The sequence below is a fragment of the Betta splendens genome, chromosome 3 (assembly GCF_900634795.4).
Source record: "Betta splendens chromosome 3, fBetSpl5.4, whole genome shotgun sequence".
In the NCBI taxonomy this organism is placed as follows: Eukaryota; Metazoa; Chordata; class Actinopteri; order Anabantiformes; family Osphronemidae; genus Betta; species Betta splendens.
This window is the reverse complement of record NC_040883.2, coordinates 5,575,065-5,835,553: the sequence shown is the minus strand read 5'-3', so window position 1 is coordinate 5,835,553 and position 260,489 is coordinate 5,575,065. Positions and strand designations below refer to the sequence as shown.

At 45.4% G+C, this 260,489-nt stretch overlaps 17 protein-coding genes and 2 long non-coding RNA genes across 36 annotated transcripts in view; 12 read left to right on the top strand and 7 right to left on the bottom strand.

Annotated features, from left to right (window-relative positions):
* The window catches only part of LOC114852618 (carbohydrate sulfotransferase 8-like), a 102,762-nt gene extending 90,768 nt beyond the window's left edge, over positions 1–11,994 (top strand). Inside the window, exons 3-4 of the mRNA XM_029145134.3 lie at positions 7,066–7,103; positions 8,207–11,994. Coding sequence (XP_029000967.1) covers positions 7,066–7,103; positions 8,207–9,361 — 1,193 coding nt within the window. The 3' untranslated portion in view covers positions 9,362–11,994. The remainder of the gene's footprint in view (positions 1–7,065; positions 7,104–8,206) is intronic.
* Positions 11,995–17,310: 5,316 nt separating this feature from the next.
* Positions 17,311–20,049, bottom strand: LOC129603862 (uncharacterized). Its single transcript, XR_008694113.1, has 3 exons — positions 19,302–20,049; positions 17,818–17,885; positions 17,311–17,585 (listed from the first exon to the last, which is right to left on the bottom strand). It is a non-coding gene; the product is annotated as an uncharacterized LOC129603862 (long non-coding RNA).
* A 1,414-nt stretch (positions 20,050–21,463) lies between these two features.
* Positions 21,464–44,682, top strand: LOC114852427 (BTB/POZ domain-containing protein kctd15). Of its 5 annotated transcripts, XM_029144801.3 has the most exons (6): positions 21,464–21,602; positions 23,429–23,562; positions 26,040–26,215; positions 31,210–31,354; positions 34,547–34,852; positions 41,349–44,682. In XM_029144801.3, exons 2-6 carry the CDS (start codon positions 23,554–23,556, stop codon positions 41,505–41,507), a joined length of 795 nt encoding a protein of 264 aa, XP_029000634.1. In that variant the 5' UTR covers positions 21,464–21,602; positions 23,429–23,553; the 3' UTR covers positions 41,508–44,682. The 5 variants fall into 5 exon arrangements, with proteins under 5 accessions (XP_029000634.1, XP_029000631.1, XP_029000635.1 ...); XM_029144798.3 differs by lacking the exon at positions 23,429–23,562 and having other exon boundaries at positions 21,475–21,602; XM_029144802.3 differs by lacking the exon at positions 21,464–21,602 and having other exon boundaries at positions 22,694–23,562.
* A 1,076-nt stretch (positions 44,683–45,758) lies between these two features.
* On the bottom strand, positions 45,759–106,530 carry LOC114851871 (transcription initiation factor TFIID subunit 4-like). 7 transcript variants are annotated; one of them, XR_003785262.3, is made up of 16 exons: positions 105,135–106,530; positions 102,635–102,801; positions 99,049–99,189; positions 97,823–97,969; positions 97,264–97,386; positions 96,831–96,920; positions 95,291–95,500; positions 91,901–91,976; positions 90,857–90,971; positions 85,540–85,709; positions 81,791–81,921; positions 79,734–79,859; positions 76,413–76,469; positions 65,579–65,701; positions 49,238–49,606; positions 47,743–47,881 (listed from the first exon to the last, which is right to left on the bottom strand). XR_003785262.3 is itself a non-coding variant. In XM_029143718.3 (15 exons), exons 1-15 carry the CDS (start codon positions 106,489–106,491, stop codon positions 47,708–47,710), a joined length of 3,207 nt encoding a protein of 1,068 aa, XP_028999551.1. In that variant the 5' UTR covers positions 106,492–106,530; the 3' UTR covers positions 45,759–47,707. The 7 variants fall into 7 exon arrangements, 5 of the variants coding, with proteins under 5 accessions (XP_028999551.1, XP_055363258.1, XP_028999552.1 ...); XM_029143718.3 differs by lacking the exon at positions 49,238–49,606 and having other exon boundaries at positions 45,759–47,881; XM_055507283.1 differs by lacking the exon at positions 49,238–49,606 and having other exon boundaries at positions 45,759–47,881; positions 97,823–97,966.
* Positions 106,531–107,135: 605 nt separating this feature from the next.
* On the top strand, positions 107,136–112,697 carry lsm14ab (LSM14A mRNA processing body assembly factor b). Its single transcript, XM_029145030.1, has 10 exons — positions 107,136–107,455; positions 107,996–108,159; positions 108,533–108,680; positions 108,862–109,056; positions 109,163–109,246; positions 109,638–109,814; positions 110,157–110,313; positions 110,513–110,539; positions 110,759–110,987; positions 111,094–112,697. The coding sequence occupies exons 1-10, from the start codon at positions 107,332–107,334 to the stop codon at positions 111,115–111,117; spliced, it is 1,329 nt and encodes a 442-aa protein (XP_029000863.1). The 5' UTR covers positions 107,136–107,331; the 3' UTR covers positions 111,118–112,697.
* A 618-nt stretch (positions 112,698–113,315) lies between these two features.
* Positions 113,316–114,128, top strand: ss18l2 (ss18, like 2). The gene is made up of 4 exons (XM_029144602.2): positions 113,316–113,479; positions 113,625–113,701; positions 113,792–113,876; positions 113,963–114,128. The coding sequence occupies exons 1-4, from the start codon at positions 113,411–113,413 to the stop codon at positions 114,020–114,022; spliced, it is 291 nt and encodes a 96-aa protein (XP_029000435.1). The 5' UTR covers positions 113,316–113,410; the 3' UTR covers positions 114,023–114,128.
* A 159-nt stretch (positions 114,129–114,287) lies between these two features.
* LOC114852202 (granule associated Rac and RHOG effector protein 1-like) lies at positions 114,288–138,691 on the bottom strand. Its single transcript, XM_029144441.1, has 14 exons — positions 138,583–138,691; positions 128,083–129,545; positions 123,187–123,399; positions 122,332–122,472; positions 122,084–122,179; positions 121,800–121,961; positions 121,492–121,650; positions 119,987–120,084; positions 119,590–119,715; positions 118,311–119,407; positions 117,273–117,438; positions 116,668–116,805; positions 116,374–116,449; positions 114,288–116,253 (listed from the first exon to the last, which is right to left on the bottom strand). The coding sequence occupies exons 2-14, from the start codon at positions 128,584–128,586 to the stop codon at positions 115,903–115,905; spliced, it is 3,327 nt and encodes a 1,108-aa protein (XP_029000274.1). The 5' UTR covers positions 128,587–129,545; positions 138,583–138,691; the 3' UTR covers positions 114,288–115,902.
* An 845-nt stretch (positions 138,692–139,536) lies between these two features.
* On the top strand, positions 139,537–144,120 carry gpib (glucose-6-phosphate isomerase b). The gene is made up of 18 exons (XM_029145375.3): positions 139,537–139,721; positions 139,852–139,942; positions 140,126–140,194; positions 140,329–140,448; positions 140,544–140,627; positions 140,710–140,856; positions 140,940–141,011; positions 141,091–141,135; positions 141,218–141,271; positions 141,746–141,806; positions 141,897–141,940; positions 142,060–142,212; positions 142,328–142,457; positions 142,544–142,620; positions 142,738–142,866; positions 143,065–143,140; positions 143,431–143,497; positions 143,660–144,120. The coding sequence occupies exons 1-18, from the start codon at positions 139,549–139,551 to the stop codon at positions 143,781–143,783; spliced, it is 1,716 nt and encodes a 571-aa protein (XP_029001208.1). The 5' UTR covers positions 139,537–139,548; the 3' UTR covers positions 143,784–144,120.
* Positions 144,121–148,399: 4,279 nt separating this feature from the next.
* wtip (WT1 interacting protein) lies at positions 148,400–166,633 on the bottom strand. The gene is made up of 8 exons (XM_029144596.3): positions 164,663–166,633; positions 160,473–160,574; positions 154,434–154,501; positions 153,231–153,293; positions 153,000–153,130; positions 152,778–152,829; positions 152,462–152,530; positions 148,400–151,357 (listed from the first exon to the last, which is right to left on the bottom strand). Exons 1-8 carry the CDS (start codon positions 166,137–166,139, stop codon positions 151,205–151,207), a joined length of 2,115 nt encoding a protein of 704 aa, XP_029000429.1. The 5' UTR covers positions 166,140–166,633; the 3' UTR covers positions 148,400–151,204.
* A 392-nt stretch (positions 166,634–167,025) lies between these two features.
* sdr42e1 (short chain dehydrogenase/reductase family 42E, member 1) lies at positions 167,026–169,232 on the bottom strand. 3 transcript variants are annotated; one of them, XM_029144599.3, is made up of 3 exons: positions 169,195–169,232; positions 168,644–168,720; positions 167,026–168,441 (listed from the first exon to the last, which is right to left on the bottom strand). In XM_029144599.3, exons 2-3 carry the CDS (start codon positions 168,703–168,705, stop codon positions 167,343–167,345), a joined length of 1,161 nt encoding a protein of 386 aa, XP_029000432.1. In that variant the 5' UTR covers positions 168,706–168,720; positions 169,195–169,232; the 3' UTR covers positions 167,026–167,342. The 3 variants fall into 3 exon arrangements, with proteins under 3 accessions (XP_029000432.1, XP_029000430.1, XP_029000431.1); XM_029144597.3 differs by lacking the exon at positions 169,195–169,232 and adding an exon at positions 169,058–169,171; XM_029144598.3 differs by lacking the exon at positions 169,195–169,232 and adding an exon at positions 168,825–169,134.
* Positions 169,233–169,929: 697 nt separating this feature from the next.
* Positions 169,930–171,911, top strand: LOC114852283 (arylamine N-acetyltransferase, pineal gland isozyme NAT-10-like). The gene is made up of 2 exons (XM_029144600.3): positions 169,930–170,402; positions 170,689–171,911. Exon 2 carries the CDS (start codon positions 170,694–170,696, stop codon positions 171,564–171,566), a length of 873 nt encoding a protein of 290 aa, XP_029000433.1. The 5' UTR covers positions 169,930–170,402; positions 170,689–170,693; the 3' UTR covers positions 171,567–171,911.
* An 893-nt stretch (positions 171,912–172,804) lies between these two features.
* LOC114852644 (arylamine N-acetyltransferase, pineal gland isozyme NAT-10-like) lies at positions 172,805–174,753 on the top strand. Its single transcript, XM_029145184.3, has 2 exons — positions 172,805–173,180; positions 173,562–174,753. Exons 1-2 carry the CDS (start codon positions 173,174–173,176, stop codon positions 174,428–174,430), a joined length of 876 nt encoding a protein of 291 aa, XP_029001017.1. The 5' UTR covers positions 172,805–173,173; the 3' UTR covers positions 174,431–174,753.
* Positions 174,754–175,636: 883 nt separating this feature from the next.
* Positions 175,637–177,882, top strand: LOC121201626 (arylamine N-acetyltransferase, pineal gland isozyme NAT-10-like). The gene is made up of 2 exons (XM_029145182.3): positions 175,637–176,049; positions 176,553–177,882. Exons 1-2 carry the CDS (start codon positions 176,043–176,045, stop codon positions 177,434–177,436), a joined length of 891 nt encoding a protein of 296 aa, XP_029001015.1. The 5' UTR covers positions 175,637–176,042; the 3' UTR covers positions 177,437–177,882.
* Positions 177,883–177,908: 26 nt separating this feature from the next.
* Positions 177,909–185,383, bottom strand: LOC129603915 (uncharacterized). The gene is made up of 3 exons (XR_008694271.1): positions 185,255–185,383; positions 184,994–185,167; positions 177,909–178,099 (listed from the first exon to the last, which is right to left on the bottom strand). It is a non-coding gene; the product is annotated as an uncharacterized LOC129603915 (long non-coding RNA).
* cnep1r1 (CTD nuclear envelope phosphatase 1 regulatory subunit 1) lies at positions 178,060–180,436 on the top strand. The gene is made up of 6 exons (XM_029145186.3): positions 178,060–178,142; positions 178,608–178,679; positions 179,466–179,539; positions 179,798–179,907; positions 180,065–180,119; positions 180,213–180,436. Exons 1-6 carry the CDS (start codon positions 178,118–178,120, stop codon positions 180,252–180,254), a joined length of 378 nt encoding a protein of 125 aa, XP_029001019.1. The 5' UTR covers positions 178,060–178,117; the 3' UTR covers positions 180,255–180,436.
* On the top strand, positions 180,575–187,490 carry heatr3 (HEAT repeat containing 3). Its single transcript, XM_029145180.3, has 15 exons — positions 180,575–180,858; positions 181,174–181,346; positions 182,480–182,567; positions 182,822–182,913; positions 183,008–183,117; positions 183,754–183,894; positions 184,106–184,398; positions 185,016–185,106; positions 185,299–185,453; positions 185,636–185,718; positions 185,827–185,963; positions 186,083–186,171; positions 186,587–186,730; positions 186,799–186,975; positions 187,134–187,490. The coding sequence occupies exons 1-15, from the start codon at positions 180,721–180,723 to the stop codon at positions 187,245–187,247; spliced, it is 2,025 nt and encodes a 674-aa protein (XP_029001013.1). The 5' UTR covers positions 180,575–180,720; the 3' UTR covers positions 187,248–187,490.
* Positions 187,491–188,607: 1,117 nt separating this feature from the next.
* Positions 188,608–203,403, top strand: tent4b (terminal nucleotidyltransferase 4B). Its single transcript, XM_029145179.3, has 12 exons — positions 188,608–189,541; positions 197,073–197,196; positions 198,281–198,327; positions 199,004–199,124; positions 199,222–199,329; positions 199,476–199,604; positions 199,780–199,993; positions 200,103–200,229; positions 200,333–200,436; positions 200,674–200,906; positions 201,020–201,166; positions 201,265–203,403. Exons 1-12 carry the CDS (start codon positions 188,982–188,984, stop codon positions 201,421–201,423), a joined length of 2,073 nt encoding a protein of 690 aa, XP_029001012.1. The 5' UTR covers positions 188,608–188,981; the 3' UTR covers positions 201,424–203,403.
* A 142-nt stretch (positions 203,404–203,545) lies between these two features.
* Positions 203,546–236,836, top strand: adcy7 (adenylate cyclase 7). 5 transcript variants are annotated; one of them, XM_029145174.3, is made up of 29 exons: positions 203,580–203,684; positions 219,650–219,705; positions 219,828–219,880; positions 219,997–220,504; positions 222,771–222,971; positions 223,237–223,398; positions 223,558–223,707; positions 225,269–225,429; positions 227,419–227,530; positions 227,750–227,877; positions 228,022–228,180; positions 228,494–228,626; positions 229,087–229,269; positions 229,469–229,509; positions 230,264–230,323; positions 231,044–231,121; positions 231,248–231,317; positions 231,443–231,540; positions 231,724–231,808; positions 232,497–232,634; positions 232,770–232,862; positions 233,005–233,201; positions 233,313–233,424; positions 233,657–233,815; positions 233,934–234,080; positions 234,210–234,317; positions 234,434–234,548; positions 235,572–235,696; positions 235,802–236,836. In XM_029145174.3, exons 4-29 carry the CDS (start codon positions 220,346–220,348, stop codon positions 235,946–235,948), a joined length of 3,321 nt encoding a protein of 1,106 aa, XP_029001007.1. In that variant the 5' UTR covers positions 203,580–203,684; positions 219,650–219,705; positions 219,828–219,880; positions 219,997–220,345; the 3' UTR covers positions 235,949–236,836. The 5 variants fall into 5 exon arrangements, with proteins under 5 accessions (XP_029001006.1, XP_029001009.1, XP_029001007.1 ...); XM_029145173.3 differs by lacking the exon at positions 219,650–219,705 and having other exon boundaries at positions 203,546–203,684; XM_029145175.3 differs by lacking the exons at positions 203,580–203,684; positions 219,650–219,705 and adding an exon at positions 215,394–215,414.
* Positions 236,837–236,874: 38 nt separating this feature from the next.
* On the bottom strand, positions 236,875–243,189 carry brd7 (bromodomain containing 7). Of its 2 annotated transcripts, none has more exons than XM_029145181.3 (17): positions 243,036–243,189; positions 242,474–242,667; positions 242,282–242,375; positions 242,140–242,197; positions 241,863–242,004; positions 241,610–241,720; positions 241,122–241,288; positions 240,447–240,561; positions 240,111–240,186; positions 239,787–239,894; positions 239,568–239,703; positions 239,061–239,172; positions 238,886–238,933; positions 238,112–238,178; positions 237,500–237,643; positions 237,168–237,308; positions 236,875–237,055 (listed from the first exon to the last, which is right to left on the bottom strand). In XM_029145181.3, the coding sequence occupies exons 1-17, from the start codon at positions 243,082–243,084 to the stop codon at positions 236,982–236,984; spliced, it is 1,836 nt and encodes a 611-aa protein (XP_029001014.1). In that variant the 5' UTR covers positions 243,085–243,189; the 3' UTR covers positions 236,875–236,981. The 2 variants fall into 2 exon arrangements, with proteins under 2 accessions (XP_029001014.1, XP_040925995.1); XM_041070061.2 differs by lacking the exon at positions 243,036–243,189 and adding an exon at positions 242,782–242,925.
* Between the last annotated feature and the right edge of the window lie 17,300 nt (positions 243,190–260,489).

Sequence of the window (260,489 nt, the reverse complement as noted above, 5' to 3'; positions counted from 1 at the left end):
GCAGAGGACGCTAATGGCATGTTAGGGGAACTCGGCTCGCCTTAGATCCTCAGACTGACAAAACAAACGGCTGCGCTGCGGTTCTGTCTCACCCGTTGCTTAAATTTAATGATCAGCGCTTCTGTGAAGCGCGTTCAGCCGAACAATGTCAAACATAAAAGCGGAGGAACATAATGCGTGCGTAATGAGTGCAGGGCTGCAGTTAGCTGCAGACGAGTATCGGGGTGTGTTTGCCCCAGCATCGTTGCCTTTTTTTTTTTTTTTTTTTTGTTGCTGCTGTTTGTGTTTTCGCCGTAATAGGCAGAGCAGCGGGCTGGCAGTCGGCTGCATGTAAGCTGCAGCACAAACAAGCTGTGTTCCTTAAATGACACCTCGGCTCCGGGGACCTTGGGGCAACAGCCACCTGATGTGTGTAAAAGTTATTTCAGGCATAAAGGAGTGTCAGTCAGTGTGACAGCCCTTTGCAGCACACACACACACACACACACACACTCCTCTCATTACCACCCAGCCAAAGAAGGCTTGAGTAAGTGCTGCTCTGTTCAGATGTTCGCGCACTCTTCATTGCCTGTCAGAGCTCAACCACACAGAGCACAGTGCGACAAGGAGCTTCTGAATAGGAAGAAAAGTGCTTGAGAAGTAAACTTTTACTCTCCTTTTTTTTTTATTATCGTTGCCGAACAGGACTGAAAACGAGGAGAAACCCACCGTACACTAGACACCGCCGATGTTTTCCGTGCTCAAATTTCCCAGAGAAATTTGTGTTATTATTATTATTACTATTGCTTTACTGTTTATCATAATCGCGGCCACAGACAATAGAGAGGGCACCGACGGGAGCGGGAGGAAATTATGGGTTGGACTCTGAAGGCCAGAGGTAACGTGCGGCAGAGGGGTAGAGGTGGAGGGAGAAGATAAGACACTTGGGAGAGAGGATGAAGTAAAAGACCATCTGGAGGAGGAAGAATGATAATGGGGGGGGGGGGAGAAAAACAGAGGCGAGACCAGAGGCTAGTAAGAAGAAAACAGGAAAGCGCTCCGGGCTAATCAGCACTTACTATGAAGGCCTGCAATGGTCTTATTCGTAGGGTGCTCGGGGCCCAGAGGTGAGCTGGCAGGCATGTTAACAATGCATGCTCCAAGGCCAGCGACGGTGAATAATGTTGTTAGGAGTGAACTTAGGCGCGTGTCCTGTCCTTTTTCTAACTCCTCCAACACGCCTGGTACTGACTGTTAATGTGACACACACGTGTTTCACTGAAACTTAAGCTAATTTCACTTCTTCTCTTGTGTATCTTCTACAGAACTTTGTGTTATGACAGAGCACTGTTCTTAGTGTCGCTCAAACGATGTCTTGTTGGGGATTAGTATTAATATGATAAGGGCACATCCATTGCGGACATTTTGATGGCTGCGACTACATCTTCCTAAATGGCTGTTTTCATTCTGAGAGGTTTTAACAGATGCAAGTTTAAATAAAACCCAACTTGTGTGGCAGAAGCGATGTGATGAATCTATTAAGATTCCTTAGACTCCTTTCAGGCAAAGTAGACTTTTGCTGAGGTTAGCGAAGACGCTAGTCTAAGAACAGCAACGCAGTGGTTGTGTGGATCGCAACGAACATTAGCTTCAGTGCATCATTAAAACTTTGTTAAGTGACTCATTATGAAGGGAAGAGGCTACGACAATGAAGCTGCTGTTATGTGATCGCCAGCACTCCTACTATATTATACAGTATATAAGTAATTATAATGTGTTTTTCTCTTATTGTGCAAAACTGGCCAGAGAGCCCAGTTATTTTATGAGAGGCAGAAACACTAGCTGTATCTCAGAAATTGTATTTACTTCAAAGTCCTTTTATGCAAATGTTGAAGGTGCTGCTCTACAAATGTGTTGAGGCGGTTCCCAAACTGTTCACTTAGTATTCAGCCACAGCGCCTGTGCTTTACTCACATGTCTGGACTCATCAGTCCCTGCTGTAATCAGCAGTGCTCTGACAGAAAAACAAGGGGTGTGCTGGAGAAACGTGGAGCAAACTCAAATGAGAGGCCAGGGTAAACAGTGACAGGGCCAATTCTGGTTCCCAATCTCACTGCAAATAGAGGTGAACAGGGGAGCACAGAGCCTTAACAAAGACATAGTGGCATCTGATCACAGCGTCCCAGCATGCTGCCAGTGTAACAGGAGCCAATGATGAAGGGATTTGGCTCCGACTTTAATCTAAGAAATTAAAAAGTTTGGAAGAAATACTTCATCAAACAAAAGAGGTTATCAAACAGCTATTATTTAATTAGTTTGAAACTCAGTGTGTTTTCAATTGAAGTAATGTTCCAATAAAAGTCATCAGATCCATTCAAGCATAAAATATCATGGATGATATTCAAAACTTAAATAACTCACCTGCCTTTTAACGTAACTTGTTTCTCTGGGTAAATTTAATCCATATTTCAGCACCAGGAGCTATCCGTGGTCCTGACTAGCTCAAAAAGGACACATAAATCTTGACAAGTCTTTTGATCTATGATCTGCTATGATGCACTTTGTAGATGTTTTCATATGGGGTTATGACATATTCACCCCAGGCTCATGGGTGGCATTCGTTCACACATCTCTCCTCAAGCTAGTTGCCAGGCGTGGTGCTGTGTGTGGTGTTAAACCAAGCAACTACGCGCCACTCCCCCACACAGAGCTCTCTGATTCTCTGTTACCATGGATATCTGCCATGGGAAGTTTTTGCAAGGCCTAACCTTGAAAGCGCCCCAAATAGCATCAACTCCAAGTATATTATATTGGAAAAATGAACTGCCATCGCTCTAATTAGTCCCACATTTCATATCCCCTTTCAGCAAATTCCTATCTGTGTAGTTCATTCTCCCCCCCTGCTGTGTTCAGTGCCCAGTATTAACCAGCGTGAGAAAAGAATTTGAAGATTACACAGAAAAAGAGGCCCCAAATTAGAGCAAATTAAAACATGAGACAGATTATTATAGCTACCTACTTTATTGCTTCACAAAGGCAGTTCCTCTTTATCGTCTGAGTTTGAGGTTTTTGGCTCAATATGAAAGACTTCATTCCTGAAGCACTTAAAGGTATGCACATCACAGAAAAAAATCAATTGCCTCAATTTTATCTTTCAATTACTCCTGCCCTAAAGCATAATAAAAGGTAGCCTCAGTCCACCATTTAAGGTTGTTCTGCTAATGGGCAACTTCAAGTTTGAATCCAAGTACCATATCAATAAAAAGATTTTAGAAAATGACCGTATAATGGTCATACCTGAATTATTTTAAATATAAATAACCACTGTTACTCATCAACCCAGCTTCACTCTCGGGGGAGGGGTGATGTTACCCCCTTTCAGCAAAGTGACAATGCGTGAGCCGAGCGGCAAAGTGCCCTGAAAATAGAGCAATGGTGTCAGTGGCGCCGCACAAATAGCCTTTCACAGAAGAACGCCGTGTTGAGTTTAAGGACGGTGCTTGAGAGGTAGATTTGCAAGAAGCTGCTATTGTGTTTTCCTTCGTGACATTACTGACTATTACAAAGCTGCAGTGTGAATAAAGCGCCAGTCGGTGAGTCCAATCGGCCCTCCCAGCTATTTTCCGGCACAAATATCAAAAAAATCCCACTGTTCGCTCCGTGCCCGTCAGCAGACGACCACTGGGGCAAGCTGGCTAATGTAGTGGTGCACATGGCAGCTAAGAGCAAACACTCCCCTCGCATATACATACAGAACAGAGTAACATAAAAATGGCAACTGAACGATTTAAGCGCCTACTATGAGTAGTGGACGTCGGATGTGTTGTATATCTTGACTCTGACTAACACACTGTACTGCAGCTGTAATTGCATTAGAGGAATGACTCCTTTCCTGGCACTTTAGCTGTTTGTGTCACTTGCGGGTCAACATAACTGGCTGGATGAAGGAATTGTAGTGATTTATTCTTAGCCACGCTTGTGCTTTGAAACACTAACACCTGGGATGGTCTTGAAGCTTTCAAGCCCTCTTTCACGAGGCACTCTCCAGATGATAAGACAGACGCATTTCAGATGGTCCATCTCTGGTCTTTAGAGAGCCTCTGCAACCATGGCCTCGGTCCCATCCACTGATCGTCCTCCCATCGCCTCCCTCTCCCCTGCAGCTGCTTTCTCCCCCTCCCTCCCCCCGTCCTGGAGGATTTCAGTACCAAGTGAAACCTTGTTTTATCTCTTAGCACAACACAAGTAAAAACATCAATGGAGCGGAGCTTAAAGCCTAATGCCTCTGTTCTCAAGTGTTTTTCCTCTGATATACCAAAGCAACATGCCACAGCCCTGTATTCCCACACAGAGTCAAGTGGAGGAGGAGTGTGTCTGTGCAGAGTGCAGGTGTGGGTGGTTTGCCGGGGTGGGGGTGGGTGGGGGGGTGCAGCTGGTTGGGGTCACACTAGCTCAGTGTGCTGAATGGCTAATGAAAGGTTTGTGTGTGATGCCTCGTCTGAATAGCAGGCAGGACCGGGACACGCCTCGTCTGGCTTCCAGCACCTTCCTGGTCAAAACCCAGCATTTAACGCGTTCTCCGAGAGCAAGGGGCTAAAATCCTTCTCTTAACAAGCTCATTATTTCACATTGTTTTTGTCCTTTGCTCCTCCTCGACGGTGGCGGCAGGAAAAAAGGGCCGTTTGATGTGTGTCTGTGTTGTACGAGGGTCTTTGAGAGGGAGGGCCGTTAATGGATCCACTAATGATGTGGCTCCTGCTTGCGCGGATCCTCGCGGTATCGCCGGGTCGTCTGCATGAATATTCAGAGGCCGCGCCGCTGGAGGAGAGGTGGACGCTCAAGGTTACCTTCGAGGGCAGCGGAGGACAAAGTTTGGGAGCTTGTTGTGCTTTGAAATCATTTCCGTCAACGGCGAAAGCGCAGTGAATAACCAGAAGACCAGTTAAAATCAATAGGAACAGTGAGTTTTATATTTGTCGCGTAAGAGACTGGAGATAAAAACAGTGATATCTTCATCGTTGGACTGTTCTTTTATGATTCTGAATTGGGCCCATTAAAATCTTTTTGGTGAACAACAAATCTATAAATAAACCTTTAAAGCCGCTCAACTTCTAAATTAGACCTTACATGGACTCCTGCTGTTGCATTTACATCTGTTCTACATCGCCTGAATTACCAGGATGAATTTCCTGCATCTCATAGGATGAAACCCCAGTCAGACCATTCATCACTGTTTTACCGCGCAGCAGCAAAAATCAATATCATGGTTATACTGAGTGGAATTGACTGAGTGTGAAATTGCAATCAAACAGCAACTATTACCCTGAACCAAACAGATACTACGGAGATGAATGTTGTTTACAAATCCCCCTGAAATTCACTTTACATTGTTATAATGCTGGGTTTAGTTGTACGTCGTCGCGGGCGCGCGCGTGCGTCGCTCTCTGAAATGCAATTCTGAAGCGTTGTATTTCCCAGACTTCAAACTCCATTTGTAGCAGATTGTTACGACGGCTTGTGTCAAATCAAATCAAGTCGTGTCAAGTCGTGTCCAGGACCACTTTAACAAGGTACCTTTGCCGCAGAGGGCTGAACGGGAGCGCGCTCAGTTGTGCGCCCTCAGCTTGGATCTCTGTGCTTTTTCTGAAGATTTCTCTTCGCAGAACAAAGGATATAAATAAAAATCTAATATTCAGGAAGCTTAATATGTGTATTACATCAGACAACTGGCGCAGTTAAAGGTTTAGCATTGCTCTCTGCGTGGACGTGTAATGAAAATGTGCAGAAGTGCCAGACGAAACAGCAATTAAACCCTCGGCGGCTTCAATTACCGCCTCCATGGGCTCTTCAAGACCAGTGACCACGCGTGCACCTTGACAGGACGGTCCAGGTGACAGGGAGCCACTGCACCGTCGATGGTCAGGGTCACCAGCTTGGAGGCGTTGCCCTGGCAACGGCGACGATGCGCGTGGGACCAATACGAGCCCAAGTAAAACGATATCACAGACAAATACAACTCAGGGAGTTTGTTGTTGTTAAGATTCGGGGACTTTAATGATTCCTCACGCCCAGATGATAGTAGAGACACCCCCCGACCGCTCTGCTCTGCGCCGCCTCCGTCCGGCGCCGGATGGAGCGCGCCGAGCCAGAAGGCAACGCGGGCTCTCCGGCGCATGCTAATCCGGCGCAGCGTTGCGTCTGGGCGCCGTGTTTGGCTGCCCCTTCACTGAAGCGTGTTTACGAGTGAGACAGGCCTGTGCAGATCTCATCACTTAGTGAAGGTTGTGGCCTGCATCCACAGCCCACCCTCCTCCGCCGCTCGGGCAGGTTCCTATCACTTCCACCCCCAAATTGGAAGTGACAGCTCACTCAGGCAGAGGTGTCTTTGCCCCCCCCCCCCATCAGCAGCCATGCAGCCCCACTCAGAGCTGTCAGCCTGATTACATATGAGTAGGATGGGGGGGGGGGGGGGGGGGGGGGGGGGGGGTCCAAGGAAAGGAGATGTCCAGCTGGAGACAGAGCACTAAACACATCGTCTGTCCTGCTGGCACACATTGGCCGGGGCACAAACCACCTGTCCCCAAGGCTGCCACACAACCGAGCTGGACGCCTCTATCACTCCATCGCTGCCTTCAAGAAATTCAACGATCTTCCACGCTGTTTTGTTTTTCTATCGTCTGGTCTGCAGAGTCCATCCTTCTCAAACCTTCACCGGTTCCCTTCGCCCGTCTTCTGTCTGTCTTTCTTACTTTCTTACAAATTAAAACAAGTACTATCTCATCTTCTCCGCTCTCTTCCTTCCTGTCTAATCCTCAGTACCTATTACTGGGAGCTCAACTCATTTACCAACTTTTCATGCTTGTGGCAGCTCATTACACAGATAGAGCTACCTGCCTTCCCTCTGTAGACTCACGGAGCAGCGGTTTACCGGGGATCAAAAGTAGATATGCTAAATGATAGGAAGCATTAAATTACCGCGGCCTCTGATGTATCAGAGACCCCCAACTCTCTTCCACAGGAGCAGAAATACATGTTTTTTTACCTAAGTGGTGATTTTCCTGTTTCTTTCTGCCTCTCTCTGCTCAGGTGTGAAGCTGGGGAGCACTCCACGGCAGTCAAGAGAGGTACGTCTTTACTTCCTCCCAAAACACAGATACGCAGGTTGCTCCCACCTGTTATCTACCGCAAATAGTAATTGTCAGCCATGTACTCACAGCATGTCTGATAGCATCTGTGTAGAGAGGCTGACCTCACACTGCGCATTCAGCCAGTGAGACTTTACTGAGTAAACAGCCCCAGTCAGAACAGGCTCAGGGTCCACAAAGCATTAGAACACTTTATTGTTATTCCATTTCACATATTCCATTAACTTTTATTGAAGTTATACTGTAGTTTTTTTATTGGCTTATGTTCCCACCTAGATGATTTTTCACATGTGTATAACCTTGCATATATTTTGCAAACTGTTTCATATTTTATTTGCAAATAAATAGTTTTTAAGAGAAAGTCTGATTAAAGCAATATTAAAATGTTCACAGATTTAATCTAAAAAATGTTAGAGGGGCTAATAAAGTATATGTGCTGTCTCCTCTGTTGTGATCAACAGCAAAAATCTGAGCAGCATAAGTTGTGATGTGCAGGTCACTGCCCCCCCCCCCCCCCAGTCGCATTGCTCATTAGACGCCTCCCTCTGTTTTAAGCTCTGCACTCATCCCTGCAGATGAAAGAATGCGGTCATTTAAGTCAGGACGAGGATGAGCCAAGATTCATGATGGTCTCATCACCTTCTCTGTTGTAAAATTAAAATTATACATCCCGTCCATTGGCTTTACGATGTCATTAGAGCATTTAATTGAAATAAAATGTCAGAATGCATGATGGCCGTGGGCATCCGCTGATGGTAATTCGGCAGTAGATGAGTCTAATTTAGATTCCTCATCAAGTGTTTATAAGACATTTATTTGATTTTACAGCTGTGTTTATTGATAGGTTTTCAGTGGCACTGGGCAGTGGATGACATTTGGGCATAACAAGGTTAGACTTTTGTATGAGGTGCAGTGAAACAGCACCACCACGTGGCCTGTCTGTGTACTGCAGACAATATGTGCTCTAAACTGGGTTATAATAAGTCAGAGTCACCAACTATAACCAAGTGTGATATATGTGTTTTGCTTATGTATTCACATTATGAGATGCTAATGTTCTTTGCTTGTGTGTGATTCTTTAGACTCTTTCTACTCAGGAGAGAGAGAGAGGAAAGCCTGAAGCCTATCTGGACCTGCCTGCTGGTCCAGATGGCATCCTGTCCAGCCCCATCCCACCGATGCAGTTCCCCCACTTTGAGAAGAGCAGACTGACAGCCACCCCCGAGTCTCGCGAGCAGGACATCGGCTCTCTACGAGTCTCCAAAAGACACAGGAAACTGCTGAAAACAAGTCCCCCGATCAATCACACCAACAACAACGTTTCCTCTGCCTCCTCTTCCTCCTCCATTCCCTCCTCCTCCTCCTCCGCCTCGGGCTCGGGCTCTTTTTCGCTAGAGAGCTGGAAAAGGCTCTCGGACGTCCTGGAGGCCCGCAGGCAACTCATGAAGGAGATGTGCGCTAAGTACAAAAGCAGCATCTCCAGGACTATCACCCGCCATCACGTGAAGCACCTCTTTGTGGAGGACAAGTACAAGTTGCTGTACTGCCAGGTGCCCAAGGCCGGCTGCTCCAACTGGAAGAGGACCCTGATGGTCCTGGCAGGCTTGGCCCCGAACACTCAGAGCATCAAACACGACACGGTCCACTACGGCCACCACCTGAAGAAGCTCGACAGCTTTGACCGACAGGGGATCATGCACCGCCTGGAAACCTACACCAAAGTCATGTTCGTGCGGGAGCCTTTGGAGAGAATGGTGTCGGCTTACAGGGACAAGTTCGAAAACCCCAACAACTACTACCACTCGCTTTTTGGGAAGCCCATTATCTCCAAGTACAGGGAGAACCCCTCCTGGGCTGCGCTGAAGACGGGCAGCGGGGTCACTTTCAAGGAGTTCGTCCAGTACCTGCTGGACGTCCATCGGCCCGTGGGCATGGACATCCACTGGGAGCAGGCCAACCAGCTCTGCAACCCCTGCCTCATAGACTACGACTTCATCGGGAAGTTTGAGAACATGGAGGAGGAGTCCAACTTCCTCCTCCGATGGACCGGAGCGCCGCCCAACCTCACGCTGCCCAGTTTTAAAGACAGGAACCCAAATGACAAGAGGACCTCTATGCAGATCACGCAGAAATACTTTTCACAGGTGAGCACGCTGGAGAGACAGCGCATCTATGACTTCTACTACATGGACTATCTGATGTTTAACTACTCCAAGCCTTTTAAGGATCTATATTAGCCGACTCCTGTCAAGACTCTTGAATCACGGTCACATTCCACTGCATCACTTCCCTGGCAAGGTCATAGCATATCATCAAGAGGCCCACCCTCGCGCATATGAGAAATCAGAGACACCCGATTTCCCTCTGAAGCAGCACATTTCACCGAGGCTAGCGTGTACGTGTGTTGTCGTATTAAATACTCCGTTCATCCACAAACGTAAGGTGTATATTCACTGCTAGCACATGGTGAGAGGGAGTTTTCAAAACGATAAATGTTCTTTTTAAAGAAGCTATGGGAGCTCCTACAAGCTATTATTGCGCGACAGGCTTTAACTCCTGCCTTACTGTGAGTCAAGTAACATCTGCAAATGCGTCCGGCGGCTTTATTCACTCTACGCGAGCACAGCGTCGCGATGGTTGAACATTTACAGGCTTCGGGTGACTCCGGGTGGAACACGAGCAATGACACCTGTACATGCTGCAAGTTTTTCAGACCCCTTTTTACACAGTACTTTTACGACACAGTCTTTGCACTTACTACTTGACTCGCAGCAAGTTAGGCATCAGTATACCTCTATATAATAAAGATATTTCATTTAAAACACTTTACTAAACATAAAAGAAAACTATAAAAAGTAATAAATCTTTAAAGTATGTCAAGTGTTGCCCACTTGGAAGCTTCGTGCACCTATTGTAGCATTTATGTCTTTTGAGGTTTGTGCTTTAGTCCACCGCCGACACTGCTGTAGGTACTTTCTTGGGCTGCTGAGTGCAGGACATCCAGGTATTAGCAGGGTACCAAGCGTTGCTAACTACCCTTCTTAAAGCCTGTTGGTATTATTGGATAGTTCGTTGCGAGGAGCAGGTTAAAGAACACAAACCTGCGTCTGGATCTGAGGACCAGGATGAGACGAGCCCCCACACAGCACCATCCCCACACTGCGTCCAGAGCAGCTCTCACTTCCAGATGTGACACTGTCAGTAACCCTGTGCCCTCTGTACGTATCACACCTCTTTTACACCAACATAGGCTTTTTGACACAACTGTGTAAAACTGTATAATGGGCATTCAGATGACTATATATTTTTCTATGTATTTCTAAAATCTCTATATATACATAAATATATATTTAGTGGTTCTTGGTGAAGTTCTCTGTTTATTTCCTTTTCGATGTCTCTGATTGTTCTTACGGTAACATTAGTGTTGTGTAACTGAAGAGTTTCTTTCCAAAAGAAAATATCCACCAGCTAAAAACAAGACATCTCGAGAAAGCTGTCAATTGAGAAATTAACGACATCATCATTGAGAATACATTTAACTGTGTCACTGAGTGTGGTGGCAACATCTATGGAAATGGGTGCTTGTAAAATGGATATATAACATTTTGGAAATTAGCTTTCTAAGTACTTCTCCCTGATTTGTTCTGTTTTTCACTGAGATAACAGACCCTGTACAGATGGGCTGCATTTCATCTAGATGTGTGTGTGTGTGTGTGTGTGTGTGTGTGTGTGTGTGTGTGTGTGTGTGTGTGTGTGTGTGTGTGTGTGTGTGTGTGTGTGTGTGTGTGTGTGTGAATACGCTATTTATACTCTTCATCTAAGGTATCAATGCCTGTGTTTGTTGCTACTATGCTGAATCTCCATCTCACTACTCAGCTGATGGTAAAGTAAAAATATTAATAATTCCTAATGCTACCTGACGTAGATCTGATTGTGTATTCATGTGTGCTAATGGCTCAATGGCTCATATGCCTCAAACCTTGTTAAATTATGGATCTAACCCTATTAAATATTTGCTCTAACCTTTAAGAATCCTATTGTATAACATTAAACAGAAACTCTAATAAGATAATAAGGGGCTGGAAGCAACAGACCCATCCTTTAAGACAGCCGTGAACTGGAAGCCTTGATTATATTGACTGAATGGAGATCTCAGCCAGGATGTCTGCAGAAACAGTTTCAGCTTGTCATACTGTGATGAAATATGATGCGCTGATGAAGTGACACCAAAAGAAACGCTGTAGGGACACGGTGCAATGATGACGTTGATCTCCTGGGTGCTGGGATCAACCTGTGGCCGGGCTTTGAGGCTGCGATCACTGTTCAGCTACGCGCTTTGCAACTCGCTGGAAATGAGTGTTTTGTAACACACTGCTTAGGTAAAAATAGATGTGTTCGCCTCGGTGTAAAAGGAAATCCATGTACGCACGTTCTAGCAATTCTTTGGTTGCATTGCCCTTCCACAGTAATGGTGAACGTATGAACCTATGTCAGTATGTCAGTAGGAGGACCTTTTCATTTCCGAGTTTAGGTTATGGTCACGTTTTGTGTAGTTATAGCCAACGGCCAAAACAGCTTTTGCATTATGATGAGTATTACTCCTGCAAACACTCAATCAGCCCCTGTCCCCTGCTAATAAAGTTTTCTTGGTATGTGGGTGTATGAACAGAGTTATCAGAAGCATATATACAGTAACAAGTGAATGTATATCTGTTTATTGTTGGTGCAAACGTGTATAAAACATGATCTTATGCCCTTTGCCTTATTTTACACTGCCAATCAAATGGTGTATTTCAGGAAGACATTCTTCAGGTGGTTATTATTTCTGGCTGATGAGTGTCTACTAATAAATTGTCTTTAGCATTTTCAAGGTGTGCACGTTCGTTTTTTTGGGGGGGGTTTTTTGCTTTGTTTGTCTGGTTTCTGAACTTCGCAGTGTCCCCTAATGAGCTGCAGAACGAGAATCACCAGAGTAAAGATGAATCCCATTCTGGCTCATTGTTCATCAGCTCAGCTCTATTTGTTCTTTTTTAAATTCAGTATGTGTATAAAATCATCAGTTAGTGCTGACTATGTCAGTCTCTTAAATCCATCAGGTAAGTACTGTATATAGATATATACTTAATCCTCCCCTTTATATTCAAAGTAAGCAGTAATTCAAGCCAATCAACGTCACTATGAACACCATCGAACACAGTAATGAGCAAATAGTGGCTAAAAACTACACACAGACTGATGAGATTCTCAATGGGTTCAGGTAAAGGTGGGCCTGTTTTCATTACATTGTTTAAGAGAGTTGAATTTATTTAATTATTAAATCTTCAGCAGACTACAAGCTTGTAATGATTTCACACCCACAGGCATCACTAACTATAATGTAAACATGATATACAACACTTTATTTACAGGTGTGGTTTATATATTATATTTTAAAATAGTTGACATATTCACCACTTTAATCTTTGTCATTGTATTTAGCCAGGAAAACATTGTAATCACTTAAAACAACAAAACTCAATGTTTAATGTTACAGTAATTTCTTTATTTTACTTAGGTAAAGTATCTTTACTGTGCATCACCTCACAAACCCACACATCTGCAACATACAACCTACAACATCTGACAACTTGGAAAAACAGCAAGTTCAGTTCAAAAGCTTGATACTTTTATTTTTTCCTCCACACCCATTATTCTAATTCCTGTTCCGAGGGAGTGGATTAGCTTCATTTCCATTCTGTGATTAGATCAGAGTGAGCGCCAGATGGTACCTGTACTATATGGTGCTTTAGATGGTAACAATTCACCTGAGTGATGAGCAAAATCTGTCACAGCAGCATTTATTTTATCCTGCCTGCATGTTACCTACAGTATAACAGCATTGTGTTAATGAAAACAAATGACTGCCTTACGTCTTTTGTGTGTGTGTGTGTGTGTGTGTGTGTGTGTGTGTGTGTGTGTGTGTGTGTGTGTGTGTGTGTGTGTGTGTGTGTGTGTGTGTGCGCGTGCGTCCGTGCGTGCGTGCGTGCGTGCGGCAGATGAATATCACAGCACAAATTGATCACTCTGTAGAGTCAGAAATTTGATGAAACGCCCGAGGCTGATTCCTGCAACAGCTCTTGTATAAGTCATGAGAGCAGGTTGGGGGGGAGTTAATGTGTGGAAAAAACAAAAGCCATCCATTTACCTCATTAGTGTGCGTGGAAAAGCTTGACAGGCTTTGAAGAGAACGTGGTTGTGTAGCTAAATCAGCTTAAGGGCCCGAAGCAGGCGAAGAGACGCAACCAAACATCTTCCCAAAGTGATAAACAACCTCGCCTTGGTTGGGCAGACTGTAAACTAAGACTTTGCTCCATTTTCTGAAGTATTATTCTGAGTTCCTCTGTTAATCTTCGTGTTTGCCTTTAAGCCAGCATTAACTTAGCTGACGACAGGTTTCCGCTGATTCTCTTACAACGGAGCTCCACGGCCGGCGCACAAAGCACGTCCACGCCCGTGTTTTAGCACAATTCGCACACTCTGCTGCGTCTGCGCTCACAAAGACAGCGACGGCGTCGGGCCTCGACAGAACGTGGCTGATTTATTGGCAGAACAAAAGCAATTTGAGACGTTGACTCCTCGCTTCAGTGGGGCGACTTCTCAGAGGCAGAAAATGTTTCCTTAAATGTCAGAGACCGAACTTGGTTCGGATACGCGCCAACTAAATTCCCCCCCTTCCCGCGTGAAACCCTCGTTTGTGTTGGCAACGCACACTCCAGACACATCTCTCAGCGTTATGATCCCCATTAAAATGATCTGCTCGACTTCTGTTATTAGTCAAACAAGGCAACACGATTTCATTTCATGGAAAAATATCAAAACTCTGCTCCTGTTGAGGATGTGCGCGCTTCAACCAAACGCTGCGTTTGGTTGAAGAACGTAGCTCCTCTCATCCTGGTAACAAGCTTTTATGGTTGATTTGGCAGAATAGAGCAAACGATGATATCACTGTGTGACTTCAGAGAACAGAATATGCCATTTCTTTAGTAGAGGAAGACCCAGTGCCATTAATCTCTTCCATGTGTTCACGAACAGGACACTGAGCTAAAGACAAAAGTCTGTTGTGTATTTTCAGAATCCATCAGATTCAGATTCAGAAATGTTCCAGTCAACCACATGATGGCAGTGCTGCATCTCACATACAGTATTACAAACCCCAACACTCCTTTTGCTTTTCAACAACAATGCCTCCTATGTACTCTCACACACAGGGGTTTGTTCAGTGTAGTAATGTGCACTTTGCTCTCCAATTTGCTTCCACCACCTGTCGCGCTCCTGTTTAACACTAAAAACAACCCCATGAAAGCCTTTGTAAGTCTTGTAATTAAGCCGTACAATGGCGTCGACATGAATTATGCAGCAGCTTTAATGAATCTCATCAGTAAACACAGGGTCTACAATGAAGTCGGCCACACGAGCTCCCGTGGGCACAGCGGTTCTTTAACCTTTAGGCTGTAGCTCTACCGAGATGACACAAGTGCCAGAATGTCCAAAACATCTGGGCTGGTACAATAATTCTCCTTCTCCAGCTCTGTTGACAGCCAATAAAAGCACATCAAGGATTGAGGCAAACATCTGGGAGGTGAAGCAGGTCCATTTCATGAAGGGTGCATATATTTCAGATTAGGAAATGAAAAAGCATGTGATATACAGATAAGACCGTGTGATGGATGTGATCAGTTCATCACACAAAGGCTTTTATGAACAACAGATTCAAAATATATTGAAAAAAATCCAGCACAATTCTCTTAGATACATGAAGTGTCATGCCACTTAAGTACAGGTGGTCATAGTAGAGCAGGTCACTAAAGGGCATGTTATGGTATGTCAAGAAAAATATAGCTTAGTAACGTACAACAATAAAAAACATCTAGATGACTAGTCTATGTCACTTTTTCCACCACATATTATACAAACTGTGAAATTAGATTAATGAATGAAATGAATGAATGAAATTAGCTACTGAACATTTCCTCAGATTTGAACCTGGATCCTGGAAAGTATCAGCTTCTAACGACTGCACTGTCCAGTGAAAAGAAAAGTGATGAAGTGCAGACATAAACAGTTGCTTCTTTTATTGACACTGACAAAAGTGAATTTTCTTGACGATTTCTGAAGAAAGACAGTAGAGAGCAGGTGAGTGAAGCTAGCTGGCTTGAACGAAGTCTGGAAAAATGCGATAGTATTCTATGTTTTGAAAAAATGGCACTGTATAGTGTGTGGTGAAATAGGCCATTAAAAAAGGTCATAGCATAGTATGGTGCAATACATCGTAGTATAGTATTTTCTAAAAAATACCGTAGTATAGTTTGTGGTGAATAAATGTTCATAGTATCAGATGAAATGCTGTAAAAGCGTTATCGCCCTGTATTTATGCAGGACATGAAGCTTGGGAGGATTCTATTAACATTTTGTACATTCAGTATCTTTTGGTTTATTATTCTACACATTATGAGCCAGCGTGTGCTTACTGTACATAAGCAACTATCAAACAAATGCTTCACAAATCCTCCTAATTGTTAGATGTCATTGAACAACAACAGCGTCACACTGCTGCTGTCTCCTTCACCTGCTCTGCAGTGATAAACACGCGAAAGCAGAACCCTCCGTACCCTGAAAGGCGGCTGCGCTCCCCTGCTGCTCTGAAACTGCTGCTTTTTCTTCGTCAATAACGGCGCATCGAGCAATTGAGCGAGCCCAAGGCGCTCGTTTCATTCTGGAGCGACTCGGCGTCACATTTGGCATCGTCCCCGTGTAGCTGGCAGCTCTCGCACACACCCGGAACTCCACCCGGCGGCCGCTGCCTCCCTCCGTTCGCCTCCGAGGCGAGAGCGGCGAGCTTTCGACGAAGCGGCGCCCGCTCCCGCCGCGTTCCTGACTGCGTCTTCCCGCCGTCAAGCAGCGTGAGTGATGGGAGTGACAGGGAAGACACCTGCCCTGAACCGGCGCTGACGGAGGGGCAGCGAGCGAGGGGGGGGGGGGGGGGGGGGGGGGGGGCAGCGAGGCGCACTGCCTGCTGGGAGGAACACACGACCAGGCAACAAACTTGCAGAGACTATCACTTATAGTGACAGGCCAGGAGGCGCCGTGCTATTAGCAGGCCGCGGGCCGGGCCCCGAGCAGGGCCCGTCCTGCCCAGGATGGATGGGCCTCTCTCCTGGGACTAAATTAATACTGGAAGTCTAGTGAATTGCTTTTGGAACAATGTCCTCCTAAGGAGCTAATCAGACAGGAGTTATCTAGCGGTGCCTGTAGGCGGCCGGCGCGGCAGAAGGCAGGTGCGCCTCGTTCCCGAGCAGGACGCGGCGCCGGCGTTGTTCATTAGACTCCGGCGATGATGAATCCGCCGGGAGTTTCCGGCGAGAGTCTGTTTGGAGCTCAAGTCCAACTGCCACATACGCGTATGTTAGTAAAAGTTCCGTCTCAGTCTCCCACGAACAGAAAGGACGGCCTTGGTGAATACATGTTACTGATTTTAAATTATTATTGCACTTTAAGTAGTTCTATAAGAATACTATAATTAAGCATCGCTGGGTTTCGCAGCATTAAAAGCTTAAGGTCAAAGGTTCTCTGCAACCAACAGCTGGAAGAGATCAGTCAATGAAAGCCATTCTGAAAACTCTTAGACGTTAAAACATTAAAAACACACCCAAGGTATCGTCCAAGGACATGAGTCTTCACAGCACACAGACCGTATGGAACAATGTGCTGCAAAAGACGGAGCTGAGCTCCGTCAAGAGTGGAGCGATGCTGTGAGGAACTACCACAAGAGGTCTCCTCGGTCTCCAAAGCATTTACAGAAAGATGATGAATCATTTTCAAAATGTCATTTGATGTGGATTCAGTATCTTTGCTTTTGGAAAAATAAAAACTTTAAATGCTTTAATCGTTGATTTTGTATCATTAAAGAGTAGAACAAAGGTTTGTTTAGAGTCAGACACAAGGTTAATGTTGTAATGTAGAAGGCAGATCACACCTCCAGACAAACAGCACATTATAACAGCTGGCTTTTCTTAGCGACTCTCTACACACTGGCTTCACGGAAACAAAGCGTTCCACGTCAGAGGCATCCAGTGACAGGATGAGGTCAGAGAGGAAGAGGGGACCACACACACACACACACACACACACACACACACACACACACACACACACACACACACACACACACACACACACACACACACACACACACACGCCACTGAACCATAAACTCTCTGCTTACGTGCACAATAGAAGCTCAGTGCTGCTTTTGGCTACGTAGCACAAAGCGCTAGTGAGAGCGAGCGATGTCTGCAGGGCGCCGGCTCCGCGGCGTGAAGTGGGCCGGCCCGGGAGGAAGCGTGCAGCGAGGCCGGGCCGGGAGGAAGCAGAGCCCCGGCATCGGCTCGTTCACGCCCCCTGGGCCAGGCATTTTCAGATTCACTGCACAAAACAGATACATCATGGGTTAACAAGGCACAAAGACATGTCCGACAAAAACAAGCCTGGCTCTAGTAGCTTTGTGGAAAAGGACACAGACAAATGCTGGTTATAGAATATGGAACAAGATTAGAGCATTTGCAGATGCATTAAACAAATATTCAACTTAGACAAAAGTAATTTAATCAATAATGAACTGCTGAGTGATATAAGTCTTGGCCTAATGGGCTTTTACCTGGACAAACACTGAAACCATGTACAGTAGTGGGTCCATCATCATCATCATCATCATCATCCAGGATGCTGCTTTACACCAGGCGTCCAGAAGGGATCAATATAAGTAGTTGAAACAAGCAAACGCAGAAATAAAGGTTTGCAACAGAGCGACAAAAAAGCATGCTGTAACATGTAAACATGTGAACTCCAAGCAGACACTTCACTGTCAAACACTGCACTCAGATCAGCAGAAGTGTCCATCTGATCGTCCATCTGAAGTCCAGTGTCTTTAAGCTCCCGTTGTCGCATCATTCGGCTCCTTCGTGGTTCTTTGAGTTCTTTATGAGCTCTTTTTCTCATATCTCTCACAGGGAAAAGATTTTTCAGATATGACTTTAGCCGCCGCCGCCGTGTTCACTGTGGGGGGAACTGAAACTCAAAGGACATGATGACACACGCGCGACTGTGCCATTCCCCGCGCGGCCGCACAACACAACACAACGCGAGGCGGAGCGGAGCGGCACCGTCGAGCGCGCGCGAAAACTGGCTTCTCCCCGAGTAAAGTTGGTGGGATTGCACGTTGTGACCATAACATGTCATCAGCCAGCAGCCTCAGTCCCTATCAGGCCGTGCGCTGCACAGAGCACTCTGCTCTAGCCCCGGGCGCTGGCCGCACTCGCTGGCACCCTTCCCCCTGTCGCCTCTCTCTCCCCCCCCCCCGCCGCCTCTCTCTCGCTCACCAGGCCGCAGTGACCCCCCCCCCCCCCCCCCCCCCCCCGGCTCCTCCGCGGCGTCGGCGCCGAGGCCTCCGTGTTGACAAAGCAGCGGGCCTTCAGCAGCCACATCAAACGCCGCCGCCGCTGTTAGCGAGACCCGGTGCACGCCCCCCCCCGCCCCCCCCCCCCCCCCCACCCACCGCTCCAGTCCCGGGCCATTACCAGTGCCAACAACGCGGCCGCAAACGGCGAAAGAAAAAGGCCCCCGGAGGATGCGGCGGCGCGCCGCGAGCCCGACGCGCTCAGGACCAGATCCGTGTTTTTTCCGAGCGTTTTTGATGGCAGCATCGTGACGGATGATTGTACAAATATGAGGCGTGAGTCAAGGCCGGGGGTTGATCCCGTCATGACACATGCAGTCTAATGAGGAGCGCGGTTCCTCTGCGGTGGCAGGGACTCCCCCCCAGGCATGCTGAGTGGGGGGGGGGGGGTTATGTGTGACACATACCAGACGTGATTGGCGACATCACACTGTTCACGCTGTTACTGCAAACCAAACAGTTGCAGCAACAAAAGCGAAGAGATCATTTTTTCCTCCCCCCGTTCACGCATTCAAGGCATGATGTTGGATGTGCGTAAGACTAGTTGGAGCCAGAAGCAGAGCAACATATTTCAGAGGCTTTTTTTTTTTTTTTTTTTTAAGAATTTCAGAGAGTATTGCACTTGTAGCCGTCACCAAAGAGAGTCTGGATACAAGAAATGACACAAAACAAAGTCGCAATCTAACCTTTTCCTCCCTGGCAGAACTCAGACGACGCCTCATCGAGCGCTCCTCCATGTCCTCTCAGCAAATTAGTATTATTCTAAACCACAGCCCCCCCTCGGATCCCAACGGCAGACGCCTGCATTGCCTTGAGGTCTTGTTCAGGTGCTTCTCCAGCCTCTGCATGTTCTGTGATTATTGCCTCAGACCACATGATGGCAGCAAAAGAGATTATTTAGCCAAATCTCAAAGAGGAATCCAGATTTTGACGTTGCGTGAATCTTACATTTACAGTGAGTAACAGCGTGAGCCCAACGTGGGAAAGCGGCACATTTGCAGTCAGACCATCTATTCTGCGGTCAATAATTACACTGGGGCTCGTTTAGTTTAACTCCGGCGTACGTGGATCCTCCGGGGGGAATTCTGAACACGCCGAAGACGATGCAGCTGCCTGTTCGGGCTCTAGAACACCTTTGTTCGGGGAGCAGGAGAGGAGCGCCGCCACGCGCCGCCGCCACGCGCCGCCGCCGCACCGCAGCACGAGGGTGCACGTCGGCTGCTCTCGGTTAACATTTACTGAACGTCTCAGCCGATCACGGCAGAGCGCGGGTGACGTGACGGCATCAGGGTCATGGCGGCGTCACCCGTGAGAGTGGGGCCGACTCGGGAGTCCACAGACAGCGCGAGCTCCCTGTGTTCGGCTCTTCCGGAAAACTTAATTGCTGGCATTAAGCACTTGAGGGAATTCCGCGCTGTGCTCGTTATGTGTTTGTGCGCAACTCAACCCCACACGTTCTATTAATAAACCGGCACCCTCTTACCCTCGCTCGCCCCCCCCCCTCTCTCTCTCTCTCTCTCTCTCAGAAATAATGAACAATATGTGTCGCTGCTGCACCTCAGACACACACCAACATCAAGCGGAATGTCAAATGGCTGGAAGAGCGGAGCGATTGACAGCAACCGGGCTCCACAGGGCATGCAGATTACTAAAAGCAAGTTCTGGATGTTCTTTTCAAACTTTCTCCACATGCCAGAGGCGGAAGTGGGAGTGCTGATCTGATGTCGAGACGCTTGAAAGGGATCCTTGCAAATTCGAGCGTTTAGGCGGCTGGCTGTGACTGTATTGTACCTACGGTTTCCACAAGTACAGTGTCTAGGTGACCTCGGATGGTTCGATCAAACGCTACATGTTCGTGAACTAGATGCTAAAAGGCGTCGATAGAAATGACGCGAACTTCGTGGCTGTCGTCCACCGTGTGTACAAAGAGCAGAGCATAGTGCTATAATTCTATAAAAATACGCCTTGGGTTTAGCAAAACATTGTTTTCAGTGAATAATGCGATACTATAATTAATTAAATTTACACTTCGACGCGTCAAAGTTAATGTGGTAACGGCGTGTTTTGATGATTTTGATCAGAAAGACGTGCTGACATATTGTATCTGAGGGGTAATTCATACAGTAGACGCGAGAAAAGCTTCAGAAACACACATAATCCTCTGTTGAAGGGGAGGAGAACAGCACAATATTGTCCTCGTTTGTGTCACTTCAGGCTACACCACTAATAGCACCTGCTTCTGAGCCCACAGGCAGACGTATTATTCCTATAGGGTCATGCATTAATTCAAACACTTTATTAACATATGTCTGAGGGAAACGGAACGTTTGACATATTTTTTTTTCTCCTGCTTCTCCAATTTAATATTCGTTGTCACAGCGTCTGCATCTCAAATCTTAAGAGTTAAGTCAATTTCAGAATTCTAAAGGCAACCGGGTGCGTTTACCGAAAGTAGAACACGGCTGGTGTTTCTGTGCGTGGATCACGGAGATCAATCAGCTCATTACTCGGGTGTGTCATAATTAACCACGCAAGAAGGTGGACGGAGTTTTTGGACCAATCAGAGCTCAGGGAACTTTTTTGATTAAAAACAATAAACTTAATACGCTTAATAAAAAGACTCCTAAAAATAAAAGAGCAACAAACTCAAGGACCAGGAGTAGAAAATAACCGACAAAGCGGGTTACAGACTATGTGGCTATGGCAGAAAAGGTCATGTGACCAAGCACGTGGCAAACAAGGCTAAACTGACAGCTTAACAAGGCCTCATACAACGTGTGACGATCACAAAGAGACACGGAAGGGACAGGTGAGTCCGATTACGCTTGACAGACAGACCCGGAAGTGCGTGCTTAGCAGGGGGCGTGGCTAATGGCAGACTAGTCGCCGGTCTGAGCGTGACCAGATCCTCGTGTGGGCCATTTGTTATGATCAGGTTTGGACTTTTAATAACCCAGGACCGAAACAACCTGCGTGCGTTTATCGTGGTGAGATTTACCGTACAACTCCACAAACACACAAGTCCAGTAACTTATTGAGATGTTTGGATCTGTTGTGAGATCTCAAAGCTGAATGCAAATCTTCGAGATGACCTAGTTCTTCCCTTCCACATAGACACTCCGCTAAAATCCATAAATTAAGGAAATTAACTGATGGGGCCCGGGGCCACTTTGTAAGCTATTTAAATCTTTAAATTTACAACATCCCCGCACACTACATGTAATTGAACTAACTGGAGGCTTGTTTCCTTTAATGAGAAAAAAAATCCAGAATCCCCTCAGGTTTGTACCTCAGGAAACAATAAATCTGCGCCACAGGGAGAGACAGGAGCGCTCAGAGGCGCGTGGAGTCTGTCTAATTATGAGGACTTGGGAAAGATGCATTCTCCCACTCCCACCAGCTCCGCTGTCAAATACTATTGTATTTCTTATTTTAACATTTAAACGTACTTATTTAATTACTCTTAACGTGGACGTAACGTCCACAATGTTCGTAGACACAATGTTTATGGTTTACGCGCGACAAAAAAGTCTGTTAATTCGTAATGTTTCATCGTCTTTTAGTGGTGAATAAAGTGTGCAGTTACAATTAGAAGTATATAAAATAGTTCCCGAACCATGTTTCCTGTGGGCCAATAATAAGGTTCTACGCTGGTTGGCGCCAAATATCAAGAAACGGATGCCCCAGCCCTCTCAGGATGCTGGTACAGAGTAATTACTGGGCTCAATGTTGCATCAATTATTCACAGTTATTTACCCGCAAATAAACAAACACGCAAATAAATAAATAATCGTCTCCTCGGCGTGAGCACCTGCTTGAATCTCTTTGCCTCTTCACTCTTCGCAGAGGTGTCGTCGCACTTTAGCGCCCCATCACCCGCACGCGTCTTTCTGTGCGGGATAAATAACAATAATCATCCAGAATCTTATTTTGCAAAGGTCTGGAGGCTGCCTGCTTTCATTGGAGAGTGAGGTGGCGGTGGTGGGTGTGTGTGTGTGTGTGTGTGGGGGGGGTTGTTCTGGGCAGATATCTCCATCCAAGCCCTGCGCTATAATTGAAATGGCGCATTTGGCTGCAGGCAGGTTGTGAGGGCGCTTTCTGCAGCAGCAGCAGCAGCAGCAGCATGCATGCATGTCCATAGACGTCATTTGATTTTAATGGCCTGCAGGAAATTTGCCGTTACAACTCCAGACATTAAGGCGAGGGAGAGGAAGGGAGAGCGGGCACACGGGGGGAAATCGCCGCGTGAAAGATATTGGTTTAAGGACATCTCTTCGTTTCCAACATATTTTTCTACCGAGACTTTATCAACAAGTTACTGCGATTTTATTCTATGTTGACCGAGTGGAGGACTATGGCAGCCCACTTGGCTTTAAACTTTAAATATAGTCTGGAGATGGAAATGTATGCCTGCTAGCTGGAACTGCCTGGGGAATTATTACATCAGACGAAATGACAATGATTAAAATCTGCTTTTTGCTGCTCTAAATCTATTGAGCGACTGACGGTTGCCTGCGAGGTCTCGTGCCCCCCCTCTAAATCACAACTTCACACCGTTAAGGGGAACGGTCTACTTTTTGCCGAAAAATAACATAAGTTGTTATATCTGTGCAGTCATAATTTGGAGAATAGGGGTTCCACGTTTTCTTCCTTGAGAAAATTGCCTGGGCGAGAGAGTGGAGTTGAGCTAATTGTAGCCTAATCCCTGGCCCAGAGGCGCTCGGGCAGCCCGGAGCAAGAATTTTCTTTTTTAGCTCTGCTCTGTTATTTAGAGACGGATTATTGGCTTTCTTCTTCTCATAACAAACCACAGGGGCAGTTTCGTTTAGGCAAAAAGGCAGCCGAGAAGCTGAAATACGGCGCCGGGTCCCCGCAAGAGCGCACATTTTTACGCGTATCCAAATAAGAGCGGAGAAGGGGAAGGAGATCGTCTCATCTATGTTCAAGGTAAGGACGCTTCCTGTGCGCTTTGGTACAAAGACGCTCGGTGAGGACAGGTCGAGCCGGGCTTGCGGTCGAGCCTTTAGAGCCACGCACGCTCTTCGCGAGCTGTCCATCCCGGCCACAACCTACTGCCTTTCCCCAAAACGCGTGTATTTTGTGTGGGATACGGAGCAGAGACTTGGCTTTTTCCGCGAGGCAGCGTAGGTTCGCGCTGGAGCTGGATGCTGGCGTGGCTGTGCCACAAAGTCGAGGGCGTTTGGAGAAAAAAACAGAGATTTGACCAAATTTGCGCTTTACGCGAACAGCAGCTTGGATCAGACCCGCCGCCGGCACGGATTTCGCCCGGACTCCCTACAATGTTTGAAACGGTATGGTGAAATTTTCATACTACAGAATGCAATGCTTTTTAATCACGGCGCTCACGCGGCTCGGTCCGTGGGCTGCAGTTACGGGATGAGTCGAGGCGAACTGGTGCCGACGAGCACCACGACTGATGCTCGACCCAGAGTGATTTTTCGGTCTTTTCCCACGCGCTGGGCAGTTGTGTCATTTGCGGAGCGGGCTGTGCGTTACACGTGCCGCGGCTGTGCTTTTAATTGCACGGCAGCAATAAGACGCCATGTTGAGCTTTTGGCGGAATTAAGGGCAGCGCGCGGGGCTCGTAGCGTTCGTGTGCAGCGGGATGTCGCGTCACGTCTGTTCCCGTTTCACGGCGACGTCGTCGCCGGGTTTTAAGTTGGGTCGGTGGAGGGAGAAAGTTGATGCCCGGACGGATGCTGTGGATTTGTGGAGGAATTTATCCTGCGTTTCCCTGTGCGCGTGTGTGTGTGGAGGCAGAGTTGGAGCGTGTTAAAATGATTTTAAACCCCTTTTCATTAGCAAAGGGGGATTCATTTGCACATATATGTCCATGTATGTTGTGATTGCTCGGATGATTGGCTGAGAGAGACAATAAGGACTGAACAGAGACCGGCGGAGCGGCTGCTCTCGTGCAGCCCAAACTTCTTAAGTCTTTCCAAGTTTTGTTCCCCCCTCGTTTTTCCTGGGATTTGAAAAATAATGCAGTCCTCCTGTAATCGTGTTAAACGAACATGATACCGGTGGGAGGTGGGCGCTCGCCCTTTGAAAAGAAAAGGGCTGGAAAAAAACACACCACGGTCTCGCTTTCTGCCCGGCGGCGCTCCACTCGGAGCCGCGGGGCTCAAATGGACTTTCACAGCGGCCTCCAGTTTGTCAGTGACGACCAGAAGCAGCCAGCAGAAACGCACAAAGCGAAGGGTTTCTGTATATTGACTTCACTTTATCCAGAATAAACCTGTAACTGACGGAGTTGCACATTTAAGCTCCGCGAGTGTTTTAACATTGCTGTCAGGAAACGTCCGCACCGAAGGCTGTTCTGACGCAAACGATGAACAGGCGTTTCATCACTGACCGTTAGAAAAGGTTCAACAACACCATATATTTTCCTTAAACAGATACTACTGACACTATTTGCTAATTCTATAGCACATGTGCCATATTTCTGAAAAGCCACCGGTTTGAGCTCAGGTGGTTTGCGTGTTGGCAAACAAATTGCGCACGAGTGATTCGGAGATTAACGCCTCCTCTGCGCCTGCGGAACGAGTGCGGAAGCAAACTGCGGCGTTTCGAAGTGGAGCAAAAACCTTTAGGCGGACGCGTTATCAGCCAATCAAACGTGGCTCCGCGGTAAACCGGGATGCGTCGTCCCAGACCTCTCGGTGCGCACTCCACCAACTTTCTCACGGCGGCCCGCGTTGGAAAACCTCCTCCTGTTTCGTACAGGTTGCTCCCCGGGCGAGAGGGTGACGGTGGCTTTGGCCCGTTAACGTGGAGACGGGCGTGATTCGGAACGACGTCGGCTGCGTTTCACGGATGCGTTGCTCAGAAAGTTACTTCGCAACTTTAGTCCAAAGCGTGTAGGTACACAAACAAGCTATTACCTTAATCTTGTTTTTTGTGTAGTCAGTGTATCTGAGTGTGTTAAGGGGACAAGTTACGCCCCCCCCCCTCCCCCCCGCTGTGTTTTTCTTGCTCTCAGATTGGCGCTCGGTGCGTCTGGGTGCATCACGTCTAACACATAAGGCGACCTTTAATTAGAATATTGCAGCAGCAGTTTGTTTTATTCCCCTGGAGGCTGACACCTAGCACCCCCCCCACCCCCACCCCCACCCCCTCCCCTATCGCTCTCCCCCTCCTTCTATCTGTCTATCTCTCTCACACCGGTTCTCTAATAAGCATCCTCCTATCCTCGCCCGCGGTGCTGCATGAAAAGATGCAAACATACTTAATTAGAACGGTGGCAATAATTTCCCGGCTAAATATGCGACCAGACAGACATGGAAGTGATCTGATACCATTCAAAGGATACTATCTGCTTGACTGTGTAGGATCACTGTGGTGACTTTTTTCCCCCCTCTCCGGCGTCTGTTCCAATGGCTTTTCTCTACACTTGCTTTCAGGAGGGTAGAAGTATGTCGCGGCTGTCTCTGACCCGGTCCCCGGTCTCTCCTCTGGCCGCTCAGGGGATCCCTCTGCCGGCTCAGCTGACCAAGGCAAACGCCCCGGTCCACATCGACGTCGGGGGACACATGTACACGAGCAGCCTGGCGACTCTCACCAAGTACCCAGACTCACGGTAAGACGCGGGGCTTTGTCATTTATTGGAGGAATGAGATGTTTTGTAACGTGGGTGTTTTTAATTTTTTGTGTGATGGTGGAATTTTTATTTCTTAAACCTTCCAGTAAATTTAAATCAGTTTATATCTTTCTTCAACGGCTTCAACTCAATTACAACATTTAAATCAGTTATCACATTGTTTTATTGGGCTGCTCCTAATTAATAAGTTGAGTGCACTGCAACTTTTTTAATGACAGTCACCTTCACAGCCACTAGTTTAATATCTCTCCAAACCAGGAGAGAACATTTCTTTTCCCCTTCATTATTTCCAGCCTTGCTTAGCTTTAAAACCATGAACGGGATTGTTTTTGTTTGTTTTACTAGTGATTATTTTAATTGTCTAATAAATACCTCCCAGGCTTTCATTTTTTTATCTCTCTTCACACTGCAGCGTTTCAAAAACTCAGCTGCTGCCAAGCTGACAGCTACAGTGCTTTTCACATGTTGTTGCTGATTTGGATGCTTCAGCTCGTGTGAATTTACACACCAAGCACACACTTTTGCAGCCACCTCATTTTGCAGCCCTCGTTTTTTTTTTTTTTTTGTTTGTTTTTTTTTGTTTGTTTTGTTTTTTTTGTTCCACTCAGTAAATCACAGTGTTGAAGTGTGTGAACCCTCCGAGGAAAAACAGTGACGTACACGTCCGGACCCCTGTCATCAAAGCTGATGTGGGGCAGTTTCAAATCTGATTAATTTCTAGCTCATTGGCGTTTACATATTGATTTTTGGGGGCAATTTTAGAACCAGCATTTCGTTGTAGTCCTTATTTGAGTCCCAGAAGAAGTTATTTTGAAAGTGATTTTCATTTATTATTATAGATTACATTACTTGTTTACAGTTGCATACTGCTTATACTTTCTGTTGCCCGTTTATTTGTGTGGCCAGGAAAGGAAAGGATTTGAGTCCTCTCGGGCATATGAGAGTTACATTCTGTCGCACATAAAGCGAACAGAGCTTTTATTTTAGATGCACTTCCATTGTAACATGGAGCCACGATGATTCAGATCGTGTGAGAGCGGTGGGTAATCCACCCTCCCACTTTATTCGCGTTTTTAGCTCCATCCACAAACGAGGTAAACCACCGGCGGTAGCTCTGAAAGCAAACCAGTGATAAAGTCTCATTCCCTTTCAAAATAATGGCGCCGTATTAAGCCCCTTCCCTTTTTCTACTACAGGGTGCCACTCAAAGCATTACGCAGCCTTCAGTTGTGCGTCAGCTAGCAGAATCCCATGTGGGCCAAGGTAAACATACAGCAGGTTGTTAGAAAATCTGCCAAATTGGCTACAGGAAACAATCCACATAATCCCCTGGTAATAAAGTCTTGATATTCGTAGAGACTGCTGACAGGAAATCCCTGACAACTCTCCCTTTATTCCCGACTGTAACATGTCATGAGAAAAAGAGAGCTCGCCCCAGTCAAAGGGTTCTGATTGTTTTTGCTGTTAAGATGCCTTTTGCGCCCGTGTTTTTGTTGTTTTATTAGATTTTTCCACTGGACACACCCTCCCAGTGATGCTGATGCTTACGTTTTAAATCGCGTGAGAACACGTCGTCGCTTTTTGTCAAATTTAAAGTTTGCTTATTGCAGACGTGCTCGTTTTAATACGCTAATGTAGCTTTATACTTCACGCAGATGTTGTTTATAGGGGAACACAGTGTGTGAGTAGAGCACAGAGTCATGCTAGAGCACCTAAACAGTGTTTTTACAGTGGAGTAAAGGCCGGAGACCAGTGTGAGTGTTAGCTGAAATGATCTTTCCTCTCTCTCTCTCTCTCTCTCTCTCTCACACATGCTCTTTTGCTCTCACTCGCTCTGTTTTTCCCTTTCTCTCCGTGTAGCACACACATGCATACGCTCGGTGTTTCTCCCAGCCTCCTCAGCGTACCGATGGCCCGAGGGCTTCACTTTCCACTGGAGCCAGTGGAAGGAGGGGCCCTTTTGTGTGAATTAGGATAATGGCTGACAGCAGAAAGCAAAACAATTACACTGGCATAGCCGTATACTTCCAGCTCTGGTCCGGTTCGAGGGCTGCACCGAAACCGCTGCGACCAAAAGGAGCCGGGTTAAAGAGTTTAAAGTCGATGATTACTTTTAATAGATCGTCTCCTACATAATGCAGCGTGCCAAGAGAAAGTTAGTCTAGTAACTAATGTGCGGTTATTCATCTTCTTCTGTGTGGGCCATATTAAGGGACAGGGGTTATGAAACATTGATGCACACTCTGTGTAGCTCAAAGAAGACAGTCTCAGCAGTCACTTGAACAGAAGCTGAGGAAATTAGGGGAAATGTTCCAGCGACGAGGAAAACTATTTTGAAAGGACCGCTGGACATTTTTCTTTTTAAAGACGGGTCGTCTGAGTCCAGAGAGACGACGGATCCGTGCTCCTTTAGAGCTCCGTGGTGGTTAACAGTTTACTTTAACTGTCAGTGCAAATGAACGCCATTAACGAGGCTATAACATCTTTCATCTTTTTACATGTCATTGTTAAGCCTCCGCTACAAAGTCTGCACTGGTACATAAAGAAAGCACAAACGATGATGAATATATGGCGATAGAGCGAAGTTATGGAGCCAAAAATAACAAGCACCACGTTTTCATGAAGCGTGATTGTTGGCAACACGTTTTGATGAAACGTATGTGAAATGAAGCTTCCCCATTGGAAGTTTCCCCGTCTCGTCCCGCCGCAGCATTAGTTCTGACGTCGCTACGGCAACCGTTTGGACGCGGAGCCCGTGACGCTCCCTCCGACCCCCCCCCCCCCCCCCGTCTCCCGCTGCACGCTGCTTTTAGCATCCCTGGCGGTGGACGCGAGCCTCCTCCCACCTCTCTGGCAGCGCTCTGCAGCTGACCAGCAGCAGAGCGCTGCCAGGTGTTGCCCACCTACTGCCCCCCTGACGTGGCACCGCCGGGGTGGGAGATCTGAGCCGTGCCTGTCCTTGATAACCTCCTACACCCACCACCTCCCTCATCCTCTGACTCCTTCTGTCCTCGGTGTTTTCATCTGTGCTTTCCATCGCTCCTGCATTTGTTTCTTTCTCTCTCGTTTTCATCCCTTATCTGCATTTCTGCTGCCTTTCTCTTTCACCATCAGTCTCTGTATCCTTCTTCGGCCTCTCTCTCTCTCTGTATCTTCCCTTCTAATTTCTTTACACGTCTCCTACCACACATCCTTTTCCTTCTTACCTGTTAAAAAACAACTCCAATTGAGGGATTCAACAGAAAGAGGAAGAAAAAAGAGAAAACGAGGAGGCCAACAGAGAAAGCAAGAGAGCGAGTGAAGGGAGTGGGAGAGAGGGAAAGAAAAAGAAAAACAGGCAGCATTTTAATTGCTTTTTAAAAAAAGTGGAGATGAAAAACAGAGTTAGCCTGGAGGGGTATGGTGAAATTCTAGCTGGAAGAATTGCAAGACCATATGAGAAAGGAACACCTCGGGCAAAACAGGGAGATGAGTATTGGTTTTTTATAAAGCATTTTGCATCGATTTCCAGAGAGAAAACGAGTAGGGGAGAAGGATGGAGACGGAGAAAGGAAAACAGAGCGAACGCGAGGACGGATGGCAGGAGGGGAGCGAGGGAGGCACGACCGTCTTTGCTCGGCTTCTTCACACAGTCGAGTCAAAAGGGAGCACAAAAGAAGCAGCGGGGCGAATTTGATGCGATAGCTGCGGCGCGTCGGGGCTGACACATCGGGGTCAGGAGGCACCTGATACGCCAGCGCGCGCTTCCACCGAGCAGCAGCCTCTAATTGTACGTGCAGAGCCATGAGTGGCGCTGGTGGAGTCTGTTCAAGGCGAGTCGCAGCCCAATGTGGCACCGCAGAAAAGTTGACCAATATGAAAACGCCTCCTCCAACTCCTCCGCCGGCGTTCTGGAGGTTTAATTATTGAGGAGGGGTGTTTAGCATTTGGGAGTACAGATACGGAGAGGCAGATAGAGTGGAGGTGCCCAGATGAGATGATTGGAGCAGCGAGGGGGGGGGGGGGGGTCTGCAGGTGAACGCCAGGAAGGAGAGAGGAAATGAACATCTGTCCGAGGGCATCTCCAGGCGCGGCGCCAACGCGGCGCGATGAAACTTTAAAGATAGCGGGCGATTTCCATTCTTTACCTTGATGAGCCCCCCGGGGCGCTCTGCGACTGACTAAGCCCCTTAATCGCGCCTCCGCGCCGGAGGGCGGCGTCAACGGCGGCGCGGCGCCCGGCAACAAGTGGCGCCGTTCTGGCCGTCGCAGGCGGTGAAAGCGTTAAAGCAGGCGTCCGGCCGATGCTCGCGTTAATTAGCGCGTTTTCCTATTAATGGGAGCGTGGCATGAGAGATGTTTTCGTTATCTGTGCACAGAAATGACCCCGGTGTGCGGTTGTGTTGAGGAGTCAACGCATTCACGAGGCCTAACTAATAGAGAGCGTGAAGCTGCGTGTGACGGGCGTCATTGCAGGTCGGAGCTGCGTCCGTTTCGTTTGGGAAACAGCATTCCAACTTCCACAACAAAGTGGAACTGTAAAGGCAGAATATCCTTCTCACCCCCCCCCCCCCACCACCACCACCACCACCCCCCCCTCACATTAATATGTGGCCCTGCACCGTTTCCTGCCTCTGTTTCATTTCCACTCCTCTGACAGACGGAATAATAGAGCTGTAATGCTACATTCATACCATTAATTTCTGTAAGTACAAGCAGCGAGCGTGTGTGTGTTGTTGTAATCTCTTTGCAGAAGGGACACTTCAAACAAGTCTGGAATGGAGAAACGGTGCCTTAAGCCCCTTGTTTCAACCTGGGATGCTAATGCATTTCAAGCTTAGTGCTAATAAAATTGAAAAATAAATGGAGGGTAATTGTTTCATGCATTTGAAGGGAGCTGGCTCATTCCATTATGTGTGTGTTTGTGTGTGTGTGTGTGTGTGTGTGCACGGCTGCCTGCACGTTTGTGTGTGTGTGTGTATTTCAATTTTCAGAATCAGTCGTCTGTTCAATGGCACCGAGCCCATCGTGTTGGACAGCTTGAAGCAGCACTACTTCATAGATCGGGACGGCGAGATATTCCGCTACATTCTCAGTTTCCTCAGGACCAGCAAATTGCTCCTTCCAGATGACTTCAAGGTATATAGCCACACCACAACATACTGTATTGTGTGTACTTGTCTGCAACATCGGCTCGGGAGCAGTTTTGAACAATAAAACAAAGAGCTTTCGTATATGAGGCCATCTGCCCAGACATGCAGCGAATTCCTGATTTTGCTGTAGCTACTGTAGGTTTTGCACTGACGAACGTGGACGCGGCGTCTCGGGATGTTTTCAAAACAGAGCCTCTGTCTTCGCCATCCCATTAATTACCTGGAGGATGAGCCTAAGCAGTAATTAAGCAGGGAGGAGGAACGTGGACGACATGGAAGTGGAGTGGAGGTCGGCGCCGAGGCCCAGGGGGTCCGAATGCACCTCCAGCGAACACCGCGCTGGCGCAGGAATTCATATTTCTGATGCTGATGCGGATGCTTGCTTTCTGGGATCCGGCAGCGATAATGGATTCGACGGTGCCAAATGTCCACGTCTTGAGCATCCGACTGTGCTCCGCGTTGGCTCCGTCCGCCCGCAGTTGGACTCTGGAGCGTTCTAGCTAAACAGCGGCCGCATCGCCAGCGAGTGGGTCTCACGCGTGGCTCCGTGGGAAGTGCTTTACATTCTGCCCACAGCTCCGTCCTCTTCAAGGCTCTCTGTTCAGCGACACTGTTTCCAGGGTGTGTTCTACTCCTTTTTTCCTTTTTCGCTCCACCTTAACTCGCGTGACCTTTTCACCAGGCTGGCACTTGTTCATCATTTCCTACAATGGAACAAGGCGAGGCCGAGCTTTGTGGAGCCAGGGGGCGAGCTTTACGGGCCTCTCCGTCGGTGGGCGCCGGAGCCAAACCTCAGACAGCAGAACATGACATGAAAGCCCTGCATATTTTGGCAAATGATGGCCTGACTCACAGCTGATTAGTTTTCGGCCCCTTCGCATTCGCGCCGTTTCCCTCCCGCTCGGTGAGGTTTTGACAGTCCAATCAGGCGCCGCGGCGCAGGAGAATTCACGGGACCGCATTGTTTCTACTCATTACGATCCCCTCCCCCTTTGTTGATCTGCATACCTTTCAATTTGCGTGACGCCGCGGAAGAAGAAGAGGAGGAAAAAAAAAAATGCAAATAGTGCGAGGCGGAATTGAGCATGTCCTTATCTGAACACAATCAGGCTCGCCGTCGCCCGAGGGCCGGGTCTGTTCTGCTGCTGGCAGCCACGGCGCTGTGTGTTTTGTTAAATCAATGTGAAAGTCTGAGCAGAAAAGGAAAAGAGACTGTTTTCAGCCTATATCAGTGGAACAAAATATTCACTATTAATATCCTCCCTCGTCCCATTATTCAAACTGCAATTAATCACAGCAGCGTAAGCAACGCTCCGGCAGCAAACAGAGGCCTTTCTTCTTCTACAGTACGTATCAAATGCTGGTGTTAGACGTTTTGGCCTCCGTGTCATGTTTAATCAGCGACCTGCGAAGCTCTGCTTGTGTCATCGTGTCATATTTGGTGCAAAGCACACACTGGATGTTTATCAGTCCTCCGACTCCCTCGTAGTGACACCTTCCATCATCTCGCTCTCGCGCCTCCTCCTCCGTCTCTCCCTCCCTCCGTCCTTCCCTGAGATGTTGCCTTGCCGGTGGGCGATCAGGTCGGATCATTATTTTGAAGCTCAAACGGGCTGTCTGGACACGGGATTGGGGGATGAATTGTCTGGTAGAGCTGGCAGCAGTAGCGGCCGCTCCGGCAGCCGGGACGGAGCTGTTGGCCCCGTCTCCCTCTCATCCTCACCTCGGCGCTTAGGATTACTCTGTTGTTCTGCGCGCGGCTCAGGATGACTAAAGTGCCTCGCAGACAGACCCCAGTTAAAAACATATCCATCCATGGCTTCAGACCTGTGAAGGATGAGGAGCTACACTTTGATACAGAGAGCCGCCTGGAGGGGAGCGTCTCAGTATGAGTTTTGTCAGCGGCAGCGAGGAGGCCGGGAGAGAAAAAGACGCCGAGACGAGGAGAGGGAGGAAAAAATGACCCACTCCCCCCTCGCTGGCATTCTGAAATCTTAAATATTAGACCGTCAGCTTAAGATGTGTTGCGTCAACACTCGGTGGGGATGGAGTTGTATTTGGGTGTCGCTCGGATGAAGGCGCCGGAGCAGCGAGGAGGCTCTTCAAGGCCGGGGACTCTGACAGCATCAGCGGGGTTAATGAATATGCTGTTTGCCGCCGTGCTGGCGTTCTGTGCCCGGCAGTGGTCCACGGGAGCGGAGGAGAACGCCTCTCTTTAGATCAGAGCACCCACAGCCACCAGTCGGGCCCGCGATGTGAAACAACATCGCCTCGGCATCGTCTGGACCTGTTTGTGCTGAGGAGGGAATTGCACGTGTGACAGAATGAACTGAGCTGTCATTCTCTGTCACTATGAATCACTAATGAGAAGATTTATTAAATACTAATTGTTTGGCATAAAGACTTGCCGCATTTAGGTTAAGCTAATTAAATCTTGTTCTAATAGTAGCTTAACATCGGGCCACAAGTCTCATTAACATAAAACTCGCTCCATATGAGGAATACATTAAAATCCTCCTCGGCTGCTGATTGTCCTCATGTTCGGCTGCACACGTCCTCCCGTCTGCCTCCGATTGGGAATCTCCGCCTCCCCGCGTCTTATGCGGTTTCGGTGAAAGATGGTGCCATCTGGTCTAGTGGGAAATTAGAGGCAGGAGCATAGGGGCAAATGGCCCCCGGCGAGCCCCGCCCGGGAGGGCGAGGCAGGCAATCTGCTGCAGACTCACTGGAATGCACCATCCCACGTCGCTGGAGCCGCCCGGCGCTGCTCCGGAGTCGGTGCACGGAAACACGCCGAGGGCGAGCGCAGCCTCGCCAAGAGCTACCGTGGACGCGAGCAGCCACGCAGCCGCTTCTGCTTTGTTCATCCACAACGCCGTCCTCCTGGTTGGAGGCCATCGCCGATCTTGGTTTATTGTTCTTCTTTCCAAAAGATCCGTTCCACGGAAACATTGCAGTGTTTTGAGGCTATTGGTTAAGTATCCGTTGGCGACATCGAATTATGAACTCCTGGACCTAGAAGGTCTAGACGTCTGCTGATGTTTGACCGCTGTAGGGGGGTCAGGGTGCAGATCTATGTGTTAAATGCCCCTTCAAGGACCCTGTGCTTTACATTTACACTCCCATGTCCTCCACTCCAGCCCACAGCTCTCACCTCCATGTCCTTCCGCCCGCACAGGACTTCCACCTGCTGTACGAGGAGGCGCGCTACTACCAGCTCACGCCCATGATCAAGGAGCTGGAGCGCTGGAAGCAGGAGCGGGAGCAGCGGCGGATGGCGCAGCCGTGCGACTGCCTGGTGGTGCGCGTCACGCCCGACCTGGGCGAGCGCATCGCCCTCAGCGGCGAGAAGGTCCTCATCGAGGAGATCTTCCCCGAGACGGGGGACGTCATGTGCAACTCGGTCAACGCCGGCTGGAACCAGGACCCCACGCACGTCATCCGCTTCCCCCTCAATGGCTACTGCAGGCTCAACTCCGTCCAGGTAACGCCAGCGTGATGAGGAGCGATTAGTACGAGTGTTTTTTTTTATGCTTCTCCTATTGCTGCAAGTTTTGCATTTGTGGAAAGGTTTTATTTTTATTTATTACTCCGCCACAGCCTCATGACATGATGTTCTGTAGGAGCTCTTTGAGGTCCTGGCTTCTCATATAAAATTAATGCTTTTTGCACTCCCCCTGTATTGTTTGCACCGAGGTGCCGTACGGTGTGTATGAAGCACGCACAGCTGTCATGGTCCACATGTGATTATTGATTTCACCGCTACCGAGACATAACTTGATCATCTGATCAGAGCACGCGGTGGGTCGATACAGTCAGGAAGGTAATATACTGTGCAGAGCCTCTGTAGACATTTATGTACAGTGCATTTGTCACGACCTGCCACGCAAGATGGCCGACTGTGTCTGTGAGAGTCTTTACTCTGCGTCTCTGCTTGGTCCAGAGAATATGGAACTTCTTCAATCAAAAACAATGAACTTTGCAAGCAGGCTTTCCTCCAGTGCACAGCAGGAAATGCAGCAGATAGAATGAATGAGATGGGTAGAAATGGCGGCAGAGGGGAGGGAACAGGTGAGTTTGATCAGTTGATGGACAGAAGGAAGTGGGCGTGGCTACAGAGAGAGAGAGAGAGACCACACGAGTGATCCTGACAATACTATGTGGAGAACGGGGGTGAACGCTTCCCGGGGCCAGTACACAGAACATCACCTTTAAGCAGCACTGTCCTTAGATTCTGCAGGTGTAGAGGACACATGTTGTAATGCACATGTTTTTAAGACACAACCTTAAAGTAGCAGTATCTAGATGCAGTCTTTGTGCATCTAGAGAGACTGAGCATGGTTCGGCGGTGTGTTTTATGGGATGGGTCCAGACTGTGAGTCAGTCCATGCGCTCTGTGGCTCTGCATACATGTGTGTGTGATGTCATAATGGCGACTGTTTTGCGCGGATCAGAACCGATCACTTGTGAATTTGTGGCGTAAAAACCCAGGAGGCACTGCAAATCCACTGCTGTTACTGAGCTAAGCTAATGCTAACCCATCCAGATATAACACCGCTCTATCATCAGCTGCCTTAAACACAGTCACATCTTGTTCACTTCTTAAAAGCAGGGAAATCGTCTTTAACACCGAGTCACACTTTAAGGCAGCTGGCACAGTTTTTGCCACAGTAGGTTTCATTGTCAGAGACAGAGATGATGAGTGCTTTAATCTGAGTCACACATGTACACTGTGTGCTTTTCATCTTATCGGAAGTAAGGATTTATTATGTTTTCGGCTTCTGTGGCTGTAAAATCACATCTCGTCCGAGTCCGTCTGGGCTGAAAACTTGACTCCATCCCACTGTAAGTCCGGCGCACTCGCTCTGCAGCGAGTTTCTCTCCAACAACCCCGGCGAAACCGTACGTGCGAGGCAGAAACGCAGCAGCCTCGCACCACAGGCTCCACATAACACGCTGGAAGGGCCCCGGGCCACGAGCGGGCCGACGCGCACAGGAGCCGCGGCCCCCGCGGCCCCCGGCGAGAGAGAGCCTCCCTCTCCCGGGCAGCCCAGCGCTCTGACACCTCCACCTCCCTCCTGCCAGCGCGAGAGACCACCTCCAGGGAGGAGAGCCCGGCGCGGGACAAAGCGCTCGTGGACTGCGGCCATGCTTCCCTGCAAAGAAATGAAGGAGAGGAATGGAAAGGGGGGGAAATGATATGCATAATTTACGCTTTACTCCTTTTTAAGACACAGCTTCTTTTTTAAAAAGACTCCAATATAACACCGCTCAAGGCGATTGAAATACACGTATTGCATTTTTTAATACCATACTTACAATTTCTCAAACAGCCTAAACCGGTTTATACTTCTTTTATAGATTTTTAAATGACTTGCAATATAATTAATTGGCCGCATCAACTAACACAACATTTTCCCACTCTGTTTACCAGTGAGACTGGTTACAGGATGTGAGTGCTTCTGACTAACGTGGTCTGAAGGCGGGTTTTATTGTTGGGGGTTTTATTAGGCCGCTCCTTTGAAGGTGAGGCAGGCTGAAATCCTGGTTTCAGACGAACCGCTGACCGCGAGCGGAGCGGGCTCCTCGCGGTTTCCTGTGAGCGATGCGCCCTTTGTCTGGTGGCGGCTTCTTTAAGACGCGCAAATAGACAACTCTCAGCTGAAAAAAAACACACACGCGCGCGCGCGCGCGCGCGCACAGTCGAGGGCCCGGCTCACTGAGTCGATGTAGGTGAGGACGCGAGGAGCAGATGGAGGTGTTTTTCGGCGTAAGGGGAGATGTCTCTAAACAATCCGCTCGCTTTGTCCTCTCATTGTTGCGTGAAGGTATGAGAAGGTTGGGGAAATAATCCTCGCGTCTCACTCGCCAGACAATGAGGCTCCGATCTGATTTCAGTCCTGGACCCCAACCCAGGGGAACACACAGGCAGCCACACCCTGCCCACAGAGGAAGACCGAGGGGGTGGGTGTGTGTGTGTGGGGGGGGGGGGGGGGTAGCAGACAGTCCTGACAGGGACGCGAAGGCCACGCGACGGCTTTTAAATGTTTTCAATTTATTGTATATCGCTGGCATGGAGAATTAATTTTAGTCTCAGCTGATTTGACTCAGGCTAAGGTACTGTTGCTGTCTGGCCCGAGGCTGCGAACAACTAGACCTTGTGATAGTTTGGTCACAATGAGATGACATTTCTTAATACTTAACTGTGCACCAAACGCAGAACACCTAGTGTTTGCAGTTTATCATTCACTTTTAGTCATTTACAGTTCAAACCTAAGGTCAGTAGCATTGCTTATATTTTAGAGTAAAAACTCTTTAAGAGGATCGGCTGAAGTTCTTGCATCGCCCTTTATTAGATAGAAGCATTTAGCATCAGATGCTGGAGAGAAAAAGTAAAGTTTAGTTCATCGTTACACTGGATACTGTAAACGTGACTCCTTAATTTCATCCCAGTGTGAGAATAAACAAATGTGCTCCATGAAGTCATGACTGGAATTCGGGGAATAATGCAAACCACCTGCACCGTGATGTAGATCCAGCAGGAGGGTGGGGGGGGGTGGTTGTGGGGGGCATTTAGAGAGAAAACATTTAGCCAACGAGCCACCGAGGTGCGCACGCAGGCACGTCCCCGAGCTGCAGCCGCCCCATGCATCACCGTGATGAAGCGCTCGGATCAGACCGGAGCCAATCTGTCCTTCATCAAAGTGACAGCGGAGGCAGTCGCGGAGAAGGGCCCCCTGTCCCCGCGCTGCCCAGACGGGGGCAACGCAACGCGTCGCAACACTCTCCTACATGTCACAGCGCCGCTCCATCAACCCGGCGCCGGGCGGAGCTCCTCGGAGCGGCCGAGGCCACACAAACGCGCCAGCACCTGCAGCTGCAGCCGAGTCCCAGTGTGGCTCTGTGGGCACCATGGGAAACGTGCCATTAACATTAATTAATAATTAATCGGATGATTCCCACTGTTTGATTAGAAATACATGTTTGTAGCAATTAGAATGAGAGGTTTCAGTGGTGTTAGAGAAACTCAGAAAAATCTGTAAAAGTGCAAATAAATGTAGCATCTGTGATTTAAACTTTGTTTTACTTTGATAAATAGATGTGTACGTGAACTCCAGCGCAGACCAGAGATAAATAAGGGAAAAGTTTTGTAATGAATGAGGCGGCGATGCTTTTACTCGGGTCGGTTCGGTTTAGTGTGAACTGCTCGTGGCCTCTCGGAGGAGCGACCCAACGCTGCTCGGTTCCGTCCAGTTCAGTGTCAGTTTGAAGCGATGACTTCTGTCTTTACACCTGCATTCGATGCAGTCGCCTGATGATGTGCTGCAAATATGAGTTGCGCCGTCAAAGTTTGATTTTTTTTTTTTTTTCTCCAGCAGATGCCTTGAAGAATTAGAAAGAGCTGGAGCTTCCAGACGCGATAAGAAGCGAGTGTGATGCAGTTAGCGCTTCTTGTCAAATACAAAAGACTGTGCATAGTTAAACAAAAGCCACCCCCCGTGTGCAGCACCAATCAAATTGTGTGTGCGCGCGCGTGTGTGTGTGTGTGTTGCCCATCAATATTACATTGTGCTCCGAATTCCAGCCCTGAGACTCCCCTTTAATTCCTGTCTCGTCGTCTTTGCTGTGTTGGAAATATTCGATGCTGGGAGGTTGGAGGAGTGAGGGTGATATCACCTCCTCATCCCCAGAGCGATCCCAGACTGAGTGGCAGCTGTGTGTGTGTGTGTGTGTGTGTGTCTGTGTGTGTGTGTGTCTGTGTGTGTGTGTCTGTGTGTGTGGGGGGTCCCAGTGCAGCCAAGTCGACCCTGCAACAGTGAGAATGGTTTATTATGTTTCAAATGTATAGCGATCGCTGGGGATGAGGAGGGCGAGAAGCTTTTATTCGCTTTTCTGCTTCAATGACACAGGCGGGGAAAACACGGGAGGAAGCGCCGGAGTCGAGGGCAGAGCTGGAAACTTTGCTAAAGTGTTCTGCTGGTGGCGACCCGCAGTACTTCAGGCCCGTCGCAGCCGCACCGGACACCGGCAAGGTGGTCTCCCAGTTCAAAGGCAGCGACATGAAAAGGAACAAAACAAACACAACCGGCTCGCAATAATTCCATTTCACGGAAATCGCCATGCTCGGAATTAGGCCCCGGCCAATGGGATCGCTCGCACGCCGCCCGCTGTTGGGATTTTGTTATGGTTTCGCTCAAGTGAGACAGGAAAGTAAGCAGAGAAATCTGCATAAGTACAACATAAGCTGAGATCTGAGAGCCTGCGGTCACAAGTATGTAGTGCTGAACGGAGCCACCAGGACATGTTTTGGCTTTTAAGAGGCTGCATTGCTTTCTGTTGTCAGCTGGGATTGATTTCAGGACATTGTCCCGTGGACATTAGAACCTTTTGCTTGCATACATCTTAATTATTCAGCGTATTGTTTATTCCCCCGTGGCACTAATTTACTGTGTCAAACTGAATGTGAAGTTTTTTTTTTTTCCGTGGTGTTTTATTCTCATTACAGTCTCTTTGACTCGCTTACAACTATCTATAATAATATCCTTAAGTCTTTTGTGTTACCAAGCATTAATGATAAAAGTGTTCCCGACTATCTTTATTGATCAGGCCATTCTCCTCTGTGACCAAATTCATTGCTGAACATGACAGAGTCCCACATGCTTTAAGAGATGATGGGGGGGGAAATGCAATGTGATGCAATGATCAAAGAAGGCTATGTAATATCATTTCCATAATCGTCAGGCTCCTTCGTCGTCTGTCATGGATTTGGGAATGTGTTTGATGCTTGGGCAGGTCTCTTAATTAGCCGTCCTCACCATCAGCTGTCTGCCGCCCCTTCTGTTTCACAAATTACAGAGTTCGTCGTCGCGTGGCCAGAGGACGATGGAGGAGGGGGGGGGGTAACGTCAGCGAGCAGTCCTGTTTACGAGCAGCGTGTTAGCGCGTTAGCTTTAAGTCAGGCAGCGGGCTTGAAGGTGGTCGACGAGCTTTTGCACGGATGCGTGCGTCTGATTTCACTCCGGACCTGATTCATCTGGTGTTTGAGGCTGCGACCCTTCATGACGGAGGCCTAAATGCTCCAATTGGGCAAGTGGGGCCCTCATTTGTGTGATTAGAGGGGTCATCCTTTACCATGAGTCCGTGTGTGTGTGTGTGTGTGGGCATCTAAAGAACCCGATCTGTTTCGTATGAACTTCTTTGGCTCAGTATCTGGCAGGGAGGGTTAGCCCTCGGCGAGACCTTTCATTTCCATGCGTTGCACACTCCATTAAAAGGACGGGGGAATAAGTAAATACACGGCACTTCTCGCGCTGGGATTTAGATACACCCCCTCCAAAAAAAAAAAAAACCAGCATCCCACAAGGATTACAGCAGATGAGGAGAGGAGTGATACTGGAGTCCGCGTGTTTGTGTCGGAGCACATCCACATTGGGGCCACTGCGTGTATCAATGCTCAGACTCCAGGGCTAACATGCATCCCCCACCTCCCCCCTCCCTCCCCCGCAGCCCCAACACTTTGTCCTGACACGGATCACCCATCCACCAATCCTCATTCCCCGCACGTCCGTCCCTCCTTTGCTCGCAGACCTCACTTCTCCTCTCACCCCGGCCTCATTACTCAAATTAGGAGCCCCAGTAATCACTGAGCTCCACTCAGCCCTTTAACACACCTCGCTCGCACTCCGCTTTCCCCATCCCTTTGAGCTCATGCCCTCGGTTCAGGAGCCGATCCAGCACAAGCGGCATGAATATTGCAGAGGTGTTGTGATGTTGGAGTGCCTTCTGGTTTTATTCCATCGCTGCATGTGATTGGAGGCGGAGGTGGAGTTAATGATGCACGGTGATCGGATGGATAGAAACTGGAGCTGCTATCAGACCATCGCCCTGATGGGGAGATATCGGTCATAAGCACCTTTTAAAGTTTAAGCTTCGTTCACATGGCTTCTCTCTCTCTCTCTCTTTCTCTCTCTTCGCTGCAGGTTCTTGAGCGTCTTTTCCAGAAAGGCTTCAGCGTAGCGGCGTCCTGCGGCGGCGGCGTGGACTCGTCCCAGTTCAGCGAGTACGTGTTGTGTCGCGAGGACCGGCGGAGTCTCTCCATCAACACCCCAATCAGGATAAAGCAGGAGCCCCTGGACTAGAGCGTTCTGGGAGAGGGACAGACAACCAACAAAACCAACCCACCCCCCCCACGACACCCTCTCCATCCTCTAACACCCCCCGACCCCGAACAGGAACCCCACCCCCACCCCCAGCTCCAGCCCCGCCAGCTTACCAAGTATTAGCAGAGGCTCGCCGGCCCTGCAGAACTCCAAGGGGAATGTAGTACCACACACAGGAAAAGAGGCATCAGCAACGAAAGCGTTTGATTATGTTAAAAGTGCCCGAAGAATCTGGGGCCGTGATGAAAACGACGACAAACGGACACAACAGCAGCTCGCGTGAAGCATTTTAGCACCATGGCTTTTTTTGATTTCCCCCCATCTTCCTAAAAAAAAAAAAAAAAAAAAAAAAAAAAACACGTTTTAAATCTTTTGGAGAGACTCAACTGCCCCCATCTATTAGACACACACACACACACACACACACACACACACACACACACACACACACACACACACCCTGGCTGCTGTAGAGGCCGGCCTGATGTCGGACGTGGAGGACACATTTAAGGATGACAGGAAGAAGAATAATCCACGACTGCAAATCCTTCAAGAAGCCCCAGACCCCCAGACTCCCCCCCCCCCCCCCCCCCCCCCCCCCCCCCCCCCCCCCGGGCCTGGTTACAGACGCCAGTGCCTTGCCGGAAAACAGCACCATTTGCCAAACTGATTGTTTATTACAATTTTTCATTGTTGTTTCTAAAGTATGTTGTTCTTGCTCCTTTTTGCTGTTCTTATCATGACATGGTGTAAACAATTATTATTAATAGGATTATTTTTATGTCTCTTCTTTCCTTTCTCTAATATGAAGGATGTATAAACGTTGTATTCATTAGGCTTTGAGAGCTTGCGAGGGAGCGTTTCTTGGCAGTAGCTGCAGAAACTCATGTGTCTGCAGGCTATGTGGCTAAAGCGATCTGGCTGGCAATGCATTCGGAGCCGGAAAAAGTCCCATTGTTCAAATGGTGATGGAAGAGAACCTGGGTGTTTGAACATTGTTCCCAGTCAAATGTGCAGCACACATTAACAGGCGCTCCCTGGAATCTTCTGCTCGTCGGCCCCCGGAACGCGCGTCGGGCCTGTGATCGGGTTGGACGTTTGTTCCAAACTCGCAGGATCCCGGGAAGTTTGAAAATCAGCTACAAGTTGCACGAGCTGTGGTGCGTTGCAGCGTCGTTGAGCTGGAATGTTGAAGACTTGTGAAAACAACACGAAAAGCAAACATTTACGGTTTCGTCTCCGGATCGGAAAAAAAAGGAAAAAACCTAAAAGCTTAATGATTCATTGCACTTAATTATTTCCTAGAGCTGTCCTGCCCCCACAGATACTGAACTGAGCTCAGTGTTAATTTTCTAGCCATCCAACACCTTTGAACCACAGGTAAACTAGCCTTTAGGCACCAACATGAGGGACCTGTTCTGTTGATTGTACAAACGCGATGACATCATCTGTTCTCACAGCTCACAGCTAAAGAAGATGCTTCATTCATCACGCACTTGACGGGCTGTGGCAGTTTTGTTGAGAGACCACGTTTTTGGGGACAAAGTTCCAATATTGTCACTTGTAAATCAAGATGATTTCAGCAGCGTTTATCTCACGCAGGACCCAAAGTGAACTGTGCTCACAAAGAGGCGAGTGGGCGGCATTTACCCTGTCCTGCGCTCATTCTTTTGGTCTTATTCTCAGCATTTCTGGATCAAAGACAGCAACAAGAAAGAAAGGCTTGTGTGTGTGTGTGTGTGTGTGTGTGTGTGTGTGTGTGTGTGTGTGTGTGTGTGTGTGTGTGTGTGTGTGTGTGTGTGTGTGTGTGTGTGTGTGTGTGTGTGTGTGTGTGTGTGTGTGTGTGTGTGTGTGTGTGTGTGTGTGTGTGTGTGTGTGTGTGTGTGTGTGTGTGTGTGTGTGTGTGTGTGTGTGTGTGTGTGTGTGTGTGTGTGTGTGTGTGTGTGTGTGTGTGTGTGTGTGTGTGTGTGTGTGTGTGTGTGTGTGAAAAACTTACAGATGCTGTTTCTTCCATTCCAAAAGCCTGAGAAAAAAAGCAGCTCATTCTGATCTTTGTGGGCGCTGGCAGATGTTTGAGTTAAACTGGGGCTGCTTTTCTAAACTAGTTGGTTATTAAAAACGAGCGGCGGCCCTCTTCGTGGACGGCCGCTGGTTAAACTAGGCCAATGAGTGGACAAAGATGAGCTCAGTGAGAGCGTGGCTCCCGGCCCCCGCACAGTCCTCCCTGGGGGTCCCTCGCACAGTCAGGCAATGTTTGTTGTGACCGACCAGTGGCCCGCGCCTTTGCATCCAAGTCGCCTCAAAGGGAATGGTCAACCAGGCCTTTTATGTGCCCCCCCCCCCCCCCCCCCCCCCCCCCCAAAGGCTCCAACTCAGCAGTGCCAGTAGAAACTCGGGTTGCACCCCCTGCTGCTGTGTCATCCCCCCCCATGCCCTGGTTTTCAAAAGCGCCCCCCCCAAGCCGGACCACGCCGCAACCAAGACATGATGAGTCAAGTCTCAGAACGCACTGTACGGAGAAGCCACTCCACTGTGCCGCCGCTCCCAAGACCCTCAATCCGGTTGAAACGAGGCGCGGAGGCTCTAGTTCTAGAGGAAGCGGGCGTGAGAACGTCAATGCCGAAGTCGCACATCTGTAAGAAAGTCGCATTTTGCAGGGGAGGAGGAGAAAAAGGCTCGTTTTCTTACTGATGCGGCGTCTTCAGATGTACAAATGGGCGTTTTACAGCGACTCAAGCAAGGTTTTATTTTGCAATAAACAACCTCGGGACGTCAGTCGTCACGTTCACACACGCCGTGCTTTCCACATGAAGTCATGGTCAGTGCTCAGCCCCGTTGACGTGGCATTCACTCCACCTGTGAGGCAGGTCAGTTGTACAGCTATTGTATATTGAACTATCAGGACTCTGGGTTTTGCAGAACCCTTGTGTTTTTAGGCGACCTTTCAGTCCTCGTCACGAAAAGAATGAAAAGAAATCAAAGCATTACATTGTGTACATATGGATTAAACATTTTGAAAGGTATAAAATGGTGCAAATGTATATTATTTAAAGTTGTAAAACAATTAGACTGTGGTATTAAAGGGCATGTGTTCATTTACAGTGTCTCCATTCTTGCATATTTGCGATAATAAAAGGGCGTACTGTATATCTGATGCATGTCTCGGTGCTGTTGTTGTGCATATGGGAAAAAATGCAGTAGTCAAAGTAGTACAGTAACAAAACCCAGGAGGAAAACACAATCATTTCATGTAAATATAAAAACAGTGATGACTTATCTCCAAGAGCACAACCTGAGTGCAGCACCTCCCTCTGAAGACCTGCATTTTACTCTGGGTCCAGTCAGAGGGCGACCCCCAGATGAGACCCCTGCCTGGGCTACAGTCAGTCATAGACCAGGGAGCCACACTACAGTATTACTACAGAGCATTACTCGGTGTTCACGCGTGCCCGTCTGGAAGGACTGCGACTGCGGCAAGGTTAATGAGCTGCAGCCGTCAGGTCGTCTGCTTGGTCACCCAGGGTTTTGTATTACTGCCATTTATATTAACTAACTACTGGATTAGTATGTATGTTGTTGATTACCTGTTATTTCAATCATATATATATATGCATTACTGGTGAAGAGTAATATGTTGGTGACAGCTCCGATGCCATGCGTAAAAACGTGAGCATGCCTGCGGTTCACATGTGCAGGAGGCTGCTCTGTGTCCTGTAACTGCGCTGATGAAACCTCATAAATCTCGCCAGCTTACTGTACCCGAGCAGACGAGGGGAAGGTCGTCTTCGGGGCTGAATCCAGATCAGCGGGCTAAATCTCCAGAGGGACTGGGGAGTAGGCCAAGATCGTGAAAAAACCAATATGCTCCCAAACCCCAATATTTTGCACTGAGTTAAACGGTTTGGTCTCTTCAAAAATGCTTCTGCTTAATTAGCAGCAGAAACCTAGGGGGACTTTTCATAGTTGAGCAGCAGCGCTTGACTCAGTTTGTACTTAGCATGTGCAATGTTAGAAATGGAAATGAAGCAGGCTGAATTAGTAGACTTTGTTAAAACTGTCTTGCAAAAAACATAGCTGCTTATTTTTACTCCTAAGGAGCAGATGATGTAGTGGGGACGCATACTGCTTAGTTATTAAGTTTTTTCAGAATCGCATTTCCGTGTTTTTATTCCTGCTCACACCTACAGACATTTTATTCCATTAGAATAAAACATACAAGTCAGCATCTGCTCAGTTTAGTAAACAGCTTATTTATTCCTTTACAAAATAGGTACAAATACATAAGTATTGATTTTTTCACACAAACAGGAAATTTTCAATATATATACAAGAGTTTACCAAAAATAACGTGGTTCTAATAAACACATAGTTTTGTAAACAATATTTACAAATCACTCTTACAATTTAAATGTTATTTCCCCAATCTGTTTAGTAGTAGCATCCTAATCTTTTGGCTAAAAAACTGAAATAGCAGTAGAAATGTCCTCCTGTGAAACCATATGACACCATAGAAATCATTATTAAAACCATTTCAAATGACCACAATAGGATTTTGTTGTGCTTGTTTTTAAAACATGGTCTTTTGGAGATAAAATTTATGAAAACGCATCGCGCATAAAAGCCAATCCAAAACAAAGAAATGACAACAAATATATATTAATTGTTAAAAATAAACGTCTTTTGACAGAAATTGGCAACATTGTTTGTCTTTTTTTGCTTAAAAGAGTCTTTACTATGTTACAGCGACAGCTTTCATTTATCAGGTAAAATAGATATTCGAAAAGTGCCCTCCAAATGTACAACGCACAACAGTTGTTTCAAATGTCACCCATATTTAAATAAGTTTCAATATGACAAAAAAAGCTGCATAGAGGCCAAGATATTCAGTTAAATAGAATTAAAAAACAATATGACATTATACAATGAGGATTTTTTTAAAAGAAAGAAATAACAAGGTGACAACGCGGGACGTGTATAGAGCAGGCGATTTATTCCCTTCCTGCCGTCAGGTGGAAACACGAAGACAAAAGCAAAAGGGGATGAGTTCATTTTATTCCTCCACAGCTTTATATTACTTGGTGCCGGATTAGTGGACTTTTCTCGTGGGCTACCTTTGTCATTCACTCATCATTACTAAAGGGGGAGTGGGCCAATGCAGGCTCCAGGGAAACCCTGGAGAATAATTAAAATCACACTTTTTTTTTCCCAACCATCATTAACGTGCAGGTACACAGACGGGGAAAGATGAAGGAATGTCTTTTCTAAATGTGAGCTTTCCCCAGTCACTACCACAGCCACCAGTATCACCCTCTGTGGACTAAAACACACCTTCCTAACTGGTCCTGTTGAAGGGGTCCAGGACCAGCTAACGAACATCTAGTCACGAAAACAGGGTTCACGTTATGCGTTTGTAACAGAAAGCGGCTCCCTCGACCCAAGCAGCCAATCAGAAAGCGGCTCCGACGTCCTGTTCGTGCGGGTTAGAAGGACTCCGTGTTACAACAAATACTCCACAGGTGAACTGAATAAACTGTCTCGATTTGACTCATTCAAAGCACATGGTTTACAAAACATCAGGTTTCATAATATTGACATATGAGTTACTCCTTTTCTTACAAAGCTTACACGTGAGAAAAATATACATGCTGTAAAATAATTCCAAAAAGAACTATTTACACGTACTGTAACGCTGTTATTTGGAATCTTAATGGTTTAAAATTATATCTGGATATAGAAATCTGTAAAGTCTCTTACTGATTGGAACTAAACTACATTCAGTGATCTCTGTTTGTGAATGTCATAGGCTGCATTAAGGTGTGAGCGTCGTTCTCCTCACTCTGAGGTGGTTCATCGAGCGCCGTCGCATAAACGACCTGATGTGCGTGAAATAAAGTTCCGGGCCCGAGTCCTGGGAAATGGGTAACATTATTCCTCCACCAAATCCAACTTCAACGTGAAGAATCTGATATGGCCTTTAAATCTACACACCGCGAAGCTAGACAGAGAAGACACGGAACAACAGGTTTTATTTTTTGTAACAGTTTTTTTCTCCCTCGCACTTCCTGAATAAAAGCTACATCGAACATCACCACAGTACAGATGGAGACACAGCTAAAACGTTAGATTTGATCTGAAGGCACGTGGCTGGGAAGGAGGAGGAGGAGGAGGAGGAGCACAGGCTACTTGAGCAGGGCACGGTAGAGGAGGAGCGAGTGGGTGGTCTCTCTCTCCTGCTCCATGTAGAAAATTAAGTCCCTGAGGTTGACGCGGGTGATGCGCTGTCGCGTGTACTGGCGCGATGATGTGGACGGGGCGGAGGAGCCGGCCGGGGAGCCCGCCGCGCAGCCCGAAACCTGCAGAGAGGTCAAAAGGTCAGACGGAGGGATTGGTGCAGGCGCCCTTAGGACCCGGCAGCTGGAACGGCAGTTATGTCACGTCTCCAGCAGCGGCAGCAGCACAACATACACTTGATTTTTACACTGTCTCAAGCTTGTTTACAACAAGTGGATGTACAAAAAAAAAAACAGATGCACCATCACAAAGCGGGAGACTTTTTTTAGTCAGATATGAAGGAATACAAGTATCATTCATTCAGCTCTAGCGTAAACAGCGTCGAGATCCTAAGCTGATGTACAAATAGCCGTGATCTCTGTCAAACAATAATTTACTCCTGAGTTTGTTTGGATTTCATTTGATTTCACATTGTTCCCTGTGCTCAGAACGTTTACTCCGCCCTTCGTGAAGAAAACGCCAGTTTCCATGGTAAACACAACAATGTTTACAAGTGAGCAACACCACTGTATGTTTCCCATTGACTGAACTCCGACACGTTGACAATATCAGCGGTAAGGAATGCAACGGCCTCTAAGCAAGTACACACCTCCGAATAAAGAAAATAATCCCTCTTGCGGAGCTTGAATGAGATCAAACAGGCACTAATGACGTCCAGAACGTCAGGTGCTTTCTGCCTAAACGAGCTGAACACGAGGCTGAGGAACACGCCGGCGCTGGGCTCCTGGGAGGGAAACCATTCTCTTTATTTAATTCCTCTCCGTGGCCTCTTTACATTGCCGAGAATATGAACCGATTTTCCCTCTAAATAAACAAGGCTGCTGACATAGATCCGAGCTGACGTCCCACTCTGAAATGGAAGCCTTGTTGTTTGTATCTGATCCAGGAAAAATGAGAATGATAAAAAAAAAAGAGGGAGTGTATACAGAGGCTGATACAAATCAAGAGATGCATTTACGTTTGCTAATTCAAAACACTGGGAAGCGAATCCAGCGAGTGCCCACTTGAACCCAGGCAGAGAGACGCAAGACCAACATTTCAGTCGGGAACACCCTCTCACAATTACATTGATTGCACCGCTCTGTAAACACGCGGCACAGACAGGTCCTAACTGCAAACACATGACGGGTACGGCTTCGCAGGAGCCAAACCGCGGTCCCTGCGGCGCGTGCCCCCTCGCATGCCTGTCTCTGTGTGCGCCGTGTGACGATGCCTTTTCTCACATTCCCCCTCCGCGCACTCGGTGACCCCCCGACAGCAGGAATGATGCGTAAGGATCACCGGGCCTCCGCTCCTGCCGGGTCTGGCACACCAGAGCCCTCGCTTTGGGGAGCGACCCGAGCCTAATCAGGTCAATCATGGCTGACCACATGTGAAAGACGCGCCTGACTAGTGCCATGCCAATTACTGCCACTCACCAGTGAGCCGGGCGACAGGGCCACAGATTTTACCAATCAAAGCCATCCATCCACCTGGACGGATGGGCCGCGGTCGCCACGGGCGGGGGGAGCCGGGGCGACGCGCTGGTCCGAGCGGGTGATGGAGGGGAGGAGGGAGACGGCAAGCGCGCTGGACACGAGTGCGGGTTCTCCATGAACTGGGAGCCTCAGCATCCGCATCCAGGAACCAGCCAGCGCAGCTTCTCTTTGTCTTGGAGATTAAAAATGCAAAGAACGCACGCACGTGCGTTACTGGTGGTATCTATGGAGACCAGTCCTTCTCATCGGTACACACAGGAAATCATGTTGTGGAGGAGGGAGCAGGGATGGGAGGGGTGGACGCCGGCACTAAACAAAGCAGATGGCTGAGTGTCAGTTAAAAAGGAAAGCGAGACATCAGCGACCACGCTTCTCCTGTCGCCAGCAATTACACAGTAATTGTGTCTGAAATTCAATGAAAAACAAAATGGCAGGCTTCGTAAGGTCACGGTGGATGAAAGGAAGAAGTGAGAAGAAGAGAGAAAGGGCAGGAGAGCAGAGGCAGAGAGAGGAGGAGGAGGAGGAGGAGGAGGAGGACACAACTGAAAGTCTCAGAATCGGCTTGGCCAAGAAAAATCCATGAGGCAAAAAACAGCATCTGTCATTTTATCTGTGATGGGCCCTCGGAGGCATCATGTCATATGACATATCCATCGTAGAGAACGCACAAGGATACTTCGATACATCTCTTCAGACATTTGACTTGTTTGGAGCAGGGGACAGAGGGAAAAACAGGGTGAGAGAGAGGCAGCAATGAGGAGCAAAACAGGAACGTGAGCTCAGATTCTAATACAGCAATAAGGCAAATGCACACAATGCATTGCACTCTATACTCCAACCACGTGTTGGCATATTATTCATAATATTGAGTATTTCAGAAGTGGGAACATCCTGCCGCAGAGGTGACACTGCATCGTCTGGGGGGCGGGAGCTCGGCTGCCGTCCTCCTCGTTTCCACCTCCTGAACCGACTCCAGGAGGATTCACCTGCCTCTGGTCTCCTTCTGTCTGCAGCCAAGATGCTGCAGCAGCAGAGACGGGGCACGCGGCGGTCCACGGCAGTGCGACGGCGTCATGTGACTGGATGACCGCCTCAATAAAACCACGGTTTATTCAGATGCTGCTGAAGTAATAATGTTTGTGGTTCCTCTCTGCCTCGGAAGCGCCTCTGAGTCCCGTCTCCGTTTCTGCAGCGGCAGCAGTGACGCCCGCCGTTGTCTGGAGGAATCTGGGTCCTCGGGGGCAGGCGGAGGTGCTGGCTGTGCTGCTGATGTGTGGCTCTGAACCCTGAGGGGCACCTGTGCGCCGACGCCGGAGCCAATATTGGACTTGGCCCAGGTCACAGCTCAGGGCGGTGGGTTAATGGCCCACTTTGCCCCCCCCACCGGGCCGTGGTGCTGCCTCAGCACCCGCCCCCCGACAGCGGCGGCGGATGTGAGCGCGTGCAGCTCGTACCGGCGTGTGACGCTGAGGCTGCAGCGTGACTCCGCACCGGAGCCGAAGGAGAACCACTGGCCCCACGTTGGTTGGGAAACAGATAAGCTCTTCATGATGCAACATTACTCTATTGTTGTTATTACTTTGATGCTGAAAAATCCATTTAAACTCTGATGTCGCCGCTGCAGGCGAGGAGGACATATATAGCACAACAGAGACAGACTGTTGACAAGCTAAACAAAGAAGTGAGGCGAAAGCGGAACCAGGTGGCGTTTTTGTTCAAGTTAAAACCAGGGCGCAGACTAACAGTAGACTCTAGTTAACCATTAATTATTTGGTGTGTGAGGCTGGCGGCCGGCCAGCTGGATCTGTGTTGGCAGGAAGGATGAAGGAGCTCGGTGGGAGTCGGACTGTCCCAGGGTGGGGTCTGCTCGGGTACCTGTCTCACCTGTGTGCACGCCGGCCGAGCGAGGACTCGCCGGTGTGAGTCCCGACCGACCGAGGGCCGCGCTGACTCACCGGCTGGATGACTCATTTACTGACTGAAGGACTGACTTGCCTGACTGACTGTGTGCCAGGGAGCAAAGCTTTCCCACATGTTCTCCTCCACGCTGCATTTCAGCCGGGGAACGCTACCTCGTCCCCTCCGCAGTGTTTACAGTGCGGAGCCCAGCCGTGGGAGTGCTGCCCTGCTTCGTCTCCGCACTCGGCCTGAAACGCCTCCTCCACGGCCGCCATTAATCAGCAACAGAGGCATTCTCTCTCTCTCTCTCTCTCTCTCTCTCTCTCTCTCCCTCTCTCCCTCGCTCGCCTCTCCTTTTTCTCGCTTCTCTACGCCCACAGACATGCTGGATGAAGCCATTTTGAAAGAGTTAACAGATGTCTGCTGATTTGCCCCAGGCTCCCTGACATTGCCCGAGTGATGTATTTGATGTGGAGTTTATTCAGCTCTAATAAACGTATAAAGAATTAGAATAATAATTCACAGATGTACATACACAGATTATATGCCAGAGCCTCTCTTTGAAGCAGCCAAGGCGGCCAAGATTAACAGAAACAGGGGGAAGGATGAAAAGGGTTTTGGGTCAGTCCGCCGATAATCAGAGGGGTCAGGATAAATTAATACAGCTGCTTTTACGATTATGCACCAACACAGACCGCCTTTGTTCCTATTACATGTTTCAGTTTGGTGTAAAAGTCTCAACAAGAAGCCGACCTTGTCTCTGGGTTTTCAGGGAGTCAAACACATTCTGTGTGTGTGTGTGTGTGTGTGTGTGTGTGCGTGTGCGTGTGCGTGTGTCTCACGTGCTTTTTTAATTTGTCATTTTGCGAACGACAGAGGGGAAAATCTGAACAAATAAAAGGGGGAAACACAGAGAGATGGGAGTGAGGTTTAGCATTCTCATCAAGGCAAAAAAAAAGCAACCAAAAAAAAAACCGAGGGAATTACTTTCAAAACAAACAACTTCCATTTGCCTCACAACTAAAGAACAACAAATCTCAAAAATGGCCAGTTGCAGAGCATCTTAATACCCACATAAACCATAAAAACAGCTACACAGCTCCATGGCAATGCATAGCAACCGTGCAGAATTTCAGTCAAGGAGAAAGGAGGCAAAAAAACACCTTATTACTTCTAACTCCTGCAAGCCATTTTGGTCTCCAAAGGTTTTAGAGCGCCGCAGGCCATGTGTCTGCAGTGTTTCGGGAAATGACTTGCCTTCGCACGAACACTGCTATGTTCTGCAGCACTGCTGCCCCCAGCATCCCCGCTCAATTTCTGTTTAACCCCTTCCTGCCTTCCCTCACACTGACTCACAGCAACGGAGAGCTCACACCCAGCACAATGCTGTCACATTGTTCAGCCTCCCGCAAACCAAGGCGAATCAGACCAGCTTTTTCACGAGCTAACACATTAACTCCACGTCTAATTTGGCTACTTAAGCATGTGATGGCTTTTCATGCAGGAAAAGGCATAAGGTTATGTGGGGCAGAGAAGCAGCGAGCGCAGAAAAAAAAGAAAGCCCCTTCACCATTCCACTTGATCTACTACAATGTGCGACACAGTTTGCACACTTGAGTGTGTATCAACGGCGGATTAAATCTGCAAACTCGTTGACACAACACATAATTAAAACATCTTGCTCGAGGTCAGGAATTTTCTAATTAGTAGTGTACTGACAAAGCTGCAATTCCATCGCCCTGAGTTTCAAAGTCCACAGGTTACTGCTAAGATGAAAGCTGACCCCGCAGCGCTGTTCTGCGGGGCTGCTCACACAGTTCCTCAGAAGACAGTCACAGGGTCACCCAGCAAAGCAGCGCGCCGCGCCCGGAACGTCTCCAAACAAAGAACTCCAAACTTCGCCGCCTGAAAACACGCTCTTGCTTTCCGCCTCGCTCTCCCTTTCTTCCCAACCTGAGAGGAACAAAAGATTGTGTGAAGGCAACCGTCCCATTGTTTTTAATCTGTTTAATTAAAGCGCTGTAAGCCAGGCTAGCTGAGCAACGTTAACTGCTGAAAAGGGTTAATTAGCTGTGTCTTTATTGCTTAAGTTGGCAGCATCATTTAGTGTTGCGGGGTAATAACTATTTGCCCACATATTGATTTTTGATTATTAAATAAAGAGCGAGTACAATTGCCTTCAATTGGAAAGGTACTTGAGGAGTGTAGCAGCTAATTTCCAAACTCCAGGTGACGGTTTCATTGTTGTCGTTGATTGATAAAACCGCTGTATTTGTCTGAAGATCGTGATCTAATCAATAACACACAACTAATGTGTTCAGTGCCTTTTCCTCCCTACTGTTCTACCAAAAGAGCGAGAGCAGCTGAGAAAGTGCCACGAGCTCGCCTGATAACCTGGACGATTAGCACGGGCCAAGTGTCTTTGGCTGCATAAAGTATCAGAAGTAGAACTTTTTCAGCATTAAATATTCAAGGCGTTTCATATATAAAATGAACCCAATTAGAGTTAAAATAGGAGAAGTGTAATGAGTCTCAAGTCAGAATGCTTGTCTTCAGAACTACTCACTAATGAGCCCTTGTTGGTTTTCCACACTTTACTTTCAATGGTGTGGCACTGTCATTTCTGCAGTTTTTAATTTTTAATTCAAGTTGAATGAGAGGGTGGTGACTGAGTTAATAATCAAGGCACCGGGGTGTTTTGCAGCCGATGGATAGCTGGGAGAAGTTGCCAAATGAGGCTTGTGGTCCGTCCTTTGATGTCTTAGCGAAACATTCCAAATAGGAACAACCCGTTAACAAAAGCGTCTCCGTTCAGCGCGGTATCGAACATAAATGACCACACTAAGGGGAACGCGCCCTGCAAATGGCCTAATTAGAGAGGGGGGTAGCCTAGCTAAATAACACAGAACCCGAGCACCAGCAGACGCCGGCTCCGGAACGAGAGGAGAGCGGGTGGATGCGCTGCGTGCTGAGCTGTCAGTCTTCACAGAAATCCTCATATGAGCAGTGACACATTTCACTTACAAGAAAAGGAACGCACCGAGGGGCCACAGCCGATATGCAGATGGGGGAGATTAGAAAGCACATTTACAGCGCGGGGTCACGCTGCGGATTCTCCCTTGATCTCAAACTGACACCAATGGGGCCACTTTTGACATCATTTAGCCATCACACACTCGGCTCCTGCTCCGGATGCCTCGCCGGTCCCCGCGCACCTGATGCGACGCCTGCGAAGCATGAGCGGCAGGAGAGCGTCTGTCAGAAGAGCGGGCCTGATTAAAATCCAGGCTCTTCGGGGGAAAGTGCAGAGTTTAAAGTTTTATATAGATGGCCCAGAAAGACAAACCAAAACTTTACTGAAGGATTCTTCTGCAGAAGTGAACGCCTGTGACCTCGGGTGTCATTGTTTGCCATTTATCAAGCTGCCAGGGTGGAGCCTTCACAGCTTTTCATTCTGGGCATTTAAATATATTAATTAAATATAGATACGCTGCAGCACGGTATATCTCGTGTTCCGCTGTCAGAACGAGCAACCTCGCTGGGTTGGAGGAGGCGAGATGAGGCCAACGTGACAGAATTTGGAACTGGTTAAGGACTCGTTACAGCTTCCGTGGCACTTTCCTGGAGGCCTCGTTCCTCCCGTCAGACTGCACCTCCACGGGCCCAGAAGGCTTCCTTCCTACCTGCACAGCATTCTGGCAACCTGCTTTGTGAATCCACACACAACAGCATCATTTTGCAGGCAACCGCGCGCGCGTGTGTGTGTATAACACTTATCTACATATTGACTCGGTTTAAATCCACACCCCTGTCTGCCATAATAATTACGCATTGTGTAAAAGGAAGCAGTCAATTCTCCCTGCACCTGAGGCGGGCGGCTGCAGGAGATGCCCACCGGCGCCCAGCAAACACACCTCCGGCGCCGCCTGGTATCCAAACAGCTTCAGCGCACACCCAGAGCCATCGCCTGCTGTGGCGTCGCGCCGGCTTCCTATTAGACTCACACAAGGCGCCAACGCGAGCGCGTTGAGCTGTTCCTCCACGTATCGCTGGAACCGGGTAGCGAGGATTGGTCGGACAGGTAATAAAGACAGCAGGGGCCTGCTTTATAGTTGTCAACGAGCAAGACCGCACACACGCGTGCCCTGACACACACGTACGCAGAAACATACAACAAAGAGGTGGCGTGTTGTGACACAAGCCAGCCCAGGAGGTATGTTTACATTGTGTAGCTCTCTGGACCTTGCTGCGTGTGTGTGTGTATAAAAATCACTGCAAAAGGCCAAACAGGTCTTTTTTCCAGCCAAACCACATCTGACATGGGAAAAAAAAAAGAATTCAGGAAACTGATGTGGGTGATAGAGGCCATTTCCAGCTATTCACAACTCTCCCGAAGTTCTATCAGTGGAGGGCGTTCATTAGTCCAACAAATACATAATTTATGCAATCTAAAAAATACATGTGATAATGAATCAAAATGGGAATGAGAGACACAGAAACACTGATGGTCTCCGGGTCCCTGGCGATGCCGGATCTTTGTTTCAGGGGAAGCGAAAGGAGGTCAAGCGCTGGGCATCTGCCCGGCCAGACACAGCGCTGTTGATCAGCTGCTCAGGGGCCAGCGACGCGCTGCTTGACACTGGCAGCCATCTACACACATTACAGCACAACATCCCCGACATCATTCAGAGCTTTAGTAAATTCAATTTGTCTCAACATTCAAGAAGCGTGCAAATACAGAGCATCGTATTTATAGATCTCACTGGACACAAGGGGAGAAGCAGGTGGCTCTATTCAGACAATTTGGGAGACAGAAACACAGACAACACAGTAGCCTCAGCCTCACCAGTCGGGAAACAGCATGTACAGTAACAGCACCGGAGCCAACAGACTTTATCCTCCCTCCATTTAGGACCGATAGCATTCATGTGCATGGATATGTCTGAATTCTGCTGAGATTATTTGTCAAAAACGCCTGAATTTCACAGTTAATTGGCCTCCCTAATTAGCACAGGATGTCTAATTCCCATTGCAGCCAGTGTGCTAAATGGTAAAGCTTTAGCAAGCACATGCCGTTCCTTTTTCGTCTGAGCCGAGAAAGTCCCCACGCAAGCCGAGCTGCACTGTACATTGCACACTCAATGATCGATTCTAAATCTTAATTAGGGAAACGACAAACAAGCAAGGGGACTTAATGAACTGTGTACCTTGTCAAACAGCTGGCTGATTATATTTATTGAAATATATGTTAAATTTAATGATTTGGGCAATTAACAATCTAATAATCTCTGAGGTACATGAATCGGCCAGGGAGTAGACCTGATACTTTATACTTTTTATTTGTCATCCCCAGAGTGATGAGAGAGGCACCGGTGGCTTAAAAGTCCTTCAAAATAAAGATAAATAATCATGTTTCATTATCTCATACATTATATTGCGATACCAATCATTTCCTGGTTACCACTGGTCTGATGCTGCACTAAGACACATTCAAGGCGCTCTTCACTTCTGAGGGAACTCATCCCATTTAATGATGAGAGATGTTCTGCAAAAACAATACGGAAACATAACAAAAGATATTTAAAAGTGGGGCCGGTCTTTATTATTAGTGCCTTTTTTCATGGCCGTCTATTTCTAACTTTTTTTTTTCTAAATTGGTCAAATGGAAAGCAGCAAAAAGCGAGGAAAAAAAATTAAGCTGAGCCGAAAAGTGCGACTTGGATTTAATATTTTATAATTGCCAAGGGACATTCTAAGATCAATGAATTTTTGCCCGGGACGCACATCAGAAAGAGATGTACTTCAGTCTTTTTAGGGAACATTGGTCTATTTAATTCCAGTGTCTGATGCATGTGAAATATGCCTTCCATGGCCTCCTTCTTCTTCTCCAGGCACTGCTGCAGGCAGACATTACCACTTTTAATGGGCCGCCATGAGAAGAGGCAAGTCAGCCAATAACCCATCCTCACTAATGGATCGCCTTGTTTGTTCGCTTTCACCATTTTCTGAAGCTAATTTTAGCGGTTCTGTTTTTCCATTAAAAGACAAAATAGAGGACACTGTATCACAACAACATTTTAGCACGACGGAATGAATGGTGCTTAGAGTGAAGGACAGATCAGGACAGCATCATCCGAGTAGTCATTTACACGGACGGGCTTTATCGAGGACAGTAGCTGCTGGTTAGTCCAGATTATGAGGGGTGGTTCAAGTGAGACCGGAAGCCAAAACAGGGCTTCTCCCTGTGGGAGAGTAAAAGAAAAGGCACAGCCCAGGCCCATAATAAAAAGCTTTAGGAGGGGAATAATGGGGGTAGTTAAGTTTTAAGGGGAGGGAATCAGCTAACTTTTTGATTTATCATCTTCTGCTCGACCGGTTAACATTATGTTCAGCGGTGAACTTGAACTTGTGGATTTAACCTAAGCAACAGAGAGCAAAAAAGTTCCCTTGGCTTTGCAAAGCAAGCGCACATTTGCAATTCACATCCCAGCCGTGCAAGCTGTCATCTGTTTTCAGGGGATGTGGACTGAGCATAAATACACAAAATACTTCCCCTATTATTTAAAACACTCTTGAAATATTGACTAAATTCGTTGGATGGGTGACACATGCTTTTCATAACTTAAACATAAGTGTGGAATATTTTTTAATTAGGGATCGATACCAAGAACTCACTTCAGTGCCACTTCTACATAGACTGCATTATTGAAAGCATTAAACTTCAGTGGAGAAAAAAAGTCTGCTGCAAAAGTCTGTGTCCATGCAAAAATCACTTTTTTGACAGAAGAATGACAAATGCAAACTGCTACGATACAGTAAACGCACAGGCCGTGCTCCATTATTTAGTTAAAAGCAGAGAGTTGCTGCGTACGAGATGCACGACGTACTCCACCTGCACAATGAAAAGCCCTGAATCAGACCCTGGACGAGTCAAACTCCTCTCTGCGCTGGCATTTCTGCCATCTAGCAGCAGCGTTTTGCCTACGCTGTACATATTAGCCCCACTTCTTCACCCTCATTGGCGTTCTTCTGCCCCTTTTCCTTGTTTTCTCCCCAGGCTCAAAGCTTGACGGCTGACAATGGAGCCGACATGAGACTTACAGTTAAAGGAAAGTAAAACAAACAGTAACAAGAGGAACGCACTGCTGCTATGATGCCGTGCTGCACAAAGCGATCAGACTTCAACCAACAGCGTTGCAGGAGGTCCTACAGTAGAAATAACGCTTTTAAGTCGCATAAAGACTCAGAGGTTTCTTAAGTGAGCCGCAACAGAAACAACTGTGTGGTCTCTCCAGGGCTCCTCCGTGTGAGTTTCAGGGGCTCTGTGTTGACAACTTCATTAGCAGGGCCCGTGCTCTAAGACGCTTAAGTCGTTCAAAAACATTATCACAAGTCAGGCACAAGGATCTGGAGGCCCAGAGTTTCCATCTCCTCCAGGATGGAGGGAACAGAGGAGAGCGGCGGCGGCGGCGGCGGCTGCCAAGGCATTGTCTCTGAGCGGTGCAGGCGTAGGATGACAAGAGTGGGCTTGCACAGTGCGCTGCAGCGCGGCATGGGGCCCAGGGTGCGAGGCTGTCCCCACGTCCCTGGCCAGCAGGCTAGCTAGAGAGCCAGCTATTATCAGGCCGCCTCCATAGCAGCGAGGCGAAGGAGAAGGGGGGGTTAGTAAATTTCATTCTTCAGAAATTTAATTATATCAAGATTAACAAGGGAGGTAATTAATTTCTTTAAGATGAATATCTCTTAAGTGCCCGGGGCTCAACTTTGTTGTCAAAACTGTATATTTAACCATTATTTCAGGGCAAAGTTTTAAAGGCAGAAACGAGGGGGGATCAGTACTTACTGTCATGAATGTGAACGTACAGGAGCCTCTTATCTAAATAGAGAGCGTTATAGTGTTATAGTGCTTTCAAAATACTGTTTGATATTATATTCACGAGATAGAACTAATTTATTGAAGCATGTGACACAACCTGTCGCAGACGATGAATCCATAGGCCGCAGTGTCAGCTGTAACAGCGTCCCGAAGTCTGACCCACTAATAGCACACACAAGAATCTAATATTGGTGTGAACGGGTTTCTCTCTGGAGGGTGAATTGGGATTTCTTGCAGTGATGCAGACGGATGGATCACCATCGGGTAAGTACGGGTTATCAATACCGCCCATACGCAGCCCACGTCTGTTTGGGATCCTGGAAACCCTTCCAGTCGCCTTCCATCGATGAAGGGGGCCCAGCTAGCGGAATAATGAAGCTGAATGAAGTTAACAGTTACTAATTAAAATGTAACAGACTAAAATGGCTGCTGCGCAACTTTTTTAACGGCTGCAAACCTGCAGTCGAAACGCAACCTCACCTTCATCTGCCTAAAACAGCACTCGTGCGTTTTAGTGCCAATTAGCACTAGATGACTATTCTACAAACTCCTAGTGTTGTTTGCACTTTTTGTTTATGCCAACATTTAATTAGAAATAATTGTGAGGTTTTAGCTCTCACACACCGACTCAATGCACTGAACAGCTTAATAAAGTGCGTTTTCTATGTGGTCGAATAAACAAACGTATTTATCATATCGTGCTAATGTTATAGCTGCATTTTAAATGTTTTAACCCATAGTCCATAGTGCAATAACCACTGGTGGGATCCACTGTGCTCTGCACTGTGCAGGGGAAGGCAAGGTTGGCAAAGTGCACTGTGTTAAAGCACTAAGAACGCATGGCATCCAGCCAAGAAGCCCCTGTAACCATTCTGAAGATTCGACTCTGTTTCCTTTGTGTCCTCCATGGAAATGCAGAATTGCCTTGAGACATGAAGTCAAACTAATATTACAGTCTTCTTGGCATTATGGTACTAATAGCAGCCCCTCTGTGCCCTCTTTAATCTTATTTATGTAGTATGTAGAGAAGGTGAACCCACACAGGAATCCCTTTTGCATCATTACAGCGTGATATTACTCATGTTAAAGTTGCTGCATTTCACATAATATCCCACCTTGCATTACTTTGAATAAAATAAATAAATGCACAGCTAATCAGGGGTTAATGTCAATGCTCCCAGTGGGTTAACCAGAAGGCTCTATATAGTTTAGAGCAAAAGTGGAGCTCCACATGTTTATGAAAACTAAGAAAAGGTTAAGTTAGCTGTCTCTCCTCCTAAAAGTGCCCACATGGTTTGGTGGTGGTAGAAACGCGAGGAGGCTGCGGTACTTCGCGCATTACTGCCACAGTGCCAACCAGCAGACACGACTTTTTAACCACACACCATCCCCAGCGGACTCTGTGGAGAGAAGGGAAGAATATGGAAAGGAAGAAGAGCGGGGGAGGAGAGGAGAGGCGGGTAGTCTCCTCCGCGCTGTCCCTACTACTGGCATCCAGTTGGCCTGTCACCTTCTTAACCAAACAGCCTGCTTGGTCCTAGTCCTCTGAGTCCTACACTGCCCTCCAGCTCCAGGAACCCTCGTGCTCTATGAGCTTCCTGTTTGTCTGGTTGAAGACCTGGCTGAGAGGGACGCAGGAGGAGGCGGAGAAGGAGAACAGAACAAGGCGGAAGGACAGAGGGGAGGTTGGTGGGGAAAAGGCAAGGGGAGAGACACTGAACACTCCGAGTTGGGATTGATTTACTTCATTAACCGAGATTACAAGTTTAACTTACAAACCAGAGGTCAAAATTTCTCATTAACAAGGGGACCGTGGAGAACCTCGGGGCTTGGAGACCACTCTTATTACTGACTACACATTTCAATCTGTCTTTGATGTTCCATGTCTGCCTTTCTACTCCCTCTTTCCCCCTCCTATTTTTTGGCAGTGAGGTTGATTTTAATTGTAGCTATAGAACAGAGCATAGTTTGCCTGTAAGCCAGCCTCCACATCTGTAGTGAGTGCAGCTTTAGTGATATTGGGTGCAGTCCATAGCTTGAGGCTAATTTTAATGGTCCCCCCCCCCCCCCTCCCTCCTTCATTGGAGACTCAGATTGTTTTCCACGTGATTCCTGTTAATTTAGCTGGAGGAAAGGGCATCAGTTTTCCTTGTGCTTTTCCCCCTCTCTCCCCATGCCTCTCACTCTATTGCCTCACTCCTTCTTTCTGATCTACAGCCTCAAAGAAAGAAGGTGAAATGAATTCAAATGGAAAAATAGACTGCACTCACTATTAAATCGCTCGCCTACCTTTGTCCCTTGCATTGCACCTGGTTGAGACAGATAGGAGAAAGGCAGTATGGCTGTAAAAACCAAGAATTATAGCTGCTATTGTCGCTTTTAGGGCAAAAAACAAAGCTTTTACTTTATATGTGATAACTACGCAAATTGTTTGAATGATAACTTTGTGCTCTGTCTGAGCTCTGAGCTTGTGTAATACCACAAGACACCGTGGGTCAAGGTACATTGTACATTGAAGGACCTTTGATTCAAACCCGTCTTCTTTCCTTGGGTCTCATAACCTGGCAACACATTCATTCAAGAGTTCATATCGTACAGAAATCAATGGGTGGAAATGAAACGGCAAAGTGTTAAAGTGTGAAAGACCCGAGTACAGAGGGTGTGATGGAATAATCATTGTGAATGAAGCTTTGTTTGACTGTTTCCTTCCCCTGATTCAGAAAGCGAAAATCCATCTTCATAGGGCCTTCATACAATATACAACAACAGATAAGACCAGAGAGGTGTGGACAACAAAGCAAAGCCCTACAGTTACCAGTACAGGAGGTGTAAATACTTTACACAAAAGTGATAAGATGCTGCTGAACTACAAAAAACAACCAAAATTAAAGGAACAATTCAGTTTTGACTGTCTTCTTTTGGGAAATAAAACAAATGGGATACCAGGGAATAACATTTCCTTTGTCAATAGCCCATAATGATAAAGGAAACGTCTAAATCTTCAAGATGTAATACGTTCATCTTTACGATGAAGGGCAAAGGTCATTTGTGCTTTGTTCCCATTTCTGTCTACCTTCAGACGCCCTTTGTCGACTGCATTTCACCCTTCTTCCTTCTTCAGGGAACCTTAGCCTTGACTTGTGATGAACTTCGGAGGTGTGTGTGTGCAGTGACCCACCACTGGGGCCACAGCAGACCCTCATCTAGCAAGCCAGCCAGCAGCCTCAGCCAGTGGCTCCTTGGAACTAATCCACCCTGCAGAGCCCTGTAAGGCCCCCTTTGTTCCCTCCTGCAGACTAGATCAGACTGGAGACAGACACTCTAGTCTTGACTGGCTATCAGTTTCACGGCCTGTGGCGATCAACATCCACTCGCAGGCCCAAGCCCAGCAAAACCACCATCAAATTAAAGGTGGGTGAATGGGGGCGGGAGGTTGGAGGCAATGGAGTGAAACTGTGTCACCTGAATTCCGTCATAGTCCGAATATGGTGGAAGAGTGGTCTAAGGATGGGAAGAACAAGAGGATAGGAGGAATATTGAAGAGGAGGATTTCAATGGGACCTCTGCCTCTCGGTGAGGAAAGCGGGATCTCAACAAGGCCATTATCTGGCTCCTAATTTGAGCTCTGGCACAGCACTGAAGGGCTGCCTTTGTCAGGGATTAATGCGGAAAGCTCAGGATGCGATGTCAGAGGGAAATAATCAGCGTGGGCCCTTCATAACGTTGGCTGCTTGTGCTCCTGGCCAGGGCCCCCAGCTCATTTCTGTGGAGATGAAATCTATGACAAGCCCCTCAGTGAAGCTAAGAGCAGGCAACAGTCCAGTAACACCCACAGGCCTCCAGGCATCCTGTGACCCCCTTAGAAAAGTCACATTCACTTTGCTCTGGAGAAGGGAAAGAGAATGCCGCAGGCGCTTCAAGCCCATGTGAAATGAAGAAATGTGAGGAGGTGAAAACGAAGTGAAAATAAGTTAAGATTCCTCCTCCGCCCCCTCCGCAATCACTCCAGAGGAGGGGCACACTGTGTGACTTCACTTCATTATTCCCCTCTAATTAAACAAGAACAGGACATTAAAAATGGGGGGGAAACAAGAAGTGTACCATAATGTATATTCATGCTTATGTTGTGTAACCGCATTTGAGGAAGAAGCTCTGTTTTTAAAGCACTATAAGGTCACGGGCTAATACCCATCAGGGTAAAACATTCTGAAAGAGTTTGGCACTAAACTCAAGGACCAGAAGTAATGCTTTTATTTTGTTATTTATGCTTTTTTACCGGGTGCATTACTATGCTCCACAGCAGCATATTGCTGCTAAGTGAAGGATGTGAAGATGCGACTCGATAAGCAGGTTATTAAAATGACCAATTGACATTCAAAATTCGGACTTATTTCAGATTCATCATATTTACAGATGAATATGTAGAATTTAAATGCGGCTGCCTGGAGGGAAAAGCGACTCTGGACAGTCGCTTTGCGTGACTTCATGTATGACCCACTGCTGGAGATATATGATACTGAAGTCACTGCTTATGGAACCTTCAAGGAGAGACTATTCCCTTTAATACCACAGTTCAGCTTAATTATGAACAGACCAGGGGAGTCACACACACATACTTCTGATTATCTGTGTCATGTTTGCTAAGATCGCTTTTAAGACACGTCTAAATTTGGCTAATGCTTAACAGGCAACGTATGATAAGGACGTGTACTAATGAACAGCCGCTCTAAAACTCCAATGCAATGCACAAGCATGGCAACTTGCTTCCTGGCACCAACACACCAGTACTGTATAATTTCCAACAAGGGCGTCAAACTGGAACTGAATTAGACTCAATCAAGGATATGGGACGTGTTAAATCTTAAAGATACTGATACAACAACACGTCTGGCACGAATTCAGGCAATCAGTTAATTAAACAAACTGTTAATTATTTATCATTAACAATGTAATTTGATTAAAAAATTAAGGGCAAATGATTTGATAAGTTGTGGCCTGTTTTTGGAGGATGAAGCAAACATATTGACTTTAATATGATGTACTGTACATCTATTACATATTGTGAGTTTAATGTAAATGTGCACCATGATGCAGTTTGTAACTGTTATCATCTTCCATTTTGCTCCCTTCAGGTAAATATTAGGGTCTAATGACTGAATTCTACATGACAAATGAGTGACCAGCCCAAGAAAACACAACACAACTTCACTACTATTCCAGCCTGTAAGTTAGATCTTCTTTTCCAGGCTTAATCTTTATTCCTTAATATGAATTCTGACTTGATTTCATTATAAACATTACATAACTCAAATGTGCACCTAGAATACAGCGTTTTATGGAAAGGTCACCAACAGTTTAGTCCGTGTGTAAGTTTTGGGGAATTTGTCTCCTGTAAAGGTTCAAGGTTAAAAACAAGAAAATCCAGCCATTTTCATACACACACACCAACACTGGGTAAAAGTGCAATTTCTCCAAAAGTAATTGTGAGCATAAGTAACGCCTTTAATAGAATCTTTTGCAGTCAGTGACAGCTTGAAGTCTAGAACCCTGGAGCTGCTCTACTACTGCAGGCCTGAACCGCCGCTGCCTTCGGTTGCTGCTAGTTTGTGGCTCTTCCTGCCTGTAGCCTGTAAGTGAAATGCTGCTCTCTTGGGTCAGGAATAGGTGACTGACTTGGTGAAGAACATACCATTACTTTGCCCGAAGGAAGTCCTGCAGGTTTGACAGCTAATGAGTTGTGCTTTGGATCAGGAGCTGTTCCTTTCCCTCTCTCTCTCATCATTTAATATTGGTTTCAAAAAGTCCAAAAAGTTAAAAAATTTAAAAAGTCTTCAACAGTGTACATTTTTATGATCTAGTTAAATTTTTATTACTCATTATCCCGGTAGTAAGTTGTTATTACCAAACCACTGCAGTCTGGCTATTATCCAAGTATTACCATGCCATTAGTTTGATTTTACTTTAATACCTTCAAAACATTACTCCATTACTGCCCAGCGGTAGCAATACTGTACCAAACTGACCACTTACCATGTTTTAGCCCTCTCGCTCTTTGTGTGTTCTTCACATCAGCAAATTACTGTACAAGGCCACAGCCAAACTGTGGGTGACTGAATAAGTGTAGTAAGGGCACTGGCGTCAGTGCACTCGTGATAATGGCGTTAGAAAACTCCTTTGACTATTGCACGTTGACATCCAGACACATGAGGTGTTAGAAGCATTGTGTAGAATCTAAACTGTGTGCAATTAGAAGCCTGAGTTGACGACAGGATATGTTGTTTGTTCCAGATATCTACAGTAGCATGTGTTACAGACTAGTGCATTACCTGCAGTTATGCATTTCTATTCCTCATTGTTGTCTTGCAAATAGACATTGACTAATTTCTTGCATACTAGCTAACAAGCTTTCATGTTAGTCAGTAGTGATGAGACCAAAATACCACTCCAAGCTGCCTACACACAAAGCGCCTTTTCCCACAGGAGCACGGTGCTTCACAGTGCCTTACCTCAGTCCCTGATGGAGTTGCCCCCGGTGAATCCACCTTGCGTTTTTTGCGAGGTCCAATGGCGGCTAGTGCTGTAAGGTTGGCGTCTCGCTGTCTCATTTGGGCCAGTTCCTGTTGTTGCATCTGGGGAAAACACAAGAATGTGAAAAAAACGTTTACCGTTACATTCAGAAATTCACACTCTAGAGTCCAATGAGACCAGAGTTGAAATAAGAACAGCAGGAAAGATAAATGTGGTAAATTTGAATAACTTTTTATTATAAATAAACTAATCCTAATATAGGAAAGTTAAGACTAAATGTCTCTCTTTGTACTGTGTCTTCCAATGTATTGCACAGGCCCCCTTTCAAAATGGAAGCTTGTTGTCAGCCATTAACAGAGCTCCTGTCAAAGCGTGTGTGTGTGTGTGTGTGTGTGTGTGTGTGTGTGTGTGTGTGTGTGTGTGTGTGTGTGTGTGTGTGTGTGTGTGTGTGTGCAGTCACATGATCCCACTGTGATTTCAGATTGTGATGTATAGAGGGAGGCTGTGAGGAGGCACTGCCCAAGGTAATGTCATGTCTAGCCGCGGGGCGGAGGGGGAACCCAGCATCGCTGAGAGCTGCCCTTTCTCTTGGGTGGACGTGTGAGGACCGGGGGCCATGGCACAGAGGGTGTCAGCACTCTCTCCAACATGCAAACACAGTACACACACACGTGCGCCTATCAATCTTGGCCACAGCACAGGGAATGCCTACCCACCAGCTTGCCTGTGTGCCTGCCCGCTGGGGGAGTGAGGCCCGGGTTAAAGCGAACAGGGACAATCAATGTGCGCTTTTATGTCTTTCATGTTCTTTTATGTTATCTCCCAGCATGTGTTGGCTGGGTGCTGGTGTTTGTGTTAGGCATGTATGTTGTCTGATCAGGGGAAAATTTCATGTTACTTTCAGATGGCGCTCTGTTAAAGGTTGCTTTGGTGTACAAAGTCGGATCTAAAATGTGCATGCAGTTGCCTCTGATTTTTCCCTAGAACCCCGCTGGCAAGGCATGCCCTTTAGGGTGTTGCCACTTCACATTTAGCACAGCGGAACTGTTTAAAGATTCAAACGCACTGACAACACAAAGTAGGGGAAATAATAGCGGCAGTGCCAAGCAGCTGAATATCTAAACTGCATTTTTCTGTCCCTTTTAAACAGGGATGCTGGTGAAAATTGACATACTGTAGTTAAATTACAAAAACACTGACTAATAGCAACAAAAGGTCATGAAGTGAATTCACGGAGTGTTAACACTATGAAAATGAAGTTAGAAACTGGGCATCATGACTGGATGTGACTGGATTATTGCCTCTGTCCACATGGCAAATGTAGCATTAATGTTATCAATGGTAACCTTATTAAGCCTCGTCACCAACAACACACAAATCTCCGCAGGCCTGACCTTAAAGAATCCCACTGCAAAGTGTCCTGGCGGAAAACTACAGCGGAAGGGGGGGGGGGGCGAGAGAGAGACGGAGAGAGAGAGAGAGAGAGAGAGAGAGATAGAGGAGGTCCGCTATCGCACTGATGGCACCAGGATGCCGGCATCTCTGCCTGGCAGTTGGCACCAGGCATGGGCTCCCAGCGCCCACAGCAACTCCCTGCATTTTCAGATTTATGACTGTATGATAAATGAAGGCTTCATTTTACCATCTGCAACCCTGCAGTCTGCGTTTTCCCGTCAGTACAGCGGCCGCCGTGACACGAAGAGACTGATGTCTGATTTCAATCTGGAGCCACCGTGTAGAGGCTACCTTCCTGATACTAATGATAAAAGCCAGAGTTGGACCAGGATTGGTGGATTTATTGCCTCTTAGGAGTTCGTTCAATGGTCACAGGGATTGTGTTCTTCTAGACACATTCTGGTTGCAATATAAACATAAGGGCATGTAGATACAAAGACAGGGACCAAAGAAAGCAAAGGTCACCACAGAGATTCATAGCAGATGGGAGGAATAACCCCCTGCTACGACATACGTTTGCCAGGTATGATCAACAACATGAACATCTGCCCGTTCCATAATCACTAAGTGTAAATACCAGTGCTTCCAGTCTACCTGTATGCCCTTTGGAAACAGGAAACCTGCTGCGTGGAGTCAATTTATTAGCAAAGGTCATGGAATGTAGAACATTTTCAGGATATCTAAATCATTTTAGCCTATTTAGACATATTAATGCAAAACGTACAACATTTGGTTAATAAAATGGTTAATTGTGGTCACGTTGGTTTATTGTGATATATTGTTACACATTAGAAGCAATTAACTAACAGGAAGTACATTATTAAACATTAAGGTGCATTTCACTTGTTTGCTACTTTTAAATTACTTGCTAATCTAAATGTAAGCTTTATATCCTCAACAAATTACTGCAATTGTCAGTAGAGATCTAAATAAGACATAACAGCGCTTGTCTCTGAACACAGTGTGTTCACTTATGATGCAAAAATGTCCAAAACGCAGTAAGATCCTTGAAAGCGGTCTGATGAAGTGAAGCCGGCGATGAGCTGCAGGAGCCGCGATGGCCAACCTGCCGTTCTCCATCTCTGCTCTTTTTGACAAAGGCTCCTCTCGCCAGCCTCCTCGCTCCCGGCCTGAGGGGCTCCTCGTGGCCCCCCAGACGCTTACAGACAGATGTCCTTGCTAGAGCAGAACACGCTCTGCTTGACGTCACGAGCAGCTACGGGGCTGTGAGGAAAGCTAACGGGGCTCTCTGCCCTGCAAAAACCACACTTGATCTGCCTCTTACCCTCCCCCCAGCTCACTCTGATCCAACAGGACACAGCAGGGAACTTCTCAGTATATAGACATAACATATGTCACTTTTGGTGAATGCTATTATTTTCCCATAGAGACTATGGAGAGTGCATACATGTTAAATAAGTGGCTTTAGCAAGAACCAAGTCACTTATTAAACATTTGTACTGTGGCTGTATAGGTAGAGCTGAATGATACTAATAATGACAACTGCATATTCATATGCATGTTAGTGCAATGAAAGCTTATGGTGGATATGTTCTAGCTTCTGATATATTAGGACGCCTATTTTGGATGCAGAGTTTGGATGGATGTATTTGGGAAAACAGTAAAAACAGCAGCTTCGCCCTGATTTTGTTTGTGCTCTGCCGGTGTGAACGAGTGTTAAATTAACACCGATAATAATGATATTCAGCGTCAGCGGCGTAAGAGAAATGCTCGGAGGATGTCACTCACACTGTAGGAACTGCGTACGAAAGTTCACACGTGAAAGCCTGATTTCCCGGCAGAAGCCTAACAATGTTTGTCTGCTGTCAGGTACGACAGGAACACGAGTCAAAGGGCAGCGTCACCCAAACAGCCGCACAGACGCCAGGATCAGTCAGTAAAATGACTTCTGTTAGCTATCGGGATTAGTAGGATCTGATGGCTTCATGGTTATTATTGCTAATGAAGCTAATAACTGATTAGTACCAAAAACGCAGTCTGTGTGGATACTAAACTTAAAGGCCGTGTGCACAGTGATGTAACTGTGATCTGTTTCGGATAAAGAAGCACTGGTTTTTCAATTCAAATTCAAAAATAAAAACAGTCATATTATCGCAGTTTTAGCATTCAAACTTCCAGTCGCAGGTATCTGCAAAACAACACGCTCCGTTGTAAACGCTACTCCACGAGTGTGTGCTGACACCTCACGTATGTGTTTTATGCCCGTCTGTAAACCATGGATCTCATTCACCTGACACCCACATGGCCGACATAACGCGAACATCTGCGAGCTGCATCTTGAGGCCTTTCTTCATGCGAAGTGCCTGGCAGTTAGTTTGCTGCAGGGATAGGGGCCATTTGCAGCAGCCAATCAGGTTTTACTCCTCCATCTGCACACAAGACACTACAAAGAGATGAGTGCAGCCTTGACCCGCTAATGCAGGCAAGTTAAATCTGGATGGAGCGATACGTGACTTCATCAGCAGAACTCAGCCAGCGCTTCTAACAGAGTTCATCCAGATAAAATACGGAATACGGTGCAGGTCTAACGGTGTTGAATACATACATTTAGAGTCATGCACACGTGCAGATCACCTGATATAGTGTTTTTCTGCAGCATGTAGCATATGTTTGCAAACTTGCACTGTCATAAATCTTATATTAGATGTCTTATCTTAGATGAGATTTTAAAAAAATACTGAATTCTCTCTCACTCTCTCTCATTTCACTGTCTTTTCAACACGCTTTTTCTCAGCTATTGCTGTAATCTGTTTGTGATTGCATTACTTTACATATGGAGATGAATTCAAAATACATGCATGAGATAATAGACTTGGCTCAGAGTGTTCCATTTTCTCTGAAGCTGAGTATGTCAGAAGTGTTTCCAGGGCCAAGGACCAATTATTCCGAGCCCTCAGCCATTCCTGGGGCTAAGGTCATTATGTGAGTGTCACTACCATGACCCCATGGTTTCTCTTCATTTGCAACTTATTTGCAGGAATTAAACAATGCAGAGGGAGGCTGTGTGAAATACGTGGATCAAGCGGAAAGCATTGTGTTTTTGTACATAATGGCATTCGTGCTAGGCGTTTAGTCAAGAAACTGTGTTTAACGAAGGAGTCGGGAATGAGTGTTAAGCAGATTCTGGTGTTACACCAGAGTGACGGGGGAAGAGCGGCGATCATTAAAAATAATGCTTATGTAAGGGAAAACGTCCTATCTTGAAAAAACCTCGTACTTTATTTCGATCTGTGCTGCCGTGCTTCGTCTAGCAGTCTTCTCTTCACACGTCTCCCTTCTTTTTTTTTTTTTCTTTAACATTTAGATTCGCCGCTCGTCACCTTCTATTGATCACGCCTAATTTGCATCCAGGAAAAGATGAGAACTCAGATATTCACACTCCGAGAAAGGACGCTCTCAATGATTTATTCATTTCCAAATCAAAAAAAAAAAAAAAAGAAGCGAAAGAAAGGTAGATGAGAAGGGGAATCTTCATAGGCAGCAGGCGACTAGCAGGCTCTGAGGCTGGGCTCCTCTTCCCCACACCGCCCCTGGGCACATGGTGTGCAAGTCCTCCTAATTAACAAGGTGAATCATGCTGCCGCTCTCTAATTAGCCAACATGACAATCTAATGGAAACATGCAGGCCGAGCTGGCACACTTAGCATCACCTCACAAAGACCTGCGTTACTGTCCTTCCCGTATGAATAACACAAAAATGACACCTCACGGTTTGGATTTAAAAAAAAAAAAAAAAAAGAAAAGGAAGGTGAAGTGGAGCGGTTCCAGGGAAGTGTGTTTTGGGGAGAGGTCAAAAGGAAGGAGTTAGCTGGAGAGGGTGGATGTTTTTGTCTCCTCTCCTGTCCTCTCTGTGTGTGTGTGTGTGTGTGTGTGTTTGTTGCCTAATTGAAACGTGTCCTGCCTCCTGCCTCCCTCTCACTTATATCCCAGGCACAGAAGGCTGGCACCTCGCCACCAGCATACCTCAGCAAGCCCAATTCCCCTGTCGCTCGAGTCCCAAGGAGTGCTCCGGCACACAAAGAGAAAAGTGAACCTACAGGCTTGTACAGCAAAGAGACGAGTCGCTATCTCCCTCTTAGGCAAAAAAAAAATCTCCTTTTTTGTTGTTTTCCTTCTCATTACAGCACTTTGTAATATTCGAAAACACACAGGAACACCAAAGGTACTTTTAACGCCTTTTTTTCTTGTAATATGTCTTGAGGTGAAGAAAAAAAACTTAGGCTGAGCCTACTGCCAACAAAGCAACAAATAAAAATAGGGTTACAATGTACTGCTCAGTATCCCGCACATCTCGAGGCGCTACAAAACAAACCCTTCCCTTCTTACGTGATAATTAAATTATCACCATCAACCCCTTATATGGTCTCCTGAAAACAGTGAAATCTGTGTGGAAGTACATTAAATACAAGGACACCTGCTGAACTCACAAATAACCCTAACCGTGAATCAAAAACACACGTAAAGCAGAACTAGAGCTCCATCCGCATAGGGTACAGTATTGTGTATTTGTGAGGCACGGGAATAAAGAAAAATATAACAACTATGAATTGGGAGATACAAAACAGCAGGAATTCTCTTTGAAAGTCAGCACAGAAAGGGAGAAAAGATGGAGGAGGGTAGGAGGCTTTTGCCCCGGGGCGTGCCTGACGGGTGAGAGCGCCTCTTTGAACAGAGCCGTTTGCACAGGGCCAGAGGACAGAAGCCTGTGAACCTGCAGATATAACGGGCCTAATAAACGCGGTGGGGGGTGGGATGGGGGGTTTGCTACGCTGTCCTCCGACACTCGAGAGGCTCTCCCTCTTTGGAGGAGTGTGAGGCCGGTGGTGCTCACAGTGTAGGTGGATCGCTGCGCATCTGTGACCTGGTCACTTGTGGAGGATGCGAAGCCGGCTGCGAACACGTACGCGTGCATCCGGCGCACGCTGAGCAACGGGTGCTGCCGTCAACATCACACATTGTAATGTGATGGGTAGTGTGTGAGCAACGAGGATGAATCTAATGATAAGCAAATTGAACCGCGGCTGTGCACGGAGCACGTCACATGAGTATACGTCTAATTTGATTCATGGATTCGTACATATACGTTGGCACGTAAAGGACGGCGATGTAACTGCAGGCTTTTAATTGGAGCTATGAAAGGTTCAAAGTTGAGCTCGGGCTGAATTAATTCGGCGGCGGTTCAAGACATTTCAAGCAATGCCGCTGCGTCAGAATGGGCAAAAGAAGCTCTCAATGCCCGGAGAAAAAAAATATTTGAGGAAAATTATTCTAACAAAAACCCGGAGAATCCCATTGGACAGCTCTCGGTTTCACACAAAATCTTCTGGAAATCACTCTAAGCAAGGAGCCGAGTGTGGCTGCGAGGGCACGGTGATGTGGAAGAGTGGGAAAAAAGGAAGGAGAGGAGAGGAAAACAGGAGAAGTGAGGAGCATTCCTCCCACATGATCTAAAGGTCTGGCAGTGATTGGGCGATCAGTGGGAGACAGACTGTGTTAAGCATTTCTTAACCTTTATTTATCAGGGGGCGCTAGACGACGGCGCACGCTGCTTTCCAGCAACACCCTGTTGCACCCGCTCACACCACAGACGTCTGCTGGTGAAACGGGAAAACACAATGAGACTGAGACGCTTTAGCGCTGCTGGTTTATTTACTCACAGCTACAACAATATTCCAATATTATTCAATGTTATTTTAATTATATAGTTATAATTATGTTATAGTCTATTTTTTGCTGAGATCTCGACAGCATATAATAAGATTGTTATGAGGGAAAAGAACCCTTTGTGGGATCAACCTAGTTATGAGGCGCCCGGTGCTGCTTTGGTGCACGTTGTTCCTTAACTCATGCTACATTCATTTCCTGTTGTTCCACTTGTTCCAGCTGTGTGATAAAAGCGCGTTCTTGTTGAGATCACCCGTATCTGCGCAGCATTGTGACACCCAGCGAGCTCAGCGCCGCAAAAGGATGGTGCTCAATCGGTCCTAATACTGCGGGGACGGACCGGACCAGGAGCGCCCAGCCGGACTCGGACCAGCTGTAGCGGCCCATTCGTCTTCGCCCTCGTCCCTCTTCCCCGTCTTCCCCGCGCTCCTCTCCCCCAGCTCGCTCGTTTCCTGTGTCCAGTTGCGCCTGCAGACGCAGTTGTGATGATGAATCTGTGGCTGCAGTGTGTCTGTGTGTCTGACATCGTGATGTATCTCTGCTGGCCTTAACTCCCTCTCGATCTCCCCCCCCGTCCCCCGCGTCTTCTCTCCTCCCTGTCTCTTTGTCTCTGTCTCTGTGTCTCCTTTCGTCTCTCTCTCCCTCGCTCATTCTCTCGCTCGCGATGATTAGCCATAGCCTGGCCTCCTGCCTCAGTGATGGAATAGACAGAACATACAGACCCACCACCACCACCAACAACAACAACAACAAACAGGAACTGAGCTCCACAATTTGCCCATTGATTTTTACTGGGGGCATTTTTGAAATAGCCCATCTGACCTTTCGGCCAAATGGTAGTGAATGGAGGAAACGGAGGCGCTAGACTGCTCTGCCTCTCTCTCACACAAAACCTCTGGCAGGAGCTATCTGAGCAGTCGCCACTGCCGGTGACAAGGCTGCCGGTTTGCTTGATTGTTCAAATAAAAATACACAATTAGAGGCGCAGATCGATAAAACGACTAGGAAGTTCTCGGAAAAAATGAAAGATGGAAAGTTTTCATCCGCTAAAGAGAATTAATGTGCTCAACAGATGTCATGGCAATAGGATTCTGATATCTCCTCTGTACATCTGAAGGTTATGGACCGATGGAGGCATTAGAGCAAAAGGGGCCCGCAGCACTTCCTGAAGAGAGAGAGCTTTAAGTTTGGAGCCACGTGACTGTATCGCATACAGCATACATGACATGATGACTTCCTCAAATCTGTTAAAACCTGAATGTGATGCAAAAAGTGCACACACTGTGGAAAGAAAGCGCTTTCTGTGGGCCCTTCTGAGGCTTCTTGTCCCTTTAGCGGAGGTTTTTCCTCTCCTATATTGGGGGTAGACAGATGAAGGTGCTCAGGGTTGAACAGTATAAAACCCTTTGAGGGAAATCTGGGCTTTTTGGCTTTGTAAATGAAATCGACTTCACTCGAAATGTGACCTGAGCCTGATGACTCAGACTATTCATTTGCTGGTCACGGGTTAACACAGTAGAGCAGGCGTTCCCCACAGTGCACCTGCCGTTTTAAAAACAAATCATGCACCAGCCCAATTTACACGCCAACACTTCAAGTTCAAGTATATAACTAACTGTAATTCAGCGTCGCCAAAGTGATGATTTTTATGTGGGCGGCTGTGTGTGTGTGTGTGTGTGTGTGTGTGTGTGTGTGTGTGTGTGTGTGTGTGTGTGTGTGTGTGTGTGTGTGTGTGCGTGCGTGTGTCTGTGTGTGTGTGCGTCTGTGTGTGTGCGTGCGTGCGTGCGTCCCTGTGTGTGTGCGTGCGTGTGCGCGCGTGCGTTCTCAGGAGAGGGGGCTTAAAGCGAGCCTGGCTCCTCTGCCCGTCGCCTGGAAGAGTAACTCGGGCTCATTATCCTGATGAAATTTGCGCAGATGTGTGAGCTGCCGACAGACTCTGCAGTGACACAAACAGCCAGCTCTGTCCCCTTGAGCCAGTCAGGTGATGAAAACTGGAGAGGCACAGGGGCTGAGAAACGATGGCTATTAAGCAAAAAAGAAAGAGGTGAGGGAGGGTGTTGCGGTGGGTGTATGCGTGGATAGGTGGGGAGCATCTGGGGCGGTTGGGAGTCTTTCTCGGGGAGAAAGCATTACATAAAGTAACAATTTCCAAACCACCTCTTTAAAATTCTAGATGAAAATGCGCATACGCGCACGGAGCGTCTCGGCGCGCGGCGCCGCTAATCTGGCCGTATCCAGATGACGAGCGGACTGCCACTTAACAGGGAGGAGATCCACTTTGATCACATGGCCCCCGGGGGGAAAACCTATCGCAGCGCCTATTACGCTGCTTCATTTGCATATGTGGGGCTTATGGGTAGGCTGAGATCCAGTGTGAATATGCTAAACTGCAGCGGGGCTCAATGTTGCTAGAAAGTAATGTCCGGGAGAGACGCAGAGCAGAGACAGAGCGCTGCCAGTAGCCAGAGGTGCGACAAGCGGACATGTCACTGGAAGGTCACAGGTTCGGCCCCACACTGTTACGGAAAATCTGAAACTTTAATAATTTGTCCCAATAACAATGCAGGAGTGCCCTTCAGTGAACTATGTATATTGCATCCCTAATAAATAGCTGAGTGGTCAACGTTAGCGTTTGGAAGCTGTCAGACGGAAACTTTGGAGCTCAGTAAACTTTACCTGGATAAATAAAAGGCTTTTTTAAAAAGAAGAACAGGCAACACAGAAGAAACCACATCCGCTCTTTAAGTTCGACATCAACAACAACAACAGGTGAATTGCGCTTGTTTTATCATCCCGCCTACTCTGACTACACTGTGGAGGCTCCTCACAATCCTCTTGATCCTTGTTAGCGAGCCAAGGACTGAAAGCACCCAGTGAAGTTAGACGGGAGTAAACAACGCATGAAGAAAATGAAAAGCAAACTTCTGCTGTGACAGAACAATTTTGTTTACGTAAACAACAATAAGCAACCTCTGAAAGAAGAGTGGTCTACTTTCTGGGTTCCACTGGGAATTTTATTATGTGCAAGTCCTGCACTTGAAATAAGGAAGATATACGACTGTAATAATAAAAGAAGTGCGCTACATCAGATGAAACACCTTCCGCTTTGCCTCTCTATGTGTTGTGCTTTGGCTTATTACTTTAAAAACGGAAATAACTCTTCTCGCTCTCTGTAGTAAAAGTTAATGTAGAACATGAAGCGGTGCATTTGGAAGCCTCGGTCGTCAAACACTTTTACTGAGCCACAATGTATCGCTGTAAACATAAATACAAAGAAAACCCATTTAAGTTCAACTTACAATGTGCTGCTGTATAAAGTAGGTTAAGGTGGATTTTACTCCGTGTTACAACAAATGTGCCGTAAACGCAGATGTCTGTCTACTTTAAGACCAAAAACGGTGACCATGAGAAAATGAATAGTGAACCTGAAGAGCTCAGTAAAAAGCATTTAGTCAAATTTCAAACCGGTGCAAAAAGACGAAGTAGACAAAGCAAAGGTGCGGAGAAAGCGCAGGGTAAATTATTTTACACTCCAGCATCAATCGAGGAGAATAAATTCTAAAACTTTTTAAAGTCCGGCTTTAAATGGCATTACATATGTAGTGGGGCATGAAAAATTAATACAGTAGAGTCGGGGAAATGTCAAGGGTAATGATCTCCGCTGTAGCTTACCTCCTTAGCTTTCTGTTTCAGTCGAGCTTGCTCTGGGTCCTCTTGCCTGGAGCGACTCTGTGGAGGTAAAGGAAGGGGGGGGGGGGGGGGGGGGACAGACACGGGTTAACAGCTGGTTTAAGAAGCCCCCACCCCACCATCGAGACCCCCCCCCCGCCCCTCATCTGTTGCTGCTGCAGCAAAAAATAGTGCAGAATGGGAGCAGGATACCAAGGTGTCAAGGACATCGTATTTGAATGCAGAGAAGTGCAATGGAGTGGCCCCCGGGGGGCAGTGGCCTTTAAACCCGCTCCAAATCCAGCCCTAAATAAGCCGCTAGAGGGGGATTCTAATCAAAAGAGGTTATTAAAAATTCTGCACAAGCCAGCACACACACACACACACTCTCTCTCTCTCCCACCCTCACACGGGGCAAAGGATACTGGTGAGTATCAGTGACAGAGGCTACACTGTGTCACAGTGAAACAATGTTATCCGTTAGTGTGTGTGTCCCCCTGTGTAACAACACAGCACTTCTATTTTAATCAGCAGCCAAGATCTGGGTGAATGTACGTGTCCCTGGGAATCCTTCACCGCAAATATACATGTACGGTAAACCACTGAAGGGCAGTATGAGCTCATTATAGTGCTGCACTATCTTAAAGCAGCCAATTCTATTAATTTAGACATAATCTACTGTATGCAGTTAAATTGTAACCAGATTAACCAAATGTACCTCTCTTAACTGTGTATGTAAGCACCAAGTCACTCAGATCAGGTGCTGGGCCGCTCCAGCCTCTACGTCTCGTCGCTCCTACGGACGGAGAGCTGCTCCTCCCAGTCTCCCTGCTAATTGGCTTTAAATATATCAGGCGGTTCACGTACTGGTCGGTATCTCAACTATAACTAATGTGTTTGCCCTGCGGTCGGCCGGAGCATCCCTCCAGACTTGAGTCATATTTTAAATGGACGGTGCAGAGGAAAGGGGGGGGGGGGGGGGCTTGTTGCAGTGGAAGGAGGGGGGAGGATGCCAGCAGAGGGGAGTGCTTGGGTTTTCTTATGCGAGGGGTCAAATTAGCAGGCACTTAAACAAGAGCGAGGCGGGCGGAGAGGAGAGGAGGGCGGCGGGCGGATGGGCGGATGGGAGGGGTCGCTAGAGATGGACTGTTTACAAAGGGCAGCGGTGCCACTGGCATGCTTTATATCTCCTCTGTCAGCTGCCCTGCTTTTCCCACTTACAAGAGGGAACGGAGGGCAAAGGAGGACTGGACACTAGACACTGACAAGCTGTGTTGTGTTTGGCTGGAATGTACTAAAATAATAAACAAATGCCATAGTGAGACCCGGCACTGTTCCCCTGCATTTCATCAATGCCTGATGCTCCATATTCCAGGAGTTATTTTGTGATGACATGGTGTATTTTTTTTTCACATCAACCAGTCTTGCCTACTTCTACTTAGCTGGCTGGTTTTCTAATGTTGTCCAGTGTGAGAATTACCAGAGGGCTGTACTTGTTTCATTTAGCTGTGGGTTGTATGTGGAAGGAGTAAAGTTAACTTAAAACTGAATTTTCTGTTGGTATATTCTCCTGAATATTGAGTCCACTGGGTGAACCCTGTTACTCCTTTTGCATTTATTAGATATATATAAATGAGCTTCACACATTTGCATTGCAAATTATCGAGGTAAAACAAACAACCACCGAAGAGTCAATCATCAATAACAAGCGTCACGTAACATCTGCTTTTCACGTATGCGCAGCTGTTATATGTTGTGAATGAAAAGAATATAAGCAACATGTCTTCTGGCTGTGCAACATTACGGGATGCAGAGGCTTATAGTGCGTTCACTGATGCAATCTTCCATGTTGGTGGCTCAATATTGATATAAAGTAAAGAGTGACAATTAAATAGCCCCTTTTTGCTCTGTTTAATTGTCATGTTGGGCATTTATGAGTTCAAACAGTTAACACGCTCTATATTCAAGCCTACATCAGTATGTTTCAGTATCTCTCTATACAAATATGCATGTATATAAAGAGCAGAAGCCCCGGTTTCATGGTATCAGCCAGAGAGTTGGTGGAATGTCTCCCAATCATTAGGCAAAGAAGCGCTTTCCAAACTTCTCCTTGAACTGAAACACCATGGCAACAAGAGCCAAAAAGCCACAGCCATAGCTCTGAGGTGAAGTCAACCTCTCCTCAATGTGGCTCATGCAATCCAAATAGCCCAGAGGAAAGCCTTGCAACTAGAACTTAAATTTGCAAAAGTTCTCCACTAATCCTGTTAATAAAAAGAGAACTAAAAAAAAGATTACGCTGAGCAGCCGCGTGGAACCGGGCACTGACAGAGCGCTGCACTATTTTAACAACGCGCTTTACTGTCGTTTTCTGCTGAGGCTGTGTCTTTTTTCCCGGCCGAGGCCGAGGCTATCTGGTTGCTCCTAAAAGAAAGTAACACATAGGTCATGAGGTCTGGTGGCCAGTCTTCATCAACTGGAGGATTTTCTAATATCCTGCATGGCAGGACTGGAGCATAATAATGCAATTACAAGGGTGAGGTGTGCTGCAATGAGAATCTTTACTGTGGGACATTGGCTCCATTCAAAATTAATTAAATTAACCTAGCTTTCTGCTAATGTTGCACCGTGGGGCATTTTCATTTGCAAAAGAATCTCTCCCTTACTTCTTTGGTCCGTGGTGATCTTTTCAAATTTAAGGTCTTCATTTTACTGATAAACAACTTTCGGGCTTCATGCACAGGACTTGGACCAGAAAAATAAGAACAGATACAGTAGCAGCAACAAGAGTTAAATAAGTGGTTTTATACTTGAAAGGTGAAACAAATGATTTTGCTGGCTCGAGCCTGATGAGTGTGACACACGTAAAACCTGCATTTATTGATAGATGGACAAACACGACACAATGGCTTCGCTGACACTGAGAAATCTAGTCCTTTTTAACTGATGCTCTGCTTCACCTGAGCTGTCAAGGCTTGTGATAGAGGGATGTTTTCCGCCTTGTACGCGGGACTGTGTGGCGGCTGCTTTGTACATGAGGGCTGCGCTCTTCCTCACTGTGTCCAGGGAGGAAAAGCCAGGACAGAGGAGGCCTGGGGCCAGGAGCCTGGGAGGACACGGGGAGGTCACTTCATCCAGCGGTGTCACACTCTAATTCATCTGTCAGGGCCGGTTGCAGGAGCAACATGCACACGTGTACACACGCCGGTACACAAGCGTGTCGCACAAAGAGAAGGCGCACACACTCGCACACACACACGCGCACACACACACACACGCACACGCACACAGAATCAGTGGGCTGATGAGGTGACAATAACTTACTTTAGCGGCTTTCAACAGGATCTCTCTCTCCTGCTCATCCTTCCTCTGCTTCTCGATTCTCTCCAGCTGCTCGAAGAAGCGAAGCTGCGAGCGAACGTCCGCCGACTGCTCGTAGCACTCGTCATCCTGACAAGCACATCAAGAGAGGATCAGTGCCACAGCAATGGCTGAGAAACACTTCTGTGTCTTCACTGAAGTTTGAGAAAGACCTCATACGACTCATGTCCTTATAAAATAATTGTTTGTTTAACACATTTTCCTACATTATGCTGATACAGTTAATGAAGGCTTCATGTGATTCACTGTATCTGTATGCTTGATAAAAAAAGGATGAAACACATTGGTTGGCTAAAACATATTGGTACTGTAATGCACCTCTTACAGGATAAAAGCACATCAGGACTCTATTACAATAGAACTGATATAAAAATTTCACCATTAACTGCATGTCTGGTTGAACCAAGAGTCAAATTTTTAATAACCAGCCTGAATACTTCAACAGATGTGAACTCTTTCCTATTCTATTTACAGAGAGCGGTGCAACAACAGAGCATCATCTACCACTTGGGAAAAGTGAAGTGTAAAAACAACTTTTGTAGGTCATCAAAAGTTAATAGGATAATTGCTTATTTTACATGTTTGTGTGGTGTGTGTGTGTGTGTGTGTGTGTGTGTGTGTGTGTGTGTGTGTGTGTGTGTGTGTGTGTGTGTCTGTGTGTGTGTGTGTGTGTGTGTGTGTGTGTGTGTGTGTGTGTGTGTGTGTGTGTGTGTGTGTGTGTGTGTGTGTGTGCGTTGTTCTCCCCCACATCTCTGTGTGCATGTGTTTCCCTGAGTGGATGAGAGAATCTGGGTGGCACGAAGCACAAAGACACATCAGAGGAGGCTCCTCGCCAGCGCCACTCCACCGCCCCCCCCCCCTCTCTTATCCAACCTCCCTGCTCTTTGTTGCGGCGCTGAGCCTGCACTCTTGCCGTAGCTCCCGCAGCCGAAGCCCGGTTTGCTCTTTAAGGCCTCTTTGTCTTTTGGTCTTTTCTCTCTCTCTTTTTTTTCCGCTGATGTCAACAGAGAACTTCACGCCTCTGTCTCACACACCTCATTTACAAAGCCACAAAAAAGGGGAGAGAATGAACGGGAAGAAGAAACACCAAACAGATGGGGACAGTTGTAGCGATACTCTTCCTCCCACCTCCTCATCCTCCCGTCTTGGCGGATCTCAGGAAAAACACAGTTTCAAAGTTCCCCCCCACTTCCTTCACAATGCCAAGATTTGGGCTTGTAGTCTAGATGGGTTTCCCTTTAATGTACACCAATTAAATGTGGTTATGTAGTTCTATTCAAGGGCTACGGGAGATAAAGTCACCAATAACAAGAAAAGTAGACAGGTGTACACAGACTTTAAACATCTTTTATATCCCAAGTTTTGACTAACTGAAAACTCCGATCTCCCCTGTTTATCAACTTAAGGGCAAAATATTCTTTTATTAACGTGTATGTGTTTATGTCAGCTGGATGCTTGCATTATTGTCTGGGTGTGTGTACAAAAAGAAAAAGAGCATTTGTTTGGATGCCCCAGTGTGTGTGTGTGTGTGTGTGTGTGTGTGCTCGTGTGTGTTCTAGTACATGTTACATATGGTAGCGAGGACCAAGGAAAAGTATTTCGCTATCAGAGTGTAAACATTTTAGACGGTCGCCACAAATACCAAAGGCTGTTTGAAGGTTAGACGTTCTACAAATGAGGTCTGTATTAAACATTCTCTAAATTAACCCACTGCACTAATATTTAACTGCTCTCAACTATAGGGCATAGTAGTGTGGCCTTTCTCCTGCACTAACTATCAATAATTAATGTTAATTTACACAAATACAAAGAAGATGGGTTTTCAATTAAAGGGCAAGTTGCATGACGTGTGCTAATAAAATTGACCCTTGTTATTGATGTTGATGTTTATGTTTAAAGTTAATGAACTCAAACACTGTACAACACATTTTGCTTGTTAAGACATGAGCTTAACATAACTCATATGTTATTGTACGTGCGTGTACATATGTGCTTCCTACCTTGCAGGAGTCCAGCCGCTGCTGTGCGATGGCAGAGACTTTTTCTACCACGGAGCGAAGTCGTGACTGTGTGGCATGCGAGATGAACGTTACCGCCTCCGTGGTGACCTCTGTGACCCCAAACCTTTTTGCTGTGAATTATGAACATAAACACAAGCACATTTAGGACTTAGGATCCAATATTTTCTCTGTGGCACAGTAAAAGGGTTCTGGTTTTGACACTCCTCCTCCTTCACGTGAAGCCACAGCGGGCTCATTAGCACCCAGCGCTCCTTTTTGCTTGTGTCTACTGCCATACTAACAACTTATATTGGTATATAGTACTAATGGAAGGCCACTCACTGACAATACAGCATACATGCACTCACCCATAATGTCTGGATTCATATGTGCAATTAACTTCTGGGACTCATCACATAAAACATAAAAGACGTACTCTAAATTCCAGTAGCTTTACTAGTTAAGCTGTTTTAAGTACGTGAACGATATTGACCATCTCTTTTAGTGGAATAATTTAGTTTCCTTGGAGCAAAACTCTGAAGTCATAACACAAGCGAGGACGACAGACTTCGGTGGGGTTAGTATCTGTTTCCAACTTCCTTTTAAATTATTCCATTAACATAATTTGTTCTCTCTGGCAGCCTTTTAAGTAAACCACACCAGTTATTTAAATCCGCTGAACAATACATATATTCTTCACGCACCCAAGATTAAAAATGCAGGCACGATGTCATAGTCAGGACGTTGACCTTATAATTATAGCGACAATAGATGCTTCAGTGTCACAAGGTCAAAGAAAAAAGGAAGATCGTTCAGTAACAAAAGGTTTAAGAGAAAGAGCTGGGGAGAGACAGATCTAAGCGCAAAAAAAGAGTATGACATATGACAATACAAATCATTGTCATTCACCGGGAATAAGCATATTTGTAAGGTTGATCGCTAATTCAGCCAGTCCTGTAACTCATCTGGACATCGTAGCATTAAAAAGGCAATTTCCTGCTTTTCTGCTTATCACTATCAAAACAACAGACACCAAGGAACCTAATGGTGAGCAACCATCTGCATCAGGGCCTGGTAACTTGACTATTTAGTATAGAACTGGCTGGTATCCATAGCAACAAGGGTCCACCTGAAAAGTAGCGGACAATGAATGTGGGAAAGGTCCTGGATGATGATCAGTTTATCTCTGTAATATCATCAACTGTGAGGAGATTCTTTCATCTCCAAATCCACTCTAAGCAAGTATTTTTTATGCTTTTTTATCAATGTTTTCAACTTTGAGCATCTAATCATAAAAAAGGGTTAGGGTAATATATATATATATATATATATATATATATATATATATATATATATATATATATATATATATATATATATATATATATATATATATATATATATATATATATATATATATATATATATATATATATATATATATATACATAATAGCATGTTCCATTGGAGCACAAACCTAAACAACCTTTGTAACACTCACTGAAAGTGTCCTACTAGGACAGCTGGTATCCTAGTTTCCGACGTGATGTGACCTGCACATCACAATCCCTGTTATTTACGCCATCAACCCATTTCACATGCATGTACCTTTAAAGGTACCAGTGGACTATCATTACTTTGAGGAGATTTTCTAGAGACCTCCTGCTGTGCCTGTGTTCTCATTTCTTCGATGGAGGGGGGGGGCACGGTGTTGTTTTGCAAATTCACTACCCCCAGCCTCAAGGACAAGCCCAAAGAAAGGAGACGGAGAGAGGTTCGGGAGAGGATGGCGGCACAAGTGTTTGTTTGGAGGGGATAAATAAAATAGGAGAGGAAATGAGACACGAAGAGACATAAAGAGGAAAATAAGGGAGGAGATAGAAGGAGGCAGACAACATCCCCTCCTAATCAGTATTCAAAAATAAAGAGAGGAAAAGAAATAAAAAGGTGGAATCAGGATGTGACCACTGGCTTAAACGCATAAAAAAGTTAAGATGCAGAGGCAAGTGAACTATTATCTCTTCTACGACTGACTACCTTGGCGAATCGAAACCCTAGAGGCCCCGGAACCCCTTCTGCCTGTGGGGCTAACGGAGGACAATAAAGGTCATAGTGAAGCTGTAGAGGGACGTTTAATGGTGAATGGGAACACAGGGCAGAGCGGAACGTGGTGCTTGTAGTGTAAAGAGAAACAAGCGAGGCTTTCTGATTGAGTGGAGCTGGCAGGCCGGGAGAACCTCCCTCGGACTGCTGTCAGCTGGGAGCGTGGACGGGCCAATCACTGACACAACAAAGCTGCACAAGTGCCACTTCCTCAGCAGGGGGCGTCCTAGCCTCCTGCCCTGCATCACGCTGCGTGCCCCCCCCTTGAGGATAGATTTATATATTTAAACAAGCCCTCTGCCTCAAGGTGACGGGATAACAACCACGCCAAGAGTCCACGTAACGATACATGACCTCAGGGCCCCTGTGCAACACTAAAGATACTTTAATTGAGATAAACCAAGTTGAGAGCGCCAGACTCCCCATCACGTGGAATTACGCGGCGCGGTTTTGATCTGATGCACAGGAGCAAGATGCTCGGCGGTTTTATCTGGAGTAATAACGCTCATTATGTGGTTTCACAGGTTCCACTGTGCAGCGAGAGACTAAAGTATGTTTCAAGCAACAATATTGACTGCCTGTAGCCATAACAGGTAATGAAGACACTATCACTCTTGTGATGCTGCAAACAAACCAAGACCTCTCTGCCTGTATCGATTAGCACATGCAATACTGTGCGCTATCAGAGTGTCAGGATCCACTAAAAAGAGAATCAAAATCTCACTGCCAAGTCTCATTCCTCTAAACTCTGTTACTTTAGTCCAGAGGACAATCTGACAGCCAGCCTTCAAAAGACAAACCCATGAAGTATTTATGTGTGTGCCTGGGGTCCAGTGAGTTCAGACAGCCACTGAAGAATTCATTAAAAGAGGTGAAAGAATTGTTAAGCGTATCAAATTTAAACTGAGGCCAAACAAGAGAAAGCTCAGCCTGAACCACTCACGGAGACAACATCAATTCTGTCTTTAGTGATGACACCATTAATACAGAAACAACTCGTTTCGAGCGCAAAAGGCAACAAATAGTGATTTCATCATCACTACAAAGCTATAGCTGTTTTCTTCCAAGGAGAACAGTAAATTGGTACAACACAAATGGTTTTCCTGCGTCTATAAGAACTACTTGTTTTCTGAGAGGCACCTAATATAGCATCCTTTAACTGGTCGACTGTGGTCCAGCACTTAGCCGTGTGTTTACTCTGAATAGACGACAAGTGATCCTAAAACATCAAAGGAGACAAAGGGACTCCTCTGTTTATTCTGTCTGAACTCTGGACGACTACCTGACTGCACCAAGCTATTCTCTCGCTTGGTGAAAGTGGGGCGAGAGGCCTTCAAGCCTGCTCTGCAGTGAAATGTGGTGGAGCAGTGACCCTTTATTGTGTGCACGTTATCATGAAGAATGACACTGATGTTTACTCTTTGAAGGATAACAAAGAAAAAAGAAATCTTCAGCCAGTCTTTAGGTCACCCATGATCTGTGCAGTCAATGACCTAAGGCAAAACATCCAAGTTGGTCCAAAACTTATAAAGGACACAAAACTCACAAAGATTTTTATAGTGAGGTAGTAAAAGAATAGACTAAGAGCCTTTAGACGAGTGTCACCTGTTTAGAAGCTTCCAGGTGAGCTTACGCATTGATCGTACCTGTTTCCAGAATCCGTCGGTGGAGCAGTCCCGGGTGGAGAAAGGCCTCATCTTTGCACGAGCGGATCTGCGTCCCCACCAGCTCTGAGTTCGTAGCGAGTATTCTTGCGCTTTCCTCATTCAGGTTCACCCCGGCCATGGAGGCCACATCGTTGATGTCATCATCGTCCCTTCAACACAAGAAACAGAGCAGCATATTAGCGAAACACGGTGATAATTTTTTAAATAAAAAGCCAAAGCATGGACCTTTACATATAAAAAATGTTGTTTTGGCCAGAAGAAAGGGTTTTGTGCACAAGTCCATGTTGGTATTTATGCCCGATCATTACCCAAGCACATTCTTATACAGACTACTGGTATTGCTTTTCTTTCATGAATATTTTCTTGAATTAACTTATGCATTCATTTCGTTCCATTGAGTTATACTTTGCCCATAATGGCATAGAATTCTCATTCCAGGAACTATTTGTGTCAGCAGCAGTGGCGGCAGGGAGATGAAGAGCATTTGGATGCAGTTTAGCTGGGTAAAGATGCTCCTGAGGATTGGCACTGAGCTTTGATGAATCTGGCTATACACTGCATTGTAAACAAACTCCGCTTTGCCACTTATTTCTATATTTATATATTTCTGCGATGTACTGGTCATTTCTCACAGGCATAGCGCTGACTTCACGCAGTTTACATTTTGCTGCATATTAACACAGACGTAGAAACGCATAAATATGCAGAGACTGCATTTGGGTCATTATATTTGCATCCTTGAAAGGCAGCGAGTTTCTTTGTGAGTTGTTGCGAAGACAAATTCCTGCACAATTATTGTACTTGGAAAGTCGCAACGGTGATTCTGGCCTGAATTAGCCGAGTGTTGACGTGTTGTGCTTTCAGGGACTGGCCCAGAGCAACCGCTGCATTCTTACGACGGGGGGAACATGAAACCACAGAACACACACAGAGTGGCCTCTTGCCACTCCCTGGCTCATGTCCACAGACACTGACGCCCGCGCCACCGTACGACAGAACCACGATCTCGCATGATGCGGCCCTTTCGCGTGTGCCCCGTGTGGACCCCTCGTTCCTTCGGACGCCTGGCGCCGCCGGTCAGCTCCACCCCACCGAGGCCTTCCCGCTCCTCGGCGCGGCCGCAGAGAGCCGATATGAAACTTGACATCGCGGTGGGAGGTTGACAAAGATGATTAGACCAGATTAGCGCTCCCTGAACCTCGCACACCTCCAACTTCCCCCTTTTCTTCCTCTCCTCTAGCACTCAGTCTAATTATGCCAGCAAAGGAGAGAATCCAGGCAACAACACAAGCATGGATACATAGGATTATACCCAGCGCTGCACCTCGGGCTGTGCACCTTCTTTCATCATGTCCTCATGGATAACTTGACCTGTCCTAAATGGAAACATGCCTAAGGACATGCTCACTTGTGTAAGGAACACTGTTAGTTTCACAGTTTAAAACGGACTATGTGGCTAATGTACATGAGTAAGAAGCTGTTTAACATGAGTGTATGAATGCCACAACACACTATTTGTCCCAGACTTGTGTTTGATTACATTTGCTCATAAGATTTTATACTTTTTGATCAAAGCTGCACATACACACACCACACATTACTATTCTAACAAGCAAATGTTATATTATATGGCCACTAATGACCCTATTATATAAAAACAACTCGGCTCCAGAAACTTAGCCAAACTATAATATAAGAATGAGGAATACAGAGACAAGTACTCTTCTTTTGCACAACATAAGTATTGATGCATAAAACAACAACCAGTCTGTCATAACATGGATATGACGGTATGAGTAATGTGTCTTCTTTTGTCTTGGCTTATTTGCTGGGAAAATCAAACAGGAACGTCAAATACAAGTCTGACATTAAATACGGGGGAGCCAAATATGAAATGCTAAGTATTCTCCGCTATATCTCTGCACTAATAAAGCAGCCATGTAATTAGCTTCCACAGAAGATTCAGAGCAGCCTCTCAGTTATTGGTTCGGGTTTGCTCGGGGACACGGAGCCAGCGGTCACATGAATACATATGCATGTCTTTTCCATATCAAGTCTGTGTTTCAGCGAGGGGCACGCCATAGGTGGTAGGAGGACTGCGCTTGCCATTTAAAGGTTGTGCATGTGTAGCCAGATGGGGGTGCATTCAAAACCCCCACCCCTCTTTGACCACCCCCATCTCTGTGATTAAAGGTCTCTATGCGTAAGCAGGGGGCCCTGAGTGATCCCTGTGACTAACACCCAGGCCTCGCAGGTCTGCTGCAGCCACACTGACAGACATGGACCACTGGAGATTTATTTTCACAAAGCAGCCTGGGGTTTAATGGACAGGTGAGGGGATGTGTGTTCATGGCCCGAACAGTAGACAGCACTGGTGTCACTGAAGGTGGCATGAGAGGAGACAATAAACCCAGCAACGACCTGGAGAGTGCTAGAAACGTAATAAGAAGCTCATTAATTCGACGGAACACAAGTGAGGTATCCCCATGAAGGCCCATGACAGAAAGCCTTGGTTTGATCTAACCTCAATAACCTTAATAAAATGATGTTAGAGTTCTAGTTTTTATAGTTTTCCTGACCAAAATTTTCTTTTAGGCTTTCAAGCTTTTTTCTTCATGGATTCTGGATCATCCTGACTCTGGCGCAGCACCCAATCAGAAGATAATCTAATCTAGTGACTGCCGTGCTTCCAAGCATCAACAATTTTTGGGAGGTCACTTTCAAGTCTTAATTGAGTCATTTTTATTTGTAAAGCCCCCTTTTTTAACAAAACAGACACAACACACAACGATTCACAAAGCAACAATGGATGTAACTACAAATACAGGATGAAATCATTCTGCCAGTAAATTATAGAAGAGGGCTTGTGTGTTTTCCAGTCCAATGTGTTCGTGTGTGCAGATGTGTGTCGATTGTTAGGACAGGGTTGGATTTAAGAGGCTGAGGCTGAGCTCGGAGGTTGGCAGAGGGCTGAAGGCCTTGGCTGGCTCGCCTGTGATTGCAGCGGATGTCGAGTGTTTACAGAGAGATGAGCATGGGAGGAGGAGGGGGGGTGCACAGAGACAGCTGCTTTCACTCTGCACTGTAAACTACACACACATGCACATATCGACACGAGCACTTACACAGAAGGCTGGAGCTGTACTGGAAACCCCACAAGCCCTGCAGTGTGTGTTTGTGTGTTTGCACTGCAGCTGGACCGCTGGGACCAGTGGCTCAGAGTGACAGGCACACACTTGAGCCGAACACGATACCGGCTGGGTGGGTGGGAATGGGTGGATTCTCACTGACCAGTCCAGCCACTAAATGTTTTCCTATTTTCTAGCTTTCCATCACACACATTTGTTTTTATTGAAGTACTTTTACACATTATACTCTAAAGGAATAGTTTAAAGACCAAAGTGTCTCTTGATGACTATGTTTGCACAGAATTAACCAGGTAGTAACGTGGCTAATGAAAACGTGCACCAGGGTCCCTGTTTGCATGGCAGCGAAATACGTGTCTTCCTAATTCCCTAAAACAATTACAGGTTTTATTTACACTTCACAGCATTAACTAACTTGATGAGGCTCTGAACAAATCCTTGCTGGACATGTTACTTTTATGTAATTTCCTCTAAAACACGCTAAAGATGTCTGGTTGCAAGCGAGGTTAAATGTTTAAGTAACTGTATCCAAGAACTGTTAACAAATTATACTTTCTTTAAAGTCTTCATAACTTTGTTACTAAAGGCTGCATGTAATTTGTTGTATTGTTGTATTGTCTGTGTTACAGTGAGGTATTAGTACTAATATTTGCAGCTGAGCTAATTTAGCTTTTCTGAATCTGATTTACAAAATACATATAAATAAACAGCGCATGGAACCCGCAAAAGTGAGAGGTTTCAGACTCCAGTAACTCAGCGAAAGAGTGGCACGCTATTCTCAACAGAATGAGAAAAATCTAATTTAACACTGGCTGCAGAAGGAAGAAACACACAGCGAGAGACGGGAGACGAACAAAACTTCAGCAACATCGCAAATCAGTCTAAAATCGAACTCAGCAACCTCTGAAATGTGAGCAACGGATGTTTAGCCAATACATACTATCATAGTACTATATACATACTAATAATAAAAAGTAAAATAACATCTGCATGTTGAGGTAAATAAATGGATAAGTAAAACAGTGGTGGGAACAGATAGTTTGCAGCTTGTTTAACACACAAGTGCAGATCAGGTACACGACAAAGTATCGGTGACACGCTTCCTCTGTGACAGTGATGCCGTGCCTTATTGGGCATATGTTGAATTCAGTGAGTTTGTGTGTGGGGGGCCACTGTGATCACCGCCGGGGAAAAAAGGTTGTCAGTAACAAGCGGGCCTGACAGCTTAATTACCAACGCAACTAAAGATTTATTGGTTTATCAATCAGAGCCCCGGGCTCTGCCTTTCCCCCCGGGAGACAGGGGCCATTACCATGAACCCGCTGGCCCATGTGACCCAGACTCTTCCAGCACCAGCCCGGTCACACCGGGGCAAGCCTAAACCCCGGCTGCCGTCGATACGTGCACAACCACACATTTGGAACGCACACATAAACAAGTGGAATTATTCTTAGACTCTTTGAATATACACATATGTTCGCGTTCAACCAAGCAGGGACGTAAACACAAACCCAGGCATACATGCAACCATATACATGCGTCGTAGAATTTACAGGCTGCACACACACACACACACACACACACACACAAACAACAACAAAAAAAAAAACACACAAAGACGCACACAAAACATGGACCACAAAGGCCAGCATGTGGGCGATGAACCCTTTTATGTTTTGAGACAAAAGCCCAGCTGAAGCAAAGACAAGACCAGAGAGAGAGCGAGAGCAACGCTGCGGGCTGAATACCGTATGTCTGACTAAACCAAAAGGTATTTTCAGAACCGTGTCCAGATATTCCAACCATCTGGACACAATTACCTTATTTCTAAATTGAGATTTGGCTAATTTCTAATCCTGTCAATGACTTGTGACACTGACAGGGAGGGAGGGCGACGGTGAGGGTGAGCTATTGTCTGGTGGTGTGTTGCTATTTGGTGGGCGCTGAGGGATAGGACCACCGATCAACCAGTCGGCCAGGCAGGCAGCCAGGTGGCCAGGCAAGCAACCAGGATAAACACTCATAGTCTTTGCTGAGAGTGTAGCCTGTAGTCACGAAGAGGCTTTTTAGGGAAATGCTGCCCCCATGTGACGGCAGCTGGGAACAACAGGCGCTCTGGTGTCTCATCTCCTGCAGAGGGGGAGTTATACCTGAAAGAACCTCCTCCAGGGTCGTTGAGCTTGTTTTTCTGATTCCCAGAGATCTGAACAGCCAGGCCCATGGGACTTTTGCCTGTTTGGATGATGGCACCCTTCCCCATTGTTCCTGTAAGGAAAGGGAAGAAAGCACAAAGAAGAAACGCTGAACATAACCGGAAAGAAGTAATGTTATCATTGAAGTGTCCCTTTCTATCTGCGTCAAAAATCCTCCTCTCTAACGACTACCTTCATCTGTCTCTGTCTTCCTCGCAGGGGTAGATGGAGAGGGGGTGGGGGAGCGGTACTGTCGCTCTCCCCAGGTTGGTGCGGAGAGCGTCGCTCTGTCAATATCACTGCACTTCACCGGTTCTTCTTACACTCCTAAACCGCATCCTGCTCCAAGACACGTTTTCCAGAGAGGCACAAGTACTGCCAGAGTGAATTTAAACTTGATTTTAACAGGCATGTTCCTAGCCAAGAGGCACAGAAAAGTATTTTTAGAACTATCCCCGCATTCCAATTTATGGGCATAAAACAACCTACAGATCTTCCACTGCGGGCAATCTCGAGGAAGGGGGCAGATCAAATTTGTATGCACCTCCGATCGCACACAGGCAAAAACAGGTACAAACACATACACACATTTCGCACAGCACCTGAGAGCACAGAGCTCTCTGAGGGGAGCGTAACGCCGGCTTGGTGTTGGGGCGATATTTGTGGGCTTCTGTGGGAAGAGTGTTTGTGAATCAGTGTGAGTAAGCAGTAGCTCAAATGTTTGAGAAGGCTTTATAACCAGGCAGGAAAAAACACCTGTTCTCTCTGTGGCTCCTGCCTGTTTACACATCCCAGAGCCTGCTGAGAGAACATTTAGAGTTCCACTAATAGCTGTCTTATGTTTAAGCTATTTTGCTGGCTCATGGGTTGAAATGTCTTTGACTGTCTGTCTTCCAGTGCACTCGCTGAGAGACATGAGACCCGATTCCAGAAACATTAGGACAGTGTGAGTCAGGGGGGCTTCAATCGCAAACAGCTGGGAAAGGGCTTCAGACTTCCTACCTTGTGCTCTGACAGACTGCGTGATCACCACGGGCATTCGGACCTGACCACCAACAGCACCTGGTGTCTTGATGCCCTGAGGAAGCGAAAAACAAAGAATGTGCTTTACTGATGCATTTCAAACAATGAAACACAATGAATGTAGGGGGTAGATATTAAAGTCTCAATCTGCATGTCTGCAACACCATTTTATTACTGCGCTATGCCCAACAAACACGTCAAACACTAAAACGATAGCTTATTTCAGCCATAGCCGGGTGCAAGAAATGATCCAAACAGAAACTAGCCAGGAGCCACTTGAGTTTACTGATTTCTACTGTAAAATATTAAAATGTCTGCAGTGGTAATGCAGGGCAGACATAAAATAAATACAAGGAAGACGGATTCTATAGGCTCTCTTAACCCTTCACTGAGAATGTGGAGATCAATTTAAATGCATGAGGAGGATGGACTCCTGTCGCTGTACATGACCTACATTTGCTTGTATTTCCAGATAAGACAAAAGCAATAAGAAGTCAAGGCCATGTTGAAAAAGTAGTTCAAGTGAAGAAGTGGTAGAAGAAGAAGAAGAAGAAGAAGGAGCAAGGGGGGTGGATGGGCTGGGCCATTAGAGTCACTTCCTTCCTCGGTAGCAGCCACGGGCCGGGCCTCAGGCTCAGTCATCCATTCCCACCAGTTTGCTTCTTGCTGCATATTTTTTAGCCTTGTTTTCTATTCCCTGACACATGCTATATTACTGTTCAAGCTACTGAAAAAAAAGACAGAGGCCATTTTTCCCAGAGATCCACTGCAGGGGAGGGGAGGGGAAAATGCATTCAGCTCAGGCAGAGATACAGTAGCAAGCACCTCTGGCCAACCAGCGACACAGTTAAGAGAGGAGGAAAAAGTCAGGTTGAAACTTGGGAAACCAGGGAAAAGACTAAAAGCAGATCTCCAACCTTCTCCTGCCTCGATCTACAATCATCATTCTAATACCTAAGTGGGTTTATATCATGCATTCATCTAGTGACAACTTGTTTACACACATACTGTACATATGGAAGCTAATGAGGTTTTATATTTTTCTTTGCTGGCTTTCCATGATTTCTGATAGTTTTGTACTGATAGAACTTGATTGACAAACACACCATATGCAATAAAGCTATACAACAGTGTGTTTATACACACTGGCGCAGTGAAGAATGCAGAGCTGTGGAGTGATGTGTCCCAGTTAATACTCGCCACTCATTCACTGTTTCACCAAGTCTATTCGCCTCATATCCTGCATCATCTGCCCTGAGGGAGGTTAAGGTCCAATAAGTTCCATTACTGGTTGCGTTTTTGTTTGGTTTTGGTTTTAAAATTATATAAAATACAAACAACACTTTAAACTTATAACCTTTTTTCGAATTTTCCATCCTAAATGTATAATTTAATTTAAAATGTTGCTATAATTTATATCACAAAAACAATCACCAGTTACATTTGGACAATTTTGCAAATCACTAAGAAACATGTGTAGCGGTGTGAGTTATGTGTATAGAAGAAGCCTTGAAGAACGGAACTCTAACTCTAATGTACTGTACAGTGAGACTCCCAGAAATGTTTCCTGTGCTGCTGTAGTTAGAGCAGATTTTTAGCCTAATTCAACTAGCTGTCTAGTTTCAGATTGTTGAGGTGCCAGAGGCAATCATTTACTAATGTTTTGTGTGATAGCTCATGTTGGTGCTGTGTGTGTGCGCGCATGTGTGTGTGTGTGAGACCAGAGGCATGTTCTGGACATAGACTGCGGCCGCCACATTGCTTTAAAATTGACCCAGGGGCTGACCTAGTTACCTCGCTTCACCCTCCAACGGTTAACGGGCAGAGAGAGGGAGTGAGACGGCAGAGTAATGCAAGAGCGGAATACAGTGAGCGAGAGGAACCGATGGGAAGAAATGGGAATAGAGCAGAGGGGGAGAAAATATAAGAAACACAAAAGGAAAGTTGGAGAAAGAGCTACGATGGAGAACTGTGACAAAAAAAGAGGAGGAAAAGTAAGAGAAAGACAGAGAGAAAATGCATGCGAGACAGAGAAGCCTCTAGCTTGCCCACCCCTCAGCATGGACCAAAACTATGTGATTCTGACCTGGTTTGACCCGTCCACATTGCATGATTTCATGATGTTGGGCGTTTGTGTGCATACTGTACACTCATGGTAATGTGCCCCAGCTGCGAGATGATGAGCGGCTTTCGTGTCCGGGGCTGGACCCTGCAGGTTACCTGGCCCAGCCTCAGCTGTGTTCCCGCTATCGCTAGCTCACAATCTGTGGGTGCCACTAACGATCACAGTAGATGTACAACACTGAGGAAGAAGAGTGCGTAAGACAGATGGCGTCCATTAAATGCAGCTGGATGTTGAGACGCGTTTTCCAATAAGAGTGCAATGCTTGAAACTGTCTGATGATGCACCTAAAGGAAGTTAAGCTCTTATGCCATTAGAGCATTTTAATTATCATTCTAATGTTGTAATAACTTTGTGTTCATTCCATTTTGTTCCATAGTTCATTCATCTCACCGTAGTAGATCAGGTCTGTGGAGGGCAGGGATGGGCAGGGGGTAATAGATACTACCCCTAGGTTTTCAAATCAAGAGAATTCACAAAGGCAGCAGCAAGGTTTTTAGACTATTTCTTGCATTGAAACATATCATATACTGTATCAATAAAGCTCAAACCCCATTTTCCTAAAATAGAAAAATTCAAAAAATCATGTGTGTAATAATAACACATTTTGCAGAAGTTTTATTCATAAAGCAGTATTCATATATAGATTTATGTGAATGTAACAGGAAACAGGAAATAATAACCATAATCTAAAAATTCCTAAAAAAAAACTTTCTGACATGAGTCTGTGAGCTGGGCTTGACTCTAACACTGTTGGCTGTGTGACTCCCAGCCATTGCACTGTGACACTCTCCAGCTTGATAACTCTGCCTTGTGTAAGATCCCCCACACACACACACACACATCATCCACAACCCCGCAGGTCTGCAACCATCACATTCTAGTGCTCATCCATTGAGTGTAGGAATATTGTGGGTAAACATTTGTAACAACTATTCCCTCACCAGCGTTAACCTTCCCACCCTCCTACACTTTACATGCACGTCTCTGTGCACCTTTGCTGGGATGAAATGATGAGACCCTTTTGAGGATTTATAATGTTATAGACTATGAAAGCTTTATTTTGATGTGTTTTATTCCATTGATTCAGTCTCTAAATACTCAAATATCTATGTAATGAAGCTGGAATGCTTTGTGCAATTTGCAACCATTATTATGTCCCCTGTCCCCATTAAATATAAACTGTGAATGTAAACAGTGAGGAAAAATGAGTCTGCATTGGGACTGTTGGCGTGCTCCTTACATACCATGGCAGCTGCATGTCCGAGTGTCCCAGCGGGCAGCGCGCTGGCACCCGTACTAGTGCTGACACTGTTAGGGTGGCGTATGCAAACAGCTGGCCCAGCCACGATGGCAGGAGGGGTGCCGCCGGGTACGGGTTTGACTCCCTGCTGTGGGGGCTGGGTCAGGGACTGCTGACTATTCAGCAAAGACAGCCTCAGGGCCGGGAGGCTCTTCTGTTGATGGACAGAGAAAGGCCAGAGTTTATAGTCATGGAGCGAAAAATGCACACGAAATGCCATTCATTAATAAAGAAGCACTGCTGTGAATATTAGATGGTTTGTACCAGAACCAGATTTGGTGGTGCCACAAATATGACAAATGTGATTGTTATAGAAGATGTGCACTATGTTGAAGTTGATGTCAAAGTTGCTTTTCAGGAATATCTAAATATGCAGTGATGGTATTTTTGGTGCACATACATAACAGTTATACACAGGATCCATGTTCACTTTGCAATGAATGAACAAATTACTGTGGTACTTAACAGCCTCTGGAGGTGCAGATAGTGATAATAAATACTAAATTAAATCCTTAAACACAAAGCAGGGCTTTGGCCCACAGAGCAGGCCACCACTCCTGGCATGATGATTCTTACACCATTAGCTATAAGCTGTTGAGTGATTAATGGACCAAGCTGCCGTTTTAATCACGTAAGAAAAAAAAAAAAACAGTTGTTCGTGGTTGGTCCTGTTTTTAAATCTATTAGTAGATAACGATTCTGAGTTTAGGCCATGGTTTGAATTTGACATGAAAGGTTTTCTGTTCACTTTATAACTCTATAACTAATCTGACTTTCCCATCACTTCTCCGTTCAGTCTATATAAAGTACCCCAGAACTTAGATTTACACTCTTAGTCCGCAAGATGATCTGGCCTGACCATAGGTGGCTAAAGGAAGTAACCTGACGTTTGTTTGAGATTGTATTTGACAAAAAATAAAACTAGCCCCTTGTCACGGCCAACCTGAAGTAGTGATGTTGCTCTATTTAGGCTATTTCAGGCCGTTTTTTTGACGCAAACAACCTAACGATGCCTGACAACATGTGTTTGTGGCAGGGTTGGGTGGCTGCACGCCGTGATGTGACGCTTATCACGGTTGGCTGCAGAAACCTGCTGGCTACTGGCACGAACGGCTGTGGGGGCCACTGTCACCCAGTCAGAAGTCAGGCCAGAGGGTGTGTTTGTGTGTATGTGTATCATTCTAATTTCAGGCCCAGCCATCACTGGCCCTGGTGCCAGGGAAAGGGCTACTTTAGGGGGTCAGTTTAGGAAAATATTATTAATAATCAGCTTAAGGATCGAGCTAGGGGACGATTTTAAGGGGCAGATTAGAGAAGAGTTAAAGAAACAGTTTTAGAGGTCAAGTTAAAAAGTAGCTTATGGCCAAGAGTGTAGGATTTTAAGAAGAAGGGCAAGGCAAGGGGTCAACTGTTAAATATAATTAAAGTTCAGGAAACAACTCTCTGAGTTGCTTCATGCTTGGAATACGTTTTAGACAAAGCACCTTGAGAAAGGGCACCAGGTAAGGCTGTGGCGACGATTTGAGTTCAGTCTGCAGCCGACTGGTGAACTCTTCCGGTTCAATCTTGGCATCCTGTTGAAGAAAAGCATAAATCCCACAGTCGTGGCATGAATCAAAAAAAGCACATGACCAGAACCACGAACTTCCCATTCTGAGAGGGTTGAGGAATGAGTTTCATGCTGCCATCTAGAGGTTTAAAACTAGTAGCACAACAACACATTACAGAAACGACTTTTTACTTAAAATCTGCAGTTTTATACATGCAGAATTAACAATAGCATGGCCTCGAAAGAGTCGCCTTTGATAAAGGGCAGCTTATGGAAATATTACATGAAATAAAAAGTATTTATACACAATGCAAATGTTGAACTGAATACAATTAGTGTCAAAGGCGCTGTTTTTCTTTGTAACTCACCAGCAGGTCCTGAACCAGAGCCTTGACGTTCTTAGAAGTCTCAGGGGACGGAGAATTGTGTGACGCCAGCTTGATGAGTGTGGCAAGAAAATTCTTACATTTCTTCACATTCTCTTGCATTTCCTGTAATGAGTATAAAGATAATGCTTTACCTCATTTTAAAAAGCTAGGGGGGGTCACAAAGATTTTTATAGGGAGTTTTGTGAGAGTTTACAGATTCTAGATTCTATGTTGTCTCTATCTTCATATGTGTTCACGTATATGTGAACTTGCCACTGAGCATTTACATACGCATGCAGGTAGTGGGTCTGTGCCTTCATGTCTGCATCTGTATGTCCTTGGGTTGGTACATGCACTTTGTGTGAATGTGTGATTGCAAACGTGTGTGGGCATGTGTGAGGTTCTTTGTCCATGGCCAGCTGTGTGAGGCAGTGGGTCCTGGGCTGCGTTTGTGACACAGCCAGCCTGCTGGCAGCTGTGACAGTCCCCACACCCTGGAGGGCGGAGCGTGGGTGGTGGTGTTTGTGGCGAAGCGGCTCGGGCAGCTGAGGGAACAGACCTGGGACACGACAGGAGCTCCGGGGGTCGCGGCGATGCCCGTCTGCACAGGCTGCACTGGCTGGGAGGCAGCCTGGGCCGGTGCCTGGGGGGTCATAACCACGGGGGTCGGCTGCGGAGCCGTCACAGCCATGGCCACGGGGCCCTTCTGGAAGAGCAAGGAAGAGACAGAGAGATAAACAGGACGTGACGCCTTGCTCGCAGCAAGGCCACAGAGAACAGGAGGCAGGCGCCACAGCGCTCCTGTCACATCTGGTGTCCTGACTTCAGTGAACATTGCTTAACAGACAAGGAGGAAGGAGGGAAGGTGGTAACAAGCTGGAGGCTGAAAAGACAGGAGGCCATCAAAGCTCTTCTTAATAATCATCTACCTGACAAGAGGAACCCCCACTGTGCCGTTAAGATTAGTTACTCGTAAATCTGAATGAGCTACGTGCTATCTGGTTTTTCGCTGTCAGTGAATGACTAGAAAATATTTCACATTCAAAACATAAATTTTGTCCAACAGAAAAAGTGCCATCAGCAGTCTCTCACTCCAAAACCCTCATCACCTCTTTTGAAGCTCCCAGGGCCTGTTCACACTTGGCAATAAAATACATCTTATGTGATACAATCAGTGGACAGCTCTAAATACAGGTGTGAATGCACCCAAAATGCATAGAGGACACATTAGGGTCTAATCACTCCAGACACATATCGATGTGGGAAGGTCCACGCTTACATGAATCCACGTATGTAGGACGCGGATGTGTAGTTTAATGTAGGTCAAATAGATATTGAGCTGCATAATTTGGTAAATAGTTAGGAAATTTTAAGTTTTTTTATTAGAAAAAGATTTAATAGAGGCTCCAGAGATTTGTCTCTGCAGAATGCAAGAGTTCAACTTAAAATAACAGTGTACAGCACTTTTTGTACACTTTGTTGATTCTGAAACTATGTATGAAAAAATATATACAGTATATAATATATTATGTGTATTAGTATTGTGTCTAAATCTAATCATAACATCAAATGGCATCTTTGTAAATGTTCAGGACAATTAAAACCTTTATTTTATTATCCAATAAGAAGAAAACTTCATTTTTTTCACTTTGCTGCTCAGATTGTCCCTGGTTTACAAACTACTGTCTAAGACTACAGGGCTAAAATATTAGTTGGCATTGCTCATCAGGAAAAAGTTAAAGCAAGAAATTTTCAGGCAGAAAAGAGAAAAAGCGTTTGTCTCACGGGGCGGAGTGCAGGACAGGAAGAAGAAGAAGAAGAGGAGGAGGTCTGGAGGGCAGGGCTGGAAGGAGTGGGAGAGGGAGATGGTACCAACTTGGCTGGGGTCAAAGGACACTGCCTGGGAGTCTGAGAGGTCACAGGAGACTGTAGGAAATAAACAGAGCAACAAACAAATAGGCAGAGACGATATTCAGGGTAAATGAGATCATAAAGATATAGAGAGAGATAAGAGAAGGGGAACAGGGGAGATAGATAAATAAAAAGCACCTCAGCAGAAACAATCCGTTTCAGAGGGAGTGGGGAGGACGTTGGTGGAAAACAGGCAAAACATTGGGGAGTCAAAAAGAAAAGAACAGCAGGAAGAAGGTAGATGTCAGCAGGATAAGTGTGAAACAGAAAAGCAACGAGCAGCGGCAGGACGCGGAGTCAGTGCTTTTACCTGTTGCTACGAAATGTAACAATTGAACTAATAAAATAGAATCAGTGGGAGTCATTTTACTTTTAGAACAGCCTGATCATCAGTGATAATGTGCAAAAAATACACTGCACCCACCATAATAATTAGAGCAACAGATGCCACCAAGAAAGACATTAGCGTAATTAGCCATCTGCAAAGACACTGTTCTATTAGAAACAAGAGTTTCATGTGAATACATGAGGCACTTTAATGTAAAATGATCTTTTTCATCTAAAAATGTATTATTATTATTGTAGTATCATAATAAAGAGCAAATAGGAGGACACATCTGACACAAACCAACACTAAAGGCAAAAAGCTGAAATAGGATAGGAAAGAAGAGGAGGGAGATCCCCCTCCTCTAAAAGTTCTGTACAATCCAAAAAAACGTTGCACTGAACTCCTGGGGAATATGAGTGTGAGATGGATGAGAGGTGGAAGGGGTAAGGAGGTCGGTGGGGTGGTAGGAGCCATAGGGTGCATCCCACCGCCAGCTATGCCTCTCACTCTCTCTCTCTCTCACACACACACCAACAGACACAAACACACCCGAGAACCAAGGTCTTGTTAGCTTTTTAAAATAATCAGGCAGTTGGATGATGAATGATTTAACAGGTATGGAAGGAAGGAAGCTCAGGATGCCTTCCGTTTCTCCCCTCAGGGTCACGGGAAGAGTGACAGGCCGACAGAGGGGTTGAGCTCTGGGAATAAACACCATTCCCTTTCATTTCCCCGCAACTGCTTTTCCTGTGGAGACGGCAACGCCGCAACCCGCTAATTTGTCATCAGCGTGACTAAGAGAGGCGATGACAGTCTGCAAGCCTTCTTTGAGAGGGGTTCATATCAGGATGGATACAGGTTGGCTGGATGTGAGTGCAGAGGCAGGAGGTGGGGAGGTGTAACTGATCAGAGCTTTAATCCAGGCTGATTCAACATAGCCAGTGAGAGTCAGGTGAGAGAGTTAGCAAATATCTGGAAGGATCCCAGATTATGGGTGACTGCAATGGGGATTATGACGAGGCATAACATTGAAGATTGAACCGGGGTTCAGCTGTGCTGTAATATACGTGTACAGTCATTTATTCTCTTTACTTTCGTAGACACTGTTTGTAGTAGAGCTCAAAATAGCAGAATAAACGCATGAGCTCGACTCACTACGAAAGCAACAAAAGACAAACCACAGTTCTGCCAAACTGAAAAACAAAGCTGTGAACTGCTGCCCTCTTGTGTCAGTCCCCCGACCTTGCAGTTAGCGATATGACAAACAAGGGCCAAAGGTCTTTGGAGGCCTCTTTCCTGCAGCCCAGAGAGGACAGAACAAAGATCTGTGGTGTTAGAGCTTTAAAGCCTGAGCTCTCGTTAAGCCCTTGGTGTAGAATAAATAACAGGCGTCTGTCAGAAGCAGTTATTACTGGTTTCTGCAGACCATTATCAGACCAGATGACTGTAATCAAGTGTTATTTTGAAGCCAATTGTACAGTGATGCTCTATTTTGTAATCTTTTCTTGTTTTCTGAAGTGGAATCTCACACTTTCAAATATCTTTTAGTACATAATAAAATTGTGGTCAGTACAGTATGTCAGACAGATTGAATGATGTCAACACAAACACACTAAAACCTCTAAGCTAATGCTAATGCTAAGATTTCATTATAAATTACTGTCAGAGGTTCCTTTTACTTTTCAGTTTTCCATTCTGTGGCCATTGTTGACATGACACACACCAAGCATTGATTTCACATAGAGGATATATCCATTAGGCAACTGCAACTTGTGCTAACATGACCAGTCTGCTCTGCCCAGCCTCCTTGTCCTAGCATTGTCTACCTGATACTTTCTTTCAATTATAACAATAACAATTGCACGCTTTTCTGTCCTGCCATATGTTTTTAGGTTTCAAAGACCAGGACTAAACTCTTTAAAATCTTTCTCAGACTTTTTTAACTTTCCACCTATGTGTTTTAGTTTATGTTAAAAAAGTATTTTTTTTCATAACAATTTTATAAAATATATTTGATGTCAAAGAAAAGGTTTTGTTAATAACTACATTTTAGTATATATATATATATATATATATATATATATATATATATATATATATATATATATATATTATAAGTAAGAGACAATGTTGGTTTATGATTTGATATACGACCATTGTAAAAAAGTGGTAAAAGATATGCTGAAATTGTCTTTATTTTGTATACTATAACCTGTAAGAATACAATTTACAAAATGTTCATTGACTATAAACCAAAAAGTAACCAAATTAGAGTTTGCCATATTTATCTTATATGATGATCTAAGATTTCAAAGATGTATTTGTTATCTAGCTGGTTTTATCAGTGCTCCGCTGTCACTGTTGTGTCCGTGCTGCTTTGGTTGCCGACTCTGATTTACAGAGAATCCGTGGGAGATGACCTGGGTGGTAACCTCATCTTAAAAGCAATTATGTTCCAAAGGAGTGGAGCTACTGGCAAAAGTTCAAATTTGTACATGAATGATGTATCCACAGGTGATAAAAAGTAAATTTCCATTAAAGATTCAGTAGCTCATTTAATTTTGATGAGAGCACCCCATGGAGTCATTAAGAAGCCGAGTCATTAAATCACCTATTAATCTCATCCTAATCTATACATAAAAAAAAAATCAAGATTTTTAGTCATTGTAATTACAGTCAGACATATTATTCATATCCCAATTAGGGTCTAAAACTAAAAATTCCCTTAATTAGGCGGCGCCCACCCAACATCCTCTGTGTGAATCCACAGACAATTAGATCCAAGGTTCTCCATCTGAATCTGGCTTTGACAAAGGTTACCAGTTGTGGTATTCACGCTGACAGATATTCAGCAGGGAGCTCATTGTGTCACTACTAGGTCACGGGCACACCCACAGGCGTTGGCACAATACTAGGAGGTCTGAGGCGGACGCCCTCTGCAGCAGCAAAGCTAACAACCAGAAGACGTGTAGTAAACAGTAATACGTATAATCTAAGGACTCTGATTGATTCGTTTGAATTAAACCAAGCATGGCTGCTGCTCTTCTTCAAGGGAGCCATGAATACAAATGAGAGAGGCAAAACAAAAGCCAACATGCGGCAGCTGGCACGCATCTTGTGCAGCAGTCTCACCTGTGGGGTTGTTACTCTGAAAGAGGCTCCTGTGGTGGGTGTGGCAGGTCGTGGGGAGATGTTGTTCTGGGCCTGGGCCTGGGCCTGAGCTTGGGCCTGGGCTTGCGCCAACGCTTGCTGAGGTACCATCACCAGCTGGCCCAGCTCTGTGCGCACCAGCACCATACCTGAAGGACAATGGGGGACATGACTTAGAAAGACTTGCTACAGTACGTACAACATCACAGTCTTTAACACTACTACAGTAAAATCAACAACAGGTAATATGCACATATAGTTTGGATGTGCATAACAGTTCTGCGTGCCACTGACACCGATACAGACTTAGCACTGGAACAGCAGTATTATATACTACTGCTTACAACATCATTTTAATTTTATAAAATTATTGCTTTGGAATGAAATAAAGATCCAGACCTTGCTGAAGTAAGACACAAATGTCAGCCTGAGGTTTAGAAATTAGACTGAAGGAGTGACCATGAGTTAATAACAGTCCACCCAAAAGGCTCAGAATGCAGTTAATAAAGTAGCACATTTGTGAAAAAGCCTATGACAAATCAAGAAACAAAATTTCTGCAAAGATAAACAAATGTGTTATAAATTGCATGTCTTTTTATCTTTTATTTATTAACTCAAAGTCAACAGAAAGGTTAATAGCAGATTCTGATAATTCTCTTGGCTGACAGAGACACTGTTCTTGAGGTGAGGTGACTCAGCAGCACATAAACTACCACTGTCCACGCCAATTACCAGCAATCTTTACAATGTAGAAAGGAATATGAGCTGCTTATTAGTTGCTACGTGAGAAATGATCATTCCACTGTGGCTGCCAAAACGCTGGGGACACTACAAATATTACAAACATCTATTTGCAGTATTTTGTAACAAGATGTTTAAGTTTACACTACCTTCCTTTGGACACACTCCCACCTCAGTTATTTAGTTTATTTTAAGTTTCAACAATGCACATTAATAATGAGGACTGTGAAATTATGGCACAACAAATATAATACATATACATATATAATACATATATATATGTAGCCAAATATATATATTCCATCTATATTTTCATTTTCAAGTCTTTAAACTTGCCACCCTTTACTTTGATGGCAGCTTTGCACACTTGTGGAATGTTGGTGTCACCTGAAACCTTTTTCCAACCGCTTTGTTTCCACAGGTGTTGTGTACTTGTTGTTTTCCTTCCACCCTCATTCCAACATTACAAGATGTTTTCAAAGAACATTTTAGAGTTTGATTCAATCAACACACTCCGAAAAAGTTTGGCCAGACGAGCGATTACGTGTGTTGTGTTGGTTCAATCACACTTTCCAACCGTTTAGGAAGTGAGGCTGTCTCTTTATCCAGTTTTGCTCCTGATTCAAAATATCAGCAGCTCGGCAGTCTGTAATTGGCACTGTCTGATTGACTGGCCATACATTTTCAGTTAAAGACCGAGCTGGATTGCAGTCAACTATACCGTACATATGCTGTTTCTGTAAGGCCACAGTGCTGATTCCATGAAATATGCCCCACACATATGCACCATTTCGCTGGGCATTGAGGTGCTGGCCTGTGCACCTTACACTAATAACACTAGGGGAACAGACAACACAGTACTTTGTTCTCCATAAGAGAAACATAGAAACATATATGACGCTATATAATGATGTTAGTGTTAGTGATGATAGTGTTACTTGAACTTCAAACTCTTACTGCATTCATCTCTGTTGCATACGCAACATGTTGCAATATTTAAACTTTGACTATATTTATAAAACAATTGAGTTTGTTTATTAAATGTTGCAATATCTGTTTTGTTTTAAATAAATTGCTCCACAATTCTTTGGAGGTTTTCACTATAATGAAATGTAAATGTTTGAATGTTGGTGACTGTACATACAGTATCGAAGATATAGTGGCTGCATTTAACTGGCTGGTTATACATGCAGTGTTTGGTTAGATGTGCACAGCGCATGTGTAAACGTATACATACATAATTCTGTATGCATCCAGACAGCAGGTTCGTAAAGTAATTATTTTTATAAATGGCCTATGGCAGATCTTAACATCAGCCAAATAACTAAATATGCAACTAAATGACACTGCAGAGCTTATGTAAGCTGGGTCTAATTCATTTTAATCATTTATTTCAGAATACTGGTTTCCATTTGAAATGTCACTGTCGAGGATGCTTGGTGTGAATTTAACACGTCCTGTTGCACAACTGGCACAACATAATATTACTGCAGAGTGAAGTTACTGATTTGAATAGGGGCCACCCATGCCACGCTCAGTGCAGCTATTGTGAATAAGTGCATGACTCAAGAGGCATATTTTAGTTCATGATCTACCACCAGTATACAATGTGTCTACATTATAACCTGGAAGGAACATAGTAACAAACTGTCACAAACTGAACAAAAACGAGGACGACCAAACACTTGTATTGGTGCAAACTGCACCTTCATCCTTCTCTCCACCCTCCTGTAAACCTTACCCGGTGGGATGGTAAACCCAGGGGGCAGCTGTATGGTCGTCTGCTGTTGCGGCGGTCTGACAATCAGCTGGGGGGCTACAATCCTCTGAGGTGCTGCAAGTCCAGGACGGGGTTGACACTGTGCAGCAGTGGCCACAGCGGTTGCTGGAGTGGGGAGCGGGGGTCTGACCATGCTAATAGTGGTAGTGACTGATGTGGTCTGAGCGGCTCCACACGCAGAACTGGCTGCCACCCCTGTCACACAAGCAGCAGCTGGGACAGAGCCCGTTGGCTGCGTTACTGTTGTTGTTGTCGTAGCTGCTGCTGCTGTAGTAGTTGTAGGTGTGACAACAGGAGACGCAGAGGAAACAGTGTTTAGTGCAGAGTTGACACTGCCGGCCGGACTCGACATTACAATGTTGGACTGACAGTCGTCTAATTTGGAAGCCCCCGTGTCTGTGACGGTTGTGCTGTGGTTCTCCTGTGCAGCTGTGGAGGGGACGGGTCCAATGCGAGCGCCCTGTTGGACCAAGGCCGACACGCTGGTCCCGTTGCCGTTCTGGGCTATGCTGGCTACAATGTGACTGGGGAGTCTATGCAGAGCGATGGTGGGGGTGCCCCGGTCAAGAGCAATAGCCGACTGACCGACGGGCAGGTTAGCGTTAGACAGGGTGAAGGTGGAGGTGTTAATAGGGGCTGTCGGCGCTCCGGTAGAGTTTGCGCTAGTTGCACCGGCATCCACGGAGCTGGCGTTTTCCACCACAGCTGTGTTGCTGTTCCTCCTCGTAGTGACGGCGGCGCCGTTTAAACTCTTGATCCGAGCCGAGGCGCTCCTCCGCGGTGTGGTTGTGCGTTTCCTGGCTTCCGTCGACGTCTCGCCTACGCCGGGTGTAACCTTGGAGACCCGGCTGGATGCGGTGCTGATGCTGGCTGACGGAGACGCCAAAGTTGACACACCAGATGCAGTCGGTGTTGTGATGGATGCTCCATGTGATTGCGAGGCGCCGCTGGTGGCATTCGCACAGGCAGCCGAAGTGGTGGAAGGGTCGCCGACAGAAGGAGTACCACCCACCGCGAGAGATGTGACAGCTTTGTCCGGGCTAGCGTCATTACAGTTGAGCTCCTGGCGGATCTCGGGTTTATTACGCCGTCCTTGTTGTTGTTCTACTGTTGTGGTGCCCACAGGAGCTGGTAGCGTTTTTCCTAAGTGATGGTTAGCGGGGGCCACTGAGCCAGCGCCTCCGTTTTCGTCAGTTTTACCTGCTGGGTTGCTTTGGCCAGCAAGCTGTGACTCCAACGAGCCCACCAGGTCACTCACAGCCTTTTCATCCACCTCTGAAAAGAGCATATCTTCCAGGGGGTCGGAGGCGCCCGCCATCTCTGATCACAGATAGCTGTCTTATTTTTTTCCCCCCAACACTGCGCCTGCGTGTTACTAGGCATTGTGGGAATGAATCTGACGTCATTAACTGAGGGGGCATCCTAGTTGTATTTTTTCTCTTTCTCTTCAGATCCTACAATAAAAAGAAAACGGTCGTGGTAGTGTAATCATCGTGCAATTACATAACAACCCCAAACCATAATACGCAACATAGTTTGCAATGCGTCCTGTGTTTCTAACATTCGGGGTTTATGGTTAAAATAGAATTCGTTGTGGGTCAAAGACAAATTAAGTATTTATCAATGGCCTATACATTTTTCCTCCATATAAAAATGGATTCTCTGGCATCAGCGTTAATGCAGGGTGGAGAGGGGGGGATCCCGTAAACTGTCGCGAGATGGTTCAATGGCTATATCTCAAACCTTTTTAAGCGCCCTGCAATGTCCTAAATCCTCTTCACTAAATAAAAGCAATGATGCACGTACTGCGTTTAACGTCAAAATTTTTATAACATTTTGTATGCAACAGTGTTTATTCGGTATTCTCCACCCAACTGTTTTTTATTATTGAAAACGCGAGACAATAAGACGATAAGGAAGCAGCTTTGTAAGAATGAGCTGCGGCCCATCTCCCAACATTCTTAGCGGCGGCAAAGCATAGGAAAATGAAAACGGCCATGTCGTGGTAGAAGTCAGTTTAGAGACCAGCGGGTTTGAGTCACAACTTCTTAGCTCATTTAATCAGTCGCGGAAGCCGTAGATATTTAAAGAAAACGTCTAGTCTTCCGTCTACATTCCAAATCTTTGGAATTAAGTGTATTAAAACCACAGGGCAAACATGAGTGGAGGAGGGACGCCGTATATTGGCAGCAAAATTAGCCTAATCTCCAAGGCCGAGATTCGCTATGAAGGAATTTTATACACCATCGATACGGAAAACTCGACGGTAGCTCTTGCTAAAGGTAAGCTAAGTAACCGAGAAGTAGGTTAGAGTGTTCACGAGAGTTCTCACGCGTATTGGGCAAATTTAAAGCGACGGTAAACTGGGAGAAATCCAGCGTTGTTAGCTCCGTTAGCTCGTCGATTAATAGCTAAGTAGTGCTGTCGTAACTGTCCCCTTTGTTTACGTTGTGTTTGGACGAACCTTTCATATGTAGCCCTCACTGCTCCCCAGAGTGACTAGAAATGGAGAATAAAACACACGTTGATGTCAAATATATAATGCTGCAGTTCCATTTAACTTTGTTAGATTTTGCTAAGTTGTGTTTATTTGTAACATGAGGTTTGTGATATTTGATAACTTGTTAGCTAATGTTTTTTTAAAATATTTAACTAAGTCTAAATCAACACACGTGGCAATTAGTTCTTTAAAGTAGTACTTCGTTGTTTGGAAGTTGGTAGGCCTCGGTTAACTGATCTTTTAAACATCTAATGCTGTTTCACCTTATAAATCACTCAGACATACTAGAAACTTATATTAATTGTGTGAATTCCCCCAACAGTTCGCTCATTTGGCACAGAAGATCGGCCTACTGACAGGCCTATTCCGCCTCGCGAGGAAGTATTTGAGTACATCATCTTCAGAGGAAGTGATATCAAAGACCTAACAGTTTGCGAGCCACCTAAAGCTACAAGCACTCTCCCTCAGGACCCTGCTATAGTTCAAGTAAGTTTCACATTCTAGTCTAAATATGGCTACGTCCTTGACAGGTGTCCTAATTGTCAGATTAATTAACTACCAAGTAGCGTATGACCACAGAGCCCAGAAGGTTTTTATCACACCAAAAATTATGACAGGGCAAAGCACATGTGTAAATAGAGGTAATTGCTAAATTCAGTAATTGTCATCTTTGTGGTGGACATTTTTGTTTGTCACAGAAGTAACAAGACAGGTGCAGCCAATATGATTAATTATGGCAGATAATCTGACCAGAATGCTGCCATAACACACTGAACAAAACTGACTGGGGTGTTTTTCTTTTGTCTTTTTTTAACATGTCATTTTTTATTATACTGATCATACTGACTGTTTTTTGTAGTCGTCAATCGGATCCTCCAATGCTGCAGTACCATCTTTCCAGTCTGCTGGGCCCTATGCACCATTCAGCAGAGCCCCTGTTGCACCTTACAGCCAGTTTGGTGTTACACCGCTCCCTGCTCAGCAGTTTGGATCTGCTGGAGCAGGAGGTAAGATTAGTTTAAGACTATTTATTCACTTTATGGATAAGACACAGCTGAAAGATTATCCCATTTTACATTATGGTGACTATGCTTCATACACTTGAAAAATGAAAAGCAGCTGTTGTCTAGTTGAGTATAGTATATTTTCTTGTGGTGAAACATTTAATCTGTTAATCTGGTTTTGCAGCAGGACACACTAGCCCAAAGCTGGACCCTTTAACCAAAGGTTCCAGTGTGGAGCAGGCCGTGCAGGCCCCACCAGCACCAGCCGCAGCTCCACCTGCTCCTGTTGGACAGAGGAGTCAGACGGCAGCAGCCCCTAGAGCCCCCAGCTCTACCACTGGCAGCCATAAGCCCCCAGACCTTCTGGAGCAGAGAAAAGGTAAATACACCTGGCAGGCGCATGGTGTGGTGGTCTTTAATAATCTGTTAAATTGTCAGTTCATTTTTTAAGTGAATTGATATTAAATCATCTTTTGCTTTTTTAGCTCTTGATGTTCAAAAAGTTTCACATTCCAATATTGAACAAGCTGCTGTTGAAACCAGAGATTCCAGAGATAGGCATCAAACTGGTAAGCCGTTTGGTTCTCAAAATACTCTTTAATCCCATTCACTATAATGTTTATTTGTAATTTAGTCCATGCTTAACACTTCATGGTCTGTAGCAGCTGTTTATAAGCTTTACTTTGTAAAATACAGTTGTTTACTTTGAGTCATATTGGTTGAGGTATTCTGTGTATATAAAGATGCTGAAGGTGTTAACATTACCATGAAGTGCACAGTGTAGGATAGTTCAGGACAGTTTATTTGCTGTCTAACTATTAAATCTTAATGACAAGCTCCACTTAAAATAAGCAGCAGGTAAATTGTATTAACTTGTATTGACATGGTTAAAGCATCTTACATAGTGCTGTGCCTTGATTGTCAAAGCACAGTTAAATAAAACTCAAAATTTCTCGTCAGCTGGTGCACAGTCGACCCGCCGAGGTCGTGGAAGAGGAAACCGCAGCAGAGGCAAAGTTAATGTGCGCAGGGATATGGCCATGAAATTTGAAGAAGATTTTGACTTTGAGACTGCCAATGCCCAGTTCCACAAGGATGAGATTGACAAGGAGCTGCAGAACAAGCTCAGGCTAAAAGGTATGACTTGCTTGATGGTCTGTTTTGAGTAGTGCTAGTTTGCTGGGCTGTGTTGGCGTGTTTACCTTCTGCTATAATCTAAAGTCAAATGGTAACATCTAATAATCTGTTCTCCTTGAGATAATTATGTTCTAGAGTTCATACATTTACTCTTTTGGACTATTTCTATAAAATTCACATGTTTGCAACCAGGATGTGAAGGAGATCAGTTTACATGACAGAGAATATGGATTTTTAGTCTTCGTCTCTGCCCAGTTCTGACGCCACTTCACTGTCTCTAGATGCTTCTGAAAACATCTTGGCTACATTTAATGGTTTACAAAATGCCTCCCACCATAACAGATGACAAGACTGACAAAGCGCTTAATGGAGAGCAAAGTGCTGATACGGAACATCTGGCCAGTGAGGGAACCACTGAGGAGGAGGAGGCCGCCACAAACCCATGCTATTATGACAAGTCAAAGTCCTTCTTCGATAATCTGTCCTGTGATGATCCAAGGTAGTTTATTATACTTTTTAATGTGTTTATGATAATTCTCTTAAATCTCCTAAATTTGAGATGATCCAGCAGATTTCGAATTGTACTAAATAATCTGAGTTTTAATGCTAAGGCAGTGAAAGCTTATTTGGTCTGTATTACTGTTGTTTGTATAATGGTATGAGGATTAATTTAATCATTTTTTGTCTTTATGTTGTAGTAAAACAGGTGAAAGAGGATTTTCAAAGTAAGTTGCATCTTTGTGTTTGGGGCTATACTTCCTGTGTGAATGTAACACGTGGTTAGTGGGCTGTCCACTGTTAAAGCGGCGGGTAGCAACATTTTTCTATAGTTTTCAGTACTAAATGAAATGTTTGAGCACATTTAAAGTTGAGTGTTCATACTTTTGTTCTGTCCTGGGTCCTATCTGTCCTTTACAACTGATGCCTATTGCTTTGTCTGTCAGGGATCGAAGGCCAACATGGGCTGAGGAGAGACGAATGAATGCTGAGACATTCGGCATCCCTCTGAGGTACCATCGTGGACGGGGTGGTTTCCGTGGCAGAGGTTTCATGGGGCCCCGTGGTGGACGAGGTTGGCCAGTAAACAGGGGTTCCTTTGGGCCCCCCAGGGGTGCTCCACCGGGTTTCAGAGGAGGCAGAGGAGGCCGTGATTTCTCAGATTTTGAATACAGGGTAAATTCTTTTAAGTTTATTTTATTTTTTATTTATTTTTTTTAAGGTGTGCAGTATGGTGTGTGGAAATGGCTGTCCTAATCTGTTTTTGTTGTTGTTTCTCCAGAAGGATAACAAGGTAGCTGCATAGTACTGCAGCAGAGGATCCACAAACGATCATCCCCCATCATTAAACTGATCCATGTCAAGACATCTTCTTGCGTCTTTACGATTGACAGAAGGAATGAATGTTCAGTCACAGCACCAGGGTTGACTGTTACACATTAGTGGTCCAACAATTGGGTGATATGATTTGTTTTTGTTTTTTTGACCCAGATGTTCTGTTTGCTGACCAGTCACAAAATGGGCAAAACGTGTAAATACACTGTTCTTTGAAATAACTCTGTATTTTTGCATCAGTCTAGTAGATTTCATGCCAATGTTGATCGCTGTGTGCAGAAACCCCACTGATACTGTGAGTGGATCACACTTTGTGATCAATTGCTTTGGTGTTGTCCTTTCAGTTTTTCCATTTTACAACTTTTTACAAACCTTTTTTACATTTTCAGTGAAGTAAAGAGTTCGAGACCAGCTGAAAGAACTGAATATTATAATGAATGTACGTATATCTAGCTCTTATTTAGTGCCCCCAGCAATTCACTGCTCCAAAGGCTCACTCATGTATAGTTTATAGAAAGTCTTCTTTAGCATTTAGAATCATTATGATACTTTGCGCCCCCTCCCCAATTAGATCATTTGTTTCCACTTTAGGTTTGTAGCTGGCTCATTAACGATGGCAACAAATAGCAGCCAGTCTTTACTGTGTGGAATTTAGCCTTAGCTTTAGAAGTAATGTTGACTGTAGGTTTTTGAGCAGATATTTCAGAGTGGACTGAGCAAAAAGCATTCTTTTTGATTTGTCTGATTAGGATCATCACATTAATGCCCTTTGGAATTTCTTTAATGTTCTGTAGGTTTTTTTTATTTATACCCTGCAGTCAAATTGACCTTGCACAAGTTAAAAATGCTTCACTGTTTTGCCAAAAATAAGAGAATGTGAGCGTTGATTAAGCTAAAATATTATTAGCCTGCAAGTATGCGTGTTCTTATCCGTTAATCATCTTGCTATGACGTCAAGTGAGTTGCTTTTCCCCCTGTCTCTACAATCAGCTGTTTTCACTGCGGAACCTAAAGCGTTAGCAGTAATTTGAAGATTGTTTCAGAAAAGTAGGAAATCTTGTAAATGGATTGAAAGAAGTCTTGCATATGTTCCGTGCTTGTACATCCACTTGTTGCATTGTTGTCAATGTGATTGGTGTGTTTTTGGTTGTTTTTTTTTTTGTTTTTTTTTTACTGACTGGTTAACAAAGGGATAACTGACTGCAGTTCTAGTGTAATGGAAGGATCAGTGGGATTTCTTTAGTCCTTTTTTTAACCCCTGTTTAACTTTTGAAAAAAGTATTATAGCACTACAGAGTCAAACAAGATCCAAGCAGCCCAGTTATTTAATGTGCTGTTTAACTGGATAAACTGTTCATCACTGCATGTTAGCTGTAGGGACCATTACTTTACATGAGCAAAAACCAGCAGCATTTAAAATTGAGTAAAAGTATTACAGAGCAGTTTTCATATGTTTGTTACTCCTCTTCACTGGAATGATAAACCAGGGATTGTTTTCTTGAATATCAGCAAAACTTAGTTTTTACATCAAATAAAGAATTGTGTACAATATTTGTTGTGGTTTTCAGTCTGTTTTGGGATTTTTAAATTGAAAATACATTAAAGAAAAAAAGCAATGTTCTGTAGGTTTCGTAAACAATAAAGCTGTTTAACAGAATTTCTGAAGGCGCTAGGGTGAAAGTTGTAACTAATGCATCAATAACAATTTCAGCATTAATTAAAATTACCAACAGCTCACTTGATGTTTACATTTTGGCCTGAGGGTGGCACAAGTGATCATAAGGGTCACAAACAAAACCTACCTTGGTACTTCTTACTTTCTTTGTATATACGTGTAATGTTTAAAAACCATGGGCATCTCTGAAAAACAAGCAGCACTGATAATGGGCCTATATAAAAGTCAGCAGTCACTGAGATCATAAATGGTTATTAAATTTAATTTGCATTTTTGGGAGTGAAAAGAGGGAAAAAAATAGTCCAAATGAAAAGCTTTTGCTAAGATTGTTTTTTTAAGAAATAAGTTTGTATTTAGAACAGCCAAGTTTTCACAGATCCTGCGCAATCAGACTAGAGTTACTGCATAATGTTGTGAGACGAAGTTATTTTAAAATTGGGCTGATCTTTGAGCAAGTTTATTAGACTTTTAACAGCGGAAGGTGGCGGTAGACGTCTTGTTTGTTGATTTGCAGGCCCGCGTTAAATACGAAGAAGAAGAAAGAACTCCGCCAACGAAGAAGAAGAAAAAAAGCCGCAACAACACAAGCATGTCGATTGTTTTTGTTCCAAAGAAACTACGAGGAAAGGCGAAAATCAACCAGGAAACAATACAGAGAGTAAGACACTAACGGTGATTTGATGAAGCAGTAAAAATAATAAAACTTAGCGCCTATTTGTCCACGTATATATTTGGCGCAGGCGTTAGCAGTTAGCCACATGTTAGCTAGCATGTGCATGAAATAAATTGTTTTGTCTCCCCAGCTGCTTGATGAAAACGACCAGTTAGTGAGATGTATCACTGAATACATGCAGAAAGGGAGAGCCGTCGAGTGTGTGCAGTAAGTTTTGGACTTGTTGTCTTGTTGGTCTGTCCACTCGTGGGTCCGTTGTACTTGGAGGTTTCAGCTGCTGTTTTTGTTTTCAACAAGATACCAACAGATCCTGCACCGTAACATCGTTTATCTAGCAACCCTAGCCGACGCCAGCCTTGACACCAGGCCCTCCTGCTCCAATGTAAAGTATTTAGTGTTGTAATTATACACGTAGCACTGTTCCCTTAACTGCGAACCTATGGCTAATTTCCAGGTTTTTGTTTCCAGGCTACATCTGGAGAAACCACAGTCACGGGATCATCTGCGAGCGGGCACGGGGAGACGTGATGATGGCAGCTGGGCCCCCGTTAGGACGGGTGGTTTTCCGTTTACATTTGCATTTACGAACGATTGTGTTACATAAAATATAATAAATATATATTTTTATTTTAAATCTGCTCTTTCTCTCTCTGCTCTTTATTTATTCTAGAATCACGTTGTTCAAATTTACTAATGTTGCATTGAATATTGTGTGAAAGACATAAATTCAGTACGCAGTTCTTTGGACTGGTTTGTTCATCTCTGTAGCAGAAACACAAAAAAAGTGTGCATCTTCAATTGCTAGTCGTTTTTATTCATTTTTTGCATTGCTGGTACACTTGGAAAGATTCAGTTGCCAGCTCAAGAGAACAATAAGCAACAAAAGCCAAGCAGTCCCCTTTCAAATCTTCTATCAGGGCAACAGGTTTTTATTATTTTTTTACTTTTGTAGAAGCCACTAGTAAACCATTTGACACAGCTGAGAAGCTAACAGTTACAGTCCAAGGTCTGTAATGATGTCTTTAAAAAGGCTGCAACAGTTAGGAAGGTAACACAGACAAAAAGCAACAAACCCTATATCTTGATTGTGCAAAGCACATTAACTATAAAAAGATATATATTTATATGTATATACAGCAAACAGTTCTCTGTAAACATGTTAAGTATGTTAGTTTTCTGAAAACATGGTGTCATTTCATAAATACAGGCAACATTGGCATCCGCAAACATCACAAAAGATAACATTCTGGGCTTGTAAATACAGCCCATTGCCATAGAAACCGAAGGAACAAGGGCTAGAAAACACCCTCATCACACGTTTTAGTGTTTAGCATGGCGTATTTGGTAACCTTTATAGATAGATGGTGAATTTCAGCTCTATAGGAAAACAAATGTGCTTTTTCACATATTGAAAGGTGGAAAATAATGTTTTATGTTATATGCCTACAAGAATACTAACATACAGTCATGGTATAACATGTAAGAAAATACAAAAATAAGATTAATACTGTCAATTGTACAAGAAAAATATTGTATTATTCAACAGAACAAAAGTTAGGTTCATTGTAGTTAGTGTCAATCTGAAACAAACAACTGCCAATTAGAGAGAGGAAAATGAACACGTTTCAGGTGTGAAGCTGATCCCTAATACTCCCCTCCAGTAGGGTGAAACTTCACTGTTTGTCAATCTTAGACCTCCTGTCTTTTCAGCACCATTCATCTTCTGAACAACGCTTTGGTTGGAAATAATATTCTGCAAGTGCTATCAATACCAACATGGCACATAGTTACTGCTATAATTCACGACTCTGGTCAGTTGTTGAAAAAGTAGTGTATTTCTCTCAAATTACACCTCTGCAGTGACTTACTATATTTATGCTGAGCCTGCTCAAAGCCTCTTAATAAAAAGAACTAAATATTTATATTTCAACTTCAGTATTTTACAAGCTATGAAACAGTAGATGGTAGCTGTATTCTGAGTCATCTTGCATGAGATTTGGCAGTTACAGCTATGTAGACACAGTATATTTCTCATTGGGCAAAATGAGAGCCCACTCTCGCCCCTTTCAGACCTCTCCTTTACACGCGCTCAGCTGCAGAAGCAAGTGGGTGAGAGCCGCACAGGTCTTCAGCTCTGCAGACAGAGACACACTAACAACAGCCACTAGACTGACTGCTACTAGTGGGACACATGCCTTTTCTGTAGTTCAAAAAGTTTCAAAATACGCCTCTTTTTCAAATGGGGATGTTTGACATGGAAAAATATAGATACAAAAATGTTGAGCCAGTGTATTTGCCTCTGGGTCTATGAAAGCTTCCAATTAAATTGGGTGTGAAGTCGCTCAGTGGCCTATCTAACCGATACAGGACCTCCGTGCACCTCACCATTTTGTCTCTACGCCGGCTGATCAGTACTGGTGAAGGTAGGAGGGCCTGTGCTCGTGTTTGAGGGGGAAGGATTTAAAGCCCTTGGTCATGGGTTTGTGTTGTTGTTGTTGTTGTTGTTGTTGTTGTTGTTGTTGCTGCTGCTGCTGCTGCTGCTGCTGGGTGAAAGGAAAACCGGAGGACATGCAGGTGGAGGGGGAGCAATCGCTGGCAGTGGACCACACAGGAGACTGCAGCATCTGCATGGAGTCGCTCCACTGGGAGGAAGGAGGGATGTTCATTTGGTACAAGGAAGAGCTGGGATTGGACATGGTGTTGGTGTGGGTGGAGTGCTGCCATGGGGCTTTAGGAGGCCAGGTTTTAGTTTTGCTGTCCTATGAAGCACAACCAAGAGACATCATTGGAAAAAGCAAAAGTCCTCATAATAGAAAATTCTCTTCAGTAAATATAAAAAGTAGCTGGTGAAAACAATAAATCAGACGTTGATGGTTCACCTGGGTATCGTCGCTGATGTGGTGGAGTGGTGGTGAGGGCAGTGTGCACACTTCTGGCTCACCACAGCTGTGTTTTCTTGAGACATAACAAAATGTACATTCAACAAAGTCAGTACGTTGATAAAGTGACAGCTGTGCAGGAGACAAGAATCAAAAGTATGATTGCTATAGTACTAAACACACCAAGAAGCATCTTATGCAACCCAAGTGTAGTAAAAAGAAAAGATAACAGTTAAGTTCAGTGCCATTAATCAAAATAAAACATCACATGTAGAATTTCAGTTGTTAACTGACCTCCGTTGTTTAACAGCCGCTACAAGGTCGGGCCCAGAAAACATGGAGAACAGGCTGTCACCATTGGCTGAAGACGTCTCATCACTGGAGCTGGCGGAGTCCCCCTGATTGGCCGACCAGCTGCTGTTCACCGTCTCACTGAGGACACAACGAGGAGGGTGTTAAAGATCCAAGCGCCTGGATGACATGTACACATGACATGTGCACTCTTACAGTGAGTTGTGCTTTCACAGAAGTTAAAATGATGTAAAACGGTGGTTTGGTCAGCAAGTTAGTACTTTTGGACATTATTACATGTAGTTGCTGCATAAATAAAAGAAAGTCAGGAACGGTTTTTAGGGGGTTCTTGCTGCAGTATCACCCTCTTGTTTACTTCATATTAGTCTAAGCTGGATGACGTCTTCCACTTGTGTCATGATGAATGCCTCACATATCAGTGATATCTGCTATATTAATAACTCAATATTAATTACCAACCCTATCCAACATTTCAGCAGGACACCGCTACCAAAAATCCAGAGTGAAATATGGCGTCAGGGATTTTCTCTGTGTATCCATGTTGGTTAGTGATACTGTAGGTGTGGAGGCTGTTTACAGATACAAACCCTTCACTGAAGTACTCTGGATGAGACCATGTCCTGTGTTGCTCATCCGGCATTGGCCAGTTGCTGCGTGAGTTGCTGGGACGACGGATGTGCTGCACCTGGCGTTTCTGCTGCATGGCATGGCTGACGCCAGCGACGTAACGTGCAAACTCCGGGTCAGAGCCAACTGCGTGTGGGGAGGATCAACACAACTATGAGTTTCTGACACACTCAGCTTTTCTCTTTGGCTCCCCAGAGCTCAATCCATTTAGCCAGACTGTCTACCATAGCAGAAAAATCACAATAGCTGTAAGTCAACGCTGCACAATAGGCATCAGCTGCAATCAAGAGTCTGCTGCACTGTAAAAATAGAAACTGACAGAGGCTAAATTCAGCATAAATCTCCCCTCTACAGACACCGCTAGAAAACGCTGGTCAGAATATTTGACCTACACTGATTAGGATACTTACAGCAGAGTTTAAAGCAATCTGAAATCTAATTAAATGCATAAAAATGTATTTAAATAATAAATACCAGACAGCTGCTGCTTCTTATAAACTGCTTGGTAGCTTAACAAGACATGTGTCATGTAGTAATGTATTTAACATGTTGTCATAATAAGTGTACATAATAAAGCCCTTATTTTTGTTTGTAGTGTAAACCTGACAGCCCTCAGCCTCATTCCCTTCGTCATTTTCAAACGGCATTTAAAATAACTAATTAGGAAAATAATATTTTATTTTTATTATTTATATCTGTGTTTTCTGCACATGATATCAATTCTAGTAGTTCCACTGTGCAAACAAAGTTTATTTTACTGGACAATAAAGACTTGAATATAAAGTTTTATCACCTGTTTACCTACAGCAAGCCACTTTACAGCTTTAGTTGGAACCTTTTGAAGTTTGAGGAAACTCCCACCATCCAAACACCCATTATGGAAATTTGACTTCTGATGTAATAACTAGCTACTTATCACACTGAAAAGTTCTGTCTTGTTTCTCTTTTGTAAATGTCAGCGAACCACCTGCCTATATAAAAAGGTAATTATATCATACCTGCTGGGTCGAAAGGTAGTGCGTCTCCCAGGACTCCAAATACGCCCTCGCTCTGGTCCCTATTGGGCCAAGTGTTGTTGCGGGGCCCCTGAGGCTTCTGACCCAGCATTTCAGACACAACACTGTCCATGTAGGTGCTCACGAGGCCCAGACTGTACAAGTCCGAGCTTAGATCTGGCAGTCCAGGGGATCCCCACTGCCCAATGGGACCCAGGGGTGACAGCCCTGCTGGTGGGCCTTGTGGTGGCGGCTGTTGCCCAGAGGAGCCATGCCACTTGCTTGCCACTCTCTGCTGTGGCAGAACCTGTGGTGGGGTCTGCTGAGGGGGAAGCTGGGAAGGTGGCTGTTGTTGACTGATGGGCCGCAGGAGGTGCTGGTAGTACTGCAGGGTCTGTGGCGAGGGCTGCTGAGGCGCTGGAGGAGGGGGCTGTTGCTGCTGTTGAGGCTGCTGCTGCTGCTGTTGAGCAGGTGGCTGAGGTTGCTGCTTCTGCACTGATGGAGGCTGAGGCTGGGGCTGGGTCAGGTTTTGAGCTGGGGGCTGTAGGGCACCATGAGAGATAGATTGGGATGTTGGCAGAGGTCCACTGGGTGGCTTCAGCTCAGCAGGATTCGCAGATGCAACAGAGTTCCTTCTCTTGACCAGAGGTGATGCCTGCTGAGATTTACCCATGTTGAATCCTGAGAGAAAGTCAATGACATCCTGCATCTCTTGGTCAGTTGGTAGATTCATTCCCTGGTCCTCAGGCATGGAGCCATTGGCCAACAGGCCTTGTTGGGCAGAGTCAGGGGTGCAGGACAGGCCACCCATGTGGAGGATACTCTGTAGCCTGCCATCACTGTGGCCAAGGCTTTTGGCCTTATCCTCAGAGCTACTGGTTGTTAATATGCTGCGAGATGGGGTGCTAGGAATGGAGTAACTGCCTCCACTGTTAGAACTGGATGAGACCTTCTTGGTGAACTTGGAAGTCAGCTTGGATATTGTCTTGGGCAAACCACTGGAAGCTTTGGAGCTGGAGCCTAGAGGCAGGTCTGCTTGACCACCATAGTCTGGGCTCTCTCGCTGTAGTTGTATCTGAATAGTGGGTAAGGCTTGCTCCCTTTAGATGGAGAAAAAAACAACTATTAAACTATGGACTATTACTTTAGTTTTTACACAACACAATGATGTAAATCCAGCATTTAGTCTGGAGTAACAAGCATATAGAGCCTATTAACAGCTTTGTGGGAAGGTCATGAAATAGAGAAGCAAGTGTTCATCCATCATTCAACAACTACTTACTTCCTTTCCTTCCACCTGTTGATGTCAAAAACAGCTGTGTAGAGCACATCTACCAGACCAAGAGTTTTCTCAGGGTCCAAACTCCGCTGGAGCAGAGACATGGTGGCTGGGTCCTCCTTCAAGCACCTAAACATGTGAACACAACAACAGGACAGGACATAAAACTACAGATGCCACCAATGGCTTAAAAGCCAGTGCTCAAAGCTGAAAAGGCAATAGTTTGTCTTTAGAAGAAGAAATCTGTCAACTCTCTGTCTACTAGTGAACAAACCTTCATACACAAATATTTCAGATTTATTTATAAAAATACATTATTAGACATTGATAAAATGCATAGTTTTGCAAGGAAAACTAAACTGTGAAATGTTTCAAAAGCTAAGATTCCTGATGTACTCACCATGTAGAAGGAACCTGAACCACCAGCTTGGATCCCTCTAAAGTAATCTGGGGAGCATAGGCCTCTTTGTTGTCAATCTGAGCCGTGTCAACGACCACCTGACGGGATGCAAACACACCTGCATTAGTGGACCCTGGCAGAAAAACAGCTCAGACAAGTGTAAAAGTGCTGAAAACTATTACTGGTGCCCAAAGGTTTATAGAATACTTGAATCGTTCACACTTATACAACCATGATAACTAACAGATGCAATGGTACAGCAAGAAAAAAGTCATACAATATATAAAGTAGTTTAATTTCATACAAATATTTTGACATTCACAGTAAATAGAAAAAGATCATTAACCACAAAGAGAAGTCAGAAGCTTTTTCATTCAACTGGCAGTTCATGGCAGGGACTCTAAACGCATTCAGTCAGACAGTGACAACAAACAGTTTTTCTTCCTGCCCCGCCACAAGTCAAATATATCTGGAAGTTCTTTGAACGCGGCCTTGTCTCCTCGAGCCCCGCACAATTGAGTCATAAAGAGGGAGGGAAGAAAGGGAGGAGTCAATTTCCTGTATTGCAGGAAGTTTCTCTATTGTCATTAAAACAGGTGTATCCTCCAAAACCCGAGGCTGACCGTACGAAAGACAGCCACACATGCACACAAACTGTTTTCTAGCTATGGTAAAACTCCTATTACGCGGTCCTCAGCGGCAGGAAGGACGACAAACAGCAGCAAAACAGAAGAGGTCAACCTCATCGGTAGACTCCAAAAGTCATGACTATTAGGAAAAAGGGGGTTGTTGGTCATCGCTGCTGCCAGGAACAGAGCAGACATTGTGACTTGGACTGGGAGTGTTGTAATAATTCGGTGTGTCCATGCACAATGCTGCGTGATGAATTCTGGAGATGGCGACAGGCTTAGATAAGTTGCTAATGCAAAGTGCTCATCTGTCATCCAGAGATTGTTTAACAGTTTGCAAAGGGATGAAACACTCCCTTACAGTTCCACATACACACAACCAGACCACACAGAGAAAATAAAACACCAGAACATAAACACACTGGTGTTAGTGTGACGAGAGGCCTGACGCTGACCCTCTTTTTCACTGAGGGGGGTGGGACAGAGGTATTTGCAGACCCGCCCAGGCGAGCCCATCCTTCCCCCAGATGCTGCAGGAATGCATCTTTCCCTTTGTGTCTCTCCAGTGTTTGTTTACACCTCCTGGTTGCCTCAAACCAAAAAGACCTCAAGATCTCATCTCCATTACAAATCTGACAAACAAAGGAATGCTAGTTGCCAAACCCGCAACCACACAAAAGGAGAGGACTCAACGTCAGTGTGAGTGATGTACAACAGGCTTGTTCATGTTAGCATGCCACCATTCACAGCAACATCCACGATACTGTGATATCAAAATGTAAACCAGACATAAACATCAGCATAGTTTGCATTTTTGACACCAAAAAAAGTTCATCATGGAACTTTGGCATTCCTGGTTTTAACATGACCACTCACCAGACCAGCCTGGGCGAACAGTAGCTGGACAGCGGTTTTGCAGGCCCCTCTCCAACTGGACGGGCAGACCTGGTTGAGGACCTCGGTGACCGGAGAGTCGTCCCTGGGGGTCACTCCATTCTGGCCCAACGCCTCCTTAATGAGCTGCAGCATAGTGTGCTGTGAAGACATGAAGACACTAATGTCGTCAACACAAACAGCTAGTAAAAACAACAACTGATCTATGAGAGAATATTTTTTTTATATAACACAAGATTACTAGAGAATTACTAAAAACTCTGAAACTGGCTGTGGATCAATGGCCGTACCGTTTTTAGTTTGAGGTTTTCAGTCGCTGACTCGTTAAAGGACACCCCTTTGAGGAAATGAGAGCCTATCTGCACAGGGATGGTAGGCAGCTCACACTGGATGGGCTGGGAGGTGGTGTGCATCCTCCCTGCCTGCTGGGCCTCGGCCTCACTGCAGCAACCCTGCACACACACACGGCAAAATTAAATCAGCAAATCCTGGACTCCGTTGTCCAGTTATATAACTGAATTTACCCATGCCTGCTTATCATTCTATTAATCTTTCATGAGTTTACTTAACTCACCTGTAAGGCTGCCTCCACAGCTTTGGGGCTCAGATGAAAGCCAGCCTTTAGTGCATACTCGCTGTGGCCCAGGCTCTCCAGCGCTGCTTTATAGGCCTGGAAATAGAGATTAGAAAAGTAAGGTGATCAATCTGTAACTTTTCTTTTATCCTCGGCTACTACAGGTTATGATGTATGTATTGCATTAAGTAATATCAATATTTGAATGCGATATTTCTAAGAAATTGATCTTCGAGGTGGTACTGTACTTGTAACGCGTTGTCGATCTTCGTGTTGAGCTCTTTCAGCTGTTGCTCAGGGATGGTGGTGTTGTTGGTGCAGAAGAGCTGCTGAACCTGGATGCCTGCCAGGCAGCCATCCCGGCCCCTCTCTCGGAGCCTTGCTGTAGCCTGTAGAGTGGAGCAGCAGTACAGGGTGAGACCGACAGCACTGACTATAATGGACTGTGACAGCACAAGCTCAGGGAGGGAGCAAGAATAAACGCACTACACTGCAAAATTAAACTTAGAATTGATGTAACAACATTGACACGCTAACCTATAAGAAGTCACTGTGACAACGGCGTCACAAAATATGATATGATTGGGATATGAACCATGTGTGTCACATCTGAACAAATGTGATACACATGGTTCATATCCCAACAACTTTTACATCAAAGGCTGAGTTCCAATAAAGGATAGAGAACTGAAAAATTAATTTATTCTTTTACAGAAAGAAAAACATATATATTTAGCTTCAGAAATCTATTGTGAACCACCTTCTTCTGCCTAAACATCCCCTGGCAAATTCTACTCGGTCAAGGCCTCCCTAGTTCCCTTAAGGGCTAATAGTTTGCAACCCCCTTCTCCACTTTAACCCATTTTGAGCTTCATTGAGTAGAGTGAGGTAGAGGGACTGAAAAGCCTGGGCATTACTTAGAACTTACAAAACAGCTGCCCTTAACAGTGTTCAGAAGCAAGCTTCAGTCCAAAAACACGGAGGCAGGAAAGTATAAACATTTGGTATTTTTGAGCAATGTGCAACAAGTCGGCCTTTCACCTCAGACAAACAAGTCCCATATTTCCATGGTAAGAGTCCTGGGGTGCCCTGTGGCTGCATACCTCAGCTGCGCCTTTCCATGAGTGAGAGGCTTCCTCCAGCTCGGTGAGGGGCCCTAGGTCAGAGCTCTGCGAGCGCGCATTGGCACAACGCTCCTGGGCCTGTGCAAGAGCCTCTGCCAGGCAGGACTGAGCCACCGGTTGAACCTTCTGCAAAGCCTGCGACAGAAACTGGAAATGGACCTGCATCACCGTGAGGAAGCAACGACCCAGCACCTAGAAGGAGAGGGCAGAGATTGCTTTGAAACTCACTCGTACATCATATGCTTTATTGAAGGCAAGTTTCATTCACAATCTAAAGTGAAAGAAAACCCCAAACCACTGATCTTCAAATGTGCAGCACAACAGCATCACTCATTAAAAAAAAAAACATTTCTCAATTTATTAATATTTAATTGTTTGCCACAGCCCATGAAGTACCATGAGAGGAATTCCACTTTTGAACTACAAATCTGAGAGCCAAGGATTTGTCCTCTTCCAAATTCAAAGATTCTGCCTGACCAGATTTTAACTTATAAAGACCACAATACATGTCCACAGAGGAAGGTCTAGCTTGTCTATCATTACTATTCTGTATATGATAGGAAATAAAATGTTTGATTAACCCTAGGGTGCTTTTAATCTGTGGTACGACTGAGGTGATTCTGCTCATTTTTGCACACTGATTTTGTAACTTGACATTTCTTTGTGGCTGCTCTGATAATTGAACTTCCCTATTGTTGGTTGAATAAAGTTAATTTTATTGTACAATAAAATCCCATTAAGTGCAATATCGTCCTCACCCAGACATGATATAAAGATCACTGCATCATCATCTTAGTTTACCCAGTGATTATCATAGGTTTAGTCAAATATATACAGTAGGTTTAATATTTCTAATTTTAACAGCTCTACCAGAAAACTTAAATGTCACATATGTGAGTTTTGATAGAAAAAAGAATGGTGGAGTTGGGGCTGTCTGAAGAAACAGGACACCACACAGTCTGCCTTGGTCACAGCGTTTTCTTTTTCAGTTACCTGCTGAAAATATCTCGAGGGGGAGGCCGAGGAAAATATGCTGCTGCTTTCTGGTGGCAGACAGGACACAGCTACGTTTCATGGAAACCAAAACTAAGCTGTGTGAATGGCTGAAGGTATGAAACCTCCACCTGTTGGAAGTCTTTGTTTTCGCAATTGCTACAAAACAGGACGTGATGTGATCAGGCGTCCTCTCTGGAATGTTTGAGCCATGGCTGTGGAATTTTGACGACTGCTTCAGAGTCGTGTTATTCCATCTGGTGGACCTGCTTTCTGCTGGATGTCTGTTCTTACAAAGCATCAAACTACCTGATGTTGGTTCATTAAATGCAAGTAATATTATTTGGTGCATGTCCATTCCAGGTCTATTGTTCACTACTGTAAGAAACACATAAAAAACACCACACATGGTAGATAGCACTAGAGAAGAGATGAGACTAAGACACTTAAATTTACGCTCCATGTACTTTAAACAACTAGAGGAACGTTTCATTCCGAACAAATGTCAACATCATGGTGGCAGTGACTGAAAAACCATGAATACAAATATAGTACAACATTTCACAGTAAACCCTAGAAGCAGCAGTAGCAGAGACTTTCTGTCTCAGGCTCTATTGCTTCGCCTGTTCCAGGGGATTTGAACAACACAGGCTCAGATCCAGTGTGCATAAGATGAGAAATTCCTGTTCTCGATGTTGATATTGGCCAACTAAACACAACTCAAAGGGGATTTAGAAGCTGCCCCCCCCCCCCCCCCCCAAAAAAAGGCTAGACAACACACACATATAGTCTGTTAATGAAGCTGATATCAACATGCGTATACTCAGAGTACAAAAGAGAGTGGACATAAGCTGACAACAAATAGAGGACATAGCTACAGCCCAAGATAATGGATAACACATGTGATTGGCTGTGCAGTATCCCACACAGTCATGGAAAATATGAGAAATAAGAGTGCAGCCGAGCCGAGCTGACAGTGGGCCCCTCCAAGGCCCAAACAAGGCGAATAATGAATTAATCCACATTTATAGCTCGTTTTCTGAGAACACCTGGATCATCAGTGCACTATATCAAGGAGAACACTGTTCAGATCTGGATCTTTCTTTTAAAGGGAGCGTGAGGCTGTCACAATAACGATGATCATGTCATGTTGCACCACTGCCCGAGCTATGGAAAATAAGGGGGGGCAGGGCAGCAGTCTACTTTGCTTTTTACTTACGGTCTCTTACTTTATGATTAATTTAATGGAACGAGGATTAGAACTGGCTTAATGTGCAGCTTGCATATGCTTTGTAAGCAAACTGCTGCATTTCTTGGAACAACACTACAATCACTGGAATGCATCTAATGTCATCCACATGTTCAGTGTAAACAAAAAATAGATCCAATTGTAAAAACAACAACAACAATACTAGCTGTAATTCCTCAAGAGTTACTGCCACACTCCATGAATTCAAGCTGAAAGTCTCCACTTTGCTCGCATCTGCAGTTTCTCACTTCATATTCTGTTTTATTATCCTGCCAAAGGTACCAGAGGATCCAGCCTTCCTTTTCTCTATAGAGCTCCTTCTCCTCAAAGTGTGAGCATCCTCAAAAGCTTAAGCACCAACTTTGAAGACTCTTGAGGTAATTCTACCAGCATGACAGGTTTAGTAAAAAAGGAGTCTGTAACTTGCAAGTTCTTGCTGCTAATGTAATTGCGACACACTGCAAGACTCCACTCTCTACCTCGTTTTCATTGCAAATACACACCGGTATATCAGTGTAGCTGGTTTTCATGGAGCAGCCAACAACTGTAGTGAGCTCCAGTGAAACTGCCACTTAGTTGCAATAGAGTATTGTGGAAAAAACGCTTGGAAACACTTGGATGAGCCCTGGACAAATACAAGGCACTGGGTACTAGATTTTGCAACTAAAAACCAGAAACAGCAGGTAGAGTCTGGTTGTTTGTACGGTGGATTTCCAACTGCATTGAGTTGACTGGCTAAAGAACCCGTGAAGGCCTCTCCAGTTGTGGGGACCTCACTGCCTTTGCTTTGTGGTTTAATTCTGAGCTCAGCAAATGGCCCCTAAACAAACCGTGACATTTCCGAGCATATTTGGCAGTAGAGTCACTCTGAACAGCCAAGAAGCCGGACGCCAATTTGAAGAAAAAAAATGGTTCTTTGTATTGCAGACTGTGCTGACCTGAACTTTTAGGGGAATTTGGTAAAAAAAAATATTTGAAGGTGAACAAAAAGTATATAGAAGCAGGCAGGCAAAAAAAGAAAGGGGGAGGCTTCACATACCATGACTCCCCGAACTCAGATACATTGGGTTCTTTCTAAAGTCCTCATAATACTTTTAACAGCAAAACAACATTTCCCAACTCAAAAGAAAAAAAAAAAGAAAATCTTTCACAAACATCAAAACAGGCAGGTTGGATTAGCAACAATTATCACAGTGTGTGTCTGTCAATCTAAACTTAGCAGACTATGTGTGTGTGTTTGTTATTCATGTCCCCTCAGAGTGACAAACTAGGCTATAGATGAGTCATCACAAAAGCACACAGATTGCACCAGATTCAATAAATTCTAGGTGAACGGGAATATTTAATCATTTAAGCTTCATCAGCTTCTCCCGCTGAAACTCTTTATTGAAGACCTTGTAATTCTGACCAACAAATCCCAAAACCTTTGGAAAGTAAAAGGACCCACTTCCTGTGCTCTTAAGACTCACTATTTGTTGTTCACATGTAGCTGGCACATCGTGTTACACTTTGCCAGCATAATATTATTTTGGTTAAGCACCTTTTTTCTTACAGACTAATACAACTAACATTCTGGAGTAATGCCACTGTAAAGCATTAGGGTCTTTCTGTTTCCGCCTTAACAAATGTGCCTTTTATGCCCAAGGCAGACAGCAAACATCAGTGCCAAGCCATGCGGTCTAAACTTTCAGAGACTTTGGCCTCCTCTAATATTCATCTGTGCATATCCAAGACCACAGACAGTCAGATTTACCGACTGTGGTGCAAAAGTGTTTCCTGTTTTGGGCTCAGCCACATCCACTAAGGTCCTGCAGTCCCTCCAGTGTCTTGGTTTGGCCTTAGTCATGCACCCGCTCTGTGCTACAAGCCAAGGGATTATTGAAAGACAGACTATACCCATTTTTTTACTTAAGCATTTCTTTTAAATGCTACAACCAAATTGAAATGCCAGTAACAACTTACCCGAAATCACAATATGACCTGTGGCCTGACATGGTGTTTGAAAAGGTTGGACAAGTAGCTCTATACAAGCTACTGACTACAACATCCTTTCTCATTGGATTGTTCTCAAGTATGTAAAAAAATAAGGCTATTGATTTATACAAAATAAATCAAAGACATAGACAGAAATGACTGCCACACCACAGCTGAGCTTTTTTCAAGCCTTGTAACACCTCAGCCGCGTTGTCTTACACATCATATGATGCAGTTGTGTGGAAACATGCCTTGGCATTCAGAGACACAAAAGTTGGCTAGTTTCTCACTCAGTCAATAATTTTCACACCTTTGCCTCAGATCCTGACACCAGCTTAACACCGGGTATGACAACCCAAATGTAGCCAAGAGGCACTAATGGAAGAAGCCTTCTAACAGACACCAGTTAAGCACCTGAGCTAAAAAACTAGTCAAATGTAAACAAATAAAATACAATAGAATATGTGGCATCCAAATTTAGGGTCTCAGGCTGTTAGCCTAACTAATTGTCTGCAGGAGAGCAAACAGCAGATGTTTAACGTCTATAGTTTCCTTGCGGACATAAAACGAAGTCAACAAAATGTGACATATTCCAGCATGTAAACTAGTCTGGCAAGTGTTTACAGTGAGATCATGTGGGATTATGTACGATCACCAACCTCAACATCCTGCAGGCTGAAGTCATTCTGGTCTTTGAAGTTTGCTGCCCCGGCGCTCAGCTCCATCAGCATCTTGGCAATCTCAGGCTTTATTGCTGCAGTCAGCCTGCTGGCCGCCTCCATGACGTATTCCTGCACGTCCTTCAGTTGCATAGCTGCTTTGGAATAGTGAGAGTTCCTGAACACACTGCTGAACAGTTCTGTTAGGAAGGCGCTGGCCCGGCAGAACACATTGAGGGCATCCAAATACTTGGAGATGCCTTGCTGGATGTCAGCAACCGCTGTAGTGGCAGCAGAAGGAGGCGGGTGGCAGCTGCCAGACATGCCCACCCCGGTGCCCATGGGTGAAGAGGCCGAACAAGGGGAGGCCAGGGAGGCGCTCAGGGTCCGGCTCAGCTCAGGCATCTGGTACTGCTGGTGCTGTTGCACTTTCTGCTTGGACCCGCCAAGCAAAAAGCGACGCTTATAGTCCATTTTACTTTCCTGCACACTACAACAATGCATAAGTGGTGCCACAGCACCGGAAGCTCCTGTTTGAGTTTGTTTTCCCCCGTGAAGTTCTCTTGTCCTCTTTAGGAAAACACCAAACCCAACAGTCCCGTTCGAGTTATGTAAAAAGACAGCTCAAGGATTCCACCTGCCAGAGGCTCATCTCAGTGTGCCTTGGAGGGAGGCAGCACAAGTGTGGGTGAGGTCAGAGGGCAATCAAAAAGACTGACAGAGTAAAATGCTCATATGCAGCCCAGCTGCAGGTACATCAGGCCCAGCTTGAAAAACAGCACAGTCACACCTCCAGATTCTCTGTTTCCAGCCTCAAACTAAACTATTATAATCAGATGGAAAAAAAGGAAAAGACAAAAAAAAACTCTCCTTACTTTACTTAAAGTGATAATACAGCCAAGTTTTAAAGTGCATTAGCGTTCCTTCAGAATGGGAAAAATTCTTCTTCATACAGTATATGAACTATATACACTTTGTACGTACATATATAAACCTATACCAGCTTAGTATAGGTTTGATGCGTAGAAAATTCTTCTAAAAGCGAAAAGCAAAAATGGAAAGTGAACCCACAGAAAATGAGACATTGGTCAACAGATCAGAGAGTAAAAAAAAAAAAAAAGAATGAAGATGAATAAATGCCGGAATCAGAGGAAGTGGCTTCAGCTTTTTTGTGCACTGGCTGGTCAGAGCAGCGGTAGGCGAAGGGCAGACAGAGCCAGTCCGTCTCAAATCCTCTTCGCAAAGCAAAACTCTGCAGGCAGTGAGCAAGTGGCCACCTGATAGCTCCCTCCGTCTGCCTGACTATAGTCTCCAGCAGCTTCCTGGTTTCTCCCCTGTCTGCTGGCTGAGGTAGATATTACTCACCGCGGAAACAAGCGTGCTTCCAGATCTCGCTGTTTTCCGCGGATGCAGATTAGAGTGACAAAAGCACAAATGTATCTGTAAGGCCTCTAGGTCATTTCCTAGGGGGGAAAAGGCAGAGAGACAGAACAGAAGGTTAACAACGTGCCCAACAGGAAGGATGAGCTTTGTTTCCATAGTTCCACTGCTACACTTCAAAACACAGAGCCACTTTACGTGACTGAAAACCTGGAAAGACACACTGTACTGTGTTGTAGTAGAGCTGTAACATACTTCAGCCGAGGCCAATTGTATTAAAATCATTTTCTAGACATCTATATTCTAAATGTTGAAAATTTGATCCAATCATTAATACAAACCACTTTTATACTTGGATACAACAGAGTATTAGATTTGTTAGCTTGCATCTTGCAAGCTCCACAAAAATGAACATGACTGATAATATTTCTATTGTTGTAGAAGATGAGCCACGTCTGAATGAGAGTGGTGGTAGTATTACATTACAGTTTGCTGAAGAGCTGTGGCCTAATGTTGTACATTTCTAGACGATTACTAATGCCATACCTCACAGAGCGTGTCTCTGAAAAAGAATCTCTGGCAGAGTGAGGCTTAGCAGAACACAGCTGCAGAGTAAAATTCCTGCAAGAAGTGATTGTTTGAAGACACTGTAGAGTCTGTTGAGCTACACATGGTAGGAGTCACAATAGTCTAATTCAAGTGTTACACGAGTTGCCCTTTTCTCTTCTGCCTTTTCATTTTGTTATGAATATTTTACTTTGTCGTGATGAATAGAAAAATTGGTCTGACTATACCAACGCCAGCACTCCGGCACAAGCACACACACTGTTAAGTGAGCACTTGGAGATATCAGAAAAATACACGCAGGACTGAATATCTTATAAACTAAAAAAACCCAATAGGTGATAGAAACTAATACAATTATCTTGTTTACCTTCCATTACCTTCCAAAAGAAAACACCTTTTATTTACCAGTATGAAAAAGATTGAGGAATCTGAATTTAATATACATAGCCTTGAAAGTAAGCAATCCAACACTAACACTAGTTGGCGTTGAAGTTTATACAGACACACTCGTGATGATATTACCCTCAACAAGCCACCAAACACCAACACCACCAACTAATCTGTTAGATACAGGGCTCTCTACGCAGCTGGGGTGCCATTCTGTGGAGCATTGAAGCTATGTTATTATGTAGCACTGTGGTAAACAGTCTTTTGGGAGCATTCGAGAAAAATAACTCAACAATCACCGTACCCTATTGGATAAAACTGCCTAACCTGCTGTCAGTCTTTGCTATGTGGCTGTGTTGATGCATGCAAGAGTAACTTTCATTACCTACAGCTGCCAACATTCTCATGACCTTCAAACCTCACTTCCTTTCAAAAACAGAGGGGTACGCCACCCGGCAACAGGCAGTCCACCCTTATAGGTCCCTGGCCAGTATTTACAGAGACAGAACAGAGGGGAATAAACTCCCATGGAGGCACAGTGGATACTTACAGCCCAGAAACTGCTGCAACTCATTTCAATATCAGTTTGACAGTGCATTTTTTACAAGCTGTGCAGATCTAAAACTGCTAATCTCTTAGTAGACGCACCCTCATGGATTACACAGTGAGGACCTGCCAGGTCTCAAGCGGCACCAGTTCATTGCCAGTGCCACAGATCTTTTAAGAGGCTCTGGTATGACCTATGAGACACGCATGTTACAACAATACGATCAGTACTAAACAGCGCTGTCCTCAAAAATAAACCACCACCCAACTTGCAAATTCATTCCAGGTACAGTTCACGACAAGCTCATCAGGGATTAGGTTTTCCTTCATGCAAACTGTGTCCTTATTAGTCAGCGTGCTTGGAAGCAGCTAACTAGCACACAGGCCTCTAAATCTGATGGATTACAGTGACAGTAAGTACAGATCAGGCGCTACACAGTGCCTGCTGCTTGAGTTTGTTAATAGCATTTGACATTCTGTGAGGTAAACTGGAAACCTGAGCTTTGCTAGCCTGGCATTATCCACTATATTTCTCATGGAATTAAACTAAATATTTTAATTTAAATATATTAAAGATAATATTAAAGAATCACAAATTAATTAGTCTAATCTTCTAAAGGCCACCTTCAAATCTAAATGACAAGCAGCAGCTGATGTTGCCGCAAACGCCTGAATTGTATGAATATTGGTCAAACAACTTTAACAGTGTGGCTTAGAAAACCAAATATTTATTCTGGGAGAACATTATGTTTTGTTACTAGGTTTACTCATGTGTTGTACTATGGTGTCCTAGTTAAAAGGAGCCACATGTAATTGGTGTTTCGTATGTTCAGGGCAAAATCCTGAGCTGTGTGTCACAGTGTGTGAGTCTTTTTTTATTTCCAAGGTTAAAAATCTTGATTTGGTCATTTGCAGCTCAACTTTTCCTAGAATGAATAACAAACATAGGAACTGATTTAGTGTCGTGAGTCATAGTCTATTCAGCCCAACAACCAAGACAGAATTTTGTGAAAATTGTGGCCTTTGTTACACAGTTGCTCCGGGCACATATCATTAATGTCTGTAATGTTATTAGAAGGTGTCAGTGGTCTGTGTTTGTTTCCAGGCTATAAAACTCCATCAGCTGAGGTTGTCCCTAGAGAAGTAGACATGGCATCAATATTGATGAACTCTGATGGGTTCTTAAAGCAGCTCCACTGGCTGCTAGTCTGCTCTTGCAGGGTACACTGCATAAGAGGTTGCACCCAAACAAACACATGTGATAGGAGAGTCCCTCTAGTTGTACTGGAGTTGAGCCAGCCCACTTTAATTCCCTTCCTCCAGCAGGGGCTGTTTAGGGCTAATGTTAGCTCTACTTCCCCCCTCACCGTACATGTCAGCTGCTCAGCTTCAACAGGAAGGGGGTTTAGGTTTCCTGGAGCAAGCTCCCTGTCGCCAGTAACAAAAATGTCAAACCAAGCATGCCATGGCTAAGCCGATGTAGTAAATCATCAAGTATTATTTACCTGTGCGTAACAATGTGAGAAACAACTGCAGCTACCAGCTACATGTAGCTGGACATGTTTAAAGCAGAGCCACACTCACAACAAGAGTATGAGCCAACAGTATTCTGATGATAATAACAAAGTAATTACAGATGTCCTTCAAGAACCTAACCTGCATTCATAAATGTAACATAAACACCTGGGACAGGCTCCATAAATCTGCACCCATTTACTGACCCCAGATAATCGCCAAGCAAACTAGTAGCACAGCACAAAGACACCTTTGCACCAGTTGTTGAAAGATTGCTTTAGATTTATCTTACACATGTTTGTTGCAGTTTTTTGACAAACCAACAACCCTCTAGTCACCAGACCACCTCTGACACCCTCATAATACTGCCAATAGCAGTTACTTTTGGATCCAATATATTTCTGTGGCCATCACATCACAACTAAGTAGCTTAATAGCCGCGGATGGGGCAGCTGTTACCCATGCTGACAGCTCCTTATCCATGTGCTACTATGAGGCAAACACGGGCCCGCTGCTGCTTCAGCCATAGGTCCGACATTAGTTCTCTCCCGTGAAGTCTATTTCGGCCTCCATGGGCAAAACAGCTGCCCTACAGTCCACACCGCACTGTTTATAGACACTCCAAAATGTTCAGCTCAAAGAAAAAAAAATTCTCCCCTACATCTGTTGCCAATGAAGCAAAGGAATGCACTTCCCCAGAACCTTCTTAATGTGGCTTCAAACCAATGTGAAAAAGCAGGTCGGGAAACCCAACCATACATTGCAAAAACAATCTCAAAATATTGTACATTCGTGTGATGTAGTCTGTGGTTTTGTGAGTTGTGTTACAATGACAAATGTTGCATTTATTTTGTCCACCCCATTCATGAGAGTATAGTTAGAACAAATAAGCAGAACACCTCGCTAGAATGCAGTATAGACCAGCTGCACATACTACAACCTCACATGATCACAGTTCAATCAGCACTGTAAAACAGTTTCAACAAAAAAGGGATATAATGACCTTCATGTTGGGGGAATCAAATATATAAAACTGGGTGCATTAGGCTGATTTAGCTTTAGACTCTGTGACTAATAATCTGCCCACCAAAGCTCCACTGGAGACATTCCACTGAACAGATAAGCTGCAGTGAAGTTTGAGAATCAGCAGACAGGTCGAGAAGGTCAGTCCAAATGACAGGACAAGTGCCGTGAGCAACTGTGTGACAGGAGCTGAAACAGGCTCCTCTTGCCCATAGAACACAAGGAGTGTATTGTGATAGGCCCGGGTCTCGTCATACCAGCACACGGGGCAAAAAAAAAGCAGCCTCTTGCACATGCAGCTGCATGAGTTTGGGAGCGCAACAGGAAAATAATTGCCTTGGCTGCGTTTTAATATTAACCCCAAGAATAGATTTTCTGTCATCAATAGAATGGTTTCTCCAGGAATTATTTTCAAAGCCACTGCAGGTTTTGGCGGTTAGGGTTTTGTCCCCACAACGAATCCTGTTTTGGTTCCATTATTCGTTCGGAGGTTTGGAAACTAAAAATACTTCTCTTTTATTACGACTTTTTTAAGTTGCTCATAAGCACTTTGAGAAATCACTAATTCTGCAAAATTGTATGTTTTGGCTGATCCTGTACATTCTGAAGCGGTAGTGAAACTTTTGCTGATGTTGATCCAAACCACTGTTGAGTAAGCTGAGGAAAACTAATATTCCTATCAGTCAAGAGGGTGATAAAGTTGGTTACCAGGCTAAATAGCATTAAGCTAACCTGGACAAACACCGTAAGCAGCTTGTGGGTTCAGTAAAAATAGCAGACAGGCCGCTTTAACAAAAGGACATAGTTGAGGGGCGCAGAGACCTGTGTCACTCAAAGCACACATGAAAACATGTTCCTCTACATTAACCAAATAACAATATCTTCTAACATCATAAAGAACAGCTGAATAATTTAGGTCATAAAAGACGATAAGGGTAAAAACACAATTCATAATGTATGTTTTGATCATATTCATCTAATTGAGTTTTATCAGAGCATTTGCACAAAGCCTACAAGTCCTCCAGTATACACAACTGGGCCAGATATCTCCAGAATAACAAGTACATTAGGTTGTGTTTGGGTGACCATTACAACTATTGAGAGTGGTGTTAAAAAGCTCAAATGTCAGTTCCATTCACAAAAGACTTGTGACACCTTGTCTGAATGAAAATGCTTCCACAAGCCAATGTTAAATGGACTATATACTGAAGATGTAGGTAGTGGTTGTGTATATTTTAGGACGAAACTAAGAATGTATTCCTCCATGAGAGAGTATGGTGTTCAGGCCTGGTCACACAAAAATATTTTTTTGCATATTTTAACACCAGGAAACCAAGCAAATGAACAAAAATGTGCATTAACTTTGAAATATAATGGGCTCACAATGTTCTGTGCTAAAGTGAAGGAAGAAAATTTCTCATTTACTAGTGAGAGTTTGAAGTCTGTATGTGTAAAAAGAGGTTATATGTTCAAACAGTAGACTGGGGTTCAAACCACTGCTGTGGTGTCTCTTGAACAGCTTAAATCTCTTTTAGCACCAGTCTTGACCCCGACTTCTGAGCAGCTCATGGAAAAGCACAAGGAAAATATGTTCTTAAAAAGATTTTCCTTAAGTATCATTTAGCCAAGTTTATAAATAACTCTGAATCCTGTTTTATTTTAACATCTCTATCATATTGGTGTTCTTGCATTTAAATGGGAACATTTGATTGAGTGGCATTAACTGCAGCTGAACACAAACTAAGACTAAACAGGTTTCCTTGGAGACAAGGGTGGGATTTCCCATGATACAAGGCCTCCCCCTTATCTGTACACTCACTCTCTATATGATGAATGACATTTCATTTAAATCTGCCTCATGGGTATCTTATTCAGTCCAGGTACACAAAATAAGCTGCACAAAACATGCAGCAGTGTAATAGACGTAAGGCTGAAACATCACCTGTTTGAGAGACCCCCTCCTCCACCAACACAGCAGTGCAAACAGAAATGTTAGCTTTGTGCATCCAAATGAAACTCCAGTCACAAGACTAGACTACACACCCGGCCATCAATTGTGTCTCATCTAACCTGGTTACTATCACAACATACAAAGCATTTATCTTCAGACAGTGCTGGATTTGTTCAATAGCTTTTAGTCAATAATGATTTTAATTTACACTTATGTTCTGTGGCATTATACAGTATAGTTACACAGCACAGGCCATAAGCTGGTGTGTCCAGAAATATTACCACAGCCTAAGATCATTTTCATTAAGTATCACAGATACATTAAAGTGTTAAAAGTTTAAAATTTGAAGAAATGTATCAATGCCAATGAGAATAAAACACTGTTCTTTTTTTAGTTGCTACAAAACTGAGGCCTGCAACAAAGCTTGTGTAGCACAACTGTACCAGAAAAGAAATAATTTCAGGAATGCAAGTCTGCTTTAACTAAGAATGTATCTGTTAGGATATGGTTGTGGAAGCCACCGAGTGAAGGTAATATTTAGAGTCCTTCTTGTAACACTCGATGTTCCCATGATACCATCTAGAGAAAAACAACTTTGTCAAAACCTTTAGTGACGACATGGTTGACACATGTACTCATTAAGAAAAAACAAAGAGTGTATGGTGTGGTTACAGTGTAGGAGAATAAAATCAATTCAAAAAGACATGAATTCCTAGGTTCTAATAATACCATGGGTTGGGTTGGGTCATCCCTTCCCCCTCGTAAAGGATACACACCATCCTCCAAAGCTGTGCAGCAAGAGAGACACTAGACACAGTCACTGTGTTACTGGAGGAATTATCATTCAGTTCTGTGGAAACAGAGCTTGTAAAGCCCTGGCCTGAACTCCACCCGAGGCAAGCACAAACAGTAATCTTGTGACTTCCTCACACATGCAACCGGATTCAATGCTAGACTGGGGAAAACTGTCACTCCCGGTCATATCATGTGTTGACGAATACTGACAACAACAAAAAAAATGCAAAAAAACAACTAGAACCTCAGAATATTTCAGAACACCATTCATTTCCAGAGTGACACACACCCCTGGTTTCAGTAAAAGCTCTAGAAAGCAGAATGAACTCAACATGAATATAAACATCATTGTAGGTCGAAGCTGTATTGCAGCAATATTATCACTGACTATCATATGATCTATAAGGTCAAACCACTGAAAAAAAAAACAATCAGAATTCTGTTTTCTAACTTCAAAAGGTCACAACATCTCTACACAGTCAGTGTTTGCAACGTAATCAAATGAAATAAGCAACAGTTTATTTCCCAACAATCACCCTCCCCATTAAAACACAAATGGTATCATGACAATGGATGCTTGCATTTACAGCAGATTTAGCTGGCAAACATTACACCCCCCCCCACACACACATGTGGTGAACAACACTCTCAGTGACACACTGTCATCGCCAGCACTCTTCTGTCTCTATATGATCAAATCCTATAGGAATTTTAATCTCTGCACTCCGGGACCAAAACAGGAAACATGCTGCACATGGTGTCAAAAAACATATATCTGGCTAGACTGTAGATGCCAACACCACACTAGAGAAGTGGGGCGGCGTTATTTATTAATGCAATTCCAGATATCTCTGTTCTGTAGAGACTATATTAAGCCACATTTCCAACATCAGTGTGGTTGTGCAAGGGACTGCTCTTCTGCTAATAGTGCGTGGCTCTTCACAATAAATCTAGACAAAGGCGTCAAGGACAGAGTTCCTAGCTAACGTGGCACATAAGACACGTTTTGTTTTTACACAATGTTTTTGTTCGATTTATGGGGTGACAGGATTTCAATAACAACACAATGACGACTGCCCTTCAACGTAACAGTGAGACGCTGTTGGCTGCGCAAACTAAACTTGAGCGAGGCTAAGAAAAATGACCAGTTGCTCGGTTTGATACTGGTTAATGGTTTATTTTAAAAGCTGATCTCTATTTGGCAAAAAGGTGCAGCACGTTTCCTGCGAGCGCGGTTTCATCGAAACTCTCCGGGATGATATGGCCTCAGTCGTGGGAACACCGCTGTATGTCGCAGCTATTATTACGGCCTCTTAACGCCCCGACAGCGGCGTCGGCGGAAAAGCCCGTGCCAGCATCCGCACACCAACACGTCAAATATTAGAAGAGCAAGTGACACGAAAACTGCCCCGCGATCGCTAGAGAGCCTGGCTTCATCGCCGAGTCTGACACCCGTCCAGCGGCCACACGCATCCAGACGCTCGCCTGGCAGCTAGCTAGCTAGAGCGCTGTCCCCGGAGCACGGCGCCGATACGAGCCTAACGTCAGCCACGGGCACAACCGTAGCCTGCGCCGCCACGGCAGCTGCAACCACGCATCTGCTCGCCCGTTTGTCCAACGTTAACCTACATTACATATTAACGTCACTGGTGCGGTGGCGATTACCGACTGCAGCGCCGAACTAAAACCGCGAACGCCCAGGTCCGTTATCGGACATGCAGTCGGTTAAACCGGGTGGTTAAACTACAGTTCATTAACGAGGGCTTCGTTTGTAACTGCACTGCTGGGACTAGTCCCAGCCAAGGCATAAATCACATTTGAAGCATCCGTCAACAGACATAAGCCACTGACAGTGAAAACAGAAATAGCGTAACAGACACCGCTAATCAATCCTGCTTCGCTAGCCACGGTGGATGTGCCTCATCAGCAGACATCAAATTGGGGTTGTACACCAAAAAATGAGCACACATTTGCACAAAAATGCCACATTCTTGTGTATCTCATTCTAAAGACATCTGTCCGACTGCTTGTAATTCACTAACACCATATTCCTAAGGACCATAGTAAAAACGAAGTGTGAGTGATGTGTGTCCGAGAATGGACGCAGCGTAGCTTCAACGGATCTAAATAGGCTAGCTACGGGAGCTAACGTTAGCTATTCTGCTAGCTCTCTGCGACACGGCGTGAACACTGACGGAGGACACAAGCTAATGTAAACGGGCCAGCGACACAAGAGTTCAGGGCAACAACGATTAGTGACACCACAACGACGAAACAAACTTTGAAACACGAGAAAAGACGTTCGTACGCGGTAAGTTAATCACCGCATCGCTCACCAGCTCTAGGCATCCACCCTCTTGACAGCGAATCCCCTGTCTGTGTGCCCACCCTCCGCACCACAGCAATACAAACACACACTTCCGGAACGACTTTTCACAATAAAATTCTGAACGCACAAATATAGTATCCGCCGCAACTGTTACTTAGTAAACTTATAATATTCATGAAATATTTACAAAAGAAGACGAAAATATTTATTATAAAATATGTAGGCATTACAAAAATAACACATCTATTGAAATATATATCTAAGTGAAAAACGTATTTTCTGTGTCTATTTGCTTGTACATTAACAGCAGTGAATGAATGATTCAATAGTGCAATGTAGCAAGTATTTATGTTTTAATTCAATTCACTTCCATTAAAATATACTAGGTTATAATTCTTAAGTTATAATGGCTTAAGCTGTTGCTAAAAATAACTTGTTCCAGCTACAGTGTTTTCTCGCCCTCTATGTTTGGAAAAGCAGATCGCATCCTGCTCAACTTCATTTCAAACCTACTTACTTGATGGGGTGAACGTCCGCTCATATCTCTTGCACAAAGCATACTTGAAGTACCACACTTTTAACAAAACCGATTAGGGCCTTGAACAAAAAAAACAACATAAATGTTACAACATAAATGCATTATTATTCCTGACAATAGTACAATGGTTACATACAAAAAGATAATTGGATTCTGGTGTATAAACACATCATTAACTTCTTTGCACTTTGGTGTTATTTCATAGTGTAATATGATATTACATATGCATATTGCTTACTGTTTATAACGTCTTGTTATGTGTTACTACTTCTTCCATCTGTAATGAGCAATACAAATGCCCTTGTGTGTTTCAGTGATGCTCATGATCCTGCAGGACAGTGTGGAGGTGTGGCCAGCACTGAGTATAGCGTGTCGCTTGTGGGAGGGGCACATGTCGATCTGGTCCTTCAAAAAGCTGGTCCAGCGACCTGCTCGATGCCACTCAGTCAGGGAATTTCAAGCAGCAGAGCACAGCGAAACCTGAAAGATATGGGACTCTCACAGGACCCCAACTTCCAAAAGCTGCAGGAATGGTACACGGCCCATGCCCTGAACCTCAACCTGAGGCACATGTTTGAGGCCGACAAGGAGCGCTTCAACAAGTTCAGGTATACGGTAGAAATGTCTCTTTTATGGAACAAAATTAAAACCACAGAATTGTACTTGTGTTGGATTCTGCATTTCCATTAAAGGTTTTCAGTGCCAACAATCTCCACTCGCTGTCCTTCTGTTGAACAGCCTCACACTCAAAACTGAGGATGGAGACATTCTTCTGGATTACTCCAAGAATCTCATCACAGACGACGTCATGAAGCTGCTGGTTGACTTGGTCGGTCCATACTTTTATTCACAACCTCTGACGTTGTTGTTTTGGGGTAAAGTCGGGCTTTGATTGTGAGAGTTGCTCTTGGCAGCAGCTGGGTTTGGGGGGGGGGCAAGGGTGAAGTATGTGCACACGTTCGGCTTTCTGATCTGATGCTGTAAAGAAGTAACTCCGATGGTCTATTTTCAGGCCAAGTCAAGGGGCATTGAAGCAGCCAGAGAGAAGATGTTCACAGGAGAGAAAATCAACTTCACTGAGGTGCTCATTCTCAATGTGTTTCCCAATGAAGGTCGTGTTTATACCTCAAGAAGCTGCCGAGCTGAAGTTAGTTTACAACAGTATAACGTAGTGACGTGTGCTGCTGTGGCCTTTGTGTTGTGATGGGTCTGAAGGGCCGCGCTGTGCTCCACGTGGCTCTGAGGAACCGCTCCAACGCTCCCGTCACGGTGGACGGAAAGGACGTGATGCCGGACGTCAACAAGGTTCTGGAGAAAATGAAGGGCTTCTGTCACGTGAGTGATGCCCGTGATCCAGAATCCTTCATTCCGCCTTTAGACAAGCTTTGTGACGATTGTGTCGACCTGTCGCTCCGTTGCGTGACACGCAGAGAGTCCACAGCGGCGAATGGAAGGGCTACACGGGCAAGGCCATCACCGATGTGGTCAACGTCGGCATTGGAGGATCTGACCTGGTGAGTCCGATTCATTTCTACATGTTTTATTTCATTTCATTAACAGACTCTGTGAAGTCACACACTTGGATTTCAACCGCAGGGCCCTCTGATGGTGACCGAGGCCCTGAAGCCGTACTCGAAGGGCCGACCCCGCGTGTGGTTTGTGTCTAATATCGACGGAACGCACATCGCTAAAACCCTGGAGCAGCTCGACGCCGAGACGACTCTCTTCATCGTTGCCTCCAAGGTAGGATGTTCACCCGACACGCGACTCTGCAAAGAGACATGAGTCCGGGTTTCACGTCAGGGTCTGTTGTTTTACTCCCGCAGACGTTCACCACCCAGGAGACCATCACCAACGCCGAGTCGGCCAAAGCGTGGTTCCTCGAACGCGCCAAAGATGTGAGTGCACTGCGACGCTGGGGAACGAGCAGCTGATGAACCTGCGCTGACTCCACGCCGTTTCTCTATGTTTTAACAGAAAGCGGCTGTTGCCAAGCACTTCGTGGCTCTGTCCACCAACGCAGTAGGTCGTCACACGGTGCTAACCGTCAAAGCGCTCGTGACACGCGCCTCTCACCGCTCTGCTGCCTTCTGTCTCCCTTCAGGCCAAAGTGAAGGACTTCGGCATCGACACGGAGAACATGTTTGAGTTCTGGGACGTGAGTGCTCCTCAGGCCCCAGAGCAGAGCGCGTGCAGGGAGTCTTGTCTTCATCGCAGACTGTGATGCGGCTGCAGGCAGCAGCTATAAATACGCTAGACTTTTGACCTGTGAAGTAGGTGGGCAGGACGCGCTGGCCAACAGCTGCTGGGAAATCAGAAGCCTCACTCTAGAGATTATTATTGGCAGCGACCTTCTCTCTTGCAGAGGTTACTGTAAAGGCTGGGTTGCACCAAAGGTCAGGGACCTACTTTGAGGTACATTGTTGATATTTAAAGTGCAACGGCCACGACATGGACCCAGGCTGCCAGTCTTTTACACTCTTTATGTAACTGAATGCACAGTGACCTGGTTTCTGCTAATGCAAAGACGTAGTGGATGAGTAAACGTGGTGCAACCTTTGCCCCAGCTGCATCAAAGACTCACATTCTGCAGATAACATGGACATTTTTTTCCATTTGGTTTCTTCTATAGTGGGTTGGTGGTCGTTTCTCCTTGTGGTCAGCAATCGGAATGGCCATCGCCCTGCACATCGGTATGTAAAATAAAAAAACATAGGATTCAACCACCAGGACTGATTATTAATAGTTCATTGAACGTCTCTGTTTTATCTCCACTTTATCAGGGTTTGAGAACTTTGAGAAGCTTCTTTCTGGAGCTCACTGGATGGTAAGCTCACCAGGAGGAGGAGGAGGTCACTCCTCCAGTTCTCCATCGGTCTCATGTAGAAAAACCAACTGCTTGAGGCGTTCTGAGGAGAAAGCCCAGGACCTCTTTCTGCTTTCCAGGACAACCATTTCCGCTCCGCTCCTCTGGATAAGAACGCTCCGATCCTGCTGGCTCTGCTGGGAATCTGGTACATCGACTTCTTCCACGCCGAAACTCACGCCATGCTGCCCTACGACCAGTACATGCATCGCTTCACTGCATACTTCCAACAGGTCTGTGCTGTTTCATAGGCAACATCCTCCTCTCTGATTCATCACAGTGTCATTAAGGAGTCTGCCTCATTATGACATTATATGATAAATAACTAAATGGCTGCTTGTCATCTAGGGGGACATGGAGTCTAATGGAAAGTACATCACTAACCGTGGGACACGTGTAAACTACCATACTGGGCCAATAGTCTGGGGAGAACCAGGAACTAATGGGCAGCATGCTTTCTACCAGCTCATCCACCAAGGTGTGACTATCATATAGCATCATCACCTTGTTGTATTTTAATAATATTAACTAAGATGGCCTCAATACGTCACTTTGTTAACTCAGGTACACGCATGGTGCCCTGTGACTTCCTGATCCCAGCTCAGTCCCAGCATCCCATCAGAGACAACCTGCACCACAAGGTATTGTTGTGAAGTACCTGAACTAGTATATGTTCTGTGGCCAGTCCAACCTGCAGTATGGTAAATCCACATCTCGTATTAACGCTGTACTTTGTTGGATGTTCGATGCGGCTGCAGATCCTCTTGGCCAACTTTCTGGCCCAGACGGAGGCACTGATGAAAGGCAAAACCACAGAGGAGGCCAAAAAAGAGCTGGAAGCCAGCGGCCTGAGCGGAGACGCTCTGGAAACAATCCTGCCTCACAAAGTAAAGACAGAAACTCTGCAGCTCCTACACATGCTGTCCAACTCAGATATAAGGTGGACCCTGAGCGCTGAGCGTTAATAAAGCATAGACAGCAGTGCCCTCCAGTGACCAGGAATAAACCCAGCAATTCATACTTTGTTGGGAGTATCTGCAATGATTCTGAACAAGCCTTTAAATATTTACGCTTGTTTTTCGCAGGTTTTCCAAGGAAACAGGCCAACCAACTCAATTATTTTCAAGAAGCTGACGCCGTACACACTTGGAGCGCTCATAGGTGAGGATTTGGACTTTTTATGATATTAAAAGGCAACAAATCGATAAATCGGTTTCATTCTTAACAATCCATACTGAGAATGTTGCTTTAGCCTTAGCTTTACTATCATAAGGTTCTACAGTGATGTCTGCACCCAGTTGAATAAGAGTGCAGGTTGTGTAGGTGGTTGTATGTGGAGCCTTTGTTTTGTCCTGGATTCCTTTTTAATTGGAAAAAAACATGAAATCACTCAAGCCTGTCTCCAGTGCCACTGATTTTACAATAGTGGTTATTTTGTGTTTTTAATACAGCAATGTATGAGCACAAGATCTTTATCCAGGGTTTAATGTGGGAGATCAACAGCTTTGACCAGTGGGGGTGAGTCACATACATGTGTAAATGTTTTATTCTGACCGAACCTCTAATTCCAATTTACAAGCTGGTTCTTAAAGACACGGGAACATTGAATACATGTGTGTTAACCAGACTGACACATCACACCCCTGTCTCTCCCTCTTTCCCCCCTCTACACGTTATAAGCGTTGAACTGGGCAAACAACTTGCGAAGAAGATCGAGCCCGAGCTTAAGGACGATGCAGAGGTCCACTCCCACGACTCCTCCACCAACGGACTCATCAATTTCCTCAAGAAGAACTTTGCCTGAGTCCAGTCGCCACAACGGCCTGCACTTTATTCCGCCTCATTAACCGTTGAATCAGCTTGCGTGCTGCAAGGCCAGGGCGCCGGCAGACGCAGCTGATCGCTCCCACACAGTCGAACTGAGGCACTGTCTGTTTGTGCTCTGCTTAGGATTTTGTCCACAGTGTTGTCATTTACAGCACTTTTATTTGTAGTAGTTGTTGGTTCCCTACTGAGAGGGGGGAAAGCTTTTTGTATCAAAGTGCCACAGAAATGAAGTTTCTGGACTGAATACCTTAGATGTTTATCGTAAATCTAACAATTGTTCACTTTGGTTAATAAATAAAACTAATTTGCATACAGTTCTCGTGCAAAAGCTGCAAAAAGTTCTTCTCCCAATCTCACAAGTCTCTAACGTGACACTAGATGGCATCAGAGCACAGGATTTGTATACTGAGAGCAAATCAGCCACCCATTAAGCTGCTATTTGTTTGGTGGAACAAAGGGTCAAAGGTCAGTCCATCAGCGCTGTTCCTCCCCACAAATCCCCAGACTCCACAGCTTCCATTTAGACAAAAACAAACAGCTGGACTGAACAGCTTCTGAACTGTGAGCTGTTCCTCAATGCCACTATGAGCAGCACAACATGCTTAATGATTTTTGATATTGTGTGTAAAAGAAAAAAATCTCCTGTTAGTTTTCCCCTATGAGGTTAAAATCGAGGGACGTGCAACAGAAAGCATCATGCACAAAAAAGTTCGGGCCAAAAATAGATTTGATATTCATGTTTCATTATCCTCAAACCCACTGCTGAGTCCAATTACAGCGAGTGTATGAGGACAAACAGAAAGTTTAAAAAAACCCCAGACCCTCACACACTGCTGGGTTTCCAATGCTGTTGCCAGGCAACAATACTTTACTTCAAAATCTAACTTGTTCTTTTCATCTCAGGCTCTGAAACGACACGGAGAAGAAAGTTAGTTCGGCTGAGGATGCGACGCCTCATCGCAGTCGATTCACGGGCAACAGATGACAATTATAAACAAAAATGTCAAAACCAAAGCGATTCACAGCTGCAAATTTGCCACAAAGCAGGCGACTCAGAGAGAGAGAGGTATCACATTTCTGAATGGCAGCTACCTTTAGCCGACTGTGAGCTGAGTCACGCAAGCACCTACAAATATTCATATTAACTAGAGTCTACTCCTTCAACAAACAAGCAGCAAGTCGGCACGAGCGTCACGGAGCAGAAACAAATAACAGTAATGAAGAATGTGAAATATTTGGCGTGTGTTTTCGGAACAATGGAGCTGCGTTCTCTCACATTCCGCTCCATGCTTTATTGGTTGTGCCCGTCAGTCACTTCTTTTCCGCTTTGGCCCGTTCAAGAGCACCCCCCGGCTCAACCAGGGTCCCAACCTGCCCCCGGTGCTGCGGTTGCCGTAGCGACGCCACCCGCCTCCAGCTCAAGTTCACTCCGGTGCGGAGCAGCGAGGTGGTCGGGAAAGATGTGCGTTTTCTTCCTCCACAAGTTTGTATTCATGGTGAGCGGCACGGCTGGAAACAGATGGAGGGGTCAGCGCGCAGTAGCAGCTTTGGAGGAGACGAGCAGCCAGATTTCACTTACAGCGACAGACTACAACACACTTTGAATTCTCCTCAGAAGCTCTTTTTCCATTCTTTGACTGTGCGGCGATCCAGCTCTTTGCTCCCAGGGGCTACGGCCCTTTGAGTTAAACATTCACCGCATCCCAACCGCAATTCCTACTCTTCCCAATATCAAACCCGGCTGTTAAAAAATAGCTTTTCAAGCAAGCCCGGCTTAATTTTTCCCACGACTACTGGAGTTATATAAAGACTAACTGAAGGACGTGGGTAGAGCTTGACAAAGTGCAGCATAGCGAGCTAGCAGCGCTCCCATGAGGCTGCAGGGGGCTCCAGATGACCCCCGCTAGCTCCGGCTCCGGCCCATTTGCTGTATCTGAAAAGGCGCTGTTGCTGGGCTCCAGAGGTTACAGTTCCCATCTTAAAGTGTATATGTGTTCTACACATGCATTTGCATAATACTGTATATATCTGAATTATGTTTTGCAGGCGGTCAGGGGTTTCGGTCCTGGTGCTTGTTTGTCCCCATGGGAAAGCTGTAGGTCCCTTCTATATCTGTGTGTGGGTTTCTCAATACTGAGCGTTTGTGTTCCTGCCTCGCCTGGATCACTAATATGCTGACCAGCATCTGGCTCCTATTTACCACCATGATATGAGACAAAAAACAAACTCCCACACCGGTCTCAGCCTTGGCTGTGCTGCTTAGGATACGTTATATTGTAATTCTTAGCATAAAAATGACGACGGGGAGTCCACATTTTACATCAAGGCTGTTTCTGGACATAATTTGTGCTGTGGGAATTTCACCAGCAGCAGCGGAGGTCAGATCAAAGTTCTCTGTCACAGGAATGAATCAGTGCGGGTGAAATGAAACACAGTTTATTTATTCATCTGAACAAACGCTTCTCTCACCTCTGCACTGCTTTTACATCGAACGCATGATCGGCGCAGGATGAACAGAGCCTAAATTTAGCCCCAGAACCCTGATGGACAGTAGCAACTACAACACATTCTGCTGCATTTCAAAGACTTTGAGCTCACAGCAAAGGGAATCATAGAAGATCCTATGCTGTCTATAGCATTACATTTTATTCCAACTCAATGCCTCCTGTTTGTTGTATGAGGTTTTTATAGTTAAGCAATGCAAAGTATTTTACGCAATAAGGATTCTTCTATTAGCTTCATCCAGAGCAACTTGACCTAAGAGTTGATCTTAGAATAAACCTGTGTTTAATCACGTGCATCCATGTGAGTGTGAAACACTGTGTACCTCAGTGTGTTTACAGGACGGCATTGGTTAGAAGTGAAACCATAATACCTACCACTAACAGTAACCCACCCTGACCTGCAATCATGTTGCATTGTGGGTAATGTGGACAGAGCCTTGAAGAAGAAAGACGAGGAGTGCAGATTAAGCACTGGTTCTGCAGCACTGGTTCTGCAGCACTGAAGCTTACGCTGGTTACCCAACCTGGCCGGAACCGGAACGTTTCATTTCATGTTGCTGGAAGGCGACAAAATGTCAGTAAGCAGAGATTGAGAATGCGTGAGGTCATCCTGTGGCGAGCACATGTTCACGGTGCTTCTGGCAGCGCAGAACCTGTGCGCTTCAGAGGGAAGGTGTTCCTTTGTGCATTGTAACGGAGCTCACCTCGTCGTGGGGCCCTGGGGGCGAACACACACACACACACACACACACACACACACACACACACACACACACACACACACACACACACACACACACACACACACACACACCCTGAGTCACAGGGTGGAACCCTCACACACATAAAGGCAGCTTTGTACCCAGACTCATGGAACTGTTAACCAACACCAGAGCTCACAGGAGAACTCGGTCCACTATGCTTTTATTTGTAGCCCCCCCCCCCAAAAAAATGTACATACGCCTCAGTAATAAACACAGCTTTGCCTACTGTAATTGACCTTTAAGACGAGTTTGAACATGCTGTGACCTCTTCCTGTGTAACTGGAGGTTTCCCTCTCTGACTGATACAACTAGAATCCACAGCCTTTCTCTTCTCTTCTTGCAGTTTGTGTATTCTGCTGAATAATAGTTATTATTCTGATGCTTTCCTCCATCACCGTACCTTCATTTTTAAGCCTTCCTGTCTCCTTAGTGAGAGACATTTAGTGTCGTGACATTATGACTTGCCTGATAATAAACCGTAAAGGTCAAAAAAATGAAATAACGCCGACGTGTCCATCATTTATATGAGAGATAAAGTAAAATCAGTGAAGTGAGTGACATTTTTGAGGCCCTCCTCTGGAACAAGATTCACCCCTTGATATTTACTTTGACATTAGGAGGAGAATTCCTGTAATCAACCTACTTTATGCTCCAGTTAGTCCAAATGTTGTACAATAAGGCACCACAGGGGAGCAGTCTCCTCATTCAGCTCCGCACCCACATGCTCGTCCTGAGTAGCAGTTTAAAGTTCATCATTCAATCAAACAGCAACAAAACCACTTTAATACCGACTAAGTTACAGGAAAACCAACACTTTTGATACGTACAGTACCAAGCTGACATTTTACTGAAGGCTTTATAAAAACCATGGGCATCCACACCAGATCGCTTTATCGCGTCGATGTGGTATTTCCAGAAATGTTTATACACCAGAGCAGTTTACGAAAAGGGTCAGTACCAAGGGAACAAACTCATCAGCGGCCGCGTTCCCCGCTTCCGCGCATCTCCGCCGATATCATCTCCAATTCATGGTCGTCAGTTGCTGCGAGTTTGTTTCTCTTGCTGTGCAGTTTGTTGACAGAAGGCTTCTGACGGTAATGTCCGCCTCGGATTATCTGACCATCAGACGGCTCCCCGGGGGGTGGGGGTGGGGGGGTCTTTGAGGACAGGCTACGGCGCAGTGCTGCGTGCATGCAGCAGCAAGAACATTTATTATGATGTTGTAGAAACTTTCATGATTTACTGTGAAGCTTTTTTTCGGGACCGGCAGATAAAACAGATAAATGCACGGTGAAAAGAAAAGCAGACGGAACATTTCCTTACAGTTAGCTACAAACCACTTTATTGTAAAAGCAGATTATGTCATCTACAGTTAAATGATACGTCCTGATTTTTTTTAATACATTAAATAACTTTAGACTTTTTCACGTTTAGATAAATAGATCTAGTTTCCTTTTTATGAACCATCTAGGTAATCAAAACACTTAGCGATACAAAAGATGCGTGACAGTCGTCAAGATGTGCTTATAGGAACTACCAGTCGGAGAACGAGTCGTCTCCTTCCAAGTGATTTTCGACAGGAAGATAAAATGACAAACGAGCGTTTTATGTACAGGGGAACGAGCTGTGTGCTATGTGACAGAAACATAGGTAGCGCTGACGTAGTACGGGTGGATTAAGACATATTTAATTTAAAGGGGATGCTGGTCGAGTTAAGTGTCTTGAGGGGGCTCATTTTTCAAGTATAGCACACATTACTTGTCCAGAACCCTTGTACAAAGCTGAGGTTAAACACGCGTCACGAGAGGAGGAACGTCCCACGTACGGCACACAGTCCTTCTCTGCTTTTACAGCTGGGAGGAGAACAGACATTAATCATTGTTACATTCAAATGAATCTCATTACGTAGGGTTACATTAAAAGCACTTCCTGTCTGCGGGAACCCCTGCCTTCAGTCTCTGCTCTGGACACATTCAGTAGTACTCATTCAGACCTGTGTGTGTTACACTTTACAGTAAGAACAAGAGCCGGGCCAGCGTTAGTGCAAATAATACTTGGCAACAGTCTGTCTGGACTGACGGAGTCGGCTACAGTCAGAGGATGATATGTCCTTTGCATCAGCTACCGGTGCGTTGGCTGGAATGTGTGTGAAGGCCCGTCGACGCGGTACCAGAAAGAAGCAATCGCCAAGAATTAGACACCAACGTCTGGGGCCGAGTGTGTGATGCTGACGGAGAGCGGCCTCATACTAGGGCCCACGCAGTGAGAGCGGGGGTCGCTGTGCTGTATGCTGCCAGTGGTACACACACACACACACACACACACACACACACACACACACACACACACACACACACACACACACACACACACACACACACACACACACACACACACACACACACACACACACACACACAGACCTCCTGAAAGAGCGGGCCGGACCAGCAGCCATCCTTTTCAGGGCAGCAGACATCACAGCAGACCAGCGCTAGACAGACAGACAGACAGACAGACAGACAGACAGACAGACAGACAGACAGACAGACAGACAGACAGACAGACAGACAGACACCTGTGGCGTCTTAAGGCATGCGGACAGGCGCAATCTCAGCGCTCACGTGACAAAAGCCAGTGTCCGGAAACTGTGACAGGGAACGCACCTGCAGCGAAAGGTATTCGAAAATTCAATACGCTTCATTCCTCCTTGAGTACGAGACGGGCAGATGAAATGATGAAATGTACAGACTCTTCACATGCGTTTTGTCTCTTTAGAGCAGAGGGGAAGCAGCTGATTCCACGCCAGTTACAGCACAGCTACCAGTGTTCATACACAACAACCGGTCACATACCCATCGTTACATGTGGTGAAATGATAATTATGTCGCTCTGTTAAGTTACCTGCCATTTTCCAATTAAATAAAGAATAAAAAGTTTTTTTCACTCCGCGGTGTCGACAGCCGACAAAAGGACAGGTTACAATGCAGAGCACATCTGTTACCAAACAGCCACTTTAGCCATTAGGTACTCAAAGAAGAATAAAAGACAACTCAAGACAAACACTGTTAGCTGCCTCTACTCGGCCTGTGGATCTCTGACCCACTGACAGACGGGAACAGGCTCCATGTCCTGGAGGAGAAATGATTTAACAGACCCCGAACCTTCAAAGGCTTCGGACTGCGTCTTTCACGTTTGAATTTATCACGTTGGCAGCGAAGACAAAAAAAAAAAAGACTCTACATCTAGGATCTTATGTGGAAAACATCTGCAAAATATATATTCATATATAAAAGAAAATCTATGTGCGTCTAAAATTTTCTTTTTCCTGTCATAATATAATTATTAATTAAGACACTGCTTGTGAATCTCTCGAGGTCTTGTCTAAGACTTCTACGTGGAATGTCAGTCGGTCCATCGGGCTCGCGGTGCTACGTTGGGGTGGTGCGGGGGGGAGGAGAGGAATGAGTCAACAGTTTTCCCCCAAAGCCCTGTGTCATGACGCCGGGGGTCCTTTGCATAGCCTTTAGCAGCGCTCCGTTTCAGTGTTAGGAGCTGCACAGAGGGAGCCTACTCTGAAGGCACAGCATGCCCACCCTGGGGCCCGTCCGCTCCAGCCAGCACTGGAATGTAGTGGGTTCGTTCCCTGGTCTTCCTGACGCTCCTGGACGTGACAGCACTGGTGTACTGACAGCAGTAAATCACTTCAGTCTGAGTGAAAAACATGGGATCGGAGAGAGGGATGCGAGGAGAGACAAGAGTCCGTTGTCACCTACATCCCAAAAAACCCTCTGTTTGTGAATGTGCGGGGGTCCGGAGGTGTGACGTCACCCGGGGGGTGAGCCAGTGTGTGGGCGTCAAGGGTTAGGCACCTCAGGGGAAGTGGGCAGGAAAGGACCCCTGGGAAACCCTGTTTCCCAGGCCCGACACAGCCAGGCCATGCGGTGGGAGCTGCACTGTGTGTGTGTGTGTGTGTCTGTGTGTGTCTGTGTGTGTGTGTGTGTGTGTGTGACGCCACGGCCAAGGGGCTCACACGGCCACACAGAGCTTCCCTGAAGCTGGAGGGGGCGCCGGCCGTGTCGTGGCCCCCTGCTGGTGTCCCGGGTCCCGGGAGGCGGGTCTGGCTCGTCGCCTCACAGCTCGGTGACGTGGAGCGGGTAGCCGGGGGGCGGGTGGGCGTTGACCTGCGACTGCAGCCGGTGGATGTGGCAGCCGTGGCAGAGCAGGTGGGCGTCCAGCGGGTAGCAGCGGTGGCCCTCCTCGTCGTTCAGCTGGAGACCGCAGTCCTGGAGCAGCGACACGGCGACAGGGAAATGGACAATTAACAACCCAAACGTTGCCGATTCAGTTTGGTCGCCTTCATTATGGGTCTGATTGTTTCTTCTCTGGAACCTGTGGAGGAATTCTGTGCATGTCTGATGGAGATGATACCTCAGGGTGGATCCTGCACCTGCTAGACGGATTACATAACCCGCCAATTAACGCTCGGCTGCTATTGTGACTCAAACCTAGATAAGCAGCTGAAATCGTGTGCGACGTGAATTGTGACCGAATTTTCACCTTTCGCCGATAAATCTATCAGCACGAACGACCAACTGCGGAGCCTCTTCCTAAGTAAAATATAATAACTGCACCCGTCCTCGGTGATTCTGCTCTTGGCTTGTTTTCTTCCCCTGTCCTTCGGAGCACGGCTCAATGATTACCCGCCGCTTACATAACCTGATCCGTGTCTAAGAAGTGGAATGTCAGGCGTGGAGAGGAACAGGCAGGTCTTTCTCTGTTTATGAGAATAGTAGAAATCATTTGTTTCGAAATTGACTGTTTCGGTGATTCACTGCAGGGGGGCAGGGATTTTTGATCGGAATCGCTAAACGCTTCAGTTGGGCTTGAAGCGAAAACGGTCGGATGGAACCAAGAATCAGGACGACTGGGATTTCACAAGCAACAAGCATCCTGAGCTTCAGGTTCAGAGCTCAGCGCTGGAATGCGCTTTGTCAGTGAGTCACAAATTTGTGCTGCAACCTTGAGCCGATATTCGTCGGAGGCTTTTTTTTGTGTGTCTCATTCATTCCGCAAAAGTGGTGAGTCACACTGAATGGTCCAAAAAAAAAACAACAAACCCTAGTCTCATCCCACGGTTTTCAGCCCTAATCAGGTTCAGTGGGTTCACCAGACATAGTGGATGTGCCTGTGTGTGCAGGTGTGTGAAATGTTCCTGTTTTGGCTCATCCATTTTACGACAAACTGAAAGGTTGAGTCATATGCAGCGATGCTGCGCTGACTCGAGTCAAACCGCATGCATGATAGACTGCTCTTACTCAGTGTGTGTGTGTGTGTGTGTGTGTGTGTGTGTGTGTGTGTGTGTCTGTCTGTCTGTCTGTCTGTCTCACCTCACAGTGATAACACTCCACATGGTAGTCCTTGTCCATAGAAACGACCCTGATGGTTTCCTCAGAACCCTGGACACACAAACACAAACAGTCAGACCCATCACCAGTTAAAGCCATGATTCAAACAGAAGGAAGAATTCTACACAAGTGTTTTTCCAGAGCATTTTCTTATAACTAGTTCTACTGTAACTAGCACAATTAAATAGAGCTATTAGTTATAAATGACACAACAACAGAAATCATTATCAGCATATCTTCCTGGTGATTAAGTTGGTCAGTTCAATACCTTCCCTTCTTTTAGGTGAATGGTTCTTACCTGTGCTGGCAGTATGGGCTGATTGCAGGAAGCGCACTTTGGAGCAAAAACTCTGTTTTGGAAAAGACAATGTAAATCTGAATATTTTGTAATGCAATCATGTATTTTATTTAGATAATGCTTCTATTCAGTTTAAGACCAGTTTGGTGGTGCTACTGTATTTCCGGCTTGTGTGTGAATTCTAGGTTTTCTCAGTGAGCGGTGCAGACGTGTTCTCCTTACGTGTGGTAGTCTTTGACACAGTAGATGTTATTCTCAACGTCCACGGTGAAAGGAACTCCGTCCAGACCCTCTTTACACACCACACAGCGGAAACAGCCGGGATGGTAGGACTTGCCTAGCGCCTGGAGGATCTGAACATCCACACAAACATGACACACGACAAGGTCAGGCCGTCCGTCGCACTCAGAGCGAGTCTCTGCGGAAGCAGACGCAGCAATGAGGCACTCTTACCATCTCCATGATGAGGTGACCACACACAAAACATTTCTCAGCTGTCTGCTGGAAACCAGAGTACTGTGGGTGAGACAAGCACAGGATTTAGTGCAATTCGGAGAATCCTGAGTCATACGAGCAGCAAAACATGCATGAACATGTTTCAGATCATCTATAGAGGGTGCTGCTGCACCCTTAGAACACACAACCCTCCATCCCATTCATACAGCTACATTCAAATTTCTGAATTGTACATGTCGGTCTGCTGTCTTTTAAGCTGAACAAAACACCTGTCTGTCCAGCTCTTTTAAAGCCAGGCAAATAATGAGGCTGACCATCTGCAGCTCACAGGCACCTCGGAGTCACGACCTGATGACACCAAGGGGGGGGGGGGGGGGGGGGGGGGGGGGGGGGGGGGTAGAGGAGATGTGGCTACCAGGTGGAGGTGGGAGGTGATGGGCAGCCTGCCCCCTGACATCTCCGCTTCAGATCCACCATCTGCCAGCACCTCCCCCCACCCCCCTCCCCTGAAACACCCCTGGGGTGATAGGCCAGGCCGGTGGAGTCACAGTAGTGAGGGATTAGTCTCATCTTGTCACCTGACTCTATCATAGGAGCAGAGTTCAAACAGCAAAAGAGGAATGTGAGCATTTCCTAACACGCCAGCATGTTGAAAGAGGAAGCTACTGACAAACAGGAAGTACTGTCAGCAGATGAGGCCTCGTGTTTAAAGGACAACTGGAAAATAAAGCCCCGTCTGTGAATTATGACACAGGAACCTTCTGTGGGACTTCCTGCCTGTTTGTGTCGCCATTTATTTGGCTCCTGGCAACAGCGTCACATACAAACACAGCGCTGGAAGCCCAGTGACCAGCAAGGTCAGTTTGGAGCCGCTTACACAACATGTCCACCTAAGCGAAGGCACTGAGATCAGTCCGTGCGTCTGTGCTGCCAACTTGAAGCAGATGGAGCAGGAGCCTCCTCCGCTCTTAATTGTAAGTGCTGGCGAGGTAATTGGGCTCCTTGGGGAAATTGGGGGAAATTAGAGCGAATTGGAAGGGTGGTGCTAAACTGATAATGGTCTGTTTACTCTGGAGGGTCGGGGAATGCAGTCGCAGATCTTAATCCCCCGCGTCGCTGATCCACCAGCACCCCCTTGTAACCCACCGGGAAGCGTGAGCCCATCAGGCCACCGAACCCACAATCACACAGGCGACTTACCAGGAAATCCTCCTCGCAGTAGACCTTCCCGTTGACATTGTAGAAGGCCTTCCCTCGCAACCTCCTCCCTGAAGGGAACACATACAAAAAACGCATCAAACTCGCTCTTTATCTGCAGGTACTGAACAGAACAGACGCACAGCAGCAGATGCAACGTTTGTCCGTGTCGCCTATTTATATATTATATATATATTATATATATATAAATATATATATATTTATATATATATTTATATTGGGTACGAGGCTCGGCTTTGGGCCGGGACGGTTCCTTACAAAAGATGTAATGCTGCAGCAAACAAAAACAAAATGTTACACAACTGCGGGCCTCTAACTTTGTGGCCCCACTTTGGAACATGTTCCAATACAACAACGCACACAACATGACGGATGACACATACATTCCTATCTAAAACCAAATCCCCACAGGTATTGCCACTGTCCAACCTCACAGAAGGCGCTTCACCACGCTTGTCCCAACTGGGCCGAAACGGGCCGGGTTCTACTACTGTCCGATAGCTACTATACAGGCTAAGTATGATTCCCCCGGTGTGTGAAACGCCCTTCCCTTTTTTGCTTCCTGTCTTGTACATGCTCGGAAAACAGTAGATAGAAGAGACCAATAGAGACCAAAGAATAATCTGAAACCAATGACAACCACACCTAAACATGTAGAACATAACATTTCCTATTATAGCAGCTGGTCGGTGTGGAGGCAGATGGCAGGAGCTCCGGCCGCTGCCGTTTAATTACCTTGCCCATTGATCCCTGCAGGATTCCATTCACAAGCCATATACAATCAATACAGCAGGCTGCTGTCCACACCCCACCCTCCCGCATCTCTCCTCTCCCCCTCCCTGCCATTGTACACGGCTCACGGGCGAGTGAACAATGGCAGAGCGACGGGAGGATGTGCTCAACTTCAACAAATCCACGGGCGCAGGGCGTGCGTCGATGGACGCGCCTTTCGGGGGTCCGTCCGGACACGAGGCCGAACTCGCCGAGGAGCAACTTCGAGACACTGCTTTGCTACAGTAATCACCTCTTTACTCTTTGACATTTTAAAGAGCGGCTTCAACTCAAAGAGCCACCAGCTGCAGCCCCACGGACGCGTCCGCGGGAACGTGCCCGCGCCGCTGTGGGAAAGCCTTCAGCGCGCCGGGCGTCCAGCGCCGAGCGCGAGGGCCGAATTCCTCCGGATGAGCCTTCATTCATCGGAATCCAAGTTCGAATCCGCTCTAAAAGGGAAATTCTGCTGCGGGCTGGCTTCTGCCGCCCCCTGCCATGCAGCCCCTCACAGCCCGTCCATTCAAATTCACTTAACGGCAGCGGTGTCTCTCTGGCAGCGCGGTGACTTCACCCGGGCCCGGCAGACGAGGCCCAGGAATCTCATAAATCTGCTGGATTAGTCAGATTTAATTGTCGTCTTGAGCGGCCGTTGATTTTATGGGTGCCCCTGCTTGAGAAAGACGTGCCCACCCTCTCCTCTCCTCGACGCCTAAATTTATGCAATCGCTATATTTCACGCGCAAACAGCGTCACAAAGCTGGGAGATAGCAATACATTAGCACCCGTGTAAATGGCTGCAGCGGCCGAGGAATGCTGTGCACACAATAGGTGAGACTTTTAGGACTTGGGCGACTGAACAGCAATTAGCATTTTGGTAGCGTGAACTGGAGTGAAGGAGCGGGATGGAGGAGGCAAAGACGTTGGAGGGGCCGAACCTGCAGCGACGTAGAGTGAATGCTGCAGCAGCAGGGGCGGCGAGGTGTTGCTATGTGCTCGTCCGTGGCCTCTGCTCTGGAGTTTGGGGTCTGGAAGGTGGAACACAAAGGCCCCAGCGCTGATGACTGTGTGGAGCGCTGCTAGGGGAGCGGGCCCGACTGAGCAAACGGGGACATTCTTTCTGCCTGAGGTCACTAGCTGGTCCCATTCAACCCCCCGCACCTCTCCAACGCCGCTTCCCTCGCCCAGAAAAGGGGGGGGAGGTCGTGCTCGCCCCGCTCTCTCTCTCTCTTTGTCACTAGACAGCGCTGTGGCGAGCCTGAACCTCTTCAGGGCACTGCAAGTGATCAAAGCCATGAAGCCCCTTTAACATGAAATGTAATTGGATTTCATATAAAAATCCATAATCCATAAGCCAGGTGTAATAAACATAAAATGCAGGTATTTTTAAATAGGAATCAGACGGGTAAGTGTGATTATAATTTGTGAATTCACAATAAAACACTGTTGATGAGCAAACAGAGTGACTGAAGCTTCGAGGCGCTGACCCCTGTGCGTCCAAATACTGGTAGCTTGTCATTTCTGGTCATTAAGAAAATACTGTAGAGCTCATTCTGCTAATGCACTTTTTATGATGGTGTTGCCATGGAAATAAAAGTTCTGCTTGAATCACCATGGCAAAGATATGATTTAGCTCGATCTTTCCATGCGGTGCAGCGGTTGTGTGGCTCCCGTTCACAGATAACAGTTGTTTCCCTGAATAAATGAGCAACATCGTCTGTTGGCGCCCAAAGGCTGCATGAAGAGCGATGATGCAACGCGGGGCTTAATTCGAATTGATGTAATTACTGTGGGTTTAATCACACTGATTTTTGTCTCCTGCCTCAGAGTATGTGGTCTTTTTGTAGCTTTAAAAATTGGACGAAGCTCATTAGCTTCACACAAAACCTCTTACAGATTTACACAGAGGACTCGTTTCACTGTGATTCACTGATTTTTCATTTATTCTATTTATGCCCTTATTAATGCTGTAAATGTTAATAAATAGTCAGCAACCATCAATCAGGGCTGATTGCAAATGAACAACTAGAAGCAATCACAAAGACTGGATGACCAATCATTCAAAGGTAAAGAGAAAAGACTGCTTTTTTTCATACAATAACACTGTATCAACAAATCATTATAATGTAAAGATAAGATTCATTAGGTCTTTAGACACGCTTGTTTTCTAAACAGAGATAATGACTATATACTTGAATATCTTATTGGCAAATAAATAAAAAAGGTCAACACATACACAACCTTTACAATTTTGAATGTGGTGCAGCCTTAGAAAGTTGAGCTGTAGAGAACATGCAGCAGAAGCTGAGGAGATGAAGAGATGAGAGAAGAATAATCTATAACTCCCACTGGAAGCATAATGTTAATAATATCCTCCAGCCTGTGACACACTGTTATTGTCTCATTGGATTTAAAGGACACAACCCGCTAAATTTCGTCTATTGTGTTGTTTTGTTTCACTAATCTATGATTTTTTCTCATAAACAGAACCGGCCTCATTTCAGCTGCAGACACGCTAAATTATCCATATTGTGTCAACCAGACATTATATGATGGCATTTACTCAGATTATACAAATATACAACAGCTACGGTACAAACATAAGTGGCTCAACAGTGTCAGCCTCCAAAGTCAAACCTATATTCCAGTTACTTCTGATACCGTTGTCATAATGAGCTTGTAAACTGACTGTGTGACAACAGGAACATAACACAAGGAACCCCGCGCTCCCTGTTCTTCAGCTTTCCGATTTCCGCTGCCTGGCAGGTGCAAGTGGCGGCGGCGGTGAATGATTTGTGAAATTCAAGCCCCTGAGCTCTCTTCTCCTGCCAGAGGCCGCTTGGATTACTGTAACACAGAAATGAGTCATCCGCCGTGCGCTCGGCACGTCCGCTCACGGAGCCCGGAGTGGCGCGTTGCCTGAGCACGAACCAGCGAGCCGCGCCGCCGCTGCAGGACTGGATCCACGGCCGCCGCCGTGCATGCAAGCCTGCGCTTGTGCGCACGGCCCAGTGCATGCGGCGCTTAACGAGGGCTCGCGCCGGGACTGCCCCCGCTGATAAGCGGGTCGGGTACACTTTGTGACTGTCTGACTGCCGTCCTCCAGGGAAGGCCGGCTGAAGTGGAGGGGGGTCGTTTGCATTCTTGGCCATTTCATGAAAAAAGGGTGCAACCATGGGAGTAAGCCAAGAGCAGGGCTCAATTATGCATGGTTAAACAAAGCCCAGGGCTACCAGCGAGCTACGTCTCAGCAAACCCGGCCTTTCTCTGAACCTCCAGACTCCGGGAGGACCCGACTCAGGAGCACGGAGGGGGAAAGAGAAGAGAAACAAACTCGAACACATCACCATAGCTGCTGATCAATCACTGGGCCGTGTTATGACAAGCGCAGAAACTTTGAAACCGAACTTCTCAGAAGCCTTCAAAACAGCGCTTGAAAGCAAACATTCCCATTCACGCAGGGTCAAATGATTCATTACGCAGTTTACTCTACCAATAAACCATCTTAAGAGGTGAGAAGAGCTGTGAAGCCGACGCCAACGGCCCCCTGCCGAGTACAGATGATGACTTGAGAACTAATTGTGGACGTGATTTTGCCAATAAACACAACAATAATTCTTCCAGGAGCTGTTGTGGCTCTGAGCTCCACGCAGCTATTTCATGATGTAATCTGCTCCTCCAGGGAAATAATCTGCTCATTCTTTAGAGTACTTTTACTGTTCAGAGGTAATAATCTGGTTATCCTCCAAATAAGCTTGTTTGAAAGGGCAAAAGCAGTAAGTGGAACTAACTAATGACTCCTAAATAAACCCTTAAAACATAATCAGGGCTATTAAAGCAGCACTTACGGCCTTAACCGGGTTAACAGGGTTCGTTTCCACAGCAAACCCCACAACTCCAGCAACTGGACACTCAGCATATGGCCCCTCTTTCTTCAGACAAACAATAAATCGGAAAGTATGTGGCTTTGGTTACATGTAAATTATAGGCAGTTCTTCCACAGCCCGACGGGGGTGGGGTGAGGGATCAGTGTCCATGTATACTACACATATGAATGGAGGAAATCTGGCTAAAAAGCCCTCTCCCAACATCTTCCTCTTGTTTCCCTGGGAAACAGGAGAGGAGGGTTGGAGTCGGGTGTCAGGGACGTCCAGGACGCACACACACACGCACACCAACGCACACACAACTACACACACTGTATACTGTACTTTGAGCTCGAGAACCGATTTAATTACAGTCTTAAGGACCAAATAATCCTATCATTTTATCTCTTTGCGGCATTATTTTGCCCCTGCTTCAAGGAGCAGATGTGCTGATCGTGACTTAAACACCACCTCTGACAGAGAGCCGGTGATGATAGTAATGATATTTCAGCAGAAGACGGCAGTGGCTGCAGCTCAGGGCGGGGAGACATGGAGGAGCACTGAGCTCTCTTCATGCATTTAAACGTAGAAGGGTCAAACTGACAAAAGAGACAAGACGGCAGCATCCGTGGGACACGTCCTCACCTGCATGTGCAGGGTAAATCAGAGGCTCATAAACAAATTCATGAGGCGCAGCAGGGGAGTCATAAGGCAAAAGGTTCTGATTCAAAGGAACCAGGTGCACGTTAGTCAGCATTTGACTTGACAACTATTGCAGCTGCAGCTCTGGCTGTGACACGAAGCCCATTTTGTCAATTAAGGTACTTTGCACTCATTGCTGTGATTTGTCTCGCAATCACATTCACGCTGCGAGTCACCGTTCAATCAAACGTGAGCACACTATGCACACCACACAGTGTTATTCGTCCCCTGGGGAAAAAACGAGAACAGACCTCAAAGCTCCAGACTTTGCCTGATAATTACTGCACTTTTCTGCAGCAATGCATTTTAAAGTCATAGTAACTTTAGTACATAGTAACAGGACAAACAACTGGCCATAATGAATCCACCACGAAGCTGTCGCCCATGCTATGCCTCATTGAATCCATTAAAGTATGATACTTCCAATTAACATCCCCTAATGCATTGTGGGTACTGATTGTGAAACATATTTAGCGCAGTTAGATCTTAAGCAGAAGTCAGACAAACAACACTTTAAATTCATTTGTGAAGCATATTCATATTCAGTGATGGTCACAGACAGACAAAATGTGCGATTGCAGTAGGGTTCTGCTTCTGCTGTGTCCGATGAATCCAGGTGGGTCCATTTGCAGAGCAGATGGCGAACCAGCCTGTACAATTACCCTGAACCGACAGTTTTACTTACCGCAGGAGCAGCAGGTGAAGCAGTTGGTGTGATACAGGTTCCCCATGGCCTGGCAGGCTTGGCTGGCTCCATAGACACCCTTCCCACATTTGACACAAATACCTGTTAGAGACACAAGGTCAACAACGCAGAGTGAGAAAACAGATCCTGCGCAGTGATGAAGCAAGGGAATCCTACGTCCGGTGCAGACAGGATGTTGGGAACAAGCACAAAAATCAAAACAAATAAAGCACAAAGCAACAAAATGAAACGGCCGGGCTTTCAGCCAGTCTGGTTGGAGGTTTGCTGGACAGCTAAACAAAGATCTTTGCCAAACCGTGTGTGCATTTAATTAATTATGCAACAGTCTGATTTAATGTGAAAACTGTTAATCTGCTTCAAACCTCACTAACAGCATTTCCACTGTAATTATTTTATTCAGATTTTATTCTGTTATTATGTATGTCAACCCTAAAACATCATACTGAGGATTAGCCGTGCACTGACTCACCGATGAGCAGATACGACTACATGCAACCCTGAGCTAACCAGCTGCACGAAGAAGAAGAAACACTATTGTAGGGGGAATAAGTGCTTTTCCAGTATTTGGATGCAGCACGAGCAGCAGACTGGCGATCTTCAAGCCGTGACAAACAAGACAACCTCGACCGGGGTCACATTCCTCAGGGAGTGCAGGGTCAAAGCCTGGGTGGGGTGAGTCCAGGGTCACGGTGCCTACACGACACAACATCTCACAAAGTCGCGATGTGGAAGCTGGACCCCCCCCCACACACACACACACACTCAAAACCTGCACAAAAATGAACACGCATAGACAAGGAGGTAGACGCACACAAACACACACACACACACAGTGACATTTGTTATGGAAACGGGGCACATACATGAGTCTGGTGATGTGACAGTAAACTTCCTTGGCAACGCCAGTCAATAATTTCCCTTTTAAAACAGCCCAGGTCCGTTCGGTGACATTAAGGCCGCGCGTGCAGGAAGCAACCCTGCAACGGTCGCACGTCTTCCCTTCAAACCAGAAGTGTTTGCACAAATTAGTTCACTGGAATCAAAGACAAATATTTGGCACTTCCTCGTGGGACCTGCACTCGTGACTTCACCTCCTGCTCCGACAGCGATACCGGAGGAAAGCGGGCGATAGCGACGAGCGAGCTGAGTGTAGAGGATATTAACTGGACAAACTGTTTCACCTAAATGGACCTAAAGTGGCAAAGTAAACGCTAGGTACAAGTCCAAGCAGTGTGGGTGGACGCTGCTCGCTTCCTGGCTCCCAGGGAAGCACGGTGGTGTCTGCACCACGCTATGGGAGACATAGGAGAAGAATACACCCAGCCACACGCACAGGATTCCCTGCAGACAACCTGCTTGCAGCCTTGGGTGACTTTTAACCTTTCAGCGTGACCATGACCCCGGCGTGATGACAGCCGACCGAAGCTGTCGACAGCTAATTCATCTGCCGTTGCACTAACGCCGTCGGTTCTCGTTCCATTTCGAGGGAGTCGACTTCCTCCAGTGAACGAGAGCACCTGCCTACGACAACAACACAGGACAAAATGCTTGGTGCAGTGATACTTCACGCGTTCTGAGCGCGATGATAATTGTATTTGGGCAGTGACAAAGATAGTCCTGCATGAGCATGAAAGGCACCCAGCGACCCCTGTAATATAACAGAGCGGTGCTGCTGTGATCGCTTCACCATCCACCGCAAGCGACGCGGCCCCGACACCAACGAGCCGACCACGTCCACGTGACTCATGGATGGCAATGAATAAAGTCGCCATTATTATAATGTGCCACACAGCTGACAGGTGCTGGACGTACATGACAGCTGTGTCCATGTTTCAGTCAGACATCCCAGACATTTATGCCTTTGCATGGATATCCACCAATCCTCATTGTACCAAAAAAACAGCAGGGCTGCATCCGCTCCCTCGCTGCACACGCTGACTCCTGACTTTAACTCTGAGGAACTAATTATACTGCAGCTCCTAAAATACTACACATCGGGACCACTTGTCATCGTAGGTTTCTCTGCAACGGGAAAAACATCAGCCGCAAAGGCATGTAAGTGACTCGTTATTGCGTCTGAAGGGTCTTATGAGTCAGGACGTGGTTATCGTTTCACAAGACAGCAGGGAAATCATTCAAAACAGGATGCTGCATCTCTCATTCCCATTTCATAACGGGCCGAAGTGACGCAGCCTTTCACTGGGGAAGGAAATTAAACTGTGAAGTCATTTGACACATACAGAATCCATGCATTCACATACAGGCTCATTAATAACCCTGCGGGGATGTTTTCTTCACATCGCAGTAAAGGAAGGATCCTTAACATAATGTAGAAGATCAAGCTGGAGAGGTTTCCTGAACTTTCTCGCGTAGAACCGACATAAGACCACTTGTGTTACGCGGGTAGAATATTTCATTAACCCGACACTCACTCACACTTGACTTTATGTTTGTGCCTTTGCTGAAAACAACACAGAACGTGCTGCGGGTTGCAAGAAGCTCCGCACGGCCCGTTTCATGAAACTTTAACAACCACTGTGTGTGTGTGTGTGTGTGTGTGTGTGTGTGTGTGTGTGTGTGTGTGTGTGTGTGTGTGTGCGTGTGGTGGGTTTTTAGACTTCAAACCAGTCTTTGAGGAGATAAGCGGCTTACACAAAATAATTTTAAACAGCGACGACCTGCGTTGCTCGTTAGTCGACTGGAGCGAGAGCGTCCACCATTGAGCCAGGAAATACTTGCATCCGAACTACAACAGACCTGAAAACTGACTCATCAACCACATGTCTGTGTGTCAGTATGAGGCTATAATGCAGATCACAGTGCAGCCGCACCCCTGCATGAGTGAGTGAGTGTGTGTGTGTGTGTGTGTGTGTGTGTGTGTGTGTGTGTGTGTGTGTGTGTGTGTGTGTGTGTGTGCATGACTACTGCCATTATAATTCTGGGCAGGTGATCAGAGTTGACCCCCACCAACTATGTCTGGCCCATCAGCCAAGAACGTGTGCCAAGTGTCTGGTGTTGCCCGACTCCCCACCGGCTGGTTAATGAAGGGCTTTGCGGGAGAGTCAGGGCGGGGTAGCGGAGGGGGAGGGGGGTGGCCCGGGGAGGGGGGGTAAGGAGGCGGGGTGGGCCTCTCTCTGCCGCTTCAATTGCACGCCTGTGTCGGCCCAGCTGTTGATTCACAGCCCCTTCGCCACCACAACAAACAGAGGCCGTACGAGGGCCAGGCGGCCGGCGGAGCCGCTGTGGAGCTGTGACAGGACCCCGTTAAAATGAAAATAAAGGTCCCGGGGATCAATTTCTCCACTGTCGCTACGGAAACAGAACCGTCTACCGGGCCTCAGTGCGAGGAGCGTCTGACTGCATCCTCCCTGCCTCCAGCTCTGCATCCTTATCTCTTGCTCCGTCCCGTCCTCCTCCTCTCACCTGCTTCTCTGGAACAAATCTCAGCCTCAGCTGCCGCCATTCGTCTGGCTGTCGGTTCAAACGGTGGACGGCAACTCCTTCCTGTCACCGTCTCACCGGACTCGGCTCAGAGAAATGTGCAGCCACTGTAATTCTGCTCTGCGCGGGCGTCACTCCATCCTCCAGAGCTCCATTTTTTTTTTTTTTTTAACAAAGCCAGACCGCCCTGCTCTGAATGACCAAAGAGTGTCTGCTCCGGCAGAACAGAGGGCTCCATTCAGCGAGGTGCAGCTCTGTGCAAACGTTAGCTCTGCCAAGACAGAAATTAGTATTGTCCCGCAAAGCCACTCTTATCTGCCACGGCGGGGCCTGTTAGCGCTAAAGCGGCGCTCGCGGCTTGCAAACGATGGGGTCGAGTCCAATAAACAGAAAGGACCAAATGTTGTAAGAAACACACAGCGCAGGACTCCCACACACCTGGAGGGGAGCAGCATCAGCGCGCGGAGGAAGCTGCTGCCAGGTGACTCAAGGGGCATTGAGTTTTAAATCCTGACAAGGGGCCGAAGATGAAATATATTCCTCTGGTTAACTCTGGTACATTTGCACAGATGCGAATGTGCACCAGTCAAATAAATATAAATGCAAAACAAAAGGCGGCACGTGTATTTTGGTCAAATTGACCTCTATGGAAAAAATATAGCACCCGCTTTGACTTTTGTGATGCTGAACGTGAGTTGAAACTCTTGGCTTGACGTCATATCACCTACCAAAGTATTCCTTTTTCATGTGCATCTCCAGCTCCTTCTCCAGCTCCAAGGTGAGCGCCTCCAGCCGCCTCTCCGCCTGGCTCGGCCCGCTCTCCCTGCTGGGGGTCACCTGGTACGGCAGCTTGAGCCTCTGGCCCGAGGGCACCGTCCTCACGGGCATCCCGTAACAGAAGGACGACGGCGAGCCCACGCTCATCTCCGCCCCCCCTCCCCCCGTCTGGGCGCACTGCTGCCCCGCGGGCTCCGGCACCGCCGACGGCCTCTGGAGATGCACGCGACTCTGGACCCCGGCGGCGTCTCCGAGCTCCTGCAGCAGCGCGTCCTCGTGCGGCCCGCCCCCCAGCATGGACGCCCGGGGCGAGGGCAGCTGCAGGTCCGGGTAGGCGCCCATGGAGCCCCTGGAGCTGCGCGAGCTGCGCGAGCTGTGGCTGGAGATGCTGGAGCGCGGACTGGCCACGCAGGTCGCCGCGGGCCCCGGTCGCGCGCCCCCGTCCTGGCTGCACACGCTGGCGCGAGGACTCGCCAGCGGCGCGTGCAGCATCGCGCCGTCCAGATCGTGGCTGCCCACCACGGGCCCGTAGCGGGAGTCGGAGTAGCTGGACCGGGGGCTGGTGGTGAAGGAGTACTGGCTCGCCGTGCTCGACCGCGGGCTCACGTGCCGCTGGTCGTAGCCCATGCTGATGCCGCTGGTGCGGTTGCTGCTGGGCTTGCTGCAGCAGTCGCAGCTGTTGAGGCTGGTGCGCGGGCTCGAGTGCTTGCTCGTGTCGCTGGCGGTGCTCGCATAGCTGGACCTGGGGCTCACGACGCCGGTGCCCTCGCAGTGCACCAGACTAGACCTGGGGCTGGTGTACCTGTCCTGACCCGGTGCCGCCAGACTAGCACGCGGGCTGCTGATGCTCGACCTGGGGCTCGCGTGCTTGCCCTGCTCCTGGGGGGGCAGCGGCGATGCCAGGCTGGAGCGGGGGCTCGTGGCGTTGCACCGGCCGTCGTGGACGCTGGTGATGCAGACGCTGTTGCACCTGTTGCCGGGCAGAGCCGCGGGTTTGTCGAAGGCGGACCCCGTGCTGTACCGGTGGCCCTGCACCTCCAGCGAGTACCTCCGGTGTCTCTCCGAGGCGCCCGTGTAGCAGGGCAGCGCCACCTCGGACGTGGTGCAGCGGCCGTCCTCGCCGTAACCCGCGTCCCTCTGCGGGGCACAAAAATCCACGGGAACGGTCCGGCTGCAGTTGACGGGGCGCACCGGAGCCGCGTTGTACACTTTATTCCCAGACGTGAAATTCTCCACGGTGTGATGCTGCTGGTGGAGCACGGAGGTGCCGTTCATCGGTGTACTTTTGTGCTCCGCCGCCGTCGGTGCCGAAAAGTCCACATCGGGGTTAATCGCCAAGTCCCTCCTGGCGCCGTACATCCCGTCGCGGTACGCGTCGTACAGAGAGAGGTCCTCCATCAGCGCCAAGTCGTCCTGGTAGCGCTCCATGTTCGAGCTCGCGACGCGAACGCGAGAGGCAAGTTGAGAGTGTGCTCCGCCGCGCGAGCCACAGCAGCGAGCACCGCGGAGCGCTAATTGCGTTTCACATGGAAATCAAAACAAAACGCCGCCGCCGCACCGCCGTCGCTCGTCTACAGAAAGGCAGCGACGCGCCCGCGAGCCTCCGCCGCGTTCCGCATCGTCGTCCCGCGCTTCGCCCCTTCGCCGAGGGGAAAAAAACAAACTCTTTCTCACAGTTTCGGCCGACGGGGATGCGTTTATCAACTTCAGTTTTTGTTAAGTTGAAAGGTCTTTACAGTCAATGGCGCGCTGCGCGGAGGAATTTCCCCTCGTTGGTTTCCACCGCAGATTTCGCTCACGGCCACTGTGCCGCAAGGTAAAGTTGGCAGCATAATCCGGCGGGACGTGGGCAGCGCCGGGATATAAACCAGGACGCACCGGGCGCGAGGGAATCGAGGTAAAACGCCGTTTCGCGGAGGGGACTCGTTTGCGTGAAAGGAATGCGGGGATGGAGACAGGATGCACTGCGCCTCTCTGGAATGTGGTTAATGCTGCAGAGAAACAATGATTGTGACCAACTCAGCAAGGGGCTGCCGGCGCTGAAAGGAGAATAGTTTAGAGAGACGGGGACGTCTGCATTCATCCCGGGCCGACTAAAATACCCCACAAAGCACGCCTCACCTGGTCCGATTCGATTTACACCAGGAATAGGCTGCAGTGAATTGTTAATGTGGAGGGAGAGAGACATCCGAGTGAAACGGGGATCGACCAGGTCTCGCCGGGCAGCAGCCCACGGATCACGCGGGATCACTTCTGATCATGACGGCAAATCAGTGTGTGGGTGTTATAAATAATGATTGTAAAGAATCAGAGATTAGATCAGAGAAGATTGTTTTATGCTTATTTTATGTTACATACAATACTAAATCAGGTACAATGATACCAATTGAATAACAAAAAAATACACAAACTATACTTTTAAAACAATCAAAAATATTTGGATGTGCTTTTTTATTCATAACAGTTCTTAGAACATTTCTAACAACAAATAACAGTTACAGAACACATGAAGTTTTTAAAAGCATTTCTTAATCATACCATATAACAGCTGCTAAAGAATGAGGTACAGCCAACTACATCCTGCAGAACCCTATGAAAAAAGTTTCACCAAAACAATACTTTAGTTGCTCATCAAGCACCAGCGACTGGAAGGAAAGAGAGGAGCACAGCAACTAAGGCAGCGACGATCAGGAGGTCCAGGAGCAGTGAGGCGAGGGGGGCGCTCCGGGGTTTCTTCCCGTGGCCCCTGCTCCTGAACCACCGCACGACCTCGTCCAGGTCGTGCTCCCGGGGCTCGTAGCCCAGCTCCGCCTTGGCTTTGGCCACGCTGAAGTAGTGCGTCACGCCCGTCTTGTACACCTCCGTGCGCGTCAGCAGCGGCTGGAAATTGTAGAAGGGGCCGACGAGGCGGTGAATCAACTCCGTCAGGAAGGCCAGGAAGTACACGAGGGAGACGGGGAGTCGCGTTGTGGGGAAGGCATAGCCCAAACCCTCTACCAGAGGGCGGAAAAATTCAAAGTTATTGACGGGCCTGCCGTCGGAGATGAAGTAGGCCTGGCCCGCAGAGCAGTGCTGCCTCTCCGGGGCCAGAGCCTGTGCAGCCAGCTGGTGTGCCGACACCAGGTTGTCCACGTGGACGAACTCCACCAGGCTGCTGGGCTTCCCGTACACAAACCGAAAGAGCCCCTTCTCTATGTAGCCGACCACTCTGGGGAGGTGCCTCTGCTCCCCTGGCCCATAGATGCCTGCTGGACGCAGTGCACAAGTCCTCAGCAGCCCAGATCCGCCCCTCAGCGCCGTGCCGTCCGCCTGCAGCACTGCCATCTCTGCCAGGGACTTCGTCCTGGAGTAGTGGTCGGGGTGGAGGTGGAGCGGGAGGTAGGGGAGGCGCTCGTCTCCGTTCTCGATCACTTGGCCACCGAATACCACGTTGAAGGTGCTGGTGTAGACCAGCCGGGACACCCGGCGCGCCACGCAGGCCTTCAGGACGTTCCGCGTGCCGCCGACGTTCACGGCTTCGATCAGACGGCGGTTCAGCTGCTCCCTGCCGGACATGCCGTAGGAGGCGATGTGGAAGACGCAGTCCACGCCTGCGACGGCCTCCTCCACCTGAGCGTAGTCACGGACGTCACCCTGCACAAACAGAATGCCCTCCGGCGTGTCCTGGCTTGGAGGAGCTCTATCAAACAGGATGACTTTGGCTCCTTCTTTAAAGAGTGAGCATGCCAGTCTGCAAGAAGAAAATACATTAATAATGATTAGTCTCACCATGAAACTCCATACCAGTCTCCAGTTTGAGCTAGATGACGTTGAAAACATAAATGCATGCATGTCTGCTTTCAGAATGGATTATAGAGGTATAACTGGTGCAACATCGCCACCTTGCGGTGGGTGAGGTAACTACAAACACGAGGAGGAGCATATGTTCTTACCGATACCCGAAGTAGCCGCAGCCTCCAGTTATCAAAAACGTGTCTCTGCGTGCGCTCTCCATTGCAGCATGCGGAATCTGTGCATGAAAGAAGAGGTTAAATGAATTGCTGGGAAAGCAGGAGTGAGTTATTAAAGTACAGAGAAAAACACAAAACATCCATATTTAAAATGTTACGAAACTGTTGTTGCCTAACGCTGAGTCCTGCAGGTTGGGTCACCGACCGTGGAGGCAAATCTAGTTTCAGGTTAGTCATTTACGTGCGTGGACGAGTGAAGTGCGAGAGAGCGCGCATGGCGCCGCCCCGCTTCCACGCGTTTCAGGTTTACACTATGCAGCAATGCGCTCATTCGTCCAAGCGGCGAGTCGAGGGTCAGTAAGGACGCTAACACTGGGAACTGTGGATACTACGTACCAAGCTCAACACCAGAGATGGGAACCAGTGAACAGTGTGTGGCGCACCAGTAGTCGTGGTGTGTGTGTGTGTGTGTGTGTGTGTGTGTGTGTGTGTGTGTGTGAGAGAGAGAGAGAGAGACGTGTGTGAGCCTCTACCGTCTGCACTTCCTTAGTCGGTGCTTTACGTCATTTGTTACGTAACTTACGTAAAACGAGTGAGAAATACAGGGGCACATTACAAGTCTTTACAAAATACCTACGTAAAGTCTGGAGGTTTGTCAAAGGACTAATTTTTTACCCACATACGGTGTTGTGTTTTTACTTAAATAACAATTCTTTTCACGAGTAATTGTGAACCACGACCGCATTTTTAATTTCTGTATTCACATTGAGGCTTTTATTTTGAAAGTTGTTTCACACTCTACAGACTTCCAAATCCATATATGCTTAATACAACTTTGTAAAATGTTAAACATTTTGGGCAAATATTATAAATGTACACAATTGCTTCCTTTAAAAAATAAATAGGTTCAAACATAAGTGTTGAATATATCATTTAATTTGTTTTTTATGCAACTGTCGTTTTTTAAACCAGTCACATCTGATGTGAGTTCCTAAGTTACAAACCCAATGACTAACTTGGTGATTTATACAGAATAAAATGTATTTGTACAGGCAAACCGCATAGTCAGGATGACGTCTGCTCTGTCCATGAGTGTAGCAGCCGTGGAGCAACACTTATTGACAAGAGACCAAATAAATCATCAACTATCCAACACAGACTTTTTTGTTGACCTAGGAGTTTCAGTCCATTCTATAGCTGCTTGAGGTTCTCACAGTTTTACAGAACACGTCAGCACACTGGGACACTGAAGAATTCCAATGTTTGGATCCTTATTCTGTGTTAAAGTACGACTTCACACTTAATCATAGTGTCAACAGTTTTTCTGGTTTTAAATGGTGCTGCAAATCACTGAAGATAATAATGATAATGGATTTATTATCATATAAAATAAAAAAATGTTTAGTTTAGCAAAATATCGCGTTCAGTTTAGTTAATTTAGTCGGTGTTAGATGTAAGGTCATGTGACAGACTACAAACTTTATAAAATACGTTGATAAGCCTAAGTAACTCAGAAACCAGCGAACGACTCAGTCCAAGAACTTTAACCGCACTTTATCTTAGCCCGCACCAACCGGAAGTTCAAGTCCAGAGAGAGGAAATAGAAATAGCGTAAAGAGGCGGTTTAACAGCCAGAAAGCGTTTGCGCAGTTACTTTCGCTTCGAAGAGAAGAGTGGCGCTCCAGAAGTTCCTCACAATTCACAGTTCATATGAAATTTTTGCTGTCAAACTATATATAAGGTAAGGTTGAATAGTTCTCTTTGTATTTTCTTGTTTTGAAATAGACATATTGCATCAAACAATTCTGACATTCGATCATATATGTGAAAAATATGAAAAAATGTTGATTATATCAGTTTGCAGAATGCACCAAAACACCACGTTTGATTAAGCAAAACAACAGCAGGATTAATCATTAAAATCATATAAAACATGTAAACTATATCTATAAGGCTAATGCTCACAAACAAATGAAAATAATATTTACTGAAAATAAATGTATCTTATTTAAATGTGTCCTTTCCAGGAAAGATGAATTTGGATGAGTACTTCAGGAGGATTGGTTTCAATGGCTCCTACAGCAAACTGGATCTTGCAACCCTGAAGCTGATCCACAAGCAACACGTGATGTCACTCCCATTTGAAAACCTCAGCATTCACTGTGGTGAGAGGATCACTACGGATCTGGAGGTCATATATGATAAGATTGTGAGGAACAGTCGTGGGGGTTGGTGTCTGGAGAACAACTCTCTGTTCGGCTGGGTCCTGAGAGAAATGGGCTACGACACCGTGACCCTGGGCGCTAAGGTTGTCATAGACGCTGCCAATGGCTGCGGCCCCAGTGACAATCACCTCATCAACAAGGTGGTCATCGATGGAAAGTCTTACATAGCAGATGTCAGCTTTGGAATGTCTTCCCAAGTGTGGGAGCCTCTGGAGCTGGTCTCTGGGAAGGACCAACCTCAGGCAGCGGGCATCTTCCGTCTTATTGACCAGGGGGGCGTGTGGGTGCTGGAGAAGACGAGCAGAAAACCAAAGCTTGTCAACCCAGAATTTAACAAATTAGACCTGGTGAACCGGAAGGAAAAAAAGGAGATCTACTGCTTCACCTTGACGCCTGTGGAGGTTGATCACTTCTACGAGATATCGCACCAACTTCAGACAGACCCCAACTCACTGTTCACCAACAAGTCCATCTGCTCTTTGCAGACGCCCACAGGTTTTCGAGGGCTCGTCGGTTGGACCTACAGCGAGGTCACGTACAAACCAGAGGAGGGGATTGATGTTATAGACATGAGGGACATATCAGATGATGAAATAGATCAAACTCTGAGGGAAAAGTTCAACGTAAAACTGCAGAACAAACTGCAGCCTGTGAACAAAAAAGTATCCTACACCATCTGAACAACGTCTTGTTCAAAGTGCTAGTAATTGTCCTGAATTATTGCAACCTGATTTTTAAAACATTCATTAACAAATGTTATCCATATTTTCTATTTGTATATGAAGTTTTCAGTCATGTTATTATGACAGAAAGGACTAAAAGTAATGAATGTATTGTCATTGTATTAATTGCCACATTTAGGAAACTGGACATTATTTGTCCAGTTTCCTGGACAAATAATGAAGGATTGTGTTTAAATAAAGTCATAATGACAACAGAACATAATGACAACAGAACATAATGGGAACTTTATAGTTTGGAAAATAAAAATAAATCAGTACCCTAAAACAGACTCTCAAATCATTTGTTAATCGATCATGATCATTCTATTCCATTCATCTACACCTTATTTTAGTGAATTAATTTATTAACATGAGCATTTCAGCCAGAAGGCCCATCACCGTAAGTCAGGTCAAGTAATAATGCATATTTCACTGCTGTTACAGAACATGTGATGCTCTGGAGTGACCTGACCCAAATCTATGACAAACCTGGTAACTTAAACAGAATAAAACCACATCATGGTGTCAGTTGAGCGAGTACAGATGTCTGTCAGGATTCTGCCTGCTCTGCTCTGAGTGCAGCAGATGTTAAGCAACACTTGCACTCATTGACAAGAGGCCAGATAAATCATCAACTATCCAAAGACACAGACTTTATCATTGATTTGTTTTTTTCAGTCCTTCTGCTGCTCACAGTTTTAGAAAACGCAGTTTTATATGGGACAATGTGAAGATTGTCCAGAGCTGTAAGATGAGAAAGACACAGGTCCACTCATTTTGATGTATATGCACCATTAGCTTATGACTTTTAGAGATGATTTTGAAGCAGTTACACCACCATGATTAGTTTAATCTTAACTTCATAAGGTGTGTTACAGTTTTTCTTTAGCCTCAATCATAGTGCTACCGGTTTTTCTATAACTAGGTTGCAAAATGGTGCAAATCACACAGTTATATAACAAAATATTGAGTCTACATTGGATTTTAACTGACCACCTGCACAAAATGAACTTTAAAAAGTTTGTAGTAAGTAGAAATTATCTTAATAAGTAACAATGGTAAGATTATTAACATTAACCTGCATCAAAGTGGTTAATTTTAAACGCCAGTGCTTATGTGGCAGCCATAAAAACACAGCGTCGGACAGAAAGCTATTTCTTGCATAACAGCCATTTTAGAAAAAATATGTGTTTTGCTTTGTTTATTCAGTTGATGTCTGTGGAATCGTAAACGGGTCAGGTCACATGATTTCACCTTAAGCGTGGGCGTGACTTCACAGCTTCGACAGAACAGGCACTTAATGAGTTTATGAACTCATCAAGTTCGAAGAGTCGTTAATTCAAAAACGAGCAAACGCACTAAGGTGTGAACCGATCCTCTCTAACAATTTGTACAGGACTTGAACGCGACTTTGATCGGAAGTTTAGGTACAGAAACAGGAAATAGAAATAGCAGAATAAGGTCGTTCAGCACTCAGAAACTTCTGCAAGCTTTTGCTTTAAGGTGACGTGTTGGCGCCAGAGAAAAGCATCAGATTTCACAAAACTGTTTCACTTTCAAACAATATGAAAGGTAAGTTAAATAGTTCTCTTGTATTGTAGGTGCACGTTCTAATAGTTTGATTTCCCCACCAGAGTAAAAGCTGGGAAAACGAGAAAACGAGTCGTTTTCTCGAGCTTAAAACAGTGTTTTGAAAACCAGACAAATAAATGGATTTATAGCCGTTTCCCGTTTCCTCGTTTTGAGGAAAAAACGGAAAAAAGAAAACCAGTCGTTTTCTTGTTCTCCCAGCTTTTACTCTGGTGGGGAAATCCAACTGTTGACACGTACACGGACCAGGGTCCTTATTTTGAGGACAATTTGTGACATTTGATCATGTGTCAATCTGTATGTTAGTGAACAAAACAAAGTGGTATTTTATTTAAGTTTGCTTTAAAGCACTGTATTTTCCAGGAAAGATGAATTTGGATGAGTACTTCAGGCGGATTGGTTTCCATGGCTCCTACAGCAAACTGGATCTTGCAACCCTGAAGCTGATCCACAAGCAACACGTCATGTCACTCCCATTTGAAAACCTCAGCGTTCACTGTGGTGATAAGATCACTATGGACCTGGAGGTCATTTATGATAAGATTGTGAGGAACAGTCGCGGGGGTTGCTGTTTGGAGAACAATTCTCTCTTCGGCTGGGTCCTGAGAGAAATGGGCTACGACACCGTGACCCTGGGCGCTAGGGTTGACATAGATGGCTGCGGTTCCACTGACAATCACCTTGTCAACAAGGTGGTCATCGATGGAAAGTCTTACATAGCAGATGTCAGCTATGGAATGTCTTTCCAAGTGCGGGAGCCTCTGGAGCTGGTCTCTGGGAAGGACCAACCTCAGGCAGCGGGCATCTTCCGTCTTATTGACCAGGGGGACGTGTGGGTGCTGGAGAAGACAAGCAGAAAACCGAAGCTTGTCAACCCAGAATTTAACAAATTAAACCTGGTGAACAGGGATGAAACAAAAGAGATCTACCGCTTCAGCTTGACACCTGTGGAGGTTGATCACTTCTTTGAAATATGCCACTTTCTTCAGACAGACCCCAACTCACTTTTTATCAACAAGTCCATCTGCTCTTTGCAGACACCCACAGGTTTTCGAGGGCTCATTGGCTGGACCTACAGCGAGGTCACGTACAAACCAGAGGAGGGGATTGATGTTATAGACATAAGGGATATATCAGATGATGAAATAGATCAAACTCTGAAGGAAAAGTTCAACATAAAACTGCAGAACAAACTGCAGCCTGTGAACAACAAAACATGCTTCACCATCTGAACAATGTCTTGTTTAAAGTGCTAGTAGTTGTCCTGAATTTTGGCAACCTGATTTTTAAAACATTCATTAACAAAGGTTATCAGTACTTTCCATTTGTATATGAAAAAGTCAGTTTTCTGGTTATGTTATGACAGAAAGGACTAAAAATAATGAATGAATGTATTGTCATTGTATTAATTGTGTTATTGATACAGTTTCCTGAAAACATAATGAAGTATTGTGTTTAAATAAAGTCATAATAAGTCATAATGAATTCATAATAACAACATAACATAATGGAAACTTTATAGTTTGGAAAATAAAAATAAATCAGTACCCTAAAACAGACTCTCAAATCATTTGTTAATCGATCATGATCATTCTATTCCATTCGTCTACACCTTATTTTAGTGAATTAATTTATTAACATGAGCATTTCAGCCAGAAGGCCCATCACCGTAAGTCAGGTCAAGTAATAATGCATATTTCACTGCTGTTACAGAACATGTGATGCTCTGGAGTGACCTGACCCAAATCTATGACAAACCTGGTAACTTAAACAGAATAAAACCACATCATGGTGTCAGTTAAGCTAGTACAGATGTCTGTCAGGATTCTGCCTGCTCTGCTCTGAGTGCAGCAGATGTTAAGCAACACTTGCACTCATTGACAAGAGGCCAGATAAATCATCAACTATCCAAAGACACAGACTTTATCATTGATTTGTTTTTTTCAGTCCTTCTGCTGCTCACAGTTTTAGAAAACACAGTTTTATATGGGATAGTGGGAAATTTATCCAGAGCTGTAAAATGAGTCAGACACAGGTCCACTTATTTTGATGTATATGCACTATTAGCGTATGACTTTTAGAGATGATTTTGAAGCCGTTACACCACCATGATTAGTTTAATCTTAACGTCATAAGATGTGTTACAGTTTTTCTTTAGCCTCAATCACAGTGCTACCGGTTTTTCTATAACTAGGTTGCAAAATGGTGCAAATCACACAGTTATATAACAAAATATTCAGTCTACATAGGATTTTAACTGACCACCTGCACAAAATGAACTTTAAAAAGTTTGTAGTAACTAGAAATATGTCAATAAGTAACAACCGTAAGATTATTAACAGTAACCTGCATCAAAGTGGTTAATTTTAAACGCCAGTGCTTATGTGGCAGCCATAAAAACGATGCTCTGCTGGAAAACAGCGTCGAGCAGAAAGCTATTTCTTGCTTAACAACTATTTAAGCAAAAATGTGTTTTGCTTTGGTTTATTCAGTGGATATCTGTGGAATCGTAAGCGGGTCAGGTCATGTGATTTCACCATAAGTGTGGACGTGACTTCACAGCTTTGACAGACCAGGCACTTAATGAGTTTATGAACTCATCAAGTTCAAAGAGTCGTTCATTCAGCAACGAGCAAACGTACAAAGGCGTGAACCGATCCTGACAATTTGTACAGGACTTGAACGCGACTTTGACCGGAAGTTTGGGTACAGAAACAGGAAATAGAAATAGCAAAATAAGGCTGTTCAGCACTCAGAAACTTCTGCAAGCTATTGGGTTAAGGTGACGTTTTGGCACCAGAGAAAATCATCAAATTTCACAAAACTGTTTCACTTTCAAACAATATGAAAGGTAAGTTAAATAGTTCTCTTGTATTGTAGGTCGGTGTACGTTCTAACAGTTTGATTTCCCCACCAGAGTAAAAGCTGTTTTCTCGTTTTCCGTTTTTCCTCAAATCGAGAAAACAGGAAACGGTTTTAAATCCGTGTATTTATCTGGTTTTGAAAACATCGTTTTCAGCTCGTTTATTCGTTTTTAACACGCTGCTTTGATGAAACGACTCGTTTTCTGGTTTTCCTAGCTTTTACTCTGGTGGGGAATATCAAACTGTTAAAACGTACACGGACCGTTTTCTCGTTTCTCGTTATATAAGTGACAAACGGAATTTAAACGACTCGTTTTCTCGTTCTCCCAGTTTTTACTCTGGTGGGGAAATCAAACTGTTAGAACGTATACGGAGCATTGTCCTTATTTGAGGACCATTTGTGACATTTGATCATTTGTCAATCTGTATGTTAGTGAACAAAACAAAGTGGTATTTTTTTAAGTTTGCTTTAAAGCACTGTATTTTCCAGGAAAGATGAATTTGGATGAGTACTTCAAGAGGATTGGTTTCCATGGCTCCTACAGCAAACCGGATCTTGCAACCCTGAAGCTGATCCACAAGCAACACGTCATGTCAGTTCCATTTGAAAACCTCAGTGTTCACTGTGGTGAGAAGATCACTATGGACCTGGAGATGATTTTCAACAAGGTTGTGAGGAACAATCGTGGGGGTTGGTGTATGGAGATAAACCTTCTGCTTGGTTGGGTTCTGAGAGAAATGGGCTACGACACTGTGACCCTGGCCTGCAGAGTTTTCCGCACCTCTGTCAATGACTATGGGCCAAAGGACACTCACCTTGTGAGCAAGGTGGTCATCGATGGAAAGTCTTACATAGCAGATGTCAGCTATGGAGTGTCTTCCCAAGTGTGGGAGCCTCTGGAGCTGGTCTCTGGAAAGGACCAACCTCAGGCAGCGGGCATCTTCCGTCTTATTGACCAGGGGGGCCTGTGGGTGCTGGAGAAGACGAGCAGAAAACCTAAGCTTGTCAACCCAGAATTTAACAAATTAAACCTGGTGAACAGAGACGAAACAAAGCAGCTCTATCGCTTCACCTTGACGCCTGTTGAGGATGCTGTGGCTTATTTTTCTGACACATGCCACATACTTCAGACAAGTCCTGACGTCATGTTCACCAACAAGTCCATCTGCTCTTTGCAGATGCCCACAGGTTTCCGAGCGCTCTTCGGCTGGACCTACAGCGAGGTCACCTACAAACCAGAGGAAGGGATTGATGTCTTTGATATGAGGAACATATCAGATGATGAAATAGATCATATTCTGATGGAAAAATTCAACATAAAACTGCAGAACAAACTGCGGCCTGTGAACAACACAATATGTTACACACTCTAAACATCTTGCTTTAAGAGCTAATTGTCTAGAATTATCGGAGCAAAAATTATTTACTTCATTTTAGACCCCAGGTGTGAATGGCTCAAAAAAATAGACTTGAATAGACTTGAACCCAAACTGTTTGGACCACACCTGACATGCTGGGGTCTAAATAGTTTAATGTGTAACTATTGTTTATCTTTAACTCGGTAACTCCAAAGTTTCATGAAATGAAGAAGCAAAGAATTGCAGTGTCACTACTATATTAGTATTAGTATTTGCATTTAATATTGATATCTTACTAAATCAATGTATAAATCTAAACTATTTTGCCAAATATATGTGACAAAATGAAAGTTCATTGCTTTCACAAAAGTGTGTCTGAACTGAAGTGTTTGAAAAGTTTATGGATCAACTGCTTGTAATGTGTTTTATCCCAATAAAAGTGAGTGTAATATTGAAACTTGCGTTAGTGTTGCTTGCTCAATGCGAGTTGTACCTTCAAACGGCGCCATCTAGCGTCACTAGACCACTAGCTTAACAAGGGTAGGGGCCCAGACTCCGTCTCTGTGTTCCGCCCTCCGTCAGAGGTTCAACCAATCAAGTGAGACGCAGGTCATTGTGGATTGGTCTGAACGGGCTGTCGGTCAACTGACAGGAAGTGGAGGAATAGCAAGCCGCAGGCTGTTGGGACGAGCAGACATGAATTCTCTTGAACAGGCCGAAGGTAATAGGCACGCAAACCGACTTTAATTGTATATTCTGTAGCTGTCGTTAGGTTTTGTAGTTATATTCACCTACAGACACAGCGACAGTTAAGACGTCATTACAGAAAGCAGCGTTACACGAGCTAACGCGTGTGTTTACCATACAAAGACTGTTTGCTAGCTTAAACCAGACTGTAACTGTACTAACTAGATAACGTTAACGTGTATACCGGTGTAAAGTTTCAGAAATTGCTGCCAGCTACGTTATATCTATAGCCAAAGTGTTTGTGCTCATTTTGTGGCGTATACTTGTTTGTAAATTGTGTTTTTGCTGTTTGTAGTTTTCTGTGTTTATATAATAGTTTTAGGTTTTGTCCAAACTCATATATATAATTACAAACTAAGACGTGTAGAGATTGCCTCAATGAAGTTGCCTGCTTGTCACAGACATCTAATGTGTACTAAGGAGCTTGGTCTTGTTTCAGACCTCAAGGCCTTTGAGAGGAGACTGACAGAGTATGTCTCCTGTTTGCAACCTGCAACTGGCCGGTGGAGAAGTAAGGGGTTGTAGTTCTTTTTCCCAAGTATTTTTCATCTGACAAATATAGTTGATTTACTTTTACTTGAACTGCAGTTGACAAAAAAGAACCAGGTTAATTGAACCTTAAACTAGGCTTACCTTTTGGGGTTTAATAGTCAAAGCAACACAGCTGTTGCACAGGAAGAAGCAAAACAATGCATGCAGTAATATTCTGTTGTTGCTATATTTGAATTTCCTTGCATCACTTTTTTAAAATAAATTACTTATCGTATAAAACCTAAAGCCTACACAAAGGTGATTAATCCTGTAAAACTGTGAGATTGACTTCATTGTTTTTCTCTGTCATCGCTGCTTTGTCTAACATTTTTAGTCACATCACATATTCTTCATCATCTGACAAGACCATTAAAATAATACTGCACTATGGAGTGTATACGAGATGGATTTTCTGTTTCTTGTTTTGTTCTACTAATGTGATCATATTGGTTAAAGTTCACCCAGTACCACATAATGCTTTGCTGTTCTGCAGGTATCACAGCTAATTAATCTAGTATAGTTGTTGTGGTATTGCTTTTAATTACAAATGCTTCTACGTGTATGTATTCTTAGCGCAATCAAAACAAAAATTTGCTTCACTAAACACTTCATAACACTAGGTGCCTAATATTGACTGAACGGTGCCCTAATGTTCAGTTTCAGTGGAACTCTAGTTTAAAATCCTCATGGCACAGGGTCCTTTTATGACTAATGCAGACCATATGTGTTCGAACGTATTTCATTTTGCTGATGTTTTTTGTTTTAGTGATTCTAATTGTGGTGTCTGTGTGTACCGCCACTGGGGCTTGGAACTGGTTAATAGACCCTGACACACAGAAGGTATGTATTTTTTAATCTCGTTGTAAAAAATGGCAGAGAGACGCAACAGACTGTGCAGCACTTGTCCAGTCTTTCATCTTTAGCCAATTGTCTTAGATTGGTTATTACACTGGTAATGGGCTAACTCAAACACAGATTCCTAGAAACACACTGAATGAGGTTATTGACACCATGTTCCACTATACTACCTAAAAGATATCTTAAAGTTGTGTTAGCAATATTAGGACTGATGTAACTTGATCTTTTTTTTTAATCCAGGTCTCCTTCTTTTCATCACTGTGGAATCATCCCTTCTTCACCATCAGCTGTGTCACTCTAATAGCTCTCTTCTTTGCTGGAATACACAAACGAGTTGTAGCGCCATCAATGTATCCTTTTCTGTATTGTGATTCATATAAAATAGTATGTTCTGTAGGCTTTTTAGCATGCTAATTCAGTTTCAATTTATGCTAATTCAGTATGTCTAATTCAGTTTTGTCATATTTTCTGAGCTGTTTGTTTCACATCTTTGACCATTGAACTCAGCATTGCTGCCCGCTGTCGGACCGTTTTAGCAGAATACAATATGTCCTGTGATGACGTGAGTTATATTAACGCTTTCTGTTTGTTTAAGACTGATTTTATTTCTGTACGAATGTTAAAACTTGTCTTATTTGTTGCTTTGTTGCTGCAGACGGGGAAACTTATCCTAAAACCACGACCAAACATCCAGTAACAAGAAGCTTGTGCAGGCTACTCATTGGAGCTGCTCACATAATCTTTATATGACGTGATATATATTTTACTCATTAAATGCGAGTTAAGATGTTTAGTTATGTTTCTGATGTTGGGCATGAATTTTATCTAAATGTTTCTATTTTTAATGTTATTTACCTAATAAATCCTCAAGATGTGAAATTGTTTACTCTTTTCATTTATATTATTCCCATTACACGTAAAGCCAGTGCTTATCACTTATTTGTATTTTTGCAAAGATCTGAAGTGTGTTGCGTTTCTTAGTTTTGCGACAGCTCTCTCTGCTTTACGTTAGCAGCTGACGCTTTACGGCAGGGAGCAATCTTCCACATGGCCTTCACCAACAAGACGGACACGGCGCTGTGTGTTTGAGGGTTTGAAGCGAACGCCGAGGTGTGGACGAGGCCGTGACATAATAGGCACTTTAATAGGATTTTTTTTTAAAAATGGGTAAAAGCAAAACCACTAAATTTAGACGTCAGCAGTTCAACGCGGTTGGTTTGCCGGTAAACGCTGTAAAGGAAGCGGACGATGAAGCGGACGAGGGTGATGACGGTTGTCCAGCTGCGGAGTTGCTGGAGAAAGTACGAACACAGTCTAGTTTTTCCACCACTAAAACGCCCCTTGACTTGTTATTTCGGTAATGTTTAAACTGAAGTAATAGTTAGCGGATAGGGAGACATTTGGACAATAAACAGATGTTACTACAATGATCTCAAAGCTACCTGCAGACAAGGATCAAGTTCTGTCTGCGCTCACACTGTTCAACGGCTGTGATATTGTTGTAAAAGGATATTTCAAGTTAGTAATCACATTAGTTTATAGTCCGAAGTTAAATTACACGTGTTTCTATTGTACTAGTGATAGGTGGAGTGTTGTAATGTGTTATATTTCTGTAGTTGCAGAGTCCGAATGCAGACGTCCGCGAGTTTGCGTGTGCCAGCATTTCTCGGGTGGTGCAGCAGAGCCACACCATCCCTGCTTTCATCCAGAGGGATGCTGTGAGGCGCCTGGGGCCCATGGTGCTGGACCGCAGCTTTGCAGTCAGGGAGACTGCCACAGGAGCGCTCAGGTGAGCCAGTAACCCTTGGCTGTTGCTGAAGTCTGGATGCAATGACTCAACTTCCAGGCAATCCCACCTGGATGACTGGGAATCCTCAACAGATGTTGCTCACACCAGCAACACCCAGTCAGGCCCCGCAACACTGTTTCACGTAATTTATGTGTGTGAAATATATGTTGAAAAAAATGAAATAATATGTTCAGTATGTGTTTGCCTCTTATCCAGTCAGGTGTAAATCAAACTTGTACAGATTAAAAAATGTCATACTAGTACTGTATAGTACGTAGTACTGGCAGACCGTTAGCAGAGATCTAGTTGCAAGTTTAGGCTGTGTGTGATCACTGAATGCAAACAGCAGAGAGAGAGAGAAATATGTGGTTTGTTCAAATTCAACTTTCAGAGATGAGATGTATAATAATATTAGTAAATAATAATAACTGTACTCTCTACTGTATATAGTCTGTACATAAGTTCTGTACATAACTGAATCTTTTAAATTTGAATTGTTTGTATTTTTATGTTGAGATGCACCACCTGCCAACACCAAGTCAAATTCTATGTTCTGTAAAGTGCTCCCTACAGGACCTGGCAATAAAGCTTTTCTTTTTCTCATTCTGATAATAATAACAACATGCTATCTTAAAATATGCTGGTCCGATGTTTCAGACTGATATTGCAAAGCATTAGGTCAAAAAACCTATGCAAAAATATAAAATCAAAATCATAATTTACTTAAACCATCAAACAAACAAACAGATAAAAAATTTCTGAGACATAAAGTGTTCCAGCAATATGCAATAACAAATGAGTTTATGTTGCTAATTTACTTCTGCAGGGGGCGCTCTACTACAATACAAGTCTTGTCCTTATAAAGAAAGACGATTTCATTATGTTTTAGTTATTTAGTGGTTTCTATTATATTTGTGATTGTATAATTCTTTTGATGTTTTTTTATGAAAAACATGGCACATTTGCTTGTGACATTGACATTCTGATTTCTTCTACCTCCAATGAAGTCTCTTTAAACACACCTGCCTATTGGCTGCTTATAAACAGTCACTGCTCTCCCACTCACTCTCAAACACAAACCGCATCTCTGACGGTGATTCTCCTCTGACTCACGAAGTGCTTGTGCCCGACAGGAATCTGAGTGCATGCGGCGGTCAGGAGGTGTGCGAGGACATGGTGAAGCACGACGTCATGACTCCACTGACAGCACTGCTTAGAGAGGTGAGACTCCTCCGCTGCTTTTAGCTCACCACATCACTTCAGTTTGTCCTCATCAGCAGCTGTTACAGCAGCAATTAACTCTCATTCCAGGGCAAAAAGTTTAGTGACTTTTAAAAAAAATGACTGCACCCACACCAAATCCAATTCAACTAATTTAAGCTTGCTCTTGACCTATGGGCGACATTGCTGCTTCCTGAGCTGGGACGGTTATGAAATATGCCATAACTTACAACGTGGCATTGTTTTCTTTCCAGTGCTGTGCTGGTTTTGAGGGTGCTGCTCTGCCAACGAAAAATGCGGTGGAAGATGTGGCCAATGAGGCTGTGAACTTACTGTGGAATCTATGGTGAGCCGGGGTCGTCCAAGCAAGTAGACAGCTGACAGCCGTGGGTTTTAACTAATGTGCAACTTTTTCTTATTTTACATGAATCTCCTGCCAGTGAGAGCAGCAACCAGGCACTGTCTGTGTTTAACAAAGCGGGTCTGCTGGATGTGGTTGTCCAGTGTCTGGAGAGACACCCACACAACATGGGACTGGCCATATCTGCTGGTAGGACTACTCCACTGCGCACTGGTTGCGATATTTGATTTCCTGTTTGTGTTAGGGTTACAGGGGTCCTGAAGCCTATCACAGCTATCACTGCGTGAGAGGATAGTACACGCTGGACAGGTCTAATGTACCACGTTAGCCAAATTAAACATCCTTGTAGTACATATGTATCTCAATCTGTGTCCCAGTGACTCCACTGGTAAACATCTGAAATTGTTAGTGTAATTATTAGGTTGATCTTTTGATAAAAAGCAACAATACAGCTCACGTACCTCATTTAGTTTGTATATTTTCAAATATCGGGACAATCAGGACACGAGTAAACTTGGCTCTGGATTCTGGTGGAAGAGGTTTATGGGAGATTAACCAAAGCATTTTTGCATTTTTCTAATTATTGATTTTAGTGGAAAGAAAAGAAGGAAAGATAGGGAGTAAAGGTATAATATGCAAGTGACTGATGACTGCCTGACCAGGAAACACAGTGACTAAAATACATTCTGAAGTGTGTGTGCAGTATTTGTTAATCCTTGAGTAAATTCTTCTCTATGTACGAATTGAGGTTTTAGAGAGTGGGAATCTAGCACGTGGTGGGAATCCCCCATTATTAAAAGGCCTCTCCTCTTTATGTACTCATAGCCCACTGTTTGCACACTGTGACTGAGGATAACCCTGAACTGCTCTGTAGCATGAACACTGCGGTGCTGGGAGCCCTGGAGAATGTGCTGTTGTCATCTGAGGCCGACATGCCACACATTCTCCTCAGGACACTGGCTGCAGGTACATTTTAACACTTGTCGCTTTTTTGGTTCTGAGTTTTTTTCCAAACTGTTACTTCAGTCATTGCATAATTGATAGTGACATTAACATGTCTGTAGGCAGATGTATCTTCCAAATTTAGGGGACACGCACTGTAATTAATTAATACTGTGACTCTAATCTTTTTATAATTGCCTTCCTAAGTCTTAACTCTGTCTACTGTGGTGCTCAGGGACACTGTGGAACATGAAGGGCAGTCTCCCTGCTGCCCGTCAGACCGAGACCATCAATGCTGTGGTGGCCACCTTGTCACAGTGTTTGGATCTAGATGCAGGTACTATTATACCTGATCTAAGAAAAGCAGAAGAGGTTCGTGACAGAAACACACCAGCTGCAACAGACACAGAAGACCAGACTGCAGGAGTCCTCGCTGTGGAGGAGATGGATGAAGAGGAGGAAGCGCCTAAGGAGAAGCAGAATGGAAAGTCTGCAAAGGCTGATAACGACTTCTCTGATCTCTTGCCTGTTAGTAGTTTTCCTCATGTGGTTTCTTTTGCAAATCAAGTCGTAATTATCTTATTGTAGGTAATTATTGGTATCTGTCCGTCTTTTTTTAAAAATACTCAAGTGCAGCCAGTGTCTGTTGCAAGGCAGCAACACAGTTTTGTCTTTTGTATGCACATGTTAAGGGCAGGTGAGAAAGTAGTGTCATGAGTCATCCTGGAGTGTGAGCCAGACTGACAGAGCAGACAAACTGTCTGGTTCGGAGAAGCAGACTAGGGATGTGCAGCAGGGTTCAGCTAGGGACCAGCTTGCATTCCCCTGCATGTTGACAGTCCCCACGACTGACCTCTATGGGACTGAGTTGTCCCTCTCAGCTCAGTCACAGCCAGAGCCCCAGTATTGGAGTTGACATTGATGGTGGCATTCCCATAGTTTGGGTTCACAATAAAGTTATTACCATGTAATGTATGTTAGGTTTCACTAGCATCACAGTTTGAAGCATGCAGCTGAACTTGTTTGAATGCTACTGCTTAAATGAATCTCATGGCATGTAGCTTTACTCAGACTGGGTGCTAAAAGGGCTAACAGTCATGGTTTTGATAAGCTGTTGACTCACATGGCTGCATGTCTCTGTCCAGAGGGGCAAGGAGGAGCTGAGGGAGGCAACGGCCTTGCTGACAGCCCAGCAGACGTCCTTGGAGATCATCGTCAACATGTGCTGCTCTGATGGTGAGTGTTGTGGGCATGGACAGCAGCGCTGACCCCAGGCACTTTTCATCAGCAATATTTCCTGTGACACGGCCACCCAGTATTTGTGTTTGGCTTTCGGAAAACCTGTTACAACAGGAAAAGAGTTGATTCGAGTGGCAAAGTGTACCTTTTGTTGTTCTTGAGCAGCGCTGTGTGTGTTTGCCTGTTAAGACCCGTCCGATGATGAGTGGGAAGAGGAGTCGAGCAGCGATGAAAGCGACTTAGGTCCAGACAGTCTTTGCGAGGGGGTGTCCAGTCTGATGTCCCCCCTGTGTTTGTCAGCTGAGGTTCACGGGGCCCTGATTAGTCACAGCATCCCTGCAAAGGCAAATACCCACCTTCTACAATATCAGTCCACATCATTCAGTAGTTAAAGAATGGTCTAATCAGGCAGTCAACCTGATCCAATGTTTAGTCTGAGCAGACTAAAAGCATTCACCACTACAAACATACACTTACTACATTTATACTGTTAAGATGGTTGCAGTAAAATACTTTATTTTTAAAGGTTCTTCGAAAGACAGAGTTTCCAAGAAAAGAAGCCATGGATGTGTGCTGTGACAATTCCTCGTGGAGAACCCTGATGAAAAAGTAATTCTGATGATCATGATTCATCATCGTGTCTATCTAGAGGATTGCTGACATATCATTGTATGAAATGTCCTTCTGCTTCCTAATGAATGTAAATCTTTTCTTTAGGATGCAGCGTGTGCAGTCTCGGGCTCTGACATGTCTCCATAGCATCCTTTCCAGCATGGACGCAGAGTCTTTAGGAGGACGGATAGCCCTGCAGGATGTAGCGCAGCATTTGTCCAAACTAGTTTTTGGTGCAGCAGGTATCACATTCATGCAGCTTGTTTTTATTGTCAAACTTGGGAACTTAGATTGTCTTTCTAGAATGGAGTAGAATGGAGTAGACCTTCTGCTAATGAGACTTTCCTTCTTTCATGATCAGAGATACCCAAAGAGGAGGAGTTCCTTGAAGCAGTTATCAGTGCCATGCGGTCCCTTCTACAGATGATTGCCTCCAAAAATATCTCTCAGGTACAGAATGGATTATGGATCCAGCTTTTAATTTGAAATATTAGTATTTGTAGGTAAACTTCAGAGATTCAGCAGTTTTTATGGCTCATCTGGGGACGTTTAGTTCTTTGTATAATCTCAGAAGTGCAGGGTTTTCTCAAACTATAGATTCATTCTTTTAGAGCTTTAGGATATTATGCAGCCTGTCCCCAGGCTAACGTTCCCTGGCTGAACCTTGTTGTTTTACTTGCAAACTCGCAAAATGCCCCTTTTCATCTGGATTTCACATTTGTTGACCGATAAAATAAACTGTTGAATAAACACAACTAAATCTAGACTTTGTATTCCTGTCAAAGCTCCACTGCCAATTCACACTAAACAACGTGGACCTTGTTTATTTTCAACAGCTCACTATCTGTGTTTTGTTTCTCCTCAGTGTATGACCCCCCAGCAGCTGATGAGCCTGAGCGAAGCGGCCACACGCTGTGATGTTGTCAGTGTGAGGGTCAACGCTGTCGCCATTCTGGGCATCACTGGCAGCACATTAGCCAAAGAGAAGGGCACTGCCGAAACCCTTCAGGTATGTTCTGCCTCTGTTTTCATTAAGTGATGTGTTTGTTGTAGCTCTAAAAACCTCTGCTTTCACAGATGATTGGAAACGCCTTGCTTGCGGTTGCCACGAGAGATGCCGACCTGGTTGTAAACGGAGAAGCCCTCGACGCCTTGTTTGATGTTTTTGCGGATGGAGACGAGGCAGAAAGAGCTGCTAAAAACATTCAGCTGCTACCTGCACTGAAGTCACTTCAGCCTGTTTTTAAGGCCAAGGTTAGTCTCATTTCATTTGTTTCCTCAACATTTTTCAACCATCCCTGTTTTATTATTAATCCACTCTTGCATGCATTGCACCTTCTCTCAACTATCTCTTGCAACTTTCAATAAGTTGTGGACTTTGATTACTAACAGTACCTTTCTTTTGCTGTTAGATTCGTAAAGAAGGAAGAGGCAAATACAGCCCACAGCAGCTGTGTGTGCTTGACAACATCAAAGTCAACCTGAGAAGATTCATTGGTTATTTGGAGAAGATGGTGAAAAAATAAGGACTTGACTTCTTCACATTCATCAGACAAAGCAGTATGACTGGAGATATTGTATGCTAGCAGACGCATACACTATGGAACATGATGGTCATACCATAAAGTATTTATGTTGATTTCAAAGTTTATATTTTCTAAACTCTATACTGTTTACTTAGATAATTGGAAATTTACTTGAGAAAGAAGAGTTGAAATTTGCTGTATTTGCTGTATGTTGCAGCGAAACAATTTCCCCCACATTTAAGAGATTTTCATTGTGGATTTTGAATATTTCCATGTCTCTTGCTTACATATTGTTAGAGTACGAAAGGTGAGACGCCAAGTTTTGAAATGGATGTTCTTATTTTAGCCACATGTTTTGGCTGATTGTGTTATTATTGCAGTTCTATTGGATCGGATTAGGTAAAAAAGACAAAACTGCTCAAAATTGCTTACTGTTGGTAAAGTATAAATTATATTTCATTGACGATGACAGGCAACATTTTCCTTAAAGAAACTGATTTAGTTCCCCACAAAACTGACTTTTTCAAAATGAGCACATACACTCTACCTCTGCTTGACCTGCACTACGTTCATGCACGGAACAGTAGCTGCTCTAAAGTGTAACCTCTTCTGTGTTCAAGCCACCACTGCAGGAAACCTGTCACTGACACAGGATTGAAATGTGTAAAGATAAAAGGGTTCTCAGATTTTCCACCCGATTCATTATTTATCAAGCTTTGAGTAACTGATTCCCAAATTGGATTCGCAAAACAAAATTGCGAATCACTGATGAAAACATAATGAAAGACGGGAGTGTATGTCATCATGTTATGTAAAAATCCATTTCAAAATAAATACCTAATTGTGGAAAAAAAGCATTTTGTTTGCATTTTATAATTAGTTCCTGTTCTAGTCAGGTGTTACATTTCATCTAAACCTGCTTTTCAGGAAAAAAAATGATTGATAAATGATAAAAAATAAAAGACTGTATCAATCAATACAAAGGGTCATTCATTGATAGGACTTTATATGAAGTCTTATATTTAAGTCTTTATAACTTTTCGAACTGAAGTGCAAGATAAAATAGTTCAGTTCATAATATATATAGATATATATTATATACATTATATATATAATATATATATATTCTCTAGATTTAAATTCACGTCATGTAAAGTTCGTTTAAAATTCAAAATTGTGGAAAAAACACTATTTGTGACGTATGTGGAATTTAAATAGCCGTATAAGGAATAAATGCAATTTATACATTGGCTATTTTACTTCGATGGTAAAAAATAAATCAGACATTATATAAGAAAAAGCAGTAATCTGTTGTGTAACGATTTTCTCCGCTCATTCGCGCTGAGTATGCGCATGCGCAACAGTACTGCACCGCCATTGAGGGACCCACAATCAGGAGGAAAGGGTCAGAGAGGCATTTCGACAGGCACAAGCTGCACGTTTTCTTCGGTCTTCAGCCAGAACTTTGCCTTGTACTAACCTTTTTAACACTTGACACGCACTCTTGCCTCGGTTATTTGGATGATTTCGATTGACAGCGGCTTATCGTCACAACTAAGGGACGTTTTTTATCTTATTCTAGAAGTAACGGGAAGCCGAGAAGCTCGGCTAGCAGCAGCTATAACGAGACTAGAGCAGGCAAGCTAACGCTAGCTAGCGACCTGGCTAGCTGCACACGAGCTGAGCGCTGCTCGGTGGTGGGGCGGGGGGGCGGATTGCCTACAGAGTTGGTTGATGGATCCGAGAATCGCCTGGTTTCAGCCAGAACAATTTGGACCCGCTCACAACCTGTGGATGCAGATTTGGGAGACGACACAAGGGCTCGGGTACTTGCACGTAAATAACATCCACGCCGCTGGTTCTGCGAACACATCGAGCCTGAAGGCGAGCATCAACGGGGCGTCGGGAGCCGTCCTCGCCAGCGGAAACGGGGCAGTCGACTCAAACGTAGGTAAAGGCGAAGTCAGGACTCGGGGGATGTCGACCTCGGTGGGAGACGGAGACATAACCGAACAGCGGGACTTTATACCACTGGAAACCAATAGCAACCACAACAACCGTGCCCCTGGCAGGGGCGGTGTCAGCGGAGGGGGGCAGCAGGGCAGCGGGGTCGCCGTGCTTCGGAGGGGGCCGTCGGACGGACACCCCAACAAAAGGAAAAGGGACAACAAAGCTAGCACTTTCGGATTTAATTCCAGCCTCTTGAACAGTAGTAGTGTCTCCAACACGGGAAGCTGTGATGATTTCACGGGCACGCCGTGGAAAGTGAGGAACTACTCGGAGGGGATTATAGGGTAAGAGCCCGTTTATTACAGCTTCTCTATCATTCTTCGAACCTATTGCTGTTGTCTGGAAGGCATAAATTCCACTTTCCTCGAGATGCTGAAAAACAGACCCCACAGTGGGTGAAACTTCAGCAGTGTAAAGCAGTTCACGTATTGGGGCATCCCACCTACAGCAGAGCTCAATAGCTCGCGTTTAATGTGTCTGAAACGGCGCTCGGGGAACGAATGAGGTTGCTAATCTCACCCCACCCACTTTACACCTCCACCCACCGAGTCGACAGTTGGACAACTACGTTTAACAACTTGTAACACCAAAATAATCTGTCAAAAGCAGCCCGTTTACTAATGAATTCTTTATTCAGTACATTTAGGTTTTCTGGAACCTTTTTCCACCAGTAACCTACATAACTAAAAGTCCTACATTCATTTTTGTAGAAAGTAAGTCTCTGCATAAAACTGCTGGATGTTGATTGACTGACTTCATTTTTGTGAAAATTTGTGCGAGATTCTAAACAAACCCAACACAAACAAAAACCACTTTTTTTGAAAACATCCCATAAAACTCTGACATATGCACAATTTTGCCGAGGGGATCAATGAAGCATGTCTGAAAACAAGCAGGGACTGTGCCTAAAACAGATAATTAAACCCGTTCACTTTTGATGGATTTTAAATAATCATGGTTATTTAAAACGTAACAAAATGGGTTTAAATGGATGCAGTTTTAGCACTGGGTCACTAACATTGGGGTTTTAAAGAGGAGAATAGTGAATTACACAGTGTTATCCCTAACAGCATGCCGTGTCGTATGCACTCTTTCACCTTCAGATTTCTCAAGCCCAGTCATTATGTGGTTTTTGTGTTACCATATTCTTTATTATTGTTTGTTACTTTTGTTAATTAATGTCTATGGACGATGTTGCACAAGGGCAAAAGCCAAAGTACAGTCATGTGTACAAATATTGTAGTTTTTTTGTAGAATCAGAAGTAATTATTTTTACCTGTCAATCATTTGTAAAGTCTGTCTTCCACAGAGATATTATCTTTTCATCCCATGTGTGGGAAGTAAACAGGAAGTCAGCTGGTTTGGCTTAGCGAAGCCTCACTTGTGTCTATATGCTTTCATGTGACATTGGTAAGCATGGTCTCTGAGCCCACAGCAACATCGTGGAGATCTTTTCTGTTTTTGTTTGCTTGGGAAAACTTTCTTAGGATAACGGGGACATAATTTTTAAGCCTAGTATCCGGTTTGTCTGTGCACATACATAATTCATGCAGATTAGTACTGTACACACACCTGCAGAGGAGACTCATTGTGGCGTGGCAGTAATACGTCAGACAACATAACTGAGCTCCTTCCAGGTCCTTTACTATAGCTGATATCGGCTCATTTTTAAACTAATATACATCAATTGCTAGTTATATATGCATTTGGCTGCAGTTGATTCTACATGATGAGTTTAGCTTACTGACACATGAATGGACTAACATGAACTAGGAGAATATCAGAGTTGGACACAAAATGAGGACTTGAAAAGTAAATATATTCACTAAAAGCTTGTGTTCATGGTCTGCAACCTCTTTCGTACCTTAAACACTTCATTTGTACTGGTGAACATACGTTAGATGATGAATTGCTTTAATGTTATATTGTGTCGCCTGAGTAACATTAACAGTTACTCTCCTCCGATTGTTGACTAAATTCAACAAGGCAGAGTGAAGAACGATGCTGGAAAACGTAGTGCAGTGTCACTTAATGCCAGCGTGACTGATCTGTTTGCTTATGCTCCCTGAGTGCTTCAGTTTTTGAACCAAACTTCCACTTCATTCAGTGGATGATTCATTAAATTGTTCGCAAACCAGAGACTTCTGCTTAATTCATTGTGAGATTTGATTCAGTAAAAAACATAAACACTTGTTGGTCACGACCCGAACCGATCCTTAAATGAAAGTCACATCACAAATTTAAACCAATAACTGTGTTCTTTACTCAGCCTCGGTTCTTTTAGATACGATAACTGGGGAAAAATGTTTTGGTGGGTGTGGTTCTTTTTCAGCTGCCTTTTAGGTACAGCGATTTGTCCCTTCTCCACCCCTTTCTGTCTGACATGTGTAGACAAGTATGACACTAGAGAGTGGAGCTCTGTCTTTGGCTTATCCTCATTTATAGTAATATGGGCGCACCATGTTTGTACAAGGACATTCTTTGGTGATTAGATCTGCTAATACCAGAACCAGAACCTCAGCATTGATCACATTCTTCACCCCTGTGGACATTATGTAGACATGTGTATAAAAGCTTCAGTATATATGTAGATACCAGTCATAAGACTGTGTTTAGCTCGCTAGTAAATGTGTTCTCCTCTGACGCTTGAAGGTGCGAGAGTCTGAGTGTGAAGTACAGACGACTTACGAACATCCTGTTGAAGAAAAAAGTAGCTCTGTTATTTTTGGTTATGTGAGTTAAAGCGTTATAGCCGCAGAAAGTGACACGAAAAGTCCAAAAGAACTTTGACACAGTCATGTGATAGAGCTGCAGTCTTGTTTATACTGGCCAGCTACTTTGGATAGTCAGATAAAGCCATAATGCTGCTGACACAGTTGTAGTAAGAACTGGGCAGTCTCATACTCGCATGTAGGAGATTAATATTTGCATGTAGGAAAAGCGGTATATGTAAGTAAAAGTCAAAATCACTTTCTATAAGGAAGCCTGTGCTCTATATTCAGTCGTGAGGCCTGGCTAAAGACGGAGGCATGGGCTTGTTTGTATTTTATGCTCTTCCAGTCTTTCTGGAGCTGAGAGTTCCAAGTGTTTACATGCTCCACACTGCCTCACTGGTGCAAAACAAAGCCGGCCCTCCGAGAGAAAACCTGATCTCCCCGAGGGTCTCTCCAATCAGACCAAGAGTTAAAAGGGAGTTTTTGCATCTCATTTTCTGATTGTGCTGAAGAATCGCTTGGCTCCTTTACACGGGCACAGGAAGTCGACTTAGCCTGCGAGAGCTAGAGTCCATTTCTGTCCTGCTGAACTGGTGGTGTGGGTTTTTATTGTGTAGGCAAGATGCAATGTTCCAAAGTTCCAGTCATTTTAAAACAGAGAGGTATTGTGAAAGGAAGAATGAGAGTGGGTTTGTCAGATACGTTTGCTGTTTTTTTTGCCTGTATAATTTACCAATGCTTTTTTCGTTTACGTTGCTGTTCCAAAAATCAACATAAATACACACGAACAATAAGTAAAGTAGTGAGATAGCATAGCTACAGTACGGCTGTGGGAAAATTGATGTGTTGGTGTCCTGACCAATCCAAGGGGCCCTAGGCCCAATCTGATCATCGTTTATGTAAATGTAGGCGTTTACTGGAGTCAGAGGGCAAGATGTGGTGTGAATAAACGACTAGCGCAGCGTCCAGAGCAGAGGAAGTGGAAGTGTTTTAGTAAATGTTACTGCGCAGTCTGTTCCAATAGCAACAACCCAGCGGTGTCACTGTAGCTAAAGGCAGCTTGTATGTGGGAAAGGACCTATGTTCATAAGGACTTATTTTGAATCTCAGAACACAGCTGACTTTTAGAGGGAGCAAGGCCGGTGTAATAATTCTAACGAACTACCCATTTGGTGGCACAGATTGGGCAACATCTCTCTGCTCGGTGTCCCTGTGTACAGGCCGGGCAGGAACAGTCTGTTTTATGCAGCTCTGTTTGTTGTGATTTAATTACACATGGACTTTAAGTCTTATAGCCATAAAAGCATCTGGTCACGGTTACGGTTCAAATGGTGTAACGACACTGTAGGAGGGGAAGCCCTCGTGAACGATGAAGATGAAGTCCAGTGTGGTGTTGGCAGGTTCTTTAAACAGAGCATCATCCACTAATGTTACTGATGAGCAGCATTGGCTCATGGTTTTAGTGACACTACCCTCTCATGATTTGTGACTTGGGTGACTTAAGTTTCCTTATTAAAAACGTGGGTCATCCAGCATCTCCTGGCTTTGACCTCCACATCACGCTGTCTTCTCTCTCTCTCTTCGCCGACTGGCGCTCAGCCAAAGCATGTTCGCCTGCTGAGAGGGAAGCCGGCATGCTGCTCGGTGGCACCGGAGGTGAAACGGGCCCCTCTGAGGAGCACGTGTGGGCAGCTCTCCATAATCTGGCCTTCCCATGTGTAAGGAATGTATTTCTGCACCTCTTTTACCTCTGTCTGCACGGTGGAAACCCTTCCCATGCTCCAAACAGATGTATTTCAATGCATTTGGATGATATGACTAGGACTAGGTTCTGTGGAACCCCCTTGTCCCCGCGTTGTGTCGCTCAGGCATGACGGAAGCCTATCACTAGCTGCCTGCAGTGTTTCTGTGTAACCGGAGCAGTTTTGTTCCAGTGGCCAACACTTAGCAGCCCAGATCGGCTTATTGATGAAACATTAATGAATTTGCCATCTGCGAGACATCGAAACCTCCGCCTCTGCTCGTGGCTGTCTGCAATTTGAAAGCGCTGCGTTGCGTGACATGTTTGCCTGCTGGCAGGCCTGTCAAGCTGGAGATGCCGTGGGTTAGTTTGGAGCTTTTGTGCAAAGGGGTCACATTACAAACACAATTTTCTTTATTAAAGAGCTTGTCAAGGTCCAAAATTTCACACCATTGTAAAATTGGTCAGGTGGATCTGAATGCTGTTAGAATTTAATACTTAAAAACACATTTTACGATACAAGCACTTGACACACACCTTTGTACCACGCTGGAAGAAATGGGAGCAGTCAGTGAGTGGTGCTCAGTGTAATGTGACTATAACCTATTTTTCCTTCATCTTTTCCAACCTAACAGATGGCTCCTGTTCACATGGGCGCATTTCAGGACCACACCCAGTCCTCTCTCTCTCTCTCCCTCTGGGTTTGTTTCACCTTAACTGTGGCTGACTGGTCATTTGTCATGTTTTCCATGTTAATTCTTTAAAACAATCTTCCCTTCCACTTTTGTCTTTGCACAGTTAGTGTGTGACATTTTTTTAACCTTCCCTTTCCTTCTCATTTTTGCTGTAAAACAAGACTATGCTTGATGTGTTATGCAGCACAAGATGCTGCAGTGCTTCTTTTTTGGCATCATACGTAGTCAGTTATGCCTTAGAGCATTGATCACAGCTTTCTTTTATAATGCACAGAGCAGGGACGTTACCAGGTTCAAGGTAAATCTCCTAATGGATAGTATTGTCGTTTCAAAATCGTTAAAGTTGTGGTCCATTACTGTGATCTGCTAATGGAAACTTGATTGAAGATGAAGGTGAACGTCTCTACCTGTCAGCTCTGTGCGACGTGGGGCGAGCGGGTCACAATATCATGGTTTGTTATTTTGTTCGTTTAATTTGCTCACGGCTTGTCTGCACTACAGTCTAAAGCTTTGAGTGTTACCCACTGTTGTTTCTGCCGCTGTGTTGTGTAACAGGCAAACAGAATGTGTGAACATGATAACATGTAATGAAGTATAGCCTGTCAAACAACATGTTGTAAAACCCGTTGTCAAATTGGTTGTAAAAGAGGATAAACATCTCACTGCTGTATTTATGTTTTGTCACCAGTAAATCATTATTTCCTGGTACTTAAGACTCATTTGCACTTTTCTAACAGATGTTTATAAAAGGGAGGCAATGGCAACAATAATAATGGTAACACACCCACTGTTGCTGTGTTTTAGTGCATTTTGACCATCTGTTCTTTTAATAAAAGTGAATTTAATTGAGTAGTAGGCCAAGTAAACTCCAAACTAAGAGTAGACATGATTGATTTCCTCATTTTATGAATTTAATAGTCTATTTTCAAGTAGTCTGGCTTTGTGTCAGAAGAAAGCTGGGTTCCTCATCCTGTAATAGCTTTAACTGTAACAACATGAAAAAGCAGGCAATCTGCAAATCATGACACAAAATATGAAAGGATGACAGAGTGCGCTCCTCTGGCAGCCTGGGCTCTCTAGAAACCTGTTCCATGAGATTACATAACATTACTAGCGCCTAGGCAGGTAGAATAATCAGATAAGCCATGCCAAGGGTCCATGTGCTTCCTAGGCAAGCACAAGACTGTGATGTAATTGGATCTAAAGAGGTGGAGCGTAAGCTGTGATTTCTGTGGCTGCTCTGTTCACGTGGTGCAGAGGGAGCAGTAGTACGCTGTTTGCTGTGAAATGAAACCTACTGGTTCCGTTCACAGTAGTGGCAGCATGCTATGCATCAACAAATCCATAAAAGTGCCATTCTGCTCGATTTATGATTTAGATTTATTTTAGTAGAAGCTTGAAGATATTGGATTTTGGATCCAAAAGTCTAATCGAACCTACAAAGTCTGTCTGTTCCATTAGTGTTAAATTGCCTTGAACAGAAGTCCAGCTCTGGAGAGCTGCGTTCTGTTGACCACAAAATCAACCCGTGCCGTCTTAGCGGTACTGACTGTTTCTTTTCCTCGGGCTTCTGCGATGGAGGCCGAAGTTTGCATTGTGCACACGGAAAAGAGAGTAGTCTGGAGTAGAAGGGCTGTGAGGAAACAGAAACTTTGCTTTGACTGGTCAACATTTGGTGCCATAACAACAAACACACGGCCAATTTATTATGACGTGATTTATTGATCGTAGCAAAATAAGTTAATGAAGTGAATTGTGTTGTCTGGTTTACTTCTATTCATATGTGATCAGCTTTGTTGCAGTAGCCTCTAATGTCCCTTTAAAAAGAACACAGTTGAATTAATGATTGTGTAAAAAGGCAACAGATCTCCTAAATGCAAGGGCAAGCATGATCAGTGTCCAGCCTTTGAACGATTCCATTTACTGACTGACTTATGATAATTAATCAACTATTATTGGAGCCTTCAGCCTGAAACTAAGCAGTCACTTTTCCAGACTGTGTTATTGGTTTCATTTGAGTTTAAATGGCTGTTTGTGCTCTTGCGTGTGTGTCTGGGCCGGTATGTTTGTGTCCTTATTTGTCCGCCCACAGTGTAAATTGGTATGTAGACAAAACTGGTCAGTGGAAAGGTCGGAGCATGTGGGCAGAGTGACCTGTTCCAAGGACAAATGTGGTCCCTTTGCCCCGCATGCCCTGTTTTTGCTGACGCTATGCGGTCTTCACCCGGTTCCTGTTTTGTTTTTATTCGGCTCTATGTAGTTAACCAAAAACAAAATTTGTGTGGAATCTCTGCTAGCTCTAGACGATACAGTAAACCTGAGTGCCATCTAGTAGCTGTAACAGATCCAAACATTAACTTGAAGTCTATATACGAGTCTCATCTGAACTTTTGAAGCTCATTTTCTGTGCATTGTGACCACACTTCTTACAGTATAATTGACTTTCGAGTGTGATTTGTTACACTGTGTTACACTATACTATCAAAACAAAGACCTAATTAAATGAGAAATATCCCCAGACTAATTCAGTTGTATAAAATGTGACATTTAATTTACATTTAAAAGCGCAGTTGCTCTGTGACTGTTCTTACAGTATATATTTTCTTTCTTCATTTCCATTCACTTCCTCTCTTTTCACAATGCACTGTTGTGTGTATGTGTGCAGGTTACACGAGGAGATCACTGACTTCTATAATTACATCTCGCCACGTCCAGAGGAGGCAAAGATGAGGCTGGAGGTGGTGGACAGAATCAAGGGAGTCATCTATGACCTATGGCCCAGTGCTGAGGTAAACTGTCAAAGTTTGGTTCGTAGCTGAAGCAGAACTGATTTACAGAAACTGTGACGAGCGCTTGTCATGAACGGGGAATGTTATTTTAGAGGAACGTGGCCAGAGATTATTAGACGTTGACAGATTGTCAGGAGGCTCAAAATGGACATTGTTGTGCACTGACTGACAACAGCCAGGCTACCTTGGACACAATGGTCTCAGTAATTTGCAACACTCATTTACAACTGTTAGTATTAGAGTGAGGCCGCATGAGAACGACTATAAGCTTTGGTCTTTAATGAAGAATCCTTTTGTTTTCTTTTATCTCCCCGCTGCACAGTGCTCTCCTTTGGGTCATGTTAATCAGCACCACCTCAGGCATTTTTGTATTCACTGTCTTTGATCCTGCTGATAGAACAGTGTGCCTGCATGAAGCTTTGAGGGTCCTAACTTATGGAGCACAAAAGTGGCCCAGTGTTGGCTACTCGCCCCCCCATAATCTTTGGAGTGATAAAAGGTTTGAGTCGAGAGTGCCAGGATGAGATAAAGCAAAGCTCACCTTCACGACTACTTGTAGTTCTCTCATGGGAGTCTTGCTATTCATTCACAAAAATGGCTCTGCAATCGGCTTAGCCCTGAACATGTGACTGGGCTGTAAACCAGATTTTGTACTACTGGATAATGTGGGTTGTGGGCAGGAGGTTTGAAGGAGCAAAGCTATGATCAGGGCTTAAGCCTATTTTTGCTGGAGTTTCTGCGCCCGCGACAATGTCAAAAGGCACAAGGTTAAAGCTATTTTAGCCCCTTCAGTATCTTGCAAGGTTCAGAGATCAGCTTCTAAAAGGACTGTTTGATATGTAAACACTCCACATTAATAACAACATACTTGAGTACCACCTTTTTAAATTAGGCCATGCTTAAATTTGTCTCTCACTTGAAATGCAGATGAGTGATAGTGGCCACACCTTGTCATTAAATCGGCATGCTAATCTGTAGGCTAATGTGCGACTTGTAGAACAGGTTCTCGTTGCTATGAAGCAGAGCGTGGGAATATTGCAAGATGTGAAAGGTGTTTGTGTAACTGTGTGCCTCTCCTCCACAGGTTCAGGTGTTTGGGAGCTTCAGCACAGATCTCTACCTACCAACCAGGTAGGCCAGTTGGTTTCCTGAAGCATGCTTATTTATTTATTTATTTGTATTTTTTTATCAATAAATTATCTTTATTATTCTAACACCTTGCCAAAAATACATGGCCCCAATATGAATAAGCTGCCATGGCTATCCAGCTTTGTTTTGACCAAATCACAGCTCAAGTGGACATTGCTGATCCTTGATCTTTTTTTTAAAGCCTGATTCTCAGAAAGACACACAACAAAACAAACCCACACACAGACCTGTCACCTGGATTAGTGGACTCTTGGTGCTATATTAGGCACTTTAATGGGACTAAGCACTTTAAGACTTAGTTTGTGCATACATATGTGTCACCCAGTGATGGTTTTGTGTTTTTGTTTTTTGTTTTAGAAACATATTTAAAGTGTCTTTATTTTACCTACAGGTCATTCAGGCGTTGTACATATACTGCTGCCGTAGCATGTGCCTTGTATTTGAATTGGCTACTTATCTCTATGTAGTAAACACAAGGCACATGCTGCTTAGTTGCTCTTTGCTTTGCCACAAGAGGGAAGCAAAGACATGTTCGTCATATTAGAAATTTTGAAAGTTATGGGAGAAAATGCTCTGACTTCCCATTAAATGTTGCACGTTCCTTTTGTGTTTGAATCTGTTAGTGTAGACCTAAGGTGTACCTCTTTCTCTTGACCAGTGACATTGACTTGGTGGTCTTTGGAAAATGGGAGACCCTCCCTCTATGGACGCTGGAGGAGGCTCTCCGTAAGAGAAACGTTGCGGATGAAAACTCAATCAAGGTTCTGGACAAAGCGACGGTAAGACAGTAACTCAAAGTACAAGTCTGGATGCAGGTTTATTTATATCTTTCAGGACTACATTTCAGGAGCCTCTGACCGTGTGTTGTGTTGACAGGTTCCCATCATCAAACTGACTGACTCCTTCACAGAAGTTAAAGTTGACATCAGCTTCAATGTGAAGAGTGGTGTTAAAGCTGCTCGGCTCATCAAGGATTTCAAAGAAGTACGTACTGCAAAAATAATGCGTACTTTGAAAATGTATCAATTAGTTGTTCTTTGTGTTTCATTACTTTTTCGTTAATCGAATATACACATTGAGCTTTATTGCGACTGGACTGACTTTATCTTGACTGTCTCTTTGTCCTTTAGAAATATCCTGTGCTGCCTTATCTGGTCCTGGTGCTGAAGCAGTTCCTGCTGCAGAGAGACCTCAATGAGGTGTTTACTGGTGGAATTGGTTCCTACAGTTTGTTTCTCATGGCTGTCAGCTTCCTGCAGGTCAGATACTCTTAATGATGAATAGGAGTTATATTATTTATTATGTTAGGAGTTTAAAATAATGGTTGGTGGACTCATTATGTTGGCATGATAATCAAACTTCTGGGATTGTATAATGTTTAATTCCTGGTCTATGATAATTCTGACATCTAGTCGTTACTATGTTTCCTTTCAGCTTCACTATAGGGAGGATGTGAGCAGTCCCAACATCAACTTTGGTGTTCTTCTCATTGAATTCTTTGAACTCTACGGACGCCACTTCAACTACCTGAAGACTGGTATCAGGATAAAAGACGGCGGTTGCTACGTTGCCAAAGACGAGCTTCAGAAGAACATGATGGACGGTTACAGGCCCTCTATGCTCTACATTGAAGACCCACTACAGCCAGGTAACTTGTCCTCAAAAGTTCAAATGGTTAAGTTCTTTTTCCAGGACACTACATGGCAGATATTGGCCACATTTTTAGCTACTTACGCGTTTATCCTTTTTTTGTACAGACAACGATGTTGGGCGGAGCTCGTATGGTGCCATGCAGGTGAAGCAGGCATTCGACTACGCCTATGTGGTTCTCAGCCACGCTGTGTCACCCATCGCCAAGTACTACCCCAATAATGAGAGTGAGAGGTAAGGTGATGTTGGTCACATATTGCAGAGGGGAGCCAGATACCGTCCTGGTATCGTCTTTGGTTTTCAAAGAAATTAAAACAACTTGTGTTTCCTATGACAGCATACTCGGCAGAATAATCCGAGTGACTCAGGAAGTGGATGAATACAGGCAGTGGATCCAAAAGAACTGGGGGAGCCCATCTCAGAATGATCTGCCACTAAACAGTATGTTCAAACACTTTGATGTCATTATTTCGAATATTCTCACAAATATCTAGTTGAAACCTTCTCATACTGTACATGTCCAGTTAAAATTAGAAGCTAGTAAAAATGCAAATCTATAGGTTAAGATGATGCTTGCTTCTTGTATTCAGGTATTTGATGATGTTGATCTTGAGACTGTACACGTATAACGGATGTAAAAAGCTCACCGGACCTTTGTGTCTGTATCTGTTCCTGTAGGAAACAATGTTGCACTGTTTGAGACCCAGAAGCTTGATGAGTGCAACAATAATGTTCCAGATGATGATGATGACGATGATGATGATGATGATGATGAGGTGGTCGTAGTCCTACCACCGGCTCCCCACAGCAAGACCTCCTCCAACTCCTCCTCTCCATCCCCTTCGCTGTGCTCCTCTCCCTCCTCGTCTCCGCTGTCGCCTTCCTCCACGTCCTCCAGCTCCAGCGACGCAGTCAGTCCTGCAGCCATACACACAGGCTTAACAGATTGTACCATTGCATTTGCCCGTTTCGCTTTAAGCTTAATGAGGAAAACTTCCCGTGGCTGTTTTGTTTCCCCGTCCAGGACTCTGATGGCACACCGTGTAAGACAGCAAAGCAACAGTCTGGCCCGGGGACCAGCGACCACAGAGAAAAGTTGACCGGTGTGACTAATCACCGAAAACAGACCCATAGTACCAGCACTCCATCTAGCAGAAACACAGGAGGAAAGGTACCTGAAGCTTTACCTTATTCACATACCATATTAGACATTGTAGGGTTTAAAAATTCTAATTGAAACACTAATTGTGTTTGTGTGTTTCTGTTCAGGCCAGAATGCCTCGTAACCACACTAAGAGTGGCCACCAGGGGCAGCAGAGCTCCTCCTCCAACACCAAAAGTCATCCAAACAACAAGCCCTCCCACCAGGGCAACAGCAAGAGGAGGAAAAACGTGCGTGACTCCACACAAGAGGACCTCTGCAGATAGGGGTGACCTCGCCTGCCCCCTTCCCCCATCCTTGTCTACAACTGACTGACTGTCAAGTCCCACTTCTGCTGCCTGTGTCGGAAGGTTGTTAGAAATATCAAAACATCTACATCTTCTGTCATTGCGGAAAGCTTTTCAGGATGAAGAGCTACAATTTCTATCAGAAAAAAATGAACAAAAAAAGTCAACAATTGTTATAGGAAATGGGGTTTAATTTTTTTTCTTTTTTTGGACCTGAACTGCTTCTGAACAACTTCTTTTATAGTGCAGTGTTGCTTCCCAGCGCCATCATCTACACGACATGTCTCCTGCCATTCAGGAGTACACAGGCCAGATGTCTGGGAGATACCCTGGAGCAATAGCCGGAAGCTGCTGGCTGGAAAATAGAATCAAAAATTTTATCGAAAACACAAAACAAAACAAAAAAAAGCAAATGGCTCAAAATGTACAAAAACAAAAATGTTGAACAGATGTACAATGATTTTTCTTTTTGATGTTAACTTACAAATGCAATCAGTAAGAGTGGGACATAACTTATGCATGAGGTTTGTCTTTTTGATTTTCGTGTTGGTTTAATCTGTTTTATGTCTGGACAGGTTATACAAAGATTTGTACAAAAAACGCTTTAGAAAAAGTTAAAAATACGAGGACGAAGAAATTGTTTCATATGACCTTTTTATGAGATCAAAGTCATGTAAACGTTCACTCGTGCCCCCAGCTATAAGGCCAGAGCATAGTGCTGGTCTGGGTCCCATTGCCAACATAAATCATCAGCATCTACTTTTCCTCCTGATTGCTCTCTGTGAGTGTGCCACAGTGTTAATATTTAGCGCCTTGAGTGAGCCAATGCTCGCAGATGACCGGGTGGAGTTTTGCTCTCCCAACTGAATAGCACAGCCACAACAGTCTAAAGCCTTTGAGAATACAGGTTTAAATTAATAATTTTATTGATAAATCCTACACTTGAAAAATGTACAACTGTTCCTTTGGCAAATTGCATACTACAAAATCATTTGTATGTGTTAAATGTATTTATTTTTTTATTAATTATATGGACATAAGGATACATGTATAATTAACAGAGCCCATATATTGAGTCTTATATCTGACACGGGGCAATATGTGGGGAAGCTGGGTGGGGCAGGCATTACAGGTACGGTAAAATATCACCATTACTATTTAATTGGATTGTTTTCTTTTCAGTGACAGTTGTGTGACCAAGTTACTTTGCTTGAGACCATTTTATAAGTATACGGTATTAATCTTGTTTTAATATGTGGCTGGTCTACCTAGTTTAAAAAGGGAGCGGATAATTATTTTTTCCATTTTATAAACTATCATAGCAAAAAAAAAAACGTCAATACCCCTCTGTCACTGCAGTACCACAACTAACCTGTAGATGGAGCCGTTGCTCTAAGTCTCAGTCTGCACAGCTTGGCCTTGTATACTGCATTTGGACGGTTTATCCTTCTGTCTTTTCTGTGATTTGATATGGACATCTGCACGTGGAAAACCTGTTCAGACGACTACTTGCTGCAGGAAGTAACACAAGGAAGCACAGTGCAATATGCTGATTATCTTTTTCAACTGTATTTGGAGCCCAACTGTAAAGTAAAACCAGTAGCCAGCAATAACGAGCACCTTCATTTATACGTCACGCCTGTACGGCGATTACTGCGGCTGCAGGGAGTCCTGACACACACCTGGTCCACGCACCATGCACTTGGTGCTCGGAAAGTACGGTTCCGTTGCCCTCCAGCCTACGGTTGTGTTTGAAATGCAGTATATAAGCGCTGGTCACGTGTTAGACCGACGAGGAGGAAAGGTGACCCAAGTCAGCCGTGCCATCAGCCATTTCAGCCACTGACCATCTTCCCTCACTGCAGGAGGCTTTAAGTGCAACTGTACTCATGTGAAGCGTTGTTTTCTGCAGCTGGAGGCCACAAAACCATACAATAAAAAAAAAAACACGTGCTGGAACACGTCTGTGTTTTGTTTGTTGCGTGCCGGATTTTCCCCGCGCGATCGCCTGCGAAGTCCAGGTAATTTGATAAAGACGCTCGTCGCTTCCGTAACGCGGAGAGTGGCTGATGTGCGCGTGGGCGTGTACGACGGAGATGGAGGAGGGGCGTCGTCGGTCGGAGCAGCGCGCGCACAGACGGTTGGCGAAGAGAGCACGGGGAGCACGGCACGCGCTCCCAGCTCGCGCCTACGGGTTATTTATGTAGATTTATCTGCAAGACCCCACTAAAAGCTGCCAGGTAAGACGCGAATTCACCACTTAGAGCGAAAACAGCTGCTTGTTGACGAGCCCTTTAGCTTCAATCCGCTCTATTATTAGAAAGATAATTGAAGTGAGTTTAATTTCCAGCAAACGCTTCTCTTCCGTCGTTATTTTACATTGCAGAGACGTTTTATAGGAGTTTGAATGAAAATGGCCCGTTTACTTTGTTGTCACCCGGAGTCTTGACGTGAGTTGGGTTCGGAGCGTTCCGGGTTTGAACTTGACTTAGTTGGAGTCTGCGTTCTCTGCTCGGACAGAAGTGCCAATAAGTTCCATCTTCCACTTGATCCGTTCGTACTCACACCCTGAATGTAAAGAGTTGGAGAAATCACCGTCAGCCAACGGCAGGAGCAGTCAGCGAGCATCCTCCACATTCAGCAGAAATCCGTACATGTTATTATTGTGATTTTAATCACATAAATCCTTAAAGTCCGTTTGCCAGTACACTGTCTACCGTTTGTATTTATTTTATTTTTTTACTTTCATTCCTAATTGCGCGGGAAATATATGCCAGCGTGTCTTTCAGTCATTACTGCACATTTTAATTCCAGCCGTGTATTTATTTATTTATTGGATTATTATTTCTGTCTCGACACAGACGTGCCCGCCGGAGTGAAACGAAACGTGTCCAAGCCCGAACCAGTGTTTTGTGTTGTCTTGCCTGTGACTTTGTGTTCTGTCAACTAAGCCTGACCCCCTCGATGTTTAGGGCAGGAAAGGTTTGTTTCTTCACAGCAATGCGAACGTGCTGTCTACGCGTTGGAGCGCTATCTAGTCACATCTCTTCCTAGAACATGACGCTCACAGCACCTCCGCTGCCTTTGCCTCTATCCTCCTAATTGCAAAACCATTTCACCCTTTCTAAGTATCGCAACTTGGAACAATGGCGTTTCGAAAAACCGTTACCTTTCAGGCCGCAGATCTCTTAATTTTTGCATCACATGCTATTGCTAACGTAACCTATACACAACTAACTTAAGCCTATATTTATAAATAATCTAAATAATCATGATTGCTTAATCATGGAGATTATACTGTAGATCAGGTGCTGTCAGTCACTTTCAAAGAGATTAGGGTAATTGAATGACCATTTAATCCATTTAGAAGAAAACAGTTCTTATTTGCAAATAGTTTTGCTTTTATTGTTTTGGGGAGGTTTCAGAAATCTGCTATTCACGTTGCAAATCCAACAAAACATTGTGGAGTCTGAAATTCATTAATTGTGTTTACAGCAGACAGTCTAGTTTGGATAACCCACTACTCTTAAATGGTTTTGAACTGGTTGAAGTGTGTGTAGTTTATGATTGGACACCACAGTCACCACACAGAGCCGGAGTTTTATGACTAGCTCACATTTTCAGGGCTAATTTTGGTGTTTGCTTGTGCAGTTGACAGTTGTCAACTTAACTGGCAGCTGAGGTCAGTGTCAGCCTCGCATTGTTAACCCTTGTGTGTGTTTTGTTTTACATTTTGCACACATGTATTTCAGTCCAGCTAATATTATCACGGTGAATGCAGAGAGATGACTGAATCGACACCAGGCTGAACAGCTAGGATGTACATGGCCGTGTGTACATGTAGACAAATAGATGCTGTTATGTATCCTAAAATAGTCTGTCAGCTCATTTTATTTTGCCCACATCAGCCATTGAAGCAACACAGTTTCCTAGCTGTCATATTTTCCTAAAGTAGAGTGTGAAGATGAACCATTTCTGACATTAGTGTGTGAGGCCACATCATTAATCCTTCGCCGTAGTAAGTGGAAGTATAAGGGGTTAACAGAACATGGTTTCCTGTGGTTCAGTTTCATTGTCAAGCCAGTATAAAATACACAAATGTCTGCTGTGAAACCTGCTTCACTTCGCAGGGTTTCACGTCTAATTTTTTTGTGAGGTGACGCTGGCTTGCAGGAATATGGCAGGCGTGGTTTATTAGCTGAGCTGGAACTGCTGGTCAGGGTTCAGCGAATCCCATTCACTTCTGCCCTGCGTTGGCCCTTTTAATAGAAAAGCTGTCACAGTCTGAGTCGGTGACATGTAGACTGGCATTTGCTTGCGGTGCGTAATTGCCCATTGTGAGGCTGTGGTGGATCTCATTCTGGTATGACGGGAAGCTTGTTGTGATCGTGCCTGTTTTTTTTTTGTGTCTTCTTTTTTGATTGCTTCTCCAGCTTGCTGGCGAGAAGACTACGTGTTAGACCTGCGCCGCTTAGGGTGACGCCACAGCCAACTACTTTCATTGTTGTTCTGTGACAAGTCCCTTCAATAACCCGCCGTGGAGCTGTTTTGTGCCTCTGCTTCCTCTCTCATGCAGCCTCTGCTGACCACGTAACTGGCTCCGTCAGAACTGAGCATGAGAATCTTTTAATTTTCCGATCTGCAGATAGCGAGTGAGATGGTGAGTGATTGCTTGTGTTCTGTGCTATACTGATTCATCTGATTATTACTTAGTCAGTGAAAATGGCCGATGCACGTGCATCCGTGGTTCTGCACGCGCGCTCTGTCTCGCCCTGCGCTTGAAAATGATCGTGACCTTGACAGGAAGTCTGGGGGGACCTCCACAGGAAACATGAACGCTGCCTATTGCAGGTTTTCTTTAGAAGTAGGGCTGACACCATCTGTTAGGCCCGCGTGACAAGCGCTCCCAGCATCCTACTTGACCTTTAACCTGGCTGCCTCTTCACAAAGTTATTCTACATAGATGTATTTAAACAGCAGAAGACTCCCGTTGAAGCCTTTCTCGCTGCCTGGTGTCGTCTACGCCATTGCTCATGTAACCGGTCCTTTCTGTTTTCACTGAACCCCTATACAGCCATAACACTGCCCCCCCCCACCACCACCACCCACCGAGGCTTAGAATGAAGAGGGCTTCTCTTGATGTAGAGTGTGCTCATCCCTGAATTCGCACTGGGGACAAATTGGAACCATTAACTCTGACTCTGGCGCTTCCACGTTTTTGCTCTCGTCCTAAACGTGTGTGTCAGCCTAAATGTTCCACCCAAGAGCTTAGCATTCAGCGCTGATTCTTCCCCGGCGCAGACTTTGCCCTGCATGTTTAAAATGATTTCACATTCATTGTATTTGCAGACCTGTCACAAAGATGTAAATACAGGTGTGAAAACAGAACACAGGTCATCATATCATCAGCCTGTGATTCAGACCACTTACTGCTGTGCACACTAGAACCGCCGACACTGTGGATTGTTTTCACTGCACCTAAGCCCGTTTGATCTATTTTAAGTGAAGACTTTAAATAGACCGTGTCAATACCTGTTGGTCTAGTATGTGAGCAGTATTAGGTGAGGTGACCTTTTATTTGAAGGATGCCTCTGTCCACGGTCCCTACCAGGATTTCTCCCTTCGTATTGTGCTGGAAAACTATAGGAAGCTTCCCCACTGTGGAAAAACAAATGAACAGGATGCCACTGGGACCAGGTTCTGGAAACCCAAAGGCCGCCGCCACTGACGTCAACAAACCTGTGGGAGACTCGGCACGACTGTCCGTCCGCCTGCCTCTAATTGTTTTTCTAGCTTTAACCTCTGGAGAGTTTGGAAGACGAGACCCGACCAATTTACATCTCCGCAAATTCATGTGGCATTAGCATTAAATGAGAGTCTGAAACTCAAAGCGTCACACATTTTGATGATGTTCTAAAGAAGCTTATATTGTTCTTGTCCCGTGAGTATCTGGGAGGTGTGACTGCGATGAACGGCATATGGAGGTGGCAGGTTTGCTCCAGCTGATCCGCCGAGCTTTGAGCACAGGTCGGTCTAAATGGTGCTGATGTAACGTGCAGTTATTTATGTGTTGCTAACGTGCGCTCCCACATTGAGCCACACACACCAATGCTACGTTTCTATGGTGACATTTTAAAATTTTCCTGCCTTCCCGCACTCACATGAAGCCTCCTCGTACACATTTTTTGTGGACGCATTCTTGATATATTCAAGTACTATTCACTGGTGCCGTTCGTCTCCAGTCACTGTCATCACATGTTTTTCCCAAGGACACGTGCTTCTAGATTTGCTACTCATGCTATAAAGATGGCCGCACTGCATTGCATGGCACGTGTATATATTGTTGGTAACTAATGTATTGTATTTCTCTCTTGTGCTCTGTTGACTACATCTACCCTGTAATTTACAGGCTGCTAATGTATCCTGCTCAGAAAAGGTTTTGAGGGGCCATAAAAAGGCCGAGTCCTCTTTCACTTCTGCTGTTTGGAGAGGATCAGTGCCAACGAGATGCGCTGCTTTGGAGTGCTATTAGAAAAATACCTCTTCACCTTATTGTGTGTTAAATTGTTCCATTCCCCGGGAACCCTCTTCACCCGCAGCCCCTTTGGAAAACGCTAATTACACTGTGCATTTAGCATTTCAGTGGCGGAATGTGTTTGAGTGACGGCACACTCAAACTGAACGATGCACGTGCAACCAGAAAAATGGGATATAATCAATCATGCAGTGCAGATTTGGTGAAACGACCTTCAGCGTCCAACTTTTACACTGGATGCTGCGTTGACTGTTGGAGCCCTGTGGCCAGTGTGAGCTGATGCATGCCTCCCGCGGATGCTTGTTGGAGTGTGCATAGTCAAGATGTGTGGGTGTGTTGCTTGCTTGCTGCACCCCCACCCCCATTCCAATTTCAGTGTGTTTTTGCGCTTGCTGTGGTTCAAGGACATTATGTAATGCTTATGAGATCACCCCATGCGGAGAAGTGCCATTGAGATGTGGAGTTTGGAGAACTCACTTATGAGGCTGAAAAAACACCTCACCTGTGGAAGACATTAGTAACTAAGGACACGGTGGATATTCAGCTCTTGGGGGATAAAATTGGTCAAATAATCGGTGCACTACACTGGGCGAGTGCTGTTAGACGCGGCTTCATGTTACTGCATGTGCATTTGTGCAGCCTGAAACGTGTAGCGTCTGCATGCCACAGGGAGGCTTACAGCTCTTTGGAGCTTTAACAAGCCGCTCATTGTGCTCAGCTGGTTAATGAGTTATTAGCCAGGATTGGTTCTCTGTTTGGGAAGAAGAGCTTCCATTCATTTGATAGGTAGATGAGTAGAGGCCCTGTGATACAAGTGCAGCTGGACAAAAGCCGACTGGAAGTACACAATTCGATGCAATGATGCAATTTTCTACATTTTTGTTATCGTAGGCATTAGTAAGATGACATGTAATAATCAGACATCTTTATTCATAGAACATCTAAACTTGTAAAGTGCTTCACATGAGACAAAACAGTATCGTTTTAAAATCTTAAAAAAATGGTTTTATCGTCTCAAAACGCAGGAAACTTGCAAGTGAGTCCATCATCTGTGGACCACAGGTTCATGTCGGGTCATTAACGCCATTAACAATTAACATAGGTCTGTAGCCCGTACCTGACGATGTACGAAGGCCTGAGTAACATTTCTTATTAAAAGCTTTGATTTCTTGTGATGTCAAACTGAGTCAAAAAGAGAAACTGACCTTGGCTGGTTTTCAGCAACATTGGTGGATATTCTATTCAACATAAAAGTTAAATCAATCTGAGATGTCTTTGTGTGAGGAGCTTAAAATCATAATTTAAGTGAATAAAAAAAAATCTCTTGCCAGTGCTGTGGCGCTGGTCTGGTGTCTGCTCTTCAGTGAGGACAGTTGTTGTCACCATATGGGATGAAGAGGACCAATGGAGCGACCCAAAGTTTAAGGCTCAAATGTCATAGAGTTGGCAGAGGGCCGTCTGTTAATGAACCATAGCAGCCTATCCTAGGATTTAATAATTCATGGAATGTATGTATGGAAATGTATAGTGGCTACATCCTCATCTGTCATCTGTTCTATCCTAACTGGATCGCTGTTTATCCACACACAACTCAACATCAGTAGCTGCTTTCGTTACCGCATCTATTTGTTACTAACCATGCCGCGGCGGCAGGTTCCCTTTTTCTGAAGCTGTCCTTGCAGCGTTGTTAGGGAAATGAGTCACGGTTGCCAAGGAAGTGAAATGATGTGCGGTCGAGTGCACTGCATGTCATAGGGTACGTTTGGCTTTCGCTCAAAAAAGCTGTTGGAGCAGCGAAGGCCTGCGTTCTTTAACGTTCGAGCTGTGCGACAAAAGCATTCCGAGGCTGTGGTAAAAAGGTGGAGGTGATAGAATTAAGCAGCGTTACGCAGTTTGAGAGGCCTGGTTTGAAGTGGGAGCGGCAGAACATCTGCAGATGCTGAGGCTCGCTAAACCCTCGATTATAACGATCTGTTGATGCTAATCTAGAGGTCGTGGCAACATGCGACGGGCCAAGGGAAAATCTGCATTATGGTGAATGTAATTTGCTTGTTTCCAGCTGTTCCTCATTTAGACGAGGCCCATGTGATGCAAGGAAGCGCGTGTTTCTTAAAAGCATGTTCGGTACTAGTAGGTAGTAGTTAGTGAAGACGTGGTTGAAACAAGGATGGTAATGGTTTTAGCTCATTTAGTTGGCAGCTGGCAGGAAGTGCTCTCTGAACAGAAGTTTACAGGTTGACTCTTTTTTTTTTATATACTATTATCATTTATCATATTATTTTTATGAAATACACATCCTTGCATCTTAGTACCATCCATGTCCAGAAATAAATATAAATTCCTTGATTAGACATAGTGTCAGACTGTTAAATATAAATAGAAGTTTCAAATTCAGAGATGTCCCATGGGAAATAATTGTCTGATCTCAAAATGGACTGTAATGAAGCAAAAGAAATTCCATTATTTCTTCATCTAGTCGTAGCTAGAGCCAGTTAGGAAGAAACCTAGAAGTTCCCATCAGTTATTGATAAATATTAATAATTAATTGATAGTTGTTAGGTGTGTAAGATCTTCGTTATTTGTTTTTGGCAAACATTTTATGATGTAAAGGGACAGTAGACGCACAGTAGAGTGCGTCAGTAGATCCAGGAATCCCATTTTTCAGCAGTTACATCCTTCAGTGCCATCTTTCATCAACATCGTGTTAGCGATCCCGACAGTTTGATTTGAAGCAAGAACTAAAACCTGAGCCACAGGCAGCTCACTTAGGACTTACTGAAAGAAAGAACTTGGCCACTGTAGGGTTCGGTTGTACCACAGGGTTTCTTGGCTCTAACAAAACAATGGAGTATCGCCAACGTTTGAAGAATTTGCTCAGTTATTCATACGGAATAAGAATTAAACCTAGTGTTTGTTGCACCTGGTTAGTTTAGTCTCTTCTGCACTCAGCCGGGCAGTGAGTCATATTTTGGAGGGGCTGCAGTGAAACGCCGGTCGCCTAAAGCCGGTTCTTGAAGGAATCCTGCAAAGCAGACAGATGCTCGGTGGGAGTAACCCTGTCTTCATCTAACTCCGCCAAAAACTCTTTTTCCGCTCGGCCACAAAACCCCAGGAAGGGTGCTGCTGCCTGCAGACATTCCTGACTTTGTGGCCGTCGAGCAGTGATGCTTTCATGCACATTCCTTGGCTTTGCAGTGGCAAAACATAGGGGGTGGCTTTTACGAAACCAGTAACTTCAGCCGTGATTCGGCCACAAAGCCTCCATTGAGTAGTGGGCCAAGAGAAAGACCACCACCAGGTGAAAGGTTGAGTGAGACACAAGTCAGGCGTCCACTGCACGAAGGCCGGGGGAACCGGTAGTGGACAGCTGAGAACACGGATGCTGCTGGTTCAATGCTCAGGCTTCTTCCACCTCAGTCTCCCTTGGCTCTCAGGAGGCATTTGAGGTAATGAGATCCCTCTGTGCTCGTTCTGCGTCACTCCCACTGTCTGACCTCTAGGCTCCTGCACAGCTGTAATTGAAGGCTTACCAGAATGCGCCATGCCATGCAGCGCTCGCACCACATACAGTACAGTTATTACAGTATATTTATTTTTCCTGGGTAGGTAGTCAATGGGTAACCAACAATTGTCTTAAATTAAACTATTGGCAGTTTATTGTATGTATTTACTCCTGTAGGAAAATGTGTTTTCATTGCAAGCATCAGTAAATCTATGAAATGTGTGACCTGTCTTGAAACATTTTCATGGAGGGGAGAGTCACCTCATGGCGTCTCACCCCTCGTAGTAACACTGAGTGACTGAGTGAGTCAGTGAGTGAGTCAGTGAGTGAGTGAGTCAGTGAGTCAGACAGACAGACAGACAGACAGACAGACAGACAGACAGACAGACAGACAGACACTTTAGCCCACGTAGACAAGCTGACTCCTCCCTGCCTGCATATTGTCATTTTACGTGCACATAAGAACCAGATGCTAAAGCAAATTCAATAGGCCACATGTACAAGAACTAGCTGTAAAGGTCTGAAGGCAAAGCGGTGTAAAAATCAATTCACAACCATTAGACCCGCATATTTGGGTTCCACTTATTTACAACTCTTTAACATGAACTAAAATGACATAAATTCATTCACGTAGGGCTGCTTACATTTACACTAGTTCTTACTGTTACCCCAAGATCCGTACCTCCTCTGCACACACACGTTGGCTAACAACAGGCTTGTGCATCCCTTCTGGCTCCCCACCCACATGCATAAACAGTTGCTCCACAGCAATACACCAGTTGTCAGGATGCTCTTCATCTAGGATGCTATCGTGAAACCATGCATATGCATTGCAAAATATACAAAGATGCGATTTCAACGTTTGTTTTACTAAAGCTAAAATCTGCTACAAGTATAAAAATGAAAAGAATAAAACAAAAAACCCAGCAAACCTGAGAAATTAGCAAGTTTAGACAGGCCTGAGGTGACCACACATTTATAGTTATGAGCCTGTGAAACGCTGCATGATAACGCTGACCAGCTCAGTGGAACGCTAGCTGTACGATTGGCTGACTGGTGTGTGACTGAGGCTTTGGCAACCAGTGCTATTTGGCTAAATGGATTTGTCGTTGGTAGGGTGTTTTTGCCTTTTTTTGTTCACCCCCGTCTGTGTCCTTCATGCTTTGGGCCAATGTGTGGCAGCTGTTCCAGGCTGTGATGCTGGCCTACTGTGAACATAAAATAAAGTGTGTGTGCGTGTGTGCGTGTGTGCGTGTGTGCGCGTGTGCGTGTGTGTGTGTGTGTGTGTGTCCTAGCGTCTTTTGGTCACCATTTTTTTCGGTTTATACACTAAGCGTCTGACTCATCGTACATTTTAATGGTCAGTCAGCGTTCTTTTATCAGTGTAACTAAGGGAAGAATTTTTTTGGGGAAAGCCATTCTTCAATACTTTTGACCTTGCCCTGCTGTTGTCCAGCTTCATGCTCTGTGATGTTCTTTAGAGACATTATTACACCGCTTTCAGTCAGCCTTCTCTGCTCTCCAGTTCCTTCACATTGACCCCTATTTTCCATACCTAGAAAGTATTTTTTGTCTGCATAGCTACAGCTTGTCTCACTAATTAGAATGTTCATAATGCCCATAGTCTTGATTGAGACTTCTGCATCTTCCAATGAAGCACTACATAATAAATTTCTCGTCTTGCAGTCAGGCTTTTGCAGCAGTTGGAATGCTCCTATCGTTGGAATGCTCTTTGGATGGACACTTACAGTAGACAAGAATTAAATATCTCAGATGAAGTCATAACCCGCCCCATGGACTCGCGTACTGTAAGCGATTTCAATCCTCTCAAGCTAACAGCTCAAGTCTAATGTTGTACTAATGCATCAGTGTATTTGAACATTGCTAACCTGCTTGAATACTCCATTCATTTAGGACTCATTAATGTATTAATGGGCTCAAACAACTGTCAAACAAAAAATCTAAATAACAGAAGAAAATTGAAAGATGGTCGGGTTGTTCTCACCGTTAACGTCAGAACCAAACCAGCTTTTAATTTTGAACACACACTCTCAATATAGACCATTACGCACTAATTGAAATAAGCTCAATTAAAGCTGGACAATGTCCAAACAATTGCCAAAACAAAAGCAAACTTAATTTTCAAAACATAATCTTTCTCATGCTGTTCCTTTAAATGCCTTCCATTTAGTCTTTCACAGTCCCTTTATGGTTTTACATACAGTTAAATGTAGTAACTACAGGACTACAGGCACAAGGCTGCTGACGGCACAGCAAATCTTAGGAATAATCTGTGAAATGAACGTAGCTCTCGCCTTGGTCCTGGTGGCATTTTTAATTTGGCTTCCTAAAACTGCAGCCGTTCTGTGTGAACGTTGCATTTGATTAAGTTGGGCACAGTTAAATTATGCACGCTCATACACACCATCTAGGATCCAAGAGCAGATTGGTTCCTTCCCATTTTTTTTTTCTTCTGAGATTGTGTAATAGCCATTATGTAATTCCATTGTCATGGTGGTTTGCAAATAAATGCAGTCGCAGGCCCATTAACCTTAATTTGTTTTTAATGTGGTACGACACCCCACCCTGTTGTACAAACAATATGATACTATTAAGAACCTAAAAATATATTTTCATGCTCCATGTCATGTATTCAGTGTTAAATCTACTGCAGTTTCTGTTTGTATAAAGAACATACAGCGTATCGTTTAGTGCCTGTGCCTCAAGGTAGAAGTCAGACGTCAGAGTTGGCAGATGAGGGAGTGATGTTTTATGGCAGAAGCAGATGATTATGTTTGCAGGTCCAACTATTGCGGCCCTGCATTGATTTTCCTACAGCTGAAGCTGTTGCAGTGTCGCCCAATCCCATTGTCTGCACTTCCCAAAGATAACAGAATGTGTTTAATTAGACTGGCCGATATGGAGCATGTTTTCCTCGACTGCTTGGCAACTGAAGGTGGCCGGTGCTTCACTCCTGCTCCTCCTGTATCAAAGAGAGGCTCTTGCATAACAGCAGTGTGGGGCTGTGCATATACGCTGAAGGGACGTGGGGCAGTGAACCCCAACCTGCGCAGCAGTAGGAGGCTGAGGCCTCACTAATGACAGGAGATATTAAAAAAATGCACCAGATGGCCCTGTCATCAGGCAGGGCTTTATGATAGCTTGGGAAATTACCATAATCAGGCTGATCTGAGGCAGTCAGACTCCCCATGACATCCATGGAAGGTTTTGTTTAGCTGTGTCAACAGCGCTCCGCTGTGCTGCTGCCGAAGCTGAGGTTTCGCCCGGACTGTCGGCGCTGGAAGCAAACGGGCTGGCGCGCGGAGGGATAATTATGGTTTTCTTATTGGTGCTGGTGGCAGCAGCGGTGGAAGGGGCCCTACCGCTATACAGTTACAAGATGAAGCGGGTCTCATTATGTAACCTGAAAAGGGGATGTGGCCGACGGCACCAGCTGGAAACAATGGCCTCTCTCACTGGGGCACATTTTTTCACCACGTTTTCTTCTCAAGTTTGTTTTCTGTGTATCTTTTGGGGAAAAAAAATAGATGACAAAGAAACTAAGCTTTGCACAAACTCGCGTCTTCTTTGTGCATGATTGCACTTGTTAAGCAAATGCGTTACGTATTCTAAATATAAACAAACTGAATGCATAAAAACACTTACACTGTATGTTGCAAATTGCATTTCATTCATTCATCTACATACATAAACAAGTGATAGAGAGTGAAAGATCAGTAATAAGACCTTCATAATTGTAGTCCTTGTCCATTCATTCCTGCATGATTGGTGACACGATGGTTGCCGTGGAAACGTCAAGTGTTTTTCTGTACCATAGCTGACCCTGCAGTAATGCTACAGGCTGCAGTCTTTAACCGAAGAACTTGTTTTGGTTCACTTGGTTCATTTTATTTCCTTGATGAGCACTGCCTGGTAGGTCGCAAAACATTTAATAATTTAATAATTTAAGCCCTTACTAATATTAATAGTGGTAATAACTTGAGAGTTCTGCCAGGAGAGTTATTTTTCTGCACATACCAGATCTTTTTTTCTTTGACTCTTTTCATTATGCACTGAGAGTCCTCTAAATGCCATCGGAACAGGGGTTAACGTGTGCCTTTTACTCTCCGACTCGTTAAGTGCTGCAGAGCTGGTTGTTATTTGGACGGTCCTCTCCTCGGTGCCTAGAACGTCTGAGGCTTTGTTAAGCTGGACAGACTCTTGGTGGATTCGGCGCCCTTGAACAGTGCATGCCTGCGTTGTCACATGTCGTGTTGGGGAAGCATGTTGTTGGAGCAGTCGTCTATAAACTCCAGGGTCCAACTCCCCGTTTCTACTCCCAGTATTTAAAGTTTTCCTACATACGTGATTAAGAAAAGTCACTATTTATTGATGAATTACTCGATTTGTACTGTACTAATGCTACATGCACCCAACCATAAAAAAGTAAAGGTGAAAATAATAATTTTTTTTATAAATGAATTAAAAAAAAAATTCTAGAGACTGCTGAACATTTTCTCTTTTGTGAGTTTGCAGGTGTTTTCAAACACAAACAGCACATAAGAAGGAAATGGTTCAGACTAATTCAATCAATGCTGTTTCACTATTGGATTTCGTTGACATGATCCAAATTTTTTTGTATCATTAAATCAATAAGCCCGTATTTGCACTGCTGCTTGTTGATGGCTTAAGTTTGTGGAAGTAAATGTGAAACACTTGACGGCCGGCTTCCGAGCATGTGCTGCTCTTGCTCGCGCTTCCTGTATTTATTATAAGCAACGGCATTTGAAGCTTGAATCAGCAGCAGAGCGTCACGCTGATAATACTGTTAGGTTTCAACAGCTCCTACTGGTGAACGCGGCTAATTCAATACCAGTAGGCAGCACTGGCAGGAGAGCAGGGGGGACTGGAAAGAACAGGAGGACTAATCTAATCGTCCTGGTGCATTGCTGTACATACATCAGTCACCTGTTTATGGGGAGGCTCTGTGTATAGCCGAGCTACTGCATGATTATATACTGTACATACTCTAGCCTCCGCTCACTGCTTTGGATGATTCATTCTTTTCCCTTATTGCATCATGCTGCTAAGTCAAGTATTAATATTTACTTTAACGTTTAATTATATAGCAGGACACTTGACATTTGAGTAATTTCCTCTTGTTGAACATGAAATGTACAACTCTTTAAATTCTTGTCTAGAACATTGCAGAACACACAGTTTACACGCATCACGTCCAGTGTACTTTGCTCTTTTTCGTATTGATAGTTGACCCCTGATTATTGATTGCATCTTTTATATGGATTTTAAAAAGCGATTAAATCGACTGAATAAAAGTGGGCGTGCGAGGAGAGTGTGGAGGGAAGGCACCTGTGGGTGAGCGAGCACAAATGAAGAACTGAAAATGAGTATTTGCTTGCTGACGCCATGAAGGCAGCGCTGAATAACTAAGGGGTCCATTGCCGTGTGCTTCACCCTGAATGTTTGGTTGAGGCCTGGTTGTTTTGGTCCAGTTGACCTTTACCCAGGTTGCCTTTAATCCTGGATCTGTGTGCAGCATGAGCTCGGAGATGGGCCTGCTCCTTTTTATTTCCAGAGGTCAGTCTTCGTCCTTTTTCTTTTTTTTTGTCCGGACCTTATTGAAAACCGAGACAAAGGCGGCCGTAAAAGCAGAGTGATTTGCTTTGGAATGAGACCTGCCTATTTGCCCGTCACAATAAGGCTTTGAATTGGGCCCAGGTTTGGTGAGATCCAGCCAGATCGTGGGATGGGTTTATTACCAGTGCAGTGATTGCACAGCATTCCCTGATCGCTTTCACCCACAAAATATAAGTAGACCAGTGATCACGTCGTCCAATGTGCACATCTGAGTGTTTCATTCAATCGGTTCTTAATTTGTGAGAAACTACAGCCTTTCAATGTAAAAATTAGCATTTTAGCACTTTCTCTGTTCAACACTGTTACGTTACCTCTGCTTTTCTTTGCGGGGAGCCGCTCGCTCCTGCGTCTCGGCAGCAGTGACGTGAGTTGGGTTTTGTACGGCTGCCGTGACGCCAGTTTATGAGGCTGCTGCGCGATTCTCTCAATTGCTGAGCTTTTATGTTTGAAAGACCTGGCAGTCAATGGAGCACAGCCTCGGCCATTCATCCCCACTCACTGAAAGACTTGGTGCCATTGAAGCATACATCCCTGTCTCATCTCCCCAATGAGCGTCACAGCGCAACCACAGGTCTGAAGATGGTGGGGGGGGGTGTTTGCCATGGTTACTTTAGAGTCCGGGCAGCATGTGTTAAATGAGAGGTTCTGCGGCGCCGAATGGCTTCGCAGCGATTAGGCAAACCCCTTAAATGCCAAGTCACTGGGTAGTCTGACCTTGGCCATTCATTTAAAAACTACTTCTCACGAGATAAAGCTTTTTCGCTCCCCGGCTTTATTGTGTTCACGCAGCAGCCGGGAAAAAAAGGCAGAGCAGCCTGGAGGCACGTTGGGCTTGGTGCAGGGTTCTTTGCACGTAGCTTCGCAGGTCGAGTTCGGTCTTGTCACTTACTCGTTGATTGATGCCAGAGCATTTGTAATGAACAATCACACTGGAACACTGATTGCGTGGAAAAACACGGTCGCACTGCATAGAAATGAGCAGTTGGACACAGATGCCGGTGCCTTTTATTTAGTTAAAGGGAGGAATGAAAGTAAGCGACGGACCCAGATTAGCAGATAGTAGAGACTGGTGTCCTGTTGATAATCAGTAACTCCAATATTTTTTTTCGTTCTTTGTTTTTTTTATTGTAAAAATCACCATTCAGACCTCCTGGCCTGTCAAAGGGGTGTTTCCCACCATAACAGATTATTCCCATGCATTCAGTAATAAAATGTATACATGGCTGATACATTTATTTCTGCTGTGTTGTGTGTGTGTGTTGGCATTTACAGTAGCATGTATTTGACTAGTACTATCTGAGGTTTAAATGGAGAAATGGCATTTAGTGGGTACGTACAGTAGATGGTTTCCCCTGTGCAAACAACCTGCAGTCATTTACACAGAGTAGCGACTCCTCAGCGATGCAAGGGGGTGAACGTGACCCCCATCCTGTTAAAAGTGGTTGTGAGTTACCTCTGGTCCAACTGTGACACTGTGTCAGTACGTTTTGTGTGTGTGTGTGTGTGTGTGTGTGTGTGTGTGTGTGTGTGTGTGTGTGTGTGTGTGTGTGTGTGTGTGTGTGTGTGTGTGTGTGTGTGTGTGTGTGTGTGTGTGTGTGTGTGTGTGTGTGTGTGTGTGTGTGTGTGCGTACTTGCGTGTGCGTACTTGCGTGTGCGTCCTGTCCCTTTCTCCCTCTCTGCTTTCTTTTTCAGTTCAGTTGCTATGTGAAGTACACACACTGCAGTCAAGTGTAGCGATATTAGTAACCGGAGGAAATGAGGTTTTTATTGACAGCGGTGCAAAGTTCACATTGTTTCATTTCTCCTCCTCGTCTTATTGCCCCTTATTTAATCCCTTTTTCTTTACTTTACTTATGACAAAAATGAGTCCATGTGTAATCACGGGGGTTAGAGGGTAATGACAGTATGTGCTGTGAGGATTTTCCTCAATGGAATCAAACAAGTCTGCACATTATTGTACAGTTCCTAATCACCTGCAACGTGCCTGAGCACAGACCTGATTTAAGCTCCTGCATGAATCTGTTGCCTTCTCCATTAGTATGATGGTCCAGCTGTCCGTTTCCCACTAAAATCCCAGCTCCTGCTATGAATCTGATCATTGATGCTGTTGTGGAAGTAAATGTGAAAATATTGCTGTTGTTATTAACTGAAAACTGTGCAGTATCATCACCGCATAACCAGTGTTTTCGGTTAAAATGCAGAGATGATGCGTTCATGGAACCAGTTCAGCTCGTGTATGGTTTGTGTGCTTGTGTTTTTTTTATTACAGTAACCTTTGCTGTGGATCTGTACAGCATTTGTTAGCTCACCTGAGGAAGCGTATATTGGCTCGTGCCTTTGTTGCTGTGTTGTGTCGCTCATAGCAACCGCTCTCCGTTGGACATGGCGACCTGAGTGAGCCTCGGGGCACGCGGAGGAAGGATTCTCTAGATTGTGCAAGTTGTGGAGTTCTTGTATGAATAAGCACGTGCTCATAGAGTGACTCGAGTGTTTATGTCTCACTCTCATAGCATTCCCACCCATACACACAGGACCCTTTTAAAGTCAGTTAAGCCACACACTTGATGTGAGTCTGTGTAAGATACGTGTTCTTAGAATGTTTGTTTCCATATATGATAATATTTTACAGTGATACTTGCTTATTTTCTCCCCCTCTATTGTATCTTGTCCCCTTTTCTCCCACTTCAGGTCCCTCTCAGTGGAACTGCCAGGCTCACTGCTCCGTTACATCATAAATCCTGGTGAGATCACTGATGACCTTTTGTAACTGCCGTCGCCGGCTCCTGCTTTTTCCTTCTCCTCTTTTACATCCCTCCTCCCTTTTCCTAAAACTCCCATCCTCCTCTGTGTCTCCCAGAGTCGGGCTTATTACTCAGACCCACCGAGGGGAACAGCACAGTAGCTGGCACGGGATGAAGCGGCTCCGGCTGCCAACACCAGACAGGAGATAAAAGACATAAAAGGACTCGCAAAGGGGAGAGAGGGAGAGCGACGGAGGGAGGACGTCGGGTCGAGGGACCCTTCGAGGTCGACTTTCAGGATGTCAAGGCGAAGGCGAAGCACAAGTTTTACTTGAGAGCGTCATGAGCTAGTGAGGGGCTCCTCGGACCGTTATCCAAACATCTGTCCCACGCGAAGGCAGCGCAGCCTCCTGCACGCCGGGCCCGCTCTGAACGCCTGCTATGCTCCTGTAAGAAGCGCCAGCCATGCCGGCCAAGGGGAAGTACCTGCTGAACGAGCAGGAGCTGAAAAATGAGGCGCTGTATCGCAAGTTCTCCAGCCAGTACCAGCCGCTGGTGCTGCTGCTGGGCCTCTCCATGTTCTTCTGCGTCATCCTCCTCGTCCTCTTCCTGGCCTTCCGACTGGTGAGTCTTCATATCAAATGCTGTTTAATAAAGACTGATTTGATATTTTTTTAGCCTACATGTAAAAATATAGTGGTGTGCGAGTTTCTAGACTATTTTTTTTTTCTTGCTTTGACACACTACTCGTATTATTATCCATCTGCAGTAGGAAGCGTTGTCTGGTCCCCAGCGTGGCAGCTTTAGCTCCATCTCATCAGTGAGAATAAGTCATGATGCTGTGAAGGGTTCCACGTTAACAGCTGCAGTGGATGTTTGTTAAAGCAACTCGGTGTAACTTTGAAACCCTAGATTTTCCTATGAAAATGTAAAAATCGTAAACCATCTCCTCTTCCCGGAATGCTACTCCATGATGCTCTTAACTCCTCTTCACTAACAGTGTAGCTACTGTGAAGTGTGAATGAGTGATTGTGTAACAGAATGCGAAAGAGGCCATTACTGAAGCGGGCGCAGGAGCGGGTCATATGTTCCTATGCGTGGACAGGTTGTCCTGTGCACGTGGAGGTCCCTACACACCCTAAGGCCGCGTTCAATAATCACCTACACACGGTGGGAACACCAACCCGGCGTGCTCGCATCCACTGCGTGTGCGGCGTTGGAAAAGTGAACAGTAGGAAATCGTTCAAGAAAGAACAAAGGCATAAAAGCAGTGGGTGGAACAATGCGGCTGTCGACGCACACAAAGCGCGGCTGCGACTGTGGCAGCGGGATGAAAGAGGGCGGGTGCTCACGTGACCTGTGCTGATGGCGGCATGTTGCTTCTGGCACCGCGGCGGCGGCGGTGGAGCAGTCGCGGGTTCGGCCCTCGCGTGTTAACTGACGGCCGTGCCGCCGGGGGCCGCGTGCGCTTCCACCGCAGGAGGAGGCGTTGGACCCTTCCTCCCATTGTGTTGCTGCTCATTCTCCGGCACACTCCCTGTCTTTTTGCTAATTGCGTATCCCCATCTTTGTCTCACCGATCTTATCTCGCGCCACGCACTCTTTTGCCCTCGAGTCTCGGACTCGGCCACAGCGCCTCTCTGCTGTCGCTCGCCGCGTCCGTCCCTATTTTGCGCTCTCTTCTGGGCTGTCGCCCATGCGCACACGGTTGCCAGGGGAGAACATGAGCTGGAGCTTGTGTAATGCGGCTGCTGGAGGCACAGCGGAGGCAGGACGCCCGTATGGGAGAGGCTGCCGGTGTCAGAGAGTCGCTCTACATTTACGCGACGCCTCCTCTGTCTGTTGGACGGAGAGCGGCGCTGGGAGCAAACGCGGCTGAGCAAATGGTCCAAGTGCCACTTGGACCGCCTTTCCCGTGCGCCGTGTGGATGAAGGGATGGTTGTAACCGTCCTGCTGCTGCATTAGTCCTCCTGAAACTAAATATGATGCAATACACCTTTTGCAGATAATGGTTCCATATCAAGACATTGTCTCATGTCAGAAAAGGGAACAATTAAAAGAAACCCCCGGGTTTCATGTAGGTTGTATGTGGTCATGTGGTTTTAGCCCTCATTTATATAATATAATAATTCTTTTAGTAGCTTCAGAAAAGTTTAGTGCTGCATGGGGAGGAGAAAGAGGTTTGGTTGGGATCTGGCTTTTTCCAGTGCTGCCATGGTAACCAGAAGCCTCAGCATACAATGCAGCGATGGCCTTCTCTGAGTGGAGCTCCACTAACACTGACTTTGTGCCTGAGCCTGCGTTTTAACCCCTCGTTCTCTCCCGTGTGCTGCATACACACTCTCTGTCTCTCTCTCTCTCTCTCTCTCTCTCTCTCTCTCTCCGCCCACCGTCCAAACGCCCCTTGTTTCTGGCACATTTCTCATTGGAACTCGTCATTGTACAGTATCTCCATCGAGGAGATGGCAGCCTGGAGCAGGAGTGACGCAGCAACAGATGTGTGTGTGTGTGTGTGGGGTGGAGGAATACAGAAATCAAGATAAGCCCCAGGCTAAATACCAGTGGCCTTCAGAGCATCTTGTACAGAGCGTGAGCCTCATCTTTAACGACAGAGCTCAAAATCGACAGACGTGAACAATAAAGCGCAGACTGACTGCCGGTTTAAGGCTGTAGCTCATTGAAGCTCGCGTCCTGTAAACCTTAGAGTGGGGACGACTCAACTTGTAACATACCGGTGTCAAGCATAATATTGTGACTGCTTAATGGTCATGTGGGTCAGACTTTAATGATTTGCATATATACTGCAGTACCTCATACACTCTAAACATGTTTTAATGGCCGCATGACTAAAACCCATTTTCTTTCCCCTGTCCCTTACTGTTGGAGCAGAGCGCGAAGGAGCACTGTGCCTTTGTGAGTGTGGTAAGCGGCAGCCTGTGTGTCTTTCTGGCCTTGTTTGTGCTGGTGTATACAGAAATACTCCCACAGCGATGGAGACGCCTGCTGGGCCTGGTTGTCTGGGTCACACACCTCATCATGGGCTTTACATTCATCTTCTCCAGCCCAGGCATCATCTTGCCTTGGGACCAGGTAACGTCAGTCCTTTTCCAAGGTTTTTATGAACTTGATCTTTCCAGTGCTACTAAATTTTGACAAATACACTGTAAAAGGTTTAAATAAGCTCCGGTAGCTGTCACTTTGTTTTAAAGCACTGGTTGGTTGAAATGTTCAATATGTTTATTTCCTCAAATATGTGGAAGGTCTGACCACACTGGGATGCTAGTCTCACACTAGTCCTTCCTACTAGTGACTGAATGAAGCATTTAAAGGGACTTGTCCATCTTTGTGTGCTCAGGTGCCTTTCTTCCTCTTCATCATCTTCACCGTGTACACCATGCTGCCGATCCAGCTGCGGTACGCCGTGGTGCTGAGTGCCATCTCCTCCCTGTCTCACATCATGGCACTCACGGTGCGCCTCACGGTCTACAGCGAACGCAGTCCTCACCTTGCTAACCAGGTACAACCTCTTGGATTTAATCTTCAAGAAATAACCAATAACTAACTATTAATTAGATGTTAACTAATAATATGTTTGTCTCACTTTATAGACTATAATATATATTGTACTGTAAATCCGTTTCAGCTCTATTGTCTTCTTCTGTGTCTGTTTCTGTAGCTAGTGTCCAACGCCGTAGTGTTTCTGTGTGGCATTGGGGTTGGAGCCTTCCATAACGTCTTGATGGAGAAAACCCTGAGGCAGACCTTCCAAGACACCCTCAGTTCCCTGAGCATGATGGTGAAGCTAGAGATCGAGAAGAGGCAGCAGGTGGGACGCACGCCTCGGCTTTAAAGCAGCGCTTCGTGTTGTGTCTGTGTTCAGTAGGTGGATACATTCAAAGTGTATCTGTGTGGCTTTAAGATCGAATGAAGCTCCCCCCCCACACACACACACACACACATATATTCTAGAATATTGAAGAAAGATGCAAAAACAATGCAGCATTTCTTCATTAAAAAAATAAGTATGGCTCTAATGAAAAACACTTTTCATACAGTTTTATGTAGTTTAATCCTCACAGTTGTGTTCCCTCACGGAGCTTCGCCTTTGGCTGGCCTCACGTCGACTCCCGTGGATGTTTTCATTGCGACTAACAAATCCGCCTCAAATTAAAATTTCCTGCCTTTTGGACGAGCTGCATCTGCTCTAACTTACTTGAGCTGCAGACGTCCTGTGCAACACGCTCCTGTTGTCACTGTTCTGAACACAAAGCGCTGACGGGGGAAGCTGCCGCGTTGCGTCGCGGGAGGAATGTCGTGCGCAGAGGGAATGGTGGAATCGTTAACATTTACACCTTCTGTTGTGTTTGAACTGGGCCTGAACAAGGGAGCACAAAGGCATAATAGCACGGTGGGGGACGTTCAGGCTGCTCCAAGCGACCAGTGACAAACTGACGCTGGCTTCCCACATTGAATCAGACAGAAGGAAATGTTTAACACTTTGAAAGCAACACTTTGACTCCAATTTAATTATTTATTTTACTAATTCTGTTTCGTATCAGAACACACTGGCTTGTTTTCAAAGACAGCTCTAAATCACAGGGTTCATAAATAAAAGACTTGTGTCATTAGTCCTGGATGTTGCACAAGCCCGCATGGAGGATTCTGACATTTCCGAGGGAGATCTTGTGATCTGATGAGCTGTGATTTGTTTGCTGTAATACAAAGCGGTGTGTTAGATGGCAATTGACTCATGCCCATCTTGTTCTAAGACCTCTGACACCGTGAAGAGCGCACAAATGGAGCAGAACACGAGAGATTAGTCAGGATTTATTTCTAGTGACGGTTGCAAAGACCAGCTGTGTTTCTGTGGTTTAGGTACAGTTAAATAAATGGATTCTAAACAATTTAACTTTTCGTCCTTAGGTGGCTTACTGTAGCCGGAGCCTCCACACACACTAGTACGGTGTGAAACTATGAATTTAGCAAAGCTTGATTGAGCCAGTTTAATCCCATCATTTAACCTGACGAGCCGCTGATGGTTTGAAGAGGGAATAATCGCCTTTTTAGCAGCTGCCTCTTCACATTCCAGACCTAATCACTCTCTGACGCTTTCCCAGACTTCTGGCCATTGTGACAGATGTGTGCAGAACAAACTAAAGACTAATGTTTATTGTCTTTGTCGTGTTTACTGTCATTTGGTGAGATTAGTAACATGATGATATAATGTGTGCATTCATTTGGTGCTGGTTCGTGTTTGAGCACAGAGATTATGAGCTTGTTTTTCCAACTCATCGCTGTACAAAAGAGTGCAAAAGTCAAATATATTTAATTTCCTGATCCAGCTAAATTGCACTTACATAACTGTGCGTGCGTGTGTGTGTTTACAGGAGAACCTGCTGCAGTCGGTGCTGCCGGTCTACATCTCCATGAAGATGAAGCTGGCAATATTGGAGCGCCTGCAAGAATGTAAAGACAAAGAGGAGAGACAGCGGCTGGTGAAAGATAATAACTTCCACAGCCTTTATGTCAAGAGACACGAGAATGTCAGGTACAAACATCACATTTACATTATTTACAGCAAAATGAGTGTATGTCGATGCAAATCTAATCGGGAAAGTTCTCCAAACGTTTCCCACATCTGGATGCGGCCGGTTTGTCCCATTCTTGGCAGATCCTCACACATCCCACCATCTCCAGGCCTCTGCACAGCTCTGAGGTTTTAGTCTGGCCTTTGGTCGAGCCACTTAAAAAGTCTGAGACTTGTCCCGGAGCTACTTCAGCGTGGTCTTGGTTACGTGTTTGGGATCATGGTCACAGTAAAATGCAACCATCATGCCCGTCTGAAGCTTTTTCTTAAAGGACTTCTTGGTTTTTGGCTGCATTCACTCTCCTCCCATTACTGAGCAGACTAACTGTCCATGATATGTTGGAAAGTAAGGATGTGGAGGTCTCTAGAAGGATTCTGGGACTTCTTGGTCTAGTTTTCTTCTAGTGTGAAGTAGAAGAAGTGATATAAGCAGCTGTTTGTCCATTCAATTATGTCGGATTGATTTGTGTCGCTGTCCCAGTTGTCTGGAAAGTTGAGTTTGTGTGTGCACCTCACTCAGGAACACATACTGTAAGTGCATCATTAAAAGCAAAATAAATGCACACACAAGTCTAACGTGATATGAGGATGGAGATTATGATGAAGGCTTGTTTTCAGAGCATTGACCCAGTTATAGCTTTACCTGAACTTTGGCAGATGGCTCATATTTCCAGATAAATGTAAGCTAGATACAATCTCTGCTTTACCTGAATAGTGTTTCTTTAGAATGTTAGAATACATGACCATTCCTGCACTTTACAAACTGGCTCAGACAATCAAGTGGCACCTTTTGTTTCTCTGGGTATTTTACAGTACAATTTAGTTCTTTGCTAATCAGGAGCTTATTCTGCTGGCACCAGTACTGCGTGCTGCCATGCGGGTTTAGGGTCACTGTGAGAAGGTGTTGAATGATAGCCTGAATTACAGGGATCGGCTGGAAGCGATCCCTATCATTAGCCCAGTCAGACCAGTCATTAGCTGTGTTGTCTGCTCCACGGAGCACCTGGCTGTTTTAAATGTGGCTGTGGAGCGGGGTGGGTCACGTCCCTCTGCGGGAGGAGATGCACTACGAGTGGGATTCAGCTTTAACCAGTCGGCTCGGGCGATTAGCTCATGTAAACCTTCTCGATGTTCTGGTCAATATCTGTATGTGTTGTCTGAAACAGTTGGGGCCGTTTGGATGTCTTCTCTGGGTGCTCTGGTCTCTCAGGGGTCAGATGAAGTGTCTTTGTTGGATGACCGGCAGGCTTAAGAATGGGTAGGCTGTAATTTAGAACTGGAACACACACAATTGCAGTAAGTATGTCAGGTCTACCAGTGGGTAATGGGAAAAAACAATTTAGAGGCCGTAATGGTCATAATGGGTTATGATCAACGAAGCTGTGGGGAGAAATTCAGCCTCTTGAATGAAATGTAGGGAACGCAAATGGTGTGAGCTTTATGATGCTTGATTTCTTCCAGTATCTGTTTAAATGAAATGCAATTAATTAAATGCCCTATTGCAGAAATAATTTTTGGTTTGTGTTGCATGTATTAAAAGGCAAAACACTTACACACCTGGCGTATTGCCAATTAATAACTTTCACCTCCTTTTTTACCACCACTGTGAAAGTTAATTGTGTATATTAATGTCATAAAAGAATATAATTTTTTGTGTTATTAGCTTGAGTGCATTGTGTTTGTCTATGCAGCCTTTAATGGAAACTCCAATCAGTGTTATAAGCAATTAATTGCATATAGTGGATCCTTTTCCTACCAGTTGGATATTTTATTATCCCCTCGTGGTAAATGGAGTTTTGTTTTTAAAGACCTTTCACTCACTTTAGTTCTTCAGTGTGCGATTTCTTTACATGTTCCTGTGTCAAAACATTTAATGGCTGCAGTGTTATTACATTTGAGCTGACGCTTGTGAGTGCCTCTATTAAACTCACCCCATTTCTGTCTCTTCAGTATCTTGTATGCCGACATCGTCGGCTTCACCCGCTTGGCCAGTGACTGCTCTCCCAAGGAGCTGGTTATCATGCTCAATGAACTCTTTGGCAAGTTCGACCAAATAGCCAAGGTGAGTTTCATTCTGCTTCCATTACAGTAGAGCCTAACCTTTGAGCATAGGTGAACCTGGGGTAACGGTGCTCTCAGAGTAGCTCACATTTACATGAGAAGGCCTGATCCAGCAGTTAAGTCCGGCTGTGGTTGTTACCAGAAGCAACGAGTTATGAACATGTTTTATATTAGTAGTTTTACAAAACTGTGTTTTCTTTTCTTCTTTCACACGTCGTAGGAAAACGAGTGCATGAGGATAAAGATCCTTGGAGACTGCTACTACTGTGTGTCGGGGCTGCCTGTCTCTCTGCCCAAACACGCCAAGAACTGCGTCAAAATGGGTTTGGACATGTGCGAAGCCATCAAGTGAGTGTCTATATGCAGTTTTAAAGCCGTTAGTGGACTCTACAGCACAGTGTCCTGTTTTTGCGTTAGGGTTGAACTGACGTGTGCATCGGTTAACAGCCGTCATCAGCAGAGAGCTGTAGTTTTGCTGTTGGACTCTTCCAGGCAGGTGCGAGAGGCGACGGGCGTGGACATCAACATGAGAGTGGGCGTGCATTCAGGCAACGTGCTCTGCGGCGTCATCGGCCTTCGCAAGTGGCAGTTTGACGTGTGGTCGCATGACGTCACCCTGGCCAACCACATGGAGGCAGGAGGCCTTCCAGGGTGCGTGTTCCATAACCTGTATTTATGCATTCAAATAATATATATAAATAGTTTTATATTTTGTCTTCCCTTGGCTTTGATCATTATTTAATAATCAGTCACTAGATTGACGATCGACCTCTAGCAGCACTAACTTATATTCCTGTGTGACTTCACCAGTCTCTTTCTACAACATTACTTTGGTTTATTGAGGCCTTTGGGGTGAATTTTGTGGGACTTGTCTAATTTAGTCTATGTTGTGATTAAACAAATTCTGGACACAAATCCATTCATCCTCGTCAGCATTTTATTGTTTTCTTCTGCCTTTCGCCAGACGCGTCCACATCACAGAGGCGACTCTGAAGCACCTGAACAAGGCCTATGAAGTGGAGGAGGGCAACGGCCACACACGGGACCCCTACCTAAAAGAGCTCAATATCCGAACCTACGTGGTCATAGATCCACGGGTGAGTGTTCGACGGACAGACTTGGACTCATGTCTGGCCCAGACAATAAAGAGCTATATACAGTTATATACATCTGCTTTTAGAATTCATTGCTTGTTTGTTTCTTCGTTGTATAATGATATCAACGTAAGCGTTCCAAAATGATTCTAAATTTTTTTTAGATTTTTGGCAGAACATTTTTTTTTAACACTCTTCATCACCAGGGTTGGTAACAATGGTTTATGTTCTTCTATAGTTAGTTGCCAGAGTCTTCGCTGATTTGACGTTAATTAGCACACTCCATCTGTGTGTTGTGCAATTGCAACTACATTTAGACGCACCGTGCATCCACCACCTCTGAGCATTCCAGCAGAGACGACTGCAGTGACTGATCTTGTCTGCTTGGGTGGCAGTTGGAGATTCATTTACATGCAACGTGATTTGTTGGTGTGTGTGTGTGTGTGTGTGTGTGTCTCTCAAGACCAAGGATCCATCACTGAACAGTCGCAGCGCTCCCAAGCCTCGCATGAATGATGGTCTGAAGATGCGTGCGTCCGTGCGCATGACTCGTTACCTGGAGTCCTGGGGGGCCGTCAAGCCTTTCGCCCACCTCCAGAGCAGAGACGGGTTCACCCCAGACTCCATTGTTCACGCACACATCAAGGTGAGCACAGACTTCCAACAGCAATGCTGCTACACAAGTGTGTGTGTGTGTGTGTGTGTGTGTGTGTGTGTGTGTGTGTGTGTGTGTGTGTGTGTGTGTGTGTGTGTGTGTGTGTGTGTGTGTGTGTGTGTGTGTGTGTGTGTGTGTGTGTGTGTGTATCATGATTTCTATGTGTGAATGTCATCCCTGTCTTTTCCAGGACATCCCACTGCGAACAGCCCCAGCCAGACCCCCTGACAGGTAAAACAAATTCACATATTAACCATTCGCTCATCTGCTGTTCTTATGATCCAAAATAAATAGTAATACATTCTTCCATCTGTCCAAATGTGTCCTAACACCATCACATTCTTTGAAGGGTATTTTGTAATATAGTGTATTAAACTAATGCATAGACAAATTGTTTTTTGTTTGGTTGTTTTTATTTAAACTGGTTCACTTCCCAGATAGAGCAGTGTGAAGTGTGAGAAGCATATTGTCATTGTGGATGACTGGGCTGCGTTGGCAGTCATTCCTGCAGAGTGGAAGGAGAGCCGAGCTCCACGATGAGTCCTTCCATTAGTGTTGAATAATGCATAGAGGAATAGATTATGGTTGTAGCCTGTAATGGTTAATTGTACTAGCCCATCTGGCACCGGCAGCGAAGCATACGGACGGATGAAGTGTATCTACTGATTAGCGAGGCAGGACTCACCTACACAAACAGTGTGGGCTGAAGTAACGTGATTAGCAGAGATAAGTGTGTGCCTGAAAGCACGCGCACTCCGCCCTGGGAGGCTGGAGGCTTGTGTCATGGCAGAAACCGTCTCGTTCCTTCGCGTCCTTGCCGCTGGTGAAGCTGGCGGCAGTCAGACGAGCGCGCGGTGCTGCTACGCCTCACCCCAACCTGCAGCCTGGCTGTTTTAGGCCGAGCCGGAGCCTCTGAGTCGCCAGCAGTGCTGTGCTCTGTTGTGATGAACCTGTGTTTGTGTCTCACCGTTTTTGGACCCGGCAGCTTTGATGAGTCTCTAGAGGAGCCGTTCTCCTTGCCCACACCATCACTCAGCAGCTATAAGTGAGTGGGGCCTTCGTGGCCCGCAAGCTCCTTATTCCCCAAGGGCAGTATTTCTCAACCTTTTTGGCTTCAGTCCCCCAGAAACAAATCATGCAGATTTTACACATGTGAGAAACGATTCCTCCAATCATTTTGTAACCTCCCCCCTCAACCCCAAAGTCTTTCTGCGTGGCGTCCTGCCGTCCAGGGTGAGAACTACTGCCTTGGTGGAGAGCCCTGCTCTCCCAACACTAACCTGAGCAGCGGCGTAATACTGTGCATATGCTCCTCACTGCTTCCTCTTCGTGGCAGGGCAATGTGTGATGTGAAAGGCCACCAGGAGCCACGTAACCCGCGTTAGTGGACTGACACGCTCCTATTAACCCTGATCAATCACTGGGGCTTGTGTGTATCTGGGTCTGTGCTTCTGTGCCAGCGTTTCCTCCCTGATGGAGTCAGCGGCAGCGAGGCTGCCCAACCCTGGTTAGACCATCTAACACTCAGCGTCCTCCCTGTCAATAACTCTCTCACGGGCACAAGCGTTCCTCCTTTTCTCACTAACGCTCCCACCAGCATTAACCACGTTGCCTCGGTCCAGATCTGCCAGCAGGTTGAGCCGCCAGACTGGATCTGAGCAACCCGCATGGCATGGTCTGGTTTTTCCAGCATCTCTCCCAGTGAGCCTGAGCGTGCGATTGTGCGTCTGCTCCCTTCTAATTGTCTCTGGACTTTGTGGTGCAGGAACAAATCCCAGAAGAGCAAGTTTGATGAGGAGCTGCACAATGAGATAACCACTACCATAGATGAGCTCAGCAACAAGTAGGTCACAGCATCTAGTGCTTTAAATAAATGATATGCCTTAAAGGTGAAATATTATATATATATTAATATTATATTATGTAAATATTATTATAACCCCAAACACACACACTTCTCGCCTCTCAGGCAGTGGTCTAGGTCTGAAGAGAGCGGCAGCTTCGGTCTGAGGTTTCCAAAGAAAGATCTGGAAAAACAGGTCGGTTGGCTTCAAAGCTGCACACACATCACTGAACGTATTTCAGTTTCATCCTTGTCTTGCGTTCAATCGAAGCAGCGTTGACTAAAGAGGTTAATTTGTTGTTTCGTGTTTCCTTCTTTCAGTATCAAGCCCTGGATTTACCATTGTTCAAATACTATGTGGTCTGTGCCACCTTCATCTTCATTTGCATCTTTGTGGTCCAGATGTTGGTCACCAAAAAGTGAGCATGACCGAATGTTTGTCCGTCACTTAGCAACGTATCACAATGATGCTGTGAAACCGATGCCGCCCTTGAGCTCTGAGATGCAGCAGACCTCATTTGTTACACATCACACTGCGTAGATTTTTGTAGAGAGCGAGAGAGAGATGAGCAAGCGATGACGCTGGTATTCCTCTCTAACAGTCACCAGATGTTGGCCATGTCTTTTGGGGTCTTGGTGTGTGTGCTGCTGCTGACCCTGGCCATCTGTTTCGCCGGTCACCTGCAGGTCAGTCTCACTACTTCTGTTCTATTCAGACTTTTAGCTGATTCAGTGCAGCGCTCAAACAGTTTTCCACATCTCCATGGTGAACTTTCTCACGCCGTACACGGGTTATCATCTGTCCAGCAACACATGTTAAAGTTATTTAACGCGGTTCTGGCCCTGACCAGCATTTCATGGAAATGACTCACAGTTTTTATGCATTTAATTCCCCCATGCTTAAAAGGGGAAAAGTTCATGTCACATATTTCATAAATTATAGGTCAAATATGAAACAAACAATAAACAGACTAATGACTGGAAATGATGATGATTTTTGAACGCTGGAGCATAGGTTGACGATGTGATTCAGTCCAGAGCCCCTAACAGCTGCTAAGCGTGTGATAAGATTGTTGAGGCCATGAAGACAACATCACGTCATTCAGATCCCAGTATCTCACCAGTTACTATAGATATGATTTGAGTAAGTACATATTGTGTTCAACTGTGCTCATATTTCACCCACGGTGAGAATGAGCTTCAGTGTGTCGCAGCCACTGGCCTGGTGGACACTTGACATTCATTCATCCAGGCGGCGTTTTCTCCTCGGACACCGATTCGGTCTCTAGAAATAACCAGCGCTGAGTCATTCACACGCGTGACGTCTGGAGCTACGCGTTAAAAGCCCCGCGCTCCTCATACCTTTCCTTCGCAGCGCCTGTTCCCGGCGTCGCTGTCGCGGTGCCAGTGGCTGCCAGCGGTTTCGGAGGCGGTGGTGAAGCGGCCGTGTGTGCGCCTGCCTCTGGCCACCGTCACCACGGCGGTCGTCATCGTCCTGGCCGTGTTCAACCTGGTGAGTGGGCGCCCACGGGTCCCGCGCCAACGGGAGGCCCTCGCGCGCGGGGCTATTTGTAGCCGGCTGCACTTCAGAGCTGCCGCGCCACACTCCCAGACACTGTCCGGTCCTAACAGCTGTTTCCTCCTGCAGTGCTTCGTCCACACCACCGTCCCCGACAGTGTCCCATGTCCCACAAATGAGTCTGACACGCAGCAGCTAGCGGAAAACCTGGCCTACCTGCCAGTGAGTAATGAACTATTAGGCAACAGGAAAATGGAAATATAGTTATAACATGCACTGCTGGCATCTGTTCAATGGAATAAAAACTTTCTGTATCCTTCTTTAATCTCTATCTCACACATTATCTTCCGTGTCTGCCCCTCAGTACTCTGTGTACTGCTGCATCCTGTCACTCATTGCCTGTGGAGTGTTCCTGCGGGCGAGGTTCGAGCTCAAGGTGATCTTCCTCATCCTGGCCTTCACGGTTTATTACATCCTCATCCTCAGCACCAAGAGCAACCTGTTCGAGGCCTATGGGAACGTCCTCTATGCTCAGACCAATGGCAGCTGTAACTGCAGCAGGTGGGGGGTGTTCAATGATGCTGTTGAATTCAAAGCAGCGGGAAGGTATTACAGTAATAAGTGTAAAACTACAACATCAAAGGCATAAATGTGCTTTTCTGTTTTTTACAGCGTGGAGCATGATGACATTCTGGAATGTATAGGGCTGGTGAAACACCCGCAGGCCATGAGCTGCATATACATCATCCTGTTCCTGGTTACTATGCTAATCATCGCACAACAGGTGATTGAATTATTTCCTCCTATCCTTATGCCACACACTCTCCAAATTAGGATGTGCATGTGATTTCACACATTCTCATATTCACACAAACGAACACATGTTGGTCTGTCATGCAGTTGCTTATGAAGTATTATATATTTCTGTGTCTCTGTAACCAGTCATAAAACATGAAGCAAACTCAGGAATGATCCAGTGGAATTTGTCCTGACTTTGGTGTCTCTCTGTGTCACAGAACGAGTCCTGCTTCCGCCAGGACTTCCTCCTAAAGCACAAGAATCGCACCGAGCAGGACGAGATCGAGACCAGGGAGAACCTGAACCGCCTGCTGCTGGAGAACGTGCTGCCGGCCCACGTGGCCTCACTGTTTATTGGGGAGAACAAAAAGAACGAGGTGAGACGTCGCCCCAGTCGATTTATGATAAGATGGAGGTTGTAGGTGCTTCACTGCTGTTGTAGAGGTTGGACTCGTACTTACCTATCTATGTTTTTTTTTTTATTATTATTGGCAGGATCTCTACTACAAGTCCTATGACTGCGTGTGTGTGATGTTTGCCTCGGTGCCAGACTTCAAGGAGTTTTACACCGAGTGTGACATCAACAAGGAGGGCCTGGAATGCCTGAGACTGCTCAACGAGATCATTGCCGACTTTGATGAGGTCAGGAAGGACCACCTTAAATTTGACTTGTGTGTGAGAGATGACAGATGCGTCTTTTAGGCCACTCAGTATTCGTATATGTGTGATAGTGATGAATCATAGTCATTCTGCCTTCCTCTAACCTGACAGCTGTTGTCCAAGCCCAAGTTCAGCAGCGTGGAGAAGATCAAGACGATTGGCAGCACTTACATGGCCGCCGCGGGGCTCAGTGGGACGCCCGGTCAGGAGAACAATCAGGTGGGGTTTCCTCAGCTTGAATCCAAGGGTCAAAGCAGTTTATTCCCACAACAAGCCATCGAAAGCACCTTTCAACCTGTGGAGCAGCCTTTAAGCTGTGCTCTGTGTTCCTCCAGGACAAAGACAGGCAGCATGCCCAGATAGGGATCATGGTGGAGTTCGCCATCGCCCTGACTGGCAAGTTGGACGGCATCAACAGACATTCCTTCAATAGCTTCAGGCTTCGTGTGGGTGAGTGTGTTCAGCTGCATGGCAGCTCCGGTAGAAACCTTTCATTGACTGAATACCGCACTGCGCTGTACTGCATCCGGCTCTGTTATCCCTGACACAATAACCCAACAATGTTTCCTTGGTTACGCCCCTCGCCATTGGCGCATACGCGGTGTTTGTGCAGTAAAAGCAGCAGCTTCCCTGATGAGGTGAACGCCGCTGCTTTTACTGCCTATTCCTCCAGCTTCAGGTTTGAGGTAAAATCCTCTCACCACGTCGCACACATCAGCCACAAAGAACAAACAAAGATTACACAGATTTGTTCCAAATAATATGTAGAGTAAATATTGTACTCAAACCACGAGATAGCGACAGAAGCTCTGAGAGCCGGAGGAGCCTTAACTCATGTTGTGGCTGCAGGCTGGACAGCTGATTTGGAGCAGACATCTTCAGATAAAGGTTCTGATTCAAATATTTACATGTTTGGGAGATAAAAATGCATTATCCATAAACACGATGATGCATAAACATACTGTGTGTATCTTTATCAGCAGCTGAATTCACTGAATGAACCAACTTACCATTATGTGGTCGATAAAAGATCTATTTCACATAATAGTGACAACATACTTTTCACATGTATGTTTCTTGTTGGTAACTGTATAAAAGCCTGTTTTTAAATTTTGTGTGCACTTTTACAATAGCAGCAAAATAATAAATGTGTGTAACAGCAACACAGAACAAGAAAGAGACATAAGGTCAAATATTTATTTGCTGATTTTAATTCTGTACTTCGTCACCACCAAAGCATTTCCTGATCTGTTTGCTGTTTTTTAAAAGCCAATGATTGCTTTGAAATAAGGAATGAAAATATTTTGGCAGCATTTTTTTTCAGTGTGTGCTATAAGACTAAGAAAATACACTTTGCTGGCTAATGTCCTTGGCAAGAAAAAAAATGAAAATCACCCTTTCTAATACTTTATGTCTGGCTCTTAGTTCTACTTAGTTCTGCACATGCATACATAACAGTTTGCTTTTGAACAGGGATCAATCATGGCCCGGTGATCGCCGGAGTGATCGGTGCCAGGAAACCTCAGTATGACATCTGGGGCAACACGGTGAACGTGGCCAGCAGGATGGAGAGCACCGGGGAGCTTGGGAAGATCCAGGTCAGTTTGAGATCTGTATCCATTAGAATAAACTCATTTATGGATTTTCTACTTCAGCAACATTTGCACCAGTGATTCATAAACGTGTGTTCCGTGCGCCTTCAGGTGACGGAGGAAACGTCCTCGGTGCTGCACATACTCGGCTACTCGTGCGAGTGTCGAGGCCTCATCAACGTCAAGGGGAAAGGGGAGCTGAAAACCTTCTTTGTGTGCACCGACATGAGCAAGCAGCAAGGCATGGGGCTGAGCTGAGGCCCGGCCAGCAGACCTGGACACAGACTCATGCACGCGAGTGAGCGGCTTGGGAGACTCCTGCACCAGACGTGACTGTAATACAAGCGTGTTCTAGTGATGTCCATGAGACTCAGCTCAGGAACAGCTGCTCGTTGGTAGGTGTCCCACCTGGGCAGGTTGCGCTGAAGTCATGGTTAGTAGGTTCAATCGCCGTCAGTTACTTTGTACCTTTCATGTCTTTTCTTTAGATGTCATTTGTGAAAGAATGTGTCTCGTACTAATGCCAAATGCAGTCGTGTACGTCTGGTCCTTTTTAAAGGCAAAAGTGGATTCGCTTTGGGTCATAATCTGAAACCCATCAGGTCTGAAGAGGGTGGACACTGCTCTGTTACTGTGTAATGAGCAAGACGTCTGTGAAGCACTTACGCAAAGATGCTCCTTCCCTGTTACTGTATCCTCAGCACCGCTTAGGTTTAAGAGCAACAACTCTTCATGTCAATATCCTTTAGGTTCTAGCTGTGCAATCTTTACAATATTTGCTGCAGTTCAGGATGAGGCAGGTGAAACCCTGTACTGTATATATTACATTTTACTCTGCTGAGATAAGAAGTAGTTTGCATATGTATATGCTGCAGTGAGGGAACTCGTTGCACATTATCCTCGGTCTGTGTGATCTGACAACCTGCCTGCTGTGAATGTCTCTGGCTCCAGCTCAGCTCACCTGAACTGACCTGGGTCGCTCTCTGTGCCTCTGAATACTTGATCTGTCTCGTGGCCTTACCTTTTGACACCATTGTCTTGTCTATATTTGTGGTTGTATAATAACAGTGTACTGGCCTTCATGTGAACAAATGTGACATTGGATTTTTGTACAGTTGCAGAATGTAATAAATGTTTTCATATGTCTGTGGTTTGTTAAGTAAAAAAACGTATAGGAGCCAAAGTTTATGTAAAAAATTAGTTTTATTGAATGCAATGCTTAGAAATGTCACACGAAAAGCACCATTTTGTACAAAACTTAAGTTATTAAACTGATTAAGTTGGTGGAATTTCATTTTACAGCGATGACTGGAATTGCATCCTGACAGCCAGCCGAGGTCTCCATGGGTTCAGCCGTGTCCTGTACTGAAAACAAAGTATGAGAGAAACGTGAGCTCTTTGACTGAGTTTCAAGGCTAGGTTAGATATTGGTCCCACATTCAAACGGGAGTGAAGCCGTGCTGTACAGCCTTGGTACCTGTAGTGAGGTCCATCAATGGCCCGGGCGGTTCTGGAGGTACAGCGATGCCCATGGCCTTCCTGATGCCATAGACGCTGCAGACGTCGCACGGAGCTACTTGACCAGTCAGGTCTGCCAGGTTACCAGTCACCTTCTCAGCTGGAAAGATAAAACAAGTTTAATATTCGTTTTATTCCCTTCTGCTTTGTTTCAGCTGTGAATTCAACCTACTGCCACACGGTTTCGACAGAAAGGCTGCTATAAAGGTTAATGGAGTGCTAGAGGTCTACAGCTGGTGGTCGTGGCCTGGGTGGAGGAACAAAGGGGCCCATGTAATGAAAGGCTCTTACCCAGCTCCAGCTCTTTGGCAGTTGGGGCCAACAAGCAGATCATGTTGGGAGGCTGCTTGGAGCTCAGACGCTCCTTCTGTGCTTCCTGCAGGTCGCACAGTAACTTTGTAGTTTGGTCCAATTTCTGCTGGAAGTGCAGGGCCTCTGTGACAGATAGGAAAGGTGGGAGAAAGACAACACACACACACACTGCATTAACGCTTCCTCTGGCGGCCTCTAGTTACACCCTGGCTTGAATAACATGTACTGAACACAATACATTCATTCTTTCTGAACCCTGACATGAAGCCCTCAGTCTCACTGTTAAATGAATGTACTGCGCTGAGAGAGCGGGGGGAATGGCCTATTATATTAAGAGGATACATAAGTGGATCCAATTTTTTTGTTTGGAATTTCTATTCAATGGGCTGGATGTTCTATAGTATATACTGTATGTTTATGTGACAAAGAGAATTTACTGTTTTAAGTTGCAGCATAGTGGCCAGTGAAAGAAGAACAGGGTAAGTCGGATTGCTGAAGTCTCAAATTTGATTCCTTTCAACATAATTTGACATAGTACATTATTTTTGCATCGCTAATTCTATCATATGCACTGTGAGGAACAACGTTTACCTCCAGAGAGCTCCTCGGCTGTGCACAGGAAGTCCAGTCTGCTGCACGACGCGTCAGGTTTAGCTACCTGCATAAGACACGGGGAAAACAAGTTGAGAGACATCCCTGGTCAGCTGCTGCTTCAAAGACCTTTGAAGCCACATAGTCCCTCTGCTTCTTTGCTCCAATAAAATCAAACTTAATGAAAAGCTGTGGCACCCAAGCAGGGGATGAGAGTAAACTGGAGCGCGGCCAAACACAGCAAACAGCCGGGACAGAGGGTTGCTGTGTTTCCTGGTGGAAGGCTCTGTGCTCGGGTTTCCTCTGCTGCTGTGAGGAGCGATTGAGCCATGCAGCTAGCGGGCACTGGAAGGGAAACACAGGCCTCTCCAGATGCTCTACCAGGGGCTCTGAGCGAGCAGCGCCGCTGTTTTCAGGGTTAATGTTCTTTCCGTGCGTGGATGGATGACAGCAGAAGGGAGGCCCCTGCTATGTTGACACAGCTGGTTGATGCAGTCACCATCTGCAAAGCCCATCTACGTATATTGACAAAATGAAATCCAGTGTCCACGCACGGGGTGTAACGTAAGAATGTGATTTTTATGACGAACAAAAGCACAGCAGTGACTGGGTTTACTTCATGTTATTGTTTTTTAGTCTGTTTACCTTCCCTGTTCGCGTTCTTTTCTTTATGTACTGTACAGCGAGACACACGATGTACAGATACTGTTCATCAAGGACAAAACGTTTTTTATCTAGTTTATCTAGCAGCTCAGGATTTGTTCACTCGCTCACCTCCATTTCATCCTTGTCCTCTTTTGTCTTTGTTGGCTCCTCCACCTGCTGGAAAGAAAAAAAAAAAACACAGCTTATTCAGTAAATTGATGCTCTCACATTTCCTCCAGGGCTTTTACACAGAGTAATAAAATGAATTTGTGTCAAATCATTTCAGAAGTCAAACTAAACTTACTGTTTCCGACTCCTTCAGAGACTTTGAGTGCTCGCCATTTGTCACGGCATCCAGGAGATTGTCCGCCAGCTTGTACACGTACTCGTCTGACTTGGCCAGGAACGCTGACAAACTGACACAAGATTTACCACAAAAGAAGCATTAGGTGCAGTAAGAACACACGTAAAGGAGAAAAATATATACAACACAAAGGAAAATGGTGACATGCTGCTAATTTAGACAACATTGTCTGTACTTCTCCCAATGAAATACCGACCCGACTGATGTCATCTGGAGATTATTTTCAGAAAACTTGTGTTTAAAATCTTTAAACAATGATGACAAATTGAATTTCATTATGTTCACAATTTATTCATTATTTGATGAGTCCTTGTGTACTACGACAAAGAGTTTGACGTCAATATGAGATCCTGACTGCACCAAACTGCTGACAACTTCCAAACTAAACTCAAGTGAAACATCTCGAAAGTAATGAGCCAAAAAGTGACCTTCTGTGTAAACACTTACCTGTCTGAGCCCTGAAGACTGGACTCCTCTCCAAAAAAAGAGTAGACGAGGTCAGAATCATCCTTGCTGATGTTGGCAAAGCTTGAGTCATAGGTGGGAGCATAGGACGTGAATGGCCCATAGTTCATGTAAGATACTGCAAGAAAAAAAAAAAACACATCAATAAAGTTTCCAAAGACAACAGATGTGATCTCTCTCTTTGGCTACAAAGTGAAGTACCTGGTGTAATCCTGTTCCTCTTGTCCTCCCTGAAGCCCTGCAGGGTATTCACACCGCTCTGAAGCCGGTTGGACATCATACCCAGTTTGACAGGACAGTAACCAACATCTGCAAGAACAAATATTTGATAAACATTTATCTACTTTCTCTTTACCTTGATTTGTGGACTTGTACAACGTTTTGTTTCCCTTCACTGCCTTTATATAGTTATTTTCTTACAAATAGTTTTTTCAGTTAACTGACATGTGACAATTAACAAAATGTATGACATTATTTTCAATGCGTATAACAGAGTCCACAGTAATAACTACAAACTTGACTTACCTCCTGCTGATAGATCTGCTGGGTTGAGGATAGCAAGAGTGGTGGAGCCATCAGACTTCCGCCTGGCAAACTCCAACTACAGACAGAAAGACAGACACATTTCTTTTTAGAGGACTGATGGTTGTAAATCAATAAACGGTGATGGAAATCACAACCATTTAACCAATGGTATCTATCACTAAAAGAGCAAAAGCTGAATGTAGAAACACAAGCATATGATTTAACAACTGGTCTACTGTAGTAACAATGAAAATAGGGACAAGATAGAATTGGCCTCATTTTAATCTGTGAACAAGTCCATTTGAAAGAAATCAATTAATAACTCTTCTTTCTCACCTCACACTCCAGCACTCTGTTGGAAAGCCTTCCGCCTGACTCCTCGATAACCTTGCGAATTTCCTCCAACTCTTTTTCTGCCTTTGCTGCTTCGTCCTTGGAGTCCTTGTCCTGTCTGCAAGTGAAACACAAATTAAAAGGCAGCAGATGAGACATTTTGACAACAAGTGAAAAGGTTATTACTTTGTAGACAGAATATAACACAGACACAGCATAACAATACAGCAATGTAAAATTCTAAATGATTGTTTTTATCTTCTCATTTAACAAAAACACCTTCAATTGAATTCCTTTTGAATTTGATAATAAAGAATGTCTAATTTGATGTCAATAGTGTACAAACACTATTAAGTCAGGAAATAAGGCTGGCTGTTTCTTCTGCTTTTCCTCTGATGGTGTAAGAATCAATTTGGCTTTAATCACCTTCAGCTGTTGTTACATCACTGGGCAACAACACTGATTTAAAAGATGAACAGCCACAAGAAGATGCAAGCTCCAGCATGCCGAGAGGCATTCCTCACATTCTAAACCTCCAGCTTCACAGTGGAAATTATTCACTTTAGTGGAAGAGGAGAGAAACTAAAGGTTGCTGAAACTGGGCACTGACACAGTGGAAAATGGTTCCCATTTATAAAACTGGGATTTTACAAGTGATGTGTAAAACGTCAACAGTACCTGGGTGTGCTGGGTGTCTGTGAGCTCTCACTGGTGTCTGTGATCATGGGTCCTTCTTTGTTCTGGTCCAAGCTGCCTCCTTGTTCCTCAAATTTCCCTAGTGGCCTGGCTGAGGGGTCGAGGCCAGACATGAACTCTATGCTCTGTTTGAGGCTATCCAGCCTCTCCTGGTGAAAGGAAAATACACCAGTTTTTATTTTTAATACTTTGAATCATGAAAGTACAAATGTAGAAAATGAAAGCACAAACACATTTATGCCATTATAAATGTTAGTAATCATTTCAAAACCTATTTAAGGCTCTCTGCTGCCCCCATCTGTTTGCATCTGTCCAAATGTAAGTTTAATGATAGTTAAAAGTTCTACCTACAAGTTTTACCTAACTTTGAAACTTGTCTGCCACCAGCTTTGTTTGAGGCCATAATCAATAATTATTACCAATTACAATGATAACAGACGTTTTGGTGCTAGTACCACAAAGTTCCAAACCTGGTTCAAAATCTTCATTCCAGAGCGCAAGAGCTTCCGAGCAGCTTTATGGTAAATCGTCTCAGGTTTGTTGTAAATCATGGCGTTTTCACACATAACCTTGAAATCCACCTGCAACAACAACACTTTAAATGTCAATCACCTGAAAAAACTAAATTGTAAACTGATGTTTACAACTACGGAAATAAGGCTCAAGGCAAATAATAGCTTGATTTAAATTTCCATACTTTGCATGCACTAGTTAAACTCATACCTTTAGCTCATCCAACGACTGGTAGTCCTTCTTCACTTTTTCCTTCATTGTACTAAAGTCCATAGGCCGTTTGATGACTGCAGAGTAACCAGGAGCAATGAGGTCTGTCACTGGAAACGAGAAGAACGCACTGGGGTCCTTCCTACAAAGAAAAGATACAATACACTTTATTCACAGCATCGTTACAAAATAATGACAGACAGGGAAGTAAAGATGGTCACTGCCAATTAAAATAATGCCACTTTTATTCGAACGTGATTGATGAATGATTCACCACCTTTGGAGCTGCCTGATGAGCTGATTCAATGCTTCTTGCAAAGGGGTCTGTTCTTTTTCTGCATTTAGATATAAAACCCACGGAAAAGTTAAAAAATAAGCAAACACACACACACAAAATCTAAATAAGTCTAAATAAACACCTTCAAGTTTATCCAGCTCTGAACGGATGGGAGTTCTGCTTTGCTCTCGATCTTCGTCTCCATCCCCATCTTGTCCTTTCTTCTTTTTTGTCATCTAACATTACGAAAACAAACATTAATTTTAACATACCTAAAGAAAACAACACAAAAGCTAATATGTAGACTATATCTATCAATACCGGGGATCAGTACCTTTTTCTTCCCTCTGTCATCCTCTGGTGAACCGAGGCTCCTATCTTTATCCTTCTTCTTTTTCTTCTTCTTGTCTTTAGGTTTGTCGTAATCCGCTGACTGCTCGTCGTAAAACGTGTCCAGGCTCGAGCTTCCCGTCGTCACTTCGTTTCCAGACACCTTTAACACCAGCTTCAGAGGCCTCTCTCCATATTCTGCAACACCACGACGCGTCATGGGGTCATCAGTGGGAAGAACCGTGACTGTCAGAAGCTAAAACAATAGCTGCTAACAGCTAGCTTACATATCATGCCTGTTTACATACTTACAGCTACATTGAGACAGTAGTCTCGAATCGATGGGTCTGTTTTAGAGTGAACCCTAACCCCAACCTCAAAGAAACGTGCAAAAATATATTGTGCGGTATTATGTTGGAAATCCGCTAAATAAACCGTTCGCTTGTAGTTTACTCGCCCTAACGCGGCTATTTCGTTTTTACGAGAAACTATTCAATCTCCCGGAACAAAAGTAATTCGGTAAAAGTCTAAAATATGTTTGGATTATGTAGATTTTTTTTAACTACCTTCATAGGTGTGCTTTTCCGATTTGTGCTTTTTGTGCTTCTTGCCCATTGTTTGTATTTTGATCTGGCACCGGCTGGTCGCACCCTGAACTCTGCAGTGGCGGAAGCGCTGCCGAGGGAACCACGCAGAGCCGCGTTGCTGCAGCGCCACCTGCCGGTTGGAGGTCGGAGCGCGATGAGACGACTTCCACTTCTCACCGGTAGGGGGCGGACTACGCCCAGAATACAATGACACCACCGGACAAATGCCGCTTGCATTTCCCACCGTCTTGTTTGTGTGCTTACGTTTTTTTATCTCTCAGTCTGTATTATTAAACATTTAATGGATTTTTCGTTATCTCTCAAGAGTTTGTCTTTGGAACTGGAAACATAATCATTTAAGTTCGAGCAGTTATTCTTTTAGAAAGTGTTTTTGAGTAAGGTACTGAGCAAGGATACTTGCTTATTGTACGAAAATGAGTTTACTTTTATTTTGTCTTAAGGTTTGTTTAATTTAAGATTAAATCAACTTTTAATTTAAGATAAAACTAGAGAAACTCATTGAAATTCTTTAGATATGCAAATTATATTGTCCTTCCTTATCTACTCTCAGTCTGTACTGCTGGAATTTAAGTAGCACATTAGACAATGGTTGTCTCTGATAAAATGTCATGTCACATATGAGACAATAGTTATTGTACTGGGCGTTGCATTACGGAGCTTTACTACCTCACATACCTGTTAAACCAGCACATATTGTTCCAGCTGATGAATGACAGATGTTTTATTCATGCAGGGAAGATTGCATCCATTCTTTGAAGCACATTCCAGGATTTATGAAGAGGGCGGCGGATGAGGGCAAACATTTTGAAGAAATAAATGCTAACTAGATCCAGAATTCAGTTGTGAAGCTTTGTTGATGAGTCTCCCATCTAATCAAACCTACTTCCAAATGATTAATATTTTCAATAAATGAAGACAACATAAAGCCCCTGTGCTACTGGCCTAATACCAAAAAGGCACCGTAACAGTGTGGTCAACCATAGCAACCAGCTCTTAGTAGATAAAAGCCAGATATATACTTCAGGAGGTGGAAGGGACCAAAAACGGAGCTAAAAGAGGGTCAATAAATAAATCAAAATGGTTACCCAGACTCATTGTTATTTTCTCTGCATACATTAAGCTTTAGTTATGCGAATTTAGCTCCTTTAGAATGAGTGGCACACTCTAACAAACCAGTCCAATTACATTGAAGCTATTTGGGTTGCGGTGGAGCAGGGTGTTTCAGCGCTCTGTATCTGGGGCCTAAGGAGATGAAGGGCAGAATGTGCCAGCCCCCGCCGGCCCACTGCAGCTCCACAGAGGCCGTGGGATCCGTCTGCTTTACTCCAGCTGCGGAATTGCACACGCTTTGGAAGTCCACAGTTTAAAAGGAGATCAGTTACACCAAACAGGGCTAACAAATGGCAGATGTTGTGAAATTCATTATCCTCTGTCACAACAGAGGGGCTAAAGGGAGCCGGGGACTGTTTCCACATGAAAGTGGCATCCCGGCAGAACCATGGGAAACCGCTTCCCATTCTGTGGACTGGGCGGAACTGGGACGTTTGGTCTCTTTACAGATGCACAACAAAAGCACAAACAAGGCTTTGGATGGTTTATCTGTCCTGCACATGGTCTGACCGGAGCACAGTTGAAGATAAAACACCACCACCGCTTCACAGTTTTGGGGTCATTTTCCATTTTTAAGATACCGGCACAATCCAGTTTGAGCTGCTTTAAAATGACACGGACTTGGAAATTAAGAGGTCGTTTGCGTCTATGCTGGAGTGACCGACTACAACACGGCCCCTCAGATCGTCCCTTTATTTAGGTTGGTTAAAAATAAACCCCATCCTAAACCAATTCAGCATCTCTTTCTAAAACAAAAAACATGTTCTGCTCATGAATATTAATTGGAAAGTAACTGGATTTTATACTTTTGCCTTTTACTCTGTTTCCTGCACTTTTCAAAACGATATTTTTTTAATTGTAGGTCAGTAACCTACGACGATCCAACATTTTTAATCAAAGTTAAAGCCCGTGACTAATGCAAATTAATAACATTTCTGCTTATGGATAGATTGAAGAAAATGGCATGGGGTTTGGTCATAGAAGAATATTCTTTTCACTCCAAGTTGTCAGAGCGCCGCTCAGATATGACAGATGAAATGTTTGGGGTCATTACAACTGTCAACGCAGAACGGTTTTGAAGATGTAACCAGCCATCACAAGCGAGTCAGACAGAAACTTCAAAGCGGTGAAGCCAATCATTCTGCCTCAGTGTTTTTCTCGTGCCTGCCAGTCTGTCACGGCAACATCTTTGAGCATCAATCAGTCATCCACGGTAAAATGCTCCGTGTTTGGTGACTCTATTTTTATCCGTGAGCGAAAAACACTTCACGTGTGTCTTTGATTATCAATTTTCACCCCTCGCGTCCGCGTGGGAGGTTCGCTGGTCCCGTGGTCGTCGGACATCGCGCCCGGGCCTGTGGGATCTGCATCATCCGTTGAGTGGAGCCCGTGCTGCAGAACCTGCTGCTTTTATTCTGTGGAGACAGTAAATGGAATAAAATGTCGCCGTAAAAAAGTGGCAAAGAGTTTTTAAAAATTGTATGAGCAAAAAAGTAATAAGTGACGAGCTCTGCTAAAGTTCTGTTAAGTTACTTAATGTGTTCTATTTAGCCACAGTCGCCTTAGATCCAATAACTGTAATGTATATTTCACTGGGCTTGCTTAATGTTTTTGTAGTTTATCGTCACCCTCTCTGCTTTAAGGTGCTTAATGTATTATTCTGTTTCTCTAAACTCTATTATAATAGGGAATTTTTTAAGGAGGCTGGTCTGATGTGGGACTCTACAGGGGACGCTTGTTGGGAGTTGCCTTTGTGTGTATTTTCAATGAGCGCACACATCAAAATGCTTACATGCGTCGCACATTTGCATGTGTGTGAGCATGTGTGACAGGACAAGCAAGGTGGTGGGGGAGGCGGGGAGGGTGACTGCTGATTCCTGTCTGAGCCTTTATTCTCCCCAAACCTCTGAAGACAGTGGTCCTGGGGTGGGAAAATACGCTGGGGAGACGCGTTCAAAGCCTGCGAGCTTGGTGACGATCCTCCGTCAGATCCTCGCGCGTTTGAAAAGTTCATATAAACTGAAAGACAGCCGCTGGGAAATGGTCTTTGCAAACTCATTGAGAGTTTATCATCCCAACACAGGAAGAGGCAGCGTTTGAGGTTGAAACGTGCTGCCGGTGATCTCGCTCCTCTTCAGAGCTTTATCAGGGACCCCTGCTTCTCCAAAACAGGTGAAGCGGGGTCTTTATAAACAAGACAGCTCCGAACGGGAGCCGTCCATCAGAGCCCGTAGCCCCACAACACAAGGCATGGCCTCTTTATTGTGTGCTGAAGATGGAACAATAGGATGATTAAAACTATTCAGTAAACAACAAAAACTGCTCACGTGGGAAACATTAGAACATGGCAGTGCTCCATTAGCCTTGAAGTTAAATCTGACTTTATGGATGTTTTTTTCATCACTGATGGGAACATAGACACAAGACAATAGACTTGTCTCATTGATTTTAAGTGATGTTGGATTATATTTGCTGTGAGAGTTTGGAAATCTTTATTTGGTGCATCAGAGGTGAACCAAGTTTGTAGCAGGGGTTAAGTCACAATCAGCGTAAAGCAAGATGATGGTTCAACTCGTTAAGTCTGAGCCTTCATGGTGTTAATGTGAACTTCATGCAGCGCATTGTTGGTGTCTCAAATCCAGAACAACTCATGTCTTTACTGTGTTGTTGTTTCTAAAAACTCACTGTTTTTTGATTTGAATTAGTTAAATAAATCTGTTTGTGACCGTTTTGATCGGTCAGAGATGAGAAACGGGTCGCGTGGAAGTGCTTTTATCACAACCATCCCTTTCGAACCGCCGGGTTTGCATCCTGTATTTGGCCACAGTGAAAACTTTTTTTGGAAAGTGGACCTCGACTCGCCGGTGGACGGCTGACGTGCGGCATTGTTCATCCAGCAACAAACTTGCAGTCCGCCAAGTCTCACAATCAAATCCTCCCACTGCTTGGGCACAAAGGGCCCACATGACAGTTATATCCAGGGCCTTGGCAAAATGGGAGGAAACCGGCCTTCACTGTGAGGGGATGAAGATAATGGTCTCATTTAGAGAGCGATGCCCACAGGTATGAGTAATTACGAACGGCCATTATTCTCTGCCGTCTGTGGGCGTGTGTTTGTGTGCTGCGGAGGCCGCTCTTTCAGGCGCGTCCCAGCAGCACATTACAAAGGTGTGGCTGCTGCGCGACATCCAAATGTGACACATGAAAGGCGAGGGAGAAAAAAAAAATAGCGTGGATCAACAGAGGGTGTCTCAGCCACCGTTCCACTACTTTGCCGTGGATCTGACAGATGGCATGGGCCCGTCTGAGGCCCTGGCAATGAGGAGTTTAGTGGCTTCAAAGGCCCTCTGTAATCTGCAGCAACATCACAGGCTGGGAGAAAGTGACTGTCTCCCAGACACCCACCCCACTAAGAGGGCGAGCAACGCGCTAATGAAAGGCAGATAAAGGGATCGCAGACAGCGCCTCGTGGAAAAAGGGAAAACATCAGGTAGGCTCAGCTCCTTTCCCTTTGCCTCATCTACAGATAAACGGTCTCGTCGCTCCTTTTTTTTTTGTGTTCCCCTGGAAAACAGCGGCACGCGCATAAGGAGTCGTTTTCAAAGCCCGCCCTCCCCCACGGCGCGTGACTCAATCCAGGCTAAATGGTCAGCGCTGAGTATGGGGTCGAGTCAGGGACGGCGGCGGAACAGTGTGCCGTTGGCCGACTTTGATGGTCCGGCCCGGCCCGGCGCTCGCCGTCACCCGCTGCATTAATCAGAGAAAGCCGCTCCTTTGTCAGTCTTTGCCACATTTGTTCTGCAGCCTTTGTTACGCGGCCCGATCCATTCCTTTATGCAGCGACTGGTGTAAATGGCTGATGGGCAGGTCCGGCATCTGTGTATAATACTGTGCTACTATATATATATATATGCTGCAGCTAGACTTCATCGTGACATATTACCAGCGCAGCATGAGTAGGTGGAGTTGGGGTTAGACTTCAATAATTGCCAATTAGAGCAGCTCCTCAGGTCCTCACTGGCTGCAGTACAGCGCGGACTGGTGCTGAGGCCATGTTGTGCAGAAACGCGACTGCAGATGCGGCGAAACAGTGAAACGCGCGCGCGTGACCACACGTGACGCGGTGTGTGTGGACAGCTGGGTCCCGGGCAGAGCGCTCAGGTTGACTGGCAGCGGCGAGCGACGTGGACGGGTTCAGCGGAGCGAGCGGTCCGCAGCCGCGCGCTCGGCTCCAGAGCCGGGGGATTTGTTGGCTCCTGTCAGAGTAAACGGGCCTCGCTCCGTCTCAACACATTTGCCTGTTGCTTCTGGCGCGCTGCCGGACTGTGCAGGCCTGTCAGCGCCGCCAGGGTCTCCGACCTTCAGGAAGTGCACAGTTCTGTGTTAATGGCCGGCTTTGAGATCCCGGTTCACTGCAACAGGTAAAATAATATGATGAAAAACAATGTGGCGTTGGCTGCTTTGCCCTGAAGCTGTTTTGACATAAGGCCTCTGTGCTGTACATGTGCGGCTCCTGCACTTCTTAGCCTGTCTCTGTGTTGCAATTAATTAGGATTCGGACTTTGAAATAGAGGAATCGTGCCTGTTGGTGTGACTCTTTAGATGCTGCTGTGTCCCAGTGGCATCATCACTGTGGATCTACAGTATTTTGGAAACTCTGCAGTCACTTATTATTGATGTTAACAAACAGCTGTGGAATTAGGGTGTTTTATTCCATTGTGACAGAAGAAAAGAATTTCTTTTTTGGAAAAAACATTTTATATACATAAACTAAGAGATAAGAATAAGTAATAATAATAATCATTCATTGATTTCTTACACACCCGTAGATCACCTACATTGCGCTTAGTGGTTTTTAAGAGTTGTGTTCACAAGGAATTTGAAGGTTTTGAGTTAAGGCAGCATAAAACGTCTGGGTGTCAGCTGTTGTTTTTCTTGTTGCTCCAGCACATTCTTCTCCTCCCTGCGCTCCCATCCCAGCATGCAAATGTCACTCAAGAGTTGTGCAGTTAGGTGGAGTTTAATTAGGGGACAAAATATGGGGACAGACAAACAGGGCGGATTAAAGAAGCTTGTAAAACTGGAAACGAAACGCTTCACAAGCTCGTTGAACGGCAAAGCTTTACACTCAGCACGTTTACTGTCATACAGTGAAGGTGATGAAATGATGCTTAAATTGAAATATAACACATCTTATTTGCTGCTCACACCTAATTCAGCTTTTACATTCATACATAATATTTAATTCATTAGTTGCTTGTGTCTGGTGGTTTCATTTATCATTTTCACATATGCACCAATTATTTATTGAAACGTAACAATAACTTCGAAAATGCCAATGTCTTATAGTAAGATCAGTGTCAGTAAATGTGATAAGTTGCACAATCTGGAACAAGATGGTGGCTCAGCGTGGGGGTAAAGCAGCGTGCGTGTGACATCCTCACCGAGAAACTCCCGACACCTCTGTTCACTCAGCTATAATTAATGTGAGAAAAGCAGGAGCCTCTCTGCCGCTACAGTAATAAACGCTCTGGTCCCCGTCGTCGCTGCCGTCGTCGGCACGCGGTCCGGTGCGCACGCACACACACACACACACACACACACACACACACACACACACACACACACACACACACACACACACTGCACGCTTTAGTTTACATGTGACAACTGCTTGGAAAAATAGGCGCATGGAGGAAAAAACACGTTATCGGCGTCGATAATGATCTCGGGTGATTTACTGACAAAAGACCGTCAATGTTCTGCTGAAAGCTGACAGTTGAGACGATACTGATTCCAACCGGGTCTTAATATGCTGCAGATTGCGATGGATAGGCCCGTCTGAAGGCGTGTGGGATCATCATCATCATTAAAATAAGGCAAAACAGAAAGAATGGGTTGAACGAAGACACGTGACGCTTCGCTTTAATTCAGTCAGTGTGGAGAGTTTGGCAGTTTACATGCAGTCGCAGACCACGAATCTCTCAGCTCATTAAAAAAAGGGCGAAAATGTGAGACAGAACCACCCAGTCGTGCAAACGTGGCTCCAAAATGACAGTACCGACGTTCCCGAGGGCATTTAACATGTAACCTGTCATAAAGCAGCTCCACTGACATTTAAAGGGACTCACTGTACATGACCCAGTGTCCCCCGGCCCAATTAAATCCATTTAGAGGATCACAACTTTCAGCAAACGATAAAAACACGATCACCATCTGCGCTTTTTGATGAGGCTGCAGACGTGCACGGCTTTAGCAGATGTTGTGGCGCTGAGCTAAGAAGCAGCTCTCACCCCGTCCGGGCCTGTTGAGAGATTGTTTTTTTCCACCGCTACGCTGTAAATCCCAGAGACGGGTTAAAAAGGACGCTCACGTCTGCCAGAATCTCAGCACCTTGTTTTATTCTGTGCTCTCGGAAAAAAAAGCCCTTCACACGTGCAACCACCACACCCACTCCTTCAAACGCACCCACGCACCCACAGCAGAGGAGGAGGAGACGACTCCCAGCAAAATGATCGGTGTCTTAATAGTTAAAAAGATTCTCACAATATTGTCAAGTCAAACACTGCGTATGCTATTTGTTATGTAGATGATGGTTGTAGTAATTGAAATGTCATCATTATACAATGAAACTAAACTAACACAATGAAAACGTTATTAAAGTGTAACATATAAGACTGTGAAAGTGACATTTACAATGTAGCACGCTCAGCAGGGGGTGGGGACCGTAAGTAGAGTGATGCACCCCATTAACTTTCACTGAAATGACACACTTTCCTTTGGTGCAACGCAGGAAAAGGAAAAAAAAAAAAAAAAACAGGCGTTGATTCTGGAACCGCTGCTCCTTCAAAGCAGCTTCCTTTACGGAGAAGCTGCCGTGACCTTATTTCCTTGGGAGTAAAAGATAGAGAAAGCTGGAGGGGCTGGGCAAGGAAGAGGAGGAGGAGAGGAAAGAGGGTGGAGGGTGTGTGTGTGTGTGTGGGGGGGCATAGTGGAAGAGGTGGGGTAACTTCAAAACCCACATCAAACGGAATAAATAATTGTTTCTGCTGGTTTTGTTGTTGTGATACGGATCGGCAAAGCAGCGAGTGGCGAGCAGGAAGCTTTGATTTGAGGCAGCCTTCCTGGAGAGGGCTCCTTCTGTCGGCAGCTGAGCAGAGAGAAGCGGGACCCACTGATTAAAGTCCTGTTTGTTTTAATCTTCTCTCTGGCCCGGGGGGGTGGGGCGGCAGAGATCCGGCCGGGGGGCGGGGCCACGCTGGGCCCCGGGGACCGGCTCCTGTGCAGCATCCGCGCACGGGGCCGGAGGCGCGAGTCACGAGACGAACCTGGCTTTATTCCGGCGCCGAGGGGTCGAGGGTCAGAGGGAACATGCAGATAACGGCTGTGTTACTTAGACAGACACTAAACCTGCATCTGCAATTCTAAAATCCGGTTCAGGTTAATAATTTAGCAAATTCCATCACTGGTCCTCCCTCTGTCGCAGCACCTCCAAACCTAGGCCCGATTAGAAAAATGTATTTTTTTTTCGCTGCTCTTGCGGAAGAAATAGGTTTCAAATCGTATCTTTTTTTGTGGATATGTGCTATTGATACCTGCCACGAGGAGAGAGAAAGTGCAGATATGTGGAGAGAGAGTGGCTGAGCGGAGCAGGCGTCGGAGGAGCCTGGGGGAGCGAGGAGAGGGAGGGGGATGGGACCGAGTCTGGAGCTAACGGGAGCGACATGTCTTGACTTTCAGGGTCAACCCCCGTGCTGCTCGAGCACCTGTATTCAAATCGGAGGCTGTCCGAGGACCAGAGGAACCTGCTCGCATCAAACATGTAGTAGTAGATACTTGACACTGGAAGATGCTGGACGACAGCAGAGGTTTTGGATTTTAAAAGCCCAGCGGACACTATGCGAGCGCTTTGGGTCTGTGTACAGATGTAGACTGCTCACACCGCAGGTTTGAGGTCAAAGGTTAAACCTTAGTTCTGGTTAACCTGATGGTGTATGAGAAACAGGGTGAATTAGATCTTACTAATGCTTACGTGGAAGTGAAGCAGCTTTTTGCCCGCACTGTCATAAACCTGGTCTAAAATCATCCCCACTCGACACATGACATATAGGCCTCACCTTAAGATGAAAGGGGTCATCATTTGACCTATGATGCTTTGCGCTAACAATGCTCCTGTATGATGCAGACCTTCTGCAGCCCAATGCATCAGCAGCTCGTGAGCTCATGAAGAGGACATGGAGCCGAGCATAGAGACGGACCCCTGTCGACAGCTCCTGTGGAAAATAGCAGCTTCTAAAGGTCTATGTTGACACAGGTCAGTGGTCGTAAAGTCTAAAGGAGCAGCGGAACAGTGGGGCGCCGCCTATTGAGCGTCGACGTTTAAGGGGACTGGGAGGCGAACTGGACCCTCAGCAGATGGGCCTTCACACACACGCTTATACAGTAAATCCTGGTTGTTACAGCCAAGGACGTTACAAATGGAATTTTATTACTCAGATTGGATTTAAAGACAAATGACTTAGTTGAGATCACGGCACGGTTGAGATATACTTGTTCCTCGTTATCCTTGCACTAATATGACTCCAGGCGTCATTATTCCCAGCTATCGGACGTGATGTCTTTAAAAACTGAATATTTGCAGCGTGATATCATCCCTTTCCTCTCATTTGCATCAACTGATATATGCGACACCGACGCTTTGATTATGACAGAAACCCAGTATTGGCGAAAATGTCATCAGAATTGCTGAAAGCCCGAAACAGCCTTTGCTGAAGTGCACTTTGCTTTGAGCCTTTTACGCAGTTATTCAAACAAAGGAGTCGCTGGCTCTTATTGACTCATGACGAAGCGGCGGAATGCGGCATTTTTCCATCCCTGACAGTAAACAGCTGCTCCGTCCACGGGCCTGTCAGCGCCGGAGACAGAGCTCGTTAGGACCTGACATCAAACGCTTATGGAGACTGATGATTTAAATATTGAGTCGACTGGCGGCTGCGCACAGACAGAGGAGAGCTGCTGTGTGCAGACACTAAGACAGATGTATATTTTAGCAGCCGTTTCCCGGCTAAACTGCCTAATGGCCGTAGGGGAAGGCAGATAAAAGTCAGACCCGCGGGTCTGCTGGGACGTCTCTGGGAGTCGGCTGCGCTGTAAGTGGCCCAGACCCCCGTCGCACTCCCCCTCGGCCTTCACCTGTTCGCTCTCAGGGCGATTAGAACAGAGGACTCCCCAAACTGAGGCCGCGGGCAGCGAGGCCACTAACAACCGCTAACGACCTCCAGCCGGGCTTGTGTCTCCCCGGTGCCTGTACTCGCCCCCTCACGCCGGCGCCACCTGCAGGACAGGCCTCCGAGCTGACAGCCCGCCCCACCGAACCTGCTGCGCCGCATGTGCTGTCTCCTGCCCAGCTTCTTTCAATTTGGATTGAAGATGAGACAACTGCAGGCGGAGCTGGACGGATGTTTCCTTACAGGACGTTCCCCAAGAATGTGTACTGATAAATCTATTTCTAAGGGGGTAAATGAATGTTTGGTATGACGGGAACTCGGAGGCCTCCTTCTCTTTTTTGTCGGCAAGGCTTTCACTAGCACGTCAGCTCTGCCAGGGGAGACCAGATGTGAAGCACTGGAGGGATGGAGATAATTGCAAACGTATTTTTGTCTGTTTCTTATCTCGATCGGACCAAGTATTCTGTCTGAGAAGATGTGAGACTCCCACGTCACCACGACGATAAAGGCCAGTCGCCAAGAAATGAGATCTGAACTACAAGTATTCTAGAGCATTGAAAAGCTGTTTGTTTGCAAGTTGGGCTTATTTTGAGTGGGTGACAGGAGAAATTTCATCTAAGAAATAAGAAGCACCTGGCAGTTTGATGTTTCAACATCATTGCTTGCTTCCAATTACAGACGTTTGAGGCATTAGATGTTCTTTAATGTCCACAAATGCACGTGTTTTAAAACAGTGGGAGGAACCTGGACAACATGGAGAAAACCTATTCAGACATTAGAACATACAAACTCAACCTGTTCACCGCACTGACCCTTGGACCCAAACCCAGGAGCTTCTTGCTGTAAGGTGACACCACTACACCACCATTACCTACCAATAATACAATAAAACACAAGTACTCACACTAGCAATGGCAGAACTAACGCACACAAATTAATTGAACCTCCCACTAAAGTCCAATAAATAGGTTCCGTCTCTAAAAAACACATGGATTGATTGATTGAACGATCGCATCTGGGCTAAGAGACAATCTGACGCTACCTCTGCTATCGCTGCCTTTTGCCCTTTGTCTTTGAAGAAGCCCCTTTTACCGACAAACCCAAATACAACCACTAAAAAAAACATCAAAAGCGCCACGTGGGCGCCGGCACGCGAACGGGCCGCGCGGCCCGCTAAAAACGAAAGCGAGCGCGTCGGCAGCCCGTTGTCTCTATGCTGCCTGAAGTCCAGGGGCGTCAGTGAGCTCGCATTCAGTGTGTGCCATCGCACGCTCGTCCCGGTCCAACGCGGAGGCACTGCTACGGCGGCATCGGTACATGCGGAAGGCGCCAACGCGAGGGCGATGTCGAGCGAAAACGAGAGGCGCGTTCAAAGGGACGTCGTCTGCGGCGTCAAGTCGCACGTCCTCCTCGGGGGAATAATGAGCACGAGGAGATCAGACGGACGAGCCGGTGCCGCTCTCTGAAGTCTGGGCCAGAAACGCACATCCTCGTTACGCCACTGGAACAGAAAGCGCCCAACTCTGGCCCTTTTGCGAGCCATTGTGTTTGCATCACCCTCTCACCTCTAAACCTCGGAGTGTGTAATTGAGTGGTTACAGCATATTTTCATTAAGTCAGAAGCTGCTGTCCAGCCTCGACTGCGTGTCTCTGCTCTCAGCTTAGCACACTTCAAAGTTCTCTTGAAACTTAGCCCGGTCTTTATGTCTGTCAGCCTTGAAGCCCGTGTAATCAACAGGGAATTGACTTGAAGGTCTTAGAGGGTCCACTTTGAAATAGATCAGCGCCCGCTTACATCCACCCTTGATATGAGAGGTGTGGACATAAAATTCGGATTTGGACATTGGATGAAATGAATATGAATTTTCAACAGTTTTATCGGAGCATTGAGAGCGGATAAAAGGCAGAGTCCAAAGCGCATCTGAAAAGGAGCTTACATTTTCTATAATATTAAACCTAAGTCAGCCTTTGATCTTTTAATCCTGTGCTCATAAGGTTGGGAGATAAGCAGGCATGACTAACGTCTCTTTCTAATAGTCAAGAAAGAGCAGAGCCCACATAATGAGCTCTTTTACCCCTTTTGAAGACAAATTGAACCGAAATTTCATATTTAATGGACCTTTCTTTCACTAACATTCTGTTTAATGTCAAAGGGGAGATGGCAGGTCACGCTAACGCTGCTGTTAAACACAGTGTGGGCGTCTGGCCTTGTTTCCCCTCCAGCGTCCCACATGTCTGTCTGGGCTGTCGGCCGCTGACTTTGTGGCGCGGCCTCATCCCCGTCGCCGCTTTATTTAGCCAACACTGTCGCTCAGACTCACTTGCAGGGTTTGTGTAAATATGCGAGCGGAGGTTTGATCCCGGCGGGCGCGGAGGCTGGACGGTCACCTGTCTGTCACCCTACCTCACCTCTGTTCAGGCCTGTATGCACCACATGTTCACTAATAGTATAAATTATTATGGAATCATTATGATATCCTGTGTGGGGTCAGACATTTGCATTTGGCGTAAGAGAAGAGAATCTAGGGAATAAGCATTGTATCTGTGTGCATCTATATCGGATCTCTGACCCGTTCAAAGACACAAATAGCAGCTGACACTATTAGCCTTCACAGGGCGCAGCAGCGCGTCTAATCACTTTTAAAGATTAGAGCGTTCTGTGCCTGACTTTGTAACTACAGCTGGGTAATAGTTTCTCTCTGGCTCTCCCACAGGCTGCGCTGAACCTTTAATTGGGTGACACTCAGCGTTGCTCTCTCTCTCCCTCTCTCTCTCTCTCTCTCTGTATCTCTGTCTCGCACGCAGACAAAGTTATTTAAATCGCTCAAATACTTTCATCTCATATTCTCTTTGTCCCTTTGTTATGCAGCCACATGGACTCAGATGTAAAAAGACACCAAAAAGTACAAAGAGAGGATTTTTTTTTCTTTTTTTTTCAGATTTCATGCATTACTGCTATTCTCATATCTTGCATTCTCTGCAGACAAATTATACTCCAGATATGAAGTGGCTGTGGGTGGGTGAGGTTGAACAAGGCCAATTTGTTTAAAGGCCGGTCTTCAGGATGAGGCGCGCCACAGAGCTATATTCATATATTACATTTGCATTTTTACACTTCTGACGGCCGCTCTGTCATGTGGCCGTTTTCATGTCTCTGTTTGATGCTGGTTAAAGGAGAAGGCAGCCATTGTCCTCTGCGGCCTGCAGGCATGTTTGGAGCCACGCACAGTGAGTCAGTGGAGAGTCGGGGGGCCGGCTAAATGTCAGCCGCGCATAGCCATGCTTGCGTAGCTTAATGCGGCCCTGTGTCTGGCCCTTGTCCTTGTCCTTGTCCCCCTCCAGCTTCGTGCTTCTACCCTCTGTCTCCAGCTTCTGCCCCTGTCGCACATGTACATGCCATCTGGCCTGGCTCCACATCTGTGGATATCCTGTCTACAAAGCCCGGACAGCGGCGCCCTTTGTGCGGCGGCTCGTTGCGCTCCGAGGCACCTGCCGCTGCTTGAACACCCCCCCCCCCCTGCAAGATGGCGTCCGCCACTGAACGCAACGCGGCGTAATTCGCGTGCTGGAATGCTGTTTGCGGCCACAGGATGAGACCCCCGACCCGCACACAGTCAGGCAACAGTGTTTGTTGAATCCTAAAAATCGAACCTAAACATGCCCTTTCCCCTCTGTTTTGCTGGCTTCAGACGCTGCCACTGACCGATAGACCCGTTGCACTTCCCCGTGTTTGGCAGCTCTTTGCTCCACAGATGTGTTCAATATGGCTGCAGTCACAGCCAGTGCTGTACGTGTGTAGCTGTGCTCCACGCATGCCTCCCACTGGGACTAATGAGCAGACGCTTGGTTCATTACACAACGCTACATTTTACAACGTGGACTGTCTTATATAAGGCATCTTTGTGATTAAAACCGCTGTCAGGTTCAATTTATTTCACATGAATTTTTCTTTTCCGTTTGGTGTCCTGATTTCGACAGCGCTTCAAAAGCAGAACGTGATGAAGTTTTAATCGTTGGATGTTTTGACACGTACAAAGCGCTGCACGTAGCAGACTTCATTGTTTCTAACATGTCATTAATGGCCTCATCAGTGGTTTTAATTGAAGTTAGTGCATCACTGATATTATGAGAGGAGCTTCACTTAAACATGACCAAGCTGACAAAACACAGTGACCTTATGTTAAATGTGATTCACAAATGAATTACTGTGTTTCAGTGTTTTTTCTAGACACTAAAGACACTAAACTGGTGTGTTTACATTCAGGGAATGTTATGTTCATGGAAAATGACCATGAATGTAAAAAGTGTTTTAATGGTCCCTAATTTGTTAAAAAAGTGCCTTTTATTATTTCCTGTTGTTCCTTATTTAAACTATATATATTTTACTCCTCGTATTTGTGTCACACTCATCACCACAACTATTCCTTTTTAATTTTAATTGGAAAAAAAACAAAGCTTGACACTGAAGTGACTGAAACAAATAGGAAGGTGTCAGCTCCGACTTTGATGCGTTGGAAGCTGGAGCGTCAGCGGAGCGGAACGGGGAAGCGGAGCCGAGAGACGAAGGGCCGGCTGCTCAACCTGAACGGACACGGACTGGAGGCAGACGCGTTGGTCCTGTCAGAACCCGAGACGCGAGGCTGTCGACGGGTCCTGGGCCCCGGTGGCGCCACAGAGCAGGAGCCTCATGGGGATAAATGTCTTAACCCAGGAGCTTCTTGCTGTAAGGTGACACCACTACACCACCATTACCTACCAATAATACAATAAAACACAAGTACTCACACTAGCAATGGCAGAACTAACGCACACAAATTAATTGAACCTCCCACTAAAGTCCAATAAATAGGTTCCGTCTCTAAAAAACACATGGATTGATTGATTGAACGATCGCATCTGGGCTAAGAGACAATCTGACGCTACCTCTGCTATCGCTGCCTTTTGCCCTTTGTCTTTGAAGAAGCCCCTTTTACCGACAAACCCAAATACAACCACTAAAAAAAACATCAAAAGCGCCACGTGGGCGCCGGCACGCGAACGGGCCGCGCGGCCCGCTAAAAACGAAAGCGAGCGCGTCGGCAGCCCGTTGTCTCTATGCTGCCTGAAGTCCAGGGGCGTCAGTGAGCTCGCATTCAGTGTGTGCCATCGCACGCTCGTCCCGGTCCAACGCGGAGGCACTGCTACGGCGGCATCGGTACATGCGGAAGGCGCCAACGCGAGGGCGATGTCGAGCGAAAACGAGAGGCGCGTTCAAAGGGACGTCGTCTGCGGCGTCAAGTCGCACGTCCTCCTCGGGGGAATAATGAGCACGAGGAGATCAGACGGACGAGCCGGTGCCGCTCTCTGAAGTCTGGGCCAGAAACGCACATCCTCGTTACGCCACTGGAACAGAAAGCGCCCAACTCTGGCCCTTTTGCGAGCCATTGTGTTTGCATCACCCTCTCACCTCTAAACCTCGGAGTGTGTAATTGAGTGGTTACAGCATATTTTCATTAAGTCAGAAGCTGCTGTCCAGCCTCGACTGCGTGTCTCTGCTCTCAGCTTAGCACACTTCAAAGTTCTCTTGAAACTTAGCCCGGTCTTTATGTCTGTCAGCCTTGAAGCCCGTGTAATCAACAGGGAATTGACTTGAAGGTCTTAGAGGGTCCACTTTGAAATAGATCAGCGCCCGCTTACATCCACCCTTGATATGAGAGGTGTGGACATAAAATTCGGATTTGGACATTGGATGAAATGAATATGAATTTTCAACAGTTTTATCGGAGCATTGAGAGCGGATAAAAGGCAGAGTCCAAAGCGCATCTGAAAAGGAGCTTACATTTTCTATAATATTAAACCTAAGTCAGCCTTTGATCTTTTAATCCTGTGCTCATAAGGTTGGGAGATAAGCAGGCATGACTAACGTCTCTTTCTAATAGTCAAGAAAGAGCAGAGCCCACATAATGAGCTCTTTTACCCCTTTTGAAGACAAATTGAACCGAAATTTCATATTTAATGGACCTTTCTTTCACTAACATTCTGTTTAATGTCAAAGGGGAGATGGCAGGTCACGCTAACGCTGCTGTTAAACACAGTGTGGGCGTCTGGCCTTGTTTCCCCTCCAGCGTCCCACATGTCTGTCTGGGCTGTCGGCCGCTGACTTTGTGGCGCGGCCTCATCCCCGTCGCCGCTTTATTTAGCCAACACTGTCGCTCAGACTCACTTGCAGGGTTTGTGTAAATATGCGAGCGGAGGTTTGATCCCGGCGGGCGCGGAGGCTGGACGGTCACCTGTCTGTCACCCTACCTCACCTCTGTTCAGGCCTGTATGCACCACATGTTCACTAATAGTATAAATTATTATGGAATCATTATGATATCCTGTGTGGGGTCAGACATTTGCATTTGGCGTAAGAGAAGAGAATCTAGGGAATAAGCATTGTATCTGTGTGCATCTATATCGGATCTCTGACCCGTTCAAAGACACAAATAGCAGCTGACACTATTAGCCTTCACAGGGCGCAGCAGCGCGTCTAATCACTTTTAAAGATTAGAGCGTTCTGTGCCTGACTTTGTAACTACAGCTGGGTAATAGTTTCTCTCTGGCTCTCCCACAGGCTGCGCTGAACCTTTAATTGGGTGACACTCAGCGTTGCTCTCTCTCTCCCTCTCTCTCTCTCTCTCTCTGTATCTCTGTCTCGCACGCAGACAAAGTTATTTAAATCGCTCAAATACTTTCATCTCATATTCTCTTTGTCCCTTTGTTATGCAGCCACATGGACTCAGATGTAAAAAGACACCAAAAAGTACAAAGAGAGGATTTTTTTTTCTTTTTTTTTCAGATTTCATGCATTACTGCTATTCTCATATCTTGCATTCTCTGCAGACAAATTATACTCCAGATATGAAGTGGCTGTGGGTGGGTGAGGTTGAACAAGGCCAATTTGTTTAAAGGCCGGTCTTCAGGATGAGGCGCGCCACAGAGCTATATTCATATATTACATTTGCATTTTTACACTTCTGACGGCCGCTCTGTCATGTGGCCGTTTTCATGTCTCTGTTTGATGCTGGTTAAAGGAGAAGGCAGCCATTGTCCT

Coding starts and splice junctions, on each gene's coding strand:
- LOC114852283 (XM_029144600.3), top strand. CDS start 170,694: ATGAATTTGGATGAGTACTTCAGGAGGATTGGTTTCAATGGCTCCTAC.
- ss18l2 (XM_029144602.2), top strand. CDS start 113,411: ATGTCGATTGTTTTTGTTCCAAAGAAACTACGAGGAAAGGCGAAAATC. Junction 113,702..113,791: donor AGAGCCGTCGAGTGTGTGCA/GTAAGTTTTGGA, acceptor GTTTTCAACAAG/ATACCAACAGATCCTGCACC. Junction 113,877..113,962: donor CCAGGCCCTCCTGCTCCAAT/GTAAAGTATTTA, acceptor TTTTGTTTCCAG/GCTACATCTGGAGAAACCAC.
- brd7 (XM_029145181.3), bottom strand. CDS start 243,084: ATGGGCAAGAAGCACAAAAAGCACAAATCGGAAAAGCACACCTATGAA. Junction 239,895..240,110: donor AGCAGATCTATCAGCAGGAG/GTAAGTCAAGTT, acceptor TTGTTCTTGCAG/ATGTTGGTTACTGTCCTGTC. Junction 239,704..239,786: donor GAGGAACAGGATTACACCAG/GTACTTCACTTT, acceptor TTTTTCTTGCAG/TATCTTACATGAACTATGGG.
- LOC114851871 (XM_029143718.3), bottom strand. CDS start 106,491: ATGGCGGGCGCCTCCGACCCCCTGGAAGATATGCTCTTTTCAGAGGTG. Junction 99,190..102,634: donor TCAGAGTAACAACCCCACAG/GTGAGACTGCTG, acceptor TATTTCCTACAG/TCTCCTGTGACCTCTCAGAC. Junction 79,860..81,790: donor AGCGGCTGGACTCCTGCAAG/GTAGGAAGCACA, acceptor TGTGCTTGTCAG/GATGACGAGTGCTACGAGCA.
- cnep1r1 (XM_029145186.3), top strand. CDS start 178,118: ATGAATTCTCTTGAACAGGCCGAAG. Junction 178,143..178,607: donor TTCTCTTGAACAGGCCGAAG/GTAATAGGCACG, acceptor GTCTTGTTTCAG/ACCTCAAGGCCTTTGAGAGG. Junction 178,680..179,465: donor TGCAACTGGCCGGTGGAGAA/GTAAGGGGTTGT, acceptor TTTTTGTTTTAG/TGATTCTAATTGTGGTGTCT.
- heatr3 (XM_029145180.3), top strand. CDS start 180,721: ATGGGTAAAAGCAAAACCACTAAATTTAGACGTCAGCAGTTCAACGCG. Junction 182,914..183,007: donor AACTTACTGTGGAATCTATG/GTGAGCCGGGGT, acceptor ATCTCCTGCCAG/TGAGAGCAGCAACCAGGCAC. Junction 185,107..185,298: donor CAACATGTGCTGCTCTGATG/GTGAGTGTTGTG, acceptor TTGCCTGTTAAG/ACCCGTCCGATGATGAGTGG.
- sdr42e1 (XM_029144599.3), bottom strand. CDS start 168,705: ATGGAGAGCGCACGCAGAGACACGTTTTTGATAACTGGAGGCTGCGGC. Junction 168,442..168,643: donor TGCGGCTACTTCGGGTATCG/GTAAGAACATAT, acceptor TTCTTCTTGCAG/ACTGGCATGCTCACTCTTTA.
- wtip (XM_029144596.3), bottom strand. CDS start 166,139: ATGGAGCGCTACCAGGACGACTTGGCGCTGATGGAGGACCTCTCTCTG. Junction 154,502..160,472: donor CTTCACCTGCTGCTCCTGCG/GTAAGTAAAACT, acceptor TGTTCCCTTCAG/GGAGGAGGTTGCGAGGGAAG. Junction 153,294..154,433: donor ACTGCGAGGAGGATTTCCTG/GTAAGTCGCCTG, acceptor TCTCACCCACAG/TACTCTGGTTTCCAGCAGAC.
- lsm14ab (XM_029145030.1), top strand. CDS start 107,332: ATGAGTGGAGGAGGGACGCCGTATATTGGCAGCAAAATTAGCCTAATC. Junction 107,456..107,995: donor GACGGTAGCTCTTGCTAAAG/GTAAGCTAAGTA, acceptor TTCCCCCAACAG/TTCGCTCATTTGGCACAGAA. Junction 110,988..111,093: donor TCTCAGATTTTGAATACAGG/GTAAATTCTTTT, acceptor TTGTTTCTCCAG/AAGGATAACAAGGTAGCTGC.
- LOC114852427 (XM_029144796.3), top strand. CDS start 23,781: ATGCTGGCGTGGCTGTGCCACAAAGTCGAGGGCGTTTGGAGAAAAAAA. Junction 26,216..31,209: donor ACCAAGTACCCAGACTCACG/GTAAGACGCGGG, acceptor TTCAATTTTCAG/AATCAGTCGTCTGTTCAATG. Junction 31,355..34,546: donor TCCTTCCAGATGACTTCAAG/GTATATAGCCAC, acceptor CCGCCCGCACAG/GACTTCCACCTGCTGTACGA.
- gpib (XM_029145375.3), top strand. CDS start 139,549: ATGCCACTCAGTCAGGGAATTTCAAGCAGCAGAGCACAGCGAAACCTG. Junction 141,136..141,217: donor TGGCTCTGTCCACCAACGCA/GTAGGTCGTCAC, acceptor GTCTCCCTTCAG/GCCAAAGTGAAGGACTTCGG. Junction 142,867..143,064: donor AAACAATCCTGCCTCACAAA/GTAAAGACAGAA, acceptor TGTTTTTCGCAG/GTTTTCCAAGGAAACAGGCC.
- LOC114852202 (XM_029144441.1), bottom strand. CDS start 128,586: ATGCATTGTTGTAGTGTGCAGGAAAGTAAAATGGACTATAAGCGTCGC. Junction 123,400..128,082: donor TCAGCCTGCAGGATGTTGAG/GTTGGTGATCGT, acceptor CTCTCCTTCTAG/GTGCTGGGTCGTTGCTTCCT. Junction 119,408..119,589: donor AACAGGTGGAAGGAAAGGAA/GTAAGTAGTTGT, acceptor CTCCATCTAAAG/GGAGCAAGCCTTACCCACTA.
- adcy7 (XM_029145173.3), top strand. CDS start 220,346: ATGCCGGCCAAGGGGAAGTACCTGCTGAACGAGCAGGAGCTGAAAAAT. Junction 223,399..223,557: donor GTCCTCACCTTGCTAACCAG/GTACAACCTCTT, acceptor CTGTTTCTGTAG/CTAGTGTCCAACGCCGTAGT. Junction 231,318..231,442: donor AGAAAGATCTGGAAAAACAG/GTCGGTTGGCTT, acceptor TCCTTCTTTCAG/TATCAAGCCCTGGATTTACC.
- tent4b (XM_029145179.3), top strand. CDS start 188,982: ATGGATCCGAGAATCGCCTGGTTTCAGCCAGAACAATTTGGACCCGCT. Junction 200,230..200,332: donor CCCAATAATGAGAGTGAGAG/GTAAGGTGATGT, acceptor TTCCTATGACAG/CATACTCGGCAGAATAATCC. Junction 200,907..201,019: donor CCTCCAGCTCCAGCGACGCA/GTCAGTCCTGCA, acceptor TTCCCCGTCCAG/GACTCTGATGGCACACCGTG.